Source organism: Anolis carolinensis, chromosome 2, assembly GCF_035594765.1.
Source record: "Anolis carolinensis isolate JA03-04 chromosome 2, rAnoCar3.1.pri, whole genome shotgun sequence".
In the NCBI taxonomy this organism is placed as follows: domain Eukaryota; kingdom Metazoa; phylum Chordata; class Lepidosauria; order Squamata; family Dactyloidae; genus Anolis; species Anolis carolinensis.
In genome coordinates, this window is record NC_085842.1 from 200371455 (window position 1) to 200628364 (window position 256910).

General features: G+C 39.6%; 5 protein-coding genes, 1 long non-coding RNA gene and 1 pseudogene across 9 annotated transcripts in view; 3 read left to right on the forward strand and 4 right to left on the reverse strand.

The window, feature by feature from the left end:
* Positions 1 to 22638: 22638 nt before the first annotated feature.
* On the reverse strand, positions 22639 to 46746 carry fut10 (fucosyltransferase 10). 2 transcript variants are annotated; one of them, XM_016996613.2, is made up of 5 exons: positions 46135 to 46746; positions 42469 to 42763; positions 38899 to 39193; positions 29229 to 30064; positions 22639 to 25540 (listed from the first exon to the last, which is right to left on the reverse strand). In XM_016996613.2, exons 2-5 carry the CDS (start codon positions 42547 to 42549, stop codon positions 25316 to 25318), a joined length of 1437 nt encoding a protein of 478 aa, XP_016852102.1. In that variant the 5' UTR covers positions 42550 to 42763; positions 46135 to 46746; the 3' UTR covers positions 22639 to 25315. The 2 variants fall into 2 exon arrangements, with proteins under 2 accessions (XP_016852102.1, XP_003226083.1); XM_003226035.4 differs by having other exon boundaries at positions 42469 to 42766.
* A 7295-nt stretch (positions 46747 to 54041) lies between these two features.
* LOC100562046 (kinesin-like protein KIF18A) lies at positions 54042 to 57849 on the reverse strand (annotated as a pseudogene).
* A 55-nt stretch (positions 57850 to 57904) lies between these two features.
* On the forward strand, positions 57905 to 75870 carry fnta (farnesyltransferase, CAAX box, alpha). Its single transcript, XM_003226031.4, has 9 exons — positions 57905 to 58089; positions 62933 to 63018; positions 63714 to 63828; positions 64094 to 64198; positions 65996 to 66122; positions 67400 to 67548; positions 70042 to 70104; positions 72174 to 72345; positions 75144 to 75870. Exons 1-9 carry the CDS (start codon positions 57974 to 57976, stop codon positions 75273 to 75275), a joined length of 1065 nt encoding a protein of 354 aa, XP_003226079.2. The 5' UTR covers positions 57905 to 57973; the 3' UTR covers positions 75276 to 75870.
* Positions 75871 to 100802: 24932 nt separating this feature from the next.
* On the forward strand, positions 100803 to 156783 carry kcmf1 (potassium channel modulatory factor 1). Its single transcript, XM_008118710.3, has 7 exons — positions 100803 to 100940; positions 131920 to 132087; positions 139717 to 139856; positions 149625 to 149726; positions 150637 to 150811; positions 151694 to 151976; positions 154674 to 156783. Exons 1-7 carry the CDS (start codon positions 100925 to 100927, stop codon positions 154933 to 154935), a joined length of 1146 nt encoding a protein of 381 aa, XP_008116917.1. The 5' UTR covers positions 100803 to 100924; the 3' UTR covers positions 154936 to 156783.
* Positions 156784 to 160677: 3894 nt separating this feature from the next.
* hook3 (hook microtubule tethering protein 3) lies at positions 160678 to 243228 on the reverse strand. 2 transcript variants are annotated; one of them, XM_003226029.4, is made up of 22 exons: positions 243028 to 243228; positions 228463 to 228548; positions 213571 to 213643; positions 208688 to 208738; positions 207099 to 207231; positions 203421 to 203488; positions 198440 to 198502; positions 196352 to 196435; positions 195665 to 195828; positions 194728 to 194868; positions 190997 to 191198; positions 188047 to 188157; positions 186934 to 187021; positions 185210 to 185279; positions 183718 to 183858; positions 182222 to 182309; positions 179703 to 179737; positions 178076 to 178158; positions 176852 to 176952; positions 175028 to 175132; positions 174006 to 174077; positions 160678 to 170419 (listed from the first exon to the last, which is right to left on the reverse strand). In XM_003226029.4, the coding sequence occupies exons 1-22, from the start codon at positions 243082 to 243084 to the stop codon at positions 170279 to 170281; spliced, it is 2157 nt and encodes a 718-aa protein (XP_003226077.1). In that variant the 5' UTR covers positions 243085 to 243228; the 3' UTR covers positions 160678 to 170278. The 2 variants fall into 2 exon arrangements, with proteins under 2 accessions (XP_003226077.1, XP_062830221.1); XM_062974151.1 differs by lacking the exons at positions 160678 to 170419; positions 174006 to 174077; positions 175028 to 175132; positions 176852 to 176952; positions 178076 to 178158 and adding an exon at positions 178366 to 178690.
* An 11834-nt stretch (positions 243229 to 255062) lies between these two features.
* The window catches only part of LOC134297146 (uncharacterized), a 13481-nt gene continuing 11633 nt past the window's right edge, over positions 255063 to 256910 (reverse strand). The window contains exon 2 of the long non-coding RNA XR_010003915.1: positions 255063 to 255554. This is a non-coding gene — a long non-coding RNA (uncharacterized LOC134297146). The remainder of the gene's footprint in view (positions 255555 to 256910) is intronic.
* The window catches only part of rnf170 (ring finger protein 170), a 17999-nt gene continuing 16542 nt past the window's right edge, over positions 255454 to 256910 (forward strand). For both annotated transcript variants that reach the window (XM_062974157.1, XM_003226034.4), the window contains exons 1-2: positions 255454 to 255559; positions 256249 to 256392. In XM_062974157.1, coding sequence (XP_062830227.1) covers positions 256256 to 256392 — 137 coding nt within the window. In that variant the 5' untranslated portion in view covers positions 255454 to 255559; positions 256249 to 256255. The remainder of the gene's footprint in view (positions 255560 to 256248; positions 256393 to 256910) is intronic.

The window sequence follows — 256910 nt, forward strand, 5'->3', positions numbered from 1 at the left end:
AAACCTGATCAGATGAAACAATGTTGAACTTACCTTTCATGGTGTGGTTATGCTTGACACCACAGTGACACCTGCTGGACAAAGTGCAGATTGTCCATTTGTATTATCAAAGCCTGGGGAATATTAGCTGCCCTGGAGATATTTTAAAGCCTGGGAGGGAGAGGCGAGGGTGATGAGCATTTTATTTCAGTATCGATTCTTAGGATGTGGTCATATAGTACAGGATGTGTACGGTGTAAGAGCTAGTAGAAACTTTGCAATTACAATATTGCTTTTCACATGAACACTTTTCACAAGGTGATGCTGATGGTGCTGCTGCTATGCTAGTGCTGAGTGATATCCTGTTTCAACTATGGTTTTGGATTATGACTTTAACTGAGGACTAGTGCCAGGTTTATGGAACAACGAGTAAGTGTCCCTGCATTTTTAACACATACCACTTCCAACAAGGACATGTTATCATCTTAAAGGTTTTCCTTATTTGGTTTTCTTGGCAAGCTTTGTTCAGAAGGTGTTTGCCATAGTCTTCCTGAGGCTTTTTTTTTCCGTGTCAGGAGCAACCAGAGTTGCTTCTGGAGTGAGAGAATTGGCCGTCTGCAAGGATGTTGCCCAGGGGACGCCCGGATGTTTTGATGTTTTACCATCCTTGTGGGAGGCTTCTCTCATGTCCCCGCATGGAGCTGGAGCTGATAGAGGGAGCTCATCCACGCTCTCCCCGCGTGGGATTTGAACCTGGCAGCCTTCAGGTCAGCAACCCAACCTTCAAGTCACAAGACTTTTATCCCCTAGGCTATCGGAGGCTCCTTCCTGAGGCTGAGAGAGTGTGACTTGCCCATGAGTGAGTGGGGATTCAAACCCTGATCTTAGCCCACCACCCAAGCCATTACACCATGCTGATGCTGAGGAATAGTTTATGCTCAAACTACAATGTCATATAATACAGTTACAGAATGCAGATTAAATGCACTGAACTGGATTATTTGAGTCTACACTGCCATGGAAGTGACATATGTTAAAATCCAGTTCAATGCAGTTAATCTGCATTCTGAAACTGCATTATTATAGCCAAATTCTTTATCTTATTTTTTCTATCTCTTTTACAGGCATACAGATATTTGATTACACAATGTAACAAAATTTGAAAAAAATTCTGTTCCTGGTTTGAAAGTGTAATTTCCTATTTAATGGTGTGGTACTTACTTTTAAGGTAGTTGTTATATTCCAGAAACTTCATTTTTGTGGCTGCCACAAACTAGGTTGAATTGATTGAGACTCTATGAGATATTCATTGAGAAACTATAGCAAAATGTGCTGCAGGGTGTCCCACAAAAACAAAGTTTTTGCAGTTGAATAAACTTCCCTCATGACTTTATGATAAAACCAGTATATAACCCAGGACTAAATTGTGTTACATGGTGATATCTCTCATTATCAGGACGGTTTCACACAACCCTTTAACCAAGGAGCAATTGCATTTTTAAAATTGTGATTGTGTCTGGGTTAAAGTCCACACACACCTCAGAAAGCCTGTGCTTTTCTGGGGTGGGGGTGGGGGGTATACAGATGTCCTGCAGGGCTTTCCAGCAGGGCACTGGGACAGAAAACAAAACCCCCCACAAAAGCCCTAAAAAGTAAAAATAACTTACCGGCCACCATTAGACCTTGCAGCACAGTTCCTGGAATGTACCATTATGCTCGAAGAAGCAAGGGAGAGGCAGGAACTATTTGCCCCCCTTCCTTGATAAAATTGGTACATTCCAGGATATATGCTGCAAGACTTAAATTGTGGGTCCCCTTAATTAATTAATTAATTAAATTGTGGAGCCCCAGTGATACAGTGAGTTAAACCACTGAGCTGCTGATCTTGCTAATTAAAAGGTCGGTGGTTTGAATCTAGGGAGCGGGGTGAGCTCCCACTGTTAGCCCCAGCTTCTGCCAACCTGCCAGTTCAAAAACATGCAAATCTGAGTAGATCAATAGGTACTGCTTTGGCAGGAAGGTAACGGCACTCCATGCAGTCATGCTGGCCACATGACCTTGGAGGTGTCTATGGACAACGTCAGCTCTTCAGCTGGGAAATGGAGATGAGCACCAACCCCCAGAGTTGGACACGACTTAATGTCAGGGGGAAACCTTTACCTTACTTCCATTATTTCTTTCTAGAAGGCTTTTTAAAATTCACAAGATGAAGACAATAGGACAGCGGCTAATATAACAAGGAAAATTTAGTAATGATAACAATTCTTTTCAAGAAAAAAGTATATTTTTGTGCTTTAGGTGCAGGTCAGGGTTTGGTAGAATTTCAGCAGGTGTCATGCGTTGCACAACCAGATAGCAAGCAGCATATGTTGAAATCACCTTTTCTATGCAATCCTGAAAGATACAGCAGTCCTAAAAAGGTCTGGCAGATTTTAAGCAACCATCTCTGAAGCCATTCATTCTCTACAAAAGAATGTCTATAGTTATATTATAATGGCCCTCAGTCTCCTAAAATCTATGGCCATTGGCCACATGCCTGCAGTGGCTGGCTTTAATTACTCGACTGACTCACAATGACTCAGGATGGAACATCAGCCATAAATCCCTTTTAGCTTACTGCGTTATTCTTCTGCTTTCTGCTAATCGCAGTGCAAGAGTCGGGAGAGCCATTTTCATCCTGAGTCATGGAGGCAAAACAAAGGGACGCAAAATACCAGCGTCTTTTAGCTTGAAACTGTCACTTCCAGTAGTTAAGGCTTAGCAGAGTTCCTCTGCCTCACAGAATACAAGGAAGGGGGACCATGTGATAACTGGAATAAAGGTGTCATGAAAAACATGTCACTGGACATCTGTGGAATTTCAAGACCAGATGTTCCTCATCTGTAATCCATATGCTGTACATACTCCTGAATAATACTTCACCACATCTCTTCAATTCTGCAGTGCTAGAAACTCCTTCAAAGCTCATTGGAAGGGTAATCGCATGTTGACCAAGAGGTAATTATACAGAACTGGTGGGAATTGTGCAACTCATTGCTTAACTTGGGCCCCATCGACATTGCCATACAATCCAGTCTCTGAATCCAGATTATCTGTTTTGAACTATATTATATGGCAGTTAAGGACCCTTCCGGACAGGCCCTATATCCCAGGATCTGATCCCAGGTTTTCTGTTTATCCCAGATTATCTGGCAGTGCAGACTCATATAGTTCAGTGTAAAGCAGAAAAGCTGAGAGCAGATCCTGGGATACAGGGCCTGTTTGGAAGGGCCCGTAGATTCATATAATCCAGTTCAAAGCATCTGGATTTATAAACCGGATTATGTGGCAGTGTAGATCCAGCCTTGGCTTTCTCTCTATTTTATCACCATCACTGGTGCATTTGTGGAGGACATGAGAAAGAGAGCCATTTTAGTGACTGCTTCCAAATCATAGAAATCCCTCTGACAAGAAGCTTAGCTGGCCACCTGTCTGGCCTCTTCTACACTGTCCATATTATCTGCTTTGAACTGGATGATAAGACAGTGTAGACTCAGATAATCCAGTTCAAAGCAAATAATGTGGGTTATCTGCTTTGATAATCTGGATTATATGGCATCTGTTTTCTTTCCACCACAAGGCAAATACCTTTTAATTTTAGCAAGCCTTTGACTCTTCACTTACTGGGACAGGAGATCCCTATAATGAGATGCATGAGGAACTCCCCCCCCCCACACACACACACACACACTTTTTTTTTGTATTCATTTGTTCAGTCGCTTCTGACTCTTCGTGACCTCATGGACCAGACCACACCAGAGCTCCCTGTCTGCCATGGCCACCCCCAGCTCCTCCAAGGTCAAGCCAGTCTCTTCAAGGATACCGTCCATCCAACTTGCCCTTGGTCGACCCTTCTTCCTTTTTCTTTCTATTTTCTCCAGCATCATTCTCTTCTCCAGGCTTTCCTGTCTTCTCATAATGTGGCCAAAGTACTTCATCTTTGCCTCTAATATCCTTCCCTCCAGTGAGCAGCTGGGCATTATTTCCTGGAGGATGGACTGGTTGGATCTTCTTGCGGTCCAAGGCACTCTCAGGATTTTCCTCCAACACCACAGTTCAAAAGTGTCTATTTTCCTTCGCCCAGTCTTCCTTATGGTCCAGCTCTCACATCCATAGGTTACTACGGGGAATAACATTGCTTTAACTATGCAGACCTTTATTGCCAATGTGATGTCTCTGCTCTTCACTAATTTATCGAGGTTGGCCATTGCTCTCTTCCCAAGAAGTAAATGTCTTCTGATTTCTTGGCTGCAATCTGTGTCTGCAGTAATCTTCATGCCTAGAAATACAAGGTCTGTCACTGCCTCCATGTTTTCTCCCTCTATTTGCCAGTTATCAATCAGCCTGGTTGCCATAATCTTAGTTTTTTTATGTTTAACTGCAACCCAGCTTTTGCACTTTCTTATTTCACCTTGGTGATAAGGCTCCTCAGCTCCTCCTCACTTTCAGCCATCAGAGTGATATCATTAGCATATCTAAGCTTGTTAATGTTTCTTCCAGCAATTTTAACTCCAGCCTTGGATTCGTCAAGCCTCACGTTGCATGATGTGTTCTGCGCACAACTGTAATAGAGAGGGTGAGAGTATATAGCCCTGCTGCACTCCTTTCCCAATCTTGAACCAGTCTGTTGTCCCGTGGTCTGTTCTTACTGTGGCTACTTGGTCTTTATACAGATTTCTCAGGAGACAGACAAAGTGACTTGGTATCCCCATACCACCAAGAACATTCCACAGTTTATTATGATCCAAACAGTTGAAGGCTTTCTGAAACTCCCTGCCTTCCTCCATTATCCGACGGATATGGGCAATTTGGTCTCTCATTCCTCTGCCTTTTCGAAATGCAGCTTGTACATCTGGCAACTCTCGCTCCATGTATTCCCACCTTTTGCCTGAATCCAATTACAACTGACTTATTAAACAAAATGAATTTTACAATTGCCCATTGATTAGATGGCTCTAGCTGGGTGTAAAATAGGATTTAGACTATGAGCTCTCAACATCCCTCAATTTTAGCTATACTGCCGAGGCCCCTTGTACACTGCCATATAATCCAGATTATCAAAGCAGATAATCCACATTAACTGCTTTGAACTTGATTGTATGAGTCTACACTGCCATATAATCCAGTTCAAAGCAGATAATTGGGATTTTATATGGCATTGAACTTGTGGACCGAAAGGTGCCAGGTTCATATCCCGGGAGCAGAATGAGCGCCTGCTGTTAGCCCCAGCTCCTGCCAACCTAGCAGTTCGAAAACATGCAAAAGGTGAGTAGATAAATAGGAACCGCTCCGGCGGGAAGGTAACAGCGCTCCATGCAGTCATGCCGGCCACATGACCTGGAGGTGTTAATGGACAACGCCGGCTCTTTGGCTTAGAAATGGAGATGAGCACCAACCCCCAGAGTTGATCACGACTGGACTTAACGTCAAGGGAAACCTTTACCTTACTATATGGCATTGTAGACAGACAGACAGACAGACAGACAGACAGACAGATACAGACTTACCTTCTAATAGGGAAGAGTTTCCATACGGCAAGAGCTAAATGTAAGCAAGTGTAGATATTGACAACAATAACACTATGGAACAAAATATGAAAAAAAATCTGTTACTGGTTTGACAGTGTTATTTCCTGTTTAATTGTGTGGTTCTTACTTTGAAAGTAGTTGTTATACTCCAGAAACTTCATTTTTGTGGCTGCCACAAACTATGCTGATTTAGTTGAAACTCGATGAGACTATAGCAAAATGTGCTACAGGATGCCTCTCAAAAACAAAGCTTTTGCAGTTTAATAAACTTTTTCCATATTATTGTTATTATTATTATTATTATTATTATTATTATTATTATTATTATTATTATTTGATACACAACAAGATCACTGTCCTGGCTGTTGTATTGGATCACACGTTGGAAACTTCCCAAGTGTCTACGACTATGTAATGTATTGGCGAATAATGTGTGCAGATCCAGGTAGGGTGGCCTTTTGCAGCTGACAGATGATAATTGTATTTATTATTATTATTATTATTATTATTATTATTATTATTATTATTATTATTATTATTGTATAACACAGCAAACAAGATAGATATGCTGGATTTTGTATCACAAAATCACAAGTCGAACATTTCCCAAGTGTCTAGGACTGTGTGATGTATTTTCGGATGATGCCTGCAGATCCCAATAGGGTGGCCTTTTGCAGTTGGCAGATAGTAATTTTGTCAATGTCTATTGTTTTCAAATGCCGGCTGAGATCTTTTGGCACGGCACCCAATGTGCCAGTCACCACTGGGCCCACCTGTACTGGTTTCTGCCAGAGTCTTTGAAGTTCAATCTTGAGGTCCTGATAGCGGCTGAGTTTTTCCTGTTGTTTTTCGTCAATGCGACTGTCACCTGGGATGGCAACATCAGTGATCCAAACCTTTTTCTTTTCCACAACAGTGAGGTCTGGTGTGTTGTGTTCCAGAACTTTGTCCGTCTGGATTCGGAAGTCCCACAGTATCTTTACGTGCTCATTTTCCAATACTTTTGCAGGTTTGTGATTATTATTATTATTATTATTATTATTATTATTATTATTATTATTATATTTATTTATACCCTGCTTTATCTCCCCAAAGGAGACTGTTTTTTATGATAGAACCAATTGGTGAATGACATTGATAGCCCAAGAACAAAAATCATGTTACACAGTGTAATTAGAAGCAGGACATCTCACAAAATGTCAAATAGAATAAAAGAAACATTAAACACATTAAGCCAACTTTAAACTGAATTAAAATACTCAGGGAAGGAATTTACAAATATAAGGAGCAAAAAATAGAGAATAGGAAGGGTATTTGAAAAAAATAAGATCTACCAAAGTTTTTTAAAAATTACACTTGTGAGCATTACAGAAAACATGTGTAAGTTTCCAGTGATGTGGGGGATAGACATGATGCTAGAATCATCCCTAGACATTTTGCTGGCTGAAGTGGAGGAGCAAATAACATCCCACACACTTCTATTACCTACAGCAAGCCAAATTATACAGACAGTTGAGCAGAAAGTCCTAATGGCTCCAATTCCCTGCTCCCCAGCACATTCAATATATTGAATATCCATAAATTTCTTGCCATCCTCAAATACGCTGCATAGTAATCATACGGCAGGCCCTTGGATCCTGCTGTCTTTGAGGGAAGTGAGGTTGCATTCACTTTTTCAAGCAGCTCTTGCAAGACCTTTTACCCCCTGTCCTGTTTCTTTAGTTTTGACAACATGCTATCAACTTTCCAAATCGTAAATGTGTCACAAATCCTCCACTTCAATAGAATTCAGTTTTTCACGGACAATAAATTATTCATGCCCTAATGTGTTCTCTTAGGTTGTTTGCATTTTAAGCTCTTCACTCTTTTCTTGCTGAGTCCTGCCATTTTGACTGAGTCAGAGACTGGGGGATGTGTGTAATTTCTTCCATCCAGTTGTCTATGCCCACAATTATCATAACGCTTGCACTTCAGTAGCCATTTACACTAGTTAAATAACTTCAGAGGCTGATCAATATTCTTAAAAAGTTCCTGCAAGAATGATCTTCAAGAAAAGTCTCCACTTTGTTTATTGGATCTATTAAAGGTAAAAGTAAAGGTTTCCCCTTGACATTAAGTCTAGTTGATTCCAACTCTGGGGGTTGGTGCTCATCTCCATTTCTAAGCCAAAGAGTCGGGCATTGTCCCTAGAGGCGTCCAAGGTCATGTGGCCGGCATGACTGCATGGAGCGCTATTACCTTCCCGCCAGAGCGGTACCTATTGATCTACTCACATTTGCATATTTTCGAACTGCTAGGTTGGCAGAAGCTGGGCTAACATTGGGAGCTCACCCTGCAGATTCGAACTGCTGACCTTCCGGACAGCAAGTTCTGCAGCTTAGCGGTTTAACCCGCTGAACCACCGCAGTAACCAAAATTAGAGAATAAAACTTATACACTGAATCATAGAATCATTGGAAGAGACCAAAAGGGCCATTCATTGGTCCAATTCCCAGGCATACAGGAACACACAACCAAAGCATACCCGACAGATGGCCATCCAGCCTCCATAGAAGGAGACTCCACAGTCAAACCAGTTCTCCCTCATGTTTAGGTGGAATCTTTTTTCCTTCAATTTGAATCGATTGCTGTGTCCTAGTCTCCAAAGCAGCAGAAAACAAACTTTCCCCCTCCTTAACGTGACAGCCTTTCGAATATTTAAACATGGCTGTTATGTCTCCTCCCAACCTTTTCTCCACACTAAATATACCCAGCTCCATCAGCTCTTTTCTTATAGGACATGGTTTTCAGACCTTTGATCAAGGCAAGGTAAAAATGGAAATATGTTGTCTAAAGGTAGTTTTAATTTTAGAAAGCTGCCCAATGTATGTTACCTGTCCAGTGCATGTATAAAGTGTAGTGTTATGTAATACATTATATATGCTTTTAAGTCAGCTGTTGAATTTTGGTGACCCCCATGAATGTCACTGGGTTTTCTTAGGCAGGGAGTAATTAGAGGTGTGTTGTCGACAGCTTTCATGGCCAGAATGAAAGAGTCCCTGGTGACGCAGTGGGTTAAACCCTTGTGCTGGTAGGACTGCTGACTTGAAGGTTAGGTTGCTGATCTGAAGGTTGCTGGCTCAAATCCAACCTGGGGAGAGTGTGGATGAGCTCCCTCTGTCAGCTCCAGCTCCATGTGGGGACATGAGAGAAGCCACCCACAAGGATGGTAAAACATCTGGGAGTCCCCTGGGCAACGTCTGTGCAGATGGCCAATTCTCTCACACCAGAAGCGACTTGCAGTTTCTCAAGTCGCTCCTAACATGGAAAAAAAATGGCCAGAATCACTAGGTTGCTGTGGCCATTTTCCAGGAACATTCTCTCTTGACAAGCATGTGGACAATTTCAACATGAAAATGAACAAAATCTGGCTACCAGTATTTTAAAACTCTAAAATCAGGACAGTAAATAAAGAACAACACTCAGAAAACAGGGGAATTCCAGACAGGAAACCATCATGGCCAGCTAATACCTACCAACAAAGGTCCTCTCTAAGGACACGAATAGTATTAATGGAGATAAGCAGATCCGTGGCTAAAAGTTAGAGCCTCTGGACTTCATCCCACACAATAAGTAAAGCGTTGGGAATTGCTTTTCACTTAAGCTTCATAACACCCCGTTTGGAAATTAAACAAATGATTTTCCCATCCCCATCACATGTTTGCCTTCATTCAGCTTTCTTTTCAAATATCCATTTGCCTTTCCATCACACAGGAGACATTCTCCTTCTACTGTCTCCTTCCCTATTTTCTTTTATTTGAAGTAATCCTCTGTGTTTGTTCTTGTGGAAGTATTTTTTTTAACATGAGATCATTAAACGGGATGTCTTCTATTGTAACCTGGGGATCACAACCAGACACAGCGAAGACATCTGTCCTTGTCCTTTGCTATTCTGCTGCTGAATACACATGCCCAGGGTGAAATACATCTCACCATGTTAAAACAGTGGATGTGGCTCTTAATGAGACTTGCCGCATTATCACAGGATGTCAACGCCCAACACTGATGGAAAAATTATACTGTTTAGCCGGTATTGCACAATCTGATATCCATCAAGAAGTAGCAGCCAGTAATGAAGGACCAAGGCATTGACATCTCCGGCCAAGCCTCTGTTTGGGTATCAGCCAGCATGCCAATGGCTTAAATAAGAAACATCTTCCTAAGATCTACAGAGATACTTGCAGGAACACCTCAGCAAGCGACACCAGAGGCACTCCAAGTGGCCAGCTTCTGATCAAAGGAAATTTAGTATAATGCCAAGATTTTAAGTTTGTTTGTGGATTTTAAAATACATTATAACTGTACCCTCAATTCGTTTCTGACCCGATAAATAAATAAATACTTCTGTAAATGGATTCAGGATTAACCAAGTTAGGGAAAGTTAAATTCAAAACCTGTGGCCATAGTGGTGGCGGCAGGAATTTGGGAGTTTTCATGCAAAAAAGTAATTTCCCCAGATTTTGGATCTAACTCAGCTTGTGAGTTGTTCTTTTACAGAAAGAAGAAAGTTCCAGGGCTTGATTTATTTATTCAGCCATTTATTTATCTAGGTTGGTTTTCAGTGTTTCAAAATAATAATTGTAGGACAGATGGCACCTTCGCAATATTATGCAGCTAGCTCTTAATGTTCTTTAAAAGATATTAATTTTTAGAACAGCCAGATGAAATGAATAAAGAAAACTCATTGTTCTCAATAACAACATGCGAGCATTCTTGATTTATTTGTGTCAAAGAACAAGAAGGAAAGTTTAATGTGTGACCTTTTAACTGAATCAAATTTGGTTATCCAATGCCTGGTCTTCATGGATATTTTCAAGAGGGGCCATACAATGATGCTTACAAATTGAAGTTAACATAAATATGTGAGGGGACGTCATAGGGAGGAGGGAGCATGCTTGTGTTCTGCTGCCCTGCAGACTAGGACACGGAACAATGGCTTCAAACTACAGGAAAGGAGATTCCACCTGAACATTAGGAAGAACTTCCTCACTGTGAGAGCTGTTCAGCATTGGAACTCTCTGCCCCAGAGTGTGGTGGAGGCGCCTTCTTTGGAGGCTTTTAAGCAGAGGCTGGATGGCCATCTGTTGGGGGTGCTTTGAATGCGATTTCCTGCTTCTTGGCAGGAGGTTGGACTGGATGGCCCACAAGGTCTCTTCCAATTTTATGATTCATACCTCACAACCTCTGAGGATGCCTGCTGTAGATGTGGGCAAAACGTCAGGAGAGAATGCTTCTGGAACATGGCCATACAGCCTGGAAAATGCACAACAATCCAGTGATTCCAGCCATGAAAACCTTCGACAATGGCATCATTTTTCAAAAGGTTGTGACTTCTGACAAGGTCATGCCTTTCCAAAGATCATAAAATCGCCAAAAGGTTATGAAGATTTCCATTTTCCAAAGACAAGTGTGGCCTCTCATCCTATCTCTGAGAAAATGCTCCATTTAACTAGAATGAGAAAGATCTATATATATAAAAGAGTGATGGCATCACGGCGACCCACAAAACAACAAAAGTACAGGCCCCCCAACCTCGAAATTTGACAACACAACCCATCACCCACGCCTCAGGGTTGATACAACAAAAAGAAAAGAAAAATAAAGTCCTAATTAGAGGGAGAGCAATAATTGTTTTTATCCAATTGCTGCCAGTTTAGAGGGCTAATCTCTACCCACTTGGTCGCCTAGCAACCAATTCAGCCAAAGGACAGCCAGGATTCAGTTAGGGGACAGGCAGATTTAGGCCTCACTTAGGCTTCTTCCACAGATTATCTAATTTGCACTGGATTATATAGCAGTGTAGATTCAAGGCCCTTCTACACAGCTATATAACCCATTTATAATCTTATATTATCTGCTTTGCACTGGATTATCTTGACTCCACACTGCCATATAATCCACTTCAGTGTGCATTTTATACAGCTGTGAAGAAGGGGCCTCATATAATCCAGTTCTAAGCAGATAATTTAAGATTATCAATATACAGTAGAGTCTCACTTATCCAACATAAACAGGCCGGCAGGATACGTGAATATGTTGGATAATAAGAAGGGATTCAGGAAAAGCCGATTAAACATCAAATTAGGTCATCGTTATACAAATTAAGCACCAAAACATCATATTATACAACAAATTTGACAGAAAAGGTAGTTCCACACGCAGTAATGTTATGTAGTAATTACAGTAGAGTCTCACTTATCCAACACTCGCTTATCCAATGTTCTGGATTATCCAATGCATTTTTGTAGTCAATGTTTTCAATATATCGTGATATTTTGGTGTTAAATTCATAAATACAGTAATTACTACATAGCATTACTGCGTATTGAACTACTTTTTCTGTCAAATTTGTTGTCTAACATGATGTTTTGGTGCTTCATTTGTAAAAGCATAACCTAATTTGATGTTTAATAGGCTTTTCCTTAATCACTCCTTATTATCCAACATATTCGCTTATCCAGCATTCTGCTGGCCCGTTTATGTTGGATAAGTGAGACTCTACTGTACTGTATTTACAAATTTACCACTAAAATATCACAATGAATTTAAAACACTGACTACAAAAACATTGACTACTAAAAGGAAGACTGCGTTGGATAATCCAGAACATTGTATAGGCGAAGGTTGGATAAGTGAGATTCTACTTTAATATGAAATAATTACTGGGATAGAATAACGCAGAACAATATAATCTCTAAAACCAGAACAGTAAATAAAGACCAACAGTCTAAAAGCAGGGAAATTGGAAATTCCACAAAGGAAACAATCAGGGCCAGCTAACACCTCCCAAGAAAGGATTCTTCCAGAAAGGAAGCTGAGAAGGGAGTGAAGCACTGTGTATTACCAAAGTCATTATTATTACTATCATTATTATTATTATTATTATTGCGGTCAGAACAATATAATCTCTAAAACCAGGACAGTAAATAAACAGGGGAATTCCACACAGGAAACAATCAGGGCCAGCTAACACCTCCCAACAAAGTATTCCCATCATCAAAGTCTGGCAAATCCTGTTTTCTCAGGGCCACAGAAAGTAGAAGCACATAAAATATCGCAAACAACACCACTCTGAAAACAAGGAAATTCCAGACAGGAAACAATCAGGGCCAGCTAACACCTACCAACAAAAAATTCACTCAGGGAGGAAACAGCCAGGCTTTAAAGCTGCAAGGCCATTAGATCCTAATCATTTTTCCTAATTGCAGCATTCATACTTGCCTCCAACAGACAAAAAAAACCAATCAGAAATATTGTATATTCATAACCTTTTGGAAATAATATCTCCTGATGGTGCAGCGTGTTAAAGCGCTGAGCTGCTGAACTTCTGGACCGAAAGGCCGCAGGTTTGAATTGGGGGAGCGGAGAGAGCCCCCACTGTTAGCCCCAGCTTCTGCCAACCCAGAAGTTCAAAAACATGCAAATGTGAGTGCATCAATAGGTACTGCTCCGGCGGGAAGGTAACGCCGCTCCATGCAGTCATCCCACATGACCTTGGAGGTGTCTACGGACAATGCCGGCTCTTCGGCTTAGAAATGGAGATGAGCACCAACCCCCAGAATCAGACATGACTGGACTTAACATCGGGAAAACGTTTACCCTTTACCTTAACTACCACCAATTCCTCAATACTTTATTTCCCATACCACCATACTTTGCCACAGCAATTCGTAGCCGGGCACAGCTAGTATAAAATAAAGAAAAATGGTTCCAGCTAAACATTGAGAAGAACGCTCTGATCATGACAGCTGTTCAGGAGTGGAATATGTTGCCTCAATGTGTCATTCCCTGGAGGTTTTTAAGCAGATACTGGGTGCCGTCTGTCGGAGGTGCTTTGGTTGTGTTTTCCTGTATGGCAGGGGGTTGGACTAGATGGCCTTCATGGTATCTTCCAACCTCTATGATTCTGTGAAACAGCTTATAATGAAGAAGTAAGCATTGCAGGTATCTTGTTTAGTTTCTTCCCATCTAGGTCCTTAAAACCAACTTTTGCCATTTCAAACAGTGGCAAAATCTCTTCTCTTCCATATCTCATTCATGTGTGCAAACCAAATAAGCTCCTCTGCATTTTGACCATGGTGGCACAGTGTGTTAAAGCGCTGAGCTGCTGAACTTGTGGACCGAAAGGTGCCAGGTTCAAATCCCAGGAGCGGAATGAGCGCCCACTGTTAGCCCCAGCTCCTGCCAACCTAGCAGTTCGAAAACATGCAAATGTAAGTAGATTAATAGGTACCGCTCCGGCGGGAAGGCAACGGCGCTCCATGCAGTCATGCCGGCCACATGACCTTGGAGGTGTCTACGGACAACGCTGGCTCTTCGGCTTAGAAATGGAGATGAGCACCAACCCCCAGAGTCGATCACGACTGGACTTAACCTCAGGGAAAACCTTTACCTTTTTACCTCACATTTCAGTGTAGACTGAATGATGGAACTCTTTGTGTTTCAGCTTGATTGGAAGCAGAGGTTCAATAATAATAATAATAATAATAATAATAATAATAATAATAATAATAATAATAAAAATAGATGAAAAACAACAGGAAAAACTCAGCAGCTATCAGGACCTCAAGATAGAACTTCAAAGACTCTGGCAGAAACCAGTACAGGTGGTCCCGGTGGTGATCGGCACATTGGGTGCCATGCCAAAAGATCTCAGCCAGCATTTGGAAACAATAGACATTGACAAAATTACGATCTGCCAACTGCAAAAGGCCACCCTACTGGGATCTGCACGCATCATCCGAAAATACATCACACAGTCCTAGACACTTGGGAAGTGTTCGACTTGTGATTTTGTGAAACGAAATCCAGCATATCTATCTTGTTTGCTGTGTCATACAATGTTATTGTGTCAATAATAATAATAATAATAATAGGATGCCGTGCCAAAAGATCTCAGCTGCATTTGGAAACAATAAACATTGACAAAATTACGATCTCTTAGCTGCAAAAGGCCACCTTACTGGCATCTGCACACATCATCCGAAAATACATCACACTGTCCTAAACACTTGGGAAGTGTTCGACTTGTGATTCTGTGATACGAAATCCAGCATATAGATCTCATTTGCTGTGTCATACTATGTCTTTGTATCAATAATAATATAACTTTATTTTTGTACCCTGCCTCCATCTCCCCAAAGGGACTCAGTGCGGTTCACATATGGCACAAGGTGCCTAAAACAACGCATAAAATAAACACACAGTACTATAAAAAAAAATAAAACAACTAGTATATAACCAACAATTTCAACTCTGTACAGCACCAATAACTTAAAGTGTTATCTGTCGTAAAAACATGGCCAACTGTAAACAAGAAGAAAGGAAAGGGATAGTGCAAGTTGCAGCTAAGGAACAAGGGGATGGGATAAAAGTGCTGTGCTGTGTTGATTCACAAAGTTACTTTTGAGACTGAAAGACCCAGAATTTCCCAGCCAATGTAGCTACTAGCCACAAGCTGTGGCCCTCCAGGTGTTTGGGACTCCAGCTCCCAAGCCGCCTAGCCAACTTGTCAGAAATCATGGGAGGTGAAGTCCAAAACAACTGGGTTGTGCAGGCCTGGAAGTTCCAGACCATCAAGGAAACCTTTCTAAACACTGCGTTCAGACAATGTTAATGGTCCTCATCACCACAACCATTTTAAATGAGTTGATGGCCAGAGCTCTTAGGAGTGAGTCACAGAACAGGACGCACTGATTTCGAGCCAATAAGAGTGGGATGTTTTGGCAACCTTGTGAAGAAGTGAACCACAATAGAAATGACAAAAGAATGGGAAGACTGGCCAAGGCTTTATGTTGCATGTGGTTTAGGTTAACAACAGACCAGAGAGGATAGCCCACGTGGAGGAAAGATGTTTGGGCCTGGGGATAACCCTGAGGAAAGGCTGGAATATGAAGAAGTAATGTAAATTCCCTCCCTTGCTGCTCTAGTCTGTAGGCCAGAATAAGGACTATTGTATTGAGTAGCATGGACATTCTTCACCTCTGAGTTCAGGGAGCCTCGTCACTTACTCAACTGGAATTATGAGGACTAAGAGGCTGCAGTTTTAAATTCTCACTGCGCAAGGACTGGATCCCAACAAAAGCCTAGGAGGAATTCCCCAAAACTGCAAATGTGCTCAAAGCTACATCTTGTTGGCTCAACACTGTAATATGTTTCATGGTGCAATCGTAATGATCATGGATCCAGGCAGAATTTCCATACTTCCTGTGATATGCTTCTCAACGTTTTGGTAATTAAATATGGAGAAAATCCTTCAAACATATGTTAGGATCTAGCTTTACAAGCCATGATGCAGGAGGAATAATCTGGAGTGAGAAATCTGGAAAGGTGTGGTTCATATCCAAGTGGTCATTGGGGTCCCGTATATTTGTAACACTAGTCATGAGGAAAGAGACACATCATTTCAGCAATAAGAAGCAGGAGGGGATTCGTTGCATATAACCTTCTTTGAAGAACTGGGCTCATGGTCAATCTAATTCTTCTTGCTTAGAAAAAACACAGTATTTTCACAGTGCCTTGTGCGGGTCAGGAAACCACCAATCTGCTCATCTCAAATTGTAATTTAAATATTAAACATGCAAATTACACAAGTTGACAAAAAAAGAGAATTGTGGTATTTAGGAACAGCTTTTTGTTAGGGTTTGTAGATGATAGATAGAAGCTCTTACGTGTGTCCGTGAGCCTAGAGATATCCTGCAGAATAATGCATCACTCAGTCTTGCAGAACAAATAACACAGGAATTTACTGATTCCAAAAGATCAACAGAACATTGTTTACAATAGTCCCTCTATTTGCTTACAGAAAATAGTAGTTAGAGACAGTCCTTTTATAGTCCATAAATCTGCTTCAGTGAAGATCAGTAGCAAACAATGCCTCAGAAATAGTCAGGAGTATGAGTATGGAGCCATCTTCTTTCCAGCCAGTACTCACACACACACACACACACACACACAGAGTGTGTGAGAGAGAGAAACCCGATCAAACTGGTCCTCCAGCAGCAGGATAGCAACAGTTACAAACTAATACCCAGGTCCTTGCAAACTTAGCCAATTGGCTTCATGCATTTGATTTTCCAGTTAACACACATATACTGTAGTATTCTTGCAAACCATGACACTTTTGAAAGCAATAAGAAGCAGGAGGGGATTCATTGTATATAACCTTCTTTGGAACCTGTGATTACTGTATTTCCTTTTCCCAATTACAAATTATATTATTATTCCTTTTGAGATGTCAATTGCCTTTTAAATTACTTGGAGGGGCTGTGGGGGAGGTTCTAAACTAAACACAATCCGAAGACCTGCAGACCTCAACAGTGGATCAGGCGGAGGATAACATGATACATGTTACAACGGGTGTGAAGGCAAAAGAAAGCTGCAACAAATTGGGAAACCACCGTCAACATGTCAACCATGTCACTAGTTGGGACCCCACTCTGAAGACTGTATGTTGATCGGCTGTACACCGACCTCCACACATTAAAAAAACTCACGCACAGGCATCTTCCAACAAACAACACTAACAACAAATTACTTGGATGAATTGCTAGACCATGTGATGTACCTTAAGCTACACAATGGATACTGAGATCACAATGTAAACAAGAGGAATGAATTTAGTACCATACAATAACACAACTCGAAGTGGTGCTCTGTAGATTGGTGCTGATCCATGTGCTGCTCATCGCTGGTTCATGGTGAGTTTCAAAGTAATTGTTGTAGCCAATGGGCAAAATTTGGTGCTGATCCAAAACTTTTTGTAGAAGAAACCTGCTGGTATTCCATATGAGATAAGTTCAGAAGTATTGCCATATAAGAGCAGCATGTATAACTCAGATGTTTTTCTTTCAAAGTAACAAGAGGGTAAATATGTTGGCTACTTTTGATCAACAGGAAAGCAAATTGTCTTTTCCCCCTTAAATAGCAATTTTAATAGACACTGGCTACTGGATTGCTGTGAGTTTTCTGAGCTGTATGGCCATGTTCCAGAAGCATTCTCTCCTAATATTTTGCCCACATCTATGGCAGGCATCCTCAGAGGTTGTGAGGTCTTTTAGAAACTAGGCAAGTGGGATTTATATATCTGTGGAATGTCCAGGGTGGGAGAAAGAATCCTTGTCTGTTGGAGGCAAGTGTGAATGTTGCAACTGGCCACCTTGATTAGCATTGGATAGCTTCAAAGTTTGGCTGCTTCCTGCCTGGGGCAAACCTTTGTTGATAGATGTTAGCAGGCCCTGATTGTTTCCTGTCTGGAATTCCCCTGTTTTCAGAGTGTTGTTCTTTATTTAGTGTTCTGATGTTAGAGTTTTTTAATACTGGGAGCCAGGTTTTCTTCATTTTCATGGTTTCCTCCTTTCTGTTGAAATTGTCCACATGCTTGTGGATTTCAATGGCCTCTCTATGTAGTCTGACATGATGGTTGTTAAAGTGGTCCAGCATTTCTGTGTTCTCAAATAATATACTGTGTCCATGTTGGTTCAAGTGCTCTGCTATGGATGACTTCTCTGGTTGAGTTACTCTGCAATGCCTTTCATGTTCTTTGATTCATGTTTGGGCGCTGCTTTTGGTCAAACAGACAAGAGTCCTTTCTCCCACCTTGGACATTCCACAGATATATAAATCCCATTTGTCTGGTTTCCAACAGACCTAACCACCTCTAAGGATGCCTGCCATAGATATGGATGAAATGTCAGGAGAGAATGCTTCTGGGGACCTTGGAACTTTTTAACTGTAACATCCTATTATTTGTTTAAAAGAAACTTTCCAAGCTCTGTGAAGATTGCACACCTAGCAGTTGATGAAAGTGTCGAGGGAGCAGGACTCATGTAAAGTAACATGACCCACTAAATGACTTGCGATGGATTTAAAGTTATTTACAATTGCATGAAGGTTATTTTCACTCAGAAGCATGCCAAGCAAGTGAAACAGTTTCATTTTGATTCAGTTTATGAGGCCTTTGCTAAGCACTGGGCTTGCTAGCTTATTTCTGAGTATCTGAGAAAAGTCAGTGTCCAAGTCAAAAAGGATGTGATTGTCAATAAACGTCAGATTGAAAAATCTGGAAGATGTAGCAAAGGAGTCAGTTGTAGGTCAAGGGGTCCAAACACCATACCAGAGAGTCCGCTTGATGTCTCAGATGCCGTGGTCTAGTACATAGATATTTCTAAAATTATGTTTCCAGAATTTAATAATATGACATTTGAAATAGGAGAAAGAATCCCATGGGCCAGGATTAAAGAAGCCAGTTCCCATGTGCAGAAATTGCTTGTGTGTACACATAAAGAGAAAGCAGTTAATTTTTCCAGCATGGCCTGTATTACTTTATCAAATCCCATTTTGGAGGGTCCCTTGCATTTTATGAATTTTATTTAAGTGAAAGGGGTGCAAGAACTCCTGGTAAGAAAGAGAGACCTGGACATCTTAGCGTATTTGCAAAACACAGCATGGGGCTCGGCTTTTTAGATCCCTGCCAACATTATTAAAAACTTTGAGAAGGAAATATGATTCATACAAGCACAATCCCCAGGTATTTGTACAGTTTGTTCATATAGTTCTTATTGAAAACATTGCCATTAGTAAAAAAAATTTTAAAAAACAAACATCTGTGCCTTGCTAAAGAGTAACACATTTATTATATACTAGCTTGGGGATCCAGCGGTGCCTGGATTATTGCTTGTTTTGGGATGTTAGGCAATATCACTGAAGTTTGGTCCACATCCATTGTTAACTTGGTTCAGTGTTGTTTGGATAAGGGTAAACTACACCCACCAAACTCTGTCAGTATTCGCAGTTGGCCATGTTGTGTGTGTGTACCAAGTTTGGTCCAGATCTGTCCTCGGCTGGGTTCAGGGCTCTCTGGATATGGGTTAACTACAACTCCCAGATCTGAGGTTAATCACCCCCAAACCAGGCATGTATACACAGTTGACCATGTTGGGCCTGTGTGCCAAGTTTGGTCGAGATCTGACGTCAGATGGGTTCAGTGCTTTCTGGATGCAGGTGAATTACAACTCCCAAAATCAAGGTCCATTCCCACTACCCCTGTAGTATGTTCAGTTGGTAATGGGGCTTCTCTGTGCTAAGTTTGATCCCAATCCATTGTCGGTGGGGGTCACAGTATCAGTGAAAGTACTGCAAGTCCCATTAACCATGGCAAATTTGGTCCAGATCCATCATTGGTTGGGTGAACAGTGTTCTTTGGATGTAGGTCAAGTACAATTCTCGTAAATCACGATGAATTCCTCCCAAAATTTTTGTTTAGTTGCTCATCAATTCTTCTGTTAACTGTGTGCCATAGGAAAAGGTTAAGAGAGAGGCAGTGAGTGGGTTCATGCAAATTAAAGAGCCCAGGGATGTCCATTCTGGAGGAAAAACAGAACATCTAGGGTGAAATTGTCCCCACATGAAAGCCTTCACTTGGGTCGGGGGAAGAATGGTGTTTGTGGAGGACACTGGCAGGGTTTGGACAATATGTTCATGGCGCTCACTATAACCTGCATGTCAGTGGAGGAAGGGCCATTGGTGTCTCCTGTTCAGTGGGAACTATAGTTGTTTGTGGAGGTGGGAGGCTGTCTGTGTAAGTGGACACCTCCACATACACACATACACCTTTACTTATGTGTACAATGCATAAGTAAACAAAAACTCATAATACATTTGTTCGTCTTTTAAGGTGCCACACAGCTGTTTTCTTTTGCTGCGATACAACTAAATCCCGTGGAAATTATGTCCCCCAGTAAATTCCATTAAACCTGTCCCTGCTCAAACCATATGCATATTGGGCAGAAAAGCAATTAATGTAGCTTTATCAATAAATAATGACATCTCACCTGGTTCTTTTCCAAAAGCTTAATTATTGCTTTAAAACAGTTTTAAAGTCATATGCTATTGATCAATAAACAATCTCTCACAAGATAAAGACCAAAAAAGGGGAGTTATTTGTAATATAATGCAAGCAGTTAGTGGTTTGTTGAACTTCCTCCTTAAGTGAACTCAAGGAGGCTGAAAGGACAAAGATATTTCATCAGTACAAAGAACAATCATGATTAAGGTTGGTTATGATTTACAAGGGCTATATAAACCTGTAAGCCTCAATGCTTTCATGTAGCAACACAGAAACCACTTAAACCAGCATGGTTGCATTTGAAATGCTAAGAGCCTGGTGCTCTACATGTTTACTTGGAAGAATGATGGGACCTCCAACTGCTTGATTGCATATGGAGTTAAGTGCATTCATTTCAAACAGCACTTGTGTTCATCTAATCACACAGGTCTGGATTGCACATAGATGTCCCAAGGCTGCAGTCATATACCCATTTTCCTGGACATAGGTAAAGGTTTCTCCTGACATTAAGTCCAGTCATGTCTGACTCTGGGGGTTGGTGCTCATCACCATTTCTAAGCCGAAGAGCCAGTGTTGTCCATAGACACTTCCAAGGTCATGTGGCCGGCATGACTGCATGGAGCACCGTTACCTTCCCACCGGAGCGGTACCTATTGATCTACTCACATTTGCATGTTTTCGAACTGCTAGGTTGGCAGAAGCTGGAGCTAACAGCGGGCTCTTACTCCGCTCCCCGGATTTGAACCTGCAACCTTTCGGTCTACAAGTTCAGCAGTTCAGTGCTTTAACACACTATGCCACCGGGGGCTCATAAGGCTTATTTAATCCAAAAGGATTTACATTCTAGCAAACATGTAATAATAATAATAATAATAATAATAATAATAATAATAATAATAATATGCCATTGTTACTATTTTAGTGCTTTACTATGTTATTGTGTAAGTATTTTTAATTGTTGGTGATGTGTGTTTTGTATGTATTTCACTTTGCTTTATTGTAAATGCCTGGGCTTGGCCCCATGTTAGACACCCCGAGTTCCTTCAGGGAGATGGAGGCGGGGTGCAAAAATAAAGTTGTTATTATTATTATTAATAATAATAATTCTAGGTAAAAGTGTTTAAGGTCAGCATACTGGACTCTGATTTAAGAACTACGGATGTCAGTATTAGACACTTACTTACTTACTTACTTAAGTGATCCCACATAGCCCGAGGATGGCCTTCCAAGTGTAGTGTCTTGGCAGTGGATGCATAGGTGGCTGAAGAGACCTATATAGCTGTGTGGAAAGGTCCTTAGAGTATAACCATTCTTGAAGGGGGACATCCCACCCCAGGATTTGGAATATAGCATTTGCCTTTTAACGTTTCATTTTTAAACACTGCACAATGGGTAAATTTTAACCACAATTTTTCACTTTTAAATATGTCTCCGGACGTCATCGTACCAGTGCCAAATGTTAATGCATTTTACTTTCTTCCTCAGTATCGGGAAATTTCAGCCTGCCAACTTTCAGCAAAAAGTGCTGACGCTAAGCGGATTGGTGATGCAGAAACATGCTGAGCAACAAAAGTGCTCAGACCCATCAGTCCACCTGTCTGAGGGGTGTTCTCTCTCAGAGGTCAGAACTGCAGGAGGTATAAACGTGGGCGGCATTCAAGGAAACTGACTGCAAGCAAACACCTCCCCCCCCCAATATACATGATCAAGAGCAAGATACCATTTCAATAGGCTGGTTCTTCATGCTACTAGATTTTCCTCCCTGAGTGCCCCTATTTCTATGCACAATTGATTTTTTTTTCCATGTCAGGAGTGACTTGAGAAACTGCAAGTCGCTTCTGGTGTGAGAGAATTGGCCGTCTGCAAGGATGTTGCCCAGGGGACGCCTGGATGTTTTTGATGTTTTTACTATCCTTGTGGAAGGCTTCTCTCATGTCCCCAAATGAAGCTGGAGCTGTTAGAGGGAGCTCATCTGCGCTTTCCCCGGGTTGGATTCAAACTGGCAACCTCTAAGCAACCCAACCTTCAAGTCATCAGTCCTGCCAGCACAAGGGTTTAACCCACTGCACCATTGGAGGCTCCTATGCACAATGCTGGGAGCATGGGAACACCAAGCATCTAAATGTATGCATTGGCCCATTTTATACCTGGCATGGCTCATGTGCTCATAAAAATACAGCTGAGTAGTGAAGCACATCTTTTTCTTCCTTTTCTTTTTGCAGCATTCATCATGTTATGAATCATTATGCTGGCTTCATTTCTGCTTGTCAATAGGTGTCAGAGCTAGGCTGTGGACAGATGCAATGAGTGTTCTTCAAAGCTTGCAAATGTTACTTTTTTTACTACAAATTGCAAAATCCCAGAAGCCATGCTAACAGAGTAACATTTTTAAAAGTAACGTTTCCTAATTTTGGTGCTATTCAAGCAAGGTCCCGGCAAACAGGACTTCAGCCAATTGATGACCAAATTACGTGTAATTGTATCCATAGTGGGGAATTCAGAAGTCTAATAATAAATCAACCATGCTGCCATTCCCACAGCTTCTTGTCTCAAGCAATTCAATACGTGATGTCTCACATTAGGCAGCTCTTTAGGAGCCATGAGTTATGAGTTATGAGAATATAACATCCTGCTGATAAAATGACTGGGCTTCCATCACGATTCCTGACAGAGGGCGAATCTACCCAGAGATACCTGCTTCAATGCTAGACTTCAAGAGTGACTTCAGAGATAAGGCACTATGGGAAGAGTATCTTTGGAAACTGCTTATGCTTTTTAACAGGCACTGTCCCAAGGTCGTTCAATAGATCTGTGACTCCAAGGAATCCTTTGAAGCTCGGCACTGCAAAGCTACAAAGTCAGCAATGGACAGAGGCAGCATCTACTAAGAAGCATGTGCTGCCTGTTTCTCTTTCCACTTGTTGTTCATCCTTGCAACACCACCTGGGAAGAGAGAGCTTTGATACCACCTTAAATTAGCAATGAAAATGTCAAAACAGGTTTTGGCAGCATAACATCCTTGGGTTTGGGTTTGAACCCAAGTTCAAACCCAAACCCAAAGGGAGAAAATCCATTCTCTCTCTATGCATTTCCACCGCTGATGTAGATAGTAGATACTATTTCTACAATAATAATAACAACAAGTATGGATCATCGATGTTGCAATCCCAGGTGACAGCAGGATTGACAAGATGCAACATGGAAAGCTGCCACGATACGAGGATTTAACGATCGAACTGGTGGTTCCAGTGGTGATCGGCACACTGGATGCAGTGCCTAAAGACCTTGGCCAGCACTTGAAAACAATCAACGTTGACAAAAATTGAAAACAATCAGAGATGACAAAATTACCATCTGTCAGCTGCAAAAGGCCACCATACTTGGATCTGCACACATTATTCACCGATACATCACATAGAATCATAAAAACAGAGTTGGAAGAAACCTCATGGGCCATCCAGTCCAACATCCTGCCAAAAAGCAGGAAATCGTATTCAAAGCACCCCCAACAGATGGCCATCCAGCCTCTGCTTAAAAGCCTCCAAAGGAGCCTCCACCACACTCTCGGGCAAAGACTTCCACTGCTGAACAGTTCTCACAGTGAGGAAGTTCTTCCTCATGTTCAGGTGGAGTCTCCTTTCCTATACTTTGAAGCCACATCCTAGTCTGCAGGGCAGCAGAAAACAAGCTTGCTCCCTCCTCCCTATGACTTCCCCTCACATATTTGTACATGGCTATCATGTCTCCTCTCAGCCTTCTCTTCTGCAGGCTAAACATGCCCAGCTCTTTAAGCCACTCCTCACAGGGCTTGTTCTCCAGACCCTTGATCATTTTAGTCACCATCCTCTGGACGTTTTCCAGCTTGTCAACATCTCCCTTAAATTGCAGTGCCCAGAATTGGACACAGTATTCCAGGTGTGGTCTGACCAAGGCAGAACAGAAGGGGAGCATGACTTCCCTGGATCTAGACACTGGACTCCTATTTAGGCAGGCCAAAATCCCATTGGCTTTTTTAGTTCGAATCTGGGGAGTGGGGTGAGCTCCCATCCATCAGCTCTAGCTCCCCATGCAGGGACATGAGAGAAGCTTCCCACAGGATGGTAAAATATCAAACATCCAGGCATCCCCTGGGCAACGTCCTTGCAGATGGCCAATTCTCTCACACCAGAAGCGACTTGCAGTTTCTCAAGTTACTCCTGACATTAAAAAAAAGCTCTTTAACAAGTTTATCAGAGTGGTATGCCATAATATGACTGAGCTCACTCAAGCTTGTGTGATGCCTGCTTTTCATTATATGGGTAGGGAATCTTTGATCCTTGGATACTTTGGACCACAGTTGACTACAATTTAGCATCAGAGTTAATGGATGCTACAAACTCCTTTTCTAAAACTGTTACACAACTATGCTGTCATTTATCCATACAGTGACCTGGGATTCATATTCAAGACTTCCTCAAATGTATACAAACAACACAAGCAGCAATGCCCAGTCTCATGGACAAAATTAGTGCTTGAGCAATTTGTAAATAAGCCAAGAACGCAGCTGCATAGGGTACAGTCTTGACACTGCTGATGTGGAAGCAATCACACACTAATAATAATTGTATAGAATTTGGGTACGAATGCCCAAATATGAATCATAAAAATCATCTATATTAATACTTTATACTAAATATTAGTATTAAAACGTATTGTCAGTTGATCCAATGGGATCATTCTTATTGGTTAGTATTCACTGAATACCATGTTTTCACATTGTATGTTCAGTTGTTAAAACTGCTTCCTACTTTCCTGTTAAGGCAATCTACAAACAATAGCCCTCTAACTGGCTCATCTATGGATAGACCTTTTTGTCATGAGTCAAGGGCCTATAGTCTTCTAAAAATCAGTCTCTAAACACCAAAGACCAAAACTCCTGAGCTGTGAAATTTCTGTTCCTGTCCACCAGCTGCCTCAGTGCACGTGCTTCTCTCTTGGACTGTTCAAAACTTGGTATCCACATCTCTCGCAGAGCTGTGTTTTCCGCATTTGGAGCAGAAAAAACAAATGTCTGAGGTTTGGGACAGCTCAAGTGACTCTCTTCTGCATTCCACCTTTTGGGTAGCAATCCCTGGCAAAACAAAAACAAAACAAATGTAAACACAACCAAAGTTTTACTAATTGCCTCATTATATTTAAGTTGTACATAGGCATTTCCCCTTCCATTAAAATTGAAAAATATTTAATTTCTCACCCCGGGGGCTTATAATTTATAATACGGAACAAACTTTTTTTTTTTGCTCTCCAAGACTAATAAATGAATGATGTTGGGACATCTGATTCTAAGTAGCAATGGCCAGGCTTCAAGCATGTAAGCTGTATTTTTCCAGAACAGTGGTTAACCTCTGGTCCCGAGAGGTGTTTTAGACTTCAGCTCCCAGAATTCCCAACAGTTGGCTAAATCGGGTTGCTGTGAGTTTTCCAGGCTGTATGGCAATGTTCCAGAAGCATTCTCTCCTGACGGTTTGTCCACATCTATGCCAGGCATCCATACATTGTTTTCAGACAATAAACAATCAGCAAACACCTCGCAACAAAGGATCCCCCCAGGCAAGAAGCAGCCAGGCTTTGAAGCTGCAATGCTATTCAATGCTAATTAAAGTGGCCAATTGCAACATTCACACTTTCCTCAAATAGACAAGAGTTCTTTCTCCATCCCTGGACATTCTACAGATATATAAATACCACTTGATCAGTTTCCAACAGACCTCACAACCTCTGAGGATGTCTGCTGTAGATGTGAGCGAAAGGTCAGGAAAAGAATGCTTCTGGAACATGGCCAGACAGCCCGGAAGACTCACAGCAACCCAGTGATTCCGGCCATTAAAGCCTTCGAGAAGACATTTGGCTAAATTGGTTGGGGCTTCTGGGAACTGACCAAAGGTTAGGAACCTCTGTTTTACAACCCCAATATCCAGAAATCAAAACAAAGCACTAAATTAAAGAATGTCTTCAAGTTTTTAAACATAAAAGAACTTCAAGTTGAGAAATTTATTTTGGGAAAGAGAACTAAATAGTTTTCCACATAAACATTTAAACCCAGGTCTTTTGTTGTGTTGTTGTTGTTAAATAATTGACAGCTAGGTATCCAGATCTAGCTGGACCCCCCAAAAGGAGTTATTTTTGCTAGCTATGTTAGGAAATAACTAAGAACAGACATTGGCCTGAATCTTAGATTGTCCTAGATGGAATAGTCCCATTGACTCACAGCTTATCCAGAAATGAAATAGTCCTTGGAAATTTATACTTTCCAAAGTTTTTTTGTTTTTGTTTTTCCTTATATATCTTCCTAATCCATGGAGGATAAGTTTCCAGATTTTATATGGATTCACAAAACTGTGGATAATAGCAGTGGTGCAATGGGTTAAACCTTTGTGTTGCTAAACTGCTGAAGGTTGGCAGTTCAAATCTGCGAGACAGGGTGAGCTCCCGTCTGTCAGGCCTGGCTCCTGCCAACCTAGCAGTTCGAAAACATGCAAAAGTGGGTAGATAAATAGGTACTGCTTCAGCAGGAAAAGGCAAAGAGACACTCCAAGCAATCTTGCAGGCCACACAACCAGTGATAACGCAGGCTCCTTGATTTGAAAATGGAGAAAGCACCTCCCCAGAGGCAGGGATGGGCACCACCTCCAGAAGCCGGATATGAAAGGAGAAGCCTTTGCCTTTGTTTGTGTGTCTCATTCTCATTGTATGTGACTGTAAAGGGATTGAATGTTTCCCTATGTCTACTGTAAATGCTGTAACTTGTTCTGAGTCCCCTGGGGGAGAAGGGCGGAATATAAATAAAGTGTATTATTATCTATAGCAGTGGTTCTCAATCTGTGTATCCCCAGATATTTTGGCCTACATCTCCCAAAATCCCAGCCAGTTTACCACCTGGGGACCCACAGGTTGCGAACCACTGATCTATTGCAATTAATGAATTCCAGCACAAGACTACCATAGAATTGTGCAGCGGACTTGGAAAATGCCTAGAGATGACAGACATTGGTCCCATGGATAGAAGGGTCACATTGTATTCATGGTTTTGTATCTAAATTCTTTCTTCCAGGTTTCTCTTACTCCTTTCCCTTGTACTTTTCCTCATCTTGCTTCCTAGTGATCACGTATCATATCTAGATTCAGGCAACGTTTCAGAAACTGACTTTTACCAATTTTCATGGAGCCTTTTTAAATCATTATTCAGGAGATATAACCAAAGTGCTAAATTACTTCACTTTCACAATATCATTCTAGTTAAGTATTAGGATCGTTTCCTTTTATTGCTAGCATTCCTCTTTTCTTCACTTGGTCTCTGTTGAATTTGGCTTCTGAAAAGGAAAGGCTATGTTTCTTCATAGCTTTTTTTGGATATAACACAAACAGACAGACGTCTCATGTTGAGAACGAGTGGGATAATTTAAACTGACCCGCAGAGTGGAAATTAAAAATCCTTGATCATGCTGGGACCTCTCTGGGAATACTTTGCGAGCGGAAAAACATTGGGTTGATCTCCAAAATAAAATCAGTTTGTACAAATATTATTCTTGCCTGGATTTATCTAAGTATTGATTCACCTTCCAGCAAATAATTCTATGGATCTGTCACTAGGATTCAGACCATGATGTATGATAAATGAAAAAAAAATTAAATAATTTTGATTGTTTTTCACCTTGGCTCCCACTCTGGAAGATGGGCAATGCCGAAATCCAAAAACATAACTGAATACATTATAAATAAATCAATATTTTCTTTGTGTTTTGAGGGTGGGGTTCTCTCCATACTCTTCTTTGCTGCTCCAAAATGGCTTGCATTAAAGAGAGGAGTGCACTGAAAAGGGTTATTGATCCATTTCCTCCTGTCCCAATGCTATATGCATAAATAGGGGAAGGTCTGAAAGATCAGAATTTCTGTAAGCTGCCGTGACTGAGAAGCATAGGTTGTTCCAGGGACAACCTATGAACATGTGGCATGTGGGAATTTGTAAAAGGCACCATGATGTAATGGGTTGACTGGAAAGGAATGTGTCGGCAGCTGACTGGCTGAGCATGCCAGGAGCCAGAATTCTGATTGGCTACTGTCTCTGGCTTGCTGCTGACAGAAACGGTTTTAACTGCCATTTTCACCAGAGAGAGTGAAGAGAGCGCTGGCTGTTTATTTCTAAGGAAACTGAGGCATATTTAAAGACTGTTTGAAAGGACTTTATTCCCTGTTTTCTAGGAATTCAGAGAGACTGCTATATATATTGTTACTCTGTTTAATCTTTTGAACTGAAGTAAAGTTACTGTTACTTGCTGCACAAGCCTGAGTGACATTTATTACACTGCAGGATATATCAGGTTCAGAAACTGTGGTAAAGCTTCTATTTAGCCTTCAGGTGTTGCCCAGTGCCCACATAATGTGAAACAACTGCAAGTGTGTGCTGTGAGGGCAAATCAATATGAAGTCGGGGATGTGTGTAACAAGGGAGCAAGTGAGTGTAGTCTTCCCCTGTGTAGTCAACACTCTGTGTTGATCAGCCTTTCACGACTTGACACCCACAATTCAAGCTCTCTGTGGGATTATATCTCCAACACTTCTGGAGGTCATCCATTTCAAGGAAGGTTGGTGTGGAAAACTGAATATTTGAAAATGCTTTCTGGTAGAGCACACCTGCCTTCCTAGAGAGCTCTCCTTGGTCAGCTCTATTATGGAGTGGCTCCACCCAAAGGTCAACATTTGACAGATCTAGTCTAGGCATCCCATGAGCCTTCTAAAAGATCACAGGCCCTTATAATTACCTTTGCTTGCCGCCTTATGTTTTCCCAAATTCTACTGCATACCATGCACTCAAAGGCATCAATGTAATTGTCCTTCATGATATCTTGCACTCCCCAGGTGCGTTCTTGGATGGCAGCAACCAGTCGTTGGTTGGATACATCTCCCTTCAACTTCCACTCAAGATAAGCCTCGTACTCCTTGTCATCTTTGTCCAGTGATTTGATGTATTCAGCCAGGTCTTTGGGGTGTGAGAATTTAGTGACTAGAATGGCACTGTTGTTATTTGGAAGCCAGTCTTCAACACCCGGGGAGCCAAAATATACTGGTACGATTCCCAGCTTCAGTGGTCTCCAGAGTTTTTCAGTGATATAATCTTCGCATACAGCATTTTCAAAAGCCAGAACAAATTTGTACTGAGCAAGGATCTTGTAAAAGACATCACTTTCCATAGAGGATGGGTTTCCAAGAGGCTCAGGAAGATCTCTGTTGTGTAAGCAGTCCCCATAGGAGTCTACCTCAATGTGAGCCATCAGCTCCTTTACATAAGTGTCCCGGTCAGAGGGTGGATCACAATCTGATTGGACATACACAAGTGGCGCAAGTGTCTTCCTCAGGCTGTTCTTTTGAGGCAAAGAAACCACATACTTCAAGGATTTTAAGGCCTCAATGCTTTCAAGGTACTGAGTGGTAAGTGGGAGGTGTGAATGGTGACTGAAAGTAGCTGTGTGGTTGAAGAGAGTGATAGTGGGGCTCTGGAAAAGCTTGTAATTGTTTTTAGGTGACTCCTCGTGGAAAAGGGCCCAGTCATGGTCATCTCTGCGGGGGAGAGGCAAGCTGTCTATGCTGAAATCAGTGCCTATAAATGAAGAAGAAAAGTCCCTTTAGGTAAAGAAGGATAATCAGATTCAACCTGGCCCTCTTTCCCCAAAATGGCATGAATACGCATATTGTATCTACAAGGTGGATACAATATACACCGGTGGAGCCTCAGTGGCAAAGTGTGTTAAAGCACTGAGCTGCTGAACTTGCAGACCGAAAGGTCGCAGGTTCAAATCCCGGGAGCGGAGTGAGCGCCCACTGTTCGCTCCAGCTTCTGCCAACCTAGCAGTTCGAAAACATGCCAATGTGAGTAGATCAATAGGTACCACTTCGGCAGGAAGGTAACAGCGCTCCATGCAGTTATGCCAGCCACATGACCTTGGAGGTGTCTATGGACAACGCTAGAAATGGAGATGAGCATCAACCCCCAGAGTCAGACATGACTGGACGTAACGTCAGGGGAAACCTTTACTTTTATCTACAAGGTAAGCCCAGCAAATAAATTCTGGAATAAAACAGACCACAACTTTATTGGGTGCAGTGCTTGGGATCCTGATCCAAGCTTTGACCAACCCACCCAATATTTTGGCCCATTGCCAGAACCCTTGGGATGACAACAAAAGGGGCCATGTTGATATCAGCTCCCTGGTGGATAGCCTCACTCTAGGAAAGCAAGTCACCAATCCACATGGCAGTCCCCCAAGCTTCGCTCTGCCCATATCTCATAGAATCATAGAGTTGGAAGAAACCTCATGGGCCATCCAATCCAACCCCCCGCCAAGAAGCAAGAAAATCACATTCAAAGCACCCCCGATAGATGGCCATCCAGCCTCTGTTTAAAAGCCTCCAAAGAAGGAGCCTCCACCATACTCTGGGGCAGAGAGTTCCACTGCTGAACAGCTATCACAGTTAGGAAGTTCTTCATAATGTTTAGGTGGAATCTCCTCATCTCGATCAACCTTCACAGTAAATCACACAGTATAATTACTGAGACGTGACAGTCAGACACTCTCCAAACAAAAGGAAAAGAAAGGAAAAGAAAAGAAAAGTAATGCCAGCTCTGTTCTATGTGTGGTATGGTGGGATATGCCTTCAAGTTCTTGGTAAGATTTGTTCAAAAGGAATGTATACTGCTTTCCTCTGAAACTGAGAGAGTCCAATTTGCCCAAGCACACCCAGTGACTTCCATGACTGAGAATGGATTCAAACCCTGGAATCCTAGTCCAACACGCAAACCACTACACAACACTATCCCGTAACTCTTTACTAATGTTAGAAGAAAATAGGCCTGCCAAATGCTGCAGTGCAAAGTGTCCCTATTCAAGAAGCCAGCTCTGTCCTCTTCCAAAATGCTCCCTTTCCTTTGCCTTCCAGTTTTGATCCTCCACCTCCCAATTCACCTACCATTATGTGGCCACCTTAGCATGTTCTTATGTCATTGGGTTATTTTCAGGTTTCCCTGCCACTACGTTTTTAAAAAAATCATACTTTTGCAAACTCTAGAATTTCCACAATCCTGCCAATCTCTTCTGCATGGCATTGTTGTCTTGGTTACATAAAGATTCTCATTTAGAGAGTGAATCTTCAACCAGCATATAGAACAGTGGTTCTCAACCTGTAGGTCTCCAGGTGTTTTGTCCTACAACTCCCAAAAATCCCATCCAGTTTACCGACTGTTAGGATTTCTGGGAGTTGTAGGCCAAAACATCTGGGGACTCATGGGTCGAGAACCATTGGTATAGAATCTAAACCTTCTAGGTGGCTGCTGATCAAATGACTTAATGATCAAACTCTGCCCAGCACAATCAAGACCAAAATCCAGAGTCTCCCATATAACCAAGATGGCATGAAAGTGTGAGAATGAACATATATTTTGCACTAGCTGCTGTATGACACCTACCCATGTAATCTTATACATATGTATATATATGATGTTTCACAAAAATGGACCTAATTTGAAATAACTATCTCTGCAACCAGGAACCAAGCATGTTACCCCTTACCACTCGAAAGGATGGGACAGAGTTTCAAAAGATTACTTCAGATACCTCTTCTAGCGCACAAACAACCCCTGGCCTCAGTCATTTGCAAGATGCCAACCTCACAACATGAGGTTGCCATCTTGCAATGAGGTTGCCATTGGCACTAATAAGATATTCTCAGTTTCTAGGATTATTTTAAAATTTTGTTTCTGATTCAAAATAATTAGTAAAACTTGATAAACCAATAACTCATTAAACCATTGGCAAATTTTTGTGTAATTGTAACATATTGCTACCGTGAAATATACTGCTTTGAAATTGGGTCCATCATTTTGCAATATTTCACAGCAAACCTCATGTTACTCAATTGGCCTTAGTTCTGGGTAAATATCCAAGCATGTCAGTATATTGTACTATAAATGTGCATTATGCCAGTGCACTGGTGCAGGATCTGTTGCACGGCCCTATTTTTAGAGTTAGCACAAAGGTGATATCCAGTACAGGTTGAGAAATCCCTTGGGACCAGAGGTGTTTGGGATTTTTTTTTCAGATTTTGGAATGCCTGCATTTGCATATATGCAAATAAGATATCTTCAATACGATATCTTGAAGATGAGACCCAAATTAAAATTAAAATGCATTTATTTTTCATGCACATCTTATATACTTGGCCTGAAAGCATTTTTATACAATAGTTTATGCATGAAATGTTAAATGTTTGTGCATGAAACCAAGTTTGTATAAACGGAACCCTGAGAAGAAAAAGGTGTCCCCATTTTTGAGCCACCCATGGAGGAAATTTTTAATTTTGGAGTATTTTGGATTTTAGAAGTCCAGATAACGGATGCTCAACCTGTGCCTTTTTCATTTGCAGGAGACTATGGGAAGCTGCTGTGTAAAGGAATTGCATAACTACCTGTGTAAAGTAAAGTCACAACTACTTTGCACAACTGGGCATACAAAGATGTACCCCAAGCAACTTGTGCTAGTGCGGACTTTTTATTTCACTGGCACTACTTTGGATTTAGGCTATGACTAAGAAGATTACGTCAGTTTCACATGTTTGCAGATGCCATAAAACACTGAGAGACATAAAATGCAGCAATGATTGTTTTTAGTCTGCTATATTAAAAGGATGTTATATGTCCTTGGGAAAACATACAATAAAATTTCATTTCTTTAGACATCCAATATGCAGGTCTATCTAACCAATGAATATCTATGTGGTTTTGTTTATGAAGGGAATTTTCATTACACCACTGAAGAGATATATATCAAAACCAGTTTGTGACTGACAATCCAAATAACTCAGCCCCAAATCATCATCTCCAAGGGGATCATGAAATCAGTTTCGAAACATTCAAGGTTCAAAATCAGAGTTATCTGCTTTTCTTCTCTATGCCTTACTGCTTTTTAAAAAATTATTCTGAGTTACATCTATTTATTTAATATTAAAGACTAGCTTGGGTACCCAGCATTGTCTGGGTTATTTGAAAAAGTCATTTTCTTAATTGTACAAAATGCATAGGGTTGTGGATTAACTACAACTGACATCATGCCAGATTAACCCCAAAAAACTCCATCAGTACTTAAAAGTGTGTTATGTTGGACAAATCTGCTCTAGATGCATCATCGGTGAGGCTCAGTGTGCTCTCTGGCTGTAGGGTAAACTACAACTCCCACTATGGAGAGTCAGTCCCTCAAAACCACCCAGTAGATTGAATTAGTAAAGGCGGTTCTGTGTGCCAGGTCCATCATAGGTGGAGGTCATAGTTTCTCTGGTTGTGGATGAACTACAACTCCCAGAAAGGAAGGTCAGTTCCCCCCCCCAAAAAAAAAACCCTCCAGTAGTAGTCAAATTTCAGCATATCAGGTATATGTGTCAAGTTTGGTTCAGATCCATTGGTGTTTGGGTCCACAGTGCTCTCTGGATGTAGGTGAACAACAACTCCCCAAATCAAGATGAATTTTCCCCAAAGACCTCCAGTATTTTTTGCTGGTCATGGCGGCATTGTGTATCAAGTTTGGTACCAATTCCATCATTGGTGGAGTTCAGAGTGCTCATTGATTGCGGGTGAACTATACATCCCAGTACATACAACTTCTATAAATCATGGTAAATTCTCCCCAAACCTCTCTAGTATATTCAGTGGCTGATCAATTCCTATGTTTGCTGTGTGTCATAGAAACTAATAGGAAAGGGTTATGGGAGAGGCAGTAGGCGGGGTCATGCAAATTCCACAGCATTGTGAGAGTAAGAAGCACTGGGATGTCTGTGGTGGAGGAAAAACAGAAAATCTAGGAAGAAATTGTCCCCATATGAAACCCTTCACTTGGGTTGTGGGCAGTATGGTGTTTATAGAGGACATTGGCTCTTGGACATGTTTACGCCACTCACTGTAACCTGTAATGTCACTGGAGGGAGGGCCATTGGTGTCTCCTGGGTAGTGGGAACTATAGCTATTTGTGGAAGTGGAATTGTGTCTGTGGAAATGGACACCCCAGCCACACACATACATACATATTTTCACTTTTGTTATGTCTATAGACAGATAGTAAGCCTAAAAGCCTAAGGCCACTTACCTAGGAGTAATCCTTTGAACACTACTTGTGAGCAAAATGGGATCCTATTGTGCATGTTTTGACTTAAATTTCAGAAAATACTGTAGATCTTTAAAAAATATGAACCATTATAGCTAAACCCGCAGTGCACTGAGCATTACAGAGAAGCATGGTAAACTCACAAACCTGCTTTCTCTGGGGTAGACATTTTGCCTTTAGGTGATATTAAAAACTGAAAAGGTGAAGTTTTTGTTGGAAAAAGAAAAAGAAAATAGGGAGCCTGGGTTGCCTAATGAAGATAAAGATTATGCAGACAGAAGCCTAAAGAAGTCTTCTTTCAAGGTGAAAGTGCTGAGATGACTGATTGATTTGATATGACACAGTTAATCTTGGCTGACAGACTATAAGTCTTTCGGGATGCAGGAAATGATAAGAATATGCCTCGCACCAGAATATGATAGAGAAGCTTTAATAGGATTATGATGGGGATGGAGGGGAGGCACAAAGGGTTCACAGTCGCAAAGGTTTTTGAAAAATTGCTTTCAAAAATTGAAGGCATGAAGCAGGACGTCTGACAAAATATGAAATGATGGGATCACGGTTGGGTAACACGTTGGCCATCTGCACAACTGAAATTATTTTGTCCTGTGCCCTTTATGCAGATTTTTAAGAGATAGAGAGTGTTATTGTGGCCAAAACAAAATGAAAATTTTAATGGCCAAAAATAGCAAAACCGGAAAACTAACAAGCCCAATGAAAAGGAGCCCGAATTTGTTGGTAATGATCCAAGAACTCTAATGCTTGTTTAAGGTGTTGTACTTACAATAAGTTCCCCCTGATTATAAGAAAATTCAAAGCCCATCATTTGAAAATGACCATGTTCATGTTTAGTACTACTCTTTATACAGGGTATGAAAAGACCTTGTCAACAAATGTTTGGGGTTATTTTTACAAATTGAACATCCCATATCTGGAAATCCAAAATGTTCCAAAGTCAAATATTGTCCACACAGGTTGGCTGAAATAAGGACACTTGTTTTCTGATGGTTCATGCCCAAAATCCACCTGACTACCGTCGGGAAGTAGTAGCCAATAATAAAAGGACCAAGGCATTGACATCTCTGGCCCATCCTTTGTTAGAATATCAGCCAGCATGCCAATGCCTTATATCAATAAACAGAGGTACTCGCAGGAAAACCTCAGCAAGAGAGAGTCCAAAAGTGGCAGGCTAAAACTCAGAACCTCAATCAGTGGCTGATACCAGACGAGACTTCCTCCTGGGCACACAGAAGACTGGGAGACTTGGAAGATATTGAACAGACTGTGCCCTGGCACCATGAGATGCAGAGCCAATCTTAAGAAATGGGGCTACGAAGTGGAGTCCACGACATGCGAGTGTGAAGTGCAAACCACAGACCACTTACTACAATGCAACCTGAGCCCCGCCACATGCACAATGGAGGACTTTCTAACAGCGATACCAGAGGCACTCCAAGTGGCCAGCTTCTGGTCAAAGGAAATCTAGTATAATGTCAAGTTTTTAACTTTATTTTTTTTAATACCTTATAACTGTACCCTCAATTTGCATAAATACTGTATGCCCAAAATTATAACCCATACAGGCAATCCCCAAGTTACAAACAAGGTAGATCCTGAAGGTTTGTTCTGAAGTTAAATTTGTTTGCAAGTCAGAACAGGTACATTTTAAGTGTAACTCCAGCCAAATATATGTATGTGTGTCTGTGTATTCTTTGGATCCTGTGGTGCTTGTTTTGCTGTCTGTGTCCCTGCTCAGAAGATTTCACTTTGTGTCGCTGTGAAAATTGGATTTTGAAAAAAAAATGGCTTGTTGTGGAAACAAGGACTTGTGAGAAAGCTTCAGTGGAAACACCTTTTCCCTATGATAACTCTTTCAGGAGTGAATTTCCCATCTGAGGAGTAGATTTCTCTCACTTCCTATTGTCTCACCCTTGTTCTGAACTACGAATTGTTTGTAAGTTGGATGTTTATAACTCAGGAACCGGTGTATTGTGTATAAAATTACCTTCAGTTTATGTCTACAAGGTGTACATGAAGCATAAACCATTTTTGTGTTTAGATCTGGGTCCCATCGTCACAATCTCTCATTGCGTATGTGCAAACAAATCCAAAAATACGAAAAATCTAAAATCAATCCCCTTTCTAGTCACAAGCATTTTGTATAAGGAATACTCAACCTGTTTCAGATTCGGCACAGTATTATTAACCAATTGTTAAATACGTATCTTATATGGCCGAATGTAGCTGTATTTGAACATGGAGTTTAACAAATGTACAATTCTCTTTGCCATCCATCTGCCCCTCTTACATCTCCCCTGCTGTGAATGTTTAGGAGGGGCATAGAATTGTATAAAAGCAGTCAGTCATGTTGGCAGAAGGATCAATATTCTCACAAACTGGAAGGGGGAGAAATTGAGGTTAAGTGGGATCAGCACAAAACTCTCCTGCTGAAATATACCTCAATCTCTGCCCCATAACCACTGCTGCCACCTGTGACCCCTCCAGCTGCTACTTCTAGGCCCAAACGTCTGGCTCTGAAGGAATCATTTATCAGAACCTGACATTGCAGAAAAGCTATCCATGAAGCTGGAGCAGTTTTGAACCAACCTATAATGAGCTTTTGCTTCACTCCTCTCTCTTTTTGATTCTTCTGCTGGACACCTTCATCAGAATCGTTATAACCCTAAACCACTAAATGAACTATTGGGTCAGCTGCAGAATATTTAATCCTAACCCCTTATAAACAACCTATGTTTGAGCTAATATTGCACTATAATGTAGCTCAGCCCCCTCCCTCCTAGGCTGTAGAAGAAAGGTAAAAACTTGGCTGTGGGGTCAGGCTTTTAGTGAATAGGGCAGTGCAATGACAGTTTGGAATATATGGAACAACTATGGAAAGTCTTGGATTACGACAGAAATAAGACTGACCAACCAAAAGGTGGCCAGTTCGAAGCCCGGTCAGGGTGAGCACTTGACCGTCAAGCCCAGCTCACTGTTTATCTAAGCAGTTCAAAAACAGCTTAGAGCTGTAAGTAGAGAAATTAGGTAATGCTAATCAGCAGTGGAGGTATTTTATGACACCATAAAGAACAAGACCAGAAATGCGATGACCGAAAGGAAGGTGGAAGAAGGACGACCTGATGGCTCTTTGTCATAAAAAACGGAGCAACAGCACCTCCTTGTGACTGAATCCGAACTCAACCTCCAAGGCATCGAAATTGGGCTTTGAGACAACATACCTCTTTTCTGTCTGTTCTGTCCTGTCCTGTCCTGTCTGTCCAAACTGTCAAAGTTTTATATTATTTATTTCTTATGTGAAAATGGATAAGTGTAAGAATCATGTCCTATCAATGTATGACCAGCAGCAATCAAGCCACCTGCTAAAGACTGAGTGCTATTAATAGAGACTGAGTAAATCTTGAGTTGATAATGATGTTGATGAGCTGTTGGAGTGGAGCTGAAGAGAGTTTGAAGATGGAGAGTCTAGAAACTAGAGAGTTTGAAAGGTTGGAGCTTGAAAGCTTGAAGATAACATTTTGTTTCGCGTTTGAAAGTAGCTGATAAAAGCCAAGGACTGTTGTGTTTGTATATATTTTCATATAAATCTTTCTTTGCTAAAAGACAGTTTGTTTTGGGTTTTCTCCTTGAACGAAGGGTGCAGCTTCCGCAGAAGGGGTTGAATGTTTGGAACCCCAGTTTGTTAGCTGCGACACAAATGGCATTGAATGTTTGCCATGTATGTGTACTGTGATCCACCCTGAGTCCCCTTGGGGAGATAGGGAGGAATAGTGTTGTTATTATATGAAACATAAATAAATGTGTTTAAACTTGAGTCTTATCTTTAAGCTATCTCATTATGTATATGCAAATAATTTCTTTAAAAAATCCAAAATATTTCTCATCTTAAGCACTTTGGAAGAGAGGTGCTCAATCTTTTACCAGCTACTTGGGTAAGGGGACGGCAGATAGAAAACCAAGAGAAAATGCAAATAGAAAGGAGAGGTTGAATACTGAACAGCAACCTGCAACATTTTCCTGCAGGTTCCTTTGGAGCCACTTCATGGCCATACTATCCATTGAGGCCCCTTCCACGCAGCTGAATAAAATCCCACATTATCTGCTTTGAACTGGAATATATGGCAATGTGGACTCCATTAGCCCAGTTCAAAGCAGATATTTTGGGTTTTTCTGCCTTGATATTCTGGGTTATATTGCTGTGTGGAAAGGTCCTAAGGTCGTAGCAAATGTCATGCAGTGATCTGAAAAATAAAAGCAAGTGGCCTCCTACCATAAAAGAGAAAGGCTTTCGTCATAGGATGGTGCTGATAGGTCTTGTTGATAGTAAAGAAGCAAGCTTCTTGCCCGCACTGTCCAAGCCTCCCAGTCTCTCCCGTCAGTGGAGACCACCACAGTATGATGGGGTATGTGTCTTGGTACAAAATTCTTTCTGTATCACTGTGGAGTTCAGGCATCTTCTCAAATAAATGAGCATATTTCTCCAATTCTTCTTTACCAAAAGCAGCATTTTGGGAAATTGATCTTTTCGGTGTCGTCTTTTCAGACTTGCCAAGTTCTACGACCACCTTTTGGAGGAAAGGAAAAGAAATACACCATTAGCAAAGGCTTAATAGACTTGGCACAAATCCCTCTTCATGCATGATACTGCGTCCACTGATACCAGTTTAAAATTCAGAAGGATTATAAGCCCGGGATTCTTTAGCGTTTAGTTCTACTTCAATAGATAGGACTGAAGTGGGTTATGTTATTACAAAATTGTGGCCTTATGAGTCTTCTGTCTTTTATGGTGTTGAAATAGCTGGATGATTGTCTTCAAAATTAATTGTGATTGAAACCATCAACTTTTCAGTCAGTCACCAAGAACAATATGCAAGAAGTTAGTGTCAGAATAAAAGTGTCACTTAAAAAAACAAATCTAGGCACACTCTTTTCAACATGCATGTGAGGTTTGGTCTTTATATATGCCCAATTTAACCACATCGTAGCTGTGGTTTTATGCTGCTTTGGATCCTGTGCTAAGAGGGAGGCAGCAAAAATAACTAAATAAACAAACTACTGTAGTTGCTGTGAGTTTTCTGGGCTGTATGGCCATGTTCCAGAAGCATTTTCTCCTAACGTTTCACCCACACCTAAGGCAGGCATCCTCAGAGGTTGTGCGGTCTGTTGGAAACTAGGCAAGTGGGGTTTATATATCTGTGGAATGTCTAGATGGAGAAAGAACTCTTGTCTGAATCTGTGAACCTCACCTCCTCCAAGGTGAACTGAACCACCTAAACTGGGCTCTACAAGCTGATGGACACTCCACCACAGACATCAGAAAAGCTGCAAGACCGGGAACAAGCCACAAGAGTAAAGACAAAGATCCATTCACAGGAAAAGTGTTTTTATCATACATCAAGGGAACCACTGACCACATAAGGAAGCTGATGAAGAAACATACAAACTATCTATGAACCCACGAAGAAAATCTAACCAATGCTACGTTCAGTAAAGGACAAGAGAGATCCTCTCACCTCTGCAGGAGTCTACCGTATACCATGCAGCTGTGGACAAGTCTATATAAGGACTACCAAACGCAACATTGCCCAAACACGACTCAAGGAACATGAAAGGCACTGCAGACTAATCCAACCAGAGATGTCGGCCTTACCAAAGCACTTGGTGAACCAATCTGGACACAGCATTTTATCTGAGAACACAGAAATGTTGGACTGCTCTAATAACTACCAAGCTATTGAAATCCACAAGCATGTGGACAATTTTAACAGAAAGGAGTAAACCATGAATATGAACAAAATCTGACTGCCAGTATTTAAAAAAGCTCTATAATCAAGACAATAAATAAAGAACAACACTCTGAAAACAGAGGAATTTCAGACATGAATAAATCAGGGGCAGCTAACGCCTTCGAACAAAGGATTCTCCCAGGCAGGAAGAAGCCAGGATATGAAGCTTGCAAAGCCATTAATGCTAATCAAGGTGATTAATTACAACATTCACACTGGCCTCCAACAGACAAGAGTTCTTTCTCCCACCCAGGATATATAAACCATCCTTGCTTAGTTTTTCTAATATGGCTCACAACCGCTGAGGATGCCTGCCATAGATGTGGGCAAAACGTCAGGAGGGAATACTTCTGGAAAATGGCCATACAGCCTGGAAAACAAACAACAACCCTGTGATTCCGGCCATGAAAGCCTTCGACAACACAAGATTGAGACAGCTTGTATGAGTATCAGCTTGTAACCATCAGAGGCAGAAGACTTTCAAGGACTCCAGAGAGATGACTGCAACTAGCAAAATCTCCTTTTGTAATGTATTGTCCTAAGCTATCTTATAATAGTCCCAGGTGGAGTTAACTCTTTATTCATCTTTTTTTCAGTAAACTCATTTTGGTTAACTTTCACCTTGCCTAAAGTGCCTCTGTATGTTAAGGGTCTTGATCTTAACAGGAGGTATACAGATAGCCCCCAAGTAAAGCCGGACACTATAATTTTTCTCAAAGGTTCGGGCGTGCCATCACAGCTTGGAACATAATGAAAACAGCTTAACTTAGAATGCGCTATAAGAATCATCAAAGGTACTTCTGATGTGGTCCCATTTGATTTTAATAGACCCTCCTGTTCTCCCTCACCCCAAAGCTGATCTCATTTACCAAGATGCCTTATAAAATTACTTTGGGGCAGCATGCATGCCTGCTGTGGAGAAGAAGGGGTGAAACATCTACTTCTGCCAGCAAAACTGCAAAAATCTTCTAGATATAAACTTATAACACTGGGGACTCTTTCAGATTAAATCTGTATTATATTCATAACACTTCAGATTTGAAAACTCAAATTTTTCCCACATGGTAATTTAGAGATGCTCATAAAAAGGATTACCTCTGGACTGCAACCACAGTTGGTCCTTTCTTATCGCATCAGCTCATCTCTTAATGAAACTCGGAATGTGACAAGAAAGAACAATTCAGAGTTGCAGATCTATAAGCAAGGAACCAAAGAGCTGGCAATTTCTGGCTGTTGTGGGATTGTAACTCCTAGGATACCTTACCGCTAGCTATGTTAGCTAGGATTAGTTGCCCCCCAACAAGATGTAGGGGATTGCAAGTTGTTTCCATTTGGTGTAAATGCCCCAGTTTTCCCACATAAAGGGAAATGAAACTCTCTATTGATATTTTCAGTGTAGACATTGCATCAATGTTCTCCAACAGTAAGAGAAGACCAGCAACAGGAAACAGATACCCAAGGGCAGTGGTTGAAGAACAATATTTTGACTTTTTTTTCTTTTCGTGTCAGGAGCAACTTGAGAAACTGCAAGTCACTTCTGGTGTGAGAGAATTGGCCATCTGCAAGGACGTTGGCCAGGAGACACAATGATGTTTTATCATCCTGTGGGAAGCTTCTCTCATGTTCCCATATGGGAAGATGGAGCTGACTGACAGGAGCTCACCCCAGCTCCCCGGATTCGAACCGCCAACATTTTGGTCAGCAGTCCTGCTGGCACAATAATTTAGCCCATTGTGCCACCAGGGGCTAAAATATTTAGTCTAAAAAACCCAGAGTCCCGTGGTTACATTCGTTGGGGAAATCTTGGAGTTGTCATCCAAAAAAGTACTTGTCCCAACTTCTGAACAGAAGAGAAACCACCAAAAAATCTGCCATGCCAGAAAGAGGACATATTGGAGAAGAAAGGAGAATCTCTGATTTCTTCTTGTGTGTTCTGAATGGCCATATGCAGAAACTCTTCCCTTAATATCAGGTATTGTATGTTGCAACCCTCACCCTCCACTTTCCTCTAATATTACTCAACTCATATTTGTTGCCCTAAGAATCTACAGTACCTGGAGAGTAACCAGAAGAAAAAAGATGGCCATCAGGCAGAAACAGGATGCCCAAAATCTCTTCTTCCTGATGGCATTCATGCCTGCTCTTCCAGCATACAAGGCACATGCTGCTTCTTTGGGTTATTTAACATATTCCACAAATGGTTCCATAGATGTCCTGGTCCTTTCCAATTATGATCAGTGATGGGGAGGAAAGAGGTCATCAGAAACAGTGAGCCAGGCTTTGATTGATTTCGCAGCTTGTAGTAACAAACGGTTCCTTGAGCCAATGACTTCTTGGAAGTGGATGCATCTACTAAATCAAAACACACAGTTCAGAAGTAGGTTTTAGAGACACAAGTTGAGAAGCCTCCTCCATACTGCATAATAATAACAGTAATAATAGGTTGTTGTGAGTTTTCCAGGTTGTATGGCCATATTCCAGAAGCATTCTCTCCTAACGTTTTGCCAACATCTATGGCAGGCATCCTCAGATGTTGAGGAGTCTGTTAGAAACTAAGGAAGTGAGGTTTATACATCTGTGGAACCTCACTTACTTAGTTTCCAAGAGACCCCTCAACCTCTGAGGATGCCTGCCATAGATGTGGGTGAAACGTCAGGAGAGAATGCTTCTGGAACATGGCCATACAGCCCGGAACCACAGAGGGCCCTTCTACACTGCCAAATAATCCAGGTTATCAAAACAGAAAATCCACATTATCTGCTTCGAACCAGATTATTTTATGCCCCATCTACACTGCCATATAAAATCCAGATTACTGCTTTAAACTGGATTATATGGCAGTGTAGACTCATATAATCCAGTTCAAAGCAGATAATGTGCTTTGATAATCTGGATTATATGGCAGTGTAGAAGAGGCCCTACTGTAACCACAGAGGGCCCTTCTACATTGCCAAATAATCCAGGTTATCAAAGCAGAAAATCCACATTACAGTAGAGTCTCGCTTATCCAACGTAAACGGGCCGGCAAAACGTTGGATAAGCGAATATGTTGGATAATAAGGAGAGATTAAGGAAAAGCCTATTAAACATTAAATTAGGTTATGATTTTACCAATTAAGCACCAAAACATCATATTATACAACAAATTTGACAGAAAAAGTAGTTCAATACACAGTAATGCTATGTAGTAATTACTGTATTTACGAATTTAGCACCAAAATATCACGATGTATTGAAAACATTGACTACAAAAATGTGTTGGATAATCCAGAACGTTGGATAAACGAGTGTTGGATAAGTGAGACTCTACTGTATCTGTTTTCAACCGGATTATTTTATGCCCCATCTACACTGCCATATAAAATCCAGATTACTGTTTTGAATTGGATTATATGGCAGGGTAGACTCATGTAATCCAATTCAAAGCACATAATATGGATTATGTTTTGGTAATCTAGATCAGGGGTCCCCAAACTAAGGCCCAGAGGCCGGATGCGGCCCATCGAAGCCATTTATCCAGCTCCCACAGCACAAGGGCAGAAGGGGGTTGGGCTAAATGACCCAAGGGGTCTCTTCTTCTCTTAAAACCCTCATTATTATTATTATTGTTATTATTATTTGAAACACAACAAGATGAGTCCACAGCAGACACTCTGCTGGCTGTTGTATTGGATCATATGTCGGACACTTCCCAAGTGTCTAGGACTGTGTGATGTATCGGCGAATAATGTGTGCAGATCCCAGTAAGGTGGCCTTCTGCAGCTGGCAGATGGTAATTTTGTTAGCACCGATTGCGTTAAGTACAGGCCAAGGTCATTAGCCGATCACCACTGGGACCACCTTGACTAGCTTGTGCCAGAGTCTTTGTAATTCAATCTTTGAATCCTCATATCGTGTCAGCTTTTCCAGTTGTTTCTCCTCAATCCTTCTGTCACCTGGGATTGCAACATCGACAATCCATACTTTGTTTTTTAACCCGATTGTGAGGTCAGGAGTATTGTGTTCCAAAACCCTGTATTATTATTATTATTATTATTATTATTATTATTATTATTATTATTATTAACATTGAGGTGGGGTGGCCATCTGTCAGGGATGCTTTGTTTGTGCTTTTGGTGCACAGAGGCAGAAGGTGATTGGACTCAATGGTCCAAAGGGTCTCTGCCAACCCTCTTTTTTATTAATGTTGTTGTTATTGTTATTATTATTTTTATTATTTATTATTGCTCAGTGGCCAACTATAGTCCGGCCCTCCAACGGTCCAAAGGATCGTGACATGGCCCCCTGTTTAAAAAGTTTCAGGACCCCTGATCTAGATTATGTGGCATTGTAGAAGGGGCCTTAATCTGGACTGCCATATAATCCAGTTCAAAGAAGATAATCCAAATTCTATACAACTGTGTATAAACTGGATTATATGGCAGTGTATTTATTTATTTATTTATTTATTTCCCTCATTTCTATCCCGCCCTTCTCACCCGAAGGGACTCAGGACGGCTCACAATCTGGCAAAAAATTCAATGCCAATATACAATACAAGAAGATAAAACATAAGCAATTAAAACAATTGAATAATTTAACAAAATACAATAAATACATTTAAAACCATACAGTGTAAAATCCTTGAACCATTCGTCCACAAAGCCTTGTTCATAAACCTTAATCTGGACCGAGTGGAAGCCAACAGAATTCACTCATCAGACTCATCTAATCCTGTTCAAAGCAGATAATGTGGATTATTTGTCTTGATAATCTAGATTATATGGCAGTATAAAGGGGGCCTTAGTCTGCACTTGGAGCCCCGGTGGCAAAGTGGGTTAAAGCACTGAGCTGCTGAACTTGCAGACCGAAAGGTCCCAGGTTCAAACTCCGGGAGCGGCATGAGTGGCAGCTGTTAGCTCCAGCTTCTGCCAACCTAGCAGTTCGAAAACATGCCAATGTGAATAGATCAATAGGTACCGCGGCGGGAAGGTAACAGCGCTCCATGCAGTCATGCCGGCCACATGACCTTGGAGGTGTCTACGGACAACGCCAGCTCTTCGGCTTAGAAATGGAGATGAGCACCACACCCCAGAGTCAGGCATGACTAGACTTAACATCAGGGGAAACCTTTACCTTTTAGTCTGCACTGCCATTTTATCCAGTTCAAAGCAGAAAATCTCTATTTTATATGGCAGTGTAGAAGGGGTCAGAGAAAAAATTAAAAAGTTATGCTCTTCCCATCTGCTTTGGGCAAAGGAGGCAAGAAAAGAAGGTGGGATAAAGTTGAAAACCTTAATTCCCAAGGGTTTCTCTGTAGCATCCCTCCCCACCTGTATCCCTGCCATTAATGTAATCACTGCTGTTTTAGGGCCACACAGGCATATAACCCAGAATACCAAGGCAGGAAATCCCACAATATCTGCTTTGACATCAAATATATGGCAGAGTGAATTCAGATAACCCAGTTCAAAACTGATACTGTAGGATTGTCTGCCTTGATATACAGGGTTATATGGCAGTGTGGAAGGGCCCTTCCAGAACTGAATGGCTCTTTCATAAAGGTCGCCTTTGGGGAATTTTAAAGAAACAGGCACACACTTCAGGACAGTTCGCCTTTCTCTCTCTCTCCCTATTAAACATGCAAAACCCGCATCTTGCAACGTCCTAAACGATTGCTTAGAGGAGACGTATTGGTACCCGATTGTTAATGGGTTAGGGGTGTGTGGAAATATACTCACCCCAAAGCACTGCTCTTCTTGTCTTGTTGTTGCTAAGAGGGGGCTTCTTTCCTTATTTTTTTGTTTTTACTTTCAGTTTGTACTTATTTTTTCAAGATCGGGATAAAAGCTGGAGCGGATTCCACAGCTCCTGAATCAAAAGCATCCCAGCTAGAGGAGCCATTCCGAAATTCCACTCTCCATGTTTTCCTGCATCCCACTTCCGAAAGGAACAGAAAAGCCAATAATTTAGGGGGGGGGGGGGATGCCCAAAGGGGAGGGGGGCTTTATGAAAGGGTTTTGTTTTTTGAAAGAAAGTTAGTCCAATACGGTTCAAAGTATAAGCGTCCTTTTTGGAAAGTCCTGGGAGACTGGATCTGAACCAAAACAAGGGGACAAAGAGAGAGGGAAAGAAGATGCAATGAAGGGAATGATCAGGCTCCGGGCATGGCTTCTTCTCCCTTAAAAGGGTGCCTTAAAAGAAGCCTGCCTGCATTTGCGCCTGTGGCTTGAGGCAGGGCGCCTGCTGCATTATGCTAAAAAGAGCTGCCAAATTGGGAAGGAGCTGCGTCAGAAACTTCAGCCTTCCCAAGCGATTGGGAATCAGCTGGATCAGGAAGATGTAGATCAATGTTTTGTCGAATCACTGGGTTGCTGTGAGCCATTGAAATGCACAAGCATGTGGACAATTTCAACAGAAAGGAGGAAAGCCCTTGATGAACCAACTTGAACACAGCATATTGTTTGAGAACAAATGCTGGACCACTCTGACAGCCACCATGTCAGACTACACAGAGAAGTCACTGAAATCCACAAGCTTGTAGACAATTTCAATAGAAAGGAGAGGAAACCGTGAACATGAACACAATCTGGCTACTGATATTTTAAAAAATCTAAAATCAAGAGTAAATAAAGAAGAACACTCTGAAAATAGGGAATTCCAGACAAGAAACAATCAGGGCCAGCTAACACCTCCCAACAGAGGATTGTCCTAGGCAGGAAGCAGGCAGGCTTTGAAGCTGCAAGGCTATTCAATGCTAATCAAGGTGATTAATTGCAACATTCCATACTTGCCTCAAACAGACAAGAGTTATTTCTCCCACCCTGGACATGATTCCACAGATATATAAACCCCACTTGCCTCTGCACTCTATTCACTCCCTGGCCCTATGTTACTCTGATGTATAAGTGTTTATTTATCTATATATATATAAGAGTGATGGCATCACGGCAGCGGACAAAACAACAAAAGTAAACACCACACAACCTCAAAAATTGACATCACAACCCTTCATCCATGCCTCTAGATTGATACAACAAAAAGAAAAGAAAAATAAAGTCCTAATTAGAGGGAGAGGAATAATTGTTTTTATCCAATTGCTGCCAGTTAGAAGGCTAAGCTCCGCTTACTTGGTCTCCTAGCAACCCACTCAGCCCAGGGGACCCTTTACCTTAACTACCACCAATTCCTCAATACTTTATTTCCCATACCACCATACTTCGCCACAGCAATGCGTGGCTGGGCACAGCTAGTCTATATATATAAAAGGGTAATGAAATTTCAGTCTAGGACAAAACAACAAAACGACACATCCCAGAAACACTAAACTTGGCAGCACAACCCCTCGTCCATGCCTCTACGTTCATACAACAAAAAGAAAAGAAAAATGAAGTCCGAATTAGAGGGAGAGGAATAATTGCTTTCATCCAATTGCTGCCAGTTAGAATGCTAAGCTCCGCCCACTTGGTCTCCTAGCAACCCACTCACCCCAGGGAATAGGCAGAGTTAGGCCTCACGTAGGCCTCTTCCACACTACCTATAAAATACAGATTATCTGATTTCCCATACCACCATACTTTGCCACAGCAACGCGTGGCCGGGCACAGCTAGTACCTTATAATTGACCATGTTTACCTCGTGGCCCTGATTATTGGTATTTGATTCCTTCATGGTATATATTGATTGGATTTGTAACTGTCCATTTTAATAGAACTGTTTTGTTTTTTGTCTTATGATGTTGTTTTACAATACAGTAGAGTCTCACTTATCCAACACTCGCTTATCCAATGTTCTGGATTATCCAACACATTTTTGTAGTCAATGTTTTCAATACATCGTGATATTTTGGTGCTAAATTCGTAAATACAGTAATTATTACATAGCATTACTGCGTATTGAACTACTTTTTCTGTCAAATTTGTTGTATAACATGTTTTGGTGCTTAATTTGTAAAATCATAAACTAATTTGATGTGTAATAGGCTTTTCCTTAATCCCTTCTTATTATCCAACATATTTGCTTATCCAACATTCTGCCGGCCCATTTATGTAGGATAAGTGAGACTCTACTGTACTATGTTTACTATGTTCAAGTTGCTATATGTTTTTGACAATTGACTGTTTTTACACACATGTTGGAAACCGCCCTGAGTCCTCTCTAGTAAATGGAGCAGTATATAAAGTTTTTTGGTTATTATTATTTTATAGTTTCCAATAGATCGCACAACCTCTGAGGATGCCTGCCACAGATGTAGGTGAAACATCAAGAGAGAATGCTTCTGGAACATGGCCATACAGCCTGGAAAATTCACAGCAACCCAAGAATAATATAATAATAACTGTATTTTTATACTCCGCCATCATCTCCCCGAAGGGACTCGGGGCGACTTACATGGGGCCAAGCCCAAAAATAACAGACATAGTAAAACACATCAAGTAAAACAAATCAATAGAATATATCAACAACACAGATCAGTAAAACATGGATTGAAAACATGAAAAATGCATAAAAATGACTGGGCCATAAAGTGCATGCAGTGAAGAATGAAGTCATAGTTCATAGGGGGAAATGTTTTTTCTGTTGAGGTATACAGAAAACGGGGTGGGTTTTGCCAGGATCAGCACCAAAGTTGGAGTAGATATATGTATTAAGAAAAAAAACTCATTCTGGTGGTCATTATATACAGGTGCTCACTAAGGCCAGAAAGTTTGGGCCACACCCGGTGGAGTATAACTGGGTTTGTTTTGGGATACATGGTGATTTCTTCCTTGCTCACTCTCTGGGGATGATGGGAATTGGAGAATGCTTTCTGAGTTTTTGTGACACATACAAGGACTATGTAAGTTTTGTCATACTGAAGGATTTATTTTTGATGCAATGCCACAAGTTTATATTTTTGACTCTTCAAAAGTAACAGTAAATTATTTCATCTGTATGAAGCTACTGTGTCTTTGATGGACTGTATTCTGCATGAACGCAACATTTTCTACCACTTGGTTTCGAGTGCTGGAGCTACAACAGGGAAACCCAAGTTCAAATGGATCCTTGGATATGAAATTTACTTGGTGACCTTGACTCATCTTTGCCTCTCAGCAAACTTAATTTGTGTAATTAAAAAGTAATAGAAAACTATGTAAAGAGAACATATGGGTCACTAGTATAGCACCATAAAGGTAAAGGTAAAGGTTTCCCCTGACATTAATTCCAGTTGTGTCCAACTCTGGGGGTTGGTGCTCATCTCCATTTCTAAGCCAAAGAGCGGGCGTTGTCCATAGACACCTCCAAGGTCATATGGCCGGCATGACTGCATGGAGCGCCGTTAGCGTAAAGGTTTCCCCTGACATTAAGTCCAGTTGTGTCCGACTCTGGGGCTTGGTGCTCATCTCCATTTCTAAGCCAAAGAGCCGGCGTTGTCCTTAGACACCTCCAAGGTCATGTGGCTGGCATGACTGCATGGAGTGCCGTTAGCATCCTGCTGGAGCAGTACCTATTGATCTACTCACATTTGCATGTTTTCGAACTGCTGGGTTGGCAGATGCTGGAGCTAACAGCGGGCACTCACTCTGCTCCCTGTATTTGAACCTGGGACCTTTAGGCTGCAAGTTCAGCAGCTCAGCGCTTTAACACACTGCACCACCGGGGGCACCATAGTCATGACATAATTTAACAGAGGTTGGGAAATTTTTACAAATAGTTAATTGTTGTCACTTTTATAGTGTTATGTAAAGGTAAAGGTTTCCCCTGACATTAAGTCCAGTTGTGTCTGACTCTGGGGGTTGGTGCTCATCTCCATTTCTAAGCCAAAGAGCCGGCGTTGTCTGTAGACACCCTCCAAGATCATGTGGCCGGCATGACTGCATGAACCACCGTTACCTTCTCGCAGGAGCAGTACTTATTGATCTACTCACATTTGCATGTTTTCGAACTGCTGGGTTGGCAGATGCTGGAGCTAACAGCGGGCGCTCATTCCACTCCCTGGATTCGAACCTGCGACCTTTTGGTCCGCAAGTTCAGCAGCTCAGCGCTTTAACACACTGTGCCACTGGAGGCCCCTTTATAGTGTTATAATGTATTTTATTTGTTATTTGTTACAAACTTTTGTTGGCTGTTACAAAGTAAATTACTGCCTTATCGGATAATGTGCACATTAACTTGGATGTAGCATTGATGAGAAGATATACATCTTGGAAACTTTTATTGCAGGTGCCTCTAAAGTATACTTTAAAAGTAAACAAAACACTGCTTGTTACATCAGTGAAGTAACTTAGTCTCTACATATTAATTATTGAAATGCAACGTAATTATCTTTGTTACTTAAAAGTTAACATGTAGCAAGTGAATAGTTTTACTTCAGTGTTAAGTCTCTTAGTTACTGCATTTGTCATTGTATTGATGGATCCTCCACAAGTAACTAAATATTTTATAATGAGTTCAGTACTTTGGGGTTTCCAATCCTTAAGATTCAATTACACAAGCCAACAAAATCAATCTTTTCGTAATCATCAGAAATGAAAATAGCACAGTTTAAATCAATTTTTATGCTGATTTTAGATATGTCTTTATTTATTTTTTGTCATGTCAACTTTTAAATGGTACATTTCAGCAAACTACTGTGAATCTGCACAATTCACATCATATTCATGTAACACAAGCCAACAAGTATTTTTCATCGGATATAATTTTAGGTCATTCTCATATAGTTTTGCACTAAATTCAGATCTGTGTTGTTTTTTTCTCTATCACATGTAGTTTTTGCGATGATGCTAATCGAATAATTTATTTCCATCATTTCTATCCCGCCCTTCTCACCCAAGGGGACCCAGGGTGGCTTACAACTCTGGCAGAATTTGATGCCAATACATCACAATACAATAGAATAAAACAGTAAAACGGTTTAAAAACAATTACATGAAATAGCATTATACAATATACAAAATTTAAAACAATATAAAGTACTTGAACCATTCATCCACAAAACCTTGTACATAAACCTTAGTCCAGACCGAGTCAAAGCCAACAGAACTTATTCTTTAAACGCTTGCGCGCATAGCCAGGTCTTCAATTCCTTTCTGAAACCCAAAAGGGATGGAGCCTGCCAGATGTCACTAGGGAGGGAGAATAATTAATGCATTTACGCACTGATATCAATACAACCTAATTAACCACAAGCCAACAAGTAACTTTGATCATATATAATTTTAGGTCATTCTTATATATGTTTTTGCACTGAATTCAGATCTGTGTTTATTTTTCTCTCCCGGGAGCAGCGTGAGTGGCTGCTGTTAGCTCCAGCTCCTGCCAACCTAGCAGTTTGAAAACATGCCAATGTGAGTAGATCAATAGGTGGGAAGGTAACAGCGCTCCATGCAGTCATGCCGGCCACATGACCTTGGAGGTGTCTACGGACAATGCCGGCTCTTCAGCTTAGAAATGGAGATGAGCACCAACCCTCAGAGTCAGACATGACTGGACTTAACGTCAGGGGAAACCTTTACCTTTTTAAAATGTTTTAAATGGTTCAATATTACTTTGTAGCTGCCTTGATCACTATTTCTCAGTGGAAAATGAAACAAAATATTGTAAACAAATGTACTATATACCACTTTATTACCCGCCATGCTGAAGAGAGTATCTGGGATCCTATCATCCTAAATGTATCATCCACAAACATGCATCTGTACGGTGAACCACTACTTCTAAATTGTATATTAATAAGTCAAATGTTCTGATTCTCATATAGGAGAAAGAACTTTCTGTAAAAAAAAAATGAAAAAATGAGACAATGATGATTGTTGAAGACAATTTACTTTTATTTTTTATGTTATATTATATGATTTGTTATTTAGTAGTACATTGATGGTGTGATTTTGAAATGGGATATAAACCAAGTGACTTGAGCTGCTGTGCCATCCAAAGGAATCAAATGGTTACTACAATTCTACTATTGGGGGAAATCATCATAAAATATGACTCCTGCAGAAGGCATTGTAGTCTTTGAATTGGCTTCCCCATTGTACTGCGGAGGGAAATATGTATCTATAAAATACATTGTCACAATGAATACTCAGATATATTAAATATTAAACACGGATTCTTTTAACAACAACAACAACAATGTAGCTTTATTTATATCCCACCATCATCTCTAAAAAGGGACCCGGGGTGGCTTAAAGCAAGTGGTAGTTCACAAAGTGCAATAAAATACATAACAATTGTAAACAATAATGTCGTAGCATAAAAGCTGCTTGTGATCCCTTTGTTTTATCACTTTGAAAATTGTTTATTTATGCAGTGCTTTTGACACAAAAATAACTAACATAAAACATAATTATTTAAAACAGCATAAAAGTGCATTAATTAAAATATGTTGTCAAAGGCTTTCATGGCCAGAACCACAGGGTTGTTGTGTGTTTTCCGGGCTGTATGGCCATGTTCTCTTCCAACGTTTTACCCACATCTATGCCAGGCATCCTCAGAGGTTGTGAGGTTTATATCCTCAGAGGTTGTGGGGTATATATATATACCTCATAACCTCTGAGGATGCCTGCCATAGATGTGGGCGAAACGTCATGAGAGAATACTTCTGGAATATGGCCACACAGCCCGGAAAACACACAACAACCCTATTAATTAAAATGCTCAATAAAATCCGTCACAAGCAAACTCTCTGGTTCACGGATGCAACAGAATTCATTTCTACCTGGCACATCTTTCACTGTTGTGATGTGATCAGTCACCCCAGGCAAAAGTTTCTGATACATCAATTGATACATTCTTGGCATGGGCTCCCAAACATGTCACTAAGGCCAAAAAAAATTTCATTTTCCACAGTGTGCATATCATTGCTATAGATAGCTTCTCCAGTGGCAGGCTGAACTTCTAACTTCAAATGGTGGCAATGCAGATCTTTTGAAAGCTCCTAAGCAGCGTTTTTCTATCTGGAGGTCGGGACCCCTGGGGGGGGGGGATGTCAGAGAGGTCGCCAAAGACCATCAGAACACATATTTTGGCAGAGACGGCTGGATGTAGGTGAACTACAACTCCAAAACTCAAGGTCAGTGCCCACCAAACCCTTCCAGTATTTAATGTTGGTCATGGGAGTTCTGTGTGCCAAGTTTGGTTCAATTCCATCGTTGAGTTCAGATTGCTCTTTGTTTGTAGGTTAACTATAAATCCCAGCAACTACAACTCCCAAATGACAAAAGCAATCCCCCCAACTCCACCAATATTGGGCGTATCGAGTATTTGTGCCAAATTTGGTCTAGTGAATGAATCACAACAGTAGCAAAATTACAGTTATGAAGTAGCAACGAAAATCATTTCATGGTTGGAAGTCACCACAACATGAGGATCTGTATTAAGTGGTTATGGCATTAGGAAGGTTGAGAACTACTGCTCTTGAGGAATATGATCACCATGATCCAGGAGGTGCATTTCAATTTCCACTTGGTGCAACCAACAAGTATTGGCCTCAAAGCATTTAATCTCCGCCTTTTTCTTCTTCTCCATATTTAAGTGACGGGTTTTGAATAACGCAAACCTGTGGTCATGTTTCCCTGTTGCTTTTTCCAATTTCTCTGGGGAGCTTAGAATTTCAATTTGTTCGTAGCAATGTTTTTGATAATTGGTTTTTTGATAATTGGAATTTTCTTTAAGATGCACTTCCAATTTGAGAAATTCATTCTTTATTTCCTCTCGATTTGTAAATATACAATGTGTTGTCGAAGGCTTTCATGGCCGGGATCACAGGGTTGTTGTATGTATTCCGGGCTGTATGCCATAGATGTGGGCAAAACGTCAGGAGAGAATACTTCTGGAACATGGCCATACAGCCCAGAATACATACAACAACCCTGTAAATATACACTTCAAATTTTTTCTAAATCTTGATATAGCTGCCTGTTGCCTTGTAAAACTGTCTCGTGATTATATTGGAAGCAGATGCTTTATTCAGCTCATATTCTCTCATATTTGTGTTTTAATTAAGACTTCTGTGTGTAGACACAAAACAGATTTTTGAAATAGCCACGCATGCTTTAGGGAAAAAAAGGAAAAAGTAACTTTTGGTCCAATATAACTTTAATACAGCATTTTTCTGTATATATTCTCTTTGGTAATGCTGTAAATATGGAACTTTGTATATCTGTCCAATATTTAATAAAATGCATTTTAAACAGCCAATGTTTTTGGTCCTCACAGATCTTCACATATTGACTTATATGGCTGTTCAAACTGACAACATTGCCCTTCAGAGAGGATTTGATTTCCTTGGCTCGGCTGGCATACTTAAAAGTGTTATATGTGTCATCACTGAAGAGAGAAGGACTAACGGCAGCTATAATGATAGTACAACAGTTTCCACCAAGAGAATCCTTCAACAGACGAGTAAGCTTGCTGTTCCGATAAGGAATGTGCTGTCTCTTTGGATCTGCCAGAGCATTAATGACATTGGTAAGAACAAGCAGTGAGTGACTAATATTTGCTCCTTCTCTGAAGCAAGCTCCTTTGGCCTTTGTGGCACTGGCATGTCCAGACCTCACCAGGTCAATGAGGCATATTTTGGCAATACAGACATTTTGATTAATATGTGCTGTCTTATCCTGCTGCCTCAAATAAATTTTCAGATTTAGACAGCATGGGACCGAGATGAGGAGGTATTCACATCAGTGGGATGCTGTGTTTTTGTTTCATAATCCAACATTTGCAAGATCTCCTGTGCAGATTTGGGCTGATGCAAAGTTAGTCCATGAACCAGTACACCTTTCTGAGGATCTTCTCGAATGGCCAGTGTTCCTGAATTTATTAGTAGGTTGTGTATCTGCTTACTGTAGACCTCAAGGTATGAAGCTGCAATGGCCAATGCTTTTTCTCTTTCATTCATTCAGTTGAAGCATAAAATCTCATCATGGTCAGGTACATCACCTCAGGATCCTCGGGAGAGCCCAGCATGGCGTGAGTTTTTCCAGTTCCTGTTGCACCATATGCAAGCACTGTGCAATTTTAGCCATTTAAAAGGTCATCCAGTACTGTTTTGGTTGCTTCAGATTTTATTTCCTTGATCAAGGCCAGAGGAGTTGCTGCTGGAGGAGCCTGAGGGTTTGTTGTTGTTGTTATTGTTGTTTTTGCCTTTCTTTCTATTCTTCATTGTGTTTCACGCAGAGGCTTTCACTCATTTCTAGAAATTCTGAATTCTTCCCTGTGGCTCAAATTTTCAGTTTCTTACAGAGCTGTTGCAACTGGGCCCTTTTTAAAATGCTGTAGTCCACTAATAGAGTGGAAGTTTACAATTCATCATTAAAACTGTGTCCAACTTTTGTGTATTTTAATATGTATTTTATGGAAATATGTTTCAATATGTGCATTCTACGGAGTATTTTAAATGATTATGTGTTTTGAGTATGTGTTGTAGCAATGTTGTATTCTGCCTTGAGCCATGTGGAGAGGCAGGTAAGAAATAAAATTATTATTATTATTATTATTATTATTATTATTATTATTATTATGTTGTTGTTGTTGTTGTTGTTGTTCCATGTCTGGTGCACATTGAGATAGGGTGGAAGCCAATTTTTGTAGCTTGTTGGCACATTCCAAGATCTTTTCTTTCTTTTTGTACTTTCTTTTTTTAATTATCAGAATATACAATTGACTATTTTTCCAAAAATGCAGCAATAAAGAACCAATATCTATGATGGGAAAGTACATAGTATTTTTTAAAAAGAACGTATACATATATTTCATATCTTAATACAACTTATACATACCATGTGAGCCACCCCGAGTCCCTTCACTCACTTCCTGGGATCACTGCAACTGCCAGGAATGACACAACTGAACAAAACTTGGCACACATATCCCAAATGTCACACTTTACACGCTGAAGCACTTTGGGGGAGGATGGACCAAGGATGATGGGATTTGCAGTACTTTCAAAAACTTCATCTCCACAGATCACTGTTACTCTAACCAATGACAGATCAGGACCTATCTTGGCACACATATCCCCCATGACCCACTTCACATTTTGGTGCAGTTGGGGGAAGGACAGATCAAGGATGATGGAACTTGCAATACCTTAACTCACTTCCTGAGACCATTGCAACTACCACAAATGACTGCTCAAGACCAAACTTGGCACATAGAGCCCCCATGAGCCACTCTACCCCTTGGTGTGGTTTGGAGGAGCATGGACCATGGACAATGGAAGTTGCAATACCTTCATTTACTTCCTCAGAGCACAGCGACTTCCACAAATAATAAATCAGTACTAAACTTGGCACACAGAGCCCCCATCACCAACTCTACATCCTGGTGTAGTTTGGAGGAGTTTGGACCATGGATGATGGGACTTGCAGTATCTTGACTCACTTTCTGAGGCCACTAGGACCCTTACCAATGTCTGATAAACACCAAACTTGACCCACACAGCCCTATATCCCGGAATATCATGGCAGGAAATCCCACTTTGAATTGGGATATATGGCAGTATGGACTCAGATAACCCAGTTCAAAGCAGATATTGTGCGATTTTCTCCCTTGATCTTCTGGGTTATATGCCTGTATGGAAGGGCCTTGAGTCCACACTGCTATATAACCCTGTTCAAAGCAGATAACGTGGGATTTTATACAGCTGTGGAAGGGGCCTAAATGTGTCCTCAAAACTTGACAGTAATAGGAAGAGAATAGGTTTTTTTTTCGTGTCATTAGCAACCGGAGTTGCTTCTGGACTGAGAGAATTGGCCGTCTGCAAGGACGTTGCCCAGGGGACGCCCGGATGTTTTGATGTTTTACCATCCTTGTGGGAGGCTTCTCTCATGTCCCCGCATGGAGCTGATAGAGGGAGCTCATCCGCGCTCTCCCCGGGTGGGATTCGGACCTGGCAGCCTTCAGGTCAGCAACCCAACCTTCAAGTCACAAGGCTTTTATCCCCTAGGCCATCGGAGGCTCCAAGAGAATAGGTAAAGGTAAAGGTTTCCCCTGACGTTAAGTCCAGTCATGTCTGACTCTGGGGGTTGGTGCTCGTCGTCTCCATTGCTAAGCCGAAGAGCCGGCGTTGTCCGTAGACACCTCCAAGGTCATGTGGCCGGCATGACTACATAGAGCGCCGTTACCTTCCCGCTGGAGCGGTACCTATTGATCTACTCACATTGGCATGTTTTCGAACTGCTAGGTTGGGAGGAGCGGGAGCTAACAGCGGCCGCTCACGCCGCTCCCGGGGTTTGAACCTGCGACCTTTTGGTCTGCAACTTCAGCAGCTCGGCGTTTTAACACACTTCGCCATCGGGGCTCCAAGGACGAGAATAGGGAGCCGGAAATGTTGGCGAAACCGCAACGAGACCGAAACCCCTAGAACACCGCCCTCGCAATTCCTGTTTCTACGGTCTCTCTAGAGCGCAGTAGGCGGGGCTTCGTTGGAAGTGCTGGAGCGGCACTTCAATCTTTAGGGCCGCGCTCGGCATCCGTACCGGAATTCTACGGCGGAAGGCGGGGCTTGCCTTCTTTTTCCCCATAGGCCGGCGGTGTCTGTCTGTCTGTCTATCTGTCTTCCGGGTTGGGCAGGGCCAAGGCCGTGGAGGGAGGACGATGATGGCGGACGAGGAGGACCAGCGGGAGACGGACCCTGAGGCAGGCGGCGACAGCGAGCTGCTGGAGGCCGGGGATAACTTGGCCCTGGAAAGCGACGGCTACCTGCTCTATAGGTACTCCCGGCTGCGTGGGTGTCAGTGTGGTGTTTCATGGACTTGCCTCTCCTCTTCTTGAGAGAATGAATGCAGTTTGAACACACTCGAACTGCCCTGGTTCAAGGCTATGGGATGCTGAGATCTGTAGCTTGGCGAGGCACCAACCCTCATTGGCAGAGAAGGCCAAAGGCCTGCTAAAACTACATTTCTGCCAGGAAACAGTCACGCCCTCTTCTCGGGGTGATTTTAATCCTAACAAGCCTGGGTACCCGGCGTTGCCCAGGTTGTTTGAAAATGTCAGGTTTTAATTGTACAAAATGCATATGGTTGTGGATTAACTGCAACTGACATCATGCCAGGTTAACCCCGAGAAACTCCATTAGTACTTAAAGTTTATGTTGGGCAAGTTTGCTCTGGATGCATCACCGGTGAGATTCAGTGTGCTCTCTGGCCGTAGGGTAAACTACAACTCTCACTATGGTGAGTCAGTCCCGTAAACACCTCCAGTAGATTACGTTAGTCATGGGGGTTGTGTGTGCCAAGTTTAGTTCAGGTTCCTCATTGGTGGAAATCACAGTTTCTCTGGTTGTGGGTGCACTACAATTTCCAAAAAGGAAGGTCAGTTCCCTCTCCCCGCCCCCCCCCCCCCCAAAAACCCTCCAGTAATCAAATTTCGACATATCAGGTATGTGTACCAAGTTTGGTCCAGATCCATCAATGTTAGGGTTCACAGTGCTCTCTGAATATAGGTGAACTACAACTCCCTAAATGAAGGTGAATTTCCCCAAAAGACCTCCAGTATTTTTTGCTGGTCATGGGGGCTCTGTGTGCTAGGTTAGTTCCAATTCCATCATTGGAGTTCAAAGTGCTCATTGATTGCAAGTGAACTATAAATCCCAGTACCGACAACTCCAAAATGCCCAAGCCAATTCCCCTCATAACCCACCAGTATTCAAATTTGGGCATGCCAAGTTTGGACCAGATCCATCATTGTTTGGGTTCGTAGTGCGCTCTAGATGTAGGTGAACTATAACTCCAGTAGATCCCTCCAAAGACCTCCAGTATTTTTTGTTGGTCATAGGGGTTTTGTATGCCAAGTTAGTTCCAGGTCCATCATTGGTGGAGTGCTCTTAGATTGCAGGTGAACTATACATCTCAGCACCTACAACTCCTATAAATCATGGTGAATTTTCCCCAAACCTCTCTAGTATGTTCAGTTGCTGATCAATTCCTCTATTTTCTGTGTACCATAGAAAAGAATAGGAAAGGGTTAAGGGAGAGGCAGTGGACAGAGTCATGCAAATTCCACACCAATGGAGTGATTAAAAAAATTTGGGATGCCTATGGTGGAGGAAAAACAGAAATCTAGGATGAAATTCTCCCTGTATGAAAGCCTTCACTTGGGTGGTAAGCAGTATGGTGTTTGTGGAGGACATTGGCAGGGCTCTGGACATGTTTATGGTACTCTCTATAACCTGCCATGTCATTGGAGGGAGGGCCATTGGTGTCTCCTGAGTAGTGGGAGCTATAGTTATTTGTGGAAGTGGGATTGTGTCTGTGTAAGTGGACACCCCAGCCACATACACACATAGATTTTCACTTTTATTATGTGTATAGATTGTGAGAGAAAGCAGATTTGTATTTTCTGAATATTTATGAAAAAGCACTTTGGGTCACTTGGAATAATAGAATCATAGAATACTAGAGTTGGAAGAGACTATATGGGCCATCTAGTCCAACCCCCTGCCATGCAGGAAAAGCACAATCAAAGCACCCCTGACAGATGGCCATCCAGCCTCTGTTTAAAAGCTTCCAAGAAAGGAGCTTACACTACACTTTGAGGCAGAGAGTTCCACTGTTGAACAGCTCTTATAGTCAGGAAGTTATTCCTAATGTTCAGGTGAAATCTCCTTTTCTGTCATTTGAACACATTGCTCCACTGAGTCCTGTTCTTTAGGGCAGCAGAAAACAAGCCTGCTCCCTCTTCTTTATGACACCCATTCACATATGTATACATGGCTATCGTGTCTCCTCTCAACCTTGCCTTCTGCAGGCTAAACATACTCAGTTCTTTAAGACACTCCTCATAGGACACAGTCTCCAGATCTTTAATCATTTTAGTCCTCTGAACACCTTCCAGCTTGCCAATATCTCTTTTGAACTGTGATGTCCAGAACTGGACACAGTATTCCAGATGAGGTCTAATCAAAGCAGAATAGCGAAGCACTATGGCTTCCCTCGATCTAGACCAGTGGTTCTCAACATGTGGGTCCCCATGTATTTTGGCCTACAACTGCCAGAAATCCCAGCCAGATTACCAGCTGTTAGGATTTCTGGGAGTTGAAGGTCAAAACACCTGGGTACCCACAGGTTGAGAACCACTGATCTAGACACTATACTCCTTTTGATGCAGCCCAAAATCCCATTGGTTTTTTTAGCTGCTGCATCACAATGTTGGCTCATGTTCAATCTGTTGTCCACAAAAACTCCCAAGATCTCTTTCACATGGATTGTGGTTAAGCCAGGCATCACCCATTCTGTATCTTTGCATTTCATTTTTTCTGCCTAAGTGTAGTATCTTACATTTGTCCATGTTGAAAATCATTTTGTTAGTTTAGCCCAGCTCTTGAATCTGTTGAGGTCATTTTTAATTCTGATCTTGTCATCTGGAGTATTAGCCATACCTCCTAATTTGGTGTCATCTGCAAACTTGATAAGTACACCCTCCTAACCTTTGTCCAAGTTGTTAATAAAGATGTTGAACCGTACTCGGCCCAGGACTGGACCCTGTGGCACTCCACTAGTCACTTCTATCCAGGTTGAAGTGGAACCATTGATGAGCACTTATGAAAGAAAAAAGGGGCATAAAACTACGCTCAGGGAATGTACATTTTTATAACTTTTGTTGTGCTTGAAAAGCGAAAACCAGTGTTGAAAATGGACACAATTAGAACAGTGTTCTGTTTTTTAAAAGTAGACAGAGGAAATTCTGGAGGTCACTATGCATCTATGCTGTACAATCAATTCAGTTTAAGAGCCTTTTGACTGCCGTGGCTCAGTGCTATGTTGTCATTTGTGAGGCACCAGCACCCTTTGGCAGAGGAAGTTAAAGACCTGGTAAAACTACAGCTCCCATATTCCATAGCATTGAGCCAGGGAAAGTGGTATCAAAATGCATTCATTCTACAATGTAGATACATACTGGATCATAAGACAGGAATTTGCTGGGGGGAAAAACACAAAAGCTGAAGGCAACCTGGATTTTTAGAGCACTTCTATACTTTAGAATAATTGCAGTTTGACACACTTTAACTGCAGTGGCTCAGGGATATGGAATCATGACATTTGCAGTTTTACAAGGTCTTTAGCCTTCTCTTTGAGTAGCCAGATCTTTGGAACAGCCTTCTCTGCGTTGGAAGCTCTTCCTCTTAATCCCAGATATGCTTGCTATGATGGGAAAATCACATGCAGGTGAAAACCACTTCAGCCGGTATAACTGGTAGCAATCAATGCTATCTGCCAAAGGGCCTGCCAACATTGTGCTGTCAAGTTCGGGCTCTCCTCTTCCAAATTATACATCTGACATATTACAAACCTGATTTTCAAAAAAGCATTTACCAGTTTTGCTAGCATATCAAACTTTATCACCTGTTCCACATCTCCATCATTTAAGTTGTTTCTGAAACCTTATAATGTAAAAAAAAACAAAAAAAAAAACAGGAGACAAGAGACTACTGCTGTTGCTGCTACAGTACTACTAATGATAATAACAATAAGTTGCCTGTCAAAATTTTGTTTTGTTATGTGGTTAACTACAAGTCCCCAAGTTACAAACATCTAACTTACAAATAATTCATAGTTAAGAACAGGGATGATAAACAGGAAGTGAGAGAACTGCCAACTACCCTTCGGAAGGGAAATTTACTCCTGGAAGACTTGTCATGGGGAAAAGGTGTCTCTGCTGAAGCGTTCTCACCAATCCTTGTTTCAGCAACAAGCCAAATTTTTCAAAAACCAATGATCACAGGGACAGAAAGTGAGGTGAAAACTTCTGAACAAGGGCACAGACAGCAAAACTAACACCATAGGAGTGTTAACCCTATCCTATGCTATCCAAAGCTAATACATAATATATTTTTGGCTGGAGTTACACTTAAAAATCTACCTGTTCTGACTTACGTACAAATTCAACTTAAGAATAAACCTATATAATCTATCATGTTCATAACTTGGGTACTGCCTGTATTACGTTTCTCCCTAGGACCTATTCAAATTCTTCAGTTAAATTAGATGCATGTTTTCTAAGAAGCTGTACACAACTGCTGAGAATAGTCTCGAGCACTCATTTTTCTAAGTTTTTTAAGTTTCACATAAGCTCAGTCATGTAGGTACTATGTCTGATAATGTGGAAGTCTATAGCCATTTCAGATGTGCTAGGCATTATGTTCTTTCTATGATCATCCTTAGAGTGTCTTGTTTATAATTACATGGGGACAGTCCCATTTGGCAATACATTCTTATGTAGCTTTGGAGGACTTCCAGCATTTCCGTGATCATTTTGAACATAGGTGCAAAATACAAATGAAGTTGAGAGCCAGCTTGATGCGATAATTTGAATCTCTACTCAGTCTCACAGGAACGCAAAAGCAAACTCTCTCTGAGCTAATCTTATCCATGATAGGGTTTTCTTATGATGACCATAAGGTGTATTTATGACAGACTCACTTTAAGATCACCATGAGCCAGAAATGATTTGGAGGCACACAAAAACAACTACAAAAAATAAAGCTGTGAAACAGCTATTAGTTTCTAGTCAGTAGTCTCTTCTTATTAATATTCTTTTAAACTGTGTTTTTTACAGAGACAGGAAGGAATGGGCTGACATTGAACCAGTTCCTCAAGATGACGGACCACATCCAGTAGTTCAGATAATATATAGTGAAAAATGTAAGTTGTGCAAAGTTTGCACTAAATATGGAATAAATTTGAACAAATACAGTCATCAACTTATAGGGTGAGAGAATTAAACTGTCCTTGGGGGCGGCTCGAAGGAAGTGTGATAGAGGTGATAATTTGTGTTGAAAAAGACTTCCAGGCACTAGAAGCAGTTAAGGAGAATTGCTATAAAAATCTCTCAACTTTAAAATAACTTAGGGGGCAAGAATTAGAGAAGCAAATATTGCCACAAGATATAAGAGCAGATAGGGTGCCTCTACACTGCGGAATTAATGCTGTTTGACATAACTTTAACTGCCATGACTCTGCTATAGAATCCTGAGAATTGTGGTTTTCGAAGATTTTTTGCTTTCTCTGCCAAAGAGTGCTGGGCCCTAACCTAATTATGACTCCCAGGATTACATGACACTGAGCCATGGGCAGTTAAATTGAGGTCAAAGTGCATTAATGCGAATGTGTTAATATAGACAGTGTAGACAGTGGGCCAAAACTGTGTTTCTAAAGTTAGAAAGACAGTGAGTATATACTAAGTGAGGAGCCATTGTAAGTATAGGAAACCGAACCAATACAAAATCCTGGTGATTAAAGATGTAAGTGAATTTAGTTTAGGATAGAAATGAAACAATTGAGAAGTGATAGAGAAAGGCCAGAGAATGTTTTGCTATAATGCAATTTTCTTTATCTAGTTAAAGATGTATACGACTACTTCCGAGCTGTTCTGCAACACGATGAGAGAAGTGAAAGAGCTTTCAAGTTGACAGGGGATGCTATCGATCTTAATGCTGCCAACTACACAGTGTGGTATGTTCTCATATTATGTCTGCCTTTATTATGTTATTTTTTTATATATTCTAGAAAGGAAACAAACCAAGAATTCCTTAATTTGTATGTGCCTTTAAAACTGTAAATCACCAGAACTAATTAAGCAAACAAACTTTCATGTTGTAATATTTTGCTTGGTCAATTTATATTATCTGCATAATTTTGTCCTGTGCCGGTATATGAAGAAATTATGATGTAAGTAAGCCTAATGTGGGACACCCCCTCTCTTCTCTTTTATCTGTAGGCATTTCCGTAGAGTTCTTCTGCAGTCCTTGAAGAAAGATCTACATGAGGAACTCAATTACATCACAGCTATCATTGAAGATCAACCAAAGAATTATCAAGTCTGGTAAAGTCTTGCTTCTCTTGATGACACAAGATATTCTTGTAAGGAAATACATCATGCTTTGAGATGATGATGCTCTTGTATTTATGGCAACATTGACGTAGGTTGAGTCTCCTTCATTCGGCATTCTAAAATACTCCAAAAATTGAAACTCTTTGCCAGCAGCCATCCATTTTCACCATTTTCACCTTTAGTGAAAGGGTGCTATTCATATGTCTAGTGCCAGCTGTGTTTTCCCCAAAGGAGCCCTGATGTAGGAAAGAGAAGAGAGAGGAGGGGGAAGAGGACTCAACTTACAGAAGACTCGTGTAAAAAGCAGATTCCTCAGGCATTTCCACACTTGACATCCACTCAATGACACAAATGGTGGGGCCCAGGAAACAGCCACAAGGATTAGTATGAAATGGTACCAGTGGCTGTTGCTTGGATCCAGCCCAGAGGAAATGAAAGAAACTCATGGCTGCTTTGCTAAAAGGACAGAAAGTATTTTGACAGCTGGAAAACTGTGTGGGGTATCTGCTTTTTACAAGGGCCTCGTGTAAGTGAAGTCCTCCCTCCATCACCTTTTTGCTCCACTTAGTTTTCCTTGAGGAAAAACTCAGTGGAAGCTGGACACATGACTAGCTCTCTTTCCCTCATCCACCTATATGCAAATACAGGAATTCCAGAATTTGAAAAAATAGTCTCCCCAAAAATCCTGTCACCAAGTATTTTGGATAAAGGAGAGTCTACCTGTACTTAAATTAATGTTAAAAGAGTCCAGTATTGCATAGTCTATTAGGAAAAGCAACAAAGAGGGAAACTGAGAGTGGAGAGTTGAATATGGGTATGAATAATAATAATAATAATAATAATAATAATAATAATAATAACTTTATTTATATTCCACCCTATCTCCCCAAGGGGATTCAGGGCAGATTCCAACAAACAATGGCAAACATTCAGTGCCTCCATAAAACAAACAAATATTGACATAAAATCCCAGAAAAACCCCACATATGAAAACAACATTAAAACCTAACATCAAATTAAACCTAACATCAATAAATTAAACCAAACGTAGTCAAAGAAAAATTATATAGTGCCATAAAATCTAAACAAACATCCACATTAATTTACAGAAGCCAACTAAGGTTCACGAAATTGTGTGGTTTGGTTGTGTGGCCAATGATGGTAATTAGGCTGACATGGACAACAGTAAAACTCTCAATAAATTGGGCCTTTCAGTGAAGCCCAGTGATGCACATGAGCATTGCCATAAGGTATGAGATTAAAATGATAGAGCAGTGGTGGGCAATGATCACTCTTTCTGGCCAACAATATATGAGAAGGAGACAATGTGCAGTGGAGTATGATGCAGGAGAGTCAGACACTTTTATTTATTTATATTTACTGCCAGACTCTCCTTATTGCTCGAGGTGAGGTACAACTTAGTTAAAACAATGAGGTAAAACAAAACACTATTAAAATACATATAATACTCACAGGTAAAAATGCAGACTAAAACTTACCGATAAAATGCAGATTAAATTCACAAGTTAAAGTTGACTGGGTAGGCCTGCCAGAAAAGATAGAGGTCTTCAGTTGTCTCTTAAATTCTGTCAGCTGATTTAGCCATTTGATCCCTCTACAAATACCGGTAGAGAGCATCACTCTTCAAGTATCATTTTTTGAATGCTTTTGTTTTCTGGCAAATATAGTCAGTCCTCCTTAGGAGAGTATGCCAATGTTTTTTGAAAGAACAAGACAGCTAAGCATTGACAGAGTATGTTTTTAATGACTATTTTCTTAATTTATTAGGCACCACAGACGAGTGCTGGTGGAGTGGCTGAAGGATCCATCTCAAGAACTTGAATTTATAGCAGACATTCTGAACCAGGATGCCAAGAACTACCATGCATGGCAGCACAGGCAGTGGGTGATTCAGGTATTTGGATGCTGCTCTTAGCAGGGAAATGGTCACCATTGTGTTGTCAAAAGCTTTCATGGCCAGAATCATTGAATTGCTGTGAGTTTTCTGGGATGTATGGCCATGTTCCAGAAGCATTCTCTCCTGATATTTCGTATATAAATCCCACTTGGAAACTAGGCAAATTGGGTTTATATATCTGTAGAATGTCCAGAATGGGAGAGAGAACTCTTGTCTGCTGGAGGCAAGTGTGAATGCTGCAGTTAGGCAAGTGTGAATGTTGCAATTGGCCACCTTGATTAGCATTGCAGCTTCAAAGCCTAGCTGCTTCCTGCCTGGGGGAATCCTTTGTTAGGTTTTTACTGGCCCTGGTTGTTTTCTGTCTGGAATTCCCCTGTTTCTGAGTGTTGGTCTTTATTTATTGTCCTGATTTTAGAATTTTTTAAAATACTGGTAGCCAGATTTTGTTCATTTTCATAGTTTCCTCCTTTCTGTTGAAATTGTCCAAATGCTTGTGGATTTCAATGGTTTCTCTGTGTAATCTAACAAAGGATTCACCCAGGCTTTGAAGCTGCCAGGCTATTCAATGCTAATCAAGGTGGCCAATTGCAACATTCACACTTGCCTCCAACAGACAAGAGTTCTCTCTCCCACCCTGAACATTCCACAGATATATAAACTCCACTTGCCTAGTTTCCAACAGACCTCACAACCTCTGAGGATGCCTGCCATAGATGTGGGCGAAACGTCAGGAGAGAATATTTCTGAAACATGGCCATACAACCTGGAAAACTCACAGCAATCCAGTCACCATTGTACTGGATGGGATGCATTTATGAAAGGAAGGAAGACTTGTGCAAATGATAAGGCAGAGATAGTATAGTAGGTATCTCGCTTCCTAAAATTTCAGTCCCAGTTGTCACATTTTCTGAGAGGGATGAATGGCAAACATTCCAGTTGCATGCTAAGAAAGGAAACTGCTTGAAAATGTCTGTCATCCAGGTTCTAATGTTGGGAATTAGAGTTGATTATTTCTTAATACTTGAAGGCCATGTCAGCTTGTTTGTCACTTCACATTGTCTTATGTATGGCCTCCAAGATGCTGCTTCATATGCTTCTCTCATTTCCTTTTAGTTACTTCTCATGCTTTTCAGTTCCTGCTTCAAAAGATGGATTTGTTTTCTGTTCTCATGTTCTTCTTGCTGTTATTTCAGTTACAGTTAACGTGTCAAAAATGAGGCAATTTTTGTAATGTACTTCCTCTTATAGCGGTCCCTCTTATTTTGGGTGCCTAGGAATTTAAGCTATGGGACGATGAACTGGAGTATGTTGAACAGCTTCTGAAAGAAGATGTCAGAAATAATTCTGTGTGGAACCAAAGATACTTCGTCATTTCCAACACAACTGGTTACGATGATCCGTCTATTCTCGAGAGAGAAGTCCAGTAAGTAACCTTGTACTTGGCTTTGTCTAGTGCTGTTTACTCTTTCCGGGGCAAAAAAGAAATGCATCATGGATTTTCTAATGCCCCTTAGTAACCTGAAAGCTAGACTGAGGTGCTGCGTATTGTGTTCTTGTATAATAGTCAATTTTCAATCCTTAATTGGCACTAATAGAAGAGGTCCCAGAAGGCATAGAGGAACCACAAATTTAGCTTTTCTTTTATGGCCTTATGTCTTTGCTACAGAATCAGCAGTCCTAAAATGCCTTGTTCAGCTACAAAGTCAATGTGGCCAACTGTTGAAGGTCCTTTAAAATGAGTATCTCCCAAAACTGAGCTGGTTTTATTTTAGTCCTCATGGGAACTATTCTTCATATGCAAACAGAATAAATGTACACCACAGTGAGACAAAATTATCATTATTGTTTTCAACTAAGGGCATTTACGGTATTTAAATATTAGTTTTTCATGTAGCATACCTTATTAGCCTACATTCCTGGGGTTCCAGGTCTTGATTATCTCTTTTCTCTTGTCAGCTGTCAGCCACATTGAGATGTCTTTTTCACTGTAGTAATGTGTTGGGGGATTGTGGGAACTATAGTCCAAAAAAAGGAAAATTCTGCAAGGGGGGGAGTTCTTGGTGGACATCGCAGTTTTCCAAAAAAATCCTATGCCCGTGGAGCACATGCAGTGGACACCAAAAAAAAAAAAGACATATTGCACTGGGTTGCATTAAAAAAGAAGGAATGGAATTATAAATAGAAGTGCTCTGCATTGCAGTATTATATTGTAGTTGGTGTGAGTTTTCTGAGTTGTATGGCCATGTTGCAGAAGCATTATCTCCGGACGTTTCTTCCACACCTTTGGCAGGCATTCTCAGAGGTTGTGAGGTCTGTTGGAAACTAGGCAAGTGAGGTGTATATATCTATGGAATGTCCAGGTTGGGAGAAAGAACTCTTATCTGTCTGAGACAGGTGTGAATGTTGTAATTGATCACCTTAGCTTTTCATGACCTTGCAGATTCAAAACCTGGCTGTTTCCTGCCTGAGGGAATCCTTTGTTGGGAGGTGTTAGCTGGCCCTGATTGTCTAGGAGTTTAGCTCCTTTCTTGTATAGGATATTGAATACGATAATGTAAATAACACTAATTTTAGCTCCCTCACTGTACAGCTATCTCAAGCCCAGCACCGTGAGGTGCCATAGAACGAGCTGATAGTTTAACGGGGATATTTATCTTGCTGTGGAAATATATGAATTGCTGGAGAACAAGCCCTATGAGGAGCGGCTTAAAGAGCTGGACATGTTTAGCCTGCAGAAGAGAAGGCTGAGAAGAGACATGATAGCCATGTACAAATACATGAAGGGAAGTCATAGGGAGGAGGGAGCAAGCTAGTTTTCTGCTGCCCTGCAGACTAGATGCGGAACAACGGCTTCAAACTACAGGAAAGGAGATTCCACCTGAACATCAGGAAGAACTTCCTCACTGTGAGAGCTTTTCGGCAGTGGAACTCTCTCCCCCGGACTGTGGTGGAGGCTCCTTCTTTGGAGGCTTTTAAGCAGAGGCTGGATGGCCATCTGTCAGGCGGGGGTGCTTTGAACGCGATTTCCTGCTACTTGGCAGGGGGTTGGACTGGATGGCCCATGAGGTCTCTTCCAACTCTACTATTCTATTATTCTGTGATTCTATTCACAGAGAAGCCATTGAAATCCACAAGCATGTGGACAATTTCAACAGAAAGGAGGAAACCATAAAAATGAACAAAATCTGGCTACCAGTATTTAATAATCTCTAAATCAGGACAGTAAATAAAGAACAACACTCCAAAAACAGGGGAATTCCAGACAGGAAAAAATCAGGGCCAGTTAACACCTCCCAACCAAGGATTGCCCTGGCAGGAAGCAGCCAGGCCTTGAATCTGCAAGGCCATTAAAGGCAACTCAAGGTGATAAATTGCAACATTCACACCTGCCTCAGACAGACAAGAGTTATTTCTCCCACAGATATATAAAGCCCACTTTCCTAGTTTCCAATAGACCTCACACCTCTAAGGATGCCTGACATAGATGTGGGCAAAACGTCAGGAGAGAATGCTTCTGGAACATCACAATACAGCCCGGAAAACTCACAGCAACCCAGTGATTCCGGCCATGAAAGCCTTCGGCAACACAATTATTGTCTTAATTGTTTATTTTTCTTTTTTGTTTTAGTGTATCAACATAGCAGTATTAGACAAAAGTGTAAAAATTCATAGCTCTAATTTTTATTTTGAAAAACTAGAACATTTGTGGTGTATTTGCTTGGGCTTTGGTCCACTTAACTATATTTAGAAAGAATTTGCTCCATGGTAGAAATGTATCTATTGCATTTTAAAAAATCTATTGAGTCTACTGCTTTCATGTCTATCCTATCTGAAAGTCATTTGAAACTGGGAATATTTTGACCCGTGTAGAATATGGACTATTTCTTCATCAAACACTTTGATCTCCTTTTTTCAGATACACCCTAGAAATGATCAGGATGGTGCCTCATAATGAAAGTGCTTGGAACTATTTGAAAGGGTAAGAGGCCATGTGTTAGCAGCTCTAAAGCACAGAAGATAGTGCAGAATGAGGTATTGGGAATAAAAATCAACTTCTAGATATTGGCTTTAAACTTTCAAACAAGTTTCTGGTTCCTTGAATTTTTAAAATATTTGTTTCAAAGTGTGTGTTACATTTACCTGAAGCCACAGAGGTCAGCATGGAGGTTGAGTAGGATTTCCTGTGGTTTGGGTGCCATGTTTTCCTTAATGACTTAGAGCGGTATTATGTAAAACTTGATGAATTAGGCCCTTTCCACACAGCTAAATAAAATCCCACATTTTCTGCTTTGAACTGGAATATATGGCAGTGTAGACTTAGATAAACCAGTTCAAAGCAGATATTGTGGGATTTTCTTCCTTGATATATTCTGGGGTATATGGCTGTGTGGAAGGGCCACTAGTTACTAGTGGAATTCATGGATCATTAAAGACTACAACCCTGGTCTTTCAAGTATCAGTTCAGCCCTAGGACCATTCAGATAATCCATAAAATACAGACTCTATTTTAAAACATTTTAGGACTCTCTTATTTGGAAAAAAAATTGGGGATTTCTTTTAAGTTTCTCTTTCCCTCTGTTCACTTTTTTGTGTCATACCTTACTTTATGATGAGGATAGCTTTGCTTCTTTTGCTATATAGGAACTGTGTAGATTACTAAAACTATGTAAATGGTTGGTTACAAATACAGCTGCTCAGTTAAAGGTTTATGTGCACCACTGCAAGTATCTTCATTGTAAATGTATCGGTGATTGTTTTGTTTTGTTTCTTTTTTTAATGTTAAAAGTAGCACAGGCACAGAATTAATGCAAGTTTGACACCATGTTAACAACCATGGCTCAATGGTATGGAATGGGAGTTTTAGTTTAGTTTTTCACCAGCACTCCCAGCACTATTGGGCAGAGAACACTAAAGACTTTGTCAAACTTTAATTCCATGACTCGATAGCATGATAGCATTGAGCTATTGCAGTTAAGCTGGTATCAAACTATATTCTTCATTTTCTGCATAGTTATATCACCATAGTACACCAGCAGAATTATGTCCTGTTTAGCTTCTTGGTCCTGTTTTGCCGTTTTCTTTTTTACTATTCAGACAAGTAAGAGGATATTCAAGGATCAAAGACTGGCTGAAATATAGTGTGGGCATACAGATAAAATTGTACGTGGTACCCCAATATTTGCCACACAGTTTTAACTGCAGAAATTGTAAGGATTTAAAGGGGTCAAAAAGAGGATTCAAGAACTGACCATGGTGAATTATCTAGATGGAATAGGCCAAATATTAATCCAAATAATAAATATGTGCAATGATATCTGGCAAGATCTGGAACCTAAACCTACCCTAATTGAATGTTGAATATTTTTCTTCAGTATTATAGGAGGCGACGAGAATAATGCATTTGATTTTGAAAATATTTTTGAGATGTTAAGTAAAGGGATTCCACATTATGCCATAGACAATTCTGAGTTTCATATTCATGATATTAATCTTACCTCCGCTTTAAACCTGCCCACCTGTACAAATCTTGTTCAATATTTTATTATCATGATTATATATTTAGTTTAATCTCTAGAAATCATTATACTCAAATAGATAAAAAGGTTTAGGCAATATTGAAACTGCTATTTGGAAAAAAAAACCCTGAAATCTATTTTATCTCCAGCCATCATTTCTGATTTTGTTTATCCATTATAAACTTTCTCATATTATTTTATGACTTCTGATATTTCAGTGCCCAATATAATGGATATAGGATTTGCAGCTCTCCAATTCCATTTTTTATTACCAGTGGTTTTGGAAGAGGGATCTATTAATCAATGCTTTGACTTTACAGCACTGATTTTCTAGTGCTGATTGAGGATTTTCAGGCTATAATGAATATATTCTGCTATCCTTCTGGCACGTGAAGTCTTGTATCTTCTTCCTTATCATTTTATCTATAATTATAGGAGATTTCCATCTTCTATCAGAAATGCTGAGTTAAGCGTAGGGACATGAGTGTTGAAAGTATGCAAATTCATTGTTCATAGCTGTGTTTTGTTTTAGAATTCTGCAAGATCGTGGCCTTTCAAAATATCCAAGTCTCTTAGAACAGCTGTTGGAATTGCAACCAAGTCACAGTTCTCCCTACCTGATTGCCTTCTTGGTGGATATATATGAAGATATGCTAGAAAACCAGTGTGAAAACAAGGAAGAAACTCTCAACAAAGCATTAGAGGTTAGTTGTTTTACAATTTGTGTAGCAGGCCTGTTATCCTTTATAGTTTGTTTGATGCTTAACTCATTCTCTGTTCTTTTGTAGAATTAAATGACAGAAGTTGAGAAATGTGCAGTCCGTTTACTGTGATTGACACTAAATTGAGAAATATCAGAAAATAGGCTGTTTTAAAAATTATATCACCAAGTGTTAACTCTCACAGAATGTATAATAATAAGAGGATGTCTATGAAACTTGAAATGTATCGTGTTTACTAAGGATGCTCTAGGAATTTGCATCTTACAATTATTTGGGCTTTTAGAAGCATACTAATTCATTTAAATGTGTTTTCAAATCACTGTGAGAAAAATTATTTTGTTTACACATAACATTGCCATTAATAGTCTGAAGCTGTGGAAGGGTTTTTAGTAGCTTATTACCCCTTCTTAATTACTATGATGGGGTGCCCTGCAGAACATAACAATCATGGCTTTACTCAAACAGGGAAGGGTGTCCAACTGACAGCTTCATAACTTTAATGTATCAGACTAAATGCTATTCAACCATTGCAGAGCCAGTTTTTCTGTCACAAAAGAAGAATGAAGAGAAATAACTTCAGCCAAAAATGCTTTGAGAGTTGCAGCTCTGAGAAAAAAGATGTCATCCTGTATACATATGTATAAGTCTAGACATTTTAGTCAAAAATCAACCCAAAACAACTGTGAAAAAGCATTATGTTTAGCAGTTTAGCTCAAGGGCATTATTGCTGCATGCATTTTCATATGTCATTTCATGTACTTTGAGTTGCATCTTATTTTCATATTATGCATAATATAATCTGAGAACTCTGTACAGCTTCAAGTAACTCAATGTCTGCTTTAACACATAAGTAGTAGGATTTTCAAAGTTATCTTCCAACATAGATATCTTCCTTAGATTGAGAGCACTGTTTGCTAATCAATTCTTCAATAAAAATGACTGATTTTTTAGTCTTGACAACAGGTTACAATATGTTAGATAATTCACAGTCTTCTGTTGAAGGATGGAAGCATTCAGGACATGTTAGAAAGCTGTATTTATTTAGTGTCCATTAAGAGGATTAGGTTTGCCTTTTATCCTGCTATGCAGATAATTCTGTATTTCAGTTGCTTTGCCAAATCTTAAAAGCCAGGCAGAGCTACTCTCATCTATTTAACTTAAGGAGGAGGAAAGCCTTGTTCCATATTGATATAACTCTGAACCAACTTAGTTTGCACTCTTCCTCCTCTCCATGTACAAGTAACAAAAGGACAGCTTTCTGCCTCCAAGGGACTTACTGTCTCGTAATGAAAAGGGATATAAGAAGAGGAATGGATATGGAGTCAAGGTTTCAATTCAGAAACACAGTTATTCCAATTACATCTACTTAAATGTATTTAAGTAAATGCAATACTTAAATTTGCTGACTGTAATAGGTGTGAGATAGGAGGTAATGTTTTTTTGTTTTTTTTAATTCGTAACCCATTCAAAAACTTCCTGCTGATTCAAGTAATACATCAGGACTATGGTAAACTGGGCATTTGTCTCTGATGTGCTAGTTTATTCTCATGCATTGTTTTTATGAGAAGAGTTTTCAAAAATATGTCCTAAGTTCGCCACGCCGTCCATTTTATTATTTATTTACTTACTATATTTTTACCTTGCCCTCTCTCTTACCTCAAACGGGACTCAGAGAGGCTTCCAAATTTTGCAACCATTCAGTGCCATACAAAATAAATACAATCAGCATATACCTTAAAAACAGTAGAATTTAAAAAATCATGACATCAACACATTAAAAATCAATTATTAAAACCACACAAATCCAGAGTCATAGTCCAGGAACCATTCCAATTGTGTTGCACTTATTTCATATCCACATACAGCACTGAATTACTCTCTGAAGGCTTGATCCCACAGCCAAATTTTTAATTTCTTTCTAAAAATCAGGAGGGAGGGAGCTGATCTGATGTTGCTGGGGAGCGAGTTCCACAGCCGAGGGGCCACCACTGAGAAGGCTACAACTAAGAGCAGGGCCTCCCCAGAAGATCTTAACCTCCGAGGTAGTTCATAGAGGGAGATACGTTTGGATAGGTAAGCTGAGCCAGAACCATTTCCCCAACCTGGCACCTTCCAGATGTACTGGTGTACCATTCCCATTATTCCCAGCCATGTTATCTAGGGATGGGAGTAAGGGTGCAGTACATTTTGGAAGGCGTTAGAGGGGGAAACTGTGTCACACTGCTGCTTAATAGTTCTCAGGGTGATTTAGAGGCAGTGTTAGTTCAGTTAACATGGACTAAGTTCTACAGTGTCCGACATGATTATTGCAGCAACCTTTCTGAGGATACTATTGTGTATTGTCCACAGGATTCATTTCTCCAAATGGTGGCATAGTAAAAGAAGTAAATGTGTGTGAGTTTAATGCATAAAAACATTAAGTTGTATATGCTTTCACTGAAAGCCTTCACTTGGATTCTGCTACTGGAAAATGAAAATACAGAGGCTGTGTAACTGCCAGTAATTAGTCTAGCTAGTGCCATTTCCTGCTCTGTTGTAACTTCCTTGTGACATGAACCTATGTTCTGTTAAGTTCGGCACTCCATCCAGAGACTTTTGAATTCTCCAAAATTAAAAACGTACATCACGTGTAAAACATCACAGATGATTTATCATAAGCAGGTTACATGTACACAGAGAATACTATGTACTAAAAGCAGCATAACTGTGCATGTACACAACTCTATAGTACAGATAAGAAAACTGTACAGTGTTTTAAATGTGTGACTCTTTTTCTACAGTTATGTGAAATCTTGGCTAAAGAAAAGGACATAATACGGAAGGAATACTGGCGATACATTGGAAGATCCCTTAAGATTAAACACAGCCCAAATGAGGAACAGAATGTGCCAACTGAAGGCGATCAGCAGTAACTTCGTATTAAGAGGAAAGAACATGGCATCCAGTTCTGTGTATATTACACAAACTTTGAGTGGGGGTTCTGTGGCAGACAGTTAAACAGTGTTGTCCCCTTCTCCCAAAACATGTTGTATTTATACATTACCGCAGAGGTATTGCTTCTAACTACAGAGAATGCAAAGCGTTCTATATAACATACTGACCTGTGGTTACTGCTGCTATAAAGGTTACCTATGGAGTGGTCCAAAGCACTGTGCATTTGACAAACACTTAGCAATTACTTGAACTGTACCAAATAAAAGAATTGTTTCTCAACAGTATATAAATAATGCTGTACTAGCAAATTTAATGCCCTAAATCAGTTCCCGGCCTTGGCCTCCACAGAGTGGCCCCTGTTCTCATGAAGCAAGCGCATGTAAGATTCTGAATGTATTTGAGTTGGATTGTAGAGAGCTTGTGTACAGTGGATATATAGAGTAACTTAATTTTAGTTACTGTAAAGAAGGTATGTAGTTGTGTACTGGAGCAGCTATGCAACACTGTGTTTTCATTGTACCCAACTAATGCTACCAATAATTTGTAATAAAGACATAGATACTTGTACAAGGACTGGATGTGTGTTTTGGTACTGAACTTTTTAAAAATCTAAAGCAGGTTGGCAATTGTGCAACTCATGAGCATGTGGCCCAGCACTTGAATTCCCCATTTTTTAAAGTTTGCTTTTCCTATTGGGAAGAGATGCAGCTGGACAGTCCTGGCCATAGCAATATTAGGGACAAAAATATCCCCAAGCATTGTGAGGGAATGCAGCCCCACCCAAAATATGTTTTAATTTTTTTCTTCTCAATAAAAATTGGTCTAAAGCAGTGTTTCCTAACCTTTGGTCCTCCAGATGTTTTGGACTTCCAACTCCCAGAATTCCCAGCCAGTTTAGCAGCAGTTAGGAACTGTGGGAGCTGAAGTCCAAAGCACCTGAAGGACCAAAAGTTGGGAACCACTGGTCTAGACTAAGCCTCAATTTCTTAATCCAAATCCAGACCCTTTCTGACCCAGCAATTAAAAACTTCTACAAATGTTTGTGGCATCACTTAATCAAGAAAAGCTGTGTATCATTAGCATACCTCATAACTTCATGCAAAACAAAATATATGGGGAAATACTGAGCCTGAGGAACTCTAAACTAATGGGGAAAAAATCCAAATAGCAGATAAAACACAAAACAAGATCATGGAATCCCAACAGCAACTATTGCCCATGAGGATAGCATAATATCAAATGCCACTAAGGACCCTTCCACACAGCCCTATATCCCAGAATATCAAGGCAGAAAATCCCACAATATCTGCTTTGAACTGGGTGATCTGAGTCCACATTCAGATAATGTAGGATTGTCTGCCTTGATATTCTGGGATATAGGGCTGTGTGGAAGGGCCTTAAAATATCAAACAGAATCAAGAAAAATATAATCTCTCTGTCCAGTTCCTGACATAGGTGGTATGGGTTGATTTTGTCCTGAAATCAAAGCTGAACTTCTGTCATACCAACACCAGTTTCTCAAAGAACTTACATTAAAAAGAATGCTCATAGTTACCAGCTTAGATATCTAGGATAAAAGTATCTAGTGAAGGTTTCTTCAACAAGAGGTCTTGAACACATATATCAGAGGCATTAAAACACATCTTTAATCATTCAAAGCCTCCAGTAATCAATTGGCTAGCCTTCCCATGTAGCTCTTACCAATCAAGATGGACTTGGAAGTGATAACCTAGTGGTTGGTCTCACCTGTCCAAGAATAAGCAAACTGAAACCCATTTGTCAAAATATGCTGTAGGATTTTATCATGGGCCCAGTGTTGTTTAATAAACAGTACCATACTTTGGCCTATTTTAGTAGTAATTCTGAAGCAACCAGAAACTACATTTATCTGGCCTCTACCAATCCCCATGGGTATAGGTTAACTGAGAGTAAACTCACGAGGAGAGGCAGATAAGAAATAAAATTATTATTATTTGATACACAACAAGATTAGTGCACAGCAAACAAGATCACTATGCTGGCTGTTGTATTGGATCGCACATTGGGAACTTCCCAAGTGTCTAGGACGATGTGATGTATCAGCGAATAGAATCATAGAATCATAGAATAGTAGAGTTGGAAGAGACCTCATGGGCCATCCAGTCCAACCCCCTGCCAAGAAGCAGGAAATCGCATTCAAAGCACCCCCGACAGATGGCCATCCAGCCTCTGCTTAAAAGCCTCCAAAGAAGGAGCCTCTACCACGGCCCCGGGGAGAGAGTTCCACTGTCGAACAGCCCTCACAGTGAGGAAGTTCTTCCTGATGTTCAGGTGGAATCTCCTTTCCTGTAGTTTGAAGCCATTGTTCCGTGTCCTAGTCTGCAGGGCAGCAAAAAACAAGCTTGCTCCCTCCTCCCTATGACTTCCCTTCACATATTTGTACATGGCTATCATGTCTCCTCTCAGCCTTCTCTTCTGCAGGCTAAACATGCCCAGCTCTTTAAGCCGCTCCTCATAGGGCTTGTTCTCCAGACCCTTAATCATTTTAGTCACCCTCCTCTGGACGCTTTCCAGCTTGTCAACATTTCCCTTCAACTGTGGTGCCCAAAATTGGACGCAGTATTCCAGGTGTGGTCTGACCAAGGCAGAATAGAGGGGGAGCAGGACTTCCCTGGATCTAGACACTATTCCCCTATTTATGCAGGCCAGAATCCCGTTGGCTTTTTTAGCTTCTGCATCACATTGTTGGCTCATGTTTAACTTGTTGTCCACGAGGACTCCAAGGTCTTTTTCGCACACACTGCTGTCAAGCCAGGCGTCCCCCATTCTGTATCTTTGATTTCCATTTTTTCTGCCGAAATGAAATATCTTGCATTTGTCCCTGTTGAACTTCATTTTGTTAGTTTCGGCCCATCTCTCTAGTCTGTCAAGATCGTTTTGAATTCTGCTCCTGTCTTCTGGAGTGTTAGCTATCCCTCCCAGTTTTGTGTCGTCTGCAAACTTGATGATCGTGCCTTCTAACCCTTCGTCTAAGTCGTTAATAAAGATGTTGAACAGAACTGGGCCCAGGACGGAGCCCTGCGGCACTCCACTTGTCACTTCTTTCCATGATGAAGATGACGCATTGGTGAGCACCCTTTGGGTTCGTTCGCTTAGCCATAATACATGCAGATCCAAGTAGGGTAGCCTTTTGCAGCTGACAGATGGTAATTCTTTCAGCACCAATTGTTTTTAAGTGCTGGCCAAAGTCTCTAGGCACTGCACCCAGTGTGCCGATCACCACTACCGGTAGGACCACCTTTGCTGTCTTATTATTATTTTATTGTATGACACAGCAAACAAGATAGATATGCTGGATTTCGTTTCACAAAATCACAAGTTGAACACTTCCCAGGTGTCCAGGACTGTGTGATGTATTATTATTATTATTATTATTATTATTATTATTATTATTATTATTAATAAATGACTTGAATGAAGGAAAACAGCAGGTTCATTAGACCTGCTCATGACACCATATCAAAACAGGTACCAACCACTTTAGAAGCCAATCAGAATTCAAGAATACCCTAAGAGATGGAATAGTTGTGCTGAAAATAACAAAAGGATTTTCAACAAGGGTAAGGGTAAGGTACTTCAAGGGGAGAGGGCCAGGCTCAAAAATTTGGGATGAGCGACACTTGACTCAATAGCAATATATGTGAAAATGATCTAGAGGTCTTGTTAAACCAAAAGCTGAACATCAATCAACACTATGATGTGGTGGTCAAAAACTAGTTGTATGCTGCAACAAAGGAGGCCCAGTGTCTAAATCAAGGAAAGTAACAGAATCAACCCTATCCTGCTTTGGTTCGACCTCAGCAGAGTATTGTTTTCCATTGTTAACACCACAGTTTTGGAAGAGCATCAATGGCGTGAAACACATCTAGAGAAAAGTGACCAAAGTTGAGATAGATTGAGCATATTTATCTCTGAGAAGAATGAGAGGTGATCTGATAGTCATCTTTAGGTATCCAAATGACTGTAATGTGAAAAATGGAACAATGTTCTTCTACTACTGCTTCTGAGGCCAGGCCTAAGCTAATTCATTCAAATTACAAAAGAGAGGATTTGGACTAGAACCATAGAACTGTAGACCCTTAGCGTAGGAATGAGTAGCAAGAGCCATCTAGCCCAACAGTTTATATAGTAAAAGGGTTCACCTAATGTTTAATTGGAATCTCTTTTTAATCATTGGTTCATGTTCTGCTCTCTGGAACAGCAGGACAGCTTCTTAATGCCTAAGGCCAACAGCTGATGAAAGGTCCACCCTCTATCTCAACAGCCACTGGCCTGGCTTCTAAGGCAGAGAAGAAAAAGTAGGCAGTATGTCTAAGCACAGAAGCAGAAGAGGTATCTTCTGCATTTAATCCTTTTTCTCCATAGTCATCCCCTTTTTCTTATGTGTCTTGTCTTGTTTAGATTGTGAGACTGAGGACAGGGAATTGTCAAATTAACAATTTGTAAGATACTCTGAAAGTTTTCGTAGCTAAAGAGTAAGGTTTAAACACTCTAAAAATAAACAAACCAACCCAACTCCCTAATTAATTCCTAACAAGGCTTTATTTCCAGATGTTTGAGCATCTTGATTATCCTTTTTTGGACATGTTACATCTTGTCAATATTCTTCTTGAATGTCGTGCCCAGGGCCCTATTCCCACTGCAGGATTATAACACTATGATTCCACTGCCCATGCTTTGATCTATCGAATCCTAGAGTTTGTGATCTGGTGAGGCACTAGTGAACTCAAACACCAATGGATCTGGACCATACTTGGCACACAGAACCCCCATGACTAACTCAACCTACTGGAGGGATTTGAGGGGGCTGACTCACAATATTGGGAGTTGTAGCTTACTTGTTGAGCAAACCTGCCCAACATAACAAGCTTTAAGAACTGATGGAGTAATAATGTCTCATCAGCCAGAAGCAGGACCACGCTTTCCACTGAAATACTGGTTTATTCTGGTTAAAATTATTCTTAATTTTAAATATTGTATTGTTCTTTTGAGGTGGGGTTGCATTATAAATAAGATGCAGTGTGCATAGGAATTTATTTATGTTTTCTTCACACTACAGTCCAACCCCGCAACATTTTGGGGGACTGTGAACCAGACCTCATCCTAAAAGGTTTGCGGTTCACAGCTTTAGACTATTTTACTGGAAAGGTTTTAAAAAACAGAGGCTAAATACCCACCTCTCAGGGATGCTTCAGTTGTGAGTTCCTATTCAGGCAGTGGGCCCTGGAGTCCCTTTCAATATTATGATTCTGTACATAGCACTTTTATATTACCTTGAACCATAATGCTTTCTCAGCAGGGTCGTTTTATGTATTCAGATGGCTGCCCAACCTAAAAGAATTTAGTGATGCATATATGGAGCAGGTTTAGCAAATGTATATTGACTCCGTACATTTTAATATGCATGAGAAATTCTAGTATTCAATTTTGCTTTAAGTATTCTGATCCAGGAGAGTTTTTTTCCTGTTATCAGCATACAGAAAAGCTTTGAATTATGCGTAGGAGAAAGAGGCATAATTTAAAACTTCATAAAAATGTTGGACTATATCAGAATGCATCACCGAGTCATGTTCCGGGGGGGGGGGGGGGGGGGTAAACAGGTTGTCTGTCTGCTCCTTCATAGAACAAGTAAGCTGTTTTATACACAGCTGTATAAAATCCAGATTATCTGCCTTGAACTGGATTATATGGCAGTGTGGACTCAGATCAGTTCAAAGCAGATAATGTGCATTATCTGACTTGATATTCTAGATTATAAAGCAGTGTAGAAGTGCCCTAGGAAAATGTCTGACCCCTAAATCTTGATTTATCCTCTCCATACAATCTTGGGTTCTTTTGCCAAGCAACAAAACCTGACTTGTTCTTGCCTATAATCCCATATCCTCCAAAATTTCACAGATGGAAATTGGGACACATATGGCCAGACAACATCACAGCATCAAAATGTTACAATTATGTAGTGTGGATATAGCCTAAATGAGACTTGAGAATCTGCAAGTCGCTTCTGGTGTGAGAGAATTGACTGTCTGCAAGGACGTTACCCAGGGGACCTCAGGATGTTTTTGTGGAAGGCTTCTCTCATGTCCCCGCATGGGAAGCTAGAGCTGACAGACAGGAGCTCACCTCAGTCCCCGGATGCAAACCACCAACCTTTCGGTTGGCAGTTCTGCCAGCACAAGAGTTTAAATGAGACTGAAAATGACCTTGATCTCTTCTGGTATTTTGAATTCCTACTGTCACCCCTTGGCCTACCAGAGGAGCCAAGATGGGAGATGGCATCCTTTTCAGTGAATTTCTTGAAAAAAAATATTTTCCTGGAATGTCTGCAATCGTCAATAATCTTGTAATTTCTTACCATTTTTAAATTATTGCAATGAGAGAAACTGCTGCTACTTCTAGCAGGATTGAAGGCCGCATCTACACTGCCATATATGGTCAGTGTAGACTTTTATAATGCAGACTGAACTGGATTATATGAGAATACACTGCCACATAATCCAGTTCAATCTGAATTACCGGCAGTGTAGACCAGGCCTAATTTTTTACGTATCTCACCAGAGTTTCTTCATTATTCTGAATGTTTTGGTTGACTGTTCAATCCTAGAGAGGAGGAAAACTCAAAATGCAGAGATGAAAATGGAACATGGGGGGAAAACAAAACAACACTGTTAATCTACTGGAGGCAAAGATTAAGTTAGACTGAGACTGGGTCATTTAGGGTCATCCATTGAGTTTCAAAGAACTTTCATGAGGATCTAAGCACAATATTCAATACCCAGAACAATGGCACAGCCATCCCTCCATATCCTCTGGGGTTAAAGATCCCCATGAAAGTGAAAAACTGCTAACAATAAACAATGCTGTTTTGGTATCCAAGACAACATATAATTTTGCCAGTTTTGTAAGCCTCCTTGAGTCCTCTCGGGTGAGAAAGCCGGGATAGAAATGCAGCAAATAAATAAATAAATAAATGGGTTGCTGTGAGTTTTCTGGAATGTATGGCTATGTTCCAGGAGCATTCTCTCCTGACATTTTGCCCACATCTATGTCAGACCTCACAACCTCTGAAGTTGTGTTGAGTGCTGAGGAGTCACCAAAACCCTCCCTCCAAGGACATTGCAGATTACAGCAAGCCACATCCTACTGTTCCTTTCTCTCTCCATTGGTGTGGAATTTGCTTGACCCCACCCACTGCCTCTCCCTTAGCCCTTTCCAATTCTTTTATATGGCACACAGCAACTGAACATACTAGAGAGAGAGGTTTGGGGAGATATCACCATGATTTATAGGAGTTGTAGGAACTGGGATGTATAGTTCACCTGCAATTTAAGAGCACTCTGAACCCTACCAACAATGGAACTGGAAATAACTTAGTATACAGATCCAATGCTGCCAACTTTGCATACTGGTGGACTTTGAGGGTGATTGACCTTGAAAACTGGGGGTTATAGTTCACCCTTATCCAGAAAGCACTGAACCCAGCTGACGTCGGATCTGGACCGCACTTGGCACACAGACCCAACTTGGCCAACTGTGCTTTCAGGCGGGGTTTGGGGGCACTTGTCCTTGGCATATGAGAGTTGTAGTTGACCCTTATCCAGAGAGCACTTTTTTATATGTCAGGAGCGACTTGAGAAACTGCAAGTCGTTTCTGGTGTGAGAAAATTGGCCGTCTGCAAGGACATTGCCCAGGGGACGCCCAAATGTTTTTGATGTTTTACCATCTTTGTGGGAGGCTTTCCTCACATACCCACATGGGGAGCTGGAGCTAACAGAAGGAGCTCATCCGTGGTCTCCCCTGGTTGGGTTTGAATTGCCAACCTTCAGGTCAAAACTCAACCTTCAGGTCAGCAGTCCTGGCGGTACAAGGATTTAACCCATTGCGCCACCGGGAGCTCCATCCAGAGAGCAGTGAACCCAGCAGATGATGGATCTCCACCAAACGTGGCACACAGGCCCAACATGGCCAACCGTGCATACAAACAGATTTTGGGGGTGACTGTCCTTGGCATATGTGAGTTGTAGTTCACCCTTATCCAGAGAGTAGTGAACCAACCAACGAGGGACCTGGACCAAACTTGGCACAGAGATCCAACATGGCCAGCTGTACATACAGGCTTGGATTGGAGAGGATTGACCCATGATTCTGGGAATTGTAGTACATTGTTATGTATTTTTTAATGGGAGCATTCATAAAAAACCTAATCAAAGACTAGCTTTTTTCTAATAAATAGTGTCACTAATTAACTAAATGATATTACCTAACATGCCAAAACAAACAAATAACCCGGGCACAGCCTGGTACCCAAGCTAGTTATAAAATAAAAACATCCCTACCACTTACGTGAAGAATAAAATATTACAGTAGAGTCTCACTTATCCAACATAAACGGGCCAGCAGAACGTTGGATAAGCAAATATGTTGGATAATAAGGAGAGATTAAGAAAATGCCTATTAAACATCAAAATAGGTTATGATTTTACAAATTAAGAACCAAACATCATGTTATACAACAAATTTGACAGAAATAGTTCATTACACATTAATGCTATGTAGTAATTACTGTATTTACGAATTTAGCACCAAAATATCACAATGCATTGAAAACACTGACTACAAAAATGCGTTGGATAATCCAGAACGTTGGATAAGTGAGACTACTGTAATAATAATAATAATAATAGATCCCTACCACTTCTGTGAGTAAAATCATGCCACATAAGAGAACTGACTTGGGCCAAGAGAGAGCCCTCTACGATGCCCTCGAAACTTTGTCCTTCAAAGGGACTGCTCTACAGCCTTTTCAATTGCAGTTGAAGCCACGCAACTTCCCTTCCTAGAAATGGTGACGCTGTCCTGATACGCTTCGCATGAGGTCACGCCGCCAGTACTAAAGATGGCCACTTGCTTGTGTTTTGAAAGGGATTGAAGCCAGACGTGCCCTCAGATAAGATGGCAGCCCCCATCGCTCTATGGTTGGCAAAATTGGGCAGAGAGCCACTGCAGGGAAGGAAAAATAACGGAGGGAGGAGGAGAAGTGTAGTGCCAGATTTGATAGGAATTATGCAGAGTCTGCATTAAAAGAAATGGAGGAAAGGATGCAGATTAGAGGAGGAGGGAAAAGGACATGTGTTGTTGATCTGAGGCCCCTTCTACAGTGCCATATACAATCCAGATTATCTGTTTTGAACAGGATTAGATGGCAGTGTAGACTCATATAATCCAAATCAAAGCAGATAATGAGAATTATCTGCTTTGGTAATCAGTGTAGAAGGGGCCTGAGAAGCATGAAAGAAACTGAAGCGTATAAGGGAAGGATTTGAGTATAAGAAGGGAAGGAAGAATAGCACTAAAACTTATTAGAAATATCTTATTACTGCTCAACAAATTACAATGTGTATGTTCCTTTGTTCCTGTTCCATCCTTGAGTCCCATTTCAGTGTTACAGTATATTATTATTATTATTATTATTATTATTATTATTATTATTATTATTATTATGTGTTGTCAAAGGCTTTCATGGCCAGAATGACTGGGTTGCTGAGAATTTTCAGGGCTGTATAGACATGTTCCAGAAGCATTCTCTCCTGATGTTTCACCCACATCTATGGCAGGCATCTTCAGAGGTTGTGAGGTTTGTTAGAAACCAGGCAAGTGGGGTTTATATATCTGGAATGTCCAGTGTGGGAACAAGAACTCTTGTCAGTTTGAGGCAAGTGTTGCAATTAACCACCATGATTAGCATTGAATGGCCTTTCAGCTTCAAGGTCTGGCTGCTTCCTGCCTGGGGGAATCCTTTATTATGTTTATTTATTTTTTCTCCACAAAGGAGACTCAAAGAGGCTTAGGACCTCATTACACTAGAGCTTTGGCCCACTTCAAATCCATTTTAGAGAGGGGGCTTTAAACAGCTCAGCCAGACAGGTCCTGGGCCTTACCAAACTACAAACCCCAGAATTCTGTAGGAGGCAGAAACAGGATATAAAGTGGATTCATGCTCTAGTGTGATGAGGCAGTTACATTAAAAGCCTTTCAATACAATTTAATATTTACAAATATTAAAACAGAATTAAACATCAATGATATTAAGACATTAACAGAATCCATAAAACTGATTGAAAACATATTTAAAGCTAAAACCACATGCCAAGGGAAACTCCAAACAGGTTAATCAGCATGACAATCCCAATGACATACAGTAGATGTTTTAATATATTCACCCCCTCAATGGATTGTCACCTTGACGTGGTGAGGGGGCTTGCGTGTTCCAATGAACCTGAGGGCACAACCACTGGAGTCATGCACTCCCAGGAGTGGCCACAGGGGAGGATCCAGACCAAGAACAATCCGAAGACCCTAAGACCTCAACAGCGGAGCAGGCGGAGGATAACATGGTACATGTTACAACGGCTGTGAAGGCGGAAGAAGGAACCTCACTCTGTGAAGATTGTGTGTTGACCGGCCGTGCACTGATCTCCACACATTTAAAAAAAATCATGCACAGGCATCTTCCAAGAAAGATGGAAGGCAGTCGTCCTTGAACTACAAGGGATCACCTACCGTGTTTTCCCGAAAATAAGACAGTGTCTTATATTAATTTTTGCTCCCAAAGATGCGCTAGGTCTTATTTTCAGAGGGTGTCTTATTTTTCCATGAAGAAGAATTCACATTTATTGTTGAACAAAAAAAAAGAACATTTATTATATACTGTACAGTAGTTGTCATCACAAACCAGCATAACCAGACAAACTGTGAGTCCTATCAAGAATTTCTTGTTATTACCATTATTTCCATGTACAACACTCTATGGTACGTACATTTACCAATCCTGCATGCTCTGGGTGTTCTGTTTGGCCTGCATGTTTCCAAACAAAAACTTTGTTAGGTCTTACTTTCGGGGGAGGCCTTATATTTAGTAATTCAGCAAAACCTCTACTGGGTCTTATTTTCTGGGAATGTCTTATTTTAGGGGAAACAGGGTAAGAAGAATATACTCAACTGCTGAGTATGTCTGCCCTGTTTGGCACAAGTCTGTCTACACGAAGCAGGTGAATATAGCACTGAGCTAAACAAGCAGAATAATCACAGGATGTCTCAAGCCTACATCTGTTGATAAACTCTATAGCTGGCATTGCCCCCCTCCCGATGTGCGATGGGAAGTTGCTGCAAACTGGGAGAGAAATAAGGTTGAACACTGTGAAAGCCATCCACTGCATGGCTATCAGCCTCCTCCCAGCAGACTCAAATCAAGGAAAAGCTTCATGAGGACCATCACTCCTCTTAATGTCCCTCCAGCAACAACAGGAATATCCCTCTGGGCAGCTAAACTAGGAAATCCCATCTGACAAGGTTCTGCTTCTGGGGGCAAACCAAGAGCGGACAACTTGGAAGTACCTGAACAGACTCAGATGTGAAGTTGACAGATCAAAAGACAATCTGGCAAAATGGGACTACTGTACCAAGAAGAATCCTCCACCTTGTGCGACTGTGGAGCAGAAGAAACAACTCCGCATCTGTATGCTTGCCCACAATGCCCTGCCTCATACGCAGAGGAAGAATTGTTTTAACTACAGACAATGCAATTGCTGTTGCCCGCTTTTGGTCTAAAATTATTTAGTCGATTATGCTCCCTCTATTTTATCAGTTTTATACTTATTTATGCAATGCTTTTGGTCAAATAAATAAAATATGGAACAGGAGAGGAGGTGGGAAACCTTTGGCCATCCGTCTCACTTGGGATATTTAAATTGCAGAAAATCCCAAAGGGATTCTTTAGTCCAAAACATACATTTTCCAACATGATCTTAGAAGTTGGAAGAAACAAACAATCCACATACTATTTTATCTTTGAAAAGAAAACAGCTGTATGATTGGGTTACACTTTCCTGATATTTGCATGAGATAAATGCTACAGGCGATTTATTTTTGCATGAGCATTCGTGGTTTTCAAAAGCAACTACATTTTTTTGTAACTATTTGTCAGTGAGAGTACATGGGTATTGTTTAATGGTCTTCCGTTATAGGGCTTTCAGTCCACTGAGAGATCGCCTGGTAGTATAACATCTGCATTCTAGAGTATTTTTCAGAAATCCTGAGTTTATCTGGAGAGAGGATACAAGGGGCTTTCTCCTGATGTAGATATGGCACAAGCAGAACTCTGTACTTGGAATGGAATTAAATCCAGAATCCAAGCCTCTAATTCTGTTATGTAAAACAACAGTGGCAATTAAAATATTCATTTCCAGAAACTGATGTAAACTATAGCAGTAGTATTGATCAATGATCAGTGTTCCGTTTCAAATGCTGAAAGGAAATCTTTGCCTACATCGAATTAAAATGTGCTTGTTCAGTCTGTGTTCTGTGTGGTCAAAGATGTTACTCTGCTAAGTGATGGTATTTTATATTTAATTATTTATCATGTCAGAAGCAAATTGAGAATACAGTACAGTTATAATGTATAAAAAACCCACAAATTTTAAAACTTTGCATTATATTTTTTGGCCAGAAGCTGGCAAATTTGAGTACCTCTGGTATCACTGTGAGGTCCTCCATTGTGCATGTGGCTGCGCTCAGACTATATTGTAGTAAGTGGTCTGTGGTTTGCTCTTTTCCACACTCGCATGTCATGGACTCCACTATGTAGCCCCATTTCCTAAGATTGGTTCTGCATCTCGTGGTACCACAGTGCAATCTGTTCAGCGTCTTCCAAGTCGTCCAGTCTTCTGTGTGCCCAGGGGAGTTTCTCATCCAGTATCAGCCACTGATTGAAGTTCCAGGTTTTAACCTGCCACTTTGGACTCTCGCTTGCTGAAATGTTCGTGTAAGTAATTCTGTAGATCTTGGGAAGCCATTTCTTGGTTTAAGACCTTGGCATGCTGACTGATATCCTTACAGAGTATAGGCCAAAGATGTCAATGCCTTGGTCCTTTTGTTACTGGCTGCTACCGGCTAAACAGTATAATTTCTCCAGCAATGTAGAGCGTAGATATCCTGTGATAATGCAGAATGTCTCATTAAGTGATGGTGAATGCATAAAATGAAATACAGTAATATAAAACTAAACTAGAAAATAGTGTGGAAAAATAAGATTAACAATTACAGTATTGAGAATGTTTTGTCCATGTTATCATACACATGCATATTCTCAGTAGTTTTATCACTTCAGGGAGATTTGAACTAAGAATTTCTCATATCATGCTCTACTCTAAGGCTAGTTACATTCACCCCCTTTCTCAATCTAGTGCTCTTCAAATGTGTTGAATTACAGCATCCATCATTCTGTGCTGAAGAAATGTTTTATCCCATCACCTTGTGTAAGGTGAATGGGCAATTTGTGGCTGGCTTGATTTACATCTGAACTACATTTCTCTGCATACATCCCAGGTATCCTAATAAAATCTAATGGGCATTGCAGTGCAGATCTGGAGAGACAAAAGTTACACATCCCTGCTTTATAATAAGGATCTTGCGGGACAGGCAAACCTGTTTATGTGGACTGCATCCACTCCTCTAAGATAGCCCACCAGAAAGTTATTTAGCCATGGATTTAAGCCCAGATATTTTGTGGTAATGAGGCGGGAGGTTAAGGAACCCCAGGAAATACCATATATGGGCAGAGATGGCGACAGCTAGCGACCCGGGTGCATAAACTCACAGAAACATGTGACTTCTGGGAAATCATGTGTTTCTGAAGAAATGAAAGCTAAAGATAAACAAACAGCGCATGCGTACGCAGGCGCTCTGAAAGATTTGTGAGCACGGCACAAAAGAGTGCAGCCGGCCTGCTGGTCAGCATTGATTGGGCAGCGTCACAACTCTAAGCCAATGAATTTGCTTGTGGGCGGGCATAACCCGAACCCTGTAGTGTGTATAAATGTTTACTCAGCCTGCCACTGGGCGTTCTCCCTGGAGAGGCACTTACTTTGTGCTAGGGGGAACCCTAGTGGCCATTAGCGAAATAAAACTGCTTTCTTGGAAATTCCTTCAGTTGTCCGTCTTCAAATTCCTCCACTGCGCCAACAAGAACCGTAGCACAAAGGTTCCGCTACATTTTCTGGTGACCCCGACGTGATTTTTTCCTATAAGACGGGCCAGGAGATTTGGAGACGGATCCCGTTGGCGGGACGGCCTCAACTCAGCGGTGGGGGCCTGAGGCAACTACCGTGAGACGAGAAGGGGCCCCTGAATACTACACGACCGGCTGCGGTGCTTGCCTCTGATGCCAACGCCGACTGACGGTGAGAGCTGCAACATCAGCGAGGTTCCACAGAAACCGGCTAGGAGGAAAAGGATCCAGGGGAAAAAGCCCAGGGGCGAAGGTTGGTCCGACGTCTACAGAAATCTGGCAAGTATAGGGGTTTGCATGAGATATTAAGGGAACGCCAGCGCTGGGAGGGACAAAAAAAGTTCCCAGGGAGGTAGAAAGGGGTTCTGTCTTGTGTTTCCTGACGCATGCCATTGAGTGGCCAGGTGCCCAGGCCAGGACAGTCCCCTCTATTAGGCAGGATGGGAGGGAAAAATTCAAAGAGCTCCACTCCCTTACAATGCATCTTAGATAATTTTGGCTCTTTTGCTAGCAGAGCCGTAGCAGGGAATCCAAGGGACCTAAGAGATTATAGACTGAGAAATTTGTGTCAGGGAGAATGGCCAGAGTTTGGTTTAGGTTGGCAAGTAGAAGGAACGTGGGATCTGAAACTGATCCGAACAGTGGAAGAATATTGTGCTGTGAATCATCCGAACCAGTGGGTCTATATTGCTACGTGGGAACGGGTAGTTAGAGAAGATCCAGGTTGGGTTCGACAGTGCAGGAATGGCAAATGTATGGTGGTGAAGAAGGAGGGGAAAAAGAAGGAAGTTTTCCAATCCAATGAGGAGGACTACCCAGATTTACAGTTGAGTGTACAGGCTAGACAACAGGAATTATTGCCGCCACCCTTGCCACCGCCCCCCCCACCCCAGGGAACAGCCCCCGGTGCACCTACACTAGGAACGAGACCCCCACCCTACTCTTCGGAGTCAACCGAAGCGGCCAAGAAACACTATCCTAGCCTAGAAAAATATCAGGAGGAAACAAAGGAAAAGAAGAAGTCACAACGGATGCCCAGTGATGCTTCTCCGGCACAAACTCGGAGACATGGAGCTCCGGTGTGGTCTGGTGATTCACCGACCGGACCGGCCCTCCAGATGCCCTTGAGAACGGTGCCTGTGATAAACAACAGGAATGAGATAGTTCAAGCATACCAGGTAGTGCCTTTCAGTAGTAGTGACATTTCGAATTGGAAAAATAATACTCCACCTTATAGTGAAGAACCCCAAGCTATGGCTAGGCTATTGGAAGGGATTATGGCAACCCATAATCCCACCTGGCAAGATTGCAGACAATTGTTGAATATGTTGTTCACATCAGAGGAGAGAAGAGCAGTGTTGAATAATGGGGTAGCCATGGCCCAGGTTGGTGCCCCACAAGATGGTGATGCAGCCGAGTGGGGAGCACAGAGGTTTCCTGTGGAAATAGATCCCCAATGGGACACCGCAGAAGAAGGACATTTGCAGAGACTGAGAGGATTCCAGCGTATATTGGTAGAAGCGGTAAAGAGGGGCCCGCCGCGACCCGTCAACATTGTAAAAATTCAGGGAGTGGTACAGGAAAAATCTGAGTCACCAACAGCCTTTTTGGAAAGGCTGGAGGCAGCATATAGAAAGTATAGCCCGTATAATTTGGAGGATGAAAACGGTAGGAGGGCGATTCAACAGTCTTTTATCAGTCAAGCGGCTCCTGACATCCGGAGAAAGATTCAAAAGCAACCAGGATTTCTAGGAAAGACTATGAATGAATTGTTGGCACTCGCAGATCAAGTTTATATGGCGAGGGACCAGGTAGAAGAAGAGAAGAAGGACAGGAAGAAGAAGCAGGAATACCAAGCATTAGTTACCATGATGGAACAAAGTGCAAGTGGACAGAGAGGAAGAGGAGGATATGCCAGAGGGGGACAAGGAGGAAGAAGAGGGCCCCCTCGGAGGTTAGGTCGAGACCAATGTGCTAAATGTAAGAAGTTTGGACACTGGAAAGGTGAATGCCCAGAAGGAAGAGAAGGAAGTCAGGAAGGACCGAGAGAAAGAGGAAGGCCTGAGAGAGGAAGAAACCCAGGAAGGGGAAGAGGACGTGGGAACTACGTACCTTTTCCTGCAAGAGAGGTGATAGCTGCAGCAGCTGTGATGGAAGAAGAATGGGAAGATATGGATGGAGGAGAGGAATGAGGAAGCCAGGCTCTTGTTTTGTTGGACCCCGGGGAGCCGATGGTCACACTTGAAATCGGGGACCAACAATTGGACTTTTTAGTGGACACAGGTGCCGAAAAATCAGTAGTAAATACAAAAATTAGTCCACCAACTCGGGAAACTACGAAAGTAATAGGGGTGTCTGGGAAGACCCAGAAGTGCCCCTTCCTTAAGGAACGCACCTGCAATCTGGCCGGACATCAGGTCAAGCATAAGATGTTATATCTCCCAGACTGCCCAGTCCCTTTATTGGGAAGGGACATTTTATCAAAATTACAAGCACAACTCCAGTTCATGAAGAATGGACAAGTGGAGCTATCATTTCCCATGGAAGAGGAATGGAGACTGTTTCAAGTTAGGATTTTTACTGAAGAAATACAATGGCCATGGCATGAGACTCCTTTAGTGTGGGCAGAAGATAATCCTCCAGGATTAGCTAAATATGTTCCACCGGTGGTGGTGGAAGTGAAAAGAGGAATGGGACCCATATGTAAGCCACAGTATCCCGTCAGTCGAGAGGCAGTGCAGGGGATCAGAAAGCATCTAGAGCGACTTCTGCAGCATGGGATATTGGTACCATGCAGTTCCCCATGGAACACGCCCCTGCTCCCAGTCAAGAAACCAGGAGGACAAGGAGAATATCGCCCAGTTCAAGATTTGCGGGCTGTAAATCAAGTCACCGTTCCCCTAACCCCGGTAGTGCCAAATCCATACATCATGATGAGTCTAGTACCAGCATTTGCCAAATGGTTTACTGTATTGGATTTAAAGGATGCATTCTTTTGCATTCGATTGGCCCCTGTATCCCAACCGATCTTTGCTTTCCAGTGGGAATCTCAGCAGTCAGGGCAAAGGACCCAGTATGTTTGGACACGCCTTCCTCAGGGGTTCCGGGACAGCCCGACCATTTTTGGTCAAGCCCTGGCCAAAGACTTACAGGATTTTGTAATACCTAAAGAAGAGGGAATTTGGCTTCAATATGCAGATGACCTGCTTATCGCTTGCCGGACACTAGGGGGCTGTAAAGAGCATACTTTGAGATTTCTCAAGACATTGGAAGAAAAGGGTTACAAAGTGTCAAAGAAAAAGGCCCAGTTGTGCTGTCCCACGGTGAAATATTTGGGGTTCCATCTGACCGAAGGAAAGAAGATGTTAGGAGCTGAAAGAAAGGAAGTTGTTTGTGCCATCCCCACTCCCAGCACCCGGCGACAGGTGCGGGAATTTTTGGGATCAGCAGGATATTGTAGACAGTGGATCCCCAACTACGCCGTGTTGGCTAAGCCACTGTACCAGGCTACGAGAGGTGGAAGAGAAGATCCATTTGAGTGGACAGAAGAATGTCAACAGGCATTTAAGGCATTAAAAGAAGCATTGATGTCATCTCCAGCATTAGGACTGCCCGATTTGGAAAAACCATTCACTCTGTTCGCTGCAGAGCGGGAAGGAACAGCGGTTGGAGTATTGACCCAACCACTAGGTTCATGGCAAAGGCCGATTGCCTACTTGTCAAAGCAATTGGACACAGTGGCTCGTGGATTGCCACCTTGCCTGAGGGCTGTGGCAGCATCAGTAGATTTAATCAAAGAAGCGAATAAATTGACCCTAGGACAGCCACTGACAGTTAAGGTGCCCCATAGCGTTAAGGCACTGTTAGACATTAAGGGACCGCGCTGGCTCACAAGTGAGAGGTTAATGAAATATGAGGGATTGTTGTGTGACAACCCACTGGTGACCCTGGAGACTTGCTCCACTCTGAATCCGGCCACCTTGCTCCCGACTCCAGGAGACACCACGATCCATCAGTGTGCCCAGGTGATGGATGAGGTATTCTCCAGTCGACCGGATTTGAAGGATGTGCCACTAACTAAGGTGGACGACACTCTGTTCACAGATGGAAGCTCCTTTATGGAAAATAATCAAAGACACTCAGGTTATGCGGTTGTTCGGTGGGGGGGAGAGACGCTGGAAGCAGAGTCACTGCCCCCGGGGACTTCTGCCCAGAAGGCCGAATTGATTGCCCTGACCCGAGCATTGGAATTGTCAAGCGGAAAGCGGGTTAACGTCTACACAGACTCAAAATATGCCTTCACCACCCTCCACGCACATGGAGCACTGTACAAGGAGCGCGGGCTCCTCACGTCTGGAGGAAAGTGCGTGAAACATGCTGGAGAGATTGTGGATCTCCTGGAGGCGGTTTGGAAGCCAAGGCAGGTGGCTGTGATGCATTGTAAAGGGCACCAACGTGGAGACGATCCCGTAGTGCAAGGAAATAGGCAGGCTGATCTGGCAGCCAAAGAGGCAGCTAGGCTGCCCTATATTGAACATCAGGTAATGGCCCTACAGGTAGAATTAACTGAACATAACATTACATATACACCAGAGGAAGAAGAATGGGCCTTAAAGGAGAAGGGTCAGTGGTCAGGAGAACTCATAGTGATGCCAGACGCCCGTGTCTACGTCCCTAAGGACTTGGCATGGCACTTAGTCCAACACATGCACCAAAACACACATTTAGGAAAAATGGCATTGGCAAATCTGCTAGGACGACAGTTGTATATCGATGGATTACATAGCCTAACGGCAGCAGCAGCCCGAAGATGCTGGACATGTATCAAAAATAACCCCAGAGAAGGACCCCTCAAGCCACCAGGAGTCCAACATGTGGGTGGGGTACCCTTTGAAGCTTTAGTCACTGACTTTACAGAAATGCCCCCATACAAAGGATACAAATATTTACTGGTGTTCGTGGACACATACACAGGATGGGTGGAAGCTTACCCTACAAGAACTGAGAAGGCTGTAGAGGTGTCAAGAGCTCTAATGAAAGATGTTATTCCCAGATTTGGCATACCCTTAGAAATTGGATCAGATAATGGCCCCGCATATATTCAACAGGCTGTGCAAGGATTATGTAGAATTTTGGGCATAAAATGGAAGTTACATTGTGCATATAGACCCCAATCTTCTGGAAAAGTGGAAAGAATGAATAGGACATTAAAGGCTCAGCTTGGGAAACTTTGCCAAGAGACAGGATTGCCGTGGACGGTGGTTTTGCCCATGGCATTATTAGGAATCAGATGTACACCACACAAACGGACAGGACTCTCCCCTTTTGAAAGACTCTATGGACGACCCCCTTTGAACTTGAAGGGAGCCTTAGAGACAGGAGCTGAGCAGCACCTCATAGGAGAGAAACAGACATTGGCCCAGGTTCAGGCTTTGGGCAGACAAATGCAGCAGTTAGAAAAATACATTTCTGAATTGAACCCACCATTCCCTACCACACCTCTACATTGTTTTTCACCAGGTGACGAGGTTCTGGTCAAGGATTGGAAGATTGAGCCATTGGGACCCAAGTGGCGAGGACCCTATGTTGTGCTCCTGTCTACCCCCACTGCAGTGAAGGTGAAGGAGATTAAGCCGTGGATACATTACACCCGTGTAAAACTAGCACCTGAGGAGTGGCGGACGGAGCAAGTTCCTGGTGAGGACCTGAGACTCAGGATCATCCGGCAACTCCCTAAGGGGTCAACAAGGCCATGAAGCTGATCCCTTCGGGTGCAACGGAGCGTCGGTGGTCAAGTATGTCGCAGCATGGCCCAACAAAGGCGCTCTCCGGGAGATGGTGGCTAGACATTTTGAGAGGAAAAAGTGGGAGACAAGTTATGAGGAGGGGAGGAAAGCGCACTGTGTTTGGTATATTATTTGTGCTGAGTTTTATTCTCTCTTTTGGAAAAAGAGCACATGGGAATTGGATAAAAGAACATGCCAATTATATGTTTGAGCAGCACGGGAAAGAGGTAGCATTAATATATGAACACCCCCTCACCGTAGGAGATTTTTCATTTCTTCCCGATTTAATTGATGAACCACAGATTGTGTTGGAGGGATTGTCCAAGGCTCAGGAGGGTCCACCTACCGTGTTTTCTAGCATACCGCAAAGGATAAATAAAACTCGGTTTCGACGGTTTAGATACCATACCTCCACCAGGGGTTTGTGCTTCTGTTGTGGAGGATCGGGAATATGGAATTCTGAGTGGAAACACTGGGGAACTAGGCAGGCGTTCTTTTCCCGATTAGGCAATTATTCCCATTGTCGAGACCGGTTCTATCTACATGGACGATTTAATACATCTTATGTCTCACGATTAAATCTAACCGCAACCGAGTGGGCTAGCATGTATCCAGATTATCCCACATTTAGTGTGAATGATTCTATTGAGGGCCTAAAATCTTATATGAACATACTGCAACAATTAACCCAACTGAGCCTAGGTAAAAGCCTCTGTCCGTTATGGCAAATTAGGGATCCAAATCTATGGTTTTTCTTTGATAAATGGGCCACAAATTATCACCCCGGCAACTACCAGTGTGTCGGTGTGGGTTATTTGACATTCCCAGTTCAGGTCTTACACAAAAGGCATCAGCGCCTGAAACGGGACATTGTGCAAACAGGCCCTCTAGGACCAGAATGCTCGGATGAGGTCATTATTAACAAGGCTCTGTCAGGTTCAGAAGCCTCCCGTGTAGGAGGAGGCCTGATCACAGGCTTGTTGACACTGGGTGCTTACCCAGGGATTGTAGCTCAAGCAAACCGTAGAAGTGTTCTAGGCCTGACTTGCCGCCTTGAAAAGTCCATAAATGCCACTGGTAAAATTTTCCGGGAAATCCAGTCTGAAGTAGAAGAAATCAGCCAGATGGCCCTACAGCATAAGTTGGCCCTTGACTACCTACTGGCGGCCAGGGGGGGCTTATGCGCCATGGTTAGAGGGCGTTGTGTAGTGAAATTTCATAACTTGAATAATACTATTGAAGATGACATCGAGTCGTTACAAAAGTTAATTTACAATAATGTCCAGGAGATAGAAGGTTGGTCTCCCTTCTCCTGGGTGACTAGCTGGTTACCCTCAATAGAATGGTTGAAGAACATATTGTTGGTAGGGATTTTAGGATTGTTCATTGTTCTCATAGTTATGTGTTGCACTCCAATAATGATGCAAATGTGTACTAGGTGTGTCACACAATCTTTACCTGAAAAAAAGATAGCCATACTCCAAGCCAAGCGGGATTGGATGGAACCATAATGCTTTGCTTCAGCTTTTGTACATGCGCTTCGCAAAAAGAAAATGGGGGAGTGAGGCGGGAGGTTAAGGAACCCCAGGAAATACCATATATGGGCAGAGATGGCGACAGCTAGCGACCCGGGTGCATAAACTCACAGAAACATGTGACTTCTGGGAAATCATGTGTTTCTGAAGAAATGAAAGCTAAAGATAAACAAACAGCGCATGCGTACGCAGGCGCTCTGAAAGATTTGTGAGCACGGCACAAAAGAGTGCAGCCGGCCTGCTGGTCAGCATTGATTGGGCAGCGTCACAACTCTAAGCCAATGAATTTGCTTGTGGGCGGGCATAACCCGAACCCTGTAGTGTGTATAAATGTTTACTCAGCCTGCCACTGGGCGTTCTCCCTGGAGAGGCACTTACTTTGTGCTAGGGGGAACCCTAGTGGCCATTAGCGAAATAAAACTGCTTTCTTGGAAATTCCTTCAGTTGTCCGTCTTCAAATTCCTCCACTGCGCCAACAAGAACCGTAGCACAAAGGTTCCGCTACAGTAATGCTGTTGGCTATCATGGAGGAAATCTGCACAAAGAGCCTCCAATTAGTCCCTTTGGCCATACACAAAAATAATTAGAAGGTATATGTCTTGTTCTTCCCAATGAATTAGTACTTTAATTTTTATCCCGTTCGATTAAGTCTTAATTTATTACAAATAATTGCAAATGGAAAAAAAGAAGACATTTCAATTGAGCCCCTTCTCACTTTATTTTTTAATAACAACTGACTCAATTGCTGGTTAAGACTGTGTCAGGAACAAAGAAGTCCACAGCATCTTCTGTGGCTGCAATTTTCCCTATCTGGATAACTTCATACACAATGTTGCCCTCTTTTAAACTGTTGTCCAATAAATGTGTTCTAATCTGGGTCATTACAGTGTTTGGAAATGAACAGAGGATTCTGGGCCACATATACGTGTAGTCCAGAGAAACATATACAAGAATGAGACATCTGCTTTTTTAGCTCAGATGAACCCACAGGGACTTGAGTATAACTTTGGGGAGTCCTTTGCTCCTGAGGCTATAGAAATTTCTAGTATAGCTCTCAGTCATAAGGGAAGACTTTGTTAGATGCGAATACATCCTCCCATTCCCTGCGTGGGAAAGTCAGATAAGCTAATTCGGGGAGAGAAACGTCTGTGGTTTTGGGGGAAAACATAGGGCAGGACAGAAAAAAATGTCAGAATAATATGGGTTTGTAAGGGGAAACCAGAAGCCTTTCTGCATCTTGACTTGAAAATCAGAATCCCCACTGCCTTCCTCATATTTCTATGCTGTTCTCACTATAGTATGATTGTGATATGTCAGAGGCCAAAACTATTGGTCAGAGAATTAAAGACAGAACCACGTAAGTCTGAAATATCAGTACACCAAGAGATCTTATAGCTGAGGCTGAGAGAAAGGATTTGGTAACATAAGATTTCATAGATTGTCTACTTCATCAAAGACCGAGGCCCCATCTACACTGCCATATAATTCAGTTTCTGAATGCAGATGATTTGCTTTAAACATGGCAGTGTAGACTCATACGATCCAGTTTAAAGCACAAAGTCTGTACTCAGAAACTGGGGCCCCTTCCACACAGCTGTATAAAATCCACATTGAACTGGATGGTGTGGCAGTGTGGACTCAGATCACCCAGTCCAAAGTAGGTAGAGTCTCGCTTATCCAACCTTCGCTCATCCAACACAGTCTGCCACCCACAGCTGTTTCTCTAAGTAGGCAAAGATCAGATTTAAAAAAAAATATTCACAGGACTGAACTTTTTACAGATTTAACTTCCAACAATGTTGTTACTGTAAGTTCATTTTATGCAATTCTATCTTTGTTGTTTATTCGTTCAGTCGCTTCCGACTCTTCACGACCTCCTGGACCAGCCCATGCCAGAGCTCCCTGTCGGCCCTGGCCACCCCCAGTTCCTTCAAGATCAAGCCAGTCACTTCAAGGATACCATCCATCCGTCTTGCCCTTGGTCGGCCTCTCTTCCTTTTTCCTTCCATTTTCCCCAGCATCATTGTCTTCTCCAGGCTTTCCTGTCTTCTCATGATATTTGCCTCTAATATCCTTCCCTCCAGTGAGCATTTGGGCATTATTTCCTGGAGAATGGACTGGTTGGATCTTCTTGCGGTCCAAAGCACTCAGGATTTTCCTCCAACACCACAATTCTATCTTTATTTGTAGTCAATTTTTTAGTAGTCAATGTTTTCAATACATTGCAATGTTTTGGTGCTAAATTTGTAAATACAGTAATTACTACATAGAATCATAGAATCGTAGAATTGGAAGAGACCTCACAGGCCATCCAGTCCAACCCCCTGCAAGAAGCAGGAAAATCTCATTCAAAGCACCCCTGACATAACATTACTGTGTAATGAACTGCTTTTTCTGCCGATTTATTGTAAAACATGTTTTGGTGCTTAATTTGAAAAATTATAATGTAATTTGACATTTAATAAGTTTTTCCTTAATTCCTCATTATCCAACATTCTGCCAGCCCATTTATGTTGGATAAACGAGACTACTGTATTGTGGATTATCTGCCTTGGTATTCTGGGTTATATGGATGTGTAGAAGGGCCCTCAGATAACGCAGTCAAAAGCAGATATTGTGGATTATCTACCTTGCCTTTCTGGGTTATATGACTGTGTTGCAGAGCCCTCAGATAATCCAGTCAAAAGCAGATATTGTGGATAATCTGCCTTGATATTATACAGTTACAGTAGAGTCTCACTTATCCAACATAAACGGGCCGGCAGAACGTTGAATAAGTGAATATGTTGGATAATAAGGAGAGATTAAGAAAAGGCCTATTAAACATCAAAATAGGTTATGATTTTACAAATTAAGCACCAAACATCATGTTGTACAACAAATTTGACAGAAAAAGTAGTTCATTATACATTAATGCTATGTAGTAATTACTGTATTTACTAATTTAGCACCAAAGTATCATGATATATTGAAAACATTGACTACAAAAATGCGTTGGATAATCCAGAACATTGGATAAGTGAGTATTGGATAAGTGAAACTCTACTGTATGTGGAAAGAAGGCCCTGAGAAACTTAGCCATGGCCCCATCCACTCAGCTATTTAAAATCCAAATTGAACTGGATGATATGGCAGTGTGGACTCAGATCACCCAGTCCAAAGCAGGTATTGTGGATTATCCGCCTTGGTATTCATTATATGGCTGTGTGGAAAGAAGCCCCTGAGGCAGTGGAACAGTGGTGGCAGACCACCCTGTAGTGTGGATGGTCAACCACTCCCTCAGAGCCCATCAAGGCAGAAAATCCCACAATATCTGCTTTGAACTGGATGATCTGAGTCCACACTGCCATATATGCCAGTTCAAAGCAGAAAATGGGGAATTTTATTCATCTGTTTGGAAGGGGCCTGGGTCAGCTGAGTCCTCACTGCCATATATCCCTCTTTAAAGCAGATAAGGTGGGATTTTTTTCCAGCTGTGTGGAAGGGTCCTCAGATGGGAGAAGGAATCCCTATTTTGCCTCCTTGGAGTCAGCCAAGACAGACCTTGTTTTTTTCAAAACGGTCGCGAGGCAAGCCCTTGAGGCGCGCGCAGTGCTGCTGAGGAAGGAGGAGAAGAGGAGAGGCGGGAAAGCATTAGGAAGGGAGAGAGAGAGACTGAGGTAGAGCGCGGGCCCCTTGGCTTCTCCTCCCCCCTTCCCCCCCTTCTTCCTCTTTGAGTGATTTCCTCTTCCTCTGGGCAGAGAGAGAGAGAGAGCGAGCGAGAGAGAGAAGGAGAGGAAGCTGGGAAAGAGGAGGAGGAAGAGGAAGGGGAGTAGGCCTTGGCGGCGCTGTTCTGTTCCTCCTGTGAGGGAGGGAGGGGAGTAGGGACGAAAGCGGCCGCCGTTGTCGTCGTCGTCGAGGAGAGGCGGCGCTTAGAGGAGCTGCTGCTGCTGCCGGCGGAGTCACCGTGGGAGGGAAGGAAGAAGACGCCTCGGCCTCCTCCTCCTCCTCAGGAGCAGGAAGAAGGGGGCGGCGGAGGGGCCCCGGCCAGGCCAGGCCAGGACGGAGGAGGAGGAGCAGCAGCGAGGCCGAGGCCGGGGAGGGAGGGAGGGAAGGGAGGGAGGAGGCGGGGACGGGGGGGAACTGGAGCCCGCGACGGGCCTGGTCTGGGCCGGGCCGGGCCTCTGCTGCTACCGCCGCCGCCTCCTCTTCGTGAACTAGGATGTCCCGACATGAAGGTGAGTGGCTGAGGAAGGCGGGAGGGGGAGGGGGGCATCATGGCGGCTCCCTGCGCGGTTTTGAAGCCCGGAAGGCGGGCCGGGCCTGCTTTGCCTCGTCATGGGCCAGGCCTGGGTGTCCGTTACGGCTCCCCTCCGCCGAGAGCCAGGCCTTGTGGGCCTAGGCCCCGCCCTGGGGTTGGGTTGTTCGGGCGAAGGAAGAGACAGGCCCCTTCCACACAGCTGAATCAAATCCCACATTTTCTGATTTGAACTGGAATATATGGCAGTGTGGACTCAGATAACCCAGTTCAAGGCAGATATTGTGGGATTTTTAGCCTTGATATCCTGGGTTATACGGCTGTGTGGAAAGGCCTTCAGAGAACCCAGTTTTAAAGCAGACCTTGTAGGATTTTATGCCTTCATATTCTGGGTTATATGGCTGTGTGGAAGGGCCTTCAGATAACCCAGTTCAAAGCAGATACTGTGGGGTTTTCTGCCTTGATATTCTGGGATATAGGGCTGTGTGGAAGGGCCCTGGGATTATCTGCCTTGATCTTCTGGGTTATATGGCTGTGTCGAAGGCTCCAAGGCAGTTCTTCGCCAGGCATGGCCTTTCCCGGCCTGGATTACCATGGCAGAGGAGGAGAGCCAGGCCTAGCTGGAAGAGATGTGTATTTATTTTAATTTTAATGAAGTAGGTTTGATAGGGATGTGCCCCCACACATGGAATGCAATTTCGGTGGGATGCCCAGAGGAAAAGTTTGTCCAATCTTGATTGGAAGTGTGTTTGTTTACTTGAGTGGGCAGGCAACACGGGATGGGCACACGTCTAGATGGGCTCTCTTGACATTGTGCTGAAGGAGAGCAAGGCCCCTTTCAGACAGCTGAGCAAAATCCCACAATATCTGTTTTGAACTGGACTGGGTTATCAGAGGGCCCTTCCACACAGCCATATAATCTGAAATATCAAGGCAGAAAACCCCACAATATCTTCTTTGAACTGCACGATATATCAGTGTGTACTCAGGGTCCTTCCACACAGCCATATAACCCAGAATATCAAGGCAGAAAATCCTACAATATCTGCTTTGAACTGGGTTATCTGAGTCCACACTGCCATACATCCCAGTTCAAAGCAGATATTGTAGGTTATTATGTCTTGATATTCTGGGTTATGTGGCTGTGTGTAAGGGCCCCAAGACGCATGTTGGCCACAGCCCTGGGTGGGGTCGAGGTAGGCTTCCGGATGGGGCTGGGTTGGCAGCAGTGCAGGCCTGAGGACTGTGAAGTGTGGACGTGTTGGTGTGACAGAGCGAAGAAGGTGTGTCAGGAGTTGTGTTGGAGTGCAGGGTGCCTATAGCAGGAAGTGAACTTCAAAGAGGAAGTTTATGGTTGGGAAGAGATTCCACATATGTTCAGAGGTGTTTTTTTTATTTTGGAAAGGAAAAGCTGTGTAAAATATAATTTTAGCTTCAGAACGATCATAATGCAGAAGTCTAATAGGATTTAATAGTTTATATACTGTATTTTTTTAATTCTAACATCCTCATACCAGAACCATGAATCAACCTGCAGAATTCTGGGGTTTGTAGTTTAGTGAGGCGCAGGACCTGCTTGGCTGAGCAGTTTAAAGGCCCCTCCTTAAACTACAAGCCCCAGAATTATGCAGGAGGCAGAAACTGGATTCAAAGTGGATCCATGCTCTAGTGCAGGCATGGGCAAGCTTTGGTCCTCCAGGTGTTTTGGACTTCAACTCCCATAATTTCTGACAGCCTCAGGCCCCTTCCTTTGAAGCTATTAGGAATTGTGGGAGTTCCTGGAGGGCCAAAGTTTGCCCATTCCTGCTCTAGTGTGAGGAGTGTGAGGAGAATATTTATATAATATTTCTAAAAACAAGGTGCATCCTAGAAGTGCAGATTCATTTACGTGTGTGTGTGTGTCTAGCTATCTACCTACCTACCTACAACTCGGGGACTGTGTGTGTATATGTATGTATATATAGGCAGTCCCCATTACGAATACAGAGTCCCCAACTTAGATCTGACTCATAGTTAAGAACAGAGGTGAGAGAACAGGAAGTAAGAGGAATTGATCCCTAAGAAGGGAAACTCTCTCCTGATAGTTGATATATTTTATTTCTTTGATCCTAAGATGAATTTCCCCCCACATATAAATATTTCTAAACACAGGGAGCATCCTAGAAGTGTGTGTGTGTTTGTGCGTGTGTATGTGTATATACACACATACACGAATTGTATGTGGGGATTGTCTCTATATATAGTCAGTCTCCAAATTGCAAACGTCCAACTTACATCTGACTCATAGTTAAGAACAGAGATGAGACAACAGGAAGTGAGAGGAATCGACCCCTAGGAAGGGAAACTCCTGAAAAAGTTATCATGGGTAAAAGGTGTCTCCACTGAAGCTTTAGCACCAATCCTTGTTTTCACAACAGGCCAAACTTTTCAAAATCCAATGACCACAGGGACAGAAGGTGAGGTGAAATCATCTGAACAGAAAGCAAAACAAACTCCACAGGGGTTTTAACCCTTCCCTATGTTTTCCAAAACTAAAAAATTAATATTTTTTTGCCTGGAGTTACACTTAAAAATTGTACTTGTTTAGATTTACATACAAATTCAACTCAAGAAATCTACAGGACTTATCTATCCTGTTCATAACTTGGGGACTGCCTGCATGTGTGTGTGTGTGTACTCTGTTGATAGTATTGACATTAGTGTGTCACTAACATTCAGTGGCGTTTTATCACTGAAGAAATACAGTCATTCACTGGTTTGTATAGTCTACTATGATCTTAGTTACATTTCCATATATATTTACTACAAGTGAGGCTTGAAGTTAAAATTTGAGCAAGTTAAAATGTATTTTAGTTTTATCGATATGGCTGAGTAAAAATTTCACCATAGACATTACTTTACATGCCCTTACAACAAGGTGCTTTTTGACATGCAGGTGCACAAGGTCTGCTAAAGTTGAGACTTCCGCATTTTTTCTTTTCCTAGATATATAATGCTCACCATCTCTCACAGTGCAGTGTTACAGAAAGCAACGTAGAAGATACTTCAGTTTTCCCTGTATATAGTGTTTATTGCTAACACTGAATTAAACAAATGTTCAGAAAACAAAATGAGAGGAATTGAAGGGTTGAATACAGTATGCATGATAGTAAGAAATATTGAAATCATGTGTGACTTGTGAATCATTTGACCTTTTGGGGTATGATTTATGGTAGTTTAGGAAAAGAGATATCTCATAGGCTTTTAAAGTGATGTCAAATTCTATGGTGGATGAAGTAAAGATTATTGTCTGAAGAATGTGAAATACGTATTGTTGAAGTATTCATACATATAATAATGACACAAGAATGAATGGTCATGGAAAGGAGTGGGGAACTTGTGTTCCTCTACGATTTTTCACTTTAGTTCCTGTCAGGCCTAACATATTGACTGAGGTTGATAAGAGTTGTGAGTTCTCAAACTGCATTAAATTGCATTAACTGCATTAAAGCCCCTGCATAGACAGGGGCTAGGACATGAAACTTTTGGGTTATCCTGGACTTGGACTGGGGAACTTGTGGCCTTCCAGATTTTGAAGCTAGCTTCAAACTCTGCTGGCTGAATGACTCCCACAAAAACATATGAAAGAAAGCCCTTAATGTGTTTCAGTGCTCTGTGGTTTGTGTATTCACTATCTAGGTCTCAAACCTGTTCCAGGATTTCCTTATTCATCATCTGCCTAGCAAAATCACTTTCTTGAATACCATTTGAAACGGCATGAAATGGTCAATGTAGATGGGGTCCAAGTTGACACTGCTGCTGAAAGTTCAACTTTGGGTTGAACCTCATTTTACATCAGAAAAAAATTTACCCGAAAGCAGCAGATCCTTGCAGATCTTGAAAGCTAAGTAGAGTCAGCTCTAGTTAGTACTTAAATGTGAGACCACAAGGAATACCACCATAGGCTGTAGTTCAGAAGGAATTTCAAACTATTCCTGAAATTCATGTGGTTAGCATAAGTCAAGAAACAATTTGAAGGCACATACATGCACATTATTGCTTAGTGCATTTTGATATCTGGGATTCTAATAACCAAAGGAATGTGCTGCCACAAGACATGCTGATATTCACTATCTTAAATAGTTTAACATGACAATTTCCTATGTTCATAATGAATTGCCCATTTTATGTCACATTATTATCCACAATGATAACTAAGGCTGAATCTGCACTGTCGTATAATCCAAATTATCAAAGATGATAATCCACATTATCTGCTTTGAACTGGATTATATGAGTTTACATTCAGCCTAAATGGAATCTTTCTGTTCACCACAGAATAATTTGCTAGGGACTAAACAAGAAGGAAGGACTCTGCCCTTCACGTTTGTTGGCATTTGGAAGCATCAGGTTGACCCGTATTGGGAAAGAGTTGAATCCTTGTTCTGATCTCGCATTTGCTGTTATGTTTTTAGCGAAATGAACATCATGGTATTTTACTGTTGTCTTTTTTTGAAGATAAATCATTCTTAAATTGTTGTTTAAGAGTTGCAATCAAGTTGTGTTCAAGTTTAAAGTATACCAGCAAAATAAAGATCCATTATAGTAATGCTGATTAAAATTATAAAGGAGACTTGCCAAGTACTTTTGAGGTTTATATGTATCCTGTAGATGCCAACTCTTTAAAGTCTGAGAGCTTTCCTTGTAAATGGCAGTAATAACTGATTTAAAAGGACATTTACTTTAGAATGAGATCTTGGAGATACACAGAACATGCAATCAGCAGGCTGAATAATGGGAAGTTGTTTTCATATCTTGCAAATTTCTGTAATTTTGTAGTAAAATGCTATCTATGTATGTTTTCTTAGGGTCTACATTGGCTTCATTCTTAGGATATAAATGGGAAGATGTATAGTAATACTTTTAATTAACTAGGTTAAATCTGAAAGGAGATGCTTTCAGAAAATTATGTTAGAAGTTACATTTTTTTCTGGTGAATTCTATAAGTTATAAGCATTTCTCTAAAGTGTATTACATTTTAATATTTCATATGTAAATACTTTGATTTGTCCTTTCTCCCTGAATTGAGGGAGAGAATGCTAACAACCTCTCAAACATACTTTGAATGGTTCTGTTGATGTATCCAATGGTATTTTTGTTTACCAAGTTTACCAAGTAATCTACACTTAAGTTGCAAAATTCTCCAAATAAAGAATTTGAGTAGGTAACTAGGACATTCATAAGTAACTGTCTGTACCCTGTCTGTTGGGAAGTGTCATCACCAAATGAATAGTAAGGTAAGTGATACAGATCAACAGGGCTGATATGTGTTGCAGTCAGACAACATCTTTCTCACTCCACTTGTAGAACACTATAAGTGTTCCAGTATAAACTGTTGTATCATCAAATACTTCCTCATATTGACAAAGTATCATCTTGCTACTCAAATCCTCTGCTGATGATTTGGTAAAGGAGAGTTTACCAAACGTGCTTTGCTCCTATGAATGGGAGGTGTATATATTAAGACCCACATAGCCGCAGAACCGATAGTTGAGTTTCTTTTACCCCTGTCCCGGGAGAAACAGTGCCTTCAGGAATTTGCTAGGACCTCCAGATGATTCTATGGTATAGTTTCTGCCTGAAGTTATCATAGATTTGTGTTGGAGGACCTAGAAAATTCCTAGAGAGAATACATCTCTGAGAATCTCTAGATCAGGCATGGGCAAACTTTAGCCCTCCAGGAGTTTTGGACTGCAACTCCCACAATTACTAACAGCCGGTAGTTGAAGTCCAAAACACCTATAGGGCTGAAGTTTTTCCATGCCTGTTCTAGATCCTCCAATGTAATTTTGTGATTTGCTAGCACTAGAAATAAGCTACCATATTTTTTCAATACTAAGATGCCATCGATTGTAAGACACACACTAATTTCAGTACCACCAATATAAAAAGCGTATATAAAAAGCATGCATGGTTTTAAGATGCACTCCATTTTTATAAATGTTTATATGAGAAAAAAATGATTCTTAGAATCAAAGAAATAGGATGATTTAATGATGTTCTGGTCATATCTGCAGTTTTATGTAACAGGTTTCTGGCAGGAATGCACCTCCCATGGATTCAGGAGTCATACTATATACTTAATAAAGTATTATAATTCATTTACTCAGGCTGGTGTGATTAGATCAGTGGTTCTCAACCTGTGGATCCCCAGATGTTTTGGCCTTCAACTCCCAGAAATCCTAACAACTGGTAAACTGGCTGGGGTTTTTATGAGTTGTAGGCCAAAACACTTGAGTACCCATAGGTTGAAAACCACTGGATTAGATCAAGGTTTGGGGGCTTCCTTTTTGAGCTGTGAAATCATGGTACTGGATTGTGAAAGTACTTCTCCAATAAGTTGGTTCTGATGGAATTTTGTGACAAATCTTCATTTAATTACTCCCAGTTGAGATTTTAATTCATAAAAGCATCACTGCAACTTGTTTCATTGACTAGGACTGATCCAGCTTTTCGAACGGCCAGAATTTTAAACAAATTATTGTCTTTGTTCTCCAGTAAACTTAGAAGCGTGTGTAGGTATACTTTGGTAGGTGCACAGCTTGTTCAAACCTTTTCATTTGTGTACTACCGTAGAGTCTCACTTATCCAAGCTTCTGGATTATCCAAGCCATTTTTGTAGTCAATGTTTTCAATGTGATATTTTTGTGCTAAATTTGTAAATACAGTAATTACAACATAACATTACTGCGTATTGAACTACTTTTTCTGTCAAATTTGTTGTATAACATGATGTTTTGGTGCTTAATTTGTAAAATCATAACCTAATTTGATGTTTAATAGGCTTTTCCTTAATCCTTCCTTATTATCCAAGATATTCGCTTATCCAAGCTTCTGCTGGCCCATTTAGCTTGGATAAGTGAGACTCTACTGTTTTTTGGCACCAATGTAGGCTAATACATAACTTAAGGATAAACATGAACTAGACATATGACATTATTGTGTGTGCTTGTAAACACATGTATAAATAACTGCCAAAGTAATTAGTAGTGGCATTGCTGGCACATCATTCCAAACATGGTACAACTTTTGAGGGATCATTTTTTTACTGTTGAGTCAATTAGCATACAGCATGAGACCAAAATTTAATTCAATCCAGTATTTTGTTTTTAACAGTGTCTACCTAGATGACCTTGGAAAGCTCAAGGTATAATGTGAAAAATGAGTCCTTGATATGCACAGGTATGCTGCATCTGACTAGAGAGGTTCCATTTTAGTTCTTGGCAATGAATGATTAACCAAAGACCTTTACTTCATAAATTTCTAATTCTATCATAAAGTTGTTGGCTTAGTCAGTGGCTACCAGATCTTGGAGTAGTGATTTGCTTTTGGTTGCACTGATCTTTAGTTTTAGCATATTGAAAGAAATAATTTGTTTCTGTCATTTGTGAGTGCAGAACATAATGGAGCCCCTCCCTGAGTTACTAAACTGTTGCAAGGAATGAGAGACAGTTGTTCATTTATATAGTGCCATCAATGTATGTAGTGTTTTGTAGAGTTCAAGAGGACAGGTCATTTTATCAAGAGCTTGCAGTTGACAGTTTAACATAGGAGAGACAATACGGGAAAAGAGAATGCAAGAGTAAAAGGAAAGGATCTGTATTATTTTAGCTTTACACACGGAGGCCTGTTCATAACCTGTAACAGTGCATGTAAATGGAGATTGTGCTGAAATGTTTACTGAGAATTTGTGAAAAGAGAGGTGAAGGAAAAAATGGTGACAGTATTCAGTTATGAAAAGCAATATGAAGGAAAATGGCTAAATCCACTTAAAGGCTGGGAGCAGGAGTGATGGTTTTGGGTCAACAAAGAGGGAGGACCAAAAGTCATGACATATGTATATAGAAATTGCGGGGAGTTGAAATCCAAAGAACTTTGAAGGGAAATTGGTACTGGATTTGAGAATGGCCTGGATGGTAGTGTAGGATTTTAGAAGTGAAGGCCCTTCACTTCTAGTTCTTGCCCTCTTCTTCCACTTTATTGAGGAACAAGGTTAATGGAATAGAGAGAGCTGTCAGACAATTAGTTTAGTTTGCATTATTAGTGAGATGTCAGAGATCAGTCCATTAGAAGCTGATCATGTGAGATGTAATGGTTGTTGGGGTAACTTGATGCTAAATTAACTAGGGCTTTATAGATCAGTGCTATGCCTTTAAAATAAGTCAGGAACCATGGGCAGATATTTTAGATGAAATAAAATTGTATATCAGTCTTGCATCGGCATTCCCTATGAATTGAAATCCTGAGGGTTTTTTTTAAAGGCAGCCCCCACATTAAGTAGTAATCTCATGTGGAAGTAGCAGAGATATGGATAATTGATGTTATGCCCATTTTCTTTGGTAAAGACTACTGTCAAGTATGCAGCCAAGTATGCTAAAAGCTAGTTTTCTGTCACCGGTGTATCCATGGGAAGTGATGGCTCAAGGAGTACAGGAAAGCTGCATATTGAGTGGTTAGGGGGAGAGTGTAATGCTACCCAAAAGAGATTAAATATGATCACCCAGATTTCTGCAACTTCTGACCAAAGGTTCCAGTATCCATTTGAGATAATAATATCCCTGCCTTGAGTGCGAGTTGTTCATAGTCCTTCACTTCTGAGCTGATTCAAAACATTGGCTTCTCACTTCTATCTGCCTCACTGAAAAATTGAAACAAGTGAAGATATGACTTAATTGTGATCTTCAGCTTGAGTGCCATTTTGGTTGGGTGAGAAATATATGATCCTCTAAATGTGTTCAAATGGGAACTTCCCTCTGTGCTAGCCAGCATAGCCATTGGTGGAGTAAGGTGGGAAAGGATGGGAATAAGAGAATCAAGTTGTTATATCCCATGGAGATTTTCCAATGCATGTAGTCACTACATCTATATTAAATGGATTTGAATCCATTTGAATCCATAATGTCTTTTTATTTACCACTTAAATTGGGGAACTTTAATTGCTGGTTTGTTTTCAGCTCCTTTTTTATTAATGTTGAATTTGTCTTTTTCCTTCATGGATTGTGCATACTTAAATGCACAATATTTAAAATGGTGGCGGTGTCTAGGCCGACTTTGACACAATTAAAGCTTGTGCACCAACTGTGCCCATTCCAGGAGAAATCGGACCTGGCCACAGTAGTACACGTGATGATTACATCCAGGCTGGACTATTACAATGTGCTTTATGTAGGTCTGCCCTTGAAAAGCATTTGGAAACTACAGTTTGTACAAAGATCTGTAGCCAGGCTGGTAACGGGAGCTGGTATCAGGAAGCACACTACACCGCTCTGAGACAGCTCCACTGGCTGCCTATCTGTTCTCGGGCCCAATTCATGGTGCTGGTTCTCACCTATAAAGCCCTATATGGCTCCGGTACAGCCTACCTGGAACACCATGTCTCCTTTTACACTCCTAGTCGAGAGCTGAGGTCCAGTGAGGAGACCCTGATTGCCCCTCGGTCCCGTTCGAACATGCGTTTACGCAAACCTGTAGAAGGCTCCTTCTCAGGGGTAGCTCCAGCACTGTGGAACTCCCTCCCAGAGGAACTAAAGTCAGCCCAATCCCTCCTAAGCTTCGGGGGGGGGGGGGGGGGGGGGAGGGGTAAAGACTTTTTTTTTCCAACTAGGCCTTATCTAAGACATGTGCCATAGGAATGGGTTGAGTTTTAAGGTTTATGACTATTTATTGAGGGGCTGATATGGGGAAAGTGAAAGTTGGTTTTTATCGTATGTGTGCTTTTAGTATGTTTTAACTTGTTCATTTTATGTTTTATTTTTGATATTGTGTGTTTATATGCTGTAATCTGCTTTGAGCTCGGCAGTGGAAAAAGGCAATGTAGAAATATCTTAAATACATATTTAAAGTGAGCTTTGAGAATATACCAAGTTCTTTTATCTCCTTTTGAGTATACATATGAAGTTAGATTTTGGCCTCTTTGCATTTATATTTCAGTTGCCTATTTGTGGTACAGTTTGAGAAGATCTTTTTGGAATTTCGCAGTCTGCTTGGGAATGTCTCAACAATTTGATGTCATTACAGATTTGACTATCTCTACTTTAAATCAAGAAACGAATTAATCAGTTGAATTCCACTGTCTCCATAGACCTGAGGGGGCTCCCACAATGTATTAGTCTTTATTGAGACTAACTCTTTAATCTACTTTGTGCACTGTTGTTGTTGTTGTTTTACCTCTTAAGAATATGAATTTCTTCATCTCATAACTCATAGATTTGTTTAGCAGTCTTTAGCAATCTCAAGCATATGATATGTACACTTTTGTAGAACTCCATAAACGACTGTTGAAGTAGGATTTCTGGTGTAGGCCTCTGCTTATCGTTTCAGCAATGTATTGTACTGTATACAAAAATTCCACAAATTTCTTTATAACTGAACCAGGCCATTGGTCTTTCTAGCCCGGTGGTTCTCAACCTAGGATCCCCAGATGTTTTTGGTCTACAACTCCCTGAAATGCCAGCTAGTTTACCAGCTGTTATGATTTCTGGGAGTTGAAGGCCAAAAACATCTGGGACCCCAGGTTGAGAACCACTGTTCTAGCCAATATTATTGCTGGCAGGGACTTACATGGATTATGAGCAGAATTTTCCCATAGCCCTTCCCTGAGATGCTGAGAACTGTACCAGAAATGTTATGCATGCAAAGCTTTTTTTTCGTGTCAGGAGCAACCGGAGTTGCTTCTGGAGTGAGAGAATTGGCCGTCTGCAAGGACGTTGCCCAGGGGACGCCCGGATGTTTGATGTTTTTACCATCCTTGTGGTAGGCTTCTCTCATGTCCCCGCATGGAGCTGGAGCTGATAGAGGGAGCTCATCCGTGCTCTCCCCGGGTGGGATTCAAACCTGGCAGCTTTCAGGTTAGCAGCACAACCTTCAAGTCATGAGGCTTTTATTCCCTAGGCCACCGGAGGCTCCATACAAAGCTCATGTCCTGGAACTGAGTTGCATCCCATTTTCCACTAATTAATTTTATTCTTACGCTATTTCCCCATATTTGCTCACCAGTTGTCCTTTGTTAATTACTTCATTTTATTCTGAAATCTTCACCCCTGTCTTTTGGTAAAAAGAAAGATTTTAGTTACTATTTACAATCTTTTCATATTTTCCATTGTAAATAACTATTGTGTTCAGTTAAATCTATCCAATATTGGTGATTTGTTACTTTTAGTATGTCATTGCTAAAGTTTCATTCTGTATTATCTCTGCATGATCGAGATCTTCAGATGCATTGTTTGATCAGTGTTTAATCTGTGCCAATCTTTATATTGAGGTGAAGATTGATGAAATGACTTTTGTTTATCTTCTTCAAAGTTTTTCTTATACTTTTTTCCCTCTTGATCCCTCTTTCTCTATTAGTTCTCTGATTTTTTGAAACTTAATACATTCAGAGGAGAGCTTCCTTTTTATTTTACCACCAGCCCAAGTATGTTTGTTGAGGACATGAGAGAGAGACTTCTGTTTTCATGTTTTTCACTACTCTCCCATTAATTACTTGATTGGCCCTTCTATGATCTGTTTTCATCAGCAGGCAGATTCTTAGAGAGATGTTTCATTTTCATGGGGGTTCTGTGCCCCTCACCCAGAAATCTACAGGGATTATTGTTTCCTATATCTGTGTGAGTTAATTCAGAATGGTAAACAATAATATGTGGCTTAGTGTTATTGAATAAATAAATAATAAACTTATAAATGCAACAGGTTATCCACAAGAGTTGAAACATACATATAATGAAATCCCTTTGTTTTTAAAAATATACATTTTGGATACAGCATAAAGCAGCAGTTTTGAAATCTGTCAGATTGATTAGTAGGGTATTCCACAAAAGCAACTGCTGAAATGGCTTCATGAAGCTGGGATATGAAGTAAATCCCCGAGGTAATAACCAATATGTGTGGGGATGAAGATCTGGAAGAAGGCCATGTTTAAGGTGAACAGTTATATTTGTACATGTCCATGCGAATGCCATCTTCTTGAGTTAATCTTAGAAACAAACCAGAAGCTACTGTAACTCAAACCAATTATAACATGGTCAAAAACCTAGTTGCATGTGCAAGGTGACATGCACCTCATCTCAAAGAACAAGACACAAACAAGTGGATGGGGAACAAAGGCCACAACTGGATTTATTGGTTACAACTGAAGCCGATGACACCAAGAGGGAGAGCCAAATGTAGCTGGGTACTGTCCTCAACTAAACTGGAGCTGTAATGACCAAGAGGGTGCTGCGCAGGCACCTGTGCAATGCCATTCCGGGCTCCCTGCGCAGCCTGCCCCTGGCACAAGGCCAGGAGAACCCATCCCAGAGAGATGGCAGGATACAAGAGTGAAACTGGATACAGGGCCCATGTCAGCAGACCCCCAGGTTTTGCCAAAAGAAAGATGCAGCACCGGAAGTAATACACCAAAGGGTATATTGGGTGGAAAGAGCTCAAAGATACAGATGGGCCTGGATTTAAACCCAACATGTAGACTAAGGGAAAGAGGTGTCCCCTCAGGTCCGCCCCCACTAGCCAATCAGATTTAACTGGGGAAGTTCACTCTGATTGGCTGCCACTTTCCTGCTCTCCAGCCTGGAATATAGGAGAGCTGATGGAGTGTCAGGCAAGATGCTGGGCAGAGGCCTGTAACCACTCTGAAATTTGGGTAGGAAATTTAACAAAGTTTGTACAGCTGTAGTTTGAAAGATTTCCCCCAGAGCTTACATTTGTCAGAATGAACTGGCAGATGCGCCAAACATCTAATACTGCTCGTATATCTTTAACACAAATTCCTGTTCAAGAGTGTACCCAAATAGAAACCTAAACTCTCAGAAGTAGAGCGACCCTATTGAAGAAAATTCTCCTGGACTCATCACTGAGTCTGGAACCCCAGGTTTCGGCAGTGCCCAGGGGAGCATTCGCAAAACTAAGACTTTTGCGCCAGCTGCGCCCGTTCCTTGGGAGGTCTGGCTTGGCCACGGTGGTCCACGCTCTGGTTACATCCCGCTTGGATTACTGCAACGCCTTCTACGTGGGGTTGCCTTTGAAGACGGCCCGGAAGCTCCAATTAGTACAACGGGCAGCAGCCAGATTAATAACTGGGGCGACTTACAGGGAGCGTACCACCCCCTTGTTAAGCCAGCTCCACTGGCTGCCGATATGCTACCAAGCCCAATTCAAAGTGCTGGTTTTGACCTATAAAGCCCTAAATGGTTCTGGCCCAATCTACTTGTCCGAATGTATCTCCTCCTATGAGCCAGCAAGATCCCTGAGATCATCTGGAGAGGCCCTGCTCTCGATCCCGCCTGCCACGGAGGCGCGGCTGGTGGGAATGAGGGACAGGGCCTTCTCAGTGGTGGCTCCCCGGCTGTGGAACACCCTCCCAAGAGAGATGTAACAAATTCCAACCTTGTTGGGCTTTAGAAAAACCCTAAAAACATGGCTGTGTGCCCAGGTTTTTAATCAATAAATGACAAAGATGACACGGACTGAACTACGGACAAAGCATGAAGATGAACGGATCTGATTTTATGTTAGAAATTTATATTTTGTAATTTATAAGGTATTTTAATAGTTTTAACTGTTTTATGCACTGTTTTATATTGATTTGTATGGCATCACATTGTTGCCATTATTGTAAGCCGCCCTGAGTCTCTTCGGTGAGAAGGGCGGGATATAAATGTGTGAAATAAATAAATAAAAAAATAAAATGTGCATTCAGTCCCAAGCCAGGCACTTTACGAGTTTACATCTCACAATTGAAGTTTAAGCTTCTTTTGTACCATCCAGTCCTTTACATTTTGGAAAGGATTTTTGTCCATTAGGGTTGAATTGCCAAGTTTAAAAAGTTATTTGAAGGAATAAAGATGAGAGAAGTGAATCATGTAGCTACAAAGTGAGTAACATCCTTTTAAGAAAGTAGTTTATGGTCATGGCACACTATTTAACATGTTAGCAAACTACTATTAGAACCTTGCTAATTAATGTGCTTCAGGACACTGCTAGAGCTCTAGTTAAAGATACTTGTAACTATCAAACTTCAATGAAAAGCCTTTAAAAAGCAAACAATAAAAGCCTTATTCTTGAAACCAATTCCTTTTTTTATTTGGGAAGGGTGGTCTGGACTAGGCTGAATGCCAGCAGGCCACAAATTACTTCCTGAAGTTGACTATTCAAGCACATGGCTTGTTGTCATACATTTGATAGTTTCTCTGGCCTGGTTAACTGTTGTGGATGGACACAAAACTCAGAAAAGTATTTGTAAAGATAGATCTTGCTTTTGAAATGAATGAAACACATATTTTTTGATTGGGACTGATACACAAGCAATTAAAAATTCACTAAATGATTTCTTTTTAATTGAACAATTGCTTTATTACAGTGCTATCTAGCACAATGGTCCATGGCCTGGTACAGGACTCTGTCATTTGCTGCCAGTCCCTCCCAAGTTTCACAAATGAGAAACAATTGTAGCCAATGGTTACAAATATGCTCCCAGTCCTTGACATAGGGGCAAGGGCTGCATGGGGTGGGGGGGGATAGCTGGTTCCTTACTACAGTTAACCAGATAGGCTTACACTGTATTGTAAACTATGGAACAACTTATTTTAAATTAAATTCATATTTAATTTTAAAACTTTTATTATTTTACAGCTTTTAAATTCAGAAAGAAAAGATTTGACCCTTCAGTATGATTGGGATTTTTTCCATTTCTTTGAATCTTCAGTGTGAGTTAGTGGAAATATAATGCTACTTGATTTCTTGATAGCAATCAGAAGATGGAAAGACACTGTGGGATTCTTCCCCTCCAACAAGAATGCCTTCCTGTATGAATCCAACAACAGAAATGACAATCTCTGAAAACAAAACTTCTTTTTAAAATGTGTTTTTTTGTCTGCTACCCCCCCCCCCCCCCTACTTCTCTAGAAGGTTTTTTTAGCAGCATATTTTTGCCACTGGTAAAGAAAACACATCTTCTTCATTAACTGAGATATACCTTTATAGTTAAGAATTAAGCACTGATTATTGTCAATCACTGTTAATTTGAATTAGGGATCCCTGAAAAAAAGAAGTTTCACACACAATAACAAATCTCAGCCTCAAACCTTATATTTAATATTTATTTGCTCATTTGAAGTGACTCAGGTACTGGAATGTTTGCACAGAAATTGGTCACTGTTACAGTAATATTTAGAAAAAATGCTTACTGTGATGATAAAAGGAGAATTATGTGTTCTGTCTTTAGGCTCTGGAGGATGGAAATGTAATTTTCTTAAATACATCCTACCTAATTAAAACTACTTGCTTGTTTGTGGCCGAGAGAGTTCAGTAGAACTACTCTTGGTATCTGCTAGGACCTGGTTCCAGGACTTACCATGAATTCCCAAGTCCCATTATATACAATGACACAGTAAAATGCTTTGCTGTGTATAAAATGTCAAAATCAAGATTTGCATTTTGGATTTTTAAAATATTTTGAATGTGGATAGTGAAATGTGTGGATACGGAGGACCAACACCACACTTCTTGAACATATTATCTTTTCAAATTATACTGTAGTTATGGCTTGTTTTTATTAGTCTAAAGTTATACATTCATCTGGTTGCTGCTGGTACTAGAATAATGTGTGAATTCTGTCTTTATGGTTTCTGATTTCAGAAGTGGTAAAGTTACATGATTGACTTAATTTATCTTTAAACATTTTCTTTAAAGGGGAAAGTGAAAAAAAATTCCATAGCTGGAAAAATAAGCACACTGGTGATGAATTACACTGCTCTGTACTTACTTTGGATATGACAAAATTGGGATAGAAAAGACCCCAAGACCGGTGATTTATCCATACTCTAGTAGGGGCTGGGAAGATAGTATTCTGAGTTGGCTATCTTTTGTATACCAGTGTGAAAATAGTATGGCTCATGCAATAAACTAGATGGTGGGAACAGCTAAAAATACAGTGGGTGTGTTTATAAACAGAGTGTGGGCAATACAGTGCTGAGCTTGATTGGCAATAGAAACAATTAGTAATTTAAATGTGGCATAAACTGGAATGAGATGATCCAGATATTGGTATTTAGAACATCTCCACCATTCCTTGAATATACCAAAGCTTCCATCCTGTACATTCTTACCAGAATAAATACCACTGAACGCGCTGAGATTTTTTTCAGATAGGTAGACATTGAATTACATTGTAATTTGACAGAAGCTTTTTAAGGTATAGATACCGCATACTACAGTGAAGTAGAATCTTATAACTTGAATATTTTGATTAAATCCTTTTTTCTGAAGCAAAGCTTCTTGAGGTGGAAGCCTTGCCATAAAATGCTGGGCTCTCATTCTTATTTTTCTCTACATTCACGTATGTGATTTAGCAAGGTATTTTGTAGTTTAAAATTGTGATATTGAACAAAATACAGAATCAGTGGTGATGTGAGTGCCTTAGGGGCAGTGATTTAATTCTCTTGATCAAATAACATCAAAGTGGATCTTGTAGAGCTGAAAAAGGTACTGAGTAGTGCAATCAAAATGATAAAAGATGGAACAGTTATCAGTAAGGAAAGGTTGAATATTTAAAATTGTTAAAATTAGGGGGAAAAACAAGGAGAATGGATTGTGAGAGAGGTTTTTAAAATTAAGCATGGAGTGGAAATGGTGAATACAGAGAACTTCCTCCAGGTCTCATGTCACTAGAACAAGGGATCATTTAGTGAAGCGAAATAGTGGGAGTTTCGGGACAAGTAAATGAAAGTGTGCCTGTAGTACATAACTTAAATTGTGGAATTCATTATCACAATATGTAGAACCCTAAACTACTTTGAAAAGAAATTAGACAGTTTCCTGCTGAGTACAGGTATTTGTAGCATTTAATTATAATAGATGTAGTTTATATTTTATCTGAAGCAATGTTCACTGGTACTGGCAAACATGAGCAGGAGGCTTCTGGTTTTCTCAGATTTGTCTTGTGGCCTTGCCATTGACATCTGTTTGGCTACTGCACAGACATAGTTATGGGCTAGATAGCCATTTTGCTCTCATTAATATTATGTTTTTCGTATGCTTCATTATGTGAAAATAAACAGATTTCACCTTTCTAATTAAAACAATGAATATGCCAGCTACAGTTCTCTCTCATTTAGTTTACATTAAGCTTCTGGCTATTTTGTTTTACTGCAAATATAGACAATACTATTCAATCTAGTTTCAAGTATAGCCTGTTACTATATGGTCTGTGGGAGGCTGCTAAATCTATAAAAAAACCATGGAAGCAACGTCAACTGTTTTTTAAACAAATGGAAGTATTTTACATATTGCAGAAAATCATTTTTGTAGCTATAATACAAAATGCCTGTAATACAAATTTATATCCTTCCTCAGTGCAATCGATGACCATGTGCACTTTCCTACTTTAATCCTACATTTACATCTTTTCTTTCTCATTTATGTTATATTTTAAGGTTCCTATGTCCTCCTTTCATAGATCTGCTGACTCTGACCCGTCTTTTTCTTTTCTAGGCAGTTTATCCAGTAATAGTTAAAGATTTCTGTGACAATTACTGACAGAGGCTTTTTAATCTTAATATCTCAAAATATTCACTACTTTGCATTATGTGTAATATTATAAAATTAGTTCAATATTTTAGTTTAAAACTATGTTCTGGTAAAGCATTCTGTAGATATACACTTTGAGGGGTTTTTTTAATGCTACAAGTCAAAATTGTAGATGTAAGATGTTTCCATGCAGATTTTAAAAAAATTTCTGAGGTAATTCAGTTATGTGGATTATATATTTTCTAGAGTTGAACTTAGAGTAAAGGTTTTCTCCTGGCATTAAAGCCAGTTGTGTCCGACTCTGGGGGTTGGTGCTCATCTCCATTTCTAAGCCGAAGAGCCAGCGTTGTCTGTAGGCACATCCATGGTCATGTGGCCAGCATGACTGCATGGAGCGCTGTTACCTTCCCGCCGGAGCAGTACCTATTGATCTACTCACATTTGCATGTTTTCAAACTGCTAGGTTGGCAGAAGCTGGGGCTAACAGCGGGCGCTCAGTCCGCTCCCTGGATTCAAACCTGGAATCTTTCAGTCAGCAAGTTAAGGAGCTCAGCGCTTTAACACGCTGCGCCACCAGGGCCCCAGAGTTGAACTTACATCTTGTATAAATGGTAAATTATGAATTTGTTGGGGTTCTGTTCACTTTTCTCATTTAACACTTGTTAGTAACAGCAGCAGCTGTTTCTCGAACACTGTTCAGGCTTCCTGGTTTTTCCCATCTTAAGATCTTACAATCTCAGAATGGACAACAGTGGAAGCAAAGGGAAGTGAAATTGTAAACGGGAAGGGGGAATATGGCCTTGTTTTAGTTAAATATACTTTATTTCTAGGATCAGATGCCTTTTCCCCAAAGCATCTCTTGATAAATCACATAATGAGTTTAAGAAATACCTGGGCCCCCCTGCGGGAGAAGAGTGGTATATAAATTAAATAAGGTAGGGTCAAAATCAGCATTATGTTCATAAAGATATTTAGGAAGCTCGTGACTAAGCACAAGAAGCGAGTGAGAAAATGTTGACAGCTGTGCAGTGGGAGTTGGGAGTTGACTTACTGTTGTCTAGAAATGAAAAGTAAAAAACTATGTGGTTGTGCATTCAAAAGGATAACACACACAAGAGAACAAAGAAAATAGTCCTTGAATTACTGTCCTCTGATTTGGAATGGACAATTGCCGTAACTGAAATGTATCTCTACAATGTCTTTTCATTTAAGGAATGTTTTGAGATCAAGCAGATCTTAAAATAATTCAGTTTTGACTTGTTTCAGTCTTCTTACATTAAGTCCAAGAGCTTGGAAAGACATCTTGTGCTCAATTGGGCATTGCAGTTTCCCAGTTTAGATCGAATGTTGTGTTGAATTATCGTCTTAGTTGTAGTACAGCAACAGCAAAGATAGACAGGGTGTCCCTGTGTGAGAGAATTCAATCTTAGCATGGCATACATAAAAGATGTGAGGCATGTTTCAAAAATAAAATGTAAAATAGAAGCTAAAGTTACACAAATGTACTACTTTATTTTGCATAAAATTTGATGTTTTTGCCTATAGATGGTCTGGTGGATTCATTCAAGCGTCTTGATCATGTTCTCAAGTACCAAACTCTAAAATGTTCACCCGTCAGAAGTCATATAACTGAGTGACTTAATCCAACTTTCGCAGCTGTGTTGATGCAAATGCTCTTATAAAGTACTAGCTGTGCCCGGCCACGTGTTGCTGTGGCGAAGTATGGTGGTATGGGAAATAATTGAGGTATTGGTGGTAGTTAAGGTAAAGGGTAAAGGTTTTCCCCTGACGGAGCTTAGCCTTCTAACTGGCAGCAATTGGATAAAAACAATTATTCTTCTCCCTCTAATTAGGATTTTAATTTTCTTTTCTTCTTGTTGTATGAACGTAGAGGCATGGATGAGGGGTTGTGCTGCCAAGTTTAGTCTTTCTGGGATGTGTAGTTTTGTTGTTTTGTCCTAGGCTGAAATTTCATTACCCTTTTTTATATATAGATCTTACAATCATGTCACAACATGCTATCATGGGCTCCTTCTTCTCTCACTAAGACAGGTTGCAGGAAACCAAAGAATATAGAGAAGCTATTCTCAATGGCTACTGTTTTTTGTCTCTTGATTTCACATTGGAAGGGGGGAAATGAAAGGTCTGCCAGTAATCTGTCAAATTCCTTTAGTCTGTGATAAAGCTCTGGTAAGTCCATCAGTCTTACAGAGGGAAAAAGTCACCAGTTTTTCTAAATGTAACATATAAGTTGCTAAGAAAGCCAGCCAGAAATAATGTTCATGAAGGTAGCATGATATAATCTGTTTCTCTTTCACCAACTTTCCAAATCCCTGCATAGTCTGGCATGAAAGATATTTAATGAGTAAGGTGTGCAAAGTTCTTAGCTGTTATTAAACAGTGAGTGTCATTAAATGTCATGATATCTCAGGGTGCACTTGATTTTTGCATTGTCTGCTAAGAGGAAAAATACAATATTTTTTCTATGTTATACTCCGTAGAATATGTTATTTAATATTTTGGCTAGAAACATCAGCACATACTTGCCAACTACATAGTATCAGAGATATGTGCAAACACGGAAATGCATGTACACATATAGTCAACGTGAAATACTTTTTACTTTCTGCAGACATTTTCTTTACAATTTCTAAAACTTCTGCATAATATGATTTGGATTTAAAATCTGGAATCCCCTTTCCAGGGAGATAGTTCCTCAGCCAGAATGTCAATGAAAACTGAAAAAACATATAGCCACAAAAATACCCCTCTCTCATGTGTTTATTTATTATCCGGCCAAGAGAAGTGCAGCCAAGTGACATTTTTTCTCAAAGAAAGGTGTTTGTCTCCTTCCTCTGCTGATAGAAGAGAAGTGCAACTAACTGAGCAGATGAAGTAGACAGGCCCCTTCCTCTGCTGAGAGGGATGTATGATTCCACATGGCCAGGCTTCCCACTGGATTTGGCATTCAGGGAGGTGACTATTTTCAAGAGTTTGGCACTAGGGGGCTCTTCATTTATAGTTGAACCCACATACTATGAGCTTGTTTAATATGCAAACTTACTGTACTGATACACTGACACCCGCCCAACCAATTTGGACAAGAGGCTAAGTCCATTCTCAATAAAACCCTGTTACTATAGGAAACCCTTTTCCAGTTGAATTGACATCTGTTTTTCATTGTGATTATGGCACAACACACAATACATTTGATTTTCAGGCCGTGGTTCTGCTTAGACAAATACCTCCTTGAATTAATTATAGGAGTAAATTTCAGAGGAAGAAACTGTCAAAAACCTCTCTGAGTATCATTGCCTAAGACAACCTTATGAAATTTGCAGGGTCACCATAGGTCAACCGCAACCTGAAGGCATGCATATACATAGCCATACACTGATTTTAACATACTATATTAAATTACATCTCTTATGGGTACTTCATTTGAGGCAGACAATAAGTGTTACTTCTCCAGGCTTTTTTGTAATTTGTATTTTTGTTAGTAAACAGACATTCAGGGATTCTACTTTCAGAAAGCTACAATTAGAAACATGATTTAGCACAGAATTCTTCCCATTTAACTAGATCAATCTTTCAGTACTGTAACCAGTGAAATTTTTTCTTTCTCTTTGTGGAGTGGCTTTGTAGATAATATAGTATTAATGTTAGAAGACTCAATTATAGTGTTGAATTAATTAAATCTTAAGTCAAAAAGCCATTTAATAGAATTCAGTCTTTCAGTTGTTAAATTCTTGCCAGTGCTAAGAAAAAAGTAATCTTTTTGTTCTTTTAATACTATTCTAAGTTATAGAACCTGACACAAGGTTGTGGATACCTGCAAAGACTATTTTTCAGAATCTTATGAACATGGCAGAAAACTAAATGGTCCCTACAAAAACACGAGCACTTGGTTAAAGAGCATTCAAGTCAGCATATGAGATTGATCCCAGCTAAAATAGACTCATTGAATCAGTAGACTGTATATAAGTGTTGACCAACCATTCAAAAGTGGAGTACATGGCTTTGTTATACTGTAGAGTCTCACTTATCCAAGCCTCGCTTATCCAAGCCTCTGGATAATCCAAGCCATTTTTATAGTCAATGTTTTCAATATGTCGTGATATTTTGGTAAATACAGTAATTACAACATAACATTACTGCGTATTGAACTACTTTTCCTGTCAAATTTGTTGTATAACATGATGTTTTGGTGCTTAATTTGTAAAATCATAACCTAATTTGATGTTTAATAGGCTTTTCCTTAATCCCTCCTTATTATCCAAGATATTCGCTTATCCAAGCTTCTGCCGACCCGTTTAGCTTGGATAAGTGAGACTCTACTGTAATTGGGATTTTTGTGTCAGGAGCAACTTGAGTCACTTCTGGAGTGAGAGAATTGGCCGTCTGCAAGGACGTTGCCCAGGAGACGCCTGGATGTTTTTGATGTTTTTTACCATCCTTGTGGGAGGCTTCTCTCATGTCCCCGCATGGAGCTGGAGCTGATAGAGGGAGCTCATCCACGCTCTCCCTGGGTGGGATTCGAACCTGGCAGCTTTCAGGTCAGCAACCCAACCTTCAAGTCACGAGGCTTTAGTCAACTAGGCCACCAGGGGCTCCCTCTAATTGGGATTGAACAATAGCATTCAGGTAATAAAATATAAATTCAGCTTCTTTCTAAGTTTTGATTCACTTAATGCAGCTATCTGTTAAATCTAAATCAATATAGTTACTTTACTGATTAAAAACTAAGGCGAGCATTTGGGAGTTTCATTGTGTTTCAGGCTACAAACCAAACTCACATAAAACCAAATTTATGATTCATCTTGGGGAATTTCTATTCACATTGGAACATAACCTAGACCTGCAACATTTCTGTAACTTTAAAACATTTCCAACATTAATTATTTAAGAACAATTATGGTAGTTATTTTAAAATCTGAACAGAGTTTTGAATTGAAGTCAGTGATAGACAATTTTAAACGTTCTACATAGAATGTACTTGAGTGGATAATGGATGAAACATTATTCACTTATGAAATTTGTGAGCACATAAACAAATAAGCCTATACAGTAATAACATAAGGCCTTCTCTTGCTTATGCTGGTTAGGGAGTGCTATCTCAGTTGTGATGAATCTTTCAAACAGAGCCTAAAATAGAGTTTTTTATTTATTGAAATTATTTTATACCACCTTTTATTCTTTTAAATATCAGGAAGGTTTACAAGTGCTGCTTACAGACCAAATTTTATTACCATTACAATTATTTATTAATTATTTTAATACAAACTAGGGGCCCCAAGTGAATAAAATTGCTGTATAGAAATGGTGCAGAAACACAGTATCAAGAAATAAAGACCAAAAGCAATTTTCAAAGCCAAAGACATGGCAAAATAATAGTTTTGACATTCTGTTGAAAATGCAATGAAGACAGAACCAGTTTGAATTCCCTTAAAAAGAAATTCCAGCAATCATGTACATATAAAAATTTATGCTGTAGACCAGACATGGGCGAACCTTGGCTCTCCAGGTGTTTTTGGACTTCAACTTCCACAATTCCAAACAGCCGGCTATTAGGAATGGTGGGAGTTGAAGTCCAAAACACCTGGAGGGTCTAAGTTTGCCCATGTCTGCTGTAGACTCACCAAACTAACCTCTTGGCTCAGGGTAATTTAATTAAAATTAAAATTTAAAAGCCCCCACAATATTGCATTATAACAAAGAAAAACAGGAATAACGATAGCACAAATGATGTACCCTGACACACAGTTGAGCCAGGTTTAGACAGTCAATGTATGGAATTTGAATAGTTATTATTATTACAAAAGCCAGATGAGTGTCCATCTGTTGGGGGTGCTTTGGTTGTGTTTTTGCTGCATGGGAGAAGGGGGTTAGACTGGATGGCCCCTGGGGTTGCTCCTATTACTGATATATATATATATATATATATATATATATATATATATATATATATATATACACACACACACACACACACACACACACACACACACACACACACATTATACACAATATAATATATAATAAAATATACAAACATTTATTCGGGCTCCACAAGAAACTTGTTTCATAAAGGACTCCACAGCTGAACAAGTTTGAGAACCCCTAGTCTAAACATTGCCTTTATAGTAGAAGTAGCCGCCATATTGACTGTTTCCATGCCATATTCTACATTATTATTGATTAGAAATTGGTTAAAGAGAAAACAGAAATCAGGAATAAGGTATCAGTCCTGCAGTGGAGTTCCCAAGAGTGCAAATGAAGACTGGTGCTTTTTAGCTTGTTCATGAATTATCTAGAGTTACCGGAGAGCAGTGAAATGCAAAGTGACAAGCATTGCAGTGAAACATATTTAATGTCATATGTGCTAAAGTGTTCTGATTGTTCTGTGGCTGACTTGGAAATGGTTGTGGATAGCTTAATGAAAATCAAGTATGTGGTGGCTCCAAAAAGGTAGATTTCATGCTTTAGAAAGGAATACAAAATAAACCTGGAATTCTACTGAGTTGATATGGAACCATTTGTCTATTTTAAAAAATGTGTTGCAAATTTCAATATTATTCTGAGTCTGTCAGTAGTTCTTTTTCTATGTGGTTGATGTAGGTTTGGGTACACAAGATATGAATTGTTAAGAATGGGAGTGAGACAACAGGAAGTGAGAGCAATCTACCCTTCTGAAGGGAATTCACTCCTGAAAGAATTGTGTGGTAAAGATGTTTCCACTGAAGCTTTCCGACTCATTCTTGTTTCCACATGTGATTTTTTTCAAAATCCAATTATCATAGCAACAGAAAGTGAGGTGAAGTCTTCTGAACAGGGGAACAAACAGCAAAAAAAAAAAAAAGTTACAGGGGTGTTAACCCTTCCCCATGCTATCTGAAGCTAATGTGTATATCTTTATATATATGGCTGTAGTTACATTAAAAAGTGTACCTGTTCTGACTTAGATATAAATTCAGCTTAAGAACGAACTTACAAAATGTATCTGCTTTGTAACTTAGGGATTGCTTATATGTGTCGGAGTCTGACCAAGTCCTGAATTGGTAGAGATATGGTAGATAGACAGGTGGGACTCTACAACAAAATGTCTTGTAATTTCACTTTCAAAAATGAAATTAATGAAAAAGGAATTCTTATGTCTAGTTCTGCTAAATAAATCTGTAAAAGTCAATGCTTTTCTGTCACCTCTGATTAAAAAATGTTAAATTCTTTCATATTTATTGGTCAAACGGCCTACATGTTTTGAAGACGACATTTATGTAACTAAGAAAAAATACCAGATAAAAGTTTTGATTCTTAAATTTTAGGCGTGGGCAATGCCCACACGTTAGATATCACATCATATGCACGGATCTAACAAATTAGATCCAACCTAGGATGGAGAATCGAAATTTTGCACAGCCCTAATGGACAACATGGCAGCATTCCAGGGACATGCTTTTGTTTGTTCATTGAAGTCTCAGGTTCTTAACAGTTGTTTAAGCTACATTCATTTATGTCATTCCTATTTTCAGTCTATTTTACTAACTTTCATACACCAGTTTCTAAACTCTTGGATGCTTGGAGTCTCTGTTAAATTGTTTCAATCTCTTGCAACATGTGACTGCCATCATCTTTCAAATTAGCCTTTGGGTGGGTGGAGGCTGTTGCTTCAATGTGGAGAGTAAGTGGAATTGAGCCCTTCAGGAGAGATAAATAAATAAATAATAAAAATAATGATAATAGGTGAGCAGTGGATGCTGTGCTCTGATTATTTTATTAGCACCTGCTGTGGTATACAGTAGTCCTATGTACCCTACACTGTCATTTCAAGGACCCTTTATGTAGTACAATTTTTGCATAATCTGAATCTGTTTTTCTTATTTGAAATAAACAGTGTTTGGGGCTTCTGGCGGAAACATTTAATAGAATCGCTCTGAAGGACCTAGAAAATAGCTAGGCCACTCTAGGTTGCCAGCACAATTCTATTATCAACTTCTGGCAGAACGTCCAGTGTAAGTTGACCATACAATCATACTGGATGTCTAGAGAGAACACTTCTTTAGGCATTTCTAGGTCTCCAAATCAATTCTGTTCAACGAGCTCGTGTAATAAGTAGGCCTGCTGTCCTTCATATTTCTAGGTCTCTAATTGTTTCTCTGTTATTAGCCTAGAAAAGGAACCCCAGTTTTGTTCAGAAATGTGTGTAAGTTAACATCAGTTGTAATTTTGTTTTGAATTAGCTATTCCTCTACCCATGCACACACATTTTCTGGAGTGAGCCAAGTTCATTCCATCAGAGCTCTTATTTTATTACAGGAGAACCTGCGCTAGAGTTTTGCTATGCTACTGTATGGTTTCACCCCTCTCGTGTTGGTGTTTAGTTCAGCCATAGTGCAAAAACAAATGGTAACTTTACAAAACTAACTTACTTATGTTCCTATCTTCTCCTTATGCTCTAGCATGGCTATGAGGAGGATTTTGGAAACTTTAACTCTCTTTTTAAGTTGATTATGGTAATGGATGTTACCCAAATTTGGTAGACCTTAGCTGTTCTTTAGTGGAAACAACTCAGTTTTACATAGTAGTTTGTGTAGCTTGTTAGTTTTCTATCAACCATTGATAAAATTAACAAGGTTTTGAATTTTGGATGACATGCTTTACTGGTTAAGCTGAAATGAAAAGAAAACTTCTGAAACCCACGTATCTTAGCATGGGAGTGAGGGGCAAGCAAATTTATGTAAGATTTGTTGGTGTTCAAGTCATTTCTGACTTATAGTGACCCTAAGGTACACCTGTCATGAGGTTTTCTAGGCAAGATTTGTGTGTCTTTAGCTGAGCAGAGATGCAAACCCTAGTCTCCAGAGTTGTAGTCCAATGCTCAAATTACTCTCAAAACTTGCTTTTATTTATTTATTTATTTATTTCCATCATTTCTATCCCGCCCTTCTCAGGGTGGCTTACAAAACTGGCAGAATTCGATGCCAATACACAATAATACAAAAGAATAAAAACATAAGCAATTAAATACAGATTTAAAACAATACAAAATACTTGAGCCATTCATCCACAAAAACCTGGTACATAAACCTTAGTCCAGACCGAGTCGAAGCCAACAAAACTTATTATTTGAACGCTTACTCACATAGCCAGGTCTTCACTTTCTTTCTAAAACTCAAAAGGGATGGAGCCTGCCGGATATCATCAGGGAAGGAGTTCCACAGCCGAGGAGCCACCACTGAGAAGAATATTACTTTGTCATAGAGTCATAGAGTCATAGAATAGTAGAGTTGGAAGAGACCTCATGGGCCATCTAGTCCAACCCCCCGCTAAGAAGCAGGAAATCGCATTCAAAGCACCCCCGACAGATGGCCATCCAGCCTCTGCTTAAAAGCTTCCAAGGAAGGAGCCTCCACCACAGTCCGGGGGAGAGAGTTCCACTGCCGAACAGCCCTCACAGTGAGGAAGTTCTTCCTGATGTTCAGGTGGAATCTCCTTTCTTGTTCTTATAATATTAAGATATTGGTTAGCATTGCACCCAGAGACAATCAATATAGTTAGTACCAGCCAAAATTGTCCTGTGAGGTTTATCTTGCCCTTAGGAAAGATGGTTTAAGAGTGAAGTAATCCCTTTATTTGTGGGCATTTTAACCTTTTCATAGCATGACAGTTTATAGGTACAACAAATTATCTTGAGATTATAACATATTATTCTTGGAGATAGGAAACATGCGTTTGAAATGATACTTTGAACCCCTTTGAACTTTTTTAAAACTAGTCACATTAAGTTGTGGTTCTAGAATTTCTGTCTGTGACAGATTCATGAATAAAAATTCTGTTACGCAGATTTTTGAATGGAAGGTGGAAATACCATTACTCTGCTAGATTTTGTTGGTAAATAAGTGTCAGGTCCCTGGCTGCTGGGCACCAATAACCGTACACAGAGGCCAATCTCTATCTAATATCTTTATTAAGGAAATATATAAAAGCAATAAAAACAAGTGAAGAATATAGTTCAGAAGCAGACCTTTCAAATGAGGTCGAATATAGTCCAAAAATGTATTGTCCAATAAATGATATTAGAGTTCAAAGTTTTAATCCACTTGACCGAAACACACACTTTTGCCAAGCAATAGTGTGGGGAAACGCCAGAGTCTTAGAGTCCAATGAAGCTTGACAACAAGGCTGGAAATAAACTTGATTCTTGGCTAGGTCCGTGACTGGAAACAAGGCAAAACATGAAGCATGGAGCAGGGTCCGTGGTTATACCGCAAGGCAAGGCAAGGCTTGAAGCTTGATCCGGGAAGCAAGGAACTGGGGTTACGAAGTCCACACACGATCTCTCTCCTGAAGGTGATCAATTGACTCCGCAAAGAATCTCCCGCGCCAAACACCTATATTGGGTCTCGTTTTCCCACCAACAAGTCTCTTTTCCTAGAGAACAAGAAGCGAAATCCAACTCTGTCCAGATGCAAGACTCCTTAGAATTTCCCAAGGGAAGCAGGCCTAATCAGTCTGTTGTTTGGCAGCAATCCGTGAACTCCTCCATTGGGCCTCTCTAACTCCCCTGTCTCTAGAATAAGATTCCTTCCTGGGAAACGGAGGGGAGTTCTGCCCAAGGCCTGTTTTACTGAATTCTTGAGGGCAAACATCAACATCCGGCAGGTGAAGAGACTCCAGCTCTTGTTGAACCGGCGAAAACCCTATGTTTTCATCTTCATCTGCCACAATAGTACTAGGAACAGGACTACAAGGCCCATGAGGCATCACAATAAGTTACTTATTTTGATTGAAGAAGCTTTGTAGGAGGTAGTGGGAGCTTGTTCAGAGTTGTAAAAGGGTGATTTGTGGAATGTTAAACTGCCAGAAAGATCTGGATTGTTTATATTAATACCCATTAAAGTGCAGGTTACCTGACATCTTGATACTAGATTATAACTTACTCCTTGACTGAGAAGACCTAGTGTAGTGCAACTTGTGCATGAGTCACAGATGTGGAGGGAACTGTTTTTAATGACTGTATTTTTCTGCATTACCTTTTCCAGACTTAGAAATATAGATTATTCATGATGGAAGTCATCAAACAGTGTTAAATATGTTTATTTGACCATGGCTAAAAAGCCATGTGTATAAATATTTGTGCTCCCTAGGAATAATAGTCTAAAAATGTTAATTATAACTTTGACTTCAGATCTGACCATTATTGTACCTCTTCCAACTACCTAATTTGTCATCTACTGTGTATATTCACTATGTTCTTAATTAGATTTATGAAATAATGTATAATGTAATTGAAATGTGCACTGTTGAATAATCATGTCTTGAAATACTTCTATATACTCCAGTAGTAGTAGCAGCAGCACTAAATTCTAAGCTTTACATTTAAATGTTAGGTTTAAACTACAGTGGAACCTCTACTTAAGAGTGTCCCAAGAGCATCCCAACTGAAGAGCATTTTGAATTTAGAGCTGTCACTTGGTCTAGGTTTCACTTTGACATAAGAGGTGTGTTTTGAATTAAGAGCTAACACTAGAGGGAGCCCCAGAGTGAGCACTAGCGTGAGAGTACAGGGCTTTGAGGCATCAAGGGAACAGCCTCCATGCCTCATGCTCTTGACCGCTTTGAGGAACTTTGGGTTAGGTGATGTTGTGCGGTTTTTATTCCTGGTATGTTTGGCTTCATGAAGAGAGAGAGGGACTGAAAGCCAGAGGGAAGAGGGCTGGAATGAGTAAAGTATGAAGAAAAGGATGCTTCTGCCTCTTCACTTTGTTCCATGTGAATGTACAGGTTTTGTTGCCTCAAATGTGTGTCCTTTTCACAACTAGGTGCTTCTACCATTTTAAAGTTTATCTTTCTTTTTTATTGTTCCACGCGGATGTGCATTTATACATTATTTATTATTTATCAAGTACATTTTCTTATTTAAAAACACATAACAAAAATGGAGGGGGGTTCAGGGGGCCGAAATGGATTTATGGCATTTTAATTGATAAGATTCACTTTGAGATAAGAACGTTTTGATTTAAGAGCTCAGCCATGGAACGAATTAAACTTTTAAGTCAAGGTATCACTGTACACCAGCACTGCAGTGTGAAACATCTTTACATCACAAAAAATTCTTTAAACTCAGTGGGTTTATTCTTGAATACAAATGTGCATCCTGTTCCATTATAAGTACATTTAATTGAAATCTATTCCATCACGTTTTCAGTTCAGCTACTCGCTATCATTTATTTATCTATCTTGCAGGTTTTTAGTCAATACAGTTATTATGAAATCCTTTTTGTTTGTTTATTTGAAAAGAATGTGAACATTGTGGCATAAGAATGAAATAAAATCTGAAATTTGGAGGCAGCAATGTAATTCTACAGAAGCGTTCAAACTTCCTCCATCTTTAAAACTCTTGATTATGATGCATGGAAAAAATTAGGAGGGATTGAAGAGAAGCATAGAAGTAGACCATTTAGTTATAATTCTGCAATTAAACTCAGTCATGTACTGGAGATTGCAGTCTAGGTCATGTGATATTAATCAAAATTTTATTTTAGTTTTTGTTAAATTAAATGAAGGTGTCGTAGAAGAATTTAGTCTTTGGTATAGGGCAGTAGAACATTTTTGAGAAAAAGATGCATAATTTGTGTTTGTATACATATACATGCAAATGAATTTAATTCCTCTCTTGCACAGCTGGATGGTTTGTGTTTTTTTACAGGGTGCCAAAATGTTTCTCAATTGTTTTATCATCAGTATTTTCCCAAATTAAAATAAGGCAAATAGTACTGTTGTTACTAGTGAGGGAAACTTTGTGTTATTGGTGGAAAACAGGATTCTATATTTTGGTAGGTGTATCAGAATATAGCACTGATATTTTGTAGGTGAAATATGAAGCGATTGTAAATATCTTTTGGTTTGTTCTACTTTAAAAATGTAAATGAACAGCCAGCACATTTCTGCTAGCATTGAAGGTGTGTATGTATATTTTTGATCTTCATGTCATGCACAATTGATTCTCAAGAATAAAATTTCTCATAGGAACCAAGGGCAGTATTTTTGTGCAGTGTTTTGTTTTTAAAATAATCTTGATATTGTAGCAGGGTATATTTTGAAATAGTGTGTGTTAAAATGAGCCAGGCCCATAGGGAAAAATAAGCTTGTGTTTTCAGGTTAAAGAATAAGGCATGATTTAAAATTCAAACATTTGGTTTTGTTTTGTTTACATATCATAGTGATATCAAAATGTGAGTATTTTTTAATTCAGGTTAAAATACTTCCCCTCCCTTCTTTAGGACAATAACAACAGTCAATATATATAGTAGTTAAAGTCATTAAAAAGATGTGGGCATTTCCAGGTGAAGAGCTTATCACAGAAATGTATCATTTGTAGATAATGAACTTTTATTTGGTTGCAGGTGTCAGCTGCGATGCATGTTTAAAAGGAAATTTTCGAGGTCGCAGATACAAGTGTTTAATTTGCTACGATTACGATCTGTGTGCATCTTGTTATGAAAGTGGTGCAACAACGACAAGGCATACAACTGACCATCCAATGCAGTGCATACTAACAAGAGTAGATTTTGGTAAGTAATTCTCATTTTTATTTGGCAATTTTGCCCGTATCATAAATTTGCAAAATACAATTTGGGATGTTTATTAAACTAATCTTGCTCATAAGTCTCCTTCTACTTTCTAGTGGGTTATGGTTTAAGGTGGCCACCTGATGGATATTTATTTGGAAGTAAGGTTAATTGAACTCATAATTCTGAATCAGTATAGCTAGAAAGATGGAAAGGGAATGAAGATACTTCTGTAAGCAGTTGCAGTAATTTGCAAGCAAAGCAACGTGCTTACTTAAAATGCAAACTTGATTATACTTTCTTGCTCTCTTGTTGTCTTCTTGAGTGGTGATGCTTTTAATTTTTAGAAAAATCTAAAATATATGGTAGGAGATCAGTAATAGCTTGCGCCTTTTTAGAAGAGGGAAGAGGTATGGCAGGTGAAATTAGAGTGTTAAGGGTAAAAATTGATTCAAACCGTAAGGCTATAAGAGCAAAGAAAAAACATTGAATTGACAAAATAGTACATTTCAGAAATGTATTGTCACCTTTACAAAGAAAACCAAAGATTGCTGTGGGATTTTTTCCCATTGTTACTACTGAAAGTACTGAAAGCTTTCCAATACGTTGGAGACACCAGATTTCCTCTGATCTCAGAAACTAAGCAGTGTTATCCCTGATTATCACATGGATGGGAAACCAGCTGCTGTGGCTGTATTTCATAGCAAATGCAATGAATGCAATAGCAAACTATGTCTGAATATTCATTACCAAAGAAAATTCTTGTGAAATCCAGGCAGTTGCCATATATTTATAGATGACTTGAAGGCTCATATGCATAGTTTGGACCGCATTGTTACCTTGGATATTATTAAATGTTTTTTTCTGTTTGTATCAGTTTCTGTTTTTCTGTTGAAGACGTGAAACAAAATTGCTGAAGGTTATTCGATTATGAGTGCTTTTGTGTATATAGATGTGTGTAGATCATTTGCATGTGTATAAACGTGCAGTTATGTGCATATATACGTATGCATAGGTATAAGAGAAGCACTGCTTATGTAAGTGTAGTAGTTACTACATCCCAGTAGCATTGACTAAGATAATTGTTTTGTGACAAGATTTTGTTTTGAAGTTCAATTCACCGGGCAGATATAGAAGCTTAAATTGTAAGATAGGAATCATCTTCACTACATGAATGGGTGCAATTCTTTCAAATACAGGATGTTTCAGTGTGGTTTATCCATCATCCTCTTTTGCTTCATTGGGTTAACAGAGGAATTCAAGCTCATATTTTCTCTACCAGCATATATTACAGTATGTGTTTGTCCCTAGCCAATTATGAGTCCTTCATAGAATTGTAGATCTAGAAAGGACAATTCAACCCCCTGCTGAGCGCAAGATCTTCAGCTTAAAGCTTCCCTAGCAGGTAGCTGTCCAGCCTCTTTTTGAAGATGCCTAGATAAGGAAAACCCAACATATTTCTAGGCAATAGTTCCATTGCTGAATTGCTCTTACTGTCAAGAAGTTCCTTCTGATATTCAAATGAAATCTACTCTCCTGTAACTTAAAGCACAGCAGAGAACAGGCCTGCCCCTCTTTTCTGTGACAGCACTTGAACTGTTCAAAGAGAGCAGTCGTGCACTCTTTATTCATTTCTTTACCTGAGAATAATATAATAATAATAATAATAATAATAATAATAATAATAATAATAATAATAATAACAACTTTATTTTTATACCCCGCCCCATCTCCCCGAAGGGACTCGGGGCGGCTTACATGGGGCCAGGCTCGATAAAACAAACAAAACAGTAACAAAGCAATAAAACAATTAAAAAGTAAAAAACATCAACATCGATAAAAACAATCATTAAAATCAACAAGCAGGATACAGTGTTAAAAACAGGAGACTAATTCGTAGATCCCAGGCGAAATGCAGAGTGATACGAAATGGGAAAAGGAAATTTCACAGTTGGACAATAAAGAAGAATAGATTTTTCTCTTCTATATTCTATGTTTGCCCATTCATCTTTTCAATATTCCTAAAATTGAGATTTCCGTACTGTAGGAAGTCGGATCATTAGTTTTTCGTAGCATGTTCCTTATCTTCCTCTGGTCTGTGTGTTCAGTGTAGCACAAGGAATCACCTTGAGTCTCTATATCAGAGAAATGCAGGGATAAAATAAATTTTAAAATAAAAATAAATCTGTGGTGATGTGCTTAAAATGTTGGACGAGTGTGCGGGAAAGCCAGGTTGGTAACTTCACATAGCTATAGAGTGTAGTGAATGACATTAGGTAGGTATTCTGATCCCAGGTTTCTGTGAAGGTAAAATGGTATATAAATGAAATAAAGGAAGACTTCCAATTACCAGACTACATATCAGAAAGCTTCATGAAACTCTCATTTCTGTAATCATGGGAGAGACAACATAGTAACCGCCATGCCAAACCAGCAGGAAGGTGTAATGTTAGTGAAGTCCACACAGTACAATATATACATCGAGCAGTGTTTCTCAAACTCTGTTCCTCCAGGTGTTTTAGACTTCAGCTCCCAGAAATACCAGCCAGCTTACCAGCTTTAAGTATTGTGGGAGTCGAAGTCCAAAACATTTGAAGGAGCAGAGTTTGAGAAACACTGGCATAAAGGATGGACAACAATTGTGTTGTCTCTGCAGAAATGCACTCCTGAGAGAGCAGTGGCCAGAACACTAAGCCATGAAACCAGAAGGCCATTTGTTCAAATCCCATAATAACCCTTAATTCACTAGATGACTTTTTGGCAAGCTCCTCTTCATGTATCCTCTCTTCAACAACCATGTAAAAGTTAAGATTATTAATGACAGTTATCATTACAGTTTCACTATAGGGATAATACTGCTGAGCGTGTTTATGATATTGGTGTGAGAAATAGTCTGGACTGAGTACAAAGAGCTAAGAATGCTCATGGAATATAGAAATATGTTTTTGTTTGAATCAGGCCAAGAGAGTCTATGGAAGTAACTTATTTATTGGAGGTCAGTTATGTCTTGTTCTATCTTCAGTTTTCTAAAACCAAGGCAGTGCATTTTTGTGCTTATGCAAAACTTTTTGTGTCACAAAATATATAAGCCTGATTTCCACTAATCTTCTATTGTGTTAATACAATATTCCTAAAGTGTGCAGTTTACTTGTGGGAGGCCTGAGTGTTTAGCGCCTTTCTCAGTTTCTTGAGATGTCTTATGTTGATTTACAGTTCATTTTTAAAGGAAAGGTTTTTAATGCAGCAAGAGGAGGAAAATAATTCTGTCACCAGATAGAAAGTAAGTCTTTAAATCTATCTCTTCTGAGGAAACAACCTTTCATGATTTCAGTAACTTAAGTATTGATTTGAAATACTTTTGTTCAGTTTTAAATTATTATTTCCAGATCATCTTACAAAAGAACCATAGTACAGAAATGTATATTGTTTAAAGCAGAAGGTTTTGAACATCAAAACAAGTGTTATCAAAATAGCAGCTAAAATCAACTAAACACATAAAAATAATAAAAAGTGTTGGATTGTCACCTGAAATTTTTGACGCCAAGCACCAGGTGAGCAGCTCCACCTGATCAAGGCAATGCTAAGAATAGGTAATAACCACTGAGAGTTCTTAATAGAAAATACAACAAAATATGTAGCATACAGTGTAGAAAGGTCTATGTTTGTCTATCCCAGTGGTTCCCTAACATTTTCGGTCATGGAACTCCTTAAGAAGACTTTTTCCCCATGGAACCCGTGGACTATTTTGTTTTTTAATAAAGATTTGAAATTTTTTTTCCCGCAAAACCCTTATGATGCTTTTGTGGAACCATATAGTTCCAAAGAACACAGTTTTTAAAGAGCTGGTCCACTCAGAGGGCCTTTAGTGCATTTGCAACCAAGGGAGTTTAGGAAGGTTCTCCCAGTAGGGTAGTGTAAAATGTAATAACGTTTAATACTTTCAACTTACAAATGTCTTTGGAATCTATCTTTTCATTTTGACATCTGTGAAGTTGAATTTTAACATCTTGAAACTAGAGAGTCTTGATTTCTTACGATGGAAGAGATGCCCACCCTTCTTTTTTTTCTAAATTGTATTTAAGTTTTTGAAGCTAATGGAACCATCATGTGTGACTTAATGTTGAATGTGACTCTGAAGGCCAGGTTTGAATGCCCACTCAGCCATAAAAACTCCTTGGGTGACTATGGGCAAGTCAAACTCATCCAGCCTCAGAGAAAGGCAAAAGCAAACCCACTCTGAACAAATCATGTCCCCTCCACCCCCCACCCCCAAAAAACAAGATAAGTTTGCCTTAGGGTCGCTATAAATCAGCAGTGATTTGAAGCAGCAGCACAGCAACAACATCAAAGAATTAAATTTTAAATCTTAATTCTCGTAGAGTTGAGTGGAAAAATCTCTCAAAACAATTGGTAACATAGACAAATTTTTAAAACTTGTTTTATTTTGGGAGAGTAAATATGTATGGACTCTCATCAGTTTTATGTGTGCCCTTGTATTTGTTGTTAAATTGAGTGATGCACATCATTATAAGCAGATATTTTTCTTTGTATCATACACTACATCAGAGTTATTCAAAGCTTATAAAGTCTTGTCAGAATTGCCTTCCACCCTTTTACCACAGTAAACTGTCAGTTTGGCAACATAATATTGTTCTTTTTTGGTCTATTTAGGATTGAGAGTTTTACAGGTTTGCATATAATCATTTATCCTATGCCTCATTCAAATTAGAATATTTTCCAGATGACCAAGCCCAATATGACTGTAAATTAGAAGAGAACTGATTTTGTCTGTTTTATACGGACCAAGAATTCCTTCAGTGTGTCCACACCAGTTAATGGAAATACATGTTGTCAGCTGGGTCAGTGAAATTTCTGTAGGATAGTAATTACCATGAACTTATTTAAAATACTGTTTTAGAGGAAAATACTTTTACTGGAACTTTTTTTAGGTTAATCTGTGAGATAGAGGTTGGTTTATGCATTCTAAAATTTCCTAGGCTGTCTACAAAGTATTGCTTTTTATTCTGGCGCTGCAGGAAGATATATGCTGACGTCTGTTTTGTATTGTGTCGTTATTGTTGATTACATTGTTTTACCCCAATACTTCTGTACAACGTGAAATATTTGGGTTTATTAGTTGGGTTTTCTCCAACATGGATGCAACAGTATCTTTCTTAAAGGTGTCTGAAATAAGAAAACATAGTAACTGTGTCTGAGTGCAACTTGTCTTAACTGTTTGTTTAGATGACATTTTCCAAGATAAGAGCCTCTTTGGTGGGGTACTTCAAATTAATTAAGAATGGCTATTGGCTCTGCCTGAGGGAGATTGAATGCAATTTAAGAGTAGCTGAAGTGTTGACCCAGACTCGGGAAGATCCCTGGGTTACATATGTTCTGTAGATATCCTAACTATTGCAGCATTGTCAGAAACCCCCTACTGGGACAAACAAAAAGTCTTTACAGAAGAATCAACCAGATATCTGTGGAAATACCATAATAAAGACAGAAGCACAGTCACATTCTTTTTCACCCCTAATTTTCTGTGCATAAATTGCTAAACCATATGGTACTAATCTTTCTAAACCCAGCAATTTTACTTCCCAGACCAAATGTTAGATGCACTCTTGAAACAAAAAAATGTTCATAGCAGTTCTTGAGTTGTTATCTTGTTTCCAAAAGAGGATGCTGCAGTTACTTCTGAATATTGTGAGGTGTGGTCTTTATTATACTATTTTCTTCCTTAACGGTCATCATGCGACTACCCTAAAAAATGGCATGCATGCCAATAAGCACTGTCTTCCTTTTGATGTTTTGTGTGGTAGTAACCTTTCCATCTCAAAATGCATTGTTTGTGAGTATTACCTGTAGTTCTTTATGTTTAGTGGGTTTTGAGGAAGGTTCTTTTGTTTGAGAAGAAATTTCTGTGTTTGCCTCTCTCATTCAGTCTTCCTTATTTTGGCGCCAACATTACTATTAAGAAGTCAGGTTTCTCCTGCTTTCTTAGCAATTATAGATATAGACCAAGATAAGATATAGCTACCAATTACAGAGTAATGTAGGGTCCCTTGCTGTGGTGAGAAGGATGGGTGTCAGTTCACTCATCACCTCCCTCCCCATACATCTCAGAAATGCATATGTTGGCATCAGTGCTTCTGAGATGGATTGGGGGAGGGGGGCTACATTGTGCAGCAGCCATAAATGTGAATTCAAAAAGTGGTTATGTTGTAAGTTCATCTTACACCATCATAAATGCTATTTGTTTCATGGGAAAAATAACTAATTAATGAGGAAACATACTGAGGAAAATACAGCTGGTACTCCCCCACCCCTAATGTAAGCTGTTTGGTTGCAACAGGATTTCTGGGACTTGTTGGCTGGCTGTAACTGGTTTTAATATTGGTCCTGACATACTGCTTTGGCACATTTAAAAGGCAAGGAGTGAGAAAGTGGGAGTTCTGTGGTGTATTTTCCCAGAACTGACTTGCTTAGCCCAGTAGAAGGTATGCCTGAACTTAATTTTTGGGCCTTAGCCTACCAGGCATACTGCTGCTCTACATTCATTTCAGTGTAGGACTTCAGGAGGATCTAAGAATATCATTCTGTTTTTCATGGGCAACTACCATTTATGTGTTTTAAATGAAATTTTTATCCTCTATTGTTGTTTATATTGATATATTGTATTATTGTTTTATCTTTTTATATTGTGATTGTATTGTGTTGCTTATATTTTGTTTTTATGTTGTTTGGGCCACTGCCCCATGTAAGCCGCCCCGAGTCCCCCTGGGGAGATGGTGGCGGGATATAAATAAAGATTTATTATTATTATTATTATTATTATTATTATTATTATTATTATATGCAAGCATTATTTTATTGTCACTGTACTGTTGTAGTAAACTGTTATTTGTTTTTCAGTTTGTTAATTGCTTGCTGGTGGGTTCATTTTTTTATGTTGGCATAAAGCTGCTTTGCCAATTGTATAAACTCAACATGTGTAAAACCAGGCAAAGAAAACAGCCCTGCTGTTGCTTATTGGAGTAAGGATGTGTATTATATCTTCAAGATGTTGTAATGGTTGCTAATATAAATTTGGTTTCCACTCTGACAGATGTAGAAATGTTTTAAAGTATTAACCTTCTTAAGCATATTGTAATTAAGATTATTTTGTGTAAAATAACAATTTAGAACCTAAAATGCCTCTGCTTTCTGATTTCTTTCCTAAATTACAAGCATGTAAAAACTAAACTATAGAATTAGCAGTGTATGGAATTAGGCAACATCAGAATGTTTAGTAGCATAAAGTTAAAAAAGAGGACATTTTGGTTTGTCTTAGTAGAAAAGGGTCACTGGACACTGGACAGTGATTTCATATATGGAATTATACATTGTTCCAAATTTCTGAATAGCTCTATTTAAAACAGGGATAGGGAAGCTAGTGCTTTTAAAATACATGTTTGAGATGACAGCTTCTGCAAAAGATTGGCTATTTTCACTGGAACTGATGGGATTTGTGGTGCCATGTATCTGGAGGGGATCAAGGTGTCTGTGCTTGATTTAGTTTCTGTATTTCAAATATTTGTAGCCATGATTATTGCTTGTGGGTGGAGTCCTCACATGTTTTTTTTCTTCCAGATTTGTACTATGGTGGAGAAGCTTTCTCTGTAGAGCAGCCACAGTCTTTTACTTGTCCTTATTGTGGAAAAATGGGGTATACGGAAACATCTCTTCAAGAACATGTTACTTCAGAACATGCAGAAACATCAACAGAAGTGGTAAGTTTCAGCCTTGCTTTCCAACAAGTTCAAAAATAATGTGAGACTTGAAGTTCTGCCAGTCATATGCCAGGGAATTTTTTATTTTATTTTTCATTAACAGCATTTTAACATTAACATTTCATTAACAGCATGGGTCATTTATGGTTTCTTGTTTATTGAGATATTAAATAGATAACTCAGTTCATTGATTTACTAAGATCTCTAATTCTGCCATCTTGTCACAATTCTGTCATCTTATCTAGATCTAGGCAATTTTATAATGTATGTGTCAGTGTTACCATACTTTTCACATGCCAAAAACACAAAAACAAAACCTAAGGCAACAACAAACAGCTGACCTGTGCATAGACATAGCACAAGTAAATAAGCTTTTTTTGCTGCCCTCTTAGAGTGCTTCTGCTACCCAGTCCACCAAGCTACTCCCTTAATTTTTGTTGACTAGTTTTGTGGATGTAAACTGTAGGGCTACAGGCGCTCACAGTTGTTCCCTGCTTTAGGTGATATCACATTCCTAAAGAAATATATTAAACTTTCTGGTAAAATCTATCTGGTAGTCTTTCATTGTAAACTGCTGTGGAATGTTTAAAAAATGTTATGAAATAAAGTGATATAAAATAGTCTTTAGTAAATAATAATTTTTACAAAAGTGATAAGATGGTAAAAAGGAAAAGAACATTGGAATACATGGTGGTGGTATTACTATCTATTAGCTTACCATGGACCCCTGTCAGTCTCAGTTGCCACAGGATAGGTAATTTTGATTGTAAGCATGTTAGTAGTAAGCGAAAATACCATAATTCAGATGATGTTGGACTGCAGCTCTCATTAGCTGCAAGTTGCCCACATTTGGTTTAATTGGAAACCGTGATCAGGGAAACATCTACTGTGCATATCTAGCAGTTAAGAAATGGGAAGGATATCTTTTATAGTGAATTCTTAACACAATCTGTCTTACACATCAGAATTTATTCCATGGTTGTGGCCAAGTTAGTTCGATTCAGCAAATACAAGTCCTGTGTCTCCTTAAGATTTGAAGAGGTGAGCTGTAGTTTACAAAACAGTATGCTGAATAAAACTTGCTGATCTTTAAAGAATCACTGCAAGTTTTATTGGCATTTTTAATTGCTAATCTTTTTTGAATGTGTGCTCCAAATTTATAGAATATGTTTAAATCTTTTATTTAATTAAAAATTATGTACATATAGTTATAATAAATGAGTGTCAGAATCAAAATGGCCTAAAGCACACATACATTTGTGTTCTTAATTGGAACCCTCCATAGGTTAGCATTTGTTCTTCCTGATGACTCAGTTAATATTTTAATTGACTAATTTATCATTTAAAATTTGCAGTCCCACTGATCAATAGTGATATAGTTCTGGTTAACTCCACTGGGTGGCAGTACACTGTCATGGAAGTTAAATAATGTGCAGGTTTGTATTGCTGTTTTTTTGTAGTTGTGCTTACACAAATATTCTGTTTTCTATCATATTGTTCTTGCACTAGTGATCCTGATGCAATCTAGTAGCAAACACCCATTTCTACATACTTTTGAGAGGCATTAGATAGCCACATCTTCCTTTAGTCGTACTTAAGACTTTGGCCTGCACACTATTTAGAGGCCTTTATCAACATTAGGCAAAGGCATTTAGAAAACAAATATGAGAACAGAAAAGGGCAAGGTTGTTAAATTGCTATTTTACAAAATTATAGTTGAATTATTACCTATTGTATTTGTCAGTGTTTTGTGGTGGGATTATGATGGATAGAATATTGTAAGTATTTTTATAGGTATCATTCTCACAGATGATCCATCATGTAAATACTTTGTACTTAGAAAACCATTGTACTAAATAACACTAGAATTATTGGGCAACAAAACTTTTTTTGTATACATTTTTCTTCTTCATGGTCTCTGACTCACATGAATGAATTACCGCACAGTGCATCATTCAGAAACTTCTAGAGCTATTACATAAGTGTTTTGGCAATAGTCACCTCTACTCACTGCGTGACATATTAGCACACTTGCCACTTAGACCCGGCATTTTTTTTGTCCGACACAGTAGTAGCAGCATCAGTTAAACCCCTTCTGAGCATTTCTCTGATTGATTGTTGATTTTTCTGATTTGGCTTCATCTTTTAATCTGTTTTGGCTTCTCTGTCTTGGATTGTCTTTTCTGATCAGATTTGCTTTATTGTTTTTCTGTTCCGTTTCTCCCTAAGTTCAGTACTTCTGCATTGCTGGAGTCTCTACTTGTTTGTGATTCTTTGGTGTCCTTTAAAAGCTGTGCCTCCTATAGAAGTAAGATTTCTAAGAGGGATGGACACTAAGTGCCTCCTCTACCTTGGAGAGGGCCACAATGTTGCTGCCCGCTCCCATTAGCAGGCCTTTGCTCCACAAGCCAGTAGAAACAGTGCTTCACACTTTAGCAATCTGTTTTGGGAAGAGGCTCTTAAAATTTTCAGTAACCATTGTGAAGGTTTGTTGGTCCCATTGAGCTTAGACTACATAAATTATTATTATTATTATTATTATTATTATTATTATTATTATTATTATTATTATTATTATTAACTTTACACTTGCCTTTCTTCTTGTGGGGATTCAAGGCGCCTAACAATCACACACTTTGGTCATAGTTTTAAAAGTGCAATGCAAAAGTTAAAAAACAATTACCGGTAAATAGTACAGTGCGGATTAAGGTAAAAACAGATTAAAATATAAAAATATACTTTAAATAGCCTTTAAAAATCAGTTGTCCCCTCTCCCCTCAGAATCCCACCCACACTTCCCAAGTAACACCTCTGTACAAAGCACCTCTGTGGTAGGATGAAGTTTAAAGGCTTAATAATTCTCCAAGACTATGGGGATAACATACGTGGCTGCCTGCTGCCTCACTCTGATTCACATTCTGCTTTTTAAAAAAAGTCGTGAGGTTTTTGGATGCATACTTAATATGTGTAGAAACACTGATTTCTAGAAAACTAATCTTCATTTGCTTTAAAATCATTATCTTCTTTTGTTTTCTATTTAAAAGAAATGTTAAAGGCAGCTACCATTATCTCTAAAAGCAAATTAAATACCAAACCCTTTTCAGGAACCAAGCGTTAGAACCACTCAGACCAGTAAATATATTCTCCTCTTCGACTGCAAATGTATTTTTAAAATAATATTTTTCTCCCTTGACATCACCTGATCACATATATACAGTTTTATCCTTTTATAAAGACACACAGCTTTTATTAAACAATGGTAATTTTCTGTGTTTGACTTCCTGAAAATAAGGGCAACAATGAAGCTAAGTCTACAGGCTGTTTTTTCCTGTAGAGTTTATTCAGTTAGGTCAAATTCCAGAGAAGTCACCAAATGAAGAACTTGACTGACTGGGACAAATATGTGAAATAAGGCTAATTTTGAACATGGAGTGAGTAATTTATACCTGCACTTTTTCCTATAAGCTAAAGTTAAAAAGCTCTTGATGCTATCGACTATTTTAATGAAGTTGTGTTTCTGGGTTAGTGTCTGGATGAGATATCTCTTGGAAATCACCCTGTGTACTCCACATGGGAGGTGATAAAAATGAAATAAAACATACTAAAATGGTCATCTGGTATAGCAGTTAATTGTAGCTTCCACTATGCCTTAACTTGACTGTAGCAGTATTATATAAAAAGAAAAGTGATGCAGGCATAAGCAGTGATGTAGTAATAAACTTGGTGTGAATGAATTGATTATGCTTTTCCTGCATGGCAGGAGGTTGGACTAGATGTCCTATATAGTCTCTTCTAACTCGGTGATTCTTTGAATTCATGGTTTGCCATAAGTTGTGCACATTTATTTATTTACATCACTTTTACCCCACCCTTCTCACCCGTAGAGACTCAGGGCGGCTTACAACAGTTGGCAATTTACATTGCCCAGAACACATTCAATAAAACAATAACAAAATCAATAAACATTATAACAATACCACATCAGTTAAAAACTCTATTAAACTCTATTAAAACATGAATTATAAAATTTTAAAACGCATATGTAGTTAGATTCGTCCACTGACACCTTTAGCGTATGCCTTAATTCAAGCCATATCGCCTCAGATATTTACTCCTCGAATGCTTGAGCATATAGCCACATCTTCACTGCTTTCCTAAAACCTAGGAGAGTCGGGGCTTGTTGAACACTACTGGGGAGGGCATTCCACAGCTGGGGAGCCACTACCGAGAAGGCCACAGCCTTAATAACCACAACTTCAGGGAGGAAGTTGTTTATGTATTTATGTATAATTTATTTTTCCATTATCTGTTCTAGAAGTTAACACAGTAGAAATACAAGCAGTCCCCAAGTTACGAACAAGATAGGTCAGGCACAGGCAAACTTTTTTGTCTTGGGGGCCGCATTGTGGGCTCGGCCAGGAGGGCTGGGCCAGGTGAGAAGGCAGTCAGGCACACACTGGGTGGGACAGGCGCAGAAGGCATGAGAGAGGGAGGGACCAGGAGAGCCTGGGGCAAGGGCTCGGGTCATCCTCAGATTGTCCTCCTAGCATAAGGACAGGGATGCTCACCCCTTCCTTATGTCGGGAGGAAAATGAGACATGCGGCAAGTGCCCCAATTCTCCTCCCCAATATTCCTCCCTCGATATTTGGGCTGTCTTCTCAGCATTATGCCGGAAGGAGGGCAAGACATGTGAGAGCGCTCCGCTACCTGCGTTCCTTGAGCCGTCCTCCTGGCATAATTACAGGGCCTCTCGCACCATCCTTATGCAGGGAGGAGGGCGAGACACACGGTTGCTAAGAGTGCTCCAGAGGGCTCAAGCTGCTTCCTTCTTCGTCCTTTCTGCATAAAGATGTGGCAGGCATCCTTATGCCAAGAGGACAGGGAAAATGAGGAGGGCCTGAGGTAGGCACCCAGGGGCCTGCATCCTGCCCCAGGGCTTTAGTTTGCCCATTCTTGAGATAGGTTTTGTATGTTTGTTCTTAAGTTAAACGTGTTTGTAAGTCAGAACAGGTACATTTTAAGTGTAACTCCAGCTATATATATACACACACACACACATACATACATACATACATACATACATATGCACTTTGGATAAGATAGGGGTTAACACCCTTGTGATGTTTGTTTTGCTGTCTGTTCCTCTATTTAAAAGATTGTACCTCACTTTCTATCCCTGGCTTGTTGTGAAAACAAGAATTAGTGTTAAAGCTTTAGTAGAGATACCTATTCGCCATGATAATTCTTTCAGGAGTGAATCCCCCTTCCTAGGTGTTGAGTTCTCTCACTTTCCGTTGTCTCACTCCTGTTTTGAACTGTGAGTTATTTGTAAGTTGGATGTTTGTAACTCGGGGACTGGCTGTATACAGTGTGTTTTGGTAGAATTTTTATGTGGATGTGATAATACCCAGGAAGATGTAATAGATTAGGTCAGGGATGTCAAACTCATTTTCACCAAGGGCCAAATCAGCCTTTAAAGGGACATTTATAATTCTAAGGCATTACAAATGTAACTATCATTTTATGTTGCTCTATCATTGAAAGCCCTGTGGGCTTCATAAAATTATATTGCAGGCCGAATTTGGGCTTGCATTTGGCATGCGTGAATGAGCCTCACTTCGGCACAGTAAGGCTTTGCATGTAGAAATTTCACTTTTAAGTTTCTTAGTTTTGTGGATTTAATTCTAGCTTCCAGAATGGAAATTCAGAATGTCTTAAAAGATGTGAGGGAACATTCCTTCATGTATGGCTACAGGAGAAGCACTCAGGGAATCATTATGACTGAACTTCATAAGGAAAAAGATGTTGGGATAACTTTACCCTTTCTTGCGTTTTCCCATCATTTAGTGACTTCTTCCTTTTCTCTTGGCGAGGATGGACTGTTGCTGTGAAAATGAAAATGGAAGTTGTCTGGAAGTAAAATTTCACCTTTCATATTATATTTGTATGCTATCCTGCCTCCTCTACTTTTTTGGAGACAGTGATGTAATTAGCATCTTGAAAGCAACTTCCTGGAGATGATCCAAACTAGTTTTATATAAATGAGAAATCTTGCACTCATTTGCATTGGCATATCATTCTCAACACATACATCCAGACTTTCATAAGATTCAGTCTTTCACATATACCATTTAAAACCTGATGGGTATAGCCATAAATGAAATCTTATTTACATAACAAGTAGAAATCTGGTCTGAGATTTTTATAGGACAGGGTAGAAGTATTTCATTAAGATCTATGCTGAGTGAGAATGAGGGAGGTTGTAGTCTATCACATTGGAAAGGCACCAGGTTGTATTATAAAAGTAGTAACGTGTTTCTAGTCATTCTCTTGCCAATATATATACGTGTGTGTGTGTGTGTGAAGCAGTTATTCAAGCCATAACTTTATATTTACACTAGCTGTGCCTGGCCACGCGTTGGTGTGGCGAAGTATGGTGGTATGGGAAATAAAGTATTGAGGAATTGGTAGTAGTTAAGGTAAAGGGTAAAGGTTTTCCCCTGACATTAAGTCCAGTCGTGTCTGACTCTGGGGGTTGGTGCTCATCTCCATTTCTAAGCCAAAGAGCTGGCGTTGTCCGTAGACTCCTCCAAGGTCATGTGGCATGACTGCATGGAGTGCTGTTACCTTCCCGCCGGAGCGGTACCTATTCATCTACTCAGATTTGCATGTTTTTGAAATTTAGGGTTGGCAGAAGCTGGGGCTAACAGTGGGGGCTCTCTCCGCTCCCCCAATTCAAACCTGTGACCTTTCAGTCCAGAAGCTCAGCAGTTCAGCGCTTTAACACTCTGTGCCATGAGGGGATATTATTTCCTAAACCTTGTGAATATACAATATTTCTGATTGTTTTTTTTTGTCTGTTGGAGGGAAGTATGAATGCTGCAATTAGGCAAACTGATTAGCATGTAATGGCCTTGCACCTTTAAAGCCTGGCTGCTGCCTCCCTGAGTGAATTTTTTGTTGGGAGGTGTTAGCTGGCCCTGATTGTTTCCTTTCTGGAATTCCCAATTTACCTGCTTTCAGAGTGTTGCTCTTTATTTACTGTCTTGGTTTTAGAGATTATATTGTTCTGTATTATTCTACCACAATAATTATTTCATATTACAGTAGAATCTCACTTATCCAACATTCGCTTATCCAATGTTCTGGATTATCCAACGCAGTCTGCTTTTTAGTAGTCAATGTTTTTGTAGTCAGTGTTTTAAATTCATTGTGATATTTTGGTGGTAAATTTGTAAATACAGTAATTACAACATAGCACTACTGCACATGGAACTACTTTTTCTGTCAAATTTGTTGTATAACATGATGTTTTGGTGCTTAAATTGTATAATGATTACCTAATTTGATGTTTAATAGGATTTTCCTGAATCCCTTCATATTATCCAACATATTTGCTTATCCAACGTTCTGCCGGCCTGTTTATGTTGGATAAGTGAGACTCCACTGTATATTTATAATCTTATATTATCTGCTTAGAACTGGATTATATGAGGTCCCTTCTACACAGCTGTATAAAATGCACACTGAAGTGGATTATATGGCAGTGTGGACTCAAGATAATCCAGTTTAAAGCAGATAATATAAGATTATAAATGGGTTATAGAGCTGTGTGGAAGGGCCTTGAGTCTACACTGCCATATAATCCAGTGCAAATTAGATAATCTGTATTTTATAGGCAGTGGGGAAGAGGCCTGATTGAAGAGGCCCTGGACTGAGTGGGTTGCTAGGAGACCAAGTGGGCAGAGCTTAGCCTTCTAACTGGCAGCAATTGGATAAAAACAATTATTCATCTCCCTCTAATTAGGACTTTATTTTTCTTTTCTTTTTGTTGTATGAACGTAGAGGCATGGATGCGGGGTTGTGCTGCCAAGTTTAGTGTTTCTGGGATGTGTAGTTTTGTTGTTTTGTCCTAGGCTGAAATTTCATGACCCTTTTATATATATAGATTGGGCTTGCATTATTTTGATACTACTTAGGAAGAGTATCTTCATCACAGAATGGGAAATTTAACATTTTAGTAATAAAGGGCCCTGCTATTTGTGCCCCAGAAGCCTTTCCATTGTGCTTTGACTGTTAAAATACCCAATGACCTGCCTATCATTTTGCAAGGATGTCTTGATGAATCAAATAGGATATTTATAATTGTTCAGATTAAAGTAGTAGTAATACAGTACTCCAAATTTCACTGATGGTTTGTCTTGGCTCCCTCCCTCCGAAGTTTCTTTTAGGACACTGTAGAAACACCAAATATTCAAACATTTCATAGAAAGATTATTCTTTTGCTATAAGCCTCTATTTCAGCTAAAGTTGAGTGACATGGTGAATCGACCTAGACAGCCTCCTACTGCCCACCAGATATGTTGTAATACATATTATAAATATTCTAACACCAGTGTTTTCAGATTGGCTTAGACTCAAAAGGGGGCTTTTCTGCATGGAAAAAATATGCTAGTACTTATTAATAACTCCAAATGTATATTGAGCAGGTTTATTTCTTTACAAAAGATTCAGAGTTGTATAGTTTCTTGTTAACAGTTAATAAACTCCAAGGAATCTGAAAGGCTTGTCAAGGATAGCTTTATCTTTCACAGCAATCCTATGCTTTTCGTGTACTTGTGTCAAAGAATGCAAAGGGAAGATGAGTAAATTATCAAACTGAACTATGAAGCAGATCTTTCTAATTCTAGAATAGTGGCTACCTGAAAGCCTTCTGTGCTTAGTAGCCCAATAATAGTAGAAGCTGCAAGGTATTTGCTTCTATTTTTACCTGCTCCTGGAAGGAAGAAGCAGCTGATATATTTTGCTCCCAAAACAAAGTCTTTCCCACCTGAAGGCTGCATGTTTCTTTGCTTACCTAAAGGAGAGTAGAAAAGCATTCTACATGCTTCCTCTGACATCAGAGGATATATTTAGAAGGAGTTGCCCCAGTTAACTGGATTGATCCTCTCTGTCTCTGGGTTCCACGTAATGTAGTGCACTTGTGTAGTAGGGATTCTCCTTTTCCTTTCTGCCCCTCCAAATATTTTCCCAAGGTTCTTCCCATCTTTCACAGCAGACCTGGAGTGTGGCGAGGAGAAACGTTGTTTTTTTTTTTTTTGGTCAGCTTTTTTTTGTTAGCAGACAAACACTCTTGGATTCCATGCCTTCTCTTTAGAGCAGATTTGAACATAGAAACCAAACATAGAACATAGAAACCAAAAAGATGGCTCTTATAAGGAGTGAATGCCTTTATTGTTCTGTCTAGGCCTTAGAAAAGGTGCCTCTGATATGTGACATGAAGAGATAATGGAATATTCATGGTGGATTCCTTATCTTCCATGTACATTTTATAAGTAAAATAACATAAATAGCCTGCCCTGGCAAAGACATGCAATCCAAAATATGCACATGTGCACATACAGGGAAAGGGTAAAGTAATGCAAATAAAAAACCTAATACAGTACAATTATAAGACAGATTATTCAGGTAAAATACAATATATTAAAGGTAGTGCTAGTGCAAGTTGCAGTGACATCCTCCCTAATATCTGGATAGTTGGGAGAAATAAAGTACTACAGAAAGTAGAACGTTCTGGTGAATGAATGTGGGATTTGAATTGCTTTCCCCACATTAATTATAAGACTTACCAGTATTCTGATCGTGAACTAGAAGACAAAACTGAAGGAAGCTGTCTTAATTCCTGGCTGTAAAGAGTGTTCTCAAATGTGTTAATTTCTAGTGGTCAGTTGTTGGTATTGAAGAATTTTGCTCTTTTATCATTTCAGATTTGTCCAATATGTGCAGCATTACCTGGTGGAGATCCCAATCATGTTACAGATGACTTTGCAGCTCATCTTACACTGGAACATAGAGCTCCTAGAGATTTAATATCCTTTTGTATGCATAGTGGTTGCCTTGTATACTTAATAGCAATATATATTGATTCTAAAGCAGGTGTTTTGTTTGAATTGCAACATATGCCAAAGGTATCTGCATTTGAACACACAATATTTACTGCTCTGGTAACAGCTGGCATAAAGTGGTAGAGCTTATTTTCTTTCTCTTTAAAGAAAAATGGAAATTTGTTTCTTCTCTAAATAATAAACCTCACTTCATTTAATGGGAATAATTGTAATAGGAAAATATTCACAGGAATAAATTCTTTTAAATCTGTTTGTTAGTGCATTCTATTGAATGTATGTAATTATGCTCTTTCTATCTGCCACATAATTTGTTGTGGGCTGATATTATTACAGAGTGGTCACTGGAGCTTTTGAACTAAAAAAACAGTTTTAGCAATATCTGTAATATTTTATGACTCTTGCTTGTTAATGGGGTTCTGCTTGAACCCTGTTGCAGGAAAGCTCAGTGTAGCAAAAGAGTGAATTCAAATTTTAACTTGTATTTGATTTTTTTTTTTCCGTGTCAGGAGCAACTTGAGTCACTTCTGGAGTGAGAAAATTGGCCGTCTGCAAGGATGTTGCCCAGGGGACGCCCGGATGTTTTGATGTTTTTACCATCCTTGTGGGAGGCTTCCGTATGGAGCTAATAGATACATGTGGTCCTCTCTCAAGAAATATACCTCAAACAGATTAGATGATTGAAACCCCCAGTATACAATGTGGGACTGATATTTTCATGTAGTTTAGGTCTGCTTTACGCGCTGTAATGCTAACGTTGTTAACATGAACCCAAGAAATTGTATAACATTTGCTTCCAATCTGTTTGTATCTTAAGGTTTTGTTTGCAATACTTTCATCTTTGATGTTCAGATTTTTCCCTTAACGTCTTGGTTAGGATGAATCCAGCGGTGTTCGGCATGTACGTAGAATGTTTCACCCAGGCCGAGGTCTGGGTGGCCCTCGCGCACGTAGATCAAACATGCACTTTACTAGCAGTTCCACTGGTGGGTTTTCATCTTCGCAGAGTTCATATTCTCCAAGCAATAGGGAAGCCATGGATCCTATAGCTGGTAAGATTTATGAATATTTAATATACTCCTTTGTCTTTGTGAATCCTGCAAAACGCATTCTGCATTGCTAAAACTAGGAATGTGTGTAAGTTAATATTATCTTTCTTTCAGAATAGGGATGGGAAACATATGACCCACTAGATTATGTGGAATTGCAACTCCTCTCTGCCCTACCATTGGCTGCACTGCCTCGGGCTGATGGGAGTTGCTGTCCATGGACATCTGGAGGTCTCCATATTCTTTATCTTTATTACCTTTAACACAGGGTGTTGTCCATCTTTTATCAATTGCTATAGTTCTGCAGCCACGAATTGCCACTTGAAAGGGCGGGGCATAGAGTTTCAAAGGATTGCCGCTAGATGCCTCTCCCAGCACACAAACTACCCCTAGCCTCAGTCATTTGCTAGACGGCGACCCCGCAACATTAAGACCTAATGAGATATTCTCCCATTTGTTTCAGGCTCAAAATGGTCAGTAAAGTTGATAACTTCACAACCAGTTAAACCGTTTGTAATGTTTTGTAACATGTTGCCATCGTGAAATATACTGCTTTGGAATTGGGCCCATTATTTTGAAACACTCTGTATATATGCATCTGTTACAGTGGCAATTTATTTGGGTTGATTGAATAGGGAATTTGGTATTTTCAAAAGTTCCATTCTTTTCTTGCACAAGTCAGTGTTAGATTTTCACAATGTGTTAAAACTAAATTGCCATGGGGGCCCTGAAGCAGTATTGTGTTTATCGTATGAAATACTAGTAAAATGAAAATTCTGCAAGGAATTTATTATAATAATGAAAAGTTTCTTTAACATTGCATTGAGTTTGTGATTCTGAATTTGAATGTAATTCCTGTTTCTTCTTTTTTTTCCCTGTTGGCAGAGCTTTTATCTCAGTTGTCTGGTGTGAGGCGTTCTGCAGGGGGACAGCTCAACTCCTCTGGCCCTTCCGCTTCTCAGTTACAGCAGTTGCAGATGCAGCTGCAACTAGAACGGCAGCATGCACAGGCGGCACGGCAACAACTGGAGACTGCACGTAACGCGACAAGGCGCACCAACACTAGCAGCGTCACCACCACTATTACACAATCGACAGCAACAACCAACACATCTAATGCAGAAAACAGTCAGCAAGCTATCCAAAACTCTCAGTTCCTCCTTACAAGGTAACTCATTCTAAAGCTTCGGTCCCTCTTCATGCATGTTTTGTTCCTATGGATAAACCCACAAATTAACTGAGCAGTCCAAAGGCATTTAATTTAATGTTTTCAAACTGGTAAGCTGGCTGGGATTTCTGGGAGTTGAAGTCCTGGAGGGCTGAAGTTTGCCCACGCTTGAGTTAAACTAATAAAGGGTTTGCATATACAGTATAAGAATTCTCTCCACCCCCTTTTCTGACACCTTCCCAAGGCTTTAATTCATTTACTGAAAATGTCAATGAACCTTGATCATGTTAAATCATGAAGCATTTTACAAACCCAAAATACATGTTAAGTTTGAGCCAAACTCGTCATGCTTAGAAGAGACTTATTGAAAGGTTAAGACGTGATTAAGTTACGTGATGTCAATGGATTGATACTAAACATGACTAACTCTGGAGTGATTTGGTTCAAAATCTTGAATAGTTACAAGAGGCTTAAAGAAAGACCAGGGGTGCTTATTTTTTCCGTGTCAGGAGTGACTTGAGAAACTGGAAGTCGCTTCTGGTGTGAGACAATTAGCTGTCTGCAAGGACGTTGCCCAGGGGATACCCATATGTCTGATGTTTTTATCATCCTTGTGAGAAGCTTCTCTCATGTCCCCGCATGGGGAACTGGAGATGACAGAGGGAGCTCACCCACTCTCCCCAGATTCGAACTGCCGACCTGTTGGTCAGCAGTTCTGCTGGCACAAGTGTTTAACCATTGCGCCACCAGGGGTGTTGAAACTAATGAAATATTCAGTGTTGGGGTGTGCGTTTATGTACAGTCAAGACTCGCTTGTCCAACATAAATGGGCTGGCAGAATGTTGGATAAGTGAAAACCTTGGATAATAAGGTGGGATTGAGGAAAGGCCTATTAAACATCAAATTACGTTATGTTTTTACAAATTAAATACCAAAACATCATGTATTTTTCCTATCCCAATAAATGAGTAAATGAATTTAGCAAATCTAGGATGGTTGATGAGATGGTGCTTGCTGAGAGTGGAATCTCCATTTGTAATTCATTTCCTGAAAAATAGCAACTGACAGGCCAGCCTTAATGAGTGCAAACTATTATTTTTGCATTACATTTCCATTTGATCCCACTGATTATAATTATTTTCTAAGCTTGTGCTCATGTTATGTTGGAATGGACGTTGGAATATAAAAACGTGTTCCACAATAAGTAAGACTTTAATGTGCCACAAATGTAGTGTATCACCTTTAGCACTTTTCTTCCAAAAAACGTACATTGAGATCAAAATGTCTTTCACAAGAATATTTGGAACAAATATAGGACAGTCTTCACTTGAGTCAAAACAATAGCTTTAATTTAGCTCACTGGTGGCTCACAGAGAAATCAGTCTTAATCTTGTCTACTGAAGCCTTTATCTGGAGGTGTTGCATTTAGATAATATGATCTCAGGCCTGTGATCCTTCCTATCAGTACACACATTTGCAGAAGTATCTCTGTTAGCAAACTTCAATTTTTATAGTAGTTATTTGAAATGGTTTTGATTGGGCAGCATGGAAGAAGGATTGGGGCAGCTGAACTCAATAGTGGTGGCTTCCAATTTTGTATACAGGCATTCTCCGATTTACAGACATATGACTTACAGTTAAGAACGGGGGTGAAACAACAGGAAAGGGAATTCACTCCTGAAAGAGTTAGCATGAGAAAAAGGTGTATCCACTGAAGTTTTTTTCACCAATCCTTATTCTCACAACAATTCACAATTTTCAAAATCCAGTTGTCATAGGGGCAGAAAATTAGGTGAAATCTTCTGAACAGGGGCACAGACAGCAAAACAAACACCACAGAGGTGTTAGCCCTTCCCTATGCTATCTAAAGACGCACGCACACACACACACACACACACACGGCAGGAGTTACACTTAAAAAGCAATCCCATTCTGACTTACAAATTTAACTTGAAAACAAAGCCACAGATCCTATCTTGTCAATAGCCCGGGGACTGCAGGCATAGACAAGTACTGTATATACTCGAGTATAAGCTGACCCAAATATAAGCCAAGGCACCGAATTTTACCACAGAAAACTGGGGAAACTTATTGACATGAGTATAAGATGAGGGTAGGAAATGCAGTAGCTACTGGTAAATTTCAAAAATAAAAATAGATATCAATAAAATTATATTAATTGAGGCAAAATGTTTTTGGATATTTACATAAAATTGTAATTTAAGATAAGTTAAATGTTTTTAAATATTTACATAAAACTGTAAGATAAGGCTGTCCAACTCTGATTACTGTATATGCTCAAGTATATGCTGACACTAATATAAGCCGACCAGGACCCTCACTCAAGTATAAGCCATTGAGGAGCTTTTCCATCCTTTAAAGGGGCTGAAAAGCCTGGCTTATACTTGAGTATATATGGTAGTTAATACTACCTGTGATTGTGACCTTTCCAAATTAAAACCATATGAATTTCAGTCATGGGAATAGGATGTTGGGTTATGATAATTTTTAAAATGTTTTCACGTTTTACAGGCGTAGGGAACAAATATAAAAATGTAGCAGTGTGACACCCCCCCCCCCCCCATTTCTCAAGGAATGATGTCTCCTGCAGATGCCACCTGCACTTTGGTTTGGATAGTATTTTTTTCCTTTTGTGAATGTTAGCTACATTCTCTTCCGCCTTCCCTCCTTGTGCAGGTTGAACGATCCCAAGATGTCTGAAGTTGAGCGTCAGTCAATGGAGAGCGAGCGGGCCGACCGCAGCCTGTTTGTTCAAGAGCTTCTCCTGTCCACTTTGATGCGGGAAGAAAGCTCCTCCTCTGATGAGGATGAGCGCGGGGAGGTTGCTGATTTTGGTGCTATGGGCTGTGTAGATATTATGCCTTTAGATGTTGCTTTAGAAAATCTAAATTTAAAAGAGAGTAATAAAGGAAACGAGCCTCCTCCACCTCCTCTTTGATGACATCCCACTTCGCAGACAATGTCCTCTGTGCTGTATTTGCCAATGAAAGTGGACAACAACTATCTTGGGTTTGTTTTGGTGATTGTAATTTCAGGTCTGTCACTCTTGTTACATTGTGTACATTCAAAGGAAGAGAGAGAAAAAAAGATATATATGATAATCATTTCCACTTAAAAATAATTTTTACTTCTAGCAGGTAAATGTAGGTTTCAGTGCAGAGGGGACTCCTCTGTGCCCTGTACTTTTGACATGCAAAAGGCTCTCCTAATACTCCACATTCAAACTGAAGAGGAAAAAAATGAAATCTCTAATGAAGCTGCTGTGTGTATTTATGAATATTAATGAATAAAAACTGCTTGGATGGTTTACCTTTACTGCATGAGGTTTTTTGCAGCGTGCATGAGTTTTAGTGACCTTGTCATTTAAAATAATTTAAATACAAGGATAAAACTATAAACAACTCCCTCTTCCCCCCAAAAAAGCTTTCCAATTATTCAAAGGTTACAAGACAAAGAAGTTAGTCCTCACTTAGCAGCGTGTGGCCATCAAGTAGCTTTTGAATAATGATGTCTGTCTGAACCACCTTTTTGTATGTGCGGTTTGCACATCATGCAAAATCTCTGCAGTGGGACGGCTTGTCGTTTCCAGGGTGTGGTGTTTTGCTCGGTGTGACCCTTATGTTGCTCTCTTTAACCATCACACATCCACATAAGAGTTTCAGCCTGCTTTTTATGTATCTCTAGGAGACACAAAAGTAAGGCCACTGCCAAAACCTTCTGGCAAAGGGGCTTTTGTGTGCCCTATAATCAAAATATACTTGTTCAGCTTTGTTTAAAGATTTTTTCTTTTTGTGGTTGTTTAAAAAAACATTTTCAAACTGTTAAAACATGTTTTATTCAGGTGTAGATGATTCATTTATTCACTGTCTTAAAAGAAAACAAAAGTTAATCTGGATTATGTTGTCTTGGTTTTAAAACATTCACCGTCTCAATCATATGTTTCGAGTTATTTATGTATTTGCTTCCTAGTTTGCAGAGACTTGTCAGTATCAGGAGAGCTTGAGAAGGTGACTTCCCAGACTTGTCAGTATATTACAACTGCATTCTTAATGATAACTCTAGCACCTTTTTTATTTATTATTTCTTGATTTTTTTCTGGCATAAAAAGTAAAAAGCCTTTTAATTGAATCATGCCACCTACATGCCTATACTATTAATCCTGTATGTATAAAAATGTACAGTGTTTTTGTGCATAGACTTTCATAATAGCCCCAAGGCAGGGACAGGAGGGGTTTTTGGTTTTTTTTTGGGGGGGGGGGTCTGGGTGGCAGGGAAGGGAATGTAAAGTTAGACTATAAAGACAAAATTGCACACAGCTTCTGATTCAATCTAAACTAGGCTTTAGACCATAATCATGTTTTGCTCTGGTTCTCACTCTCTTCACCCCTTTTCCCTCTGTTACCCTTCCACTTCTGCCACATTACAAGCATCTTAGAATAAAATGTCATACTTGGAACAGCAGGATGGGGTTTTAATAGAACTTTGACATGGATGCTAATCTAAAATGGCTTAAAAACCCACCTGCAATTTTTAATTTGACTCCCATTTATTTCTATATAAAGTACAATACTAGTTTCTCTTTTTTTCCTTTTAGTCTCTGCAACAGAATGTTTGAAAGGGGGTATTCTACACCAACCCTCTGGTTACTTTGGGAGTTAAATCCTGGTAGGGATTTTTTTTTTATTGTTGAGGATTTTCAAAACCAGTTTTCAAACTGTAGTCTTTTCAAACACACCTGCACATTACAATAAGACACACAGTTCAATAAAGCATTTTGAAGACTGTTGTTCACCTGATTCTTCTTTTTTGGTGGTGTGTTCTCCGGACCAATTAATTGCTGAAATGAATACCTGCAATTTTGTAATGATATTTACACTGCAGCTATCCAGGACCCATTTCATGTTAGTTTAAAATGTGCTTGTACTATCTGCATGGGGAAATGAGACCTGCGTGGTGCTTGAGGAAAAAGGAACAAGGCATTGGGGTAAGATGTTTCACCTGTGCCACTACTATGATGCTGTGGAAACACTGGCTGCTGTCATTGAAATCCCTTCGCTACAAACAGAGTTTGATATCATTATTGGTGGTGGGAGGTATTCTTCATTAACAACTGATGCACAAGATTTACAAATATGCTAATAAGCAGAAAACCCCACAATGATGAAATGGCATATGGCACTGTGATTAAGACGTAATAATAGCAGATAATCCATCCCAGTAGCAAGCTATAATTGGATTCATCTGTTGAAAAAAAAAACGGAAACAGGTAATAAGTGACTTCCCAAGGTAGAGTGTTTCAAATACAAGATGTTAATAGTCCCAAAGCTATAGTCCCCACCCACCTGGCCTCAGAAGGGGATGAGAAACAGATGGTTCAAGGGGAATGTGGAGGCTAAACCAGTAATGCCCTAAATTGCAGGCTAGTAACAGGTACTGCTCAGACCTATTTAAATTGACTCTTGAGAAAAGTCTAGCAAATCTACTTCCCCAGCACATCTTTTTGCAACAACCCATATGCTATTTTCACCCGAGTATATGAATGTGCTTGGTGACAAGCAATAATGGGCAATAAATAATTATACTGCAAGGTGAGAGTAATCCAAGATGGTAAGATGCTGTAAATCACAAACTAGAGAAATGTTTTAATACATTTGGATAGCACTGGTTAACACACATAGCTGGATTTGGGACTCTGGGTTCTGCCTTTGTTAAGCATATAGATATGCTTACTTACAGGATACCTAAATTTTATTTTTAAGTAATATATACAACAAATTTGCCAGTATCACTGAATGCCTGACCAATGTTCTATTTTTGTATTGACAACTACTACAAGCTGACTTACACAGAGCGGGGCTTCCAGAAAAATTCCTAAGGTGTTGAAAAACTAAATTGGAATTACTAGTATATGCAATTTTGAGGATTTAGGCTCAAACACTTCAACATTTTCTATTTGTAAAATACTTGACTCATGTTACCTACAATGCATTGTAATTTAAATGTTGCACACCCTGAAGTGACTTTCGGTGACTTGTTGGCAGAAAGTATCCAGAGGAAGGTCTATCCTTGTCTTCCTCTGAGTGGGACATGTCCAAAGTCACCCAGTGGGTTTCCATGGCCAAGGGGGAGATTTGAACTTTTGTGTCCCATTGTCCTAGTCCCAACACCCAAATCATTCTTTTTATAATTTATCACTCATTTTATGTTTAACTAAGAATGTGAAATTTTTGAATGGAAAGTAGTAGTCTGAATACTGGAAAGGCATCCAAGATCCTGTCTGATCCCAGAAACAAGGCAAGATCAGGTCAGGTTAGTATTTTAATGGGAGACTGGAAACAAGTACTAATTCTGGAGGAACTGGCAAACCCCGTCTGAATATGGCCTAAGAAAACCTTATGGACAAGCAACTTGAAGTTATACACAAGACTGCTAGATGGTAAAATATGAATGCTTTTTAAAAGTTGGCAACACTTAGGGGATAATTTAGGGCATTGGTTCTCAATCTGTGGGTCCCCAGATATTTTTGGCCTTCAACTCCCAGAAGTCCTAACGGCTGGAAAACTGGCTGGGATTTCTGGGAGTTGTAGACCGAAACACCTGGGGACCCACAGGTTGAGAACCACTGATTTAGAGTATGATTTAGGTCTATTGCATCAGCAAGGGTTTGTTCAGTTACTTTTGCACTGCTATAATCTTGACTCGTTAGAGGAAAAAAACAATATAGTGACATACCTGTTGTTTCTAGGTTTTAGATTGACAGCCCATCTCTGTCTCAACTTGTTGCTCCTTAAATTTGGGCATGGAAGCTAGTTACTTTGAAACATTTATGTAATTAATATAATAATAATAAAATTTATTTGTATTCTGCCCTATCTCCCCAAGCGGACTAATATAGCTTTAGTTAACATTGAGCAAACTTAATACAGACTTGGACCCTGGACATAGCCAATTTTATCTTCATGGCAATCATTTCCGGAAGTTTGGCCAACATACATTTTTAAATAGTAATCAAATGGATTGCCATAGTAGTCCTCTTGTTACTATTTTGGACTCAACTATCTCCATACCATTAAACCCTCCCTTCAACACCTGGTTATGACCAGTCCAAATGCTTAGACAGTAAAGCCTCATGAACATGATTAGATGTGATTTGAAGAATTGCCTCAAGTTATTAACTGTCAGAATGTAAAATGTAGAGCACACTTTTCAGCTTGGCAGTTAGTAAGTAAGTAAGTAACATTATTCTTATACCCCACCACCATCTCCCGACAGGGACTCAGGGTGGCTAACAAAACAAATACAACAGTTAAAACACATTACAGTAAATAAAACCACAATAAAATTGACACTATAAAACAATACATTACAAGTTGTGGAATTGCTGGGAAGTTTAATATGACTTTTTCTATACAAAGCTGTATGGACAAAAGTAACTTGTCATCTGAGAGAGGAATGGCGGATTTTGCAAAGTTGTTGCCTATTACATGAATACTACATACTGATTGGAGCCCCCAATGGCACAGTGTGTTAAAGTGTTTAACTACTGAACTTGCGGACCGAAAGATTACAGGTTCGAATCCGGGGAGCGGAGTGAGCGCCCGCTGTTAGCCCCAGCTTCTGCCAATCTAGCAGTTAGAAAACATGCAAATGTAAGTAGATCAATAGGTACCACTTTGGCGGGAAGATAATGGCGCTCCATGCAGTCATGCCAGCTACGACCTTGGAGGTGTCTACAGACAACCCCGGCTCTTTGGCTTAGAAATTGAGATGAGCATCAACCCCTACAGTCGGACATGACTGGACTTAATGTCAGGGGAAAATCTTTACCTTTACATAGTGATTGCAGCAAGTTTCAAACTGGTAAGATTTGCACACTTTTTCCCAAGCATGTGTATACATAATGTAAAAGGTAATTTCCAATTAGGAGGAAGTAATTCGGTGAGGAAGGAATGCAAGATGGAATTAAGAAGCTGTGGTACTACATTTTGTTCGATATGCAAAGAATCACTGCCTCCAATAAAGGGTTTGTAATGGAGGGATCTAGTTTGGGCATAGGATAGAGAGAAAAATGGATTATATTCAGATTTTTACTCAGGAGTAAAACAATACATCAACAATAGTTCATATGTTCTTAAAATAACCCATGTATTTTCTCCTCTTTCTGATAATGCTTTTTTGCTCTTGAGATGGGCAAAAAAGATGTAGATGTATTGTTCAGCTTTTGATGTATAGATGCTTTCTACACTGACTATAAAGACAGATACCAAATGGTGAATTAACTGTGTGACTAAATAATTCTACATGTCCAAGGTAGGGAAGCTAAGAATGGATTTACTATGATGATTCTCATGGATTCATGTAACCATGGCAAAATTAGAAATGCTGCAGAACACGTGATTCTCACAACTTCCCATCACAAATACGGTTCTAAAGATGCACTTTCTTTTCCTTGATTTCTAATGTTATGTGAACACCAAAGCATGTTTAGGTTTGAAAAATATATTATGGAAAGGGTCATGCTTGTTCCATGGAGATCAGGAAAGTATTTGGCCCTGGGAGAGTTGCTGCTCTTCAGACTGCTTCTCAGGGCCGTTGTGAGGAAAAATGGGAGAGCCATTCCAACCATTTGAGAAGGCTAAGAGGAACAAGTGTCAATTGTGTAATAAAGATACAACACCAATTTTATATAAGCCTTTATTTACAACTTGTTTAACAACTGTACACTAGTTTTGTAGCCTTGGAAGCATTGTCTTTTAAACTGGGGAAAAACAAAATGTCTGAACTTAAAACCATTATTACCTTCTTTGTGTGTGTGTATACACACACACACACACACAAATAAGTATTAAAACCACTACCATGGTGATATGGTAAGAAATCATATGCAAGAAGTGGGGATTAATATTTGGTACTCTTCAGAAGTTCTCTTACAGAAAAAAATACCAATTTCACAAACAGTCATTTTGGTAACCAATCAACACCTAGTTTAGGACAGTCAAACAAGTTGCTATTGCAAAATGAAGGGGAGGGAACTGAATACTACATAAACACAGTTAATTGATATGCTTGAAAACATGCTTAGCATCTCAGAAAATCGCAATAGCACCACGACAGTGATGCCAAAAACAAAACTTAAACTCTCAAAGTCGGACAGCAACGCCTACTGAAGGTTGTAAGCCCCAAACTTCACGTTCGTCTACACCTAGTGGTCTATGGTGCTTTGGCAGGCAGACCCTAAAAGTGGCCAACCTCAGGCCAACTTGAACATCAGGCCACGTGTGTTCCAAACACACAGGCAAACACACAGACACACACAACAAAGGCCTCCAGCACAGCCGCACAGCACAACTACATGGCAATGCCTTGCCAACATCTAACAGACATGATTATGCAGGGAAGGCAAAGGTGTTTTCTTTAAATATGTAGTTGGAGGTAGGCTAAATAATGAAGGCAGCAGACCCCCCCTTCCATTCTGAGTATCTGGTACTTAACAACCAAGCTAAGGAGCTTCAATACTGAATGTCAAACTCGCAAGACAAAACTTTTTTCAACTACCAGGTCCAGTTAAGCGCAGCTGCCTAAATTTGCCAAAGTAACTGAGCCAGCAACCAACAAGTGATTCCACTAGCAACCTCTCCCCAAAGTAAACATCTTCATCTGCAAGAGGTATCCCTACAGTATAGGTAGCAATAATGAATGTTATTCATTGTCCCTTACTCAACCTGAGCTCTCAGCAGAACAAAAGCAGCCCTGCCCTTGGCTCCTTTCCTCCATATACCTGCAGTTGAGCAAGGAGCACAGAGAACAGGGGAGAAGACTTGCAGCACTCTGATCTGCATGTCAGTGAGCAATTTGCTCAGAGCTACAAAAGACCTGGCTGAGAATTGATTATGTGGGGAGGAACGAGTCTTTCTTTTCTGGAACATCAAACTTAGGTCCTGACCAACTTATCTAGAGTTAGGACACCTGCTAATGCTCAAAACCAAGTCATCCATTCTGAATTTCATCGCACCGTATGCTCAAGAAAAGTGAATGGCTTCATCTGGGCATACATCAGTGCTTAGTTCCAGTTTCATCTTCAACTGAGCATGTGTCCAAAATTGAGGACCGTAGGGCTCTCCAGATCTTGGAAATCTACAACTCCAAGTACTTCTCACTATTGACTTGGCTTGCAGGAGCTGTCAGTCTAGTTCAACAGCTGGGAAGCCAAAGATTCCCCAGCCCTAATACAAATCCTATGGCTTAGAGGTAGAAAGCCAGCGCTTCCAAGGAAAATCCAGACTCTGTTCCCCTGTCTGTTCCAGAGCAATCTCAGCTGCCAAGAAAGAGACAAGGGAATGGGACAGACTGCCTGGCCTACCTTCCGGCCCTCCTTCAATGCAGTCCTCGCATAAAATTAGTCGCTGGCTAGAGGCTTTAAAAGGCTCCTTCCCAAACTGGGATGGAAAACGTAACAGTTATGACACAAACACGTTCACAAAACAATATTCCCTCAGGTTGTCTATCATACTGCCACATTTCCTACATCTGCCTTGACACAAAACGGAACCTACGGCAGCACAAGCAGATACATAAAGAGTATAACTGAAAAAGAGCAGCTTTAAATCATTTTAAAAGGCGGCACAAAGCATTCCAAGTTATACTGTCAACATATTGTACATGAAGAATAGCGCTATTTCATAAGGTAAAGAAAGACGCATTAGTGCAATCTGAAAGGAAGTTAACAGGGATGAGGAGGAGGGAACTTGAGATAAATACTGGTAACTCAAATAGTAATCTAAGATGATACTGGGGATAACACTGACGTCAAGGAAGAATGCTCCTTTTGTATTAGTGATCTCAATTCAAGTTCCTTTTTAGAGCTGCTTGTACACATATACAAAGGTAGGGAAAGAAACCCCTAAGGGCAATGCATAAGTTTCCTAGAAGAGGTGGGAAAAATGCAAAGAAAGAAATCATACACATTAAGACATTATGCAACATTAATAAATAAAATATTGCATAGGCGTCAAGGCTTGGAGTTTTAAATTTAAAAAGCAGCAGGGGTCAGGCACTGCTCCTATCTGTTCTCTCCAAGAGAAAACCCTTTCTTGGCTTTACTGAAATTAAAAAGAAAAGGATAAATACATACATACATACACTTATATATATATATATATAGCATTGGACAACATGGCTCCTTTAGTGCACTTTTAAAATCATAGCAGTAAACAAAGGTGCATTAATAAAACACATGTTACGTTTAAACGGTTCTAGTTTAGCAAACTAGAGTTGTTGCAAAGCTTGCATGTTAATACTGTTGATAGAAAGAATGCATGTGAAGAGAAATAGTAGCAGCAAGGAAAGTTAACATATTAAGTGCTACAGGCGCTTCACAATCCACCTAGATTTTGTGAATATGAAGATGCTCTCGTTTGCAGCCTCTGAAGTTTATTCCTTTGGAAGGGAAAAGGAGAGACAGCAAGGTTGCACCCAGACATAAAATTCCTTGCCAGCAAATCGTCTCTCAGAAAAACAGGCCAGGAATTTTGTGGTAACAGCTTTATATTTCCACAGGGAAAAAAGGCATGGACTGAATAGCCCTTGTTTAATAAACAGTGTGACAGACAGGGCAGCCTTACTATAAGTTTAAATTCAAGCGAGGTTAAGTTGCCTTCACTGCTATTTTAAGATGGTAAAGAAAGCGGGAGGGAGAAAGAAGAAAGGAAGGGGAAACTACCAAGACCAAACCCTATTCCGAACCATTCTGTGCCATTTGGGATGTCTGAACAGTTTATAGAGTTCAACTACAAATCAGCCAATTTTATAAGCTATAGATTCCTGACAGTAATGGAACAGGTTCAAGCAATGTAAATTAATGCATTAGGAGTTGGAAAGAACTCTGCTAATAAACTCTCATAAATGGCTAGCTAACAATATCTTGCACATAACTATACCAGGTGGTTCAAAGGGCTATTCAGTTTACCCCTATATACTCATTTATAAATCTATAAATGTTAGTCAACAAATCAACTGAAGTTAATTTATCTACAGGCGATGTAGGTAATGTGCCTTAACTCTTATTAAAAAAAGAGACCATCTCCGTTGAGAAGAGTGACAAAAAGTAATAGCTTAGTTCATCCTGGGAGAATTGCAAATAAGCACCAACCCCCTCTACCATTGTGTCACTTCTGGCCTTTTTTAATGCCTGGGAGGGAAAGTGGCAGCAGTTGGCATTGGTGCAACTTATCCACGGGTCACATCAAACTCCATAATTTTGGCTCTCACTTGTACACAAGTTTATACAATAAATCTTCCTGCCTGGCTGCTGCGAGGGGATCCTACCAGGCATGTTAGAGCTGGCCCCTTAATACACCAACATAATTTTAATTCATCTAGAAAAGGCAGGAAAAGGCCCAAAAAATCACATTTAGGCAGAATATTCCAATGTTCCATGTTGTGCTTCTTCCACATTAATACTAACAAGGGCTGCTTCTTTCTATCTGAATTCAAGACCTTCTCTCCAGTTAAGGATCTGCCTAGGTAATGTTTTCGAAAGGTTTAGGTCAAACTGACATTTGCTGCAGTATAAGAATAATGTTGCCCTTCAACACAGTGATTACCACAGCAAGTGAAAGATGAACAGATTTCTTATGGCAAAAGCTTTCATGGACTAGTACGGTTCAAGTTGATCCATTTTAGAAAATCAGTGTATGAGACCAAACCAACTTACAGGTCAAGTTGGGCTGCAAGATAGAATCTTATATATAGTCATCAACTATGGCATCAGTGAAGTTAGACCTACTGGCTAGAGGACCATGAAGAACTTTGTAAGATAAAACGCGGGCCCTCTTATGTAAAATCAGGCCAAAACAGAGTATTTATCACAATCCAGTCTGCCAATTCTTTTTGCAAGAAAAAAGGCGGGGCACACAATCTGCTGGCCCCAAATCTGGCCTACCTACATGTGACAATTCACAGGCACAAGGCAGGCCTCATCTGTGGAGTGCTCCCATTCTAGCTTCATAGCCATAAAATGAAGTGAATTATTATTTTTGAGATTTCCTGATAAAAAAGACTAAAAATTTTCCTCTACCTAATTAAAACTTCCTTTAAGAAAAACAACGCTGCCTTTCTGCCAGCAGAGGCCTCATGTTAAAGAACACAACCAGAAATATCACACATTTAGTGTGCCTGTAACTTGTAAAATAATATCAACTGGTATCCTGTTGAGCTATTATGAAGGCGTACGAATAACAGGTGCTGTAGGCTATATTTCAGAGGAAAGCAAGAGCAAAATCACCTCTAAATTCTCCTTCCCTAAAAAAAACCCTGTGAAAATCATGTGGTTACCTTAAGTTGATTCATGACTTGAAGGCACTTACATACACATAGAGATTTTTGCCATTGAAACCAATGTAGAATTGCAACCCTTATTATTTTGATTTGATGAATCATAGAATCATAGAGTTGGAAGAGACCTCATGGGCCATCCAGTCCAATCCCCTGCTAAGAAGCAGGAAAATCGCATTCAAAGCACCCCTGACAGATGACCATCCAGCCTCTGCTTAAAAGCCTCCACCACAGTCCGAGGCAGAGAGTTCCACTGCCGAACAGCTCTCACAATTAGAAAGTTCTTCCTAATGTTCAGGTGGAATCTCCTTTCCTGTAGTTTGAAGCCGTTGTTCTGCATCCTAGTCTCCAGGGCAGCAGAAAACAAGCTTGCTCCCTCCTGCACAGTTCTTTAAGCCGCTATTTCCAATACCCAATGGTAATTATGCACAACATATTTAATATCCAATTTAAATTACAGACAACCCCCACACCAGTCTTTCATGCCATTAAAAATGTTCTCAGTGTCTCAGAGCAAATTGTGAGGGTTGAGAAGAAGCTGCAGGGTGAAGATGGGGTTGCCAATTCTGGTGGAAACTGAGGGACCCAGCAGAAGTACGTAACTGGATCCTAGCCTATGCCCTGTGTGTATTAATTTATATTTACCTCTTAAAACATCTTATTCAATGGAACAAAATGAGAAATTCTAATAAAGTAGTGAAATGGGAGGCAAACATAAGTAGGAAAGAAATATTCTGGAATATTTACCAAATTTTAAAGTTATCATATAGTAAGATTTCAGGAAATATAATTCTTCAAAACCTAACATATACCAAGTAAATGTATTTTGCATAAGTACAAGATTATTTGAACCAGCTTACTTACTATACAGCAAACCCAAACCCAAACTGCAACAAACTATTGGAGACAGGTAATCAACAACTGCTCAAATGACAAGTCTATCCAAACTTAAGAGATACATTGAACATGTCTAGTACTGCTGAGAGAATATGCTCCTAAATATGCAAGGGACAAAAATATTTTTTTAAAAAAATCTCTATTTTTACAACAGTAGCCATTGCACTTGCCTGGCCCATTTTAACCTATAATTAGAACCAAAATTGTTGGGTTTACATTTCCAAGTGAATTTAACAAATCTAAATACAACAGGACTAAAGACAGGTCAGAATCCAGCTTGGCACTGAAATCTACAGATTTCCAGCTTGGGATGCATACAGTTGAAGGAAGAAAGACAGAAATGTTTTATTCATTTAAGTAATACTACAAAACTATAAATTTGCAAATGTGCACACAGCATTTTTTTTTAAAAAAAACCCAACACATTCTCTTCTAAGTGAATATCAAAATCTGCAGATTTTGGAAAAAAAAACCCAATTTTTATGAGGACAGAATGAATTTTAATATGGAAAATAAGTTGAATTAAACTTCACGTATCTGTCAATTCCTACTCAAAATACACTTTTGACAAACAGAACGAACTAGCTACTACCAATACTGTTATCAGAAGAAAAAGTTGTGAAATTCCTTATAAAACTTGTAGAATTTAGGTGTTTAAGAACAGTTCCCATTCCACTCAAAAGGTTTTCCTTTTGCCACAAAATTAGCCCACAAGCCAGATAAAATCTGTCCCACGTCAACCCTTTGGAAATTAATAGCACTTAATTTAGTATGAAAGAACTAATCTCCTATTAATTTCAATAGGTCCTTAAAGAGCAACTAGCCTTTACTGAATTTTTTCCCTGATGATTGATTTCCATGCTTTTCTATGATCTTTAAAATCACAGTTTTTTCTCAAGTCATCAAACTAAAAACAAATGGCACATTTATGTGGCGAGACCTTGACATCCTGCAATAATAAGATGCAGGAATAAGATGGCCCTGCCCTTTCCAGTGCAAGAAAGAAACCAAAGTAAAAAAAACTATATGCTGACATACTAAGTAAGAAACACAAAATAATGATAAACAGAAATAAGGCAAGCCATGGAAAGCAGACAAAGTCTTTACCAGTCCACACTGAAAAGAAAGGCAGTAAAGAAACAAAAACAGTGAAAAATAGTTTTGTCAGAACAGCAGAATGGTCTGGAGGACAACAAAAATCCATTCTTTCCCCGTGCAATCAATATCTTTTTTATATATTTGCATAAAAAAGCAAGCAACCAGAAAAAAATAAGAATGTTACACCTTTTATACAACTACATCTATGTCAGTTCTTGGAATAGTGGGTGCCCTGTGTATTGCCCTAAACAAATATAACCGTTATGTACTTTCATAAAGTACATAAGCAACTTTGTGTAGTTGCTTATCTACACAAAACTAGCCTACAAGGCAGGCATTGCTGTTGCTTTGCACCCAATCAGCTGTAAGCAATTTCCCCAAATTTCACCCATTTCTTATGTACAGATTTTTCTCAGTTTAAAAAAAATAGCTGGGACCAAAAATGTCATAATAAATCTACTGATTTTTACTATGTTGTTTGTTTTGAGCCAAGCAGAAGTGAAATCCTCCTGTTATCAGTAGGCTGGCCCCATTTGGGAGGAATCAAAATTTCTCCCAATCAATCACTTGAAATTGTGTTGGGGTTAGAAAATGTTTACAATGCCTTCAAAACAATTTTATAGAAAGAAGACTAGCTTTTAAGGTGGAGGAGGACTTTTGGCTAAGATCAAGTATTTAGAAAGGAGATCCTTGCAGATGTGGCTTAAGATCGGCAGCTATTCCTCCTCAAGCTGTTAATTCCTTGATGGAATTGATTTGCATAAAATGATAGGATGCTCATAAAGTAATATTGCTAGTACAGTACAACCCCCTGACCCCCAAATCCACCTATCCACACCTGGCAAATTCTGTCCTTTCTAGGAATTTTCTAGGTCCCTTGGGCAATTCTATGGTATGCTTCCTCCAGAAGTTACCATAACATTGCAAAGTAGGACCAGATACCTCTCCAGAAATGTCTATATCCTCTAGCACAACTCTACAGCAACTTCCAGTGGAAGTGACTAATTTAAATAGTTTGCTGTGATTGTTTTCCGTTTCCACAGTAAGTTCTAGAATTGTGTGTATATGTGCATGTATGTTTGTGTGTGTGTATATGTATGTATGCATGTATGTGTATATACACACATACATATATACTTCACTTTCAAAGCTTCTTTCTCCCACTCCTAATTTGCTACTTCATGGGGAAACATCAAGTAAACATTTATCTGCATACTAGGGGGAAAATCTGATCTACTTCACCAAACACTGAAACCACACTTACAGAGGGCCCAAGGTTAATGCATTTTCTTTAATCATTGCTTTTCAAATAACTGGAATCAAAAGGGTAGCAGCGAGAAATGACAAGGTTACTAATTTTTTAATTAATAGGATGTACTGTGTTGGTTTGCAAAAAAAGTGGTATGTTATACATTTTATAATCTAAATATAACATATTCCAGATGCACTTCCAGGTGGAAGGCATCACTCCTACCCTTTCCCCCTTCAAAGGCTCTTAGAATACTTTTTAAAAGTCAACATGATCTACATTTGGAAGGATATACAACTTGTTTTGCTGAGAAGTTAGACATAATAAAATATTTCTACATACAACACTTTTCAACAAAACCTTCCAGTTACTGTTAACAGTGAATCTGAATGGAAACAGCTCGAATAATTCCACACTTCTCAACCATGAATGGTTTGATCTCTGGAGCTCAGTTCTTGGCAAGATCAGAACTTGAAAGGCTAACTTTGCTTTGTGAGAAAGATCTGTAATTGCACAGATTGCAATTTGGCACAAAAGGACAGCAGATTCTCATGTCAAGTTCAGCTTGTCTGGAGGCACTGGTTACCATTTAAAAGGCAATTAATAAGAGTCCTCCTTACTGACCTATCAAAACAGTCTTCAGTGGTGGAAAACAACTTATAAGCAGCACCCATCAAAAAGGTTTGACCAAAATTGACCTGCTAGGGATGGGAAACCAAAGAAACATTTTCTACATGGTTGATCATGTTTTACTTTTCCCCATTTGTAGGATGTGACTATACATTAAGAGGCATATTATCTGTCCACATTTTCTAAAATTTCCAAGCAAGAGTGGGTTAAGATTATGGAACAAGGAAAAGGTTGGCTTTCCAGATCCTCACTTGGTTACAATCCAATGGGAAAAAGAAAAGAAGAACTAGCCATGCAAACAAATGGGTGGGGGGGGGGGGGGGAAGGTTGCCACTTTCCACCTTAAGCCCATACCAACGAGAACGGAACAAGCACTTCCAACGGTTTAAACCTACAGCAGCAAAAATTATAAGAGATGGGCAAACAAAGATACAAAAAATTAGCCTTCCCCTCTGAATTAAAGCAAAAACATAAAGTAACCACAATCTAAGGCAAATTTGTGATCACACGCTGAATCAGATAGGTGCAACCTCGGCCAGCATCCAGACCTTCGCAATGAATACATTTCACAATCATCACTGTTGCAAATCGCATTACATAATTTAAACAGTTCAAGAGAAGAGTGAGAAAGAGAAGGATAATAATTCCCTTTATACAATGGCAGCCTTTGAAAGGATGGCAATCTCATTCATCAACAAGACCTCTAAGTCTGATATCTAGTCATCCTCAGACTTCAGGTGAAAAATTGACAATTTATACAAACGTAGCAAGGGAAGGGAGAGTTTTCATTTCTGCACCTCACTAGGTGTTTCCCAACATTTTGGCACGATAAAAGGCAAAAGGAAGACTCCAAAAAAGAAAGAAAGAAAGAAAAGAGAGCGAGCGCGAAGGGAATTTAAAACATAGAAAAAATTTTCATTTTAAAAAAAACCCTTCCTGAAATGAGAAGTTAACTGTAAGAGACAGAGATACAGAAAAGATGCTGGCTAAGTCTCCTGAAACGTTGTAACTTGTAATAGAAGTCGGTGTTGATTCCAGGATGGCTTCCTTTCAAAAGGCAAAGCAAGGCTGGCCTCTACCTCGCTGTCGCAGGCTGAACATGGCCAGGATATGCTCTTCTTGTGCTGGTGGCTTGCCTCTGTCTGGCTAGGAAGGACTGTCCTGATCCTGTACTAGCAAGTCTGTCCTCTGCCGCTTTTTTATGGAGAGTCATTCCCTGTGGAGAGGAGGGGTGAGAAACAAATTAGGTTCACCTTGCTATTTTTAGAATGGGATGTGCCATTGCCCTCTTCCAAATAAAGGGCCTTCTCTCTGCCTCACCACCCGCTCAAACGCAGGAACAAAGGAGAGGGCCTTTTCGATGGCTGCTCCCAGACTTTGGAGCTCCCTCCCAAGAGAGACCAAGATGGCCCCATCATTCATTGCTTTCTGCAAGCAGGCCAAGACAGTGATGTATCATCAAGCATTTGGGAGAGGATAAGGGCCACACTATGAAATCTCCAGTGGTGCAGCGGGTTAAACTGCTGAGCTACTGAACTAGCTGACCAAAAGGTCAGCAGTTCAAATCTGGGGAGCAGGGTGAGCTCCCGCTGTCAGTCCCAGTTTCTGCCAACCTAGCAGTTCGAAAACATGCAAATGTGAGTAGATCAATAGATACAACTCCAGCGGGAAGGTAACAGTCCTCCATGCAGTCATGCAAGCCACATGACTTTGGGGTCATCGATGGACAACGCTTGCTTAGAAATGGAGATGAGCACCAACCCCCAGAGTCGGACATGATTAGACTTAATGTCAGGGGAAAACCTTTACCTTTACTAAGGGCCACACTGCTGGGGAAGTGTAGGTGGGATTCTGGGGTGTGTGTGTGTGTGTGTGAGAGTTTTAACTGTATTTTAACTGTATTTTAACCGAAATCCACACATTACTATTTAATTGTTTTTTTATTTTTGTATTTTCTTTGCTTTAAACTGCAACCAGATTGTGTGGTTGTTCGCTGTCTTGTGTCTCTACGAGGAGAAAGGCAGGGTATAAATTAAATAAATACATAAATATAGTGCTGAGGGCAAAGGTAAAACTCACAAATTGTACATCACCATTTACTTAGACATGTAGAACATTCCACGAATTCAAAGCCCATAATTTATATTATTCTTGGTGATCGCCAAGACTATCCCACAACCTTGATTAGCCAGATCAGCTGCATTATGGGTAGGGAAGCTGCCATCCTCCAGAGCACAGCTTCTTAAATGTTTCCACTTGCAGCTCCTTTCCACTTGAGAATTTTTCATGGGATATAGATAGATAAAATAGGTATTTAAAAAATAAAATGTTTACAGATAACAAACAATTTATTTATTTATTTATTTAAAAATAATTCAGCATTTGCAAGATTTGCCAAATATACTGATTTTCCTTTTATGAAGTACTACTGAAGCATTTTCTGAAGAGTACACTGTAAACACTGTACAACAGATTTGTGTAAAACCGCCATTAGATAAAAGTTCAGAAACCTTTTACTGTTGCCAAATGTTTCAGGATTCCAACACTGAGCTAAGGGGACCCCATTTGGGGTTGGGACCCACAGTTTAAGAAGCAATACTCCAGAGGATTATTATTATTATTAAATTTTATTTGTACCCCGCTAGCATCTCCCGAAGGACTTGATGCGGCTTACAAAGGCCAAGGCCTCAACACACAATATAACAATACAAAACAAAAAGCAAATTAAAAACAATTAAAACAGTATAAACAACAAGCAATAACAATACACTAAAACACAATAGAACTGGGCCGGGCCAGAGTAATGGGTACAAGATTAAAAGTGCTGATGTGACAGGTGATATATAAGGCTTATAGGGCAAGTGCAGAGTGCGATATGCAATCTTAATTCTAATAAAGTGCTTATGGGACTTGGTATTGGAGATTTCCTATTAATCTGGGAAGGCACATTGGAACAGCCAGGTCTTCAAGTTCTTTCTGAAGACTGCCAATGCAGGGGCCTGTCTGAGATCCTTGGGGAGGGTGTTCCAGAGTTGGGGGGCCACCACAGAGAAGGCCCTGTCTCGTGTCCCCACCAACCGCGCTTGCGACGCAGGCAGGATCACGAGCAGGGCCTCTCCAGATGACCAAAGTGAACGCGTGGGTTCGTAGACGGAGATGCGGTCACAGAGATAGGATGGTCCCAAACCGTTCAGGGCTTTGTAGGTAAGCACCTGCACCTTAAATTGGGCTCGGAAAATAAATGGCAGCCAGTGGAGCTCCCTAAACAGGAGGGTTGACCTCTCTCTGTAAGGGGCCCCAGTTAACATCCTGGCTGCTGCTCGTTGGACCAGTTGGAACTTCCGAGCCGTTTTCAAGGGCAGCCCCACGTAGAGCGCATTACAGTAGACCAGTCTGGAGGTGACCAAGGCATGGACCACCCCGGCCAGATCAGCCTTCGCGAGGTACGGTCACAGTTGGCGCACGAGTCTCAATTGTGCGAAGGCCCTCTCAGACACCGCCGACGCCTGAGCCTCGAGCGTAAGCGATGAATCCAAGAGGACTCCCAGACTGCGGACCTGTGGCTTCAGGGGGAGTGTAACCCCATCCAGCACAGGTTGCCACCCTATACCCCGGTCAGGTTTACGATCGACCAGGAGGACCTCTGTCTTGTCGGGATTGATCTTCAGCTTGTTCCTCCTCATCCAGATAGACACAGCGGCCAGGCACTCGTCCAGCACCCAAGAGGCCTCCTTGGAATTAGGTGGAAAAGAGTAGTAGAGTTGTGCGTCATCTGCATAGAGGTGACACCCAACTCCAAAACTCCGGATGACCTCTCCCAGCGGTTTCATGTAGATGTTAAAGAGCATGGGAGACAGAGTAGAGCCTTGCGGGACCCCACAGCTTAAAGGCCAGGGGTCCGAGCAAGCGTCTCCCAGCTTCACCATCTGGGATCGACCCTCCAGGAAGGATCGGAGCCATGACAAAACCGTGCCCCCGAGACCCATCCCAGAGAGTCGTCCCAGAAGGATACCATGATCAATGGTATCGAAAGCCACTGAGATGTCCAAGAGAACCAACAGGGTCACACTCCCCCAGTCCAGCTCTCTACGGAGGTCATCCACCAAGGCGACCAAGGCTGTCTCGGTGCCGTGACCAGGCCTGAAACCAGACTGTGACTGATCTAAGGTAGTTGATGTCATCTAGAAAGCCCTGGAGATGGGAGGCAACCACCCGCTCCAGCACCTTACCCAAGAAAGGGAGGTTGGAGATTGGTCTGAAATTGTTCAGCACCGTGGAGTCAAGGCAAACCTTTTTAAGGAGTGGATGAACCACAGCTTGTTTCAGGTAAGATGGAAAAACCCCCTGCTCCAACGATGCATTAATGATCAACACAAACCAATCAACCAGCCCCTCCCTGGCCGATTTAATTAGCCAAGACAGGCAAGGGTCCAGAGCCGACGTGGTTGCCCTCACAGCCCCAAGGACCTCCACCACGTTCTCAGGAAGAACAAGCCTAAAAGATGTTGGACTCCAGCTCCCATCAGCCCCAGCCAGCAAGGACAATGATGAAGAGTGTAACCTGTAGTCTAACAGCACAATACCCACTTATTACCAATGAAGTTGAAGGCAAGATAAGCTGGCTTGTCCAAGGCCATTTAATAAATGCATAGAAGGATAAAGTAATAATGGAATGGGAGGCATGAGTAGATGAGTGCTAATCAAGTAGTGATCCATGGATCAATACTAGTTTTTTTCCAGAAAATAATTGAATGGTTGTCGACATAAATAAATAAATATATGATACTGGCTGGATTACTTACCATATTGTACCAGGCACTGACAATGTATTTCTCTTCCATTTCTCTTTGACTCTTCGTTTTTTCATACTCTTTCTGATTAAGAAAAGCAGTGACAATGCTTTTGATTATTGTACATGCATACTATAGGCTTTTATATAGTGTTCCATGATGAAGTGCACAAAAACTACACCTGTTTTGTTGCAGGAACTTGAGTTGAGTGCTGGAAAATGCAAACAGCTGATTCCTTGCTTAGTTATGATCAAGAATACAAAGCCCAACCTCCCCAAAAAACTCCTTTGTGTCTTAGACAGGTTCCTGGGGTTATTTGGGGTGCTGATTCAGAAACTTGCATTGGATACACCACATCAGCTCTAGTTTCTTAGATATACTTATTATGAATTTCTATGGGTGAGTAAATAGCAACTGGTAGATGGCATATGTTTTGTATCTCAAAAACTATAGCTGATAGGGTATACTGGAGCCATTTTTTGAACCAGCAGGTCAAATATACCCAGAAAGAAGCCTACTTGAGGCACCAAAATGTGTATTGGCCAGTGTAATCATTCATCACAAAATGACAAACATTAACAATTATGGCACAATATTGGCTATGTTTACCTTAAGGTTGTTACATGCAAATTAATGGGAAATAATGATCTGTGTTTCCTCATCCCAGGGCGTTTGTGCCCATCTCTGTGCTGGTCATTGACCTTCAACATCACAAGCTAACTTTTAATAAGGATGAGAAAGAGATTTTGGAGTACCTTTGGAACTGAGAGAAAGCTATTGTAATATCAGTTTTTAAAGACCTAAGTGTTTTTTCATATGCTTGGAGTAAGGAAATAAAACTGAATTTATGGAAGTTCACGCTATATTTTCTTTCAGTTCATCTCAAAGGTGCTGAAATATTATTTTGCATACTAATATACCAGACTTTCGACTCCCATGTTAATAAGCATGTAATCTTACCTGGTTGTAAGCCTCACTGAAAATCAGTGGGAACCGTTTCTAAGCAGCCCTGCGCAGGGTTACATTGAAATTACCTCTAAAGAGTGGAACATTCTTTCACGTTCCTGCAGCTGATTCTTCAGTGCCTGAATCTCAGGCGCTGAGCCCTGGTTTTGCTTGGGATCTAAAGTACGGATAACCTGTAAGAAGAAAGGGGCACACACTAAGTAAACAACTTACGGTACTGGCATACAAAATGTCTTTGTAACAGGTCAGAAAATTTGTTCAAGTAGCTCATCATGATCTAGACCAGGCATGGGCATACTTCAGCCCTCCAGGTGTTTTGGATGTCAACTCCCACAATTTCTAACAGCCTACCAAAGTTTGTCTATGCCTGACCTAGGCTCTCCAAATCTGGTCCCGAAGCAATAGAAAATAGCCTTTTTTTATCCTTTGGTGGCAGGCAAACTTTTCAAAACTCTAAGGCTTTCAAATGGAGGTCGTGGATACAGATTTTAATAGTTTTTAAACCATTTATTATTTTAAAACTTCTTTATTATGTTCGTTACATTTTAATAGGAACACTTAGAACCCTTTAGCCATGCTGTGTTGCTTTTCATTTTTAAGCCACCTTGAGTCTCAGTGTCCTGGATCAAAGCAGGGCAAAAATAAATATTGTGATGTTGATGCTAACTATCCAGTATTAACATCAGTCCTTCACCATTTTAATCAGCAAATGGTCTTCTTCAATAATGCTAGATGACATTCCTTCTAGGAGCTTGATGACAAGAATTGATCCAGGAAATTGATCAACATGCAAAGTAAGTGTTCTAGTGCTAAAGTTTGTTCCTTGGATTTTGGGTTTTTGCCCTTTTTGCCCCATACTCTTGGAATTATCTCCCCTAATATCTGTCAACAGCTCATTTAATTATTGTTTTATCCATATTGTTTTGTATGTACAGATCATGTGTATCTGGACTGTTTCCTTTTTCCCTTTCTTCCTTTTTCTAATTGTATTATCATATTTCTTGCCTTGTATTATAGCAGCGCCTCCACAATTGCAGGGGTTAGGGATGCAGGACCCCCATAATTTAACCCCCCCCACACACACACACACACTAATAACACACACCCCCACCCCCAAAACATGCTCCTAGATTCCTTTCACCAGGCCTGCCACTCCCTTTCTTTGATTCATTTCTTTCTTTGATTCATCAGCCTGAATTTAAAGAGTGTTCACTCATTCGCAACCAGAGTGTTCACTCATTCACAACCAGAATAAAGCAGAGACCTCTTGAAAATTGCTCAATAGAGTCTCTTTTGAGGTTGTGAACAGTAAAGTTGTTCCTCTCGTTCTATTTATTTCCAGCACTGGCTATTCAGAACTAAACCCTTATGTGACTGAGATAGTTTAACTCTACTACGGATGTTTATATGGCCACTGATAAGTTAGGATGACAGGTCACAATAGCTGCCAAATGAACTTCACATCTAAATAGGAAATGGATTATGACTCTCCCAAGTTGCAACACTCAAACCACAAAACACAGCACCTCTGGACTTGCATGCTCTATTTTCTATGCACATTCCTTCATTGCATGTGAAGTAAATGAATGCCAATGTCAGGCACCTTCCTGTTCATTTTATGCCAGTCTTTCCCTGGACTTAGACATTGCTTAGCAAATTCAAAATCGAGAGATTTGGAGGATCTGAAGCTTATACTTGCAGGATCACACAATATAAATATTCACTTCCAAATGTGGTAAGAAGATAAAAACACATAGCTCACCCTTTATTTCACCATACAGTTGAAGCCACAATGAAAATGTGACATGAGTCTAGTCCCAATGAAAGCTACAGCTCATATTATTTCACTACAACTGTCAACCTTAACATAACGCAGAGCACAAGATACTTACACTTTTAGCCTTTTCCAGGTATTTTTTGTATCGTTCCTCCATTTGCTTCATCTCTTCTTCTTTTTTACGTAAAGCCTCTTGCAATTCTTCTATTTTGAGTGCTTTATAAAAGGGGGAAATTCCAAATTTCAGAATACTGTCAGTGTTTCAAAGACATGTTTAACTAAAATTGAAAAAAATGATTTATCTATGGGACAATCTAGATTATTTTGTAATGGCAAGGTAACTTGTTTTTAACAATGGGAAAGATTCATAGCCTCACAATCATATATCTTCCCAAATATAAACATAATCGTCAAAATGGTCTACACCACCATATTTTTATTAACATAAGATCTCCCTGATCTAACAGCCTCTCCTTAGTGATACAGTGACCTGAAAATGCCAACCTTTTTGTAAATCATCTAGACAATCCACAATGGAATCGGCTTTTTCTTCATGCAATAATCAAAAGGAACTCTTAAGAGTGGTAACTGGGAGTTTTTAAACTTCTTTCATTAAAGGAGGAATGAAACTCGGTATTTCTGAGTGCCTTGCTTAAATAGATAAGTCACCCAAAATCATTTTTACATCAATTACTCAGAATTAAGGTTTGCTCCAAGGATTTTTCAGAAACTCGTATCTACCCAGCCCTCAATACTACTACTTACAGATAACCTGTCACCAGATAATAAGCGGATCTTACTTTGAGAGAAAGGCAGGATATAAATGCAATAAAATAAATAGATATATAGATAAGTGATGGTTGACAGAGGCAGAGGTTAACTATACCGGAACACTTCACTTTCACTAGTTAAGAGCTGATATAGCTGTTATTAAAGGTACATGATAATGCTTCCCACAATTAAAATAGTTGTATCTCATTTCATATAAAATATCAATATGCTATATCCTTCAATTCAATTGCCAGGTCCAATGGCCAAGACTGAAAAAATAGTATGCTTTATGTTAAAAAAGTTTTTTTTAATTGGCAATAAAAGTATTTGAAAATTGGGAGGGGGTGTACTAAAGTTAACAAAATGATGGTGTCATGGGTCCTGGTGAACCACCGAGAGATGGATTTTGACCCCAATATTCTTAATTTAATGCTGCGAGGTGATGCTCCATATCCTACAACAAACCCTGAGCTTCAAATTAACAACTATGCAAATTATTTAAAAAGTCAATGATTTTGCAATCACCAAATTATATATATATATAGGCATGAACCAGAAAACTACTCACAGCTATTGTTGTACCGAGGCTCTAAATCTTCAATGATAGCTCGTTTCTTCTGGAGCTCGTTATTAGCTTCATGTAGTTTTTCACTGTGAAAGAATAAATAAGTACTACATAAATTCAAAATAAAATTTAAAATAGGAATATGAAATTGTGGTTTTACAATTTTGGGTGATTATCCACCATAATAAAATACCAAATTTCCCTGAATTTAAGGTACATGCACCTACTCCCTTTGTAAACCTTCAATTTTCGGGGAAACAAAGAATATTTTAAAGGTTTTTCTCTTTTGTTTGTTTGTTTCAATGTAGCTTTTTGGTGCACTATTTCTTGTGATGTGACGAGGGAAGGTAAAGAAACTCTGCATTAGTCTATTTTATTAAGTCTATGGGTCTGTTGGGGAGGCAGCGGAAGCAGGAAGCAACACTTAGCTAAAATACAGGTAAACAGCCGCCTGGTAAGGGTGTAATCGTGGGGTCCTAAGGCTGGAGCCCTTGTTCTTCCTCCTCCTCTTAGAGATAAGATCCAAACTGGTGAATCTAAGGCACCATGAAATATAAGGTGAATCCCATTTTTAAGCCCCTTAAATTGGAAAAAGTGCACCGTAGAGTCAATGAAATACTGTAAAAAAAACAACAACAACAATAAAATTAAGGGTGTCATTTATCCATGCCATGCCATACCATGCCTATTTAAAAATCAAACACAGCAATCATACGCCCCAGATTCATTAACCCCAGCCACTCCTGCAAAATTCACCCTGCCACTGGTTTCAGGGTTACCCAGGGAGGGGAAAATGGTTATGCCCAAAAGTTCCTTCTTGCCCATTCTGTCCTGGCAGGATTTCGGAAGTAACTTTTTATATCACTCTTATCACCCCCAATCTCACAGAGGACTATTTTATTAGAAAAACACTATTGTTTTGTCAGCAGAACACTATTAATATTGGTTGACTATTTCTGATGAAAAAGAAAATGCCATTTTGAAATAATCTATCCACCCACTAAAAATGTATTACAACCAAATCCTAGGTGAAAATGAAGATGAAATTCATTGAGTTAAATATTGATTCCACACAGACTAGAAAATAAGAATAAAAAATATATTCTTAATTTAAAAAAACACTATACAGTAGAGTCTCGCTTATCCAACGTAAACGGGCCGGCAGAATGTTGGATAAGCGAATATGTTGGATAATAAGGAGAGATTAAGGAAAAGCCTATTAAACATCAAATTAGGTTATGATTTTACAAATTAAGCACCAAAACATCATGTTATACAACAAATTTTACAGAAAGGGTGGTTCAATACACAGTAATGCTGTTTAGTAATTACTGTATTTATTAATTTAGCACCAAAATATCACGATGTATTGAAAACATTGACTACAAAAATGCGTTGGATAATCCAGAACGTTGGATAAGCGAGTGTTGGATAAGTGAGACTCTACTGTAGTTACAATAAAAAATATTTAGGATTGCCATTCAAGCACAACTTTTCATAAGCTATTTTTAGGTTTTTTATGTCACAATATATTAAGCAGCCTCTGTTCGTTTCCCATTTTTATTTGTTTCCTTAAGACATTTATATATACTTCTTGTTCGGAAAAAGTGAGAAACAATGTAATACTTACAGATGTTCATCAAGTTTCTTTTTCAAAATGACAGACTGTAAATGGAAGAAAAATTATTATTTGGAACATTCATATTGATGTGGGCTGACAACGCTGAGGGTGGAATAAACGAGCATTGTATACTATATTCGAAGATCCTGCAATATTATGTGTTAATAAGATATGACAGATATATTACACTGCATATATTGCCTATTTTATTAAAATATTATATCGTAGCTTATATTTAATAAATCTATAATACATTATGTATATGCAAAAGAATTTTACAGTTTAACAAAAGATTCACTTTTAAATATTGGTGCCTTTATTCTCTTTCATACATACACTTTAATAATGTACTTCTGAAAATCTCAGAATTTCATCTGAAACATATTATCCATTCCAGCCTCTGAACCATCTATGCATTTTTAGGAATTCTTTAATCCATGGATGGATAACATGTGACCTTTCAGATGTTGCTGGATTGTAGCTTCAACAGTGATTTGCTAGGAAAAGCTGTTAAGACTTGCAGTCCAAAAACCTCTGGAATCCCACATGTTCCTTGTGCCTGTTTTATGTCTTGAGAAGCTGAAGTAATGGTAACAGCTCTGTTCCAATTTGGCACACTGTTAAGGGTCAGGAGAAGAGTTTCCAGCTATGGCTGGAAGTTGCAAAAAAGGCAGAGAGGGATTCTATACAGAAATGCATTGATTTTGGAATGTTCTGTGAACCAACTTCACTAGCAAAGTAAACTATGACTCTTTTTGTTCACAGGAATAAAGGAGAACACAGAAAGTGGATTGCAGCACCCAGACTATCATAAATAATTTTAAGAAAACAGAAAAAGAATTGCAAGACATTAAGTACAGATAAAAATCGACAGTAATCGAAACAGTCCTTGCCCATGACTTCATCTATATTTTTAAGTGAGCGTGCAGCTATCTCCCTTCAAACACTGCGACAATGACAGGACTCACAAAACAGTTGGCACGCGTTGTCCCCTACCGTTTGCTAAACAAACGGGTAGCACATAGTAGGTGAAAATGCAACATGAATAAGAACTAATATTTTATCCATTTAAACTCAGAAAAAGTCAGAGCCACAAATGGATACTGACTGATTTAGAACAGGGTAAAGTAAAGAGGAAGCCATACTCACAATAGCCTTGAGCAGAAACCCATGCCAAGAGACAAAGGCGACAGATTAGTACGAAGCAGAACAGCAGCCAACAGAAGACACAATTTAATACATTTTCAGGGAAACACATAGAAAGCAAGGCATTCCCACAGAGCATGCACATTTTCTTCTTTCCGTGCTCTCTAGAATTTCTTCCTCTTTTAGAGAGTTTCAAAAGGCCATTGCAAATGTGTTTCAAGTACATAAATGAATGTCATAAACAAGATACTGTTAAAAAATAAAGTACACAAACTAGAATTTCAAAATAGGAAGGCTGCAATCATTGTAAGCAGATACCATGACAGTATTAAACTTCCTATATCAGGGGTTTTTGATTTTTAAAAATGTGCAAAAACTACCAAAGTGGTTAAGATTTGTTGGCGTACACCTAACGTTGACACCAATAAAAAGTTTACAGCCTATTTCACTCCAGTCAAGTTCTTATTTGCATCAGACATTAGTACTGTATGGTAGCCTTTGAAGATTACAACCAACAGTGATTGATTGTGCAATACATACTTCCAAAACATTACTATGCTATTTCTAGTACAAAAGGGAGGAAAGTATACTCTTTACCCCTTCTGGGTGGACATAGTGCTTCTGCACAGTGCATTCAAAAAAGAGATAATCAATCCCATTTGTTCTAGTCACTTATTGGAAGGGAAAAGAATTGTCTGCACTAAAAATTCTCCCTTTCTTTTCTTTCAACCAGGTGGATTAAATAGCTATTCTCAGAGCCCACAATATCTACCTTCATTCTACAGCTTCGAGTGGGAATTGCCAAATATAGTTGGCAATGTAGGAATTAGAGTAATCCTAGTAGGTTAGCCTATAAGTACCCCCTCACACCATACATTCTGAGATAAATTCCAAGGAACACATACAATAGAGGTATCTTGCCAACTATGCTGCATGTAAAAATACGAGCCTTTGTAATAGCCAGGTTATTGGGCTATTGAGAAGATAGTAGATCTGTTGCACCACTATAGCATTCTCCTGATTATTTTATATCATTACATATTTTATGTATTCACTTTACTTTTACCTTGTTTTTCTCCTGATATAGGGACTCAAGGTGGCTGCCTTGGGTCCCAAATTGGAGGAAAGATGAGATATAAATAAAACAGAGACCTGAGAGCATGATTCAGTCTTGAATTTGCCAGTAACATTCATTTGACTAAACTTGATTTGGAAAAGAGTTTGATTCACCACTGAAACTACTACTATTTCAACTTAACATTTGAAAATAGTAAAACTTGGCAGAAAAAAATGGTGTAGGTGGTATCAGAATAGCAGGGAATAGAATTTATAGGACAATTGCCTCCCACATCCCAAAAACTTGTATCGTTATTTCCGCTTACATCTTCTGCTTTCGAGCCTTGCTCCTGTAATGATTTCTGTAATTCTTCAACTTGAGATTGTACTTCCAGCAGTCTCTGATTTACAAGCCTATAAATAATGAACAACATGTTACCTTTCAAACACTTATCTTATTTCAATCCCTCAAACTTCGGAGATGGCACCATGGGGAATAATTTGGCTTCCTAGACCATGGATATGAGGTTTAATGCAGTTGGGCTTCTGTAAGGAGATTAGTTGCATCTCTGGACACCACATTTTGAGGATATTGACAAACTGGAACGTGTCCAGAGAAGGAGAATGAAAACTATCAAAGGATTAGAATCCAAGCCCCACAAAGAACAGCTGAGAGAGCTGGGTTTGTTTAGCTTGGAGAAATGAAGGCTGAGAAGGGACATGGTAGCCATGTTTAAATGTTTGAAAAGATGTCACATTGAGGAGGGGGAAAGCTTGTTTTCTGCTACCCTGGAGACTAGAAACAGCAATGATTCAAACTGCAGGGGGAAAAAATATTTCACCTAAACATTAGGAAGGACTTCCTGGTGGTAAGAACTACTTGGCAGTGGAATATGCTGCCTTGGAACATGGAGGAGTCTCCTCTGGATGTTTTTAAGCTGAAGCTGGATAGTCATCTAATGGGAGTGTTGTGATTGTGTTTTCCTTCATGGCAGGGGGCTGGATAGCCCTTATGGTCTTTTTCAACTCTATGATTCTGTGTTTCAATACATAGTGCAAACATAGGTGAATTTCATCACCATCGTTCCACAATGAACAGAGAAGTTTTGAAGGGAAAATATAAATATCCACAAACATGCAAAACCACATGCCAGGGATGGTACTTAAACATGTTCACAAATATTTGCAGACGCAATGGCCTCCATTCAAATTTTTACTGTTGGTTCACTGTCTCCCTGGGGTAAAAATCCGAGATGTAATAGAGGGGATGAGATGACAATGTTACCATAAGTACTTCTGTCTTCCTTTGAAACAAATAATGTGGAATTTGTTAGAATAAACAAACACTATTTCTGTGCCATTTGATCTATGAAAGATATAGAAGATTATAGCATGCCTTAAAATAGCGTGTTTCTTCTTACATAAAGCAGGCATCATATTGCTTGCAAAAGGCAAGCAGTGTTTTGTTTTGTTTTTTTCGTGTCAGGAGCAACCGGAATTGCTTCTGGAGTGAGAGAATTGGCCGTCTGCAAGGACGTTGCCCAGGGGACGCCCGGATGTTTTGATGTTTTACCATCCTTGTGGGAGGCTTCTCTCATGTCCCCGCATGGAGCTGGAGCTGATAGAGGGAGCTCATCCACGCTCTCCCCGGGTGGGATTCGAACCTGGCAGCCTTCAGGTCAGCAACCCAACCTTCAAGTCACAAGGCTTTTATCCCCTAGGCCACCGGAGGCTCCTAAGCAGTGTTGATAAGCAAGGAGAATATGACCCCCCCCCCCCCCAAAAAAAAAACATATTAAGAAGGAAAATTGCCTTTTCCTACCTGTTTTCTGTCTCCAGTTCATTCTTTCTAAGATTGGCATCATCCAAAAGGCTCTGCAACAAGGCAATCTTCTCGTTATCAGATCCTTCTTGGTTAAGTTTCAGAATCTTGTTTTCATGTTGAAGACGAAGAAGCTTTTCCCTAGAAGATCACAGTAAGAACCATTGCAAAGTATCAACCATGGACTATGAATAACACTGCTATTACAACACAAAGTAATATTATTTCTTACCCGCCTTCCCTCATGGCGGGTCACAGAATAATTAAAACACATAAACAAATACACATATTAAAAGTGTATTTCTATAAAAGCTACATATTAAAACTTATTTCTATAAAATAGATGTTAAAATGCACAAAACAGAGATCATGGGTTCCTGATAAACCATAAAAGGAAATGACCAGGCTGCTACAGGTATGACATATCAATGAAGGATATGTTGGACCTGACAATGAAGCAGTGTTAGGATTTTTAATATAACCTCAGTGGTCTGAGGCCCAGGGAATTTTAATGGTACATGTTGTATTTAATAAGTTGGTTGTATATGGTTTATGTAATGTGTTATTCGTTTATCTGCTTTATTTTGGCTTTTGTTATGTAATTTATGTTGTTTTAACCATTTTTTGATGCTTTGAGTCCTACCCATGGGAGAAAAGTGGGATTAAAACTAAAACAACAACAACAACAACAACAACAACAACAACAACAACAAACAAAGGACACACATTTAAAATTCATGCTTAAAGACTGGCTGGGTGAGCCTGCTAGAAGCGATAGGTCTTTGTTTTTAAATTCCAACAGCTCACTTAGCTGTCAGAGTTCTTCCGGCAGATCGTTCCGCAGTCTTGGGGTAGCCAATGAAAAGGTCCTCTGGATGGTGGTTGCAAGTCAAGTACTGGCAGGCCAGAGCAGAAACTCCCCGGTGGACCTCAGTGTGCGGGGCGGATTGTACGGGAGAAGGCGACCCTGTAGGCAACCTGGACCCAAACCATGTAGGGCTTTAAAGGTCAAAACCAACACTTTGTACTTTGCCCAGAAACTAATTGGCAGCCAGTGGAGTGACTTTAGGATAGGTGTGATATGCTCACTCCTAGATGTTCCTTTAACCAATCTGACTGTAGTATTTTGAACAAGTTAAGAGTTTCCAAACTTGATACAAGGGTAACCCAATATAACGCACATTGTGCAAGTCCAACTTTGAGGTTACCAGCACATGCACTACCATCTTCTGGTCCTCCAAGTCTAGGAAGGGGCACAGTTGGCATATCAGCCAAAGCTGATAATAAGCACCACGAAGTGGTGCACTAAAAACATTTCACAGATACTGGAGACTGATGTCTGAAGGCTGCAGTACCCCACTGGATCAGAGAAGCTGAAATTATTTATGAGATCTTAGGAAAGGTAATTAAATTACCAACAGGAAAAAATGAGGTGAGCTTGATATAAATGCCCATCTTGCCCAGAAAGAAACGACTTTATGTTTAAGTTTACCTGATTTCAGGGGTAATAATTTCTGCTGCTAAACTGTCAGAGGACTCCTGACCTGCCAGTGGCAACAACCCTGTTTTGGAGAACAAAAGAGAAAAACTATTTAGATGTATAACTTATGGCATGACTAAGCACTTTTAAATTCTGATATCTGTGAATGCTTACATTGTTTTTTTAAATCAGGAAGTAATTTTTGAAGTTTTCTCAGTTCAGGGAAGGGAGGAACATGTCAGATTTAGTCCCATGCAATTACGACAGCTGGTGCAAAAACTTTTTGAACAATTTTTAAAAAATATATTGTGTATAAAATTACTTTCAGGCCATGTGGATATGACATATATGAAAAATAAATGATTTTTTTACATAACACAGATCTTGGGTCTCATCTCCAAGGTATCTCATAATGTATGTACAAGCAAATACAGGTATTTCCAAATCAAAAATCCTACATTTCTGGTCCCAAGCATTTCAGATATGGGATACTCAACCTGTACTTTATTCTCTATGGAGTTTATATTACGTATTTTATGAATTATGGCAGCCAACACTTTTAACTAAAAGAAAAATGAGGCAGAAATATGGTATCTCACCATGTAACAGTGACACTTTTTATCCCCCCTTTTTTTGGGGGGGGGGGCTACTATTACACAATGAAAAAAAAAGTTCCAGCTACAGGGGTTCACTTGCCCGGGTCTGAGTGAAGCCCATAGCTAGATTATTATTTTGGAGGCATATATATATATATATATATATATATATATATATATATATGGTGTGTGTGTGTGTGTGTGTGTGTGTGTGACTATTACGTGGTGGCGACTATCACGTGGTGAAATATGGTATAATTTTAAAGATGTCATGAGATATTTATGTCTATCAGGATTACTACTCTTACTATACACAATGGAGAGGAACCCTTCATCACTGCATCCAATTTATCAATGACATCAGAACTCTCCATATTTTTTATTCCATGAAGAAGGAATTATCCCCATCTCTATGAAAGGGACAGGCGACTGCAGCAAGGCTGGGGCCAATTTTTCTGTTCCTCATATGCACCAGAAGGCATACAGACAACCAAAAAAACTAACTCACACACACATCAGAAAGCCACCTGGTTTTGAAAAATTTACTGTGAAATCTTAAATAGCGAAGGATATTTATTTACCCTATTTATACCCTGCCTTTCTGTACCCCGAAGGGGACTCAAGGTGGCTAACATGTGGTAATTATTCAATGCCTTAATACATACAAAATTAATCTTAAAATAGATTGGATTAAAATTAATACATATTAACATTTAAACATTCATGCCCTCATACCCTGCTTAAATGGTAAACTACTGCTCTTGGAGGTTACTAAGAGAGACACATTTTGAAAAAAATGTACACTTGAAAGGCTAGAAGGAATAAGAACTGCAAGATCAGCCAGCATGTTAGAAGAAGCCCCACTTCTGCCCTGGGATAATTAAAGCAAATTACTCCTATTCATTTATTCCGATGTGAGCCAAAAGGTCCTAAGAGCAATAAAGATGTAATTAAAGGATTACACACATAACACCGAACAGCTACTAAACTAGATGGCATAATCGTTATTTAAATCTGCTGCTAAAGAGCAGTGCTTAAACCTTTTCTTGAACTACCAGAGGAATGATTTTTCAGCTATGACATTCTTCACAAAAAAAAAAAAAAAGGGGGGGGGGGCTATAGACTTTACATTTCCTTTACCTGATGTAGTAAGCTGCCCCTCTTGTGCTTGTACACAACGAATCTCTTCAATTGTTTCTTTGAGTGAATCTCTTTCTGTTCTTAAGCGCTAATATAGAGAGGAAAAGGCCAATATTTGATTATTCAACTAGTCAAATTCATGATGCAGAAGGCATTATGCCAACTGATGTAATTCTGAGGAAAAATATCTCCAATGTGAAAAAAACTTCTCAAATGTCAAACCAAACAATATTGTGCAGGGCTCAGTGATACAGAGCATGTACCAGTGCCAACTCATTTATTTATTTAAAGTATTTCTAGCTCGCTCTTCAGGATGAGGTAGAATCAATTAAAACAGCATGTTTAAAGTAACTAAATAATTAAAACAACTTGACGTAGTCAATGAAAAAAAATGCAAAAAATGTCTAGACTTCGATAGGTCAAAGCTATGGCATAGCCAGTGAGCCACAAAAGGGACACAACTTCACCTGATGCCAAATGACCTGAATGTCCTAATGGGGTTGTTGCACCTGAGAAGACCCAGTCCCACTTTCCTTGATGGTATTTCCATTGACTAGAGAATTCCATTAAAACCTCCAGAACAATATGGGAAAGGGGAGTAGGCCATGAGAGAAACAGGTGAAAAAGCAATGAAAAGTATGTGGGGTAGAGTGAGGTAGTAACAACAGAATGGCTTTGAAATAAGATATAAATAAGAGCCACCAGATATTGCCCTCAGAGTAACACTGGGGTGATTGGCATTTAGAACTCACCATATCAAAGACTTTGGTTAAAAAGAGTATTATGGGCTCTCACTAGATGTTATATGAAATCTTGGGGGAAAGAATAACTGAATGGCTGAAAAGTGTCCATTAGACCAAGAAAGAAAAACAGAAATGAAGCATGAAGAATTACCAAAAAAGAAAAAATATATTAGCAGCACTTAAAAAATAGATGACAGAACTGGATCATGGAAACTTTCCTATTTTCCTCAAGTGCTCAGAAAAGACCCTTGGAAACTAGGCAGACAATAAAGTACAATACACAAACATAACAAGATAGAGACGTGTCATCTGAATTTTAAAATATGACATCAGTTTCAAGATACAAGAGAAGAAACCCTAACATACGTACATCTTTTTCTTTTTGCAGACTGTCTACTTTTTCTTTCAACATCTTGTACTCAAATTCTAATTTGTCAGCTTTCTTGGATTCTTCAGACAATCTATTCTGAAGTTCAACTACCTAAAAGAACAGGATCAGCACATCACCAACACGAGAAAAAAAAATATATTTTCAGTCAGCCGTTATATAACCACTTAACACAACTGTTTATCATTTTCACTTATTTATTAAGTGAAATTAGTCATTCTAATCAAAATTACTAAACTGAGATGAAATCTAATGTCTATTCAGACTGTTGACTCACTAGCAGTAATATTGGTATCCAGGTTCATGTAAGTGAAGACAGTAGCTTAACACTGAAAACCTATAAGCTGCTTCCCACTCATACTTATATATATTCAGTTTCACCTCAATTCATCCTCAGGTCTTCTCAACTCATACAATTAGCTTGTATAAGCTTCTATTACATCTGATGTTTAGAAAATAAACTGTAAGATTATTCAGCTACAACAGTCATTTACTGTATATGCTTGTGTATAAATCAACTGCATGTTTTAAGTTGAGGGCAGTTCTTCAGGTCCAAATTTGCGACCTTTGATACGACACATGGATAGCCCATTCCTCAGAGAGGGGAAAGGGAGCCAGACACCATGGTCCCCCCCTCCCCGCAAGCATTCAAATAAGTCAGAAGTGGCTCCATAGCAAACAGAGTGGAGGATTCTTTTAAATTCTCCTGAGATGGTCTAAAGTCTCCTCTTTCAACATTTACTTATATTTGGTTTCTTTTTATAATATAACCTATAATTCCTGACTTCACTGGAAAAGAATGAAAAGTAGCATCATAGTTCCTATTGGTAACCTCATGTTGACCTGTGTTTCACTTACTCATTTTAATACCCCAGTTTCTACCCAATATTCTGCTGCTACATTTATATCATCCCACTTTTAAAGTCTTTCACTGGCTGTCTACCCTTTTAAACAATCCAATGTAAGTTTCTGGTTTTCTCTTTTAAAGCATACATGTCAAACTCAAGGCCCATGGGCTGAATCCGGCCTGCCATGACATTTTACATGGTCCTCCAGATGCTGGACTACAACTCCTATATTCCTCATCCTTAGACATAATGACTAGAGTTGATGGGAGTTGTGATACTGTAACATCTGGAAGGGTGCAGTTTGTTCAGTTTAGACATAAGGCTTATGGATATGATGTTTGATGTTAAAATGTCCTTTAACCTTTCCTTAGCCTCAGAGCCACAAGTACTGTTGGACTGCAATTCCCATTAACCTCAGTCCACATGGCAGATAATCAATAGTGATGGGAGTTGTCATTCAATAACATCTGGGTAAAAACTAAAGAGCATCAACCACTATGTAAAAAAATTATAGTTGACCCTCTTTATACATGGATTCTCCGCCCATGGATTCTATAGCCCCTTTTTAATTCATAATTTAGAATGGGAAGATCCAATCCGTCTTTAATATCTCAGTTTCTTTATTTTCTTTTTTAAAATACGTTCCATTGATATTTTCTCACAAAAATATGATTAAAAGCAGGGGTGGTGAGGAGTAGATGGGGAGGGGATGGGTGTGTGTGAAATGATGGGGTATGTGGGAAGGGAAAAATTCCATGGGGGGATTTTTGTTAACTTCCATTCTCTTTCTTTGGGGTTTTTATGCAGGGGTTTTTTGTCTCTTTTCTTTATGCACCTCCTTTTGTTACTTCTTCGCATGTAAGGATTCAATACCCCTTTGAAGGCAACCATAAGACTGATGGCCCTCAATGAAAATGAGTTTGACACCCCTGTTTTAAAGCCTTTCTAAATTTAGCTTTCCTCCATCTTTCAGCCCTCATTTCTCACTATTGCTCTGCTCAGGAGCTTTATTCCTTTAACTCCATATTTCTTATTCAACTAAAGACTTTTACTTTATAGCTCAACCCTGACCTTTCTCCCATTTCTCTCCATATTCCTAGAATCATTTTCATGCCTCTATTGTAGACTGCAAAATTATTGTTCAAAATTTCCACTACAACCTGCTTTTATCACGTTTCAAATCCCCTGACAATTATGTGTGTCTTATCATTTTAAATTAATTTTTTTGTATTTGACAGGAATGTCTGTTTTGTTCTATTTTTTACATTGATGGTGCCTGAATAAATGAATGAATGAATGCATGACAAAATGCCAATAAAAACAGCTAATAAATGTTGCAGAAAAACAATTTAAAACCTTGGAAAAAATGAAGTAAAACATGTGTTTAAAGTTCTTTGTGGAAGATCAAATGTTAAAAAAGCTTTCCAACTCACTGGAGGTGTAGCCAAAGTAGGTTCACATAGTGATTAAAATAATTACAGGGATGACTATAACTCAACCAACTAGTCTTACAATAGGAATTTTGGATCTACCTGGGTTATAGTTTTGTAATGATTTTGCCTTTCTGTGATGTCTTTTTATTTTACTTATATTTTAATGCTGCAATTCCTTCAAGAAACAATTTATTCATACAGCTTTGTACATCATACTTTCAGAGTTTATGGCCACTCAGGGCACATCTGCACTGAAGAATGGTAGATGCATCTAAGTGAAAGTATGATGTGCAACCAGAAAGCTGAATGAATAAATTGAGAGAACTGCAAATAACAATAATTTTATTACCCGCCTGTCCTTGAGTTAAAACGAGGTAAAACACTACTAAAACACACTGAACAAGATACACCGAGTTAAAATATAAATTACAATCCACTGATGAAATGCAGATTAAAATTTTGTTATTGAGGAATTGCTAGATTACAATGGTTTGACATCATTTAAACTGCCATGGCCCAATACCATGGAGTTGTTGTTTTACAAGGTCTTCAGCTTTCTTTGACAAATAGTGCTGGTGCCTCAACAAACTACAATTCTCATGATTCCACAGCATTGAGACATGTTAGATAAAGTGGTATCTTTGTGCTCACCTGTCTTTTATATGTCTCCAGCTGGCTGCGGGCTGCATTGGCTTTCCTCAACTCTTCTTCCAAGCTTACAGTGTTTTGCATGTACATCGTGTTCTTCTCCTCTAGGAGTTTAACTTGCCTTCGTAGATCTCCAAGATCTTCCAGCTTCTTCTTGTATGAATCCACTTGGCTTTCTAACTTGGCCACTTTGTCAGAGGAATGCCTAGAAGGAGAGAATGTTACAGAAATTCAGCAATCACATTTTGATAGATTCAGAATATTTATCACAGTCATCACAGAGTTGTAAGGAGTCACACTCCCCACCTCACATTCAAACCAAGTATTTTCAGAACTTGAATAAGTGTGGCCAGGTTCTTTCGGACAGTAAAAAAGTTTAAGTTATTTAATACTGTCATGTCAACCAGTATGATAAACTTTTTTTACTAAGAAATAGGGGAATCTATCTATCTATTTATCTATCTATCTTTCTTAAATCTATATCCATATGATTCTTTATGTTGAGGAATCATGAGTGTCCCAAATATTTCCTGGTGAGTTTGACTGCAGACTAGGAATCTGTCCAAGATGAACAATGTTTTCTACACTACACTGACCATCTTGCCTGCTCCTTTCCTCACAACTACTACTTTTACTGTCTTCTATATTGCAGAATGATCAGAGGAAGTCTTCAATTGAAGAACAGGCAGATTATAGCATGTTGCATGTTGCACAGCTGTGAAGGCTGCAAAAGATAAGAGGACACCAATTGTCAAGGTATCCATGCAATTGGACCAGAACTTCTTTCTGTGAAGACAATGCATTGGTTGATGTACACTGATCTCCACACAGAAAACAAATTCACATACAGGTTTCTTCCAAGCAAACCAAAACTAACAAAGATCCCATGGTGATCAGCGGCAGGGGCAGGACTGTGAAATCTGGAAGCCCCTAGCTACAGACCTCCGTATGGGAAGTGGATATGGATTCAGTCGTTCCAACCCACCACCAAGACTCTTTCTTGGAAAGACAACCCTACTTGGACACAACTGATCGCCTATAATGATGCATAGTTTTAGTTTTCTACTTACTCATATTAAAACTTTTATTTTGTCCACATATAGAGAGTTGTACAGACTTACCAATTTTAAAATAATCATTTCCTTTTTAATCCATATCACTTGTATTTTTACCATCAGTTCTATTTTTATTTTAGTACACACAGACACACATGAACACAGACATACAGGCACCATGAATCACCCCTAAAATACACAGCGATCCACTATTATAACACTATGTAACAATTGTGCTGTTGAAGGTTTTCATGGCCATAATCACTGGGTTTTTGTGAGTTTTCCAGGCTGTTGACATGGCCATATTCCAGAAGCATTCTCTTCTGATGTTTCGCCCACATCTATGGCAGGCATCCTCTGAGGTTGTAAGGTCTATTAGAAACTTGGCAAGTGAGGTTTATATATCTGTGGAATATCCAGGGTGAGAGAAAGAACTCTTGTCCATTGGAGGCATTCAAAAAACGGGTATTCCAGACAAGAAACAATCAGTGGTAGCTAACACTTCCCAACAAAGGATTCCATCAGGCAGGAAGCAGCTAGGCTTTGAAGCTGCAAGGCCATTCAATGCTAATCAAGGTGGCCAACTGCAACATTCACATCTGCCTCCAACAGACAAAGAGTTCTTTCTCCCACCCTGGATATTCCACAGATATATAAACCTCACTTGCTGAGTTTCCAACAGACCTCACAATCTCTGAGGATGCCTGCCATAGAACCTATTTGGAATTCATAACCCAGGAACAAAAATAGTGTTACATGTTAATAGTAATGAATTTTATTGATTAGCTTTAGGCCATATCACAATACCAAACCAAACAAAAAGGCTTGATAAGACTTGATTATTACACTCTACATAGTAAGTTAAATAAAACATAACGATACAGTAAATAAATATGATAAAACTGAGCAGACATATGGGAGAGAGTTCCTAAGGATTGCAGGTTTAAAGAATTTATTTTTGTTAAGTAACCATATTTTATTTTATCAAATTTACCTCAATAAGATTACCCTAAAGAGAAAAGCTCAATTAAAGTCCATGAAAGGTTTCTAAACTGAGCAATGGGAAAAAGGAAAAGAAGGAAGCAGCTTGGCATTAGCCCAGGCTCACTCCCTCAGCCAAAACACACCAAACAGCCAAGAATTGAAGATTGTTTTGCATGGAAAGGAAATGTAAGTAAAACAAACCTTACTCCTACAGCTAACAGATTTGAAATCTTAGAAGGAGAAACTCAGATAGAGCAGGGAATAGAACAGATAATGGAATTTCCCTTGCCTACCAGAGAGGAGATGGAAAGAGACCAAGATCATGAATTGGGACCCTCGCAGGTGTCGTTACTGTATGCATTTAGCCTAGATACCTGAGGCAGGGATCCTGAAATGAAGTCTAAAACTAAAATGTCAACTAAAAAACAAAACTGAAGATGGAGACACTAACATGGGAAAACTCAACAGAGTTTATGACAAAACAATGCCTGATCACAGCACAAAGTGTAATTTCGATATTTGATCAGCTGTCAGGTATAAGATACGCTGAACAAGCTAAAATGTGATATGGAGACCGTAATGCAAAAACACGGCTCTAGTCCTTTTACTAGTACAGTAGAGTCTCACTTATCCAAGCTAAACGGGCCGGCAGAAGCTTGGATAAGCGAATATCTTGGATAATAAGGAGGGATTAAGGAAAAGCCTATTAAACATCAAATTAGGTTATGATTTTACAAATTAAACACCAAAACATCATGTTTTACAACAAATTTGACAGAAAAAGCAGTTCAATACGCAATAATGTTATGTTGTAATTACTGTATTTATGAATTTATCACCAAAATATCACAGTATATTGAAAACATTGACTACAAAAATGGCTTGGATAATCCAGAAACTTGGATAAGTGAGGCTTGGATAAGTGAGACTATACTGTACATACATTGCTAATGGAACAGATGTGCTCAAGCCTCCTATTTATGCCCTACGTGCTGAGAAAGAGCAATTGGTTAAAGAAAATGTTAGAAGACTGGATAAAAAGTTATGTTACATAATGTAATCAAACTCAAATGCCCTGATAGAACTATACCCAAGCTTGCTCTATAAATCTGCCTCTAACACAATACTTTAATTAAACTAAATCCAACACTGTTGCTGCATAGGCATGTTGTAGCAAGGACGCAAACTAGAAATTAAAGGCACATCGTGAAGCTTTGGAGCACCATTTGAGGAACTGTTACTACTAGGGTGTTGGGGGGGGTGGTCATATTTTTCTAGGCAAATTATCTTCTCCTCCTCTTACACAATATTTCAGAAACTGAAGGTTTCTGGATTTACTTTTGCAGGAAAGGTACACACTACAAATTTGCAGTGAATTGTTACAGTTTATAAAATGACATCCACCTCTCATTTTATACCATGAAAATAAGAGACAGAAACAGCAAGCTGAAATGTATCATAAGGGAGAAAGTGCTATAAGATAACATAAACATGATGTTCAAAATGGTAAAACTGCTTTCCAGTTAACAATTTAGTTAGTAGAAAAATTATCCTTATAAAAATCTTCCTTAGTAATTTAACAGATGTTTTGTGATACTGCAACAGAAAAAGGACAGAACTACATCAATTGCAAGACAAAAATGAAATATGCATGAGAAATGAAAGGTAAACATTGTAAAGAATCAACTTATTTACCTTAGTACATCCATTTCATCTTTTAGAGATTGGGCTTCTTCAGCCAGATTTGTTAATTCTTCATTTTGTTGCCGCAATTCTACAATTTCTTTTTCAAGCTCTTCACAACGAATTCGATAATCATCCTTTGCTGCTTCTAGTCTACAAGAGAATGCCAGAACAGACTAAACAAAAATAGTCACTTCCCACAAAGAATCACAAATCTTAATTCTCTACTACATATTTTAAAGTATTGAAAACAGAACACACTGTGTGTTTTATAACAAAAGACAAAAAAAAACAACCCTTGAACGAGTGTGATCAAAATCCAAAACAGTTTGTGACACGGCTGTCTCAGGGTTTGATACTGACTAATTATGTGGAACACCAATTGCTTTACTACTTTTAATCTATCTTAAATGAGATTTTAATTGGTCTTAATTCTGTTGTTATTTAATACTGTTTCAACCTTGATTTCTATTTTCTTAATTTTATCTTTTATTGTATTTGTCTTTTTTCATGCTGCCTTGGATCACAGCCTGGGAGAAAGTGGCAATATAAATAAAGTGGTGGGTAGGTGAATGCATGGATAGAATATAAACAGATTCTCTCAAAAAAAAACCCTCCAGATTCCCAAAGATTATTCATTTTAAAAAATTAAGGGGATGTGGGAGTAATTTCACATTTTATTTTGCCTCTATGGTCTCTTTTGGCTTAGGAGGCCATGAGAGGCCATTTGGGACCATATGCATGACAGTAGGGTACAATTCTACAAATCTACACAGAGAGCCAATGTTGATCACTCAATCCCTGGAAATTGTTCACCAGAGTTATATCTCCTATTTTTATGATACAGACAGATCTAACTAATTTTAATGATCAACAGAAATGAACTAAGTATGAATAGGAAACAGTGACACCAGCAGGATTAGGATTAGCATCTTCACAGAACTCTTACCTAAAAGTTTCCTCTTGGAGCTGTTCTAATTGTGACTGTAGCTGCAGATGCCTCCGTCCAGCTGGGCTGTTGGGATCTTCTATGGAATCAGACTGATTCAAGCGTTCCATCAAAACCTGGTTCTCTGCTAGCAAACTACTCTTCTCCTCTTGCAATGCAGCAACCTGTTATCAAAATTCAACAACAATTGAATGGGCACCTGAGAAAGTAAACAGGCATCATAAAACTAAAAAGAATGAAGCAGCAGCTCACAAACTACGACTTATATTAAAATGCATCTCTGCTTATGCCAGCTTTCTTCACAAGCCAAATAACAACTAACTGTGTATGTATATATGCGTATAATGTTTTATTAAAATTATGGCATGGGGAGAAACAGAACCTGATTCAAACTGGGTTTCTGCAACTGCTGTGTAACAGAAGTGGTGTTTTACCTATTTATTTACATATAAGGAATGTAATGATTTACAACAATAACAAAAACATACATTCTTGTAACATTTATAACAAACCAGATATACGTATATACAGTCAGGGATATGAATGATTAGATCTTAGTAGCTTCCTCCATTATAAATTTCCTAGACTACATTGATATGTATGTTTACTTGGTAGTAACGATTAAATTCTATATACAGATTCAGAATGCCAAGTTGCAAATCGTTTGCTGTATAATAGTCTTCTTACCTGCATATCCAGTTCATGGCATCTCTGAGCAATTTCTTCTTTGGTTGATAATGCTTCATTTAATTCTTCTGTCGTTTTCTTCAACTGTGTTTTTAAATATAATACATTTTCATTTACTAAAATCACATAATGATCCATTTCTCTATGGCTACGATCCAAAGGAATCATTCATGCATTTGAAAGGAACTGTACATGCAGCCAAAGTTAACTCTGACAATTTATCTGCAAAATCTCCCAGTCCCAAAGAGACATAGCATTTGCCTCTTGGGTGCTGACAAGAATTGAAAAGAAATGTATGACACCATCAGGAGCATACATTGCCCATAATCGAATGACTTTAAAAAAAATTAAAGCACATAGCTGTAAGATCTACTGCCATGGCGCAAACACAAATGCAATCTAAAAACAAATAGCTAACATAAAACACAATGAGCCCCCAAAACTATAAATACCAGAAATAATATTTTGCACATTTTTAACTTTGCAAAACCACTTTTCTTTATGAATGCAAGGGATGAACTGTGTCCATTTCAACTGTTGTTGGTTTTTTTTGGCATACAACACAAACAACTGGGAAATGAAACACAAGGAAACACAACAAAGGTAAAACCTGCCAAGCTCTGTGGTTCTATTCCTACTGAGAATATTACTATGCTGATTATATTTAGGGGAAAAAGCAACTGCTTTCTTCCAAGTTGTATTATTTATCTATCTATCTGAACGAGATTTCCTCGAACAGTAGCAATTCTACAGTGTTTTAGAAAAGTGATTCTCCTATCAAAAGCATGGTACCTGATCTCTTTTTACCAAGAGACATCTAAAGCTGGGATCCCATGCATGAAAATAATATTGTCTACTACCAAGCTATTTCTTTCTCCCCAGTGTATCTTAACATATATGTATTCTTATAAGGGAATAACATTTATTGTAGTTATGATGGTCATACCCTTTCCATCAATACGTGTACGAAATTAGTAAAAAAAGATTGGAGAATGGATAATCACAGTCAGAATGAGTGCTGCTATGTGTGATGGCCTAGAACATTTGGAAACACAAATTACAATTTCAAGGTAGCTCCATTGCTCCCATGTTTTAACTGATTTGGTTTATTTCTTTCACTCAGAGGAAGGAGCATACAATATCCAGATACAAGTGCCCCATTTCTTTTCAAATATCAAATAATTTTTGTAGTTGGGAGAAGTTTATTCCATAATTAAAGGACTAAAATAGTAACCAAAATCTGTAGCCTAGATATATTCTATGTGAACATCTTAATTATGCAGCATAAGCTTCCTTTCTTTATAACAAGCAAGTGTATGTTTACACGCATTTTATGAGTTACACACTTGTTGTAGCTTGCTAGTGTACGGCGTTAATAGCTTTTGACAGAGCCAACCTGTTTGTTCAGCAGGGAGAGAAGGGAAAATGTGCAATAGGTGAAGTCAGAAATTTGACTGGATCAGTATCAGAAACATTGCTTCTTAAATTAAATAACCCCCTGCATTTCCACCCTTTTATTTTTTTTAGCACTGAAAAAGCAGTACATGCTGTAGAAGAAGGCTTCACCTTGGTCACATCTTTGGAAATCAGGTTTAAAGCACTAAAAGGTTGCTAAAATGGTGTGATATTCTGCTGAATTTACTCTTTAATGGCAACATCTCTGAACCTTTTATATTTTACATTTTATAGTTGGCCAACCACATTTGCAGGTTCGGCTTTTGTGGATTAGGTTAAAATGTTATCTCTAGAAATCACAAGGTCCTCCCATGAGATTTTCTGGTCATTTACCATAGACAATCTAAAGATTCCGAGATAAATGTTTTCTCAGATTAAAAAAAAAGATTTTAAAATGTTTTACAGTGTAGCTAATTTTGTGGGGGTGATGCGCCCGCAACCTCAGAAAATGTGGAGGGCTGACAGTAGTACAGATCTATTTGCTGCTTATACTGAAATTTCCCAAAAGATCTTAACAGATATGAATGTGAAAATGCAAAGAAAAAAAAGATATAGTTCTATTACAACTGTCTAGGAAAATGGTACATTGAGCTTCACTAATGAAAGGAAGAAGAAACATCTGGTGTTAGATACCTGACGATCAAGATCAACGTAAGCATCATTTCCAGCAGTGACTGGAGATTCTTTACTCATCAACTGCAATTAGATTACACTGGATTAGAGAAAGCAAAAGGTTTATTTGTATTCGTTAACGAAACAGGGCAATCTAAAATACAAGGAATCTTAGGGCAAAATCACGTATACAAAAGAAATAATCAACCAAAAAAGTAATTTACATTTCCTAGTTGGTTCCACAGTACAGTAACTCTTTGCATAAATTTTTGGAGAGTTGAGAAAAGTGGACAGGGGTGACACCTCTGTTGTTGTTAATGCTATGAACTCACAACATCTTATATTTCATGTCACTATTTAGTCCCTAAACTAACTCTGCATATTTTCCAGACACATATATATCCTTCTTTGGATACAGAATGTTCAAAATTGTGTATATGTGTATAAACTATATGTACTAAGTCACAGTCCCAATTTTATGTAGTGTGCTGAACAAAGCTGAATAGAACCTTAGGAGACAAGATCCTAAATTAGACACATTTCTAAATTGGACACATTTCTAAACCTTTGGATAATCAGGTTGTCAGGTTCTGTTAGCAAAACACAAGTAGGTAACTTATAACATATATTGGTGAATGGGTGCACAGATGTGATGGTACAAATATTTTTTTAAAATGACTCTGATCATGAAAAATAACATGAAAGACAAAGGCCGCCAGGAAAATGTGAAATTCTGCTCAGACATTGTGTAAAATGCCCAGACATCTTTTGTGCTTGATTTTGCATATGAAAACAGAACTCAAAGAGTGGCTAATCCTAAAATAATAACATTTACTGTCCAGTCTTGTGTGTATATTAATCCAAGGGTATATGAACAACTGCTAAAGCAGACTCAGATGGTTTCTATCATTAGTCCTTTCAAATTTTCTTATTCAAATGGGTATCTCAAAACGAATTGGAAAGGAGGGAACCAATGATATGATTGACAGTGTATATTTGTTTCTTTTCCCTAAAGAACATCATACCTCTAAACACATCCAGTGATCTTAGTGTGATTATCTTTAAAAGGTATTTTGCAATATTTTAATAGACAGCTATATTAAACCTATATTTTAGTCCAGTCAATGATGGAAGGAGTGGGATGAAATAATCCCTCGTGGATAATCTATGGCTGCTCTTTCTTTCTTTAATTTATATCCTACCTTTCTGCTTGCATTGGACCCAAGACCGTTTACATTGTTCACTACTAGACTATATAACAGAAGCAAATTTAAAATATGTTATGCTTCATGAGTTTCATAATGCTGATTCTTTTTATTCCAAACAATGATTCCCTCCCCCCTCACCTTCTGGTATTTTTAAGTATATGATTGAATAAGTACTTTTCACAGCTTCTTTTGAGGTTCACTGCACTGCTGAAAACTGTAATCGTTTCTGCCTGCTTCATTTCCCTCAAGAAGTATTTTCTAACTTCCTAGTTCCCACGGCATTTTCACTTTTTAAATTGTATAGCTGAGAATGACATCCTTCAACACAAAATGGTAGGACGGTACTTTAAAAGCAAAATACTAAAAAGCACTTTCACTTTTTCCATCACCAAATGCATTTTAGATTGCTTCCTTCACGTTCTGCTATAAGAGAACAGCATGAAACACACAAAGCACTGGTTTTCCTTCACCCAATTATGTGCCTCGCCCTTATGCTGAAAAAAGCCAAGGAGTCAGTGAAGTTTCTTACTGAGTCATTATTCAAAAATGCTCTCTGCAATAGCAAGAATAGTTTCACAGCCCTAAAAGTGTTTCCACATTATACCCCTTTTTTCTAGGACTGCCATCTTTTGCTCATTCAATTTCTACTGAGAATGCCCGTTAAGGCAATGTTATATTTTGTCATTCTCTGCATAATAATATCACGTGATTTCAGTAGATTCCTGTATTGTCAGGACATTGAGCTCAAAGGCCTTTGAGAGCCTTCCAACTCTAATTCTATCAATTTGTGGGTTGTGGGCCTCATTTGTGATCCCCACCCCCCAAAAAATGAAAATGTATATTCATTCTCCATCATATGGACAGGCAAAGAGCTACCATACCCTTTGGGGCTTTATGCAGTTCAGTTGTCTACTTCCCTTTTTGCAAGTATAATCTTTAGCTTGATTCCTGATGTTATAAAGTGAAAAAAATGATAACGAAGCCTATGTGAGTTACGTCAATGTCACTTCACTAGTATTTCTTTTCATGATTATTTGCATGTATATATTCATGTATATATTCATATATAAGTTGATCTCACATCAAGGGCAGGTTTTGGGTCAAAATTATGGATTGTGATATGGCCCATGGATAAATCGAGGGTTATTTTGTGGAAAGCGCCAATGCAGTTACAACTATTACAAAATAATGGGATGGTTCCTTTGTTAAAAAAAAAGTCTATTAACTTTTATCAAGAAAAGGAATTATCCTCTTTTTTGAGCAGAATGGTAAAAGGTAAGAGGTTATTCTGTCCCGGAGCATACAGCCCGCCTGTTACGTCAGCTCTACCAGCTGTAAGTTTTCTACCGAACACAATTCAAAGTGCTAGCTTTTGCCTATAAAGTTCTAAACGGTTCTGGCCCAGCTTACCTGTCCAAACACATCTCTCTCAATGTACCAACTCGAAGGTTAAGATCATCTGGGGAGGCCCTGCTCTCAGTCCCGCCTCCTTTGCAGATTCGGTTGGTAGGGACAAGGGACAGGGCCTTCTCAGTGGTGGCCTCTCAGCTATGGAACTCCCTCCCCAGCAAAATCAGGTCAGCTCCCTCCCTCCAGACTTTCAGAAAGCAAGTAAAAACAGCTCTGGGACCAAGCCTTCAGACAATAGTGCAGTGCAGTAAGTGAAGATGGAAAATGTATTATAACACCTGGAATTACTTTTTGACTATGATCTCAGATTACATTTTAATAAAATTTTAAATCTCTATATGGTTTTAAATTCATGATTTAATGTATATGGTTTTTTTAAATATTTGCTGTTGATATAGCATTGTTGCCTTTTGTATGGCCGCTCTGAGTCCCCTTCTTGGTGAGAAGGGCAGGGTATAAATACTGTAAATAAATAATAAAATAAATAAAAGACGCACCAATCCCCTCTACTCTCCCAGAGTTCATTTCAGGGAAAGTGCCAAAGAGCCGCCATTGTCACCATTTTCCCTCCCAAACATTAAAAAAAGCCAGAATTGATGCCATGGCAGAGAGAGAAGAGTACATAGGTGCTTCTTTTAGGTTTTTCTGGGACAGATTAAGCTTTCATCTTTTGCCAATCTATTCAGACAAGAAGATGATTCTAATTTTGTTAGGTGTTAAGTACTTAACATTGACTCATGCATAAATTAACCTGGTTTATCTGGATCACTTTTTAGTTATTTTTTCAGACTTTTACAGTTAATTGCTAAGCTTTTCCTCATAATTTCTTTCATGTTTCAATTGCAAAATAATACTGAGGGGGAAAAGAAATGAAATTAGCAATTAAATCCTCCTCCAAAAGAAAAAAGATTCAGCTTGGTTAATTTAGACATACAAAGAGAAAAAAACATCAAAGGCTATGTAATTCCTTGGTCTGGATCAAGAAGCAGCAATAAGCAGAGGAGCAACCTGTAAACAGTAGTATTTTGAATAGTATTGCAAAGGATCTTTTCACATTAGAATTTATTTGCGAATAGACATTAAAGAATGTTGGGAAAGGACGTTGCTGGATGCTATTGTCATTCTTACAGGTGTGAAAAGTGTGGACTGCAAGTACCCCATAGCTGTTTTTGTGGCCTCGGGTATCTCTCAGAAGGAAAAAGTGGGGGCCTTGAATCATGTTCTTACTTTTCTGAGACCAGGGAAAGCCTTTTAAAAAGAGACCCAAAAGGCAATTCTTATTTCAATTTCTGTTGGGGAAAAACCCCTTCCTGAATCTACAATGGTCCAGGCTGGATCAAGCCCAACACAAGGAGGGAGAAACCGATGAAACCTGTGAAGGTCCCCTGGGAGATCAATGCAGCCCCTTAACCCTAACCTTTGCTAATTCCTGCTATAGAGAGCTATGTGACACCTCTGCTCTTCCAGGCCTTCCTAGTAAGGTCTGTGCAGCAGTAACCAAAAAATCATGATACCAGCTATACAGGAACTACCAATACAGTGCAATGAAATGACAAATGGAATTGTGCTTCCAATCTCTCCTAAATTTCAATTTAAACCATGAGGATTCAAAGAAAGCTTCAGTTAACATACCAGCAAAGTCAGGATCCAAATTAAGGCCTAAAATGTGTGTTTTCCCCCCTCAAATGTGTCTGACAGTTGTCCTAACAGGACATTAACAGTTTCATGCCACTTAGTAACGTCTCTCCTATTCCATCTCAACAGAATCCACGTATTAGGCTGTTAAACTTTGGGAAAGCTGGGTAGCCAAACTTGAGCACTTTTTAGTCCTATTAATCAATAATAGACATTTAAGCATATATTTAATCTTGTATTTAAATTACTGGAAATTAAAAGTGCTCAACTTTGTTTATACTGGGATTCTAGTTTCCTACTCATTTCAATGAAACAGTATAATCATCATTGCATTATTAATTACTCATTCTATTTCCCACTGAGTTCAATAGGGTTCATTTCTGTGTAAGTATGTAAAATATTGCAGACAAAATCAGCCTTCCCAGTCTTTAATGGAATTAAAAGTCTGTAATCAACTCCCTCTACTTCTAAGCAATAATCCTGAAGTCTTGTGGAAATCACAGGGAAGGAAAGACAAAAAGGGAACCTAGTGTCAGATCTAGAAGTTTTAATCTTCTAGATTTAAAGAAAAGTGGAACATTTGATTAAATCTCTGCCTTACATTTAATTTTGCCTAGCAAGAGAACAACAAAATATCGTAAGAACATCAAATATCATATTTTCTGAGAATGGCTTCTTTCTGCTAAACTGAAAGAGGCAATTGCAATGAATGCTGTACATCTTCAATATGTCTTTCTCCAATTCCTTACCTCCTGAATGGCTGTCATGACAACATGTTGTACAGACTCCTCCATCATCATGATGGTCTGGATATACTCTGTAAGACATTTTAGCATGCAATCATTCATAAGCATCATTCACAACAGTCCCAAACTTCCCAAAGTAGGAAAAGATTAATTTTAAATAGTAAAGGTAGACTTTTCTTTCTAACTGTAAATGAGCCAAATGTTATGTAAAGGGGATTTGTTTTTTGCACACCTGTGACATAGTACTAGCTTGAAAAATACATACCATCAAATACAGGAGTGTGAGATAAATGCTGCTTAATTTTGAGAGATTTCCAGCCACTTTGACTGAAATTAACACTTTCTCAGTAAAATTTAAATGCTAAGAAAACTGAAATTTGTTTTAAACCACCACTTTCACATTCCCTTAACTACAGTAGCGGTGCTGGCATGATTTAAAGGACTAGTTCTGGAAGTAAGGGTAGGAAAAGGTTTTCCCCTGACATTAAGTCTATTTGTGTCCGACTCTGGGGGTTGGTGCTCATCTCCATTTCTAAGCCGAAGAGCAGTAGTTGTCCATAGACACCTCCTAGGTCATGTGGCTGGCATGACCGCATGGAGTGCCATTACTTTCCTGCCAGAGCTGGTACCTATTGATCTACTCACATTTGCATGTTTTCAAACTGCTACATTGGCAGAAGCTGGGGCTAAAACTGGGAGCTCACCCTGCTCCCCGGATTTGAACCGCTGACTTTTCAGTCAGCAAGTTCTGCAGCTCAGCAGTTTAATCCGCTGCGCCACCGGAGGCTCCCAGCTGGAAGTACTCTGTTGTAAAATCAGTCTGACCAATTACAGATAGAAGATGGCTCTACAGTACTTTATTCAGTTCAATGGGAAACTTTATTTGAGTATAGCTTATGTTAAAAGACTGAAGCAGTAAATGTCTCCCATGAGAACGTATGATATCTTAGCACTACAGAACCATCATACCTTTACACTACACCTTACTGATTTGCTTGGCATAATTACTGGCCTGAATATTTGTTTCTGAATTCTATTAGCTGTTCATCAATGTATGTATCCTGTTTAGAGTTGCTCAACAAACACAGTCCAATGTCCAGAAAACAGCCAGCTATTCAGAAACGTGCTATTGTTTCCTTGTTGTCTAACCTCAAGACTCTTGTGCGTGCACAAAGTCTCTTCACACACTTTACTCACTTCTGAATTGAGACTGGATGTCACACTCCTCCAACACGTTTTACATGAAACACTACAAACAAGAGGCCAAGGTACACCTTCAGCTGGGTGAGTCAAGGGATTGCCACACTTTGATAGGATTCCTTTTGTTACAGAACCTGAATATACGGTATGTCCTTCTTCTCTATTTGTTTCACAGATTATGTGATAAACAATACTCTCCATGAGGAGCCAGTCAAGGTTTGTAGCATTGTTTCTTTCCTGGATATTTCCAAAGGATATCTTTGGAAATAGTGAATGTCTACACTAATTCCTACACTAAAATAATGAATGTCTACACTAATTCCTTCTGTCCCATAACATCAACTTCATCAATGGATCTTTCTTCCATGGGATCAAGTGATTATGTACTTGCAGTTCTCTTTCCTTTGAAAAGGGTGTGGGGGTTATTTTCCTTTAAGCACTTTCACCAGTTTTTCTGTGCAGTTTCTCAGCCCACAAATCTGCAAATATTTTTGCCCCAACCTATTATACTGTAGAGCCCAAAAATTAAAATTAATTTAATGACTAAATGCAATATGTTTGTTTGAATAATTTTTATCACCACAAGGGTTTGGAGATTTTTGTTTGTTTGCTTTTTTTTTTTTGTCTATGAAGAAATAACTGACCATGACTAAGACTTAGGAATACTGTTTAAAACTCTTGATATGACAATGTCATAAATGTTTATTTTGTACCTCTAATCTTGTGAGAATTCAGGAACAAACACAATTCTGTAGTATTAAACTGTCCCACATATGGTAGGATAAGATATGTCAAGTGGCTAGAAATATTTTCTATAATGGAAAACTAATTGAAACAGCAGGTGTACCCTATAAAACACTTTATTATTCTGATACTTATTTAGTACAATGCTTTCTGTCTACATCTTCACCTTGGCTCTTTGAAAGTGAGAAGTTCTGCATTCTGGGATGGATGAGTAATAATACAATAATAAGTAAATAATAGTCAATGGACCACCCACGCACAATACAGGAGGAAGTTAATGACATGACAGACATAGTGTCAGTCACAATTGTCTAAAAAGAAATGTGGGCAGAGAGTGAAGCTGGGGAAAAAAGCAATGATATTTCAGATCAAGGATATAGGATCACAGAATATAGAAACAGGCCAATTATGTAAGCCATTTAAATGTTCCTTCTTGATCAAAAAGCATGAAGGAAAATTTATTCGAACAAATATTTAACACTCTTTAAAAAAATCTAAATCTCAGAGGCAAATTAGATAGTACACAAAAATGTGTGAAAAAGCCCTCCAAAGTATTTTACAGCCTAAAATGGCCAAATAGAATTAAAGGAGAATATGTGCTGGGCAATCTTTTCCCTTTGCTCTTTCTGATCAAAACCAATAGTGGGGGGAGTCAGTCTATCCTTCCAAACAAGGAAGTTCCACAATTTCCTTTTGTCACAGAAAAAGCTTTGAGTAGGGTCTCCACTAGCCTCACTTCTACAATCAGTGGTATGCAGAGAGGAATGTTCATATCAGAGAAGTTGAACTCTCTGTTAATCTGCCCTTACAGCATTTGGGCTTTACAGAAGGGAAAAGCAGCACTTTGATCTCAGATTAGAAACTTAAAGCGATACCAAGCCTAACACTACATAGTCTGTAAGATGCACACCAGACAAAAGTTTGGATGCCATGCTTTACACTTTCTGTCCCTGAATATATGCTATGGTAGTCTAAGTATGATGCGATCATGACACTGGTCACTTGTAAAGGTGGGGACACTGCTCACGTGTTAAATGAATTTGGGCAAAATACTGTCATTTCAATCATCTATGTGCAGAGTTATTTCCAAAGCACCTGCAAGTTGAGCGATCCTTCAGAGGAGACTGAACTTCAGAGCAGACTGTACTCCCAAACATAGTTTTTTCTACTAAGAGCCTACCATTTTGTCTATCTTGAGTCTAAGTTTAGTTATCCACATCTAATCTCTCATCACATCTAGACAACAAATCAGGACCTCTAGTCTAGGATTTCTTAAATATTTTCCACTTGCAACCCCTTTGCCTCCGATAATTCTTTATGTGACCCTAGATATATACAAATAGGTAAATACAAAATCAAACATGTACTGATAATAAATCAACATTTGCAAGGTTTGCAAACAGGCTGATTTTCCTTTTTGTGGAGGTGTTTTTTGCAGTAAGATATGAAAATAGTAAGACATGAAAATAGCAAAAAAATCACTCACACTAAAACAGTCAATAATGTGAAATGTACATCTGTAGTACGCTATCGTTTTAAAGCACTCCATCATTCCACAATGATCTTACTCATTTTCATAGAATCATAGAGGTAGAAGAGACCACATGGGCCTTCTCAAATAATATACTCAATCAAGACCCCAGAAAAGCAATGTTGTATGTACTCATGTTGGCATGGCCTCAGTATTATATTTATGCAGTTTGAATTATGAATCTTTAAAATTAAAGTTATGTTTACCTTGTTTTTGTTCGCAGTTTACAGCACATCCCAAAATAAGCTGAAGCATTCTTCCAAGCTCAGCAGCATCTGAGTGTTCCCCAATCAAGTTGACATCAGGAAGGATGAAATCATTTATTTGTTGCCCCAAAATCTGCATATAGCAAAATATAGTCAATCCAAAAATGCAGCTATTTTTGCATTCTGCATTTTCCAAGATCATGTGGCTGGCATGACTGCATGAAGTGCCGTTACCTTCCCGCCAGAGTGGGAGCTGTTGATCTACTCACATTTGCATGTTTTCGAACTGCTAGGTTGACAGAAGTTATGGCGAAGAGCGGGAGCTCACCCCGCTCCCCAGATTTGAACCACTGACCTTTTGGTCAGCAAGTTCAGCAGCTCAGCAGTTTAACCCAATGTGCTACTGCGGGCTCTATCCCCAAAATGTCATTATTTTGGCCTTGGAGGAAGAACGGAAGAGGCAGACTTTGCTCCATCATGCCTTGGCACAGAAGCAGATTAAAGACATCCTTCCCTGGAACATGCCTGGACATTTTATTCTGCACATATATCTTTCAGCTGGGAGTTGACTTCTGATCCTTCTCCTTTCTCTCTCATTGAGGTAAGCAGTACACAAATCATTACTGCCATGTCCTCGTTTTGCCTTCAGATCTTTAGCTGTCAGCTAAAGACTTCAGATGACATAGACAAGCTTTTCTTTGAACCCATGAATCAATATTGCTTTATTCCACAGCCATGCCATAATGTCCATTCAAGCCCACTGAACTGGCTAGTTCAGTCTCAGCTCAGATGCTTCTTTACAAAGGAGCCACTAGAATTTGGTTGAAGCCAAAATATTTTGTATACGACACATGAACAAACAGGATCCTTTTAGTGAAGACACCATTTATGCATAATCTTCTAACAAAAAGTGATTTCTTTCAAGGTTAAAAAAGGGGACCACTAACAAGCACAACAATCTGCTATCATAGTGTTAATATGAAACTGATTACATTTGAATATGCAATCAAAATTTAGAGGTAGATTATGGTTTCCATGTCGTTTGTGGTTTCTGAAGGCTCATTTGGAAAGCCAAAGGTACTTCAATTTGGATAAATCAATATTAGTATGCATTATTTTTAGGGGTTGGGGATAATAAGAGGAGAGGGGATGAATGATCCCAGCGAAATGTGGAATCATCCATCCCCTCTCTTCTTGGAATCCCAACCCCTAAAAATAATGCAGATGTACATTATTGGATCCTTGCCACACTTCTCTCCAAAGCAAACTGACTAAAGTCATATATTTGTTATCAAACGCCTTTCCAGAGTGTTAAGACTATACATGAAATTGATATGATAAAGAAATTATGTCATGAATGAAGCATCTATTGCTTATTAAAAATAGAAGAGGCTGCTAATAAAGCTTGGCAGGACTTTATAAACAATGGAGAAATATTCCTTTTCTATATATTTCTAAATTATTAAAAAGAGTATCCAAAACCTTTATAAATCAGCTTGTTGTACCGTGTTCATATTACACAAATTGCACAATGAAAGGTATGATGAAGTTGAATCAGACAGATTATATTCATAAATAAAAGCCATTACCTCGTGGTTATAGTCCAAAATTCCTTTTAATATTTTCTTCAGGTTGCTCACCTTTCAGAAGAAAAGGGGAAAAAATAAATATACAGGAACTGGGGTAGAGATTATAGAAAAACCCAATCGTACCCCAGAGTCTGAACAAGTTCTTATTTATAGCTTGAAGCAGAAACCCTTGCTGTTTAAAGCAGTTAATTATTAAGATCACAAAATTAAGATTTTGTAATTAAATCATTTTCTGATTTTTCTGATTTCTCTTTTTATTTTCTTGGAAACACAAAATAAACCAACAGACATGGGGACTACTTACACCAATGGGTTTTTGATTTGGATCTACATTCTCATATGCTTCCCATATCTAATGATTCTCCTCTGCAAGTCAGAATTCAAAATGCATTTTTGTTCTAAGCTGTGATATATACATGCAAAAGAAGAGTTTCTGAACCATTTCATGGCAGTATCTACTTGTCCAAATTGACACAGCCTAAAAAACAGCTTCTGACACAGCAGAAAGAGCTTCATAAGATTGTGGGTGGGAGACCAATACGTTTCAGTTCAAATAAAAACTGGACATGCTCAAAACTACATGACTACACCACAGTCTGAATATTAAATACAAATTGATGTCCTTTCTATTCATTAAGTTGAACCTTTCTTTGAATCTTTCCAAATGAATTGTAAGAAGTAAAATGTAAAAACGCTATTGCCCTTCACCCCTAACTTTTAGTCTTTTCTCATGCATCAACAGAAACCACTTAAACACTTCCTTAGAATTGATACTCTAGGCCAGGTGTCTGAACCCATGAAAGTGGTTGAAGTATCATTTGTCAGTGATATAATAAAATGTTTCATATGCTATACAATTAAGTACAAACAATACTGAGCAGTGATTATATGCATTCAGGTATACACACAGGTGGTAAAGGAATCACTACCAAACTCACAGAAGTTAACAAGTGGGATTTACGGAGAACAGTTCAACAAGATATTAATTACTGAGAAATTTAGACCACTCGGTTTCATTTGTCCTAAAGAAGTCAGCTGCAGTAGCTAAAATCCGAATCAGTAAATACATACAGGAAGCCTATTTTATCAATTCATTTATGAACTGAACACATGAATTTATGACTGGCAAAGTATATGTTCTTGAACAGCATAAGCCATTAATGTCCAGTTCATCCATTTTTTTCGTGTCAGGAGTGACTTGAGAAATTGCAAGTCACTTCTGGTGTGAGAGAACTGGCCATCAGCAAGGATGTTGCCCAGGGGACACCTGGTGTTATGGTTGAGCCTTATGGCTCCGATACTGGGAGACGTGGTCGTAAGACTCCTCGGGAGTCAGACTCTCTTGAGGAGCGAGAAAGGAAACGGCTGCGGGACTTATTTGCAGAACCAACTGACGAAGACTCCTTTGAGGGTTTTACCGAAGGAATGGAGGAAGAGATGGTTAGCTCTGAGGAGGATGATATGGAATGGACTCGTGTGAGAGAGGATCTGGGTGCCACTGGCAATGATAGTGTGGGAGGCGACTGGCAGGTTGCAGGATTAGACCCGTGGACAAGCTGGAGGGATGGAACGGGATCCACAGCTGGGGATGCTGTGGGGCGTAGTCAAAGGTGTTTTAGCTCTGATGAGGATGATGATGATGAGGCACCTGGAATTAGGGTAACAGCTGACAGCAATGAGGAGTTGTAACTGGCATAAAATGGGGTTTAGAATCCAGGGCTAATTGCGTTGGGCAAGGTAATCTGGACGAACGCTTGGGCTCTTGTTGGGAACTTCCTGAAGACGGGTGTGATTCGTTTGCTGAATACGTAAGTTACCAAGGACACTGGGCATAGACGGCGGGAGGAACTGTGTGGGCTTTTCCTGTGCAACATGTGTTTAATCTTAATAGCTTGGACCTCCGTCGTCTTTTTGACGGACACTAATTGCCTACTCTGGACTGACTGACTGACTGACTGACTGACTACGACCTCGGACTATCCTTTCTGTGGCTATCGGTGGAACTGGTGAACTGAAGACATCTGTACCTGGCTATCGACCTCGGACCGGATTGAGACCCCGCTGACCGCTGCTGCCCTGATTGATGTGTTTGAACCCGGAGTTCGCTCGCTGCTCGGAGGAGTAACATCTTAGTTACTCAACCACAGCTTTTGGGTAGCAGAGAGGAATCTGCTGCCAGTTATTTGTGTTTCTTTGAATCTTGTTTACCAGCTTTTGTTTGTTTAAAGTGCCAGGCTGAATTAAGCATTTTTGGTTCAACCCGGATTAAACTCCAGTTTAATCCGGTTTATCTTTTGAAACGTTTTTTAGTTTCTTTTTCTCTGAAGGCAAGTGTTTGCCTAGCCCTTTGTCTTTTACGGGCGTTTTTGGTTCTGTAACTTTAATAAACTGTGTTGAATCTTATTTTGGTGGCGTTCTGTCTCTGACACCTGGATGTTTCATGTTTTACCATCCTGTGGGAGGCTTCTCTCATGACCCTGCATGGGGAGCTAGGGCTAACAGATAGGAGCTCACCCCACTCTCTGGATTCGAACTGCCAACCTTTCAGTCAGCAACCCTACTGGCACAAGGGTTTAACCCACTGTGCCACCAGGGGCTCCAGTTCATCCATGATATTCAATGAGAGCAACACCGTCCCATACATTATATTTTTCTGGACAAGGAGATGTTATTCAACCATGTCAATTTCAGTATTAATATTGTGTTATGTGTATTCTAGAACAGAAACAAATACAATTTTATTTTGTTAAGGGAAGGACAAGCATTAAAAAATTATTAATCAGTAGCATGTTTCTTGCAAGCTACTTTTACATTCGTTATTGTTTACAAGGACACAGGTGTGTAGTGCAGACAAGAACCATCAGGAACTCTGTCAATCAGGCACAAATAATCACAAGGTCAGATCATTCAGAGGCAAAGAAAGAAGCAATTAATAATGTATGAAGTTATCTGTGACACCAATCCCACAAAGAATCAACTGAGCAAAGATTTCAGCAAGCACATTTGAGACTTCTAAAATCAATAAATGTGGAATGATGACAATAAGTGCAGCAGTCCTTCCCATTGCTTGATTTTATGTGGCCAAGAGGAATCTGGGATTCAAGAGTGAAGCTCCCATTTTACCTCTAGATCATCAGGTTAGACCTCAATGGGGTGAAAAGATTCCAATGGGAAAAATTGGCTTTCCCTTCTGCAAAAATGCACTGTAAACATAAAGAAGATTAATTTATACTTCTTACCCATGGTGTACAGCAACAGTTAGCAAAAATATTAATAACTAACATTAAATGGCCATTTTTAGTGGTGGAATGGAAAGAGGCAAGAAAGAAAATTCTTCACACAATGGAGCTGCTTCCTCTAGACTGAGAATTGGGTTCAATAAGATGTTTGGATTGGGGAGAAGAGCATTCAGGCCCGTGTTGTTGAAGCAGAGTGCGACACATATTCAGCACTAAGTAGAACTAGTTTGTAGGTAAGTAACTATGGTTCACCAATATCTGCTTTGCTTCTGATCTTAAAAAAGGGAATAAAGATTACAGTTTTACAACTGCATAACAATTAACCACCACAGCAGTGGTTCTCAACCTGTGGGTGCCCAGATGCTTTGGCCTTTAACTCCCAGAAATCCCAACAGCTGGTAAACTGGCTGGAATTCCTGGAAGTTGTAGGCCAAAACACCTGGGGACCCACAGGTTGAGAACCACTGCACCACAGGCTATCTCTGCTAACCAACATATGACACATCTTAGGAATGTGATTTGTCTATTGCTAATATTTACAATATTAATATAATATTTTAAAACCTCAACCAGACCCTACTAATAGCATGCACGAAGCAATACTGGGGATAAACATATATACAACGTAAGACTTGGTGCTGCTTGTTTTTAGCCTTAAAAAACATGGCTGAGAAAGAACCAGTCTGAATATACACCGGGCCCTTTGTATTTGATGGGGGTTAGGATCCCCATTTGATGGATCCTCTGTGAATATCAAAATCTCATTATGGACAATACCTTTGCTTTTTGGATCTTTTTTTGAGGGAGGTGTTTTCAATCAGTGGGTAGTTGAAATGCTAGATAAAGAACCTGTGCTTTGAAATCAAATCTGGGGGTAAGGAATTCCTCTTCACTACCATCCCAAAGAGAAGAGATGTTTTCTGTGCATTTTCTAGGTGTTTCCCCCAGTTCATCCCATCAGCAGAATACACATCATATTCTATCTTCAATCTTCAAACAAAAGCACCTCTGGTTTTACTCAGTGACCTTGTGACCATTTCACATAAGTGGCAAAAAAAAGTTGTAGGAAAAAACATGGGAAATGCAACTAAGCCCAATACCCCATATCATTATATCTAGAGCAATATTATCCTGTTTGGGCCTGTTTGGGGTGTGTGAGAGCAAAAGGGTTTTTTTTAAAAAAACAGAGACCAAATAGATTTTGTTCAATTGAAGAAATGAGGTAGCTTTGTGAAGGGTCCTCAATACAGTTCATTAAACCTCATAGAGAGTTTCTACAGCAGTCAGGAGGGTCAAGGGCCACAGAAACAGTCTGGGAAGCACATTTAAAGCCTCAGATTATAATAAGTACAATATAGGTGAATTACACTGAAATGCCACAGGAAAAAAATTACAGGCAGAGATTAGATGAAATATAAAACGGTATAGTTAGGAAGAAAAAAGTATTCAAAACACATGAGTCTTAAGAAGGAATTAGTTACTATGTGTTTAATTCAGCTTGATCTTTAATTCAAATTAATGTAATTATTATAATCTGTAGCCCACCCTAAGCCTTTTAAAAGGGCAGGCTAAAATCCCACATGCATATAAACTGCAATACCTTCAGACTAAAATGTCAATATTACAATTAGGCAATTAAAATACCTTTAGCCTCCAATTGTCTCCTACTTCTGTTTTGATTCTGTTTAACCAGTTTTCATCAAAGTATGATGGATCTCTGCAAAAACAAGAGCAAAATGTTTATTAACAATATTTAACCAAACACAATTCTTAATTAAAATGAGCTGCAATTGTTTAAAACTATTCAAAAAAATTCCCCATGTGCTTGCCGGGATTACGTATTACGTGTTAGATCAGAGCTTTTCAAACTGTGTGTAGCAACATATAATGAAAAACTTCTGAGTCTATGTAAATACGAAATACGGTAAATCATATATTTTTTAAAATATAGATCAAACATTTTCATGAGATGTTGTATCCTCACAGATTTAGCTATTACAATTTATGTATGTGTCTGTATCTCTTATAAGGGCTTGGTTTAACCTCTGGTTTGCTAGCAAAACTGAATTACTGTGGCATGTCCAAAAAGTCTGGCACAAATATGAAATGTTTGGAAAATTCTGTACTACACCCTTAACTAATTTCTAATAATTTCATTATTACCTATAGCAAGTGTTTTCAAACCAAGGAGGGCTGGGATTCCTCACCAAGCCTGTCATGTATTTCAGTACTAATACTGTAAATATATGAAGATCCACAATTTTGAAGTTGTCTTGCAAGGCCCTGTAGAACAGAATTGACTGTGTGCACTGCAGGACGTGTCATTTCCTGGAAAGAGGCTGAAGAAGCCCAGCAGACATGGCCAACACCCAAGCTTGCCTGGAACATTTCCTAAGATCCTCAACTATGCATAGAATTTCCATTGAGGACAAGCGACAATGATTTTATAAAAGCAGAAAAGCTGGTTTTAAAATGTTCCAAAGGCTACAAAACAGGATTAGGAGTATGTGGTCTTCCAAATATTGTGGTCTGCAACTCTAAATAAACCTTTGAAGATGCCAGCCACATATTCAGGTGAAACATCAGGAAAAAATGCTGCTAGAACACACACATACAGCCCAAAAATCACAACACTCCCTCTAAATAAACTCTTTTTTATATGTCCAAAATGGTGGAGGATTCAATCCAATGACATAGAGAATCTTATGTCCCAATTTCTTATGTAAGATGTGGGGAGGGGGCATGAATATGTAAAATGTGTATTTCACTCAATCAAGGAATGTGGGACTTCACAGCCTACACATTTTATATTTCAAAGCCTTTCTATCTCATTTAATTAACTGTGAAACAATTAGAAAGAACTTCAGTATCTTCACACTTTATTACATCTAAACATTAATTTTTCCAAAGCAACTGGTAGACTTCAAAGCACCATGTAACTAATTCAGTAAGACCTGCATTACTTGAAAAGTTGCTTCAACACTCTCCCTCTTTCCACACCAAAATACTTTTAAACATTAAGGGAGTTTCCAAAGGTCTTTCTGAGCACTTCAGAATCAAATTCTGAGTCTTAGTTTTGGGGAAAAGCTGGCTCATGAATGAATGAATGGAAAGTAATAATTAATCTGGAATATCCCAATCTTGTGAACAGCTACATATTTGATTTCCAATTACTGTAACAAAAATGGCAGCAAAATTTGAGTCTCTTTTGTACATAGAAAGGCCCTCAAAGGAGCATTCAGTGCTATGCAAATATGTGGTTTCTACATTTTCAACATCCATTTTTCTGACTATCTAATAAATGCATTCATTTAGATACCTGTTTACAATGCAAACATTTCCAAATATTTTCCCTGGAGCATTTAAGTATAACTCATATAATTTTTCCTCCTAATCTATTCACAGAATGTATATTTGTTGCTAGTGCCTGCCTGTACCACTGTATAAGATTAAGTGTATTTTCTGTTGTCTTCATGCAAAAATGTAAACAGTTCAGTCTAAATTCATAGACCTAAACCCCAATTACAGTAAATTCACTGAATCAACAGAACTTGTATGACTCAAATTTCAAATGACTCAATCATTCTATTCTAGCTGGGACCAATAACAGGATTTAGAGAAAGAATTTAGACTAGAAATAATGTACCTGCCCACACGTTAGAATCGTAGAATTATTATTTTGGAAGAGACCACGTGGGCCATTTAGTCCCCTGACAAATGGTCATCCAGCCTGTTTAAAAGCTTCCAAGGAAGGAACTTCCACCACACTCCAAGGCAGAGAGGTCCACTGCTGAACAGCTCTTACAGTCAGGGAGTTCTTCCTAATGTTCAGGTGGAAACTCCTGTAATTTTAATGAATTGCTCCGAGAGTAGTTTCCAGGGCAGCAGAAAAAAAGTCTGCTCTCTCTTCCTTATGGCATCCTTTCACATATTTATACATGGCTATCATGTCTCCTCTCAACCTTCTCTTCTGCAGGCTAAACGTGTTCAGTTCTTTAAGATGCTCCTCATAGGGCATAGTCTCCAGACCTTTGATCATTTTAGTCGCCCGCCTCTGAATGCCTTCCAGCTTGTCAATCTCTTTTGAACTGTGGTTCCCAGAATTGGACACAGTTTTCCAGGTGAAGTCTAACTAAAGCCGAATAGAGAGGCACCATGACTTCCCTCAATCTAGACTAGTGATTCCCAAAATGGGCGCTACCGCCCCCTGGTGGGTGCTGCAGTGATCTGGGGGGGGGGCAGTGATGGCACCTATTAGGACACAGGGGCGGGGTCAGGGGAGGGGCGGGGCCTCTTCCCAAGTGCCGGAGACAGGGCTGAGCACCTGAGGCTCCTGTTAGGGGCGGAGCTAGAGGAGCGGGCGTGGCTTCTTCCCAAGAGCCCAAGACAGGGCTGAGAATCTATACCTCTCCTGAGGCGCTTGTTGGGACACAGAGGGCGGAGCTAGGGAAGGGGGTGGGGCCACCTTCCAAGAGCCCAAGATAGGGCTGAGCCTCTATACCTCTCCTGAGAGGCCTTTTAGGACTAAATGGCGGGGCTAGGGGTGGGGCCTCTTCCCAAGAGCGTGAGACAGGGCTGAACCTCTGTATACCTCCCCTGAGGCGCTTGTTAGAACATGGGGGTGGGGTATAGAGGTTCAGCCCTGTCAGGCACTTGGGAAGAGGCCCTGCCCCTCCTTTAGCCCCTCCTCCTGTGTCCTGGCAGGCGCCGCAGGACAGGGATAGAAGCTCAGCCCTCCCTTAGAGCTCATAACTCCGCCCACCCCAGTCCTGGCCACCCATTTGTGGCCCCGCCCCCTCCCCCTCCCAGCCCTGCATCTTGGACTAGGGGAGAGGCTCAGCCCTGCCCTCTTGAGCAGGAGCCACGGCCACCCCTCTAAGCCACGCCCCCTTTTCCTGGGGGGCGCTGAGTAATATTTTTTCTGGAAAGGGGGCAGTAGGCCAGCTCCTTTTGATGCAGTCCAAAATCCCATTGGTTTTTTTAGCTGATGTTCACCTTGTCGCCCACGAAGACTCCAAGATCTCTTTCACATGGACTGGTGTTGAGCCAGGCACCACCCATTCTGTATCTTTGCGCTTCATTATATCTGCCTAAGTGTAGGATCTTACATTTGTCCTTGTTGAAATTCATTTTGTTAGGCCCAGCTCTCTAATCTGTTAAGGTCATTTTGAATTCTGATCCTGTCCTCTGCAATATTAGCTATCTGTTCTAATTGGTGTCATTTGCAAACTTGATAAGAACGCCCTCTAACCCTTCATCCAAGTCATTAATAAAGACATTGAACAGTACTGGGCCCAGGACCAAACCCTGCAGCACTCTACTTCTTTTCCAGGATGAAGTGAACTATTGGTTTGGTTGCTTAGCCAATTACAAATCCACCTAATAGCAGCATTGCCTAGCCCACATTTGACTAGCTTGCTTGCAAGAACGTCATGGAGGACTTTGTTGAAGGCCTTACTGAAATCAAGATATGTTACATCCACAACATTCCCTAAATCTACCAAGCTTATAACCAATGTTGAATCTAAAATGATCTGTTCCTTAATGTCCTTAAAGCATCTACATACGGACCTTGGGTTTCTGGATCCCCTCTTCCATCTAAGTAAGCTGTTTGCATTTTCTGTAGATGTAGCTCATTAGATGTTCTGTCAAGAAGACAAATATCCCACAGTCCCTTTGTGGTTGTTCTGGTGTTTGAGGAACTGATCCCTCTGCTTCAAGACTTGTTTTTATGGCTGCGTGTGTTTGAGACTGTGTGCTTAATGGGGGTGGAGTTTTGGCTCTGTGCTTGAGAAGAGGAGCTTCTGCTGTGTGTTCAAGGGCTAGAACTTTAGCTAGGTCATCTGACCTTTCCAGGGTGGAGACAACAGTTGAACTCCAGGGAAAGTACTCTACTTTCTACCACACTTTAAGAGACAAAGGATACCTCGAGCTAAGATGGCTCCCTGCTTCTTTCTTCTTCGGCTGCTGGAGCTCAACTCATTGGACTACACCTCACAGCAGCCACAGTTAAAAGTGAAATATGCTGGGAGATACTGTCTAATGGGGCTGCCTCTCATTTCAACAACTTTGATATATGATTAAAACGACCACCAACATTTATCCAAACCCACTTTCCTTAAGAAAAACACCCACATGTTTTATAAACATTGTTTTCTTTTCCACCAAGGTGAAGTTCAAAGCATCCTTCACTATTACAGCATTTTAGATTATTAACTCCTATACTTCAGAGAAAGATTTAACCATTGTTTGTGAAGTCTACTTAACACAATCTGGGCATGTCTTGCCTTTTGAAAGAAGCAAGCAAATAAGATAATGATTAATACAGAGATGCAGTGGGCAGTAACAGTAAAAGCAAATGATTTTACTCTATGTCTTCCCTGGGAGTTTTTGGCGATCCTGCCACATGCAGACAAGCAGCTAAATTACAACACCTTGCTCCCCCAACAATAAATAATGAATGGAAGGAGGAAAAGTCAGAGAAAAAATGTATAGATGCAAAAAGCAGTCTTTCTTGTAACTGGAGTATGTCTGTTTTTCTAGTAGGATTTAAAGAAGTTCAGATTTCCAAGCTAATATTAATATATGTTTCAGATGGTCTGTGAATGCTGTTGTCTATTCGTTCAGTCGCTTCCGACTCTTTGTGACCTCATGGACCAGTCCACGTCAGAGCTCGCTGTCAGCCATCACCACTCCCAGCTCCTTCAAGGAAAAGCTAGTCACTTCAAGGATATCATTCATCCATCTTGCTCTTGGTCTGTGAATAAACTCTGTATATTTTGAAGAGGCACTAATACAGGGCAAAAGGTAAAAATGTACCAAGAGGATACCATGCCAAACAAAACCTTGTCATGACCCCCTTCCATCTGGAAATCTATGGCCCCTTCTACACAGCCATATAAAATCCAGATCATCTGACTGAAACTGGATTATATGGCAGCGTAGACTGATATAACCCAGTTCAAGGCAGATGTGGATTATCTGCGTTGATAATCTGGATTATATGGCAGAAGGGGCCTATGCCCTCATTGTGAAAGACCATGTGAATCCAGGGTAGTTCTCAACAGTCACTTACAGGCCTGCCGCCAAGACTTTCTACCTTTTGAAGACAATTATACTCGGCCACCAGTGATCGCCTAGGATAATGATGATGTTGATGACAATTATTATTATTATTATTATTATTATTATTATTATTATTATTATTATTATTATACAATTATCCATTTTTAAAACATTTGACTAACACCTGAAAAATATGTTTGACACTTCTACTATGATTTTGCAACAAACCAACTGTGGTAGGTGTGGTTATGATTAAGTTGGAAACAAGCTAGCTAGCTAGTTAATACATCATTTTTTTTTCCTGGAGCAGGGCCCAAACTAGAAAAATTCCCCATATATGCAGCAGGTAAGGCCACACAGTTTATAATCTAGAAGGAAAGATTAATAGTTCTACAGTTATACGGTTGAATTTTGCCACTTTTGCTTGGCCTCCTTGTAACACTTTGTTTTTTGTTCCTGACTCTGGGTTATCATATCAGCTTGACACCTTCTCAAAATTCCAAATGTGCTCCTCAATCCTAAAAGCTAGGGATTGCAGTGAAAGAGAGTCACAAAACTACTGCAGTGAAAAAGAATATTCAAGGTTTTTGTGTAATCTTTTTTCTCTTCATGAAGGTCAAATAGTGCTTTGCAAACCTTTAAAAGCAGAGATAGCCTTTTCTCTCAAATTATAACCAAAAGCACACTTCAGCCATACTGTATAACCCTAAGAACAACTCATCCGCTGAAGAGTTCATCCCTTCTTTGTTTCTTGCATAAGCCATTGATCAGTGTGTCAGCAAGGGACAAGACCAGGACACTGACTCATGCAGAAAGATATCAAGCAGCCTTGTCTGCAGTTGGGTGCTGTCAGCCCAAAGAAATCTTTTTTTAAATTTTATTTCAATTGGCACCTGACAAACAGATCACGAATTACTGGCCTAACACCTACCTTTCTGCTGTCATGCCTTTCTATGCCTACAACGGTTTCTCCCCAAACTACTTGACTTCTGTAAATTAAATAGCTGTCTTCAAAACCAAGTCAAATTATTTTTTCTTGAGAATTTTACCTTTTATCTTGTCTCCAGTGATCAAAACAAATGAGGGGGTCTCTCTGGTGAAAAAAGCCTTCTTTTTTGGGGGTGGGGGGTCCTCTGGTGCAGAGAGAGCCAACATGGAGTTGGTCGGGCTGTGGCGCAGGCTGGTTAGCAGCCAGCTGCAACAAACCACTCTGACCAAGAGGTCATGAGTTTGAGGCCAGCCCGTGCCTGCGTCTGTCTCTGTTCTATGTTATGGCACTGAATGTTTGCCTTATATCTGCAATGTGATCCGCCTTGAGTCCCCTTCGGGGTGAAAAGGGCGGAATATAAATACTGCAATTAATTAAATAAATAAATAAAGGAGTAGATTGACCACACTGTCCAAATGCCCGATCACTATCTCCTGAAGCAATTACCTTATTCTCAGCTCAAGAAAGGAAAATGGAAAAAGAGATCTGAAGATGAGCTTAAAGCTAACTTTAAAAAAATGTGGAATACACATCAAGAAATGGGAAGCCCTGGCACTCTAGTTGGAGGTCAGCTGTTACCAACAGTTCTATGGATTTGAGGAGGCACAAAGGGAGGGCAAAAGCAAGAAACATGCCAAGAGGGAAGTCCATCAAGCAAACCTTTGTCAGGACCACCTTCCATCTGGAAATCTATGTTCTCATTGTGAAAGCCCTTGCAGATCCAGAATAGGCTTCCACAGTTATGTATGGACCCACAACCAAGACTCTTGGAAGATAATCATACTTGGCAACAAGTGATTGTCTATAGTAGTAATAATGGCCTGTTAGATGAGGAAGTTGGGAAGTCAGGGTTAAAATCCCTGCTCAGCCATGGAAATATATTGTGTAATCTTAGCATAGTTCCATTCTCTCAGCCTTAGAAGGAAGCAAAGATAAGCCCCTTCTGAATAAATATTAGCAAATTGTATCATTTGTTTGCTATAAGTTAGAAATTACTTGAGAAGTTACACACAACAACAACTCTGGTGTGGAAAGACTGTGTGAATGTGTGTGTGTGTGAGAGAGAGAGAGAGGGGGGGGGGAATGTCTACAAGTAAAAAAAAGCCAACTACAAGTACAAAAAAGCCTACTGTTTGGTTCAGATACGTAGATGACACCTTCACAATTTGGAGCCATGGAGAGGAAGAACTCAGCAAGTTCCTGGCCCACCTTAACAGCATCCACCCAAACATCCAATTCACCATGGAAAAAGAAAAGGAAGGAAAACTGCCATTTCTAGATGTTCTGGTCATCCGCAAACCAAAAATACTCCTGACCCTTGTACATAACTCAAACAGGAATTATAACTATAACTTCCTATCACATTTCAATAATAGGACATCTGCCAATATCCTACCCTTTCAAGCAAGGATATATCCAGGTTTTTAAAAAGATTTTGTTTTCCTAAATTGTTCGCCACCAAGGTACCCAGAATTTGTCCTTCTGTTTACGTGTGCATGCTTTTTATATACAGGAGGCAAAAACATGCTCTTTGAATTTCCACGTACGCAGCATTGAAAACAACACCTTTTACTTATGAACGTAAGAAATCTCTGGAAAATACTGAAATGTTGGACACCCGCAAAAGTAAAATTAGTATACTTTTATTATCCAAAAGGGAAATGCTGCACTCACTCTCAAATTGCACACATTGGTACTTTCAAAGTAATATGATAAATCCATGCTAAAGGCTTCTCTGAAATACGATGTATGTAATTATCATTTACTAATTATAATATCTATATAACTATTCGGTCCTATAGGTTTATAACTACACAATATTTCTAAGAAAGAACCTAGGCTATACTGATCAGTACGATTGTATTATCTGACAACTATCTGGAGCTGTCAGACTGTTTCCAGGTCCAATTCAAATGGCTAATTTCAATCTTAAATGGCTTCAGATTGGGCTAACCAAAGTAATGCATATTCCAGAAAGTACCTAGTAGTAGCAAATGGCTATGAGCATGAGGGCTCTTCTGCAGTTTTTTTATCACAAATTGAAACAAGTAGCTTCTGGTGTGAGTAAATCAGCTGTCTCCAAAGACATTGCCCATGGGACACCCAAATGTGTTACCATCCTGCAGGGGGCTTCTCTCATGTCCCCGTATGGGAAGCTAGAGCTGACAGACGGAAGCTCACCCTGTCTTGCGGATTAGAACTGCTAATCTTCAATTCAGCAGTTCAGATGGCACAAGGGTTTAACCCATTGCACCACCCATTCTATAGAACACCTTTCCCAGAAAAACTCACTTGTTTGCTTTATGTCCATTTGGGTACCCGGTGAATACTATTCTATCTTTATGGCTTTTTAAGATTTTATTTTTTTTAAATCTGCCTTTTCTTGTGGTTTCACTTTTGCTATGGTGTTTTATTTTTCCTGTTGGTTTTGTTATATTCATTCCGAAGGCTTGTATAAAAATGTGTTCTATACATCATATGGTAACCGTTGTAAATGAGAAAATCAAAAGTTATAATAAATCAGGGAATATATAAGTCAACAGCATTTCATTGGCACTTACCCGTCCCCCCACTTCCCTAATCATTCATTTATCCTGTGTTTAGAATATAGGTGTATGACCTGTTACATCCTTACACCCCAGAAAATGAATTCAAATTTATATTTGGTAGCCATGTTTACATGTAATTATAATGTGGAGGTCAGAGCTGTCACATGCAGTGTCCTCTGCTATGAGTGCTCATGTGATCCTCAACCATAGATAAGATTTTCATATACAAGATTTTTTTTCATCTGTCTCATGCAGTAAACTTCCAGGATTTAATAATTAACCTACATGCTTTACAGCTGATGTTACTGCTGGAGCAGCAATATCCAAGTTGCTGTGAATTTGATCAATTTTATCCTCAATGTTCTTAGCTTGATTTTCACTAACCAGGAACATCTTCTGATTTCAGACACCATACGCTAATTTATAAGAACCTGAAGTCATTATGTATTTTTAAGGTCAAATATAATACCAGCATAAGGCTATTCATAATCTAAGTTACAGTTAGTGAAGAATAACCCAGATCTCAATGGTGAATAGCAGGATAGTTGAGATCACAGGTGGAGTGTCAGGAACACCAACACACAAAAAACTTCCCTAAAACTGGTTTGGTTAGTTTAAGGAATGAATGAGCTAGCTTCATTTCTATTTGTGGAATACTGTGGAGAAAAAAAAACATTCCCAGTTCATGTCAGTAATTTTTGCATTCTTGAACAAATGTAAATTGCTTCCATGGAATATGTCTACCAAATGGTGGGTTTATGAATGGAACTATGAGCCTAACATTGCACCGTTGTGGAATGGATGCATCTATAATAACTGTCAGGACCCAGGCTGCAGAGCACCAATAACCATGCGCAGAGACCAGAATCTATCTAATATCTTTATTAAAGGAATATATAAAGTCAATAAAAACAAGTGAAGAATATAGTTCAGAAGTAGACCCTTCAGGAAAGGTCAAATATAGTCCAGGAAAACAATGTCCAATATGTGATATTAGAGTCCAAAGTTATAATCCAATAACCGAAACACACACTTTGCCAAGCAAAGTGTGGGGAAATGACAGGGTCCTTTAGTCCAATGGAGCTTGACAACAAGGCTGGAAGCAAACTAGATTCTTGGCAAACAAGGCTTGATACGTGGCAACAAGAGGCAAGAAGCAAGAACGAGGTCCGTGGCAAGATCCGAGGACAAGGCAGGCTTGGGACTAGAACAAGGTCCGTGGCAAGGTCCGGGAAACAGGGAACTGGAGTAGCGTAGTCCACACACGATCTCACTCCCGAAGATGACGAATTGACTCCGCAAGGATTTCCTTGCGGGTAAACACCTATATAGGATCTTGTTTTCCCGCCAAGGAACACTTTCCCTGGGGAACAAGAAACGAAACCCATACTGTGTCCAGATGCATGACTCCTTAAGATTTCCCAAGGGAAACAGGCTTAATCAGCTAATTGTCTGGCAGCAATCCTGGCGCTTCTGCGATTCGCCTCCCTAGCGCCTCTATCTCGATTATAATAATCCCGGCGAGAAAATGGGGGAGATTTCTGCTCAAGGCTTGTTTGGCTGACTTCTTGTGGGCAAACATCTTGCAGGTGCAAGGGCTCCAATTCTGGCTGAAACGGTGGGAAACCCAAGTTTTCCTCTTCATCTGCCACAATAGTACTAGGAACGGGACTACATGGCCCATGAGTCATCACAATAACTGAACTTTGCTTTCCTATTTTGTATTGGCCCTTGCTACATTTTACTCTTCTCCTACTTTAGCTACAACCTAATTGCAACTGCATTGTTTCTTTTTTCAGTCCCATTCAAGTGTACCTCATTCATGAAACCAAGAAATTCACAGAGAAGCAAAGGGTAAACAAATCAATCTCCATCTATGAATTCTCTGGCCCATCAGTTAGGTATGCCAGCTGCATATTATTTAGCAAAATGGTGTCAGTGGAAGACAGACTGATTAAGTCACAAAGGCACCAGTCATCCTTGAAAACAAAGCAAGACGAACTCCAACTCCTAGCACAGCACCACACATACGATGTCATAGGCATCACTGAAACCTGGTGGGATGACTCCCATCACTGGAATTTAACCATTGAGGGCTATAACCTCTTTCACAGAAATAGAACAAAGGGGAGAGGAGGGGGAGTAGCTTTATATGTCAAAAACAGTTACGTTGCAGAAGAAATGCAAGACTGTAATCCGGGAAACCAGCTTGAAAGCATCTGGATAAGAATCAAGGGAACCGGGACTCAAAAAGATCTTGTTGTGGGTGTCTACTACAGACCTCCGAGTCAGGATGAAGGACTTGATGAAGCCTTCTGTCAACAGCTGACCAAACAGGCACAAAGAAGAGATATAGTAGTCATGGGCGATTTCAATTATCCCGATATCTGCTGGAAAACAAACTCAGCCAAGAGTACAAAGTCCAACAAATTCCTCACTTGCCTTGCAGATAATTTTATGGTCCAGAAGGTAGAAGAGGCAACAAGGGGATCAGCAACTCTTGATCTAATCTTAACAAATGTGGAAGACCTGATCAATACAGTTGAAGTGGTTGGATCCTTAGGGGCAAGTGACCATGTGCTCCTGCAGTTTGCAATACAAAGGAATGCTGAAACTAAGACAAGTCAAACACGCATTCTGGACTTTAAGAGAGCTGACTTCCAAAAAATGAAGGAATTACTGAGCGGCATTCCATGGACGCCGATATTAAAAAACAAGGGAGTTAAGGATGGATGGGAGTTTTTCAAAAGTGAAATACTCAAGGCGCAAATGCAAACAGTGCCAACAAAGAAGAAAAATAAGACAAGTGCAAAGAAGCCAGAATGGATGTCCAAAGAACTTCTAACTGAGCTAAAGCTCAAAAGTGACATGCACAAGAAGTGGAAAAGGGGAGAAATCACCAAAGAAGAATTCAAACGTATAGCCAACTCCTGTAGGGAAAAGGTTCGCAAGGCTAAAGCGCAAAATGAGCTCAGGCTTGCCAGGGACATAAAAAACAACAAAAAAGGTTTTTTTGCTTATGTTGGTAGAAAAAGGAAGAAAAAGGAGGCGATAGGGCCACTGCAAGGAGTAGATGGGGTGATGGTGACAGGGGATAGGGAAAAGGCAGAACTGCTTAATGCCTTCTTTGCCTCGATCTTCTCACAAAAAGAAAGCCATCTTCAACCTCAGCAACATGGAATGGACGAAGGATTGGGGGAAATCCAACCCCAAATAGGGAAACAAGTTGTCCAGGAACACCTGGCCACTCTAAACGAATTCAAGTCCCCAGGGCCAGATCAGCTACATCCAAGAGTATTGAAGGAACTAGCGGAAGTTATTTCAGAACCACTGGCAATCATCTTCGAGAGTTCTTGGAGAACAGGAGAAGTCCCAGCAGATTGGAGGAGGGCGAATGTGGTCCCTATCTTCAAGAAGGGAAAAAAGAACGACCCAAACAATTACCGTCCGGTCAGCCTCACATCAATACCAGGCAAGATTCTGGAAAAGATCATTAAGGAAGTGGTCTGCAAACACTTAGAAACAAATGCGGTCATTGCTAATAGTCAACACGGATTTACCAAAAACAAGTCATGCCAGACTAATCTGATCTCTTTTTTCGATAGAGTTACGAGTTGGGTCGATACAGGGAATGCCGTGGATGTAGCATATCTAGATTTCAGTAAGGCCTTCGACAAAGTCCCCCACGACCTTCTGGCAAACAAACTAGTAAAATGTGGGCTAGACAAAACTACGGTTAGGTGGATCTGTAATTGGCTAAGCGAACGAACCCAAAGGGTGCTCACCAATGCGTCGTCTTCATCATGGAAAGAAGTGACATGTGGAGTGCCGCAGGGCTCCGTCCTGGGCCCGGTTCTGTTCAACATCTTTATTAACGACTTAGACGAAGGGTTAGAAGGCACGATCATCAAGTTTGCAGATGACACCAAACTCGGAGGGATAGCTAACACTCCAGAAGACAGGAGCAGAATTCAAAACGATCTTGACAGACTAGAGAGATGGGCCGAAACTAACAAAATGAAGTTCAACAGGGACAAATGCAAGATACTTCACTTCAGCAGAAAAAATGGAAATCAAAGATACAGAATGGGGGACGCCTGGCTTGACAGCAGTGTGTGCGAAAAAGATCTTGGAGTCCTCGTGGACAACAAGTTAAACATGAGCCTACAATGTGATGCGGCAGCTAAAAAAGCCAATGGGATTTTGGCCTGCATCAATAGGGGAATAACGTCTAGATCCAGGGAAGTCATGCTCCCCCTCTATTCTGCCTTGGTCAGACCACACCTGGAATACTGTGTCCAGTTTTGGGCACCGCAGATGAAGGGAGATGCTGACAAGCTGGAAAGCGTCCAGAGGAGGGCAACTAAAATGATTAAGGGTCTGGAGAACAAGCCCTATGAGGAGAGGCTTAAAGAGCTGGGCATGTTTAGCCTGCAGAAGAGAAGGCTGAGAGGAGACATGATAGCCATGTACAAATATGTGAGGGGAAGTCATAGGGAGGAGGGAGCAAGCTTATTTTCTGCTGCCCTGCAGACTAGGACACGGAACAATGGCTTCAAACTACAGGAAAGGAGATTCCACCTGAACATCAGGAAGAACTTCCTCACTGTGAGGGCTGTTCGGCAGTGGAACTCTCTCCCCCGGGCCGTGGTGGAGGCTCCTTCTTTGGAGGCTTTTAAGCAGAGGCTGGATGGCCATCTGTCGGGGGTGCTTTGAATGCGATTTCCTGCTTCTTAGCGGGGGGTTGGACTAGATGGCCCTTGAGGTCTCTTCCAACTCTACTATTCTATGATTCTATGATTCTAGAGTGATTTGAATGTGGTTTGAGATGACATTTTGGAGGAACTCCTTTATAAGTATTAGGTTGCAGAATCATAACAAAGTCTTTTAAGTTTCACTCTCTCTTACAATTTTATACCCTTTTCATAAAAAGATGCTTAAGATTAGGAAGTGGAAAGAATGAGAAACACAGGACATTACTGTTGATGACTTTATGAATATTTCCAGTTGTTAGATTGTTCAAAATTTGCATCTTCAACATCAAAATGTACAATCTCACTACAAAACCTAGAGAATGTACTATTTAGCCATCTTCAAGCAACTGAATGTCCTCAGAACAGCTAGACGTAACACTGCAGGAAACAGAGCCTCTCTGTTTATAAAAGAATGCACATTACGCAAGCAACAACATTTTCTTCAACACTGCCTTGACAGAGCCATGACACTGAGAGTCTAACACTGCTTTCAATAAAGGAAGTCATTACCAACATGATTCAGGAAGAATAGCTGTGGGGAGATGCAATTAAACAGACACTCAAGTCATACCAATCTTGTGGTTCCTCCACTACAGCATAATTTACTGAACATGCAGACATATCTTTATTATGGATGATTTGCCTAACTAGACTCAAGGGGATAAGAGGCCTATTCCTTCCTTCCACTGCTTTTTCTTGTGTCAATTTTTAGATTATTTCACATTTTCATCTAGCTTTTCTTTGTGTGTATTACACTAGAAGGAACCTTGAACATTAATTTTACTCTATCAAGTTTGTTAAAAATACCTCTAGGCACAGTTATTCATATTCAGATTAATATTAATGTGATGTAGTCAAAGAACTTCAATGAATACTGAATTTTACTATTGCCCTCTGACTAAAATTCAATGTTAACATAAATACCCTTCCAAATTGTATGTCTCCACTATGAAGAAACACTGATATAGTGGTTTTCTATGATCTAATACACATTTGAAATTATAATAAGCACATTCACACATATTTTCATTTTATCATGAAATGAAATGTACTAGTGAGTACCAAGCATGCGTAAGATAAAATACAATAGCATTTACTAATGCCTTTTAGATTCCTGGAGTTATCTATTAAATCTGAATAAGATAAATTATTTACAACAATGTACAAAATGTTCTCTTACATCTTCTGAAGGACTTGAGCCATCACAACTCCGCTGGTTAAATCTTCTACAGTCTGGCATGGTGCTTCGATGTTAAATGTTTGGATCTGAGGAAGAACACATATTTAATCAAGCAACATTCACTTCATTATACCAGGTCATTGTGAGATTTCAATACTCATAAGATATTTCCTAACTAAAACGTAGTAGAGAGAAGTGACAAAAGTAAACACTTTAGCCCAAAAGAAAAGATGCCATAACACATTTAGTACCAAAATCATACATATAAAGCAGCTAAGTATAGTTGCTGTAAACCAAGGCAGCCCTGTTCTTAGTACTGACAGTGATGTCTATCATTCTTTGGACCCTAAAACTGGTATCTGCCTGAAGTTTCCACTTTTAACCACCTTTAAAAAAAACTGTACAAAAGCATAGTTTACTAAACATGCAACTCTATCTTTATTACAATGCTTTCATAGTAATAAACCCTGTGATTTAAAATAAATTCTGTTCAGTATCTTGGGGAAAACCTTCAAAGGTTGGAGATTAGATGTTTACAGAAATGGAATCACTTTATAGGCAACCCTTTGCCAGTCTTCCCACTCTTGAATCCAGAGTGAGGTTTACTATATTTTGTGCTCTTTGGCAGTTGCTTTTTTTAAAAAAAAAAATCTAGTTTCCATACCAGTTCTCACTTCACTGCCACTTAATGGGAAATATCTGCAGGATCTAAGGGTTCCTTGATTCCTCCCATCACATGAAACATAATAGCAACTCTTACTTGACAATTCATAAAACTGGAAGCACATTGGCCCATGTTATTCTATTACCAAGTGGGCTTTTTGAACAAAAATGAAAAAAGCTTCCCTTTTCAGAAAATGAATTCCATTTTTGAATACAGTTTGGCTATATGTATCTTCAAGGTTTTTTAAAAGCAATAGCAGGGAATGCTTCCAGACTTGGGATTTTCTACTCTGGTGAGTAAAAGTATTTAAGCAATTCTTCCTTTAAAATAGGAAGCTAACATCCTCAAAAAAGAACGGGAATATAACTTAGGTCTGCCAAAGTTCATCCAGGTGCTAAATTGTTTCATTTGGAAAAAAGTATTTGCTGAGCAAGCCTGTAGGCATACAATCCACCCTAACCAGTTCTGAAAATGTTTACAAACGAGTTAGAGCGCTTGGGTGGACATGGCATGTTTTACAAGCAGCTTAACTCATGTTCTTGCCTAAGTAATAATAATAAAAAGAATTTTTGGATGTTTCAATAAATCAACCCCACCCAGCTAATTAATTATTTCTCACCTTGGACAAAACATAACACTGGAAATTTCCTTTCAGTTTGTCATTTTTGACAATGATAAAATTGTTTACATTTTAACAATACAGATGTGCCTGTCAAGGAAAGTGTGTTGCTATTTTATCTGTCAGACTATATCAGATGAAGTACAATCGATACACAAAAACTGTTTTGCTGTTTATGCTGTGACAGATACGACAGTCTCAACGATTTTGATTGTTAAGTTATTTCTGTTATTTCCTAATGGCTGGCCTAAAAGGAAGTTCTTCATAATAGGTACTACATTTTACAATAATAATTACAATATCAAACCCCCCATGCATACTGGATCTGTTCAGACACTGCAAATGTAATACAATAATACACAATTTATTAGCACGTTAACAGGATTATCCCCTTTCCTTGTGATGTTTATTTGAGTACTTGCTGGTTAAACCATAGTTTCTTGTAATCTCTGAACCAGAAGGTATGATTATAGTGATTCCTAAGAACAAGGTATCAAGCCATGGTTCAATGTCATGGCTTGCAGGGATTGCTTAAACCACTATTTTTCAATTTGGATACCATATAAAATTATGAACTGATTAAGCCCCAGAAATTCTAGGTTAAGTTGCAAATGAGAGGGGAGCACACAAACAAAGAATAATTCTGTCATAGAAAAAAGGTTTATCTGTCAAAGTGTTCTGATTAATGAGATCCTGGCTTGTTGTTAAGGGAGTTTCTCCTCTCTCTAACCATAACATTCTTGTAAAAGACAACTTTCAAGCGTTTTTTACTTTTTAACAGACGCACAATGACTGAGTGGGGTGGGGTAAATACAAAGTTCAGAAGAAAGCTCTACTATAGTCATAACATTTTTCTCTTTGGATCACAACCAATTTCTAAAAAAGGCATGGCAATGAAACAATAAATTGTGTTGTCGAAGGCTTTCACTGGGTTGCTGTGAGTTTTCCAGGCTGTATGGCCACTTGCCTAGTTTCCAACAGAGCTTACAACCTCTGAGGATGCCTGCCATAGATGTGGGCGAAATGTCAAGCAAGAATGCTCCTGGAACATGGCCATACAGCCCAGAAAACTTACAGCAACCCAAACATTTTTTTTTTTTGCATTGGTTAAGCCTAAGGTATTCTCATAAATTAAAGACCTACAACAGAACACAAAAGACTCAGGCTGACTGCTAACAAGCAATGTTATACACTGTTTTTATAAAATCTCACTGATATCAAGAGTAAGTCCAGCAGAACACCTTCTCTTTCTTACTACTTAGGAAATATGTATGTTAATATTGATCAAGCATTCACCAAACAATTGATTCATCAGATGTCTGCAAAGCTTTTACAAATGTAAGTTCTAATTGCAGCCCATGTAGTACTTGAGCTTTAAATATAGTTCAACTACTTTAACTGAAACACACATAATCATATTAAAATAAATGTTAATTCTGCAAAATAAGATACAAAAACTTTCTCCCAAAATTATGCTTCAGTTCAGAAACCCTCAGATATGCAGGGTATCAAATCTGAATTGTATAGTTAATAAAAGCATTTCTCATTTATTGTTTTTAATTACTAAACACATTCTGTTCCACAAATCAATAAACTATTTCCCTAATGGCTTTTACCAATTAGAATAGACTGGTTTTGAAAAAGCTACAAAAATTGGTTTCTGTAACAAGGATTTATCATAGTGAAAAAAGTCTTACAGATTCCTATCTTTTCCAAATGCTTTGGTTCTATGCAAATACTTATCCAAGCCTCCAGAGTCTCACTTATCCAAGCCTCTGGATTATCCAAGCCATTTTTGTAGTCAATGTTTTCGATATATCGTGGTATTTTGGAGCTAAATTCGTAAATACAGTAATTACAACATAACATTACTGCGTATTGAACTACTGTCGAAGATAAGCCGAGTTTTTCAGCCCTTATTTATGAGCTGAAAAAATTTCCCCGGCTTATAATCGGGTCAAGGCCGGCTCCCTAGCTCTTAATCAAGGGAATGTTTTGAAAAGAGAGACACCCTTGCAAGTCAGGAAGAAGAAATATATATATTAATCTTATGAAAGCATTTTCCCCTGAAATATTCATTAAACTGTCCTACAGATATATAGGCATTAACTCTTTGCAAGCTTTTGCCATCTCTATGTACCCTTATATGTGTATCTATCTATATACATTAATTTTATATATAAATTTCTCCTCATTTTTGCAGGTCTTTGCAAATCCTTTATACATGTACCTGTGTATCTGTAGCCATACATATACATTATTTTATATATGAATTTACTCTCATATGTTTGCAAGTCTCTGCAAATATCTATATAATGAGAGATGTCTGGATAGATATGAATATATTCTTACCTACCTATATATAGGGCTTGCAAATATTACAGAGGGAAAATGAACACACAAATATATATAGACATGTCTAGATAGATATGAATATATATATAGATAGATAAGATATAGATATATGACTTGCAAATATTGTAGGGGAAATGCACACGCACACACACACACACACACACAGGGGATTTGGGGTTCTTGGGGGGGGGAAAGTTGAACTGGAATCGGGGGGAAATGCATATGTGAAATTAGAATCTATAATTATAGATCTATATCTAGCTCTGCATTGTTTATATAAGCATTGAATATAAGCCTTTTGCTATGTTGGAAGCTGGCCCGAGTCCCCATGGGGAGATAGGGTGGGATCAAAATGAAGTTTTTTATTATTATTATTATTATTATTATTATTATTATTATTATTATTGGGTTATTGTTGATACCATATTGTTTTTGTTGCCCCAACATTTCCACTTATAGAGCTAGTTTATTGTTTTTCTTTGAAATATGGTAAATATTCAAAAACATTTAATCTACGGATGCCTCGATTAATGAAATTTTATTGTTATCTATTTTTATTTTGAAATTTACCCGTAGCTGCTACATTTCCCACTCTTGGCTTATACTCGAGTCAATAAGTTAACCCAGTTTTTTGTGGTAAAATTAGGTGCCTTGGCTTATATTCAGGTTGGCTTATACTCGAGTATATACGGTACTTTTTCTGTCAAATTTCTTGTATAACATGTTTTGGTGCTTAATTTGTAAAATCATAACCTAATTTGATGTTTAATAGGCTTTTCCTTAATCCCTCCTTATTATCCAAAATAGTCGCTTATCCAAGCTTCTCCCGGCCCGTCTAGCTTGGATAAGTGAGACTCTACTGTAGTAGTAAATGAGGAGCTCTCTGTAGAGTTTTTGGTTACATTGATGAGTCAGTTATGGGAATCACTACGGTCATATCAAAACCTGTCAGTTTAATATAGTAGTGATATGTAGGATCAACTAACCAATCAAACTAATTGACTATTTACAAACATATAAGGTAACTAAAAGAGCCAATTTGTTCAGTTCTGTAGGCTCATTGCAGGACAGACAATATATGTAATCTTCAGAATTTTCCATTTCAAATCTCCCCATTGCTAAATATTATGCATGCTTTTGTAACTGTACCCCATGGATCTATCTTTAGGAATGACTTTAGTCATGGCAGGCACTGAGAAGCAGAATTACCTTGCTAATCCAGTGTCTGAACTGTCTCCTTGTTCCCTTTCAAAGTGTCAAATATGACCTGCAAATGGTCAGACTGGGGCCCAACATACATGATATATTTAGGGATGGGGTAATCATTCATTTGACAAGATCCAAGATTTAAAAACCTAATATTAAACTCATCCACAACACATGGATTAAGATTACAAAATTATCATTATTCCATTCTCTGAATTGTAGAATGTTACTTCCTCAAAGACACACTGAGGATTAAACGTTTATCCATTTTATATTGATTGCCCTTCACTGGTAAGGGTTAAAGTGGTATGAAAATATAATGTTTATGTTTCTGTTCCTCCCAACAATTTCTTGTAATAAATCCTCATCCTTTTATAAATTAAATTGTAAATGAACTAGGTTCATTTAAAGCTCATGAATTTCCCCTTCTACAAAGTTATGCTGTCTTTATAACCCGAGAAGGATGAAGGCAGCAACAGGTATGGGATATATCTTTCTGCATTACAAATGGGAAAAGCAGGTATGTGAAGCATAAGAAACAAGGGCATATGAGATAATTACCCAATTTCTTTGATTCTAAGATGCACTTTTCTCCATATAAACTTCTCTTAAAACAGGGTGCATCTTAAAATCACAGATGTTTTTCATTTAAAGCTGTTTTTCTGTTGGTAGTACTGAAATAACTATGCATTTTACAATAGATGAAATAGAGTATTTAAAAATACTATAAAACTGGTTAGTAAAGCTATTTTTTGCTTTCACAATACAGAAAATAGAAAAATTAAATAAATTCTGTATTCCATTTCACTTTGGTGCCACCTCTTTGTAGGTGCATGTCTTCAACCTAAGGTGACCCTAAGCTAAATCTATCACTGCTTTTTCTTAGAAAGATTTGCGCAGAGGAAAACTGTCTTTCCTTTCCACGGAGACTGAAAGAGCCACATAATAGTTCCAGGAGCAAGAGGGTTATCAAATTATTGCTTTATTGTATCTGTTCTGTACTCAATTTTAAACATATTTTATTAAGTCATTTTACAATGTCTTTGCATGTTTTTAATTACGATATATTCCTTCGCACCATCCCAACATGGCCTGGTTATGTTTCCTAATATGTGTACACGCCTTTCTATATGTGTGCAAGATCTATATAATTATTGCATTGCCTTATGGTTTGCTAGCTGTAATAAAGACATTGTTTATGTTGATGTTGACCTAGTAGCTTTCACTCCTGCACAGGGAACTCTGGTTTCGAGAGTCATAGTCTGATGCTAAAAGGACTACACCACACTGGCACCTCTTTAATTACACGTTTACTACTGAGGCTTGAATGTCAAGCTCCAGTACATCTGAAGGAGTAGATTACAAACCACAAATGCTCATGTGAAAATCTAAAACAATCAAATAATGTGCCAATTTTATCCATTTTCAATTATCCTTGACTGTATTATTTGCCTTTCGGTTTTTAGCAATCTTGCCTTCCCAGGAAGACATTCAGTGCTTCTCACTTTACTACTGTTTTAAAAAATTTCTCTGCTCCTGTGTTTGCTTCATTCATTTCCTATACTTTCTAATATTTCTTCTTTAAAAATAAATCTTTGCACCTTCAGAGTATAAAAGGACACATCTTTGAGTGCATCCATATCCATCTTACACATCCATATAACAAGAGTCACACTTCTTCCTTCACTCCAGGAAAAAGATCTGATTTTCCCACTCAGTTCCTGCAAGAATGATCCTGTTGCAAAGAATAATACTTCCAATAATCATTACTTTAAATTTAATAGCTAATCAGTAACCTAGACCACAGCTTCTTAAACTATAGGCCCTGCTCCCAGATGAAGTCCCCCTGGCTCAGTTTGGCAACAATAAAAGGTTTCTGCATGCCACTTAGATATTTACACAAATCTATTGTGTAGTGTACACAAAAAGAAAAATCAGCCTGTTAAGCAAGCCTTGTAAATGCTGATTTATTGTCAGTTTTTTTATTTTTTATATCTACTTTATATACCTATATACCTGGAGTCACATAAAAAATTTCTCAAGTGGAAAAAGGTTGCTGGTGGGAAAGGTTTAATAACCCCTACCCTAGACCTCTCCCCTCATCATAGTATCAGGAGATAAAACAAAGTTACAAGTTAAGTATCCCTTATCCAAAATGCTTGGCACTAGAAGTGTTTTGGATTTTGATGTTTTTGGATTTTGCAATACAGGCAGACCCAGGTTGAGAATAATATATGTAGGTTCCCTAGGTTTGTTCATAAGTTGAATTTGTTTGTTGTGGAAACGAGGATTGGAGATAAAGCTTCAGTGGAGACACCTTTTCCCCATGATAACTCTTTTAGGGATATTCCCTTCCAAGGGATAGACTTCTCTCACTTCCTGTTGCTCACCCCCGTTCTCAATTAGGAGACATTTGTAGGTCAGATGTTTGTAACTCGGAGACTACCTGTACCTGTAATTTGCATATTACATACATAATGAGACAACTTGAGGTGGGATCCAAATGGGATCCTTGAACTTTTTCATTTCATATATACAGTAGTCTCTCGCTTATCCAAGCTCTGCTTATCCAAGGTTCTGTATTATCCAACACAGTTTGCCTTTTAGTAGTCAATGTTTTTGTAGTCAATTTTTCAATCAATTGCAAAATTTTGGTGCTAAATTCATAAATACAGTAGTTATTACATAACGTTATCGTGTATTGAACTGCTTTTTCGATCCATTTGTTTAAAGCATGATGTTTTGGTGCTTAATTTGTAAAATCATAACATAATTTAATATTTAATAGGCTTTTCCTTAATCCCTCCTTATTATCCAACATTTTCGCTTATCCAATGTTCTGCCGGCCCGTTTATGTTGCATAAGTGAGACTCTACTGTACTTTATACTAGTTTGAAGGTAATTTTATATAATATTTTAATAATTTTCTGCATGAAATAAAATATGTGTACATTGACACATCTGTAAGCAAAAGTATCACTATCTCAGGCACCCATGTGTATGATTTTCAAATATTTTGGATTCTGGAATTCCAGATAAAGGATGCTCAATGTGTATTAATAAAACTGATACAAACAATCTGTGATACAATCCTATTAACTGCTACAGTGCCAAACAAATAGAGAGGGTTTATTGGTCTCTCTCGAGTGCCTCACTCCAAGTATGCCATAAAATGTACCAAGACATGTGTACATAAGAGTGACCCAGTTGCATTTTCAATATATTTGCCTGATATCATCTTTTAATTCCTTCAGGCCTTAAAAAATACTGAGCCTGTCTGATTAAAATGTCATGCTTTTAATAATCATTTTAGCTTTAAAATTGCACCACGCTGTGTTTGGGTGTATTTTTGTGATCTGCATGCAGAATTAATTTAATTGTACATGATTTTTCTTTTTCTTAAATGATCTATAGAATTCCTCATAAAACAGCACTAAGGGCACCATATGATTGCGTCTTGAGTGCAGAAAACCCTGTTTTTCTTGGATAACATTTTGATTTCAATTTGTTCAAATCAAAGTATAAATAAAAATATCCTAGCTTCCAGAAGTGATCATAAGAGAAAAGATATCTTCTGAGATCAGCAGAACTCTTAACTACATATGTCTGCCAAAAACCAAATACACCAGTTTGAACTGGGTCTGGAAATGAACTGGAAATGATTTCAGAATAAACAACGCATAATAACAACAACAACAACTTTATTTTTATATCCCGCCTCATCTCCCCGAGGGGACTCGGGGCGGCTCACATGGGGCCAAGCCCAACAACATACAGTAAAATACAGAAGTATTAAATAAGAGTATTATCTAGAATAGGGGCCCTCAAGCTCAGGCCTGTAGACCATTTACGGCCCTCCAAGGTTATTTACCCAGCCTCCGCCCCAAACTTTAAACTTAGGGTCGCCCTAAATCTGAAACAACTTGAAGGCACACAACAACAACAATCCTAATGAACTTGACTATCTCACCAGCCAAAAGCATGACCATACTTCCCATTGCAATACTGGTAAGGTTTTGGTTATAATTGTTCTTCATTTTAAATACTGTATTGTTCTTTCATGGTTTTTGGACTATAAATAAGTAATTTGTTCCCATTTTTTTCAAACTATAGTCTACCCCTCCCCCTCTTGATGGATGATTTAAGCAGAGAGCTAAACAGGGGGACTATCACAGCATGATACCAATCTGGACTGAAGAGCCCATGATGTGTACACAGACCAGTCATTGCCACCCTGCTCCTTTCTTCACACCTCTAGGTAAACAAACTGGGAGTCACTGAATCCTGGTCTATAAAGAAGCAATTACCAATCAACTCTTTAGTAAATGAAATGGAAAACTGTGATTATTTGTAACTTTCTGGTTTCTTTGCCTGTCCATGCAAAGGAAGGCTCAGTCGGGCTACATGCCCCAAGACACCACTTATGTGCATAATGGTATATTAAGTCAGAACTGATAGCTTTATTGTGATGTCTAATTATGATCACAGAGTTATAAACATAAAAATGTGAATAGGAAAGTCCAGCACTGGATAACTTATGCACCTTGTTTTTCATCCATCAGTCCAACCTATTCAATATACAGCTGTAAAAATGAAAGTTCAAAAATATTGCTTTGTAGAATGTGGCATATATAAACTACAACTATAGCTTCACTTTCCCATTCATCCCACATTTGTAGATTCAAAGTTTAGGAAGGCAGCTTTCCACCAATTTTCCTAATACAGGTTGAGCATCTTTTATTTGAAATTCTGAATTCCAAAGTACTCCAAACTCCAAAATTCCCCACAAAGGTGGCTGAGATAGTGATGCCTTTACTTTCAGGTGCTTTGATGTGCACACACTTTATTTCATGCACAAAATTATTGAAAATATTGTGTCTAAAATTACCTTCAGGTTATGCATATAAGGTATATATTAAACATAAATAAATGTAGTGTTTAGACTTAGGTCCCATCTCCAAGATACCTCGTTATATTCATATGTGTATGTGTGCAAATACAGCTATTCCAAAATTTAAAAAATCTGAAATCCAAAACATTTCTGGTCCCTAGCACTATACACCCTTCCAGAGATAAGAAACATTTAAGTATTGTACCTTAAATTAATCAACCAACTAGAAAGCAAAACTTCACTCAGACCATATAATATCCCTGTATATATTTCTACAAAAACTTCATGCATAGCAGAAACCATAGAAGAAACCAGCAACAGGAAATCCGCTTCTTGCATGCACACACTGGGCTAAATAGACTGGAGCAACCACAACAACAACAGAATACTGTGTATGTTCAGACTTATCATCTCCCTGCAAGGGCCTCTACAAAATACGTAGAAGCACGGATGCATAAGGGTATTTTCCATATATCCCTCTGTATGACACATACCAAGAAATAGCCCTCTGGAAATAATTCTCTGTATATCTGTGAATGTGCAGAAGTAGTTTGGATCTTGAATTTGTTTGGACTTCAAAATATTTTGTTGTTATTTGTCTTCCAGTCATTTATGACTTATGTTAACCTAAAAGCGAACCTATCATGGAGTTTTCCGGAGCCGAGAATGTGTGACTTAGTACCAAACAATGGGTTTCCATTGATGACCTGAATTTCAAAGGGAAACTGAGGAAACTGTGACGTCTCCCACTTGTTCCTCTAATCCAAGACTTGCCAAATAAACCATGGAACAAGAGCAAAGAGAAGAAGCAGTGCATTGGACTTTATATAAACAAGACTGTTTCTGATGACCAAGTGAAATCTCAATTAGTGCAAAATCCACAGACTCCATTGCCAGGATATGCATTTTCTGTGGAGAAGAAGAGGCATCTAAAATTTCAACCCAATTGGCTCAACCAATTTCCCTGGTTAGCCTACTCATTTCATGTACAAGTTGCACTCTGTAACTTGTGGTGTTTGGAGAAGTTGGGGATAAAGGTGCTCATCAGAAGCTTGGTGCATGGGTTGCTAAACCATTTGTGAGATGGAAAGATGCAATACAAGTCTTCAAGAGACAACAAAAACAGAGTACCAGCAGAACAACTTATGATTGTCTGAAAACTTCTTGCTAATTCACAGTGGAAAACGTTTTGATGAAACCTGTCATCACAATAAAGGAAATTATAAGAAAGCAGAAGAAAACAGAAAGAAACTTTTACCAATTGTGGAAATTATTATTCTTTGTGGCCAACAAGAACTGGCTTTTAGAGCAGTGGTTTCCAACTTGTGGTCCATGGACCACCAGTGGTCTGTAAGAACTAAAATATGGTCCTCACCATTGCTACTCTGGATAATAATAAAGCCCAAACAAAACATTTTTTTTTCTTGGTGTCTTCAATTTTAGGCCTGTTCCCGGGGTTATTTGGGGTGCTGATTCAGAAAATTGCATTGGATAGACCACATCAGCTCTAGATTATTAAATATGGTTTTCTTTGGTTGAGCTAATGGTGACTATAGGATGGCATATGTTCTGTATCAGAAATTAGAGCTGATGTGGTCTATCCAATGCAATTTTCTGAATCAGCACCCCAAATAACCAAACCAAATCTAAAGTTGACCAAAAACTGATTCGTAACCCTTTTGGTACTAATGTTGGGAAAGTGGGCCCTGGTCCAAGTGGGCCCAGGTCAAAAAAAGGTTGGGAACCACTGCTACATACCTAAAGCAGTGGGAGGGGCTGCAGGTCATGTGACCGACTCAGTGACAGTTTTGAATGTCCAGTTTTTAAAGGATGACAGTTAAAAAGGACACTTGGGCCTTGAGCCTGATTAGAAGTCAGTGTTGAGCCTTGAGTCAGCTTGAGTATTGAAGTCTGTTAAGAGTGCAGAAGGCAGTGTAGGAAGCTAGAAACTGTTAAGGATTGTGTTTTCTTTGAAAGTACACTATTACTAAAGAGAGCTGTACAAAGCAACATAGTCTATGAAGAGACTATTAAAGTCTACCAGTTTAAGATACAAACTCTCTAAATGTTTTGAAGTTTTTAACCTGACAAAGAAATGTGCCGGTATCTTTGAATACATGAAGTTATCAGTGAACAATCTTGTTACTTTAAAAGAATTCCACTTGCAACATTGTCTGTTGAAAGCATCTAATATAAACAAAATATCTACATGCCCAGCTATCAACTATTACCAAATAAACACTCTCTGAAACTCTGCTATTCCATGAGGTTGTAATCTATACCTCGATGGGTTGTGATCCACTTAGGCAGAAAAAAATGAAATGCAAAGATACAGAATGGGAGATGCCTGGCTCAACATCAGTATGTGTGAAAAAGATCTTGGAGTCCTTGTGGACGACAAGTTAAACATGAGCCTACAATGTGATGCGGCGGCAAAATGGGATTCTGGCCTGCATAAGTAGGAGTATTGTGTCTAGAACCAGGAAAGTCACACTACCCCTCTATTCTGCCTTGGTCAGACCACACCTGGAATACTGTGTCCAATTCTGGGCACTGCAATTGAAGGGAGACGTTGACAAGCTGGAATTTGTCCAGAGGAGGGTGACTAAAATGATCAAGGGTCTGGAGAACAAGCCCTATGAAGAGCGGCTTAAAGAGCTGGGCATACTTAGTCTGCAGAAGAGAAGGCTGAGCGGAGACATGATAGCCAATATGTATAAATATGTGAGGTGAAGTCATAGGGAGGAGGGAGCAAGCTTGTTTTCTGCTGTCCTGGAGACTAGGACACGAAACTACAGCTTCAAACTACAGGAAAGGAGATTCCACCTGAATATTAGGAAGCACTTACTAACTATGAGGCCCTCTGGAGCACTCTCAGCCCACAGAGTCTTGCCCTCCTCCCGACATAATGGACAGCCCAAGTATCAGGGGAGGAGGATGGGGGCAGCCGCTGTGTATCTTGCCTTTCTCCTGGGATAAGGATGAGGTGAGTAGCTCCATCCTTATGCTAGGAAGACAACTTGAGGATGACTTGGCCCTAATCTTCCCCCTTCTTGCCCCGTCCTCTCCTGGACCCGCCCCTTCCCGGGCCCACCCCATCCAGCGTGTGCCCAGCCATTCTCGCTCTTGGCCCAGCCCTTCCAGCCAGGCCCGCAATGTGGCTCCAAAGCAAAAAAGTTTGCCCATGCCGGCAGTAGAATGTTGGTTAAGTGAAAATGTTGGATAATAAGAAGGTGTTAAGGAAAAACCTATTAAATGTCAAATTACATTATGCTGTTAAAAAATCAATCACCAAAATATGTTTTACAACAAATCAACAGAAAAAGCAGTTCAATACATGGTAACGTTATGTACTAATTACTGTATTTACAAATTTAGCACCAAACATCGTGATGTATTGAAAACACTGACTACAAAAACATTGACTACTAAAAAATTTGACTGCAAATAAAGATAGAATTACATAAAATGAACTTACAGTAACAACAAGTTAAATCTGTAAAAAGTTCAGTCCTGATAAGATTTTTAAAAATCTGTGATCCTTCCCTGCCTAGAGAAACAGCTATGGATCCAGGCAGGAGGCAGACTGCGTTGGATAATACAGAATGTTGCATGAGCAAAGGTTGGATAAATGAGACTCTACTGTACCTCATAACACACACAGGTGGTCCCTGAGTTACAAACATTTGGCTTATAAAAGACTCAGGCCCTTTTCACGCAGCTATATAAAATCCACATTGAACTGGACTCTTCAATGACAGTTCAATGGACTCACAATCCAGTCAGCTCTATGGACTCATGGAACTCTATGGACTCACAATCCAATCCAAAGCAGATGTTGTGGATTATCTGCCTTGATATTCTGGGTTATATGGCTGTGTGGAAAGGGCCCTAAAACTGGTAAGTTTCTCATTAAGAAAAGAAAATGTGTTGAACGTTGGATGAGCACAGGTTGGATAAGCAAGACTCTACTGTACATAGGGGAGCCCCCGGTGGCACAGCAGATTAAACTGCTGAGCTGCTGAACTTGCTGACCGAAAAGGTTGGCAGTTTAAATCCAGGGAGCGGTGTGAGCTCCAGCCCCAGCTCCTGCCAACCTAGCAGTTCAAAAACATGCATAATGGCGCTCCATGCAGTCATGCCGGCCACATGACCTTGGAGGTGTCTGTGGACAACGCGGGCTCTTCGACTTATAAATAAAGGTGACACCAACCCTTAAAGTCGAACGCGACTAGACTTAATATCAGAAGAAACCTTTACCTTTACCTACTCTGTGTTTATTTTATGTGTTGTTTTTAGGCACTCTGTGCCATATATACGTCCCTTCAGGGAGATGGAAGCGGGGTACAAAAATAAAGTTATGATTAATATAATTCCCAAGAAATTGTAATTTCGTATGCTTTTATGTTAATGTGGCACTGAATTATTGCCACTTTGGAAGCCGTTCTGCGTCCCCTTCGAGGTTGAGATAGAGTGGGGTAAAAAAAAAAAAACAGTAAGTAAATATTGAATGTTTGAACTGGTTGTAAGTGCCTTGGGCCCTTGACTGGGGAAAGGCGGGATATAAATTTCAAAAATAAATACATAGGACTGGGCCATGGCAGTCCCAAGCGGTGTCAAACTGGGTTAACTCTAGGGTGGTGATACCCCAAGCCGCTTCCACGGGATTCAGGGGCACAAATAAAAACACTTAATGGAGGGAGGAGGCGGCCCATAAAAGGGGCAGAAGCAGAGAACGCAAGGAAGAGGCAGCAAAAGGCAGGCCGCAAATCACCCTGACAGGGAAAGCAGCGCCGGGGCCTAGACTCACGACAAGACCTTCGCTCTTACCCAGGTGAGCAAGCTCTCCCCGAGCTCGGCTCGCTCTAGGCTCTCCACGTTGAACATGGCGCCGTCGAGGGAAGGAAGGAGGCCTCGAGGAGGAGGAGAAGCGGCGGCGGCGTCCAGACGAAGCCCTGCTCGCTGGCTGCCTTCTTCCTCGCTTCTTTCTTCTTCTTCTTCCCTCCTCTTCAGAGGCCAGGCCGGCCGAGCCGGGCCGGGCGGCTGTGGAGCGGCGCAGACACGTCACCGGGATCCGCCCGCGCGCTTCGGAGAGCAACGCGCATGCGCCCGCTTCGCCCCTCCACTCAGTCAGTCAGAAGAGGCCGAATCCACCCTTGCCCGCCGCCGCCTTCGGAGAGCAACGCGCATGCGCCCGCCTCGCCCCGTCAGTCAGTCAGTCAGAAGGGAGGGAAGAGCGGAGCAGGCCTTGCTTGCGGCGCTGGTGGAGGTACTTCAGGAATAGAGGTACTGGCCGGCTTTCCCCTCCTCTTCCTCCGCTATTAGTTTCAATGGCTGTCTATCCCCTTCGCGTTTTTCCCACTCAGGACCTTCGCTCTGGGAGTCCAGCTGTGTCTACATGCAATTTGAAACGCCTGGCTCCATGCTGTGGCATCCTGGGACTGTGCAGTCTCTGGAGGCCCCAGCCCTCTTTAACAGGCAGGGCTCAAGTCAGTGTGTTGTCGAAGGCTTTCATGGCCGGAATCACTGGGTTGCTGTGAGTTTGCCGGGCTGTACGGCGATGTTCCAGAAACATTCTCTCCTGACGTTTCGCCCACATCTATGGCAGGCCTCCTCAGAGGTTGTGAAGTCTGTTGGAAACTAAGCAGGTGGGGTTTATATATCTGTGGAAGGTCCAGGGGCGGGAAAAAGAACTCTTGTCTGCCTTATGCAAACGTGAATGTTGCAATTGCCCAGCTTGATTAGCATTGCATAGCCTCTCAGCTTCAAAGCCTGGCTGCTTTCCTGCTTGCGGAATCCTTTGTTGGGAGGTATTAGCTGGTCCTGATTGTTTCCTGCCTGGAATTCCCCTATTTTCTGAGGTCTCTTCCGCACAGCTGAATAAATTCCCACATTATCTGCTTTGAACTGAAATATATGGCACTGTGGACTCAGATAACCCAGTTCAGATATTGTGGATTATCTGCCTTGATATTCTGGCATGTAGAGCTATGTGAAACGGCTCTTAGTGTTGTTCTTTCTTTACTGTTCTGATTTTAGACAACACAGAAATGCTGGACCACTCTAACAACCCCCAGGTCAGACTACACAGAGAAGCCATTGAAACCCACAAGCATGTGGACAATTTCAACAGAAAAGAGGAAACCATGAAAATGAACAAAACCTGGCTACCAGCATTAAAAGAAACTCTAAAATCAGGACAGTAAATAAAGAACAACACTTAAGAAAACAGGGGGATTCTAGATAAGAAACAAACAGGGCCAGCTCACGCCAGCCAACAAAGGATTCCCCCAAGCAGGAAGCAGCCAGACCTTAAGCTGAAAGGCTATTCAATGCCAATCAAGGTGATTAATTGCAACATTCACACTTGCCTCCAACAGACAAGAGTTCTTTCTCCCACCCTGGACATTCCAGATATATAAATCTCACTTGCCTTGTTTCCAATATACATCACAACCTCTGAGACTACCTGCCATAGATGTGGAAAGTCTCAGGAAATAATGCTTCTGGAACATGGTCATACATTCCAAAAAACTCACAGCAGCCTAGTAATTCTGGCCATGAAAACCTTCGACAACACAAGTTAAAAGGCACTTCCGCCAACTTCTATGAGTTTATCTCCCATTCACAGTTAGTCATCCAATATAATTTCAGCTCACATGGCTTAACTGGAATTTTTAGCTTGGTAAGTTCTCTACTGTAGCCATTTTATGTCCCATATTGAAGGAAATATGAAATTTGAATCAAATTAATCAATAGTTAAGGGTCTAATATAGATCTCAAGCAGAGAATTCAAAGAATCTCACCAAACTAAATCCCAGGATTCATGAGGATTGAGGCATGATGGTTAAAATGGTATCAAACCATTTTGAATGTGTAGTGAGTGATTCACTTTTAAATAGACTGTGGGGCCCTCTACACTGTTTAACATCAAGGTATATCTGGGGTTTTTTTTCAAAACCATAAATCCAATGCTTGCCACTATTGCTATAATATTTTTGCTTTCTCCCCTCCTCCATCTTTAACCATCTACTCTTATATTGAGACATGCCAGTTCAAGTGGGGTCAAACTGAATTTGGTCTACTTTACGGTGTGGAGCAGGCATGGGCAAACTTGGTTGCTCCAGGTGTTTTGAACTCCATCTCCCGCAATTCCTAACAGCCCAGAACAAAACACAGAACGTTAGTGGACAGGAAGAGATTTAAAGATGGGCTTAAAGCATGTTTCAACAGAAATATATCATTTTTATATTTTTAAAACCTATAGCTAATTTTTTCATAAGCCCTGCTTACATGTACTATTCCTAGAAAATCAAAACTCTATGCCAATTTACTTTTAAACTTTCTAATGTGCATGCTCTTCAGTCAAAGCTATCATACTATCCATTTGCAATGATAGTTCGAATCATGTGGTTTTGTCTGCACTCTGTAGGTTTCATGGCTGCTATTTTTAATATTTTCTGGTATTTTAGTTACAGTATTATGGTACACCACAAGTTACCACATTGGGTGACACCAAACCTAGTGATAACATTGAGTAGGGTTTACTCCTATAGTAGTAGTAATAGTAGTAGTAGTAATAGTAATAATAATAATTTTATTTCTTACCTGCATCTCTTTGTGGCTTGAGGCAAGTTACAAAATAAATCAAACACATAAGCATTTTAAAAATACTGCAATACACATATTTAAATGTATTTCCATAAAATATACATATTAAACCGTATTTCTATAAAATACATGTTAAAATACACAAAACAGATTAAGCAAAGGACACACATTTAAAATTCATGCAGTACCTTCAGCATTAGAATATATATATTAGATACAGAATACATTTGTATATTCAATACAGTATATATATGTATATGGATAATATAGAATATATCCTGGAAGGTGTGGGTACAATTGACCTACAGATTCAACAAACAATTACTCAGATATATTTGGGGAAGGGGGAGATTCCAAAAGATAACTTTGGATTTTTCTGCATGCTGAGTGCTGTGCTATTGTGATAGTTGCCTCCCACTGTTTCATTGATCCTCAGACTTTCTCTGGCACACATCTGAGTTGTCTGCCATTTTTTAAACAAGGAATGGCATTTTACACTGCCATTGTGCCTAATGGAATTTGAGCAGGGAGTTCCAGAGCTAAACCCAGAAGACGCCAAGGGCCTACTGCACTTCAAAGGGAATCATGATAATTTGTCCTCCTGCAGTGTTGGAATGCATATAATAACAGGAGTATTTTGTTGTTGGTTGGGTAAACTATTGTGTGTGAGTTGTGTGTGTAAATATACCTGCTCAGGTATGAACAGGGTTGCCAGAGTGGAAACTGGAGATGGCTTTGTGTTTTTTAATTGTGTAAGAAAGGAATTCCAGATAATGTTGCTCATCACAACCAGGTAACAAGCAACGCCTGTTAAAAATCCCCCTTCTATACAATCATCAGAGTATAGCAGCCACCTCCAGTTTTCTGTCTAGCAACCCTAGGGATGAAAGAGTCAGTATGATCTAATGGTTCGAGCATTGGACTGCGATTCTAGAGACCAGGTTCAAATCCCCATTCAGCCATGTGTGAGCTTGCAGAAGTTGCACACTCTCAGCCCAAAAAGAAGGCAAAGGCAAACCCACTCAGAACAAGTCTTACCAAGAAAATACTGTGATAGGGTTCCCTTTGGTTGCCATAAGACATGATTTGAGACACAACAATCCTAAGTTTGAGGGCATGTCTAAAGGTGGAAATGATAGGAAGCCGAATTTGGCTTGTGCGATTTCTTCAATTTTTCAATTTTGTTCCCCCTCCCAATAACTTTCAGAATATGTCTTTAGGGAGGTGTTACCTTTAGGATATGAGTACACTGTTGTACCGGAATCTGCTTTATATGAAATTAGACCATTAGTTAGCCTAGCTCCTTTTGGACAAATAGTGGAACTGTGAGATTTCAGATATGGGTCTTTTCTATCTCTGTCAGAGAGATACCAGTCTAGTACTTTGAGTATGCTAAACCACAGAGCCTGTATCTTCTCCCTCAGGGTTGGGATCTGTGTTGGATCCAGATATTGTCAAACAAACAGCTATAAATCCTAATCATTATAGCTTGTGATCTAAGGCAGCCACTTTAGAAACTGTAGTCCAGCAACATTTGTGAATTGTGTGTTCAATAGCAATGAAACTTGTACTGCAGATTAATCTAGACCAGAGGTCCTCAAACATTTTAAGCTGAGTGCTGTTTCATGGTCCCTCAGACTGTTGGGGAACCGGACCATGAAAGAACAACACAATACAGTACAGTGTTCCCTCACTACTTCGCGGTTCACTTTTCGCGGATTCGCTGTTTTGCGGTTTTTCAATAAACTCTAAAAGACTATTATAAATCATAAAAAATTACAATTTACAGCCTAAGGAAGGGAGGAAGGAGAAGCCAAAGGGAGAGAAAAGGAGTTCAAGTGGCAACGGGAGGAAAAGGAGGTGATTTATCAACACACGATTGGTTGATAAAGATTTAAAATAGTGTATAACTACCAAAATAATGTATAAATATTAAATATAGCGTCCCTACTTTGCAGATTTTCACTTTTTGCAGGTGGTCCTGGAACCTAACCTCAGTGATAAGTGAGGGAACACTGTAGTTAAAATGGAGAACAATTTTAGTTAACATAAACTAACCAGTATTTCAGTGGGAAGTGTGGGCCTGCTTTTGACTGATGAGATAGTCAAGTTAACTAGGATTGTTGTTGTGTGTGTTCAAGTTGTTTCAGACGTAGTGCATCCCGAAGTCTAAAGTTTAGGGTGGTGGATGAATAAATGACCTTGGAGGGCCACAGACCTCACAGACCTTAGTTTGTGCACCCCCTAAGCTAGACTATATATATTCTTTATTTTAAATTCCTAGCATATTTTTCTTTATATTTATCTTTGGTTATCCCTTTCTCTCCCTTTGTATAGAGAGAAGCATAAAAATCCAATTTAAAAACTCCTCCCCATAGTCTTATACCAAGTATTCACTTCTTCCCGAGTTAAATCCAGCTCCTGTTTATAGTCTGAATCCCTTACATTGTAAAAACCTCAGGTCCCATTTTGAGAGAAAGAAGAGATACAAATCAAATAAGTCATACTACTTGCATATCTAGCCTAGTATTTCTTCCACTTGGACTAGTGACAGCAACTCTCCAGAGACTCAGGTAGCAGTCTTTTTCATCTGAATCTTTTGACTAGAAATGGTCAAAAGTGAACCCAGGACCTGTTGGATTCAGTGTGTGCAGTCTACCGCAAAGCACAGTGGGTTGGAAAACTTGATCTGCATCAGCTCCACTGACATTAACTATTATCATCCTGCTAAACCTCCAGTTTATTCCAATTGAAGTTACACAGAACAACTTTTTTTCCTGACCAGGTGGCAGCCTAACTTCATCTGTTCCTGTTCCTCTAGTGACCTTTACATTGCTTACCTTGGAAATTATCATCTGTGATTTGCTGCAAGAGCCAGTTCAGGAGCCAATGCAAAAGTAAGTAATCCTGTCTCCCAACTTCATGGCTAGAGACAGATGCCTCTGCTCATATTGCTTTTGTTTTTGCTCTCTTTCTTTCTGATTTAGTTGATTTTATCTTCTCCCACAGAGAGTCATATTTAGTTTATACTACTCTCTAAAGGACAAATCATACTATATTAATAAAAGCATGTACTGAGCAGCTGAGAAAAACACTACTTTTTCCTCCTAGGTTTTGAGTCTGATGTAATGGTTAAAATGGTCTTTTCCATGTGTCCTTTATTGCAGCCATAAAAGAATATAACTTGGTTTGAGCATTGGACTTGGAGCCTAATTGTCATAAGAGTAAAACAGTGAGAACAAGTCTTCAAGGAGACAGTGATTAATGGGGAATTAGGATTCCTACTCTGATCACATTTACTGTTATCTGACTATGACACATTTTGAATTCATAGGTATTCTTCATGGGATTTGGATAATACAGTTTATACATCTCTTGCTTTTAGGGGGTGTAAAACATATTTTCAACTTAGTTTATAGCATTTGTACATACGTTGTAACATTCTAGGTCACTTCGATGTTAGGCAGCATTTATTCTAGCAAATTTATGGCATAATACATTACTCCTTTTTTTCTTCCTTCCTTTCTTTTGTTTTCTTAAGTTGACTAGCATACCTACTTTTCTGACATTCCTGATGAGAAGAGTACAATGATGAGTTAGCTGAATACATTCTTGATGCCGTTTTTATTGTTACTGCACATAATGTGCTACTTTATTTGATTTATCTGAGTTTTTATGGTTTTAAATTGCATTGATGTATGTTATTGAATGGTATTAATAATACCATTAATATTATATAATAGTACGGCTGTAGAACTCCTTCCCCGTGATATTCGATCACCTCCTTCCCTTCTAGCCTTCAGAAAGAAAGTTAAAACATGGCTATGGGACCAAGCTTTTGGAGAATAACTGCAGTGCAATAAATGAATGTAGAATCTGTGCAATGACAATTCGAATAGCCCTGGATTACGATTTTGGATTACATGATTTTTATAACTGATGTATTTGTTTTTAGATGTTTTAATTCTCTGATTTTAATGTAGATGTTTGCAAATAGTATGTTATTTTAATGGCATTGAATTGTTGCCGATATTTGAGGCTGCTCTGAGTCCACCTTGGGGTTGAGAAGGGAGGGGTACAAATATAGTAAATAAAGAAATAAATATTATAAATATTGAAGCATTTTATAACATATTATGTTGATATTTTAAGGTACTGCTTATGTGTCCTGTAGCATCTGATACTGCTCCTTTGGCTCAGATGGTTTTGATCCAGTTCTTGACATCCTTTGATTATAATTTGTAATGTAACTGAATGGTTTAGTGGTTCTACAAATCGTGCATGTAAAATTACTAGTAGTTTTCTTCTGTTTACTTTGGTAGGATCACTGACTTCTTTGGCTGGAACAAGCTATAGTAGAGGTTTGGTTATACATATTTGACCTTCTACAGTAATTTGTTGGATTAGTAATAAATAAAGGTCCCTTTTGACATATAAGGTGGTACATTGGGCCCTTAGTATCTACTTGGGCTTGGTTCCAGGATCCCCCATGGATACCAAAATTTGCAAATGCTTAAGTCCTATTATATTCAATGGCATTGTAAAGTGGTGACCATAATATAAAATGACAAAATCAAGATTTTGCTTTTTGGAATGTGGGCAGGGGTGGGAGGGTGGAGTTTGAAGCTATGGATTCAGAATCTTTGGATAGGGAAGGCCAACTGTATTCTTGTTAGTGTCCTGTTGAAGCAGAGATTTTATGTGTTTTTTAAAAAAAAAGAAAATTTATTTTTGTTTTAAAACTAATCATGAGGCATGGCGACTGATTCCAAAATTGTGGTCTATATGTGAAATCTCAATCTGGTTACATTTTTTCAAGACTTATGCATTACCCAGGAGATACAAGAGCTGTGCAAAAATTGTTTTTGCATAGGTACTTCTCATGCTTGTTTAAAGGATTTCACTAGCTCTAATATGGATATATTTAAAAATGCTCTCACATCTCAACCTTAAATTCTACAATTTAGAACTTTTTAAATTTTTGACATGAAGTAGATGTAAAAAAAAATAGATCAGCAAATGGTTTCTAGGCATTGTATATTTTGAGAGTGTGGGAGGTAGAAAAAGATGTTGTACTGGAGGTGCCATTGATATCTGTACACTGCTTTTAAAAACATTAAATCATTTATGGCTAGAAAAGGGGTAAAAATGTTGGCAATTGGCAGGTTCTTTTTCTTAAAGATCATATCTATGATTAGTCAATAGTTGCTACATAAACAAACATTTAAGTATTCAATTACAGGTGAACACAATGTCTTCTGATCACCTATATTTTCAAATAGTATGTTTTCATTTTTCATGGTTTCCTAAGATCATGGAAGTGTTAATGCTTTAGATATGTGACATAGCACTATATGGTGTTCACATAGTGTGTTTTCAAGTGGAGTATGTTTATTTTTTCCCTGGAAAAGGACTAATTTGTTTGAAACTTGTTGCCATTTAGTTAATGTCTTTAGGGAAAATCACACAACACAGTTTTCTTGTCCTTCATTTCACAGATGCAAGCAATACAAAAGCCAATTAAAGTGACTTTTAAACAGGAATGGTCTTAGTGGTTCCACAAATGCAGACCAAGAGCCAGCAGATCTCCAAGGCAGCAGTACAAAATGGTGACATATAATGAAAGAACGTCACATTCCTTTCTTTGTGCATTAAGAACAGAAATTATGATTTTACAGTAACTGTAACAGTGCAATCCCAGATGTAAGATATTGGATTCACTCTAGCTTACTCCTATGTAACTGTCAAACTTTGAAATTTACTTTTATCCAAGGAGATGTAGTCCAGATTTCCTTTTATTTTGACAGCCTCATTTCAATTATTAATTGTATTTAATCAGGCACTGGAAGACAGTCTTTCTGAACCTTGCCATGTGGCAAAGTTACAGGATTTCCCACATGAACATTTAACCAGGTCTTTACAGTGTCTTCCGTATTAGCTATCTATTTTGAAGCTTAGTGAGATAATACATCTGCACTAACATGTTCCTTTGTGAGTTAAAATTCAATGCTCTTTTTAAAAGCTGTACTCAGATGAATAAAAGCCTCTGCTGTAATTAAAATGTGGTTGTAATGGTACTAGTCAGAAAGATTACTTATGGTTAACTTTCTGCCCTTGTACCAAAAAAAATCAGTCTTAAAAATATTTTTGCTGAAGACAAGGAAATTTTTTTGTCTTCTCCACTTTGTGGCCTAATATGTTAATGATGGTAAATTCTAATTGTAGTGTATCGAGATCTAACACCCACCCCCTGCTCTTGTCAGCACTTAATAATCTGATTATGTATGTGTGATTGAGGTGCCATTTCTCCTGATCCCTGCTGCCCGTCCTTGGGTATATATTTTAATCGAATCATGGTAAAGAGATTTTGATTTCCCTCAGTCACACAACCTATGTATAGTCTTCATGTTCCCTGTTTGTTATTATGTTTACCTTTGGTTAAATAAGCAGAAGTAGCTCCTTTCCCCACATTATTTTTGAGTACATATCCTTGTACTAGGCCTATTTACATCTTGTGTTACAAACACTAAGTAGATTGGAGCTCAGAGTTAATTAGGGCTTCTACCTAATAAGCATGACACTGCCAGTTTAAACCAATCTGGGTTAGCTTTATGTGTGTTGTACCCTTTTTTCCAACATAACCATATTAGGGCACCATAGCCCTGTTAGGTTAAATGTTTGCACTTTGAAGCTTCCCTCAGCACCATCACAATATAGCCACATCTTCTCTTTCACACACTTTGTTTCATCTCTATTTCACCGTGGAAGGTACAAGAAGCACTGTGACAGGAGCACATATGTGGGTCCTGTCACTTTTTCTGTGAGAATGCTTGGGAATATCCTGTGGCAACCATGGAGGTATACGGCAGTTCATAAAGCTCCCAGGGTAGTATAAAATTAAAAATATTCCTATGAACATAATGTAACAAGGCACCTTATGCTGAATCATTTTGTGGAAGAATAATGTTGTCCATGATTGCTAGTCATCATGGCTATATATTATGGATCAGAGACACTGTGATAGTTGTTGGAGATCATGAATAAGAAGGTGCTGTTTTGTTTACATCTGATATTTGTGCTTTCCTTAGGTGTTTTGTTTGGTCACTGTTTTTTTTAATGCTCTTTTACAGTACTTGTCTTCATATACTTTTATGATTTGACCATTTTTCCATCTAGCTTAATGTTGTCAACACATTGATATTAGATAGATCCCAATTCTCTTGGAGATATCAGGCACTGTACCTGAAGCCTTCTACATGTTGACATTCAATTTTTAAAATACAGTTGGGCCTCTACATTGGGGTGTTGTTCATGCATTTGATTATTATGGTCTCTCTAAGAATCTCTAGATCAGTGGTTCTCAACCTGGGGTCCCCAGATGTTTTTGGCCTTCAACTCCCAGAAATCCTAACAGCTGGTAAACTAGCTGGGAGTTATGGGAGTTGATGGCCAAAACATCTGGGGACCCACGCCTATATATCTGTAGGAGAGATTAACAAACATTTCAGGGGGAAATGCTTTTATAAGATGAATGGGTATATATATATTCTTCTTCCTGACTTGCAAGGGCTTTTTTCCCCTTTTCAAAACATTCCTTGGTTAAGAGCGACGGAGGCTTTGGAAAAGTAAACACTGATAAGGGAAGGTAAGATGAGAGATAAATATGTCATATATTGCAAGCAACAGCCTCCAGGCTCTGCTGCCGGCTTGACCTTGACCCGATTATAAGCCGGGGAGGCTTTTTAAGCTCATAAAAAGGGCTGAAAAACTTGGCTTATCTTCGAGTATATACGGTACTTTAAAACTGGGAACAATGACATCTTAACGTTTATATGGGAAAAAAACACAAATAAAATTAAAATATCAACAGGATATTTTGAATCTATATTACGAAGCAGCAGTGTTATCGTGGGTTAAAGAGTGGATCACCTTATTTAAAAAATCCTACTCTTGCTGGAAGGATATGATCTGAATATTTGGATGGCACAGCTCTTTAATATGCAGAAAAAATGGACATTAATTTTCAAAAATATGATAAGAAATTATCTTTTTAGAATATGGATTAAACAAAATTCCAAATATAAGAATAAGAAACTATTAAAATCCTTATTGGAACTCCAAAGCAGTGGACACTCACTCTCCGAGTTCTAATATTTTCAAATTTATTGGAGATGGCAAGATAATAAAAAGTGGATATTCAAGAAGCTGATACAGGATTAGATCAACAACGGCAAAGAAAAGACAAGCTGATTGCTTGAATCTACAAAGTATTACTAAAAAACCACACAGTGGAAGCTCAAGTAAAAAACCACATGATTAAATGGGCACAAAAGTATGAGAATACATGTGGAAAAAAAGGAATAAAATTCACCCACAATTACGGCCTTGATTAGGATTTTTGTAAGCTAATGTATTGTTGGTATGTGCTGGAACAACTAGCTTAAATGCAACCAAAGAGAAAAAATATTTGCTGGAAATTTAATGCAGCAGTTGGCTTCTTTTACCATATGTGGTGGCTATGCCCATAAACTAAAAAATATTGGACAAAAATACACAGAAATGGAAAATATATTAAACATCAAAAATTTTAGAGCCCTAAACTTTTCTATTAGGTTTACATAAACAAATTTCAAAAAAATATGAGATAATTTTTCAGTACATGGTTTCCACAACCAGGATATTATTTGCAAAATTTTGGAGACAACAGACAACGCCAAGAGTGGAAGAATGGAAAATGAAGCTCATAGAACTCTCAAAAATAGACAAGCTGTTCAGACAACTACAGAATCATTAACCATCTACTTGGAAAATTTAAAAATAACAATGACTGGCTTCTTAAATTGAACAAAATACATTGAACTGACAAAGGATTCAAGTTGAACAACAGGGGTTAGAAAGAATCTTCCAATATTATTGAGAACACAAGGTGGGTCGTCTCTACTCACGATGATCAAGTTACCTAATCAAGAAGAGGTCCTAGATAAACTTGATCTGATGGAACTAAAGGTTGATGAAAATATTATAAGAATCAGAGGCCTGAAGGAAGGTGTAGAAAAAAGGGAATCTAAAGCCCTATCTGGTAAAAAATGATAGCAGGCCTCATTGCAGAAAAAGACTCAGATGTGATTTATGTAATAATCCTAGCAGCGTACAGGGTCAACCCACAAACATCAAGTTACCTATCTTCTTTTCTATTCCTAAATTTTTGTAAATATAATAATATACTGAAAATAAATAAAATAATACTTTTAAAATTGTGTCACTTCGTTAATTATTATTTATTTATTTACAGCATTTATATTCCACCCTTCTCACCCCGAAGGGGACTCAGGGCGGATCACATTGCACACATAAAGGAAAACATTCAATGCCATGACATAGAACAGAGACAGAGACAAGACGCAGGCACCGGGCTGGCCTCGAACTAATGACCTCTTGGTCAGAGTGATTTGTTGATTTGTTGTAGCTGGCTTGCTTTCCAGCCTGCGCCACAGCAGTTTCATTCCCAAGAAGAAATATGATTTAATGGTGATTTAATTTGATCTATTTTGTGATGAGCTATGTGAACCTATCTGCAGATGTGGAAATAATTCAAATCAAAATGCTGTGTTGAAGTGTAGATTGAAAAATGTTCCCTTCTTCCAGAGCACATCCCAGAGTTTCTCAGCCCCTGAGTGTGTCAAACATTTCCTATGGATTGGAAGAAAGTTGCCTGATGACATGGTGCTGAGTCTTCCCATTTCCAGCTGAGGTAAATAGAAGAAATGAATGCTGTCAGGCTTATTAGACGAAACCAAAGATTTGGACTTTTTTCATGTTTATAGTTATGTCATTTGGGACTGGCAATGTTATCTCAAAAGAAATTGCTGTAAAGCAAAATGGATATTTAATATTTTAAAGATTTGATTGAGACATAACATTGAACCGTATCCCCCCACACCCCACTCATTCAGAGTCAGGGCATTGTCTGTCATGAGTTTCTGGCAGCAGATTGGGAGGAATGGGAGTATGAGTACTTCTAGGACACACTGCATATCCATCTCTGAGTATGCATTTTTCATTCCCACCTTCTAGTAAGAGCACATTTGAATCCAGATTGTACTGGTCACACCATTTCAGATATTTAAATTCTGCTACAGTTCGTCACTGAGGTGTCCCTACTTTAATATGTGAAAAACAGGTAGGTTCAATAGTATGAAATCCCCAGGTCTAACCTTGGTGATATGAATGTCAAGCTATATGTCAAAGTACCATAGGACACCAGTACTTGATGACTGATGCAGAGGAGCCATTTTTCCCCAGAGTGTACCATATGTGACGGAACATAGTTTGAAAACTTCTCTCTTTTGTTTGCCCTTTTACTTGGAAATTACAGGAGAAGCAAAAATAATGTTTCTTGTGCATACATTCATTTCTGTTTATGTGTTTCTTTGGTTCTAGCTCTGGAATGGCCAGTCAGAAAACAGAAGGTCAGACTCTGATATTGTATAATGATTCAATGATAGAAGGAATAAGTGATCAGGTTCTGCTGGCAGTCGTGCTCGGCTTCACATTCATTGCTGCACTGACATATATACTTTTCAGGTGAGATACAGAATCATAGAATCATAGAATAGTAGAGTTGGAAGAGACCACATGGGCCATCTAGTCCAACCCCCTGCTAAGAAGCAGGAAATCGCATTCAAAGCACCCCCGACAGATGGCCATCCAGCCTCTGCTTAAAAGCCTCCAAGGAAGGAGCCTCCACCACGGCTCTGGGGAGAGAGTTCCACTGTCGAACAGCTCTCACAGTGAGGAAGTTCTTCCTGATGTTCAGGTGGAATCTCCTTTCCTGTAGTTTGAAGCCATTGTTCCGTGTCCTAGTCTGCAGGGCAGCAGAAAACAAGCTTGCTCCCTCTTCCCTATGACTTCCCTTCACGTATTTGTACATGGCTATCATGTCTCCTCTCAGCCTTCTCTTCTGCAGGCTAAACATGCCCAGCTCTTTAAGCCGCTCCTCATAGGGCTTGTTCTCCAGACCCTTAATCATTTTAGTCGCCCTCCTCTGGACGCTTTCCAGCTTGTCAACATCTCCCTTCAACTGTGGTGCCCAAAATTGGACA

What these genes read in the sequence shown, in the direction of transcription:
- kcmf1 (XM_008118710.3), top strand. An exon ending in ATAGAGCTCCTAGAGATTTA is followed by an intron (nt 149,727 to 150,636) that starts ATATCCTTTTGT and finishes CGTCTTGGTTAG; the next exon opens with GATGAATCCAGCGGTGTTCG. An exon ending in AGCCATGGATCCTATAGCTG is followed by an intron (nt 150,812 to 151,693) that starts GTAAGATTTATG and finishes CCCTGTTGGCAG; the next exon opens with AGCTTTTATCTCAGTTGTCT.
- fnta (XM_003226031.4), top strand. Translation starts at nt 57,974, where the DNA reads ATGATGGCGGACGAGGAGGACCAGCGGGAGACGGACCCTGAGGCAGGC. An exon ending in GCTGCCAACTACACAGTGTG is followed by an intron (nt 63,829 to 64,093) that starts GTATGTTCTCAT and finishes TTTTATCTGTAG; the next exon opens with GCATTTCCGTAGAGTTCTTC. An exon ending in GCTTGGAACTATTTGAAAGG is followed by an intron (nt 70,105 to 72,173) that starts GTAAGAGGCCAT and finishes GTTTTGTTTTAG; the next exon opens with AATTCTGCAAGATCGTGGCC.
- hook3 (XM_003226029.4), bottom strand. Translation starts at nt 243,084, where the DNA reads ATGTTCAACGTGGAGAGCCTAGAGCGAGCCGAGCTCGGGGAGAGCTTG. An exon ending in GAGACAATTGGAGGCTAAAG is followed by an intron (nt 208,739 to 213,570) that starts GTATTTTAATTG and finishes TTCTTCTGAAAG; the next exon opens with GTGAGCAACCTGAAGAAAAT. An exon ending in GAATGTTCCACTCTTTAGAG is followed by an intron (nt 174,078 to 175,027) that starts GTAATTTCAATG and finishes TTTCTTAATCAG; the next exon opens with AAAGAGTATGAAAAAACGAA.
- fut10 (XM_016996613.2), bottom strand. Translation starts at nt 42,549, where the DNA reads ATGAATGCCATCAGGAAGAAGAGATTTTGGGCATCCTGTTTCTGCCTG. An exon ending in TTCTTCTGGTTACTCTCCAG is followed by an intron (nt 39,194 to 42,468) that starts GTACTGTAGATT and finishes TTCCTCCAAAAG; the next exon opens with GTGGTCGTAGAACTTGGCAA. An exon ending in GAAAGCCTTTCTCTTTTATG is followed by an intron (nt 30,065 to 38,898) that starts GTAGGAGGCCAC and finishes CTTCATTTATAG; the next exon opens with GCACTGATTTCAGCATAGAC.